Source organism: Juglans microcarpa x Juglans regia, chromosome 3D (genome assembly GCF_004785595.1).
Source record: "Juglans microcarpa x Juglans regia isolate MS1-56 chromosome 3D, Jm3101_v1.0, whole genome shotgun sequence".
In the NCBI taxonomy this organism is placed as follows: domain Eukaryota; kingdom Viridiplantae; phylum Streptophyta; class Magnoliopsida; order Fagales; family Juglandaceae; genus Juglans; species Juglans microcarpa x Juglans regia.
Window position 1 is genome coordinate 35,775,371 of NC_054598.1, and position 288,358 is coordinate 36,063,728.

At 34.8% G+C, this 288,358-nt stretch overlaps 19 protein-coding genes, 1 long non-coding RNA gene and 3 pseudogenes across 43 annotated transcripts; 11 read left to right on the forward strand and 12 right to left on the reverse strand.

Annotated features, from left to right (window-relative positions):
- Positions 1–11,301: 11,301 nt before the first annotated feature.
- On the reverse strand, positions 11,302–13,448 carry LOC121254720 (rust resistance kinase Lr10-like). Its single transcript, XM_041154864.1, has 2 exons — positions 13,262–13,448; positions 11,302–12,563 (listed from the first exon to the last, which is right to left on the reverse strand). The coding sequence occupies exon 2, from the start codon at positions 12,471–12,473 to the stop codon at positions 11,445–11,447; it is 1,029 nt and encodes a 342-aa protein (XP_041010798.1). The 5' UTR covers positions 12,474–12,563; positions 13,262–13,448; the 3' UTR covers positions 11,302–11,444.
- Positions 13,449–13,929: 481 nt separating this feature from the next.
- On the reverse strand, positions 13,930–14,917 carry LOC121254724. The gene is made up of 2 exons (XM_041154867.1): positions 14,904–14,917; positions 13,930–14,821 (listed from the first exon to the last, which is right to left on the reverse strand). Exon 2 carries the CDS (start codon positions 14,807–14,809, stop codon positions 13,973–13,975), a length of 837 nt encoding a protein of 278 aa, XP_041010801.1. The 5' UTR covers positions 14,810–14,821; positions 14,904–14,917; the 3' UTR covers positions 13,930–13,972.
- Positions 14,918–23,457: 8,540 nt separating this feature from the next.
- LOC121254718 (2,3-bisphosphoglycerate-dependent phosphoglycerate mutase 1-like) lies at positions 23,458–27,983 on the forward strand. 2 transcript variants are annotated; one of them, XM_041154862.1, is made up of 9 exons: positions 23,458–23,793; positions 24,625–24,896; positions 25,196–25,419; positions 25,758–25,876; positions 25,967–26,123; positions 26,241–26,342; positions 26,438–26,557; positions 27,546–27,606; positions 27,682–27,983. In XM_041154862.1, the coding sequence occupies exons 2-8, from the start codon at positions 24,626–24,628 to the stop codon at positions 27,588–27,590; spliced, it is 1,038 nt and encodes a 345-aa protein (XP_041010796.1). In that variant the 5' UTR covers positions 23,458–23,793; position 24,625; the 3' UTR covers positions 27,591–27,606; positions 27,682–27,983. The 2 variants fall into 2 exon arrangements, with proteins under 2 accessions (XP_041010796.1, XP_041010797.1); XM_041154863.1 differs by having other exon boundaries at positions 23,789–23,913.
- Positions 27,984–28,255: 272 nt separating this feature from the next.
- LOC121254722 lies at positions 28,256–33,688 on the reverse strand (annotated as a pseudogene).
- Positions 33,689–39,641: 5,953 nt separating this feature from the next.
- On the forward strand, positions 39,642–44,514 carry LOC121254727 (metallophosphoesterase 1-like). 3 transcript variants are annotated; one of them, XM_041154871.1, is made up of 5 exons: positions 39,642–40,037; positions 40,117–40,709; positions 41,884–41,970; positions 44,045–44,102; positions 44,191–44,428. In XM_041154871.1, exons 1-5 carry the CDS (start codon positions 39,786–39,788, stop codon positions 44,206–44,208), a joined length of 1,008 nt encoding a protein of 335 aa, XP_041010805.1. In that variant the 5' UTR covers positions 39,642–39,785; the 3' UTR covers positions 44,209–44,428. The 3 variants fall into 3 exon arrangements, with proteins under 3 accessions (XP_041010805.1, XP_041010804.1, XP_041010803.1); XM_041154870.1 differs by lacking the exon at positions 44,045–44,102 and having other exon boundaries at positions 40,132–40,709; positions 44,141–44,514; XM_041154869.1 differs by lacking the exon at positions 44,045–44,102 and having other exon boundaries at positions 39,643–40,037; positions 44,141–44,514.
- A 1,862-nt stretch (positions 44,515–46,376) lies between these two features.
- LOC121254728 (probable beta-D-xylosidase 7) lies at positions 46,377–52,116 on the reverse strand. Its single transcript, XM_041154872.1, is given in 8 exon segments — positions 46,377–46,856; positions 46,859–47,125; positions 47,243–47,524; positions 47,527–48,006; positions 50,105–50,202; positions 50,303–50,472; positions 51,271–51,570; positions 51,685–52,116. Coding segments are annotated over 8 exon segments (2,292 nt in total). The 5' UTR covers positions 52,078–52,116; the 3' UTR covers positions 46,377–46,554.
- Positions 52,117–64,967: 12,851 nt separating this feature from the next.
- On the forward strand, positions 64,968–71,690 carry LOC121256560 (uncharacterized WD repeat-containing protein C2A9.03-like). Of its 3 annotated transcripts, XM_041157400.1 has the most exons (10): positions 64,968–65,301; positions 65,751–65,913; positions 66,037–66,204; positions 67,033–67,119; positions 70,050–70,184; positions 70,268–70,378; positions 70,479–70,570; positions 70,648–70,753; positions 70,842–70,928; positions 71,018–71,690. In XM_041157400.1, the coding sequence occupies exons 2-10, from the start codon at positions 65,755–65,757 to the stop codon at positions 71,429–71,431; spliced, it is 1,359 nt and encodes a 452-aa protein (XP_041013334.1). In that variant the 5' UTR covers positions 64,968–65,301; positions 65,751–65,754; the 3' UTR covers positions 71,432–71,690. The 3 variants fall into 3 exon arrangements, with proteins under 3 accessions (XP_041013334.1, XP_041013335.1, XP_041013336.1); XM_041157402.1 differs by lacking the exons at positions 64,968–65,301; positions 65,751–65,913 and adding an exon at positions 68,860–68,915 and having other exon boundaries at positions 66,151–66,204; XM_041157401.1 differs by lacking the exons at positions 64,968–65,301; positions 65,751–65,913 and having other exon boundaries at positions 66,141–66,204; positions 67,033–68,915.
- Positions 71,691–79,096: 7,406 nt separating this feature from the next.
- On the forward strand, positions 79,097–81,162 carry LOC121254811 (ethylene-responsive transcription factor RAP2-13-like). The gene has a single exon (XM_041154976.1). It carries the CDS (start codon positions 79,691–79,693, stop codon positions 80,783–80,785), a length of 1,095 nt encoding a protein of 364 aa, XP_041010910.1. The 5' UTR covers positions 79,097–79,690; the 3' UTR covers positions 80,786–81,162.
- Positions 81,163–92,598: 11,436 nt separating this feature from the next.
- Positions 92,599–118,023, reverse strand: LOC121254958 (late embryogenesis abundant protein At5g17165-like). 2 transcript variants are annotated; one of them, XM_041155207.1, is made up of 3 exons: positions 118,011–118,023; positions 96,409–96,599; positions 92,599–93,133 (listed from the first exon to the last, which is right to left on the reverse strand). In XM_041155207.1, exons 2-3 carry the CDS (start codon positions 96,522–96,524, stop codon positions 92,857–92,859), a joined length of 393 nt encoding a protein of 130 aa, XP_041011141.1. In that variant the 5' UTR covers positions 96,525–96,599; positions 118,011–118,023; the 3' UTR covers positions 92,599–92,856. The 2 variants fall into 2 exon arrangements, with proteins under 2 accessions (XP_041011141.1, XP_041011140.1); XM_041155206.1 differs by lacking the exon at positions 118,011–118,023 and having other exon boundaries at positions 96,409–96,692.
- On the forward strand, positions 99,746–124,282 carry LOC121254957. Of its 2 annotated transcripts, none has more exons than XM_041155205.1 (4): positions 99,746–99,763; positions 118,050–118,154; positions 122,569–122,771; positions 123,698–124,282. In XM_041155205.1, exons 2-4 carry the CDS (start codon positions 118,059–118,061, stop codon positions 124,038–124,040), a joined length of 642 nt encoding a protein of 213 aa, XP_041011139.1. In that variant the 5' UTR covers positions 99,746–99,763; positions 118,050–118,058; the 3' UTR covers positions 124,041–124,282. The 2 variants fall into 2 exon arrangements, with proteins under 2 accessions (XP_041011139.1, XP_041011138.1); XM_041155204.1 differs by lacking the exon at positions 99,746–99,763 and adding an exon at positions 117,879–118,017.
- Positions 113,466–115,895, forward strand: LOC121254956 (B3 domain-containing transcription factor VRN1-like). Its single transcript, XM_041155203.1, has 3 exons — positions 113,466–113,796; positions 114,344–114,886; positions 115,407–115,895. Exons 1-3 carry the CDS (start codon positions 113,650–113,652, stop codon positions 115,659–115,661), a joined length of 945 nt encoding a protein of 314 aa, XP_041011137.1. The 5' UTR covers positions 113,466–113,649; the 3' UTR covers positions 115,662–115,895.
- A 2,101-nt stretch (positions 124,283–126,383) lies between the features above and the next one.
- LOC121256151 lies at positions 126,384–128,739 on the forward strand. Its single transcript, XM_041156816.1, has 3 exons — positions 126,384–126,766; positions 127,379–127,584; positions 128,237–128,739. The coding sequence occupies exons 1-3, from the start codon at positions 126,659–126,661 to the stop codon at positions 128,562–128,564; spliced, it is 642 nt and encodes a 213-aa protein (XP_041012750.1). The 5' UTR covers positions 126,384–126,658; the 3' UTR covers positions 128,565–128,739.
- A 4,193-nt stretch (positions 128,740–132,932) lies between these two features.
- LOC121255272 (probable polygalacturonase At3g15720) lies at positions 132,933–134,272 on the forward strand. Its single transcript, XM_041155548.1, has 5 exons — positions 132,933–133,149; positions 133,321–133,402; positions 133,518–133,626; positions 133,763–133,879; positions 134,045–134,272. The coding sequence occupies exons 1-5, from the start codon at positions 132,933–132,935 to the stop codon at positions 134,270–134,272; spliced, it is 753 nt and encodes a 250-aa protein (XP_041011482.1).
- A 295-nt stretch (positions 134,273–134,567) lies between these two features.
- Positions 134,568–137,515, reverse strand: LOC121256321 (cell division cycle 20.2, cofactor of APC complex-like). The gene is made up of 5 exons (XM_041157083.1): positions 137,144–137,515; positions 136,421–136,693; positions 135,724–135,993; positions 135,048–135,629; positions 134,568–134,944 (listed from the first exon to the last, which is right to left on the reverse strand). Exons 1-5 carry the CDS (start codon positions 137,240–137,242, stop codon positions 134,804–134,806), a joined length of 1,365 nt encoding a protein of 454 aa, XP_041013017.1. The 5' UTR covers positions 137,243–137,515; the 3' UTR covers positions 134,568–134,803.
- A 3,768-nt stretch (positions 137,516–141,283) lies between these two features.
- On the reverse strand, positions 141,284–152,441 carry LOC121256245 (gluconokinase). Of its 6 annotated transcripts, none has more exons than XM_041156956.1 (7): positions 152,428–152,441; positions 143,774–143,931; positions 142,949–143,019; positions 142,664–142,797; positions 142,447–142,489; positions 141,931–142,010; positions 141,284–141,840 (listed from the first exon to the last, which is right to left on the reverse strand). In XM_041156956.1, the coding sequence occupies exons 4-7, from the start codon at positions 142,680–142,682 to the stop codon at positions 141,437–141,439; spliced, it is 546 nt and encodes a 181-aa protein (XP_041012890.1). In that variant the 5' UTR covers positions 142,683–142,797; positions 142,949–143,019; positions 143,774–143,931; positions 152,428–152,441; the 3' UTR covers positions 141,284–141,436. The 6 variants fall into 6 exon arrangements, with proteins under 6 accessions (XP_041012890.1, XP_041012891.1, XP_041012892.1 ...); XM_041156957.1 differs by having other exon boundaries at positions 142,949–143,102; XM_041156958.1 differs by lacking the exon at positions 142,664–142,797.
- On the forward strand, positions 146,248–159,453 carry LOC121256244 (altered inheritance rate of mitochondria protein 25). Of its 5 annotated transcripts, none has more exons than XM_041156955.1 (13): positions 146,248–146,484; positions 147,791–147,914; positions 148,011–148,631; positions 150,215–150,301; positions 153,846–153,887; positions 154,016–154,060; positions 155,235–155,300; positions 155,410–155,466; positions 155,571–155,632; positions 157,332–157,452; positions 158,240–158,317; positions 158,401–158,507; positions 158,942–159,453. In XM_041156955.1, exons 3-13 carry the CDS (start codon positions 148,035–148,037, stop codon positions 158,970–158,972), a joined length of 1,293 nt encoding a protein of 430 aa, XP_041012889.1. In that variant the 5' UTR covers positions 146,248–146,484; positions 147,791–147,914; positions 148,011–148,034; the 3' UTR covers positions 158,973–159,453. The 5 variants fall into 5 exon arrangements, with proteins under 5 accessions (XP_041012889.1, XP_041012886.1, XP_041012888.1 ...); XM_041156952.1 differs by having other exon boundaries at positions 148,014–148,631; XM_041156954.1 differs by having other exon boundaries at positions 147,846–147,914.
- Positions 159,454–160,110: 657 nt separating this feature from the next.
- LOC121256246 lies at positions 160,111–164,804 on the reverse strand. Its single transcript, XM_041156963.1, has 4 exons — positions 164,381–164,804; positions 162,675–163,273; positions 162,210–162,506; positions 160,111–161,987 (listed from the first exon to the last, which is right to left on the reverse strand). The coding sequence occupies exons 1-4, from the start codon at positions 164,560–164,562 to the stop codon at positions 160,669–160,671; spliced, it is 2,397 nt and encodes a 798-aa protein (XP_041012897.1). The 5' UTR covers positions 164,563–164,804; the 3' UTR covers positions 160,111–160,668.
- Positions 164,805–173,163: 8,359 nt separating this feature from the next.
- On the forward strand, positions 173,164–177,257 carry LOC121256275. Its single transcript, XM_041157013.1, has 5 exons — positions 173,164–173,469; positions 174,488–175,115; positions 175,357–175,692; positions 175,823–176,817; positions 176,941–177,257. The coding sequence occupies exons 1-5, from the start codon at positions 173,356–173,358 to the stop codon at positions 177,043–177,045; spliced, it is 2,178 nt and encodes a 725-aa protein (XP_041012947.1). The 5' UTR covers positions 173,164–173,355; the 3' UTR covers positions 177,046–177,257.
- A 1,569-nt stretch (positions 177,258–178,826) lies between these two features.
- On the reverse strand, positions 178,827–193,423 carry LOC121254968 (protein TOPLESS-RELATED PROTEIN 2-like). Of its 6 annotated transcripts, XM_041155225.1 has the most exons (27): positions 193,098–193,422; positions 192,709–192,779; positions 192,422–192,566; positions 191,895–192,074; positions 191,665–191,778; positions 191,428–191,586; positions 190,754–190,931; positions 190,352–190,478; positions 190,160–190,266; positions 189,886–190,024; positions 189,704–189,813; positions 189,353–189,422; positions 189,185–189,258; positions 189,013–189,108; positions 188,844–188,939; positions 188,521–188,648; positions 187,890–188,124; positions 187,639–187,806; positions 185,802–185,909; positions 185,481–185,627; positions 182,844–182,954; positions 182,582–182,764; positions 182,310–182,438; positions 181,809–181,904; positions 180,762–180,947; positions 179,375–179,553; positions 178,827–179,223 (listed from the first exon to the last, which is right to left on the reverse strand). In XM_041155225.1, the coding sequence occupies exons 3-27, from the start codon at positions 192,499–192,501 to the stop codon at positions 179,010–179,012; spliced, it is 3,414 nt and encodes a 1,137-aa protein (XP_041011159.1). In that variant the 5' UTR covers positions 192,502–192,566; positions 192,709–192,779; positions 193,098–193,422; the 3' UTR covers positions 178,827–179,009. The 6 variants fall into 6 exon arrangements, with proteins under 6 accessions (XP_041011159.1, XP_041011157.1, XP_041011156.1 ...); XM_041155223.1 differs by having other exon boundaries at positions 192,422–192,779; XM_041155222.1 differs by having other exon boundaries at positions 192,422–193,007.
- A 25,045-nt stretch (positions 193,424–218,468) lies between these two features.
- Positions 218,469–223,291, forward strand: LOC121256382 (serine/threonine-protein phosphatase 4 regulatory subunit 2-like). 3 transcript variants are annotated; one of them, XM_041157162.1, is made up of 8 exons: positions 218,469–218,531; positions 218,621–219,151; positions 219,818–219,910; positions 221,636–221,684; positions 221,798–221,894; positions 222,243–222,295; positions 222,598–222,660; positions 222,813–223,291. In XM_041157162.1, the coding sequence occupies exons 2-8, from the start codon at positions 219,015–219,017 to the stop codon at positions 223,086–223,088; spliced, it is 768 nt and encodes a 255-aa protein (XP_041013096.1). In that variant the 5' UTR covers positions 218,469–218,531; positions 218,621–219,014; the 3' UTR covers positions 223,089–223,291. The 3 variants fall into 3 exon arrangements, with proteins under 3 accessions (XP_041013096.1, XP_041013097.1, XP_041013095.1); XM_041157163.1 differs by having other exon boundaries at positions 218,525–218,947; positions 219,035–219,151; positions 222,243–222,323; positions 222,813–223,027; XM_041157161.1 differs by lacking the exon at positions 218,469–218,531 and having other exon boundaries at positions 218,535–218,947; positions 219,035–219,151.
- Positions 223,292–239,038: 15,747 nt separating this feature from the next.
- Positions 239,039–242,577, reverse strand: LOC121255273 (annotated as a pseudogene).
- Positions 242,578–263,541: 20,964 nt separating this feature from the next.
- On the reverse strand, positions 263,542–265,072 carry LOC121256627. The gene is made up of 2 exons (XR_005939036.1): positions 264,919–265,072; positions 263,542–263,790 (listed from the first exon to the last, which is right to left on the reverse strand). It is a non-coding gene; the product is annotated as an uncharacterized LOC121256627 (long non-coding RNA).
- Positions 265,073–270,475: 5,403 nt separating this feature from the next.
- On the reverse strand, positions 270,476–275,499 carry LOC121255274 (annotated as a pseudogene).
- Between the last annotated feature and the right edge of the window lie 12,859 nt (positions 275,500–288,358).

A 288,358-nucleotide genomic window follows, 5' to 3' on the forward strand; every position in this document is an offset into this window, starting at 1 on the left:
ATTTAAAAACCGTCATCAAGCGATCTTCTCGAATTGGGTGGGAGTCAATTTTTTGGCTCTAATCACCCTCTTTTTTTTTTTTTTTTACTTTTGTGTTGTAATATGTGTTGGTTTTAGGAAGACTGTAGGGGACTTCCACCCCACCGAACTTGTGTCTTATATCCGTTAGTTTATCAATAAATGCTTACTTGCCGAGAAAAAAATAATAATAATAATACTTACATTTTCTCAGCAGCCCAAAGAATAAAATGCCAATTTTGTGAACAGATCTTAATTGATATTAAAGATGATAATATCCCACAACTTCATTTCTGCAACTGCATTTTCCGGCAACCAAATAGAGCACAACCTCAAATACCAAGACTCGTTTACCTTAAATGATTATTTAGTCGGTTTATTTACTTGCTGATTAAGTCCATTATTGTAATTGGTTGTAGTCCTTAGTCTTAGTGAGAGATTTTTTTTTTTTAGTTGTATTTAATTAAGTTCCACAATGATTAATGGAATATTCACTTGGAAATCCAACCATTTGATCTTGCATTGGAGGTTGCCCCCTCGAAGTGACCTTCCTTTACATGATTAGAATTACTTCACCTACAGTTTGGCACCTAACATCTTTTGTGCGGAAGAAGAAATTGATGGATTATATGCTTGGTCCCCTCGAAAAGAAAGCGTTTATATATGCCTAAACGTTGTCTTGGATCTGATGTATGGTTTTGAAAGAGGTCCTGTTAGCCAGTGCAAGGAAACTATAAAATAGAGTTCTCAAACGGTGAGGGAAAGACTGTGAATGGAAAAGGGGCATGAAGGCATCGCTTCGAAATGTTTTATCCACAAATAAATATTACAAAAGTAAGCTCACAAATTGATGTGGTTTAATGTAGTACGTTACATTATAAAACTATTTTTATTGTAAAGTAAATTTAACATATTATATGAAGTCATATCAATTTATGCATTTACTTTTATAAAATCTCTTTATGGTTGCAGCACTTCTCTTCATATGGTAGAAATGCACAAGATGAACGTGTTCGAAACTTGGGCATCTAATTTGAAACTTAAATAACTCTTAAACATATTTTAAAATTAGAAGAAATGAACTAGCAAAAAGGCACCACGTCTCACTTCGTTTGGTGGAGATTTAACGCATAATCGAAAAATATGGACTGAAAGCCAAGTTGGACATTCTAAACACGCTTTTTATATAATAAATAGATCATTCTAATAATATATTTATATTATAACGATAATTTAATTATTAATTTAATATTTTACTCATGTTGATACTATGATATATATATATATATATTACTTAATTTTTATGTTTATCAAATTTCATATTGTAGTATAATTTATACTGTGATTTGTAACTTATACAATAGTACAATATTACAATTTACAATCATCTTGACCACCCACTCAATTTTCCTCATAAATATCACAATCTTATGATAGTGTTTGGCAGAGATAGCAATTCATGTCGTATCATTTGGATTCGTATCGGGTTATTCAGGTTCATATCATCACTGCTACATATAGCAATTTTTACATAAAATTCTGCTGCAAATAATTTTTGGCGTCCGAGCACTTTCGCCACTAGATGGTCGATAGTAATCCGTCTCAAAAAGTTTTTAATAGTGACACAAAAAAGTGTCGCAAAAACCATATTGGAACAATTAGTGAAGACCCCAGGCTTGCTTGATAATGTCCTTATAATCTTCCTTTCTAGTCCAATTGGCCTCATATCGGAAAACTTTCCTTTTAGGAATGAAGTCTCTTTCATGATTGTGATAGGAGATAAACAAAAGGCAATCATTAGATTTTTGGACTGGGAGTACATGTATGTATGTTAGAGCATAGAGCAGATGCCAAGCACAATGCCCCAACACTCTATCCAATCTCTCTTTAGGGAACTCCCTACATTCCCTATTGTCACACCATGTAAACTTTGAACCCTTGAATCACAAGTCACTTAATTCACAGTCGTCTAGTGTTTCTCTAAATAATTCCATTTATTTGTATAACATAGTTGCAACTCCTGACTTCTTTTCTTGAGAAATAATTTCATTGACGTCCCCCGTGCAAATCCAAGGTAATTGATTGCTAGGTTTAAGTAATATCAACAATTGCCAATTGTTCACCCTTTTTGCTACTATAGGATTCCCACAGAAACCAGTCAACATCCATTTTTTATCCACAACCGAATTTTTTATAGTCAAACAGATGTGACGAGAGAATGAATAGAGCTCAGCATGTATTTCCTATTTCCACATTATTACAACAATGCCTCCACTTCTACCAATACTATCAACCACAAAACTATTTCCAACCCCAATTTATTATGAATAGCTTCAACTCTTTCTCTTTTACACTTGGTTTCAACAAGAAAATCCATACATGGGATCTTTTTTCCCACCAAAAGGTGAAGGTCACGAACTGTCTGAGAGTTACCAAGCCCTCGACCATTCCAACATAATAAATTCATAATGGTTGTCAAGGCTGATAGGAAACCTCTGCCAATTCAATTTGCTAGTTAACACCAACAAAGGTTTGTTGTTTAGTTCTTTAGCTACCAATATGTGCTCTTCCTCATCAACTATACTTCTCTTCTTCCTAGGGCAATTCGAATCTAGGATCATTGGAGATTCCATTTTGCCATAGGTCTCCTTCATTTGTCTTCCTCTAGCTCTCCTCTTCCAATTACCTAATGTTTTTATTTCCCATAATAATGGCCTTATGAATTGGGGATGGTGTAGAAAAACATACATGACTATTGTTGTGCATGGAGTCAATCGAGTGTCCTTCCCTAATAGAAATGATAGTTTTTGAGGAAATTTTTTCATTGTCTCCCATAAAATCTATGATTGGAGAATCTTTCTTTTTTTAATTAGTTTCCAATTGTGACAGGTCAACATTCCTTTGACTTCCCCCATTTAAATTATTTCTGAAAACATCATCTAACAACTAATCACTTCCAAATTTTATGGGATCCTGAGTAACTGAATCTGTGATTTCATCTTCATATAACTCCTTTACTTTTTTGTCATTACCAAGAAGCACTTCACCGGAGCTGCCTTGTCGGAATTCGCCAGTGATATCCTTTGGCCGTACTTCTTCCATTTTCCTTTGGTTTCCAATTTGATTGGACTGGTTGCTTGCCCTTAGCCAAATGTCATACTGATTCTAAACACCGTCATCTATTTTCCTTCCAGTTCCCTGATTTGAGCATCTTCTATTTGTATGTTTGATTATGCCACATTGGAAACAAAAATTGGGCTGCCTCTCATAATTTGAAAGAGATCCAAAACCCTTTATCACCAATGTTTAAAAACCGACCTCTTGCCAAATGTTTTGTGATGTTTTCCAAAATCTTAACTCTTAGGCTGCATTTGGATGTTAGACTGAGTTGAGTAGAGATGATAAAATATTGTTAGAATATTATTTTTTAATATTATTATTATTTTGAAATTTGAAAAAGTTGAATTATTTATTATATTTGTATTGAAATTTTAAAAAAAAAATTGTAATAATGAGTTGAGATGGGTTGAAGATGTTGGCCTAATTCTTCTAGAGACATTTCCTGTTTTAAATGTTTCAAATTCTTTTATAGTTTTTCCATGATTGATAAAGTTTATCAATAATGGAGGAAACCGATATGGATTCATCCATTTTTATCTCATGTTGAGAGAATTGATTAAGAATATGCATAATCTCATTGAATTGTTTAACAACAGGCCTAGAATCTACCATGTTAAAATTGAAAATTTTTATAGCCAGAAATTTCTTACTTGTAGCATCTTCTAAAAGATACTTAGTCTCAAGTGCGTCCCATAGACATTGCATTGCAAATATGTCCCTGCAGATGTAGTCGTCTTGTTCCAATTTGATACTTGCCCAACTTTGAGCAATTGTCTCGTCTTCATTTGCAGACGGCCTAGGAATGGTTAGAACATACACCACTTTGATACTAACCAAGAGGATGTGCATTTTCTTTTGCCAGCATCAAAATTTGACTCCATCAAAGCGTTCGAGTTTTACAAAATCTGAAGCAAACTCTCTCAAACTATGCGCCATTAATAACCGAATATTATCTTAAGATTGTTGGTGCAAAAGGGGCTGCAAAACAAAATTAGTGAGAGAAAAGATTGCTTCAAGGCGCATTACAATGTCGCTTTCCATAAGACAATATTCGGCCCTATCAATAACAGTATGCAAACAGGTTACACGCGAGTTTATCTCCAAGATATAATGAAGCTCAGAACAACTATGTTTTTCTAATTGCATTATGCACACACGAAATTAGGCCCGAATACTCTCAGATTATACTATTCAACCAAGAGATTAGTAATCTATTTTCTGCAGAATAAATAGATCCTAATGATAAGTTTTAAATAAATGAAAAGCTTTTGGGAGAGAAAGAATTTTGAAATTGCCTTCTTTCCTTCTGTCATTCTATGTTTAAATTCGTAGGCCAATGGGTTTATTTATAGAGGGTCAAAGGATGTGAATGAAAAGTTGTAACTTTTTATTTTTCTATAATATGATATGAACAGGTATATTTATTCTACTTGTTACAAAGTGACAATTGTTTGACCTAGTCCAACGCGGTCACGTTGCTTCCCTCCATCTGGCTTGCCCAAGTTCGACTACCAACCAGTGTTTTTTGCATTTTATTTGCAAGCAACTTTGTGCCAAGCGCCTCGGGCCTCACTATTAAGGTCTCGGTCTTGTCCCTAACACTAAGGATCACAAGCTTGCCTTGGTGAGGATGATGATCGAATAACCTTGCCAATTTGTTTGGCCTTTAACAATGGAATATTGTTTGAGTGATGAAATAGTGGAGATGATGATGAGTTCGGGTGTTTTAAGGAATGAATAAGGGTGTTTGATGCTAAGTGGAATGGCTTGAAGGTAGCCCTTGATGTTGGGGACACTTGGATGATAATTAGGGTTGGTATGGTGAAATATAGCTAGAGTTTTGTGTGGTGGCTAAGGATGATTTCGAGATTGGGAATAGATGGACTAGGGTTTGAGTCTTGGATGAGATGCTAGGGTTTGGAAAGTGTTTGAATGAGTCTAGGGTTGCTCCTTGACTTTAGGGATTAGGAGATGGAAGATAGAATTTGAATATGGCAATATAGGATTGGGATCTTTGGTTGACTTGATTGACTGTAGTGAATGAGAGATTTGAGGGATTGGATATGGTAGATGAGATGGAGTTTGAATGAGTTAAGGGTTAATTCTTAACTTTAGGGGTTGGCTAGGATAAGATAGGGAAGATAGGATTTTGATTTGAATATGGTAAGAGGATGGAGTTTTTGGTTGACTAAATCTATGGAAGGAGTTAAGAGATTTAAGGAATTGGATGAGTGATTGGAGAGATTGAGTAATTCTAGGGAAGTTCTTAGAATTAAGGGATGTGATTGGAATGAGTCAACTTTCCTTGAAGTAAGGAAATTACCAAAGAGGTCTCTTAATGGACGGTTAGGGTTTGTGTGAGTGGGGGTAATGTGTAAGTCGGCTAAGGCTTAGTTGGATGAAGATTTTGTGGTAGCCGAATATGAAAGTGGAGTATATGGACTAGGGTTTTATGGAAGAGGGCGGCTAGGTAATTTATGGAAAGTGGACTATGGCAAACACAATAATGGGCGAGACTTAGTGTTTGGGTGGATCAAATGAGGCAATATGGATGAATACGTATAAACATTCAAGAACACAATGATGAACAACTTCGCTACCAAGTCAAGAATGCACAAAGATGAATAGACTCAACAAAAGAATATCAAGACTCTTTTTGGTTTATATGAATATTTAGATATGCAAGAAAGTGTAGATAAACAAGATGGAAAATAAGAACAATGAAGATAATGGATGAACAAGATAACACTTCAACTACTGATTCACAGATTGCACAATAGTTGAAATAAATCTCATAGATTGATAAACTTGAAAATAACAAAGATAACACAACTTGGATTCACGAATTGCGCCAAGTTGCAAGAACAAGATAAATTGAATCACACATATTCACAAATTGCAAAATGATGATTCCTTACTAGGGATTCACTAATTGCACCCAAGTAGCCCAAGTGTCTAGTACCAAAAGGGTGATCTCAAGAACAAGTATACCCACTTAGAGAATTTTTCAAAGGCTTAAAAGATGTAAACTAAATGCCTAAGGTCCTATTTATAGAGCTTACAAAGTAGAAACCCTAATTGGTCCCTTGAAAAATAAAATAAATAAATAAAAATAAGTGATAGTAGCGTGGGACCCATGGGGGTCCACGACATTGGTCCTTGATGGCCTAAGCTGGCCCACGGCATGGCCATGGGCATGGCTAGCGTGTGGCTGGCATGGCATGGCCCAGGAAGGGCCTGGGTGCTAGCCTACGCACGCTGGGCATGCGCGTGCGGTTCTGTGCGCTGCTATTGCTGCGCACTGCTGGCATGCCCTGTGTGGGCTTGCGCGCGTTGGGCACCTCGCATGCAAGGCTGTCTGTTAGACCCCCACGTCAAATTGCCTCTAGAGATGCCACACATGCCCTAGTCATGGTGGGGACAAGTACCTTGGCTAGCCCATAAGCATGCCTTGGCTCGTGGGGTGACATGCACGGGGCCCCCACCATGCATGCATGCCTTCGCCTACGCGTTAGCACACATGGGGCGCCTAGCATGTAGGCTAGCGAGGCTAGTGAGAGTGTGCCCACTCGCGCAGCCATGCGCAGAAACGCGTACACCCATGCGCGCAGGCATGCACCGTACGCTCATGCGCGCAACATTGGACCGCCAACGCATGCGCGCGGCATTGGAAGCAGCAGCATGCTGCTCACGCTTGGGAGTCTCAGTGCGCAGGCCCATGCACAGCTTGATGGGCCGCGTGGCCCTTGCGCGCGCCCATGTGCCGCAAGGCCATGCGCGGCACTTCCAGCCCACCCAGTGTGTGTGCGCGCACACATGTCCAGCCCTGCAGCACACCAGCGAGGTTAGTGGCATGCCTCACGGCATGCCATCCAGCACACGGCTCTAGCCCGTGCCTTGCAGAGCAGGTCAATGGCATGCCCACCAGGTATGCCATCTAGCGCATGGCTCCAGCCCATGCCCTACAGCCTCAGCACCTAGGCCACCAGCTTGGGCCATGCCGTGCACCACCATGGCTCACCATCAGCAAGCCATGCCGCACCACCTAACCAAGGACCAGCCTAAAGACCACCATGCACCAACTTAGCCCACCATGGGCCATGCATGCCACGGCTAGCCTTGGTCCATGACCACAATCATGTTATTTATTTTATTTATTTTATTTTATTTATTTATTTATTTTCAAGGAACCTATTGGGGGTTTCCAATTTATATTGCTTATAAATAGGACATCTTTCATTTGATTTAGAATGTTTTGGCAAATTCCTAGAAGGAAGACTTTTGTTTGAGAGATCACAAACCGGTGCCATTGCACTTAGGCTTTTTGGGTGAAATTTGTGAATCCCAAAGAAAGAATCACACTTTGCAATTCTTTGAATAAGTTTGATTCATTCATCTTGTTATTTGCAACTTAGTGCAATTCGTGAATTCAAGTTGAGTTTATCAATATATGAGATTTATTCAATTCTTGTGCAATTCGTGAATCAAGTATTGGATTATTATTGTTTGTGCTTTTGTTCATTTAAGTTCATAAGTATTTACTTTAGTTCTTGAGTGTTCTTCATTGTTCTTTAGGGTTCTTCATATTTTTGCTCTTCCAAATCCATAAACCCTAGAAGTCGACCAACACTTGTGTTAGTCAACTTTTCATAACTCATTTGCATCATCTTTTGCCCTAGCCAAAACACTCTTCCCACTTGAATTCAAATTCAAATTTTGGCAACACTTGCCTTATTTGGATTTGACCTAGCCGTCCATCACACTTGCCAAATTAGTGTTCCTACATTTTAGGAACCCTAATTGAACACCTTATTCCATATAGCCGGCCATATCCATTTCCCATTTACTTCCAAGATTTTAGGAAACTTTCCTAAAATCTCTCACTAGCCATACTCGACCAACCCTAGCCGCCCCACTCCAAAACACTAAACCTAAACCCTAGCCTTCCATCACTCACCTTCCAAACCCTAAATCCTATCATCCAAGTGGCGCCAACCCTAGCCCACTCTAGTGTCGTGCGCCCTTCCTCCATTGTACCTCATACAATTCTTTGACCTTTTCCCCCATTTCATACACTCATCTTAGCCTAAACGCCTAATCTCACCATACCCAAGTGGTCACCTTGACCACCATTGCTCAAGAACCAAGCAAGAGAGGAACAAGGTTTCGGTCATCACAAGACTACCATTGGCGTGGAGAACATAGTGTTTAGGGACTTGACCAAGGTCCCTAACACTGTCACTAGTCTCACCCAGCGCTGTCAAGGGCATGTCATGGCAGGTCAGTGGCAGTGTCAAGGCATGTGCTACGGGGCTGTCAAGGCATGTCAACGATAGTGTCAAGTGGCTGTCATGGCATGTCAGCGGCAGTGTCAAGGGGCTGTCAAGGCTAAACCATGGCACAGTCAAGTGGGCAACTGTGACTCATGTTCTAATTGACCCGTGTCAGTCTTGCAATCTTCCTAGGGCATGCACAAGACCCTAGGGAAGTCCTCCAAGGATAGGCTTGACCCCAATAGTGGCCCGCTCTTGGTTACCCATGCATGCCTAGGACCATGTCCTAGGGTGATTTTTTATTGGGTCTTAACACTCGAGCTGGCACACTGCTGGGCCGCACGCCCAAATGCATGGGCGACTATGTTCTGGTCTATTTTCCACAATAAACCTTAAAAAGATTCCTTTATTGTGTTTCGAACCTCTACCCACTTCATCAATTCAAGTGTTCTATACCACCAAGCAAAATATCTAATTTGACGTGTAATGCAAATTCAAAACATTATAACCATAAGCAATAGCTTATAAATTGCTTATAAACTTTCTATAATTTCTCTTTTTTTAAAATAATTCATAACTTTTAAAAATAAATTTCAACATATTATTAATAATAAATAATATATATTATGTTAAAAATATTTCCAATAGTCTAGTCATCACCATGATATATCTCAAGGCAAAAAGTTTGAGGGGGTAGGAGAAGTAATCATGATGACCAGACTCACAGTTGAGAGAAAGAGAGAGAGAGAGAGGATTTTGATATAAGCTAGGCCGGTCACAGACTCACAGTTGCAAACGAAATTATTATAACGTAAATATAGGGGCGGGTAAATCACAAATTTGAGGAATGCTACGTCTACAAACAAGTTTTACAAAAACTATTTTGCACTTTGATATGACACCGACATTTACTAGTGTTTTGTCATCATTTGATGCAAAATTCAAAGACAGGAGAACGTATATTTTAGTGTGGGGAGGTTTGGACTTTCGATAGGAAATTAAAATGAAAATTAAAATATTATTTTTTAATATTATTTTATTTTAAAATTTTAAATAATTAAATTATTTATTATATTTTACTGCGATAACATACATTGCCGTTTCAAAACCTCTTTTGCGGTGAAAATGATCTTCCCAAACCTCTTTCAAAACCTCTCTTGTACGTTGGTCTTGGTCAACAATAACCCCGCATATTGTTGGCCCACAATTAATCGTAATAGGTGTTTGCCCTGTTAGCAACCTATCACAGCTCAGCACTACCAACAATTGTGAGAGTCAATGGAAAAATAAGGATACACGAGATTCTTGAAAAAAAAAAAAAGATAAAGACTCTCACAATCTAGCCTCAATTACTGGCGAGAAGTTCAGAGATCTTGGCTTGATCTGAACTTCTCTCCACTAATTGAGGCTAGATTGTGAGAGTCTTCACCCTTTTTTCTCCAAGAATTTTGTGTATCCTTATTTCTCCATTGACTCTCACAATTATTGGTAGTGCCGAGCTGTGATAGGTTGCTAATATGCCCACCACATTTAATCACCTCAAGGGTAATTCCCTGCTTTCATTGTTAGTTGTAGGGCAGTGCAAAAATCAAATAGGATTTCTTATGTTAAATTCAATCGGAATCGGAGTCGAGGTAGAGTTTTTTGCTGACCGATTCCGCCACCAACTTTTAAATCCTTAATTATATGTTGTAAAATATATATATTAACTCTATACAATTATTTTATATGGAGAGCATATATGTGTGTGTATATATATATATATAGCATATTCTTATACAAAAGTCTATAAATTATGTTGGATATTATACTAGTAGAAGTGTTAATAATTATATATTTATAGTATCACACATGTATGTATACATTGACCACTAAATACTAGTTAGTATATATGTACTAATACATATCTAGGGGTCGTAACTATTATCGTTTGTGATTGATTTATATGTACTAAATACTAGTTAGTATATGTACTAATTGTGATTGATTTGCTTATGTTCGTTTTATTTTGTCTAGTCATCGTTTTCACAACACTACCCAGTAAATTAAGGCAAACACCCCTTCCCTGTCCCCCACTCCCATGAGAAGGTATCAACCCTCCCTCACCCATCTCCTAGTTAGATTCATTTGCTGCCACTGTATATGTAGGCGGCTGGGCTAAAAGATTATCTTGAGATTAGAGAAATCAAACCATAAGAAATGGGTCATAATTGATAAACCAAAAGTTATAACGAGACAATATACAAATCAAAAATCACAAAATTAAGATAGGAACAGAACTCGACATTGAAAATGAGAAAAAATAAAAAAGCTCACACCACCCAGCTCCATGGCATGACATAAACACGGCAAAGTAACACATACAAGAGTATGATCATGTGTTGGTTAGCTATATCATCAACAAAATTATAAGTACTGTGAGTTTTTCTTTTCTTTTCAGAAACTCATAATCTCTCTCCTACCTATCATTTTCTCTCGATGGTATAAAATTACTTGCCAATTTGTGCTCTTTCACATGAATTTTGAACATCTAAGATGATCACTAGATAGGCAGTGTATATATGTTACTACGTAGAGCACTTCCAAAGGCCACGTTTTGGGAGCTAGCTGTATCAAAAAGAACTAGTCCTTGTTTATGTTTTTCAATCTTTTAATTTTAATTAAAAGCTATAAGTTTGAGATATTTTTTAATTTAAGACTTAATCATAAGTTACCGGTATATCGACATTCTATCTATTGAAGCTTTTAAAAAATGGTTTCTTGATTGGTTAATTAATTGAGGCTTTCAAGAGCTAAAAACTGTTCCAATCCAATATTATACCAAAGTTAAAAAAAAAAAAACAAAAAGACAAAAAGGTTTCATGCAAGTACTGAAGAATAGCATCATAAGTTCACAAAATGAAAGTTAAATATTTACTGGTTAAGTGTGCGAAATATCATAACAGGTTATATATGAATATGAAATATCTTTTATACAACCAAACATGAGAAGATAGTAGTCCCTATCAAACTTGGGTGCTAGCTTTTCCTTTACTAAGTACATTCACCTGATTGCGTTGACGTCCAAGTTTGGCTTGAATTGTTTTCACAATCTTTTGTCACTCTCTCTGGCGATGATAGGGGAGGCTTCGGAGGGATTTGTAAGTGTTCAACTTCTCCTTCAAGCATTTCTATAACTTTGTTCATTGAAGGACGGTTACTAGGGTTTGTCTGTATACACCACAAAGCAACAATGATCATCTTCATGGTCATTTCCTTTTCTTCTTCTGTGGCATATCCTATTTCAATGTCTTTTTCATTGTTGAATTGATCATACACCCAGGTTGGAAAGTAAATCTGGCTTGAATGTTCTGCAAAAGCATTCAAGTTCTTTCTTTTGCCCACCATTTCCATCAGGAGCATTCCAAAACTATAAACATCTGCCTTGTATGAAATACTTCCAATGTTTTTGTAGAACAACTCAGGAGCCATATATCCCAATGTCCCTCTTGCAGCGGTCAAAGAAATAGTATTGTTTTCTATTGGGTACAATTTTGCTAAGCCAAAGTCAGAAACCTTAGGGATAAAATTCTCGTCAAGAAGGATGTTGTGAGGTTTGATGTCGAAATGCAGAATTTGCATGTCACATCCTCGATGTAAATATTCAATTCCACGAGCCACCCCTAGAGCAATATTATATGTTTTCTCACAGCTTAGGAGGATACTTCCTTCCGAGGAAAAAATGTATTTGTTTAGAGACCCATGTGGCATGAACTCGTATACAAGAGCACGCTTTGATCCATGAAAGCAAAAGCCAATTAGTTGAACTACATTAACATGATGAATCCTTCCAATGGTTGCCACTTCATTGGTAAATTCTTGTCCGTTTGCTTTCGACTTGCCTAACATTTTTACAACTACATGACGTCCGCTTCGAAGAGTTCCTTTAAATACTGTTCCATAGCCTCCTTCACCCAATTTTTCCTTAAAATTTTTTGTCATCTTCTTAATTTCCGAGAAAGAGTACCTTATTGTCATAAGGTTATTGTGGTTTTGAAGAAATTCTTCAATGGCATCATACATTGACAAATGCCTCCTTCGCCATTTATATATCAAAAACGCAACAACAAATGGAGTGCCTAATACAGTTGCTGCCCCATGCCATGGTACTATATGAAAGAAAACACCAAAGTACAATATATTATGAGAAAAAAAAAACTATAAGATCATCAAAACACTTTTATTGTTAATTTCCTTAAGTATCGTCACCGTTTTGTTTTGGTTGAAATATAGTTACAATTCACAACTAGTTAATTACTGCCTTGCAATATCCTACACAAATTAATATGTTCATATATTTTATCTGCGGGTACGTTTTAAACTATTTTCCTAGCTTCTTTTGTAGCTTACGGAATTATTTATATATGATCTGTTAAAAAAATTAAAGAAGATGAAAAGAATTCTTTTGTAGGTCGACAATGCAACTTGAGGAATTACTTGAGAAGCTGTTGAGAAAAAAGATTAATATCAATTACTTAATTTAACTAGCGAGAATGTGATATTATAAGCAATCTGAAATGGGAATATATAAAGGAAGATTTTTATTCAAGAGGTGGAAATGCTACTAAATTCTTCAGAAATTAATTTGAGACTTGCCATTTAATTATAATTTTCTTCATTGTTTCTGAGATCTATCAAAAACGATCAATATATAATAGGACCTAACGGTCCTAGCTAACCCAATAATGCCAAGCTAGCACAAGGTTATACCCTGGCGGCCAGCTTGTATTATCACAAATTAATTAAGCTTAACACATGCAATCCAATTCCATCTATATATCCTCCATTTTCTGGTATAGAAAGCATACCCATAGCCTGAAGTAATTCTATGGTAGTCATGTAGAATCCTGGTTTGACAAAAAAGAAAAGAAAATATAAATCACATTAACGACTGGAAACTTCAATTGAAAATCAGGTCATGAATATTACATTAATATTAATAATTAATGCTAAACAACCATAAATTAATATATATATATTAATTAGAAGTTTTATCTTAAAAGTACTAATTAATCAGAATCGGCGAAAGTACGTCTGGTCAATATTTGTGAGAGTAAAAAAAAATAAAAGAAATCAGTAGAAAAAAATAAAAGAAATCATTAGCTTAACACATGCAATCCAATTCCATCTATTTTATCCATCTATATATCCTCCATTTTCTGATATAGAAAGCATACCCATAGCCAGAAGGAATTATATGGTACTGGAGAATCCTGGTTAATTTGACAAAAAAGAAAAGAAAATATAAATCACATTAGCGACTGGAAACTTCAATTGAAAATCAGGTCATGAATATTACATTAATATTAATAATTAATGCTAAACTACCATAAATTAATATATATATATATATATTAATTAGAAGTTTTGTCTTAAAAGTACTATTTAATCAGAATCGGCGAAAATACATGTCTGGTCAATATTTGTGAGAGTCAAAAAAATTGAAGAAATCAGAAAATAAAGAAATATGCATGCAAAATTAGCAAAGTAATGACGATATATATCAACGTGTAATTAAAGATCTAACTAGAAATTGAATATTGGATAAGTAATTGCTCACGAGTGTCGTAAGAAGTGAAGGGCCATCGAAGCTCAAAACCAGATAAGAAGACATTGCGGAGGTCTGCACAGGAAATATTAATGTTGTCTGCAGCATTTGGTCCTGGCCATGATGTCAGAAACATTCGCTCAATTTTGCAGGAATCCTCCACATCCCCCGCTTCCGTTGTGCCAACTTTGACATATATATAGCTTTTGGAATATTGAGATATTGATAAACTAGAGGAGTTTGAAGAAGACGCAGATCCATTATTATTAGAGCATGTTGAAGAAGACGTTTCCAAATACAAATAGGAAGTAGAACTACTCTTGACTGGCTTTTCACAGTTCACAATAGCCACGCCCTTTGTAGTAGTAGTACCATACCATGATTTATAGTACATAGCCCGGCCTTGCAGCCAACTCAAATTGCTATAGTTTATAATAAAACGAGGGATGAAGGAGTAATTATCCTCCTGAATGCCCGAGTCTACCAGTCGGATCGTTCGCTTATCGTAATTGATTTGCTGCACGTAGTATTTTCCACCAAGATCAGAGTAGAACAGCAATGTATGGTTGTTCTCGCATGAGAGCTCATAAGTTTTGGCTCTGCAATTTGTGGCTTCGCCTTTTAGTCGAAATGGAAATCTTATGCTGTGGTTGGCGCAGGATGAAGAAGGAACGGAAGAAAGATTAATACAGTAGAAGTCTAAAGCACAAAAAGTTTGAGGAAGTAGGAGTAGGAGTAGAGCGGCAATCCTGATGACCATGACTCCAGAAGGGAAGGTCGACGTTTTTCCTCTTGCGGCCATTAACACCATTGAGAGAGAGAGAGAGAGAGAGAGAGAGAGAGGGAATATTTTGGGATAAGCTAGGCCGTGTGTTTTCCACACACAGGATTTTGGGATAAGAGGGGATTTTGGGATAAGCTAGGCTGAGTGTTTTCCACAGTTGCAAACGAAATTAATATAACGTAGATATAGGGGCCAGTAAATCACAAATTTGAGGAATGCTACGTCTACAAAGATAGGCCACTTGGCCCCATGAGCAGGATGAGTCTTGTAGAAATTTTTATGGCAAATCGTTGGTCCTGGTCAACAACAATCACTCATATTGTTGGCCATAATTAATCGTAATCGCAATCCCTCATATTCCTTGAGGGTTTCTGCTTTCATTGTTAGTTGAAGGGCGGTGCGTGCAAAAATCAAATAGGATTTCTTATGTTAAATTCGATTGGAGTCGGAATCAGAGTCGGGTGGAGTTTTTTTTTTTTTTTAGCGATTCTCCCATCAACTCTGACATCATTAATCATATGTTGAAAAATATATATTAACTCTATACAATTATTTTATATGGTAAGCATATATGTATGTATATATATACGGTGGTGGAGTAACATGCAACGCACATTTGCCTAGGAAAAAATAAACTAATGATATATATATCAATCATACATATCAAAATAAAGTAATATACACATCAATCATAATAATATACATGTTAAAATAAAATAAGTTACCCATATATCTCTACTGTACATCAAAAATAAAGTAATATATGCATCAACTATAGTATTATACATCTTAAAAAAGTTTGAATCTTCAGTTCAGCGTCAAGGAAAGAGGCATAGCAAGATTGGATCTCATTTTTCTTGCGGCCATTAAAAAGGGGACAAAAGCCATCAAAACTTCAAACAGAAAATTCCCCAATAAATTTAGAGACAGGCAGCAGATGCTAACCCAAATAGGTACTTATTATGGAACTACATCGCCGGCCATGGCAAACAGCTTACAAAATTGCCCTCCACACAATTAAAGAACGTACATTCTCTTTTAGACTGTGTTTAGATATTGAGTTGAGCTCAGCTGAACTTAATTTTTTATGAATAGTAGTGAGTTGAGTAGTGAATGAAGTTATGTGAGACTCATCTAAATTGAGTTTAAAGTGTGTTTGAATGTTAAGATGAATTTAATAATGTTTATGAAAAATTAGAAAAAGTTGTGAGTCTCGTATAAAGATGTGTTACGTTGAAAAAGATTGTAGGTCCCATGTGTAAGAAGTTTTGTGTTGAGATGAGTTTAATAATTTAAGAGTTGGGTGTTTGGATGTTAAAGTCAGTTTAAAATTAGACTGAGCTCAACTAAGTCTTGCAACCAAACGCAGAGTTTTGCTATTGGGTATCTGTCCATTTCATTTGCATCTTCTAGTACTAGCAAACATTTTCTGAAAAGACTCATGGCATGCATTTGCTTCGTCTTGAGTTTGGAAGAACTATCATCTGTTATTATAACTCTGCATTCCACAAAGTATATATATTCTCACTTTCTCCACACCGCTGGTGAACCTCCTTGATCCTCTCAACAGACTTGCAAATTCCACTGCAGCTCCAATCAAATGAAGTAACACATGTTGCCTGCCTGAGCCTTCCACTCGCAATATCTGTGGTGATAATTAGCAACAAGATACTTTTTTAAGTTAAACATTCTGCAAGAAATGTTTCTTCCATATTGTACAACATGATGCACACACAATTGAATGCACTTAAATGAAATTTAGCATCCACAAAGCAAATTGAGACAATTTCTCTTACCAAAAAGAAAATATAAGTATATACTGCTTGGTATAGGTTTACTGTGCCTCTAAGTGTACCCAAAAGAAAATCAACTTGAACTCAACCGTAAGGAATATAGCTCCTTCAAAAACAATTACCTTTGGTTCTTAGTATTGCAAAAATTTATAGAATAGATATAATTCCTAAATTCCAAGAACCACATGACAACATATATTCACATGTTCACTTCCCCGGCAATAATAAGCATTCATTTTTTTTTTTTTTTTCGTTTTGACTGGAGAGCAGGCTATATAAATTCACCTTCAACCTTACTAAACGATTCTCTATCTCGTCAAAATAAACATGTATCATTAAAAATAAAAGTTAATCAAAGCAATAATTCAACAACAATAAAATGAAGAAAAACGTGATTTGTCATAAAATATTATTTCCTTTTTTGTTTGCTCTGCTTTAGGCTATCTTTGTTTAGGTAGCTTAAAGACTCTTCTCTTTAGCAAGACCAACAGTCTTACTTAATGAGGGTAGCTTGGCGGTTAACCTATAAAAGCATGGGAAATTAGATTTCTAGTTGAATTCTTTCAACGGTTTTTATTTACGGTCTTTTCCCCCTTCTTTTCTAAGGACACCTAATCCATAAACTTTACATAGACTCTTTCGTTTCAAAATTATCATACATTTTTTAGAAAAGTAAAGCACGACCATTAGACATTTAAACCTTGCCATGGAATCCAAACGGTTCTACTATTCATAGCACAAAAACATTTCCAATGGATTTTGTGATAAATGAATTATTAGTTGACGTGATGTTTTTCTTTTTTTCCTTTTTATATCCAACCATGATGCTTTTGATGCTACACTATTTATGACATGCATAATGCAAGGCCCGTGAGGTTAAAAATGGTGGCCTACTTGTAAGAAAATAAATTCACACACCTCCACTCTCCTCATTACAAAGAGATTTCTTGTATTAGTTAATACATAGAAAGCATGAATCACTTTCGGATGATACCTATTGGCAAAGTTTTCGACCAAAATAACCCATTAATACAAATAGTCCAATGGCAATAAGCAATTTACTAAAGCCTTGGATAATCAAAAGGAAGAGCTGCTAGTTTTCAGAAAGTATAAATTCACCCTAGTTACTATGAATATCCTATTTGTGAAGTCCATATGTATACAGATATCTTCGAATTCTTAATAAAATAAATAGTAGGCAGCATAATGCAAGCGTGGTGAAGAGCTGGGTGACTCGGCGTGGTGCAAAGTTTGTTGACTGCAACATCAGTTGCAAAGAGGGAGAGAGGGCTCGGGTTGGGCTACGGCACAAAGGAGAAAGGAGGGAGAAGAGAGGAAAAAAAAAGAAAAAAAAAAAAAAAAAAAAAAAAAACTTAGGGTTTTAACCCTCCATAGCAAAAACAAAAAATGGAAGGAAAAAAAAAAAAAAACCAGAAGAGTGAAGAGGCATAGACAAATACAAAGAGAAGATCAAATCTTGGATATCTACCGCTGCATGCAAAGCAAAAAAGAAAAAAAAAATCCATCTATGTTGTTAAGAAATCTGGAGACCAAAAACCCATCTAAAATCCTCAAACCAGGTGCAACGGCATGAAAAAAAATCAACGACGCAGAAAACAAACTTGAAGAAGGAAGACGATGTAGACAGAGAGAAGACCCAACGAAGAGAGAGACAAAGAGAAGAAGAAGAGAGAAAATGTTACTTTCAGAGAGAAGAAGAAACAAAAAATGAGAGGGAATTAAGAGAAAAACAGGAAAGTAAAAAGACTGTGAGAACAAAAAAAAAAAAAAGGTAAAGCTGCCGAGCGTTACCTTTTTCAGAGAGAGAGGGCATTGCATAACATCTTCATCTATATTTTTGGGTTGATTGTGGTGGTCTTGAAGACTTGGGAGGTCAACTCCTACTCCACCGAGCATTGGCAATGGCTGTTGTGATTTTGTAATGATTTACGGTGAGGTTGTGCTTAGGTTGCTGTGAGGAAGATAATTGATTTCACGTGGGGTTCTGGCCGCAAGAATGATGTGGTTTTGGTGAAGAGGAAATTGTGGAAAACAAATAACAAAACTGTAATAGGACCGAACACTGAGGGACATAAGTGGAAGAAAGAAATGTCAAACAAAGACACTGTTCATTCATGTTCATCTGCCTATAGTGACTTTTAAGATATAAGGGCTATATAGCATATCCTTATACAAAAGTTTATAAATTATGTTCATTAATACTATACTAGTAGAAGTATTGTTAATAATTATGTTACAATATATTTGTAGTATCAAACAAGAGGTGCCGACACTCTCTCTCTCAAACTCTCTCAAAAATCCTCTAAATCGCTGGAGGAGGAAGGAGGAGGAGAGGAGAGGAAGCCTCCTTCTCATTTCTCCTTCTCCATCTCCTTCCCTTCTTTCTCCATCCATCCTCCTCTTCTCCAAAAAATGGCCCAAATCACACCATTGCGTCCAAAATCGATTTCGTCAGAGAAGAAACCACCGCAAATAACGGATTTTGTTGCGTCGCCTAAACATCGTCGTAATAAGCACAAACCCCGCCTTAAAAAAAAATTGGCAGTCAAAAGTTAAGCTGCATCTCCATTTTTGCCACAAAAGTACATCTATAGCGTCATTATATTGGTCGCCATAAGAAAATGGACTTCACATGCTTTTTGCGTCTAATGCATACAATGTGGGAAAAAATTCAGCTGCAAAAACTATGTTATATTGTAGTGCATGAAGGAGCCATCTCTAATTCTCTAACCTGACTCGAATAACAAAACAAGTCATTTGAGTACAAGTTAGCTGAGTTTGTGTCTGTAGCTGAATTTCTGAAACCGGACCGGACCGAACCGGTTGGGGGAAAAAATATAAAAATTAATATTTGATATATAAGTTTTTATATATAATATATAATTATATATGAAATTTTTATATATAATTATATATTATATATGAAATAATTTCATATTATAAATTATAAATTATAACATAAAATGTTAATTTTAAATATGAATATTTGTAATTTGTTTGATCATATGTTATTAATATAATTATATATAAGATAATGTTATTATAATTTATAAAATAAAAGTTTAATCTTGAAGATGAAAATTTAATTGATCATATACTTTAAACATAAAATATATATATTAAATTATATTATATTATATAGCTATACTACTATATAAGTTTATGACTAATACTAATATATAACTATACTAATAGTATAATATTAATACTATTATATAGTCTAATATATTATATAGCTATACTAATATATAAGTTTATAACTAATACTAATTTTTTTTACTAAAACAGATTTTTTTACTAAAACAGATTTTTTTAGTAGTGCAGATTTTGTAATAGGAATAGATTTTTTGAAGCAGTTTTTTTTATTAACAGATTTTTATTTTTAATGATAAACTTACATTTTAAAAAACCGGAAAACGGGACCGGATCGAAAACCGGTAAAACTGAAGATACCGGTTTAGGAGGGTAATCGGTGCGTAATCGGTTTTGAGAAATACAAACAGGTACATACTGGTTCGGTCTTAAATTTTGTCAAAAATCGGACCGGATCGGACCGGTTACACCCCTATGTGTCGGTTAATCTACTTTTTTGAGTCAGTCCTCATGCTCTTATATACATTCTCCAACTTTAAGTTGTTACAATATATGGAAATAAATATCTTAATTCTACATTAGCACTTATTAATTAATAAATAATTGAAGGGAAATAATTAATTCATAAAGAGATTTACTAAAAACTACCTCACAAAGCGATGTGGTACTTTAAATTATAAAGTTTTATTTATTATAAAGTAAATTTGATGTACCACGTTATGCCACATCATTTTATGAGGTATTTTTTTTAATCTCTATAGATATACTAGTTCTCATAATTGAAATTGACAACAAAACATAAATTTTTATTTGAAACTCTATCTCGTCAAATTGTTTTATATATTTTTTCTTTGATTTATGAAATAGGACCATGCATATTTTATCATTTCCCATGTGAGAAATGAGAAATGGCCTTTTGTTGTTTATCTTTTTCTCTGAGTTGAGTACTGATTGTTTCACCTTATTAAATATGAGAAGTTAAGAAAGAAATTAAAAAATCTAACCCGATTAATGGCGTGTTATATTCAGGTTGACCCAAATTGACTCGAACTCTGCACAATCTTTAAATTAGAAGATTCTCTTGCCTTGATCACTTTTTTTATGGGCCTTTTCTGGGCTTGGGCTTTGTAGAAAATATGCCCAACACTAATTAGGAAAAAGAAAGTATTTTATTAGAGGAATTAATTACTAGCACCAACAGACCACTTGCAAGCATTTCAAAAGTTTGAATATGCGAAACCACATGAACTGCCTTTCATTTTATGTCCTTTCAAAAAATGATTAACAAGTATTCTTGTACAAACTATTCATATATGACGAGGGATTTTATAAAAATAAATTTATAGATTAATATGACTTGATGTGCTACATTATATTATAAATTTCTCTTTACAACTGTAGCAATATATATATATATATTATATTCGGCCTACATTGGCTTGTTTAATCTTTAATTTGTTAACCTAAGGTGCGTGTGTAAATCGGATTCAGTCACATTCAAAAGTCTCTTTATGGGTTGGATGCCTCTTGTCATGGTCGTGTGTGTTGCTTATTCGTTCCATAGTAAATCTAATGTTCATGGACTCAATCCATAAATGAAGATGCTGATGAAGCAGTAGTAGGCTTTATGGATTGCTGTCAACAATCTTAAGCCCATCTTAGTCAGCCTGGGCCTGACTCGCTGGAGCTTTTGCTGCCTACTCGTAAACTGAATGGAAATATCCATTCCTTTTTGTAAACTACTGTTATGACCAAGGTCATTTGATAAAATATTAAAGTAAAATACTCTAGTCACAAAAAAATTATATAAAAATAATCTCATAAAATAATGTGATTTGATGTTGTTCGTCTCGTCAAATTATAAAATTATTTTTATTATAAAGTAGACCTAACAGATCAAATAAAATTATGTCAGTTTATAAAATTAAATGAACAATACGATAGTGTGGAGTGTATTTATTTTTTTTCATTTTTTCAAGGAAGTTTTCGTTCTGGGGTACAAATAAACTCCGATAATTGAGCTATCTCACACCGTAGAAAATAAAAGTTATACCCAATTTAAGAAAAAATGATTCATGAAATGTTTTAGAAATGTCAAGAGGAGAAGGAAAGAACAATCTGAGAGCATATTCCTGAAGAAACCAGCACAATGAAATGACCTTTCGGAGGTCATAAGGCAAGGGAGAGTTAGGTGGGGGAGCCGTTTGCATATTGGTCTTCGAAGAATTTCTACTTCATGACATGAGCACGTTTTATATCAAACCCTCCATAAACCAACAAGAAAGGATGCTGTCTGCTGACTCAGTTAGGTGGCGTTCTTTGCAGACTTTGAAGGGTCGCTTTGTTTGGTTTGTTCAGAAATTGGGAGAATGCTGGTCTTTATTTTTTTAAAGAATTTTATATGAGTTAGTTATTATTCACTCTCGCACTTCGCACTTATAACTTTTTCATAAGATATGAAGTATTTTTTTATATAATATATAATTATTTTTTATAGAATATAGAATGCTGAATAGTAACTGATGAGAAAAAAAATTCTTTTTTAAAATTGGCGAAAAGCTTAGAAAAATAGCATTTTTCATACAAACAAAATAGAATGCATGCAGAGGACTTACATACTCTAAAACTATACCTAATTAGCATTACTCCAGTATAAAACTTACTATTAAAAATATAACATATTTTTTTAACATTTGAAGTGTATTGCTCTTTTCCTAGCATCATTTTGTCGCCAAGGTAACTTCAGATTTGCCAAAGTCGTCGTCTTTGATATTTTGACATATTGGCATTAAGAAAATAGTTTTTAATTAAATTGAGGTTAAAATCACAATCAGTCAATCGTTACGCACCATTCATCTTTCTACTAAATTAAATATTATTAAATTTTTAACCATCCCTCCATTTTTAATCCTCAAGACCCAACCCTTTTTACATCAAGAAAAGTTAACCAGGATCCCGGATAATTCGGGTCGGGTAATTCGGAATTCCCGGGCCGGGTTGGGTTAGCGGCTTAAATGTACACCCCTCTGGATCCTCTCGGCCAATTACAAGAACTGAATGCGGTTGTTTTAAGAGTAATATATCAATATGTCTATATATTATTAGAGCCAAAATCAACAGACTGGATCCATATTTTTTTAAGAATTATTATATCATCTGAAAATGCGATGTCAAAAAATGAGGCAACGATAATGATGGTAATAAGAGCAAGGAAAATGATATTATGCTATCTAAGTTTGCCCTCTTAGTTTTATTTTAATTTTTTTTTATTTAATAGTTAAGAAAGTGATTATTATTATATTAATATTTTTTTATTTTTAAAAAATATTTAAAAGAAAAGGCAAAAAAATATATATAATTTTCACTAAGAACACACCAAATAGATAAAGTTGAGTGGCATAATAGCACTACCCAACTGTTTTACAATTAGGTTACAACTCTACGTGAAATAGAGTGTAGTTTTGTAATATTAAAATTTATTTTTAATATAATGACATGATTTTATTGATTATTAGAAAAAAAAATTATAAAAGAGTTGTAAATATACCATTATTTTAAAATTAATATTATGAGGCAAGTAAAGTTCTTTATCACTTTTTTTTTTTTTTACTATAAGTTCTTTATCACTTAGAAAGAAAACAGATGATGATAGATAATAACAGTAACATATTTAAAATAAATAAATAACAAAACAGATAATTACTGTAACACATTTAAAAAAAAAAATAACAAAACAAAAGAGAGGAGAAGAGAACTATCGTATATTACAAAGAATAAACTCTCCAACTCCGCCCCCCAAAAATTGTCTGTTTCAACAAAAGTGCAAACTGCGGGAGGGAAAAGGCTACTTGTCGTCGTACTGTTCCTCCTATAAACCGCATCTGAAAGACAACAAAGATCTAAATTTCTCCATTATATATACGTATTGGTGTTGTGTATTGCTAAGAATAACTATCTTTCGGTCTCAATATTTTCGTTGAAAAGGACGTGTAGCTTTGTTCTGGTCGTCTTCTCCGCCAGAGTTTCTCGTAATAAACTCTTGCCCACCACCTTATTTGCACTTTTCTCTTCCTCGGTTTCTTCGCTTGCTCCTATATAACCCAGGTCATACTCGCGTACCCGTTTTATTAATCATCAAGGTGTTTTATTTTCTATATTTTATTTGTTGCTTCTTGGCATTTTGGTTTCTGGGTCGTTGTGTTGTTTCTTCAATATTTGCGGAGGGTACGTTCTTTGTGTTTGTGATTCTTATGATGTGATTTTATATGGCAGATTTTCGTGTTTGATGCTTGGTCTGGTTTAATTTAGGATTTCTTAGGAATCCATAAGGGTATATTGCTGATTCAAGCTTGAGAGCGTTGGGTTGCTCGTTCTCATCCTTGCTTTGTTGGTGTGTAGAGTTTTTTTTTTTTTTTTTTTTTTAATAATCGGTAATTCGTTCTGATTGGTGTCATGGATATAAGGCTTTTATTTTCTGATAAATTTGTTAGTCGTACCTGTCAAAAATAAATAAATTTGTTAGTCATATCTGGTTTTCTGTTGTTTTTTTTTTTTTTGGGATTAAGAACCTGAATAGTTGAAACATGCTTCCTGAGCTTGTTATCTCGCATTTGTAAGTTTAACTTTGGGGCGCTCTATCAAATCCTTGTACAGTGATGATTTAGTATGCATAAGATCATTGTACAGTGATGATTTAGATATGATCAAGATTTGGTTATTTTCTCTTCTTTTTTAATATGGGAATATATGCACCATATTCTTTTGTTCCATGAGCAAAAAAAGAGAATTTATATTTGATGTCATTCCTTTTATAGTTTGTTGGTCGAGATGAAGTATGTGCTGCCAACTTTATGCTTTGTTATGTTCCAAAATGGAAGGAACCCATATGTGGAATTGGCATCCATACATAGTTAATTGGTATATTTTGATTTTCAGAATGGCTGCCTCAGTGTTTCACCAGGCCATTGGGACTCTTCAGTCTCATGGACATTTTAACAATTCCGGTCTTCATCATGAGCAAGGGGACAATTATATGAGATTGATTTCTAAGGGTTTCAAGGTTGAAATTGGCCTGTCAAAAAGAGGATGCTATCGCTCTGTCCAGAGGAAGATTGGTGTTGTTCAAGCCTCAACATCTCAAACTTCAGTGTTTGAACCAGTTCTGTCCCCTGCAAAAAGCAACGCCAGTAGCTCTCAGAAAAAATCAAGTAAGCCTGTTATATTGAATCTGGCTTTGATACACAATCAGGAAGAGTAATCAAGGATTAACGATGGTTCTCTTGACTAAGTCAGTATCGTCTTAAATAGCCTTAGTCCCCTTGGGTTTAATTAAAAAGATTTTTTTTCTTTTTTATAAGTAATTACCGGAATACTTTCTGCAAGTATTTTTCCAGTTTTGAATTTATAACAAAGTTGGTCCTTTTAATTAAATCTGTTCTCCTGATTCGGAGCCAGATATTGTCCCTTTTATTGAATTTTCTGACTTCTCTTCTGGTTTTTCATGCAGATGAAGCTGCTTTGATTCTGATTCGGCATGGTGAGTCATTATGGAATGAGAAGAATTTGTTCACGGGTTGTGTGGATGTGCCACTAACTAAGAAGGGTGTGGAAGAGGCAATTGAAGCTGGCAAGAGAATCAGCAACATACCTGTCGACATGATCTATACTTCTGCACTGATTCGTGCACAGATGACTGCCATGCTTGCAATGACCCAGCACCGTCGTCGTAAGGTGATTCTGGAAAATATCTTTTAGGTGTTCAAACTTCAAATACAACAAGATTTGACACTTATGAATGAAATTTGGTACCTGATGCCGACATAGAGTTGAATTGGACTTTCATCACTGGTCATCAGCCAGTAAATTTTAGGATGAGTGAATTTTGAATCTGCTTCTATAACACACCAGCCCCCCTTCTCTCTCGTCCTCCTCCAGGGGACAAAATAGTGTTCCTTGCATTTGGTCCAGGTTTTAATTTCCCAGGGAAATGTTTTCGTTTTGATGCCATAGAATCGTTGTGTCTTGTCTCTTTTTATACATCATCCTATTAACCATCAGCCCGTCTGTAGGTGCCCATCATTATTCATAATGAGAGTGAACAGGCAAGGGCTTGGAGTCAAGTTTTCAGTGAAGAAACTAAAAAGCAATCCATTCCTGTCCTTGCAGCATGGCAGTTGAATGAAAGAATGTAATTATTCTCCTCTGCTTTAATGATTGTTTCTCTTGCATCTCATTTCCTCTAGACTTTTCTTCAATTATAAATTGTTCCTTCTTTCAGGTATGGGGAACTACAGGGTCTCAATAAGCAGGAAACAGCTGATAGATATGGGAAAGAACAAGTTCACGAGTGGCGTCGGAGTTACGATATTCCTCCTCCTAATGGCGAGAGTTTGGAGATGTGTGCTCAAAGAGCTGTTGCTTATTTCAAAGATCAAGTATGCATGACTAAGTTTTCCTCTTATCTGTTTCTGTTCAATATAATGCTCTGCATCCAAAATCAATCCAATAAGAGCTGTAGGTTCATGTAATCACATTCCATTCTTGTGCTGCAGATTGAACCCCAGCTTCTATCTGGAAAGAATGTAATGATTGCTGCTCATGGGAATTCATTGAGGTCCATCATTATGTATCTTGACAAATTAACTTCCCAAGAGGTAATATACATTTATACAATTGGGGATTTCCGGTTTTAAACTCGTTGTAAAACAAAGATCATGCTCTTCCTTTTTTCTTCTTTCTTTCCCGACAGGTTATCAGTTTAGAACTATCTACTGGAATACCCATGCTTTACATTTTCAAAGAGGGAAAATTCATAAGGAGGGGAAGTCCCGTAGCACCTACTGAGGCAGGAGTTTATGCATACACTAGGGTATGCAACTTCTTCCTGTCTTTATTCATTTATCTGTTATGCACCAAAACATTTGTATTTTATATGTTGCTTGAGGATTTGGGTAAATGGTACCATTCTGATTATAAAGTAATTGACCTAAAACAAGAAAGAAAGAATCCACTTTGAAGGCCACTATGGTTCGTTTGGTTGTTGAGAAGAAAGGGGGAAAAGATGGGCCTTAGTTTGGGACTTTTTTCTGGCAAAGATTCTAAGAAGCTATAGAATGTTCCTTGAAGAATCATACCTTTGTTGCAGAAATGGGCCTGCTGTTACTCTGATGTAAAAGTCCTTTGGCTTCCCTGTCAATGGGAAAATCTTTTTATACTGAAAAATATGTGAACTGTAAGTAGTGATGATGAGTCTGATTGAAATTTAGCAATAGATGTGCTTCTTTGGGTACATGCTGAATTTTTTTTTTTTTCTTAAAATCAAATCTCACTTATTCAAGAAAATTTAAGCAAGCATGAGAGAAAAATGCTTACATACTATATACTCGCACTATGTTTTCCCTCCCCACTTAAGAAACAAAACAGAAGAAAGGAAGAATAATTTCTCCTTTGATGAAATAAACCTATTGTTAGAAGAAGCTCTGGTATAACACCCATGTAAGATCCTCTGGAAAGTTTGTGATTAGTGCCACTTAAGTCCAGAAAATGATTTGCTGGAATTAAAACTGCTTGTTAAATGAAATAACCGACTGAAACATGCGTCTTTAAGTAAAACTAAATGAGACTTTATCAGTTTCAGAGATAATGAATGACCTCTATGCGATGATAGCCTTTGAGAGAGTGCACTTTGCCACTGACATGACCTTTGAGGTTACATATCACATCCCTCCTAAAGATTAAAAAATAATAATGGAACCATCTAAATTACTTCATCTTTTTCTTGGTCTCTTTAATTAAATTTTCTAGAATTAGCTTGAGTAAATTCCTAACACTTATTTTGCACTTGAATTTTATTGCAGAGGTTAGCTCTATACAGGCAGAAGTTAGATGATATGTTGCATTAATATCTTCAATGGATAGGTAAGCCCAATTACTGGTTTTTTCAGTCCTCTGTCTCCTTCAATATGTTCACGTTTTTCTTAATGGCTTTTTCAGGTGCTTAACTGTTGATGTCATGAATAGAGAGTACGAGGAAAAAACTGATTTAGTACTGATTCGCAAGAGCTAGCTAGTTGCATGAAGTATGTAACTGTACAGTTTGCGATCAGTGGATCAGAAAGCTGTCTACTACTAATGTAGTCTTTGCATGTGTGATCAAGTTTCATACTTATATTTTGGAAGTAGATATGTGGAAGACATACAGACGTCTGCATTTGTATTTATTTGTGTTTTTTCCTTGAAACCAAAGTTTTAGTTGGGATTGGAAGAACTGGAATAAGAATATTTCTTTGGCACCACGGGCCTTTATTTCTTCTTCCTTGCAGTGTTTTTTATATGCTAGATCTTGGGTTTCTTTGCATTGGTTCATTGAGGATGAGGAAGAGGAAAGAAACTTATTCCACCTCGCCTCTACTGTCTCCACTGTTTCCCAATGCTTCTATCGTAGTGTAGATTTTTCCGTTCTTTTTTGGGACATGATACCACTTGCTCCTATATTTTTCACATATCATGCCTTATCAAAACCAATGTCTAGGAAGAGCAATGGTAAAGAATTTCATACGACATGCAATAAATAAGCAATATTGCCAAATGGTCTTGTATTCTGTTGGTAGTTTTACTCCTCCCTTTCAAGGAAGTGGCCTGAGGTTTGATTAAATTAAAGACAAAAGACAGGAGAGAATGCTAGAAGAAGACAATGTCGCATGTGATGCTGTTTTGAACTTAATTAAGCTTTACACTGCAGGGAAAAATCATCCAGGGAATCTAGACACCAATAACGACAGAAACTCCTACAATTCAAGTTTCTAATCAAAATGCCAAATGGTCAGCAAGGGACATTTGGTAGGGTTGAGTGTCCTTAACTCAAATCAGGTGGTGTTCCACCTTTGTTGTTTCTCCATTCTATCATACATCTCAGGTAACATTTTTGCTACCATCAGTCTCCGGCATAGTCTGACCTGGGAATTGAATTTCCGATTCCAACCCTTGAGAAGGGGAACCGTCTGTTTTCTCTACATCGGAAGCATCAGAATCTGAGCCCGTATTGATTGAATCCAAAGGAGCACTTGTCAGAGCTGGTTGTGTGGCTGCCGAGGGGAATTTCCTCTTGTCCAAAAAGAGGCCATCCTCTTATCATCCTCTCGCATTCTTTCTGCATATCTATTTATATTAAACCCCGTGTCATCATTTCCTCCAAATGCAGACTCAAGCTGATCCATATCAAATAACTCCTCCATTATCTTCTTGGAGTTGAGGTCGTCAGAGTAAACAAACTTGACTTTCTTGTAAGTTTTGGGCTCTAGAAAGGGCTTCACCACCTGCATTAATACATTCTTTCAACATCAAAAGCCAACTAAAACACAGAACTATGTGTGAACCTACTAGCAACCAACAAAAGAAAAATTGATAAGCAACAACCAACAATAGGATGACAGATCAATAATTTACTAAATTGGAAATTAGCAACAAAGAATCATCAACAAAAAGAATACACAAGAATATCACCACACGTATACCATAAAGAATGGCTCGAAAAACTTAGGCGGGTTGTATAATATTGCCACACCAAGGCGTTCAGGATAATGGTCTTGTAAAACATGGGCAGTTTCCCGTGTCAACTTCACTGAAATATTTGACAAATTGAAACCTTCGAAATCAATTAGCCAAACCATCTGTTCCTGGTCTGGTGGCAGATTTAAAATGGCATTCTCCATGCAATAGACCAAATACTTGATTTGTCCTTTTGTTGACTTTGAGTTCTGCAATCAAAATAAGCATGAAAAACATCATCAAGGAAACATAAGGCAAAGTACTTTTCTTCCACTACTTGAACCTCCAGGTAATTATATATCTGCTTTTAATCCGTACATACCAATTATTGATTAGAGGATTTAGCTTGTATGAACTGTTATTGGTTCGATACCAACAGAAGCACACAGGGTTCTCAACTCATAAAATATTTTTACAAGAAAAGATTCATGTTCTCACAATTAAAACTATGGTTTACAGCGTACATATAATTTAAAAAAAGGCATTGATGTTTTTATTATTATTTTGTGAATTTAATTGATTTGTTTAACGATAAAAAAAAAAAAAAAAAAGTTATTATTTTGTGAAACACATCTACCAAGAACAAAAGTTCTACAATGTTCTTCAATTATCAAGTAATAACCAGAACATTAAAGCACAGAATTCAGAAGGCATTGTCAGATGAAACCTGGCGACTAGGTCTCATGACAAGAACTGTTCTCCCATGCTTGTCAATTGAAGTTGATCTGTAGATTTTCCCTGTCTCTGCTTCATGAGCAACCTCCTCCTAAATCACAAACAAAAACAATAACCTTTAGCAACATGAGTTCTCAAGATGTTATATCATGAAGCTGGAAAGATATAACCCAAGCCCACCCAAGGCTGAAAGGGTTTGAGTGATCTGCTCATTGACCATCGAATTAGTTTTACATAAAGTTTGACTATAGCATCATTAGATTAATTCATTCCAGATTGTTTATCAGCTTAAAACTTTTTTACATTGTGACAGTTGGATTTGGAGCCTTGGGTAGCATTCCGAACAGGTATGGGTCGATTGAACCTGTTCAACCAGCATTGAAACACCTGGCCTTTGGTTGATAACTTTAAACCTGGCCCATGGAGTAGTGCAACGCGACATAATAAATAAAATAACTCCTGAAGGAAGAGAGAGGCGCGGGTAGGGGGCAACAGAAAGATGTACCAGTATGACAAGATCATCAGGCCTTTGAATCGCTACCCATAGCCTAATTTCATAAACTTTTCAATAAAAAGGATATTCCAAGGAGACAAAAAAAAGTGGAGTCCAGCACATTTTCCATCCACGGATTCTAACTTAAAAATTTCAGAGGAACAGAATGGAGATTAATGGAAGGGTACCCAGCGTATCTCTTCTGGTTTGTATTCCAATCTCCATTTTAAGGAATCTTTCAGCATTTTCCTTGCTTTCTTGACATTCCAGTTACGTGCCAGTAGATATCTTGAGATGGATGCATCAGAACAATAAACGGACAACTTATCTGGCACTGGCCCTATTAACCTCCTCAACTCGTTTATCTGCAAATATGAAAGAGTATCAAGGCTTAAGAAGAGTTTCTTGCCACAATAACAGTACCATTTTCATGAACCCGACTAAAGAACCATGGCAGATACCTTAGCCTGCTGCTCATCTGATGTCAGAAGATTCTCTAAGCCATTTGAAGGAGACTTGTTTAACCCCACACTCATATTTTCAAAGAAGACACCTGCAGGTCAGTAGTGGGAACTTAAGAATTTTAGTGTCATTACCTACTCTCTCCGGTTGGTTAGTGACCAAAATGAAAAGTGCAAGGATGAGTAACAAAAAGCAGACTCTGTGTCCCATGTTACAGCAAAATAAATGAGAAAGCATTTAAGAAAGTTAAGTTTCTTTCTTTTCCAACCAGCCAGAAAAGGGCAACCTTCAGATCAAACAAATATCAAATATTATCAAATAATCAGAAAATTGATCCACACTAAAGCTATGTTTGATTGGTAAGGGGAAAAAAAAAAAAAAACAAAAAAAACAAAATTTGAGGTCATTATAAAACAATATAATGACCTCGTGCTAAGTAATAACCTCTTATTAATTGAATGAAACAAAAGTAAAGAACATTTTTTCACAAGAAATCTTGAGCATAACCATCCCAACAGGAACTCCTTGTTTGTGATAAAACTTAGTACCCAGCTCGAGTTTTCAAGGGGAATGAAACAACTGAGCCTGGTACTAAGAGAGAGGGAACACAAATGGGAAAAGCATGATTTTGGGAATATCTTCCAAATCCACAGCTATCCTTATTTATTGGAAAAAATAAAAGTACAAATACTTTAGCTCCGACTAGCTTTACAGAAATTTTGAGAACGTGGATAATTATACTAGACCCCTCCAAGCAAAATCAGAATTCCTGCATGATCGAAACTAGGCGACATGCAACAGGATCAAATATATCGGCCTGCACTTGGTGATATTAGCAACTGAGACTTTACCATTGACAGGATCCAACTACATTTAAATTACTTTGTTGATTCTCTCATAATGCTTCTCTAGATCCCACATATACAGGATTACAACCGTGTTCTTTTGGTGGGTCAAATAGAAACACCATTAAGGTTGATTGCAACTTCCCTCCAATCATATCAATTTCATAGCAACTTGCACTTAGGTACAGTACATCACAGAAGTCCAGAAATGCCAAGTATACGATGTGTAATTAGATAGCCTCAAAAAACATTGTAGCACAATTTACCATCCCCCTCCCCCTCCAATCCTCTGTAAACATTGATTTAGCACCATTTTGATAGACATCATAAAACCATCTCTATATTTTGTCACACTTGGGGGATGTTTAGCAAACAAAACTCCCTATTAAGTCAGAGGGAATTTTGACGGTCAAATATGAATAATGATAGGGTTACTACCCTACTACTACCCATCTACTACTCATTTTGTATTTGATTTTTTTTTTAGTTTTTTATTTTACTTAATGATTAAGGAAGTGAGTATTAATAAAGTTATGTAATTTTTTAATTTTTTCTTAGTGATTAAAGATATTAAAAAAATACTTATAAGATAATGATAAAAAAATAATAATAATAATAAATAAAAACTTGAAATATACTTGGATAGTAGATGAGTAGTAATAGAGTAGTAAGCCTATCACCACCCGTCAAATATATCTAAGCCGTTGGTGGTGGCCAGGGTAGCCACACTCTCCATAATTAAAAAACTAAATTAAATTAAATTATTTATTACACCCTCCATAAAAACTTCTCTAAAACATTTGTATATCCTCACATATTCTAAATAGGTCCCACCACTTTATAAAACTCCTCTCAAAAATTTTTCTCAACTATAGCAAATGAATAATTCTTTTCATCAGTCACTATTCACTACCCCACACCCTAAGAAGAAGGAAAAAAAAAAATAAACTGTCAAGTGTGAGGGTGAATAGTGGCTGATGTATAGCAAAACCATTTTTATTATTCTTAATTTTATATCCAGCAAAATTATGCGGTCCTTCCTGTACATTGTCAGTCTAACACTAAATACGGTTGATTTAATCTCTCAGGGGTGGTCAGTGAAGAAAAAACATTTACAATCTGACATTAGATCTTTGAATGTGAAACCCACGCTCCCATTTGTAAAATATGCGTTTGTGGCAAACCGGCAAACCTCGAAGGCTTAAGTTAGAACATTGTACATGAGTTGTTTGATCCATCCAAAAATTTAAGGCTTGTATGTTTTTAATCCAATATAAACAGCTGGATGGCGAAGAGCTCATATAAGCTGGAAGCTTTTACATTAGCAATTTGAAATATCTGAAAGCTACATGTAATGTGACATAAGCCGCCCACTTGTCAAAAAAAAATGTGACATAAGACGCCCACGTTTTGAATTTAATTCAAATAACCCACAACGGCATGAGCAAATCTCAGACCTAAATAACTCCCAACAACCATCAAAATCAATTTCTCCGGTTTCTAATTGAGACCAAAACAAAATAAAACAAAGGTATCCATTTTACCAACACATCATTCCCCCAACTTAGCAAACTATGAACCTTAAGAAACAGTTTTTTTAATGCTTTTGAATGCAAATAAAAACAACCCACTTAAAAAATGGGCATAGGGGATTCATGGCGCACGATATCAAGATCCAAAAAGCGAATGCTAAAGTAAGCATCTAACCTGAGAAATTCAAGGATATGAGCCAGAAAGCCGCACAGAAAGGCAAGTCTTTCGGAGCTCCTCAGCAAGCAGGCAGAAACCAGGTCAACCGAGAAAAGGGTGTCCTTAAGGAGTTGAAGGTAGCAGATGGGTCGAGACTATTTAGGAAGAATATACTTCGGATCCACTCATTGGAGATGACAGAGAGATGAAGCCGGAGTCTGTCTCTGAGTCTGAGGTAGTTAATTACCCATGCGATTGCCTTTGGATTCAAAAACATGTTTAACATATGAACAATTTTATTTTTTTAATCCTATTATTTCTTTTAATATTTCGTAGATCTTAAAAGACTAGACCGAGGGTATTTAATGCTAAAAGTCAGATTTGTCCGCTTGAAAATTGAAATTTGTTTGTTTCAATCAAACAGTCCGCCTTTTTTTAATTTTAATTTTGTTTATTTATTATTAAGGTTAGTATTGATTTCCGACGTGTTGGAAACCATATGAATTATCATAAAGTTTTCAACCAAAAGTGAGAAAAGAAAATATATTAAAATATCACCAACACTAATTCCTAAAGGCCCTTAAATTTTAACATAATATCATTCCTGCCTATGATACAAGATCAATGTTGGAGATTAATTCAAGAAAAATAAGGGAAATAAACAAAGATTTAAAAAATAAAAAATAAAAGGATTGTTTATCAATTTTATTTTTATTAAGTATAGCATAGTAAACAAAAGCATGCACCTAGCTTTTCACTGTTTATATAGGCCTTTTTATGGTCCAGCCACCCCTCTAGAGTACACCTAAACAATCAAAACCAACACATTTTTTTGGTAGGAAATACATCCACATGGCCACATTTTAACCTACCCTAAACCACTAAACTATTGGAATTTTTCTGTACATTAATGACCCGACTGTGTCCTCAACACCGCACATGTGGAGAGGCCGCCTAAATTATCATAAGAATAAAGAGATTATTATTATTATTTTAGAAATGATAGTTGCAGTTATGAGTATATTATGAGTATACAAGTGTTGCATAGTCATTTTAAGAAAAATGAATAACGGAATACACAAGAAAAAAAAAATAATTTTGTAATAGTAGATTACACTATTTTTCAAAACGATTGCAGGATAATGACGCACTACACGACTTTATGTAGCATTACTCTTATTATTTATTCATAAAAATCTCTTACAACAATCCCACATAATTCATACCATAACTTTTTGTTAAAATCACTTGTAAGGAGAGCAATTCTCTCTTAGGGTGCGTTTGGTTACTAAACTCACCTCAACTCATCTCAACTCATAATTACAACTTTTTCAAATCTCAACACAAAATATAATAAACAATTCAACTTTTTCAAATTTTAAAATAATAATAATATTAAAAAATAATATTTTAATAATATTTTATCATCACAACTCAACTCAACTCAACTCACTTCAACATCCAAACACACCCTAAAGGTCTTAAATTGAAAATAGAGGGAAAGAGGGGAATCGGTCGGGGAGGGGGGAGAAGGAAGAGAAAAAAGAAACCTTACCAAACGGTGCTGTTTCGGCTTCTCAATTGTTGGGCTATTCGTGGGCCTGGGCCTGGGGCATGGATGCTACATTTAAACTTTTATTCATTGGTTGGAGTCCAAGATTAAAGAGCTTTATAACACACCCACTCATGTGAATGGATAAAAAAGATGAGAGTAAATAGATGGGCTCGGATCTTTGCGCGATTTCATTTGAGCCACCTTTGACGGGTTTTGAATTTAGACAGATCGTAATATTAATTGAATGGTAATTGCAAGATTATTTGAAGAGTAATTTTAGATAGTCACACAGTATGCAAGTCTTTTGAGTATTTTTGAAAAACAGTTAAAATCTAACTTGAAAAAATGAGTACTTCCATATGAGTTTTAGGTATGCCATATTTTTATTTTTTCAAATAAGGCGTGTTTTATTTTATTTTTTTAAATGATTGTGAGAGGTTTATATGTTCAAACTGTAATAATATATTTGTTTACAATGAAATTAGAAATTAAAGATTGTTGGACTAATTCCAAGTTATAAATAATATATGAGAATCTTTAAAAAAATTTAATAGATACCAAAATGTTTTAATGCTTTAGAGTTTTAAAACCAGCAAATGAAATGGCTTGGATTTTCATGGGAGATTTCAACAAAATTTTGCATCAAAGTGAGAAGTGTGGGGCAGCTATGAGACCATACAGCCAAATGGAAGACTGAAATATTAGCAACTCAAAGCTCAGATCATAGACCTATTGTTATCATGATGGCTTCTAGTATGCAGTATGCAGGAGAAGGAGAAAGATCATTTAGATATGAAACTAATTGGGCTCAAAGAGAGGAGTGTCATCTGCTAGTTGAGAAAGTTTGGAATAAGCCTATGTTTGCAGTTGATAAATTAAAGATGACAACAAAAGGTCTACTAAGATGCAAAGCAAGATTGAAGGCATGGTGTAAAGAGAGTTTTGGTAATTCTAAAAGGCTTATAAACTCTAAACTCAACTAGATATCAAAATTCCATAAGTCTAATACAGGTGATCTGGAGAGCAGTATAAGAGTTTTACAAAAGGAGGTTGATCTAGTACTTGAATAGGACGACCTTAAATGGAAATAGAGGATAAAGCAAAGGTGGTTAAAGGAAGGTGATAAAAATATAAAGTTTTCCATCAATGTGCGAACCAAAGAAGAAAAACTAATGCTGCCATACACAAAATAACAGATGAAAGAGAAAATGTGGCAATAACTCCCAAGGCTGTTAGTGCAAGGTTTCAAAAACATTTCCAATAACTCTTTTCCACATCTCAACCATAAGGGGCATTGAAGGCTGCTTGAGTTTCTTGAATGTTAGAGTGACTGCTGATATGAACAACAACCTTATCAAGAAGTTCCCTACTAAGGAACTTGAGGAGGCAATTTTTCAGCTGCACTAACTAAGCTCCCCAAGACCACATGGTTTTCCACCTACCTTCTATCAGAACCACTGGAGCTCAATTGGTAAAAATGTTAGTAATGTTGTTTTGTATGTGCTTTACTCAAATGGTCTGGTAACTAAGATAAATGAAACTCATATTGCTTTGATCCTCAAGATAAAATCTCCCTCCAAAGCATCTAATTTCATACTATAAGCCTATGTAATGTCCTTTATAAGATAATTTCAAAACTCTTGCTAGTAGTCTGAAAAAAAATTCTTCCAGAGATTATCTCCCCTACTCAATCTGCTTTAGCGATTGACAGATTAATACTTGACAATATTGTTGTAGCTTTTGAAGCTATGCATACTATGAATAGCAAACTATCAAGAAAATTTGGACATGTGGCCTTGAAACTCAATATGAGTAAGGCATATGATCGAATAGAGTAGGAATTTCTCAGAGTATTTACAAGGAAGTTGGGTTTTGCTTAAAGATGGGTTAATCTAGTAATGAAATGCATTGATTCTGTAACATATTCTATTCTAATTAATGGGATTCCTCAACAAGTGTTCAAGCCATCAAGTGGAATTAGGCAAGGTGACCATTTATCACCTTACCTATTCATCTTATGTGTTGAAGCTTTGAGTTCTATGTTGAACCATGCTGAAATGCCAGGGTTTATCATAGGTGTTCCAATTGTTCGAGGCAAGCTACACATCAATCACCTCTTATTTGCAGATGACAACTTACTTTTTTGTAGAGCTAATTCTTTAGAATGAAGCATATTGATTCATATGCTAAGCATGTATGAAAAGGCATCTGGTCAAAGGTTGAATAAGGAGAAGGCTTCCATTCAGTTCAGTAGAAACACCTCGAGAGAAGCACAAGATATTATTATGAGCATTGTAGGAGTCAAACCTACTTTGTCTAATGAGAAGTATCTTGGATTTCCAACACTTGTTGGAAGGTCTCGATCCAAATCGTTCTAAAGTATTCTAGACAAAGTAAGGCATAAGATCAGTAGCAATAAAGTGAAGACCCTCCCTCAGGCAGACAAAGAAATTATCCTTAAGTCAGTGGTGAAAGCTCTACCTACATATAGCATGGAAGTCTTTAAACTCTCTTGCAGCCTCTTCAAAAATATTAATAGAGTTATGCAAAATTATTGGTGGGGACAATAGGAACAAGAGAGGAAAATTCATTGGATTTCCTGGAACACAATGGAAAATGCCAAATTAGCTAGAGGGATGGGATTTAGAGACTTGGAAAGCTTCAATTTGGTCATGCTAGCTAAGCAAGGCTAGCGATTGATTTAGTACACTTAGTCATTAGCATCTCAAGTGTTAAAGCTGAAATATTTTCCAAATGTTAACTTTTTCCAAGCTAAAATTGGCAGCATACCCTCTTTTATTTGGAGAAGTATCATTATAGCAGGATCGTTACTGGATAAAGGTACAATCTGGAAAATAGAAAATGGCAAAGAGGTTCACATCTAGAAAGACAAGTGGATTCCAAAATCATCTTCATTTAGAATCCATAGTGCAGTTAAGGTGTTGGATGGAAATGCTAAAGTGCAAGAACAAATTGATCCTAATACAAAGCAATGGAGAACATCTCTTATTGAAAGAATTTTCTTGAGGGAGGAAGCTGACATCATAAAAAAAAAATTACCTATAAGATGTAGCAATAGTCCTGATAAGTTGATTTGGAATGGATATGCAAATAGTCAATCCACAGTAAGGAATTCTTATCATTTTTATAAAGATTTGCAAAAACAGTCAAAGGGTCAGACCTCAAACAGAATTAGCAGTAGGCAAGTTTGGTAAGACATGTGGAAGCTTCATATATCCCAACAGATAAAATAATCTTATGTAGAGTTTGTTGAAAAGGTCTTCCCATTAACTTGAACCTGTTTAAAACGAAGGTAGTGGATAGTTCAAACTATCCTATTTGTCTAGAGGGGGAGGAATTAGTAGTTCATGCTTTGTGGATTTGTCCTGCAGCACAAGATATCTGGGGCCAATGTTCCAAAAAAATCCAAAAATTTCTCTCTCCAAAAAGACTTTTATGGATTTGATACAAGATATGTGAACTATTTTTGAAAAATAAGTTACGGAGGAAATAGCTATGGTTTTCAGAAAAGTGTGGCAGAGAAGAAATGCCTTTGATTTTCAAGCAGAATTCAAACATCCTAATGTAGTAGTAAAACAGTCACAAGAGGTTTTGCAGGAAATGAAGGCCTTAAGGCCTTACATACAAATAAAGCAAGCTAGCCAGACACCTCTAGTTCTATAGAACAAAGATAGGACCCTTCTCCCATGAACTCTTTTAAGATAAACTAGGATGCTGCAGTTGGCAAGACTCATTGCAAAATTGGTATTGGAATCAGAGTTCGAGATTGGAATGGAAAAGTAATAGCCACAATGAGGATGAATCGACCCCTATTTCCTGACCCTCTGCTTGCTAAAGCAATTGGTGCACTTGAAGCTACCATCTTTGGTCTAGAACTGAGCATTAGCCAAATCATTCTAGAGGGTGATTCTCAACAAATAGTTCCAAATATAACAAAGGAAGAGGAATCATGGTCTATTGCAGGAATGATTGTTTGTGACATCAAGAAGAAGCTTCAACATTATGGAGCGTAGTCTATCCATCATGTAAGAAGAACCACTAATAATGTAGCACATGTTTTAGCACAAAATGTTTTTACTTGTTTTGACGTAATTGTAGACACGGAGGATTATCCCTCATGTATGCAATGACTACGGTCTTTGATTTAGGAGATACTTGAAAACATATGTCATCTCATCCCATCTCATTTATCTTATTTCATTCACTTCTTAAATATCATTCAAGTTCAAATACTTTCAAACTAATCATTATAATTTTTATAAATTTTTAAATAAAAAATAATTAAATTTTTTCAAATCTAAAAATAAAAATTATATTCTAACAATATTTTAACTTTATAATATTTTTTATTTAATTTTTTTCCTTTTTTTTGTCCAAAACTCAATAATTACTTCACTCAAATTATCTTATTAATATTTATAAAATTGTTCCATTTCCTTCTCCAAATATCCTTTAAAAGCCCGTAAAATAAAACATGTTTACTTTAAAGAAATAATTTTGAGAGAAGGTACTGTTTGGGAACAGCTACTTTGCATACTCTACGTGGCATCATTCGAATCATCTATCTAGAAAAAAAAAGTTAATAAATTATACTGTGTACATTGTATATACTATTATAGTGAATGTTATATAGCACTTCTCTACTTTAAAATAAAAAATGTTTTAATGCGAAGGTACCTGTCGGCTTTGGGCCTCGGGGACCTGGGGTATAACCAAGTAACTGTACAAACTCTATCACAAATGGCGCATCCAATTCCCAATCCCCGAAACCCAAACCCACGCCCTTGCCGCTCGTTCCAGCACCACAATAATGGCGGTCGCGTGGAGGCCAGCGTTGCCTCTGATCACGATCTTGGCTCTGATCGTTTACGAAGAGCGGGTCTCGATTCCTTCCTGTAAAATCGTGCTGGGCGCCGCTGATCTCAGTCAACCAGCCACTGAATTTGTAGCGGACCCGGAAGACTTGAAGGTGATGGTGGTCGCCAATTTGCTCTTGTTGGGTTCCGAAGCTGGCTTTGTCGAGTTATATTTCAGAGACTATTACATGTCCAAATTCTTTCAGGTAATTTTTCAAGTTTTTATTCTTCTTTTCTTCTTGGAAATTGAGTTTTCGATTGAGACACTGCAAATATCTTTCCCAGAAATCTTTCGAAATTTTGAATCCTGATATGCTGCTAGTCTTGGGAGATGTTTCTGCGAAAGGTTCAGAGTTGACGAGGGCTAAATGGGTATCTGTGCTTCATCAGTTTCACGGACTGTTGGGCCCATTTATTGGACTTCCTTATCATGTTATTCTCGGCGACAGGGACGTTGGACAATGCAGCAGTTTGAATGTGAAATCAGTCCATTGGGTTGCTAGCAACTTCCCAGGATTGGACTCGGCCGGTTGTGGTGCCTTTGAAATCAGTAACATAAGCTTCGTCTCGCTTAATTCTGTGTCTTTACTTTGTGGCATTAATAATCTACGGTTTGGAGTTGAGAAAGTAGTAGAGAGAGAAAGTGTGGAATTACAAATGGAAGCTGAAGACGCTACTGAACCAATGAATGAGTATAGTGAAATCAGAGAGATAAACCATAACTTCGGCTGGAAAGCAAATACTGTTTCATCTGGATCTGGTCCTGTTCTTCTACTTCACTTTCCTTTGCACAAGACAGCAGATAGCAGCTGCAGTGCGGACTCTTTTAGGAAAAGTCTGAAACTTTCACGAGAGAGTTCGAATGCGCCGGATGGCAGGTGGGTAAATTGTTTCACTCCACTCACTTTCATTCTTGGCGGGAATAATATATATTTTTTATGCCTTAAGCATGCTTTTGCGAAGAATCTCTTCGGAAATTTCCCTTTCAGTTTGGTAGCAAGCTTAAAGCATGGCGTTGAACGAACTCTCATATGGTTGGGTAACAAACAGTAACCACTAACTGTAGTCCATTACTATATTTGGTTGATCATTATCGCCGCTTAAAAATTCTAGCTTGCTGTGTAAAGTATGGGTGGGAAATGTTTTTACTCTAATGAGATTAAACACTTCCGTACTTATATTAGGTGATTTGTATCAAGTTCATATTATTGTTCGTCTTGACAAATAGTCGTATTTTTTTTTATAAATTAAGAAGTAATTTTATTAAAAATAAATGTATAGGCTTAGTCCGATACACAGAAAATATACTAAAGAAAACGCCTAAATGCATTCTAAGAAACAGAAAGCGACAACAGAAAATCATGAACAAAGTTTAGTTAATCACTAAAGCAGAAACCCAAAGCAATAAAGAGTGCACAACAAAGTTCTGGAGTTGCTCCAAAGTACTCTCCTTTTCATTAAAACACTGTTCATTCCTTTCCATCCAAATGCACCACATAAGTGATAAGACACAAAGGATCCATCTTCCAAGCCGCGTCCACTTGAGAACAACCATGAAGCATGTTCCAACACGCAAGAAGAACAACCACTCTCAAAGGCATCACCCAATCCAAGCCGATTCTACAAAAAATGCCATCCCACAAAGCCCTTGACACCTCACAATGCAAAAGTAATGATTCACAGTTTCCCCATGCTTCTTACACACGAAACACCAATCCATAACTATAATACCCTGCTTCCTTAAATTGTCCAACATCAGAATTTTTCCAAGAGAGGCAGTCCATATGAAAAAAGCAACTTTGGAAGGTACTTGAGACCTCCAAATACACTTCCAAGGAAAAGGAGGACTATTCTAAAAAGTCAACAGCTTATAATACGATAGAACAGTGAACTTTTTGCTCCCCATGCGCTTGCCATACAAATTTGCCATGCTATTTCTGTAAAGGCTGAAATAGTGATCTTACGTTAGCCATTCATTTATTGCTTCTTTCAATTGCTTTCAAGCTCCATATTGGTACTTCTCTTAATTATATGTCAAATTCTTTTCCTCAGGGGACTTGTTGGGATCGGGCCATACAAGTTATCGCACACTCTCCCACCAAATGTTACCGAATACATTTTTCAGGCCCTTAAACCAAGGTAACTCCATGTTTTTATTTCAGGTTTTATGTGCTCGTCTTCATAAGACGTGAACTTGTCCACTACCATTCTTTCTTATATATTCGTGTTGCATCCTTTTGTCAATCTCCTATAATTTAATTTACATAGGGTTCTTGCTTTACAGTCTTTTTGTAGTGATAATCTTTAGGTTTCTAGCTTCAATATGTTGGAACATTTTGTCACACTGTCCATGAGATGTGTAGATTTTGTCTTATAGTTTATACGTGACGCGAATTCTTGTTACTGCCAAAATTTCCTATCTTTGTCCATAATATTTTTTAACCTTTTGGGAATGTGGTGATGGAAAGAGGTATTCAATTGATTGTTTTTTTTTTTTTTTTTATCGGTAAGGTATTCAATGGATTATAATTTCACATTCTTTCGCCATTCCTTAAGCACCTTATTAGTCATGCAAACTGTGGTTAGTGATAAAGGATGATTATAATACATCCATTTAATAATGTGATCCAAGATTTTTTTGAACAGCCATGAAATCAAAAAGAGTTCTAATGTGAGGTCACAAAGCGTGAGAGTTTGAATGTAAGAGCTCAAAGCGTGCATCTATGCAAATATTGAACTTCTTCTGGAAATAGTTTTAAGCAAGTTCCCATTCAGTTCTATATCATTGAATTCCTCTCCCTCCAGATTGTCCACATAATGCTTAGAGGAACACCACCTGAACCTCACCTTTTGCATGATGATGAAGCCTCCCTCTCCAACTTGCGAACTCCTCTAACAGTCCAAGGCATCTTCAGAGCAATCCAAACATTGAGGCTTATAAGTGCAATATGAAAGGAGATGACATGGGGTCAGGCATACTAGGTGTGTGTGTGTGTGTGGGGAGGGGGGAGAGAGAGAGAGAGAGAGAGAGAGAGAGTAAATGTTTTTGATAGATTTAACTAGAAAACTACAAAATTAAAGTTTTGACAATTTTTTAGGTGCGTGGCAAACGGCATGTGGACTAAATTTACATATACTATTTGCTTAAAGGGATGTCTTGGTAAATCTATCATTTGAGAGTACATTGCAACAATTCTTTTGAGAGAGTGCCAATAGCCAAGTCAGAGTATAGAGGGAAATTGTATCAAGGTTGACAGTTATGGGTGCTAAAGCCTAATTTGCCATTAAATAGTAGGTAGATCTCATTTGATTGTGAGGATGTTTATGTCAATGTTGCTGTTTCATTACATATATGAATTTTTTGGGGAAATTTCTTGTTTTCCTTTGAGTTTGGTCTAATTTCCCCTGAATGTTAACACGCTTAGCCTAATGTCATTTGGATGCCTTTTGAAATTTCTACTGGATTTGTAGCTGTTTTTTTTTTATCTTTCTTTCCTTTTGTTGGGAAGAAGGGGAGTGGGGGGAATGGATGATTTGTTAAGTCATTTGGTTACAAAGCTCATTGGTTTGATCTGCAATTTTTGTTTCCGTCTACGGCTATCATGCCATGCTTCTCCTGTGCATAAACATACCTGTACAGTATTCTTTCTTGTAATTGCCAAAGAGTGACTAAAAGTTTCTCACTGATTTGCAATTTTTTCATTTTCTGTTGTGCTTGGAATCTTTTGCTAAGTTACTCAGTTGCACTTGTATTTACAACTCCCTTTTGACATTTCATCAACTATGGAAACACTATTCCATTTACGAGTTTCTTCTTCTTCTTTTGGGATAAGTAGTGATCTAAAAATTTCTCAACTACTAAGGAACTTCTTTTCTTTTGGATAACATGTCAAGAGAATTCTTGTTGTTGATCCCACAATCAATATAAAAATCATTGTTGGTGGTATTCTGATTTGAGTTGCTGTTTACTTGTGACATTATTCCTGGTCATCTTACACTTCCTTATCTGTATCTAACATCTAAATATGCAAAGTTAGTGGCTTCATGCAAGTTCTATTCTCAATAGTGCTAGTACTAGGTATAATAGCTGACTGAAGGCAATTCTCATACTTAAAAGTTTAGTTAGGGTTTGTGTAAGTTGATACAGGTTTTCAATGAGTTGGCACAATACTTTATTTTCAAAGATTATATCACCTTCTATTTTTGTTGATAGGTTACTGTATTCCTCCTTATTACAACGCTCAAAAACTAAGTTGTCCTCATTTGCACCAGTAAGCTAATCAATCGTTCCTCTCTCCTCTCTTTATAGGATTGTTTTCAGTGCACACACCCATGGATTTTGTCATCATCTTCACCCAGACGGAACCCACGAGGTGACTGTTCCGGCCATGACATGGAATTCAGGGGATGACCCTGGATTTGTTGTTGCTACTTTCCACAGGAATAGAAGGGCAGTGAGTGTGAGCTATTGCTCTCTTGCTAGAGAATCTCATGTCATTGTAGCTTATATATCTTTCACAGTTGTGTTTGTATTAACAATGCTCATTGCTAAACCGCCCCTTTTGAGATGTTTAAGAAGATGATGATTTAATACTGTGTTCAGTGTTGTACATTATTGTCGTTATAAATTTATTGTAATTGTATTCTTTATTTTTAAATCAAATATTTTTTTCATTTGTTAAAGATCCTAGAAAGAAAGAATCTTACTGTTCCGTGTTTTACTGGAAAACAAATTCCTAGGTTTTTAGTGGAATCTCAAATCGGTGTGTTCCGGACTATTCTGTTGGCACTTGTTGCACTCATTTTTATAATAGATAAATTAATTGATTAAGCATAATGACGTGTTATGTAATTTACCATTTGCATTCCCCCAAAAATGGAAAATAATGCTAGCATGTGGGGGCAGGTATCTATTTTATGAAGTGATGCCAGTACACGGAAGTGCAGCCTAGGGCTGTACAGAAATCAACGGGATCGACTGTTGCCGATGCAGACCGGCCGTCAGAGTTCGAAACTGGCTGAAACCGGCAGGGAACAAGTCAGTCGACGGTATAAAATTAAGGAAATAGATGCCGACCAGTTCAGTTTCTGTCTAAACTAAACACAAACCATCGAACTAGCCAATTATATATATATATATATATATATTTATATTATACGTATATAAAATGACATTGTTTCATTTAAGTAAGTAAAACGACATTGTTTTAGTTATGAGTTTTATAAAAGAAATTAGGTGAAATGATGGCGCCGTTTCGACTTGAGATTAATAAACCTCCCTTCTTCTTCTTCTCTATGGTTCTTTCCTCTACAAGTGTATTTCTTCCCACTGACAATACAGTCCGCCGCTCCCCTTCTCCTTCATAAAGACATGAACGAAAAATGGATGAACTGCACTGAATCATGCCGAGAGTGAGGCCGCTGGTTTTCTTCCCCCTAATTGGCCGATTCAGTCAGTTCTGAGCCTCTCCAAAAGTTGTCGGTGCGGCGTCAATTTTCAGTCCTAGTGCAGCCATCCCCAGAACATTGTGTTTTATTTAAAAGCTTCACTTATCTCAAGAGCATCTTTTGAAGGCAATGGCTTTGGGGTGGGGCTGGAATATCCCCTTGATGCTTTTGGCAGAAGGCCATATTGCTACTAGATCAGACCTTCAGGTTTCTTAGGCATAATAGGGCAATAGAATTCTTCCTCTGATTCAAGAAGGCTCAAGTCTGTGAGTTCAGTTCAGTCAGCCGAGAAGAAGACCCAGAAGGAATGTCAGGGAATGAACTTCTTCGCAAAAAAAAAAATTTGCTCAATAACATGCACAACTCAGAGATGGCATGCAATTTAAAGAGTATATGGAATTTATTCATAGCTCTGCTAACTTTCGTTTGAAATCAAAGTTTTGAATTCCATACCATATCGGCCGATACGGTCGAAGTATACCATTTCTATGGCGTAGCTAGTACAAAGAAGGGCCAAGTTTTGTACCGGCCAGAGTTTCGACATATACCGGTCGATATTTCGGATTTCGGCCTCTATTTCTTTTCTTTTTTTCATTTATTTCTATTTTTAGACTCCTAATTCAGACCAAACTATTTATAATTTATATATATATTTTTATATATAATTTATTCATATATAGACTATTTTGTAACAGTACCAATACCAAAATATCTCATTTTAATGTCTTGACCGAAACAGTTACAGGTATGATATTCAAAATATTGCTTGAAAGACTTCTTTTAAACAAAGCCAGCCAGGGGAACTTCCTAATTAACTTGTTTTTTGAGATTCAATTCCAACCCGCGGCATGATTTCCATTTACGGCACCCACAGAATTCCTGAGGTTACTCTTTAAGTATTGACCTGGAATGCAAGACTGGCCTTCTATTTCTAGCTGCCAAATTTGAGAAGGGGATGCCGAATGGAAACCGTTGCCTATTTGCTCTATGTCCAGGGATTCTCGTGTATTAAAAGCTTTTTACAATAAAATAGTTTTACAATTTAGCCTATTATGTCGAGTTACATCAGTTTACAAGATAGCTTTTTGTATTTCTTTTTATCAATCAAGTTTTCCAACCATATATTACCCGTCTGTTTTTTGTTTCCTTTATTTCAATATATAATGCTAACCGAATACTCTGTCATCTACAACCAGTGACAGCATATAAATGGCCAAGACATCAACTGGGTTCATAAACCATATATTGACCGTCTCTGGACTTGAATCTCCGGTTTCAGACAGCAACGGTAACCGGGTACTCTTCATCACCTACAACCAAGACATGTAATCCTGGCTCCATCACCATCATGCCAACTTCATTGGCTCTGCTAAGATGTTCGCAAGGGCTCAACACAAATTCAACTTCAGCTCTTTCCCCTGCATTCAGATTTACACGCCGGAAACCAACTAGCTGTTTGACTGGACTCCCTTGGCTAGTTCTTTCCTTTCTCACAAACAGTAATACCGGATGCTTCCCTGCCATCTCCCCTTTATTTTTTACTCCAACAGTGACTGAGATCTTCTTCCTTTTACACAGTTTCTCCCCAGCTCTGAAACTAACTTGTATTCCACCGTCGGTATGGCTGATGATTGATTCAACTGGACCATGCTTTGTGTTACAGATGAGAACTCGTAAGCATAGGTTGAGTAGCTGAGGCCATAACCAAACTCAAACACCTTTTCACCGTTGTAAAAACGGTAGGTGCGCCCCGGATAACCTGATGACGGATCTGACCTCATCCTCATGTCTGTCATTGGTACTTTGACGAAATCTCGTGGATACCATGTCACTGGCAACCTTCCTCCTGCATGTCAAAATGAATTACACTATTAAACCTGCACTTCAAAGAAATGAACTTGATTCTCTTTAATGAACTCGCTTCTAGCTGAATTTCTCTTCAAGCTATGTACATAAAGTTCACCTGGGTTGTGGTCACCAAAGATAATCTCTGCAAGTGCAGTTCCTCCAGCTTCTCCTGGATAACCACCCCACAAGATGCTTCCGATGTTTACGTCATGCTTGGCCCAAGATATATCAACTGGACCTCCAGAAAGAAGAACCAGAACAACTGTTTTCTTAGCTGCTCTAGCAACACTGGTGATGAGTTCCTGCTGCTTTCCGGGAAGCTCTAAGTGCTCACGATCGTGGCCCTCACTCTCTTCAGTTTGGTCCAGTCCCATAACCAACACCACATAATCCACCCCTTGGCTATTTTGACAGCTTTGTCAATTGCAGCTGTAGAACAGTCCACTACATTGCAACCCGGGTGGTAGATTATGTTTTTGACATAGCTCTGCAATCCTTGCAGTGGAGTAACAGACTTGCATGGAGGGCCTGCATAGTTTCCCAGAAGTGTTTGGGGAGAATGGGCATTGGGGCCTATTACAGCAAGGGACAAGGTTCTTTTTTTAGGAAGTGGGAGCAATCTGGCAGAGTTCTTCAACAGGACAATGCCATTTCGAGCGGCTTCAAGAGCTAGAGCCTGGTGCTTTTTGGAACACACATGATCTGGACCAATTTTTCCAAAAGGCTGTTCAACTGGATTGCCATTGAACAATCCTAGCCTCATTCTGACAGAGAAAAGGTTGTGAAGCGCTCTGTCTATTTCGGACTCAGGTAGTTTTTTCTCCTCTACAGCTTTCTCAGTGTGTTCCTGCAAGTAGAATCCACAATTGACATCCATGCCTGTAAATAACGTTCAAAGTACACATAAGCAAAGCCAGAAACAAAGATTCTCAATCAAGAAATCAACTGTGCGTATATATGGGCGGGGCAATAATACACATACAATTCACTTATAACTCTTTTACAATCAGTTGAATATAGAGTTGTAAGTTAATTGGAAGACAGTTGTAAGTTAATCATTTTTCATGCGTATTTCAAAATGCTCGTGATTATACATATACATATATATATACATGGTAAATACTCTAGCTATAAAAAGATTACACAAAAACAATCTGACAATTGTTGTGGCTTGATGTGATTCGTCAGATTATAAAATTATTTTTATTGTAAAGTAAATATAAAGGATCACATGAAATCACGTCAGTTTGTGGAATTGCTTTTATATAATTTTTTTGTCGATGTAGCAATACTCTATATATATATATATATATATATATATATATATATATAAGTGATCAATCTTTTTTTCTATCATTAATATATACGTGATCAATCTTTCCAAATTCTACTGTTTCATTAACAAAAATTGTTGACCTGTATCAGTGATTTGCCATGTCATGACCAAGAACAATAAAAAAATAAAATAAAAACAAGGGCCACTCAATAGCCTTTTTAATAAAACATTTATCAGTTCTTAATTTTAAGTTTATTTAATCTAATCTTATTACGCTTTTTAGGTGTATCTATTTAACTTCAACTTTATTGTGTTGTTAGTTTTTTCTTTTAGAAATATTTTATTTTTGACATTTAATTTTTATTTTTAATATTATCAGTTCGCGAAAACTTGACAAAAGCAGAAAACTTCTCTCCCAAACCCAGACCGCAACTTCTCTCTAAATCCAGCTCTTTCAGATCGGCTAGAGGGGGTGGGAGCTTCGGCTCCTTCCCCTTCACTCTTTCCCTCTACTTCTCTGTTTTCCTTTGTATTTTATTTTTTTCTTTTTTCGTTTTTTCAGGCCAAATAAAGGGAGAATTGCCGTTCGTGGTCTTCGGAGTCCTTATAGCCAACACGCGCCCCACCAGGAGGTTGCCCAGCCGCCGATCTACACGTCCACCGAACACGGCCCCAACCGGAGTGGAGCGTAGCCTGCACGCGCGGGACGAAAATTCCGAAGCTCGTCGGCGCGTGGCCCTCACGCGCCCCCAAGGAGCTCTATGCCGTTGCAACGCGCGGCAGCTCCCGAACCGGCGATTCTGGATCTCCCAAGACCGACCGTCGGTTTTCCCTTCCGAGGCAGTTTTTGTGCACTGTTTTTTCCTTTTTACAGTGTTTTCTCTATGTAATTTATTTATGCATTGTCTTTATTTTCAAGAAAACAAAAAAACCCAAAAACATTTGTCCCTTCGGACTTAGGTCCAAAGGGTGTTGTCCCCCCTCCGCTTAGTCGGTGATGTTGGGGTTTGGTTTCTCCATACTCAACCTAGTTGGGTATGGAGTTTTATGTTTGGTTACTATGAACTCTGTTGGGAACAGAGTTGTGCTATCTCTTAGACTTCGGTTTTTAGAGATAAGCCGTCTGGACTAGACCATGTCAGTCACAATAGTGTACTGAGATTCTATTAACGTTTGTAATTGACTTGTTGTTTGAAGTCAAAGTTGTATGTCCTCTTCAATGAATGGAATGAGATCCTTTTTATCAAAAAAAAAAAATATTATCAGTTCGCGTGGCATGCTTTTTTTTTCCACACGTGTCTACATATAATTGGTGATAATGTGATTAGTATGGACTACAGACTAAAATCTAGTCCCATAATTTTCCATAAAAATTAAAATCCTTCTAGAATGCTACTAAGATGGACTACAGACTGAGGGTCCACTTGTTGATAATTACTGACATTCATATTAAGGCAATTGGGCCCAGATAAGTATTAATAGGTCATTCTATAAGTAAAGGTATTTTATACAATACGTTAAATTTATTTTATAATTTAACGTATCACATTAAGTTATATTAATTTATATATTTATTTTTATAAAATTTTTTTGTGATTGTAATATTTCTTATAAAATAATTTTATTGCAAATTTTTTGTTACTTTTGTAAAAATCTTATAATTTAGAAAAAAAAAAAAAAAACTCTTTAAAATTTACGCACCAGCTTTGAGGACATCCACAACTGCATCTTCGGGTGATTTGGCATATCCTTGATCGTCATGGATGATGGAGACCGCATCGCAATCTGAGGTGATGTAGCTGATCATTTTCAAGAGCAAAAAGTAGAGAGATTTTAGTCCCAAAGTATGTTCTTAAGATGTAATGATTTATGCATATTAAAATAAATATATTGTTTTACCCATGGAAACCCCATTGTCCTCTAGCAGTTTTGGATAAAAGATTATAATCTGCACAGCTTGGGATCCCATTCACACGGTTGTAAGCACACATTATCCCACTGGCTCGCCCATGCTCTATGCAGCTCTGAAATGGAGGTTGATATGTGTCTGCCAGATCTTGCAATGTGACCTGAAACTCAGTTCACAAGAAAGGAAAAGGTTAGTAGAGCAGTCTTTAGTTGCTTGAAAAGTACAGAAGATTTTGTTGTTTTGGATACCAAATTCATTTCAACTTCTCACATCTCATCTAAACATTACAATTTTCTCAAATTTCCAAACAAAATACAATAAACAATTTAACTTTTTTAAATCACAAAATAAAAATAATATTTTAGTCAACTTTTAACTTTAATCTCAAAAAATGAAAGGAATGAAGTTTTAACTTTTAATCTCAACTTTTAATTTTAACTTTTAACTCTATCTTATCTGGACTCGACTCACTAATCCAAACATCACTAAAGTTACTTGAACTAGAAATGAAAGGAAAAAAGAAAAGTGAGTATTATATTTCTTTCTACAGGAGAGTAACATCCGAAGTTGTTTTCCATCCAAGCAGAGGTAAAACAAAGTCCAAAGAGTAATCCTAGCAAGTTTTTTGCTCCGGTTTTCTTTGAGATCAGAAGTTTCTTTAAACTTCTCCATAATTCAAGGCAAAAAAACCATTATTGTTTCCTTTAACTGAAGATTAAAGACCCATTACCCAAAAAAAAAAGTGACATGAATACAGAACACCAGAATCCAATAAAAAGCTGCCTAGTCTAGTCCACCAATCAGTTTTCCAGTTTTGCATGTAGTATCAATAGTAACAAGGGCACTTGAAACAAGGAGGAAGGAATCTTTGAACAATGTCCCAAAAGGCAGAGAACACAGTAAGGAAAGAACCAAAAAAGCAACAAAAACAGGCGTGTAATGTAAGTTGGAAACTCACACGAGCATCAAAAACGAACCGGTTGACACCCCTCCAAAAGTCCAGATCATAGGCAGTAAAATGCTTGCAGCAAGCAGAAGCCTGAAGATGACCCTTGAGCTTCCCACCCTCAAAGGAGTCCCCTTGAACCCCCCTCACATATGCCATTGCATACTTCCCTGTAAGCAATGGATCCTCTCCTGGTGTCTCTTGCCCTCTCCCCCATCTTGGGTCCCTGAATATATTTATGTTTGGAGCCCAAAACGTCAGCCCAATCGCTTGTCCAGCATTGTACACCGCTCTAGCTTCTGTTCCGATCACCTTTAAATTCCAAATATCCACAAATATATAGATAATCAACAGGTAAATATGCAAAACCTTGATTCAAAAGGTCACATGAACTCGGATTACTATACAGTAACAGTGACTAATCACCTGGCCGATGCGATACCAGAGATGGGCATCGAAGGAAGCGGCAGTGAGAATGACTTGAGGGAAGCTTGTGGCGGCCCGAATAGTCCCATTGAAGTAGACGCCGCGTCCAACACTGGCGACGCCGTGTAAAGCCTCCGACCACCACTCATAGCCAGGAATACAGAGACGAGGGATCGGAGGAGCTGAGTTAACGAGCTGAGAGATTTTCTCGTCCAATGTGAGGCGGGAAACAAGGTCTCTGACTCGTTTTGCGATGGGTAGTGAGGTTTTGCAGAAAGTGAACGACTTTGTTGATGGGTTGGATGCGTCACAGGCAAATGGAGGCCATGTTGACTCGGTGCCATGGAGAAGGAAGAGAAGGATTACGAGAGAAATGCTTTGAAGTAACCCCATTCCGTGTTGGGTTCTTTGGGATGAAGAAATGAATGCAGAACAGGGACTGAAAGTTATAGTACGAAGGTCGGTGAAAGGACTGTGACTGTGAGGTTGATCATTGAGGTTCGGGTCATATGACCTAGTTGTCCTTGTACGTCGCATTATACAGATAGTTTGGGCTAGGGTAAATCTGTCTTTGTACTTTGACAATTGGAACTTTAATGAAAATGAAAACCTGCTCTAAAATATCTCATATCATATGTCCAAAAAAAAAAAAAAAAATCTCATAATCATGATTATCATCAACTTAAATAAAATAATTGAATTTTGTATACTGTTATTTGAAAAATGCACTGTAAAACATAGAGTATGGTTGTTTGGTGTGTGTCAAAAATATTTTTAATATGCAAGCTGGATTAATAAGAGGAAAATGAGATTTTTAATTGTACATATTTTTTTGTAATCATTGCAGAATGATAAATTCAAAGGATAAATACCTTGCCAGAGGAAGAGGATTTTTGGGATTGCGTAGTTGTCTTGATTCGGTGGAGAAGAATCGAAAGGCAAGTGCCCCTAATCCTCTCAATTCCCATTTATCTATGGTTACTTTTGTCAATAATATAATTAAAATCATTTACTAATTTAAACTTTTTAATATAAGTGATAATTTCACATTACATTAAAATATAATAAGAAGTTCGACTCTTGACTATACATTTTATCTTATTTAATTAAATAATAAAATAAATGTTAAATATATATGTAAATAATAATATTATATTTTTTTATTAACTTCAACTTTTAGACAGTTGATTATTTAAAATGATACCAAAATAGAGATTTAAATTCACCACATTATCCTATTTAGTTAAAAAATAATTATTCTTATCAGTCACTATCTATCTCACACTCTACTCTCTAGTGAAAAAAAAACTTTTAAATATAAAATGTGAGAATGAATAGTAATTGATGTATAGCAAAACTCGTACTTAAATAACACTTCAACAAACAAAGTGGAAAAGCATAGAAGAGGAATTAATTTGTCAAAAAACCACCTTAATAAAGAGGGTGGAATGGTAGTTGCGTACGTTACGACAGAGCAATTAAACCCATAAAAACGTAGTTAAGACTTTGGCCTATTGATAATTTATGGGTTTTTTTTTCCTTCTCTTCGCATTAGTATCATGCTGACAAGTCAAGAGGCCATCCTTTTGGAACATAATACAAATAGTGACATGAAACAATATCAGATGATGCAAAGTAATCAGGATTCAGACAAGACAATGCAGTTTCCCTACCAACTCTTGGAGCCAGTACACACGCAGGCTTCATGGAAATGCATGAATGACAACACCTGTTCTACTGGGCTGCTTTTGTATGCTAAGTTGCGATTGGATGTTAAATTGAGTTGAGTTAAGTTAATAAAATATTATTAGAATATTATTTTTTAATATTATTATTATTTTAAGATTTGAAAAAGTTGAATTGTTTATTATATTTTATGTTAAAATTTAAAAAAAATTGTAATGATTAGTTAAGATGAGTTGAGTTTGGTTTGGTTTGGTTTCCAAACGTACCTATTTGAGTTTATTTGCGAATAATAGTATCTTATAGGTCTCAATGTGTTTAAATATAAATATGTTAAAATATATGTTTAAATATATAAAGTAATTTGAGATGAGTTTAACTTTTTATAAAAAATTAAAAAAGTAGTAAGTTTTATCAATAATTAATTTGAGATAGGTTGAGGCTCTATTGGAATATTAAAAGTATCTCAAATTATATATGAATATTAATTAAATAGTTTGTAAATAGAAATAAAATAATTTGAGAATATCTGATAACATTTAGTTTTCCCAAATACAGCCTTAGGCCCTTAAGCCCAAAAGAGAAGTTGCATTTCTACCTCTGTGTCCAAGTTTGGATATATTTCGGAAAACAAACCGAAATGGCAAACACCAGACATATCTGGAGCTCAACCAGGTTGTCTTCGCTGTCTCGGGACTAATAAGGAAGAAATTCCTCCTTAATATGCTTGTTGAGGTAGTTTTTGCTGAATGCAATTTCACTCGAAACAAGAACATACACGCAATCTTCTTTTGTATGTATCTCAAGAAAAGGACACTAATTAAATTGGGTCTAGTTCCAAGATCCAATCGATGTGAGACATGTGCCCTCCACATGTATTCATTCAACTGGGACATATATCCAACATCCAAGGAGTCCAATTTTAATAGAAACTGGACCTAAGCCCAGTACCTAAATAAATTGATCTAATAGTGAAATCCTACCACTTATCTGGACCGGGTTAATTACTCCTAATGGGCCTCCATGGGCTCCTCGAGGAATCCAACCTATATGGTTATTCACGAATAATGCTTCTTCTTTTTTAGGTATAAAGTTTCAACTACTTTCTTCAAGAATTTTCATTCGGGAATATTATTATTATTATTATTATTATTATTTATTTATTTATTTATTATTTTGACTGAGGGAAGCCTATAAAAAGTGACCTTATGTTGGGAGTTGTGGATACAATGTTCAGTTTTTAGATGCAACGGTCAGCAATTTTCAATATTATCTTCCTAATAAATATATATATATATATATATATTATCACCAGAAGCTACCTATAAATTAAATTATCCGAAAAATAATATTGCCATCCCTTTCCTTGCATGATGTGAACAATTATTTCAAATATTCTGCTTGGAATCTGGTGGTTTTGGACTTGTGAATAAATGAGAGGATTAATGGGTAAATTAAGGTGACACGCATTCAGATTGGTAGGCAGAGTTTTGGCAAGTTTAATTTGCTTAATTGCCAGTGCAATTTCAAAGTTGTTGCCTGTTGGGACCCCCACCATTACCCATATTTTTAATAATGATGTTGGTGATTTTGATGGCCTCTTCTGCGCATATTAATGTCCTATATATTAATCGAGAGATGGAATTTCAAAGAGTTTTTGTTTTCTGGAAAGTGGTTTGATCAATTGGATAACCTTTTTTTATATTCAAAACTACACTACGTCGAAAATGATTGATCGATTGGGTTTTCTTATAAACCTAAAGTCATCTCAAGACATATGTAAACGATCATTAATGTAGTTTTATCGCAAAGCATTTTCAACTGTTGTGTCCTCCAACCGCCTTTACTACCATTCCTCACCGTACTTATCGAGAGTAAAGTCTCGTTTATAAGATAGTAAAAATATCTCATCTCATTTTATTTCATCTTATTATTACAATAATAATATTAAAAAATAATATTTTATTTAATTTTTATCTCATCTCAACTCATTACCCAAACAATATCTAAATGATATTCTTTCATTCTAGATCATACTTTTACTATTTTTTTTCTAAATAAAGCTGTAAGCAAGTTAAATGTATGTATTTACCTTTTGGTCCCAACAAAAAGGACGATGCATCGTGAAAGAAAAAGAAGCAAAAGCAACGGGCACTCACTCCAATTGATGCAGGTGAATTGAGCCAATAAGATTTCGATAAGGTTGGCTGTGACCTAAAAGCTGCAATCCATGCGAGCCATCCAAGCACATTTTTGTTTTGTCATGAATCATGATCACGTCGGTGCTGGTGGATATCAAGGCCTAACTCTTCCTACCATTATTTCTTGTTCACTTTTAAAATAGACCAATTAAATACATTTCAAAATTCATTTATTCAAGCATTCGATACCTTAATGATATGAAAATATCATACATCATGATCTATCATATTATCTAGGATTAAAAAAAAAAAAAGTAACGATATTTATGTTCTTTTTTCATAACTGTAATGAATCCTACGGCAAGTAATGCATTCACACGTTAGTTTGTAAGTAACAGATCATCATCTCCTACTACGTACAAAGTCAATCATCGAGCTTGAAATTTATGTCCAATTCAATTTTTACTTATCATATTATCAAAACAGGTTAAGTGTTTGTTTTTTTTTTTTTTTTTTGAAGTTCTAAAATTTCTCTTCTCGTACTGATTTGAACTGAAAAAATAGTACTGCACCAATAATTTACTGTCAATTTATAAATCTCTTGGAGATATAATAAATAAAGAGTTTTATTATGTATAAGCAAGTTTGTGTATTAATCTGCGTATTAATATTATTATATTCATATTTTAATTTTAAATTATTATTGTTTTCAATAAAATCTACTTTCTCACCAATCATATTGAATGAGTGCACGTATTAGTGCGTGAAATCGCTTACAATTAAATTTTTTCATAAATTAAGTTTATGTACTTCCATTTTAAATAAGTTAAGATAGTTTTAAATGAAAGTTGAATAAAATATTATTAAAATATTATTTTTTAATATTATTATTATTATTATATTTAAAAAAGTTAAATTATTTATTATATTTTATATAAAATTTAATAAAATTATAATAATTAGATAAGCTCAAATCTTTTATAAGTCCAAACGGGCCTAAGGCCTGATTTATATTCGTAACTTATCTCACTACTATTTATTACTATTTATTAATTTTAACTCACAAATTTTATTACTATTCGCAATCTATTTTATTACTATTTATAATCTATCTCAACTCATCTTCAAATCTAAACGATACCTAAATTTTTCTCTTTCCGTACTTAGGGTGGTGGGTTTTATATGGGTGGGTAATAATTCATGATATTCAGGTGAATGACCATCTCATCTTTTCCAAGCAACTAATAATAACTCACTCTTCATGAGTTGTATCCTGTCGGAATGTTTGAAAATAATTATTCTCATATCTTATTTTATCTTATTTTTTCATAAATATCACTCAAATATAAATATTTTTAAATTAATTATTATAATTTTTTCAAACTAACTATTATAACTTTCTCAAACTTTAAAAAAAAATCAACTTTTTCAAATTCAAAAATAAAAATAATATTATAAAAATATTTTATTTTTATTATATTTTTTATTCAACTTTTCTCTCTCTTTTCATCAAACTCAAAAAATTCTTAACTCAATATCTCACTATTATTCACAAACTATCTTATTATTATAGATAAAATTCTCATCTTATCTCATTCCCCAAATATCACCTTAAGAAAATGGAAAAAGATGATATTACCTTCCTAATCAAATCTATATAATTTTAATACAGTTTTAAGTTTTAAGATGTGTTAGTCATTCATACTTTTTTCTGAAAATATTTAATTAATGATTGATAGTTCATGTGAAGTACTAGCTAATGATTAACTCACATATTAATTGTTACATATTTAAATGCCAATATTTTTGCCTTTTCAAAAAGTTAAAACCATTAAAGGGTTTTTTATTCATTTGCTTTTTTGTGTTTTTGGAATTTTTCAAATAGTATTGAAGGTTAAGGAATTCATATGATGATCAATGTATATAAAAAAATGATGTGGGGGCCTTAATTAAATTTTAATTGTTGTATATACAAATGCCAATAATATTTTCTGCTTTTTCAAAAGAGTTAAGGTCTCGTTTATTTTTATAATTCATCTCATCTAATCTAATCATTATAATTTTTCAAATTTTCACGTAAAATAAAATAAATAATTTAATTTTTTCAAATCTTAAAATAAAAATAATATTAAAATATATTTTAATAATATTTTATTCAACTTTCAACTTTAATATCAATTCATCTAATCTCATATATAAAAACAAACGAGTCATTAAACCCGTTCAAGGTTTTTATTTATTTATTTTTTCTGAAATTTAGATTTTTTCAAGTCATGGTCAAAGGTAAGGAATTCATACGATAATCAATGAAATATATAAAATGCACGAATATTCAAAACGGTATCATTTTCCTCGAAACTTAATTTCCAGGTTAAACAATACAAAAGATCTGTTAAGGAATCCGAGATACTAAGACCCCAATGGGAATGCAGCAGATTAATGGATCATTATATATTAATATTCTTTGATCTTTGGAAAACCCTAGAAGAGGCCGCCAGCCTCTTGATTATCTTATATGCGCTACCAATCTATGATTTCATTGGCTGGCCTGGTCATGGGTGGCTACCTTGATTAAGATTTTTATTTTTATTTTTTTACTTTTTTGCCCTTTCCCCCCTGACTATCCTTATCTGCTTCCAAACTCCACTGATCATGATCATGATCATCATCTCATCAAAGAATTCCTTGTGCAGAGTTATTGATTAATATCGATCCAGTGGTCATGCATGGCTCGTACCATTTTTTTAGTGGGGCTCTCTGATCTTTCGGCATGGTTGTAAAAGACAACCTGATCTTCTTGGACCCTCTTCTTCATGCAGGGACATCACATGATGCATGTCTCCCTTATTCAAAACAAACTTTAATATACCAGTGGCCGTCCATTGGATCAAAGTCGAGACAGAAGCTGGTCCCACAATAACGTTGCTATACTTCTTCCTATCTTTATTTACTACTGTTTCAATTGTTTTCTGTGAAACTTATCCCGATTGGAATGAAATGACTTTAATTATGAGATCATCGCTGCCTGCAACACTGACATGCAGTTTCTGTAAAATAAAGAAGTCAAGACTCAAAACCCAAAAAGAAACAAAAACAGATGAGATGAGCTAGCGATGCTCCGAGCAATAAAAGAGACAAATTAATGGAATGACGTGATGGAAGGTGCCAGTTTTGTATCTTTGCATGGGAATTCATCCAGTGGGCAGCCATTACCAGGTAGCTTAGGAACTGGGGATCAGATCATGGCGGTGATCGGTTTGGAGGGTGACGGATGTATTATGTATTGGTGCCACTGCCAACTGTCCATTATTACTCTACTTCGCCATTTACGTACGTACTGCTTTTGGTGGCTTTGTGCATGCGGTCCATATCTCCCTGCGTGGCAACTGGTGTACCTTCCCGGCCAAGCTGTCCAAACTTCCATGGTACGTTTGTATTTAATATGAAATGGAACGAGATCAAGGCATCTCTATCCGATCTAAGCTTTTATATATAATATATTTATATATATATATATATATATATATATATTCTCAGGCTTAAATGCATGCTTTCATAAAAACATTTTATAAAAAATAAATTTATAAATTAATACAATTTAATATGATATATTAAATATTTTTTTATTATAATATAAATCTAATATTACACGAAATAATTAAATGATATTAATAAAATAATTAATTATGGTTAAAGAAACAATTAATTAATGTTAACGAAACAATTAATCAAGAGAAGCTATTATTAAGAAATTTTTGATTTTCTTTTTAATGTTAACTTAATATGGCATGTGTCTCCTTATATATTTCGCGTACATCATATTAATTAAGAGTTTGAAATCTTGTACGATATTATTCTTTTGGAGGCTAAAAAAAACATCTCTGTGATTGAAAAATATATATATTTAGATCTTCAAATTATGAGAGATTTTACAGTTATATCTTAAAATCTAATTTTGCTTATTAATTATCAAAACTTGATATTTTACATTATTTTTTAAATCTAATCATTAAAATGCATGACATGATAAATTATTATGGGTTGAATTTTAAGAAAAGAAATATTTCAAATCTTAATAAAGCTTAAAACCATTTCAAATAATATAATTATTCATTTCTATTTTCTGTGCGAAAAGGTTGTTTATTTCCTTTCCTTTCCATATTTGCTTAATAAAATGACAAATTAATACAAAAGACAAATGAGGTAATAGGACCCACCACCCATCGGATCACTTTGCATCCAAACGCAGCCCATTGGAAACTGTGCTACGATGTCGTTTTCAGAAAGCGCTCACTTCAGAAATGAACCCTCTCGTTTATTCAAGAAAAATGCTATTCTTACCGCTAATTCCGTCGTCTTGACGGGGTTACTGCTATTTTTTAATAATATTATTATTTTTTTATAAAAATATTAAAATATATATATAAATTAAATATTTCTATTAATTAACAAGAATTCCAACGCGAGCTCTCAGCTATGGCAGTAAAGTCACCCTTAAATTAAAAGCGGGCTCGGTGGGGCCCGGACGACCGAGCCCAACAAGATCAAGATAATGGCGGTGGGTGCACCCTAACCCTTAACCAACCCCAACCACTAACCTCAACTAAACCATGGTTAAATCTAACTCCACTTCGTACACTAACTAACGCTGTTTAGCCGGAACATGTGGAAGACGTCGGCAACTGTTAGCCACGTGGTGGATCGGGAGATCGCCAAGCTTCTGGAAGTCGAGCTGTGAACCAACCACGTGGATTAACCATATCGCAGCTTGCTCTATACTTCGTCCTCGGAAGCACAACCCCGGGGGCGGGGGTGAGAGCGAGGCGGGACCCACCTACATTTTTTTTAAATTCCGTTTATTATAACTCTTTAAAATAATGATAAGTTATTAAAATAAAAATAATATTAAAAATTATATTATAATAATATTTTAGTTAATTTTCAATAAAATAATTCATTTCATTTTAAATTAACTATATGTTTAAACAGATAATATAAATAAAATAAAATGAGATATTTTGTTAAAAAATAAATAAAATATTATTAAAACATAATTTTTTAATATAATTTTTATTTTTAAATTTAAAAAAAATTAAATTATTTATTATATTTTATTTAAAAATTTAAAAAAATTATAATGATAAAATCAAATAAAATGAAATAAATGTTTTGTGTGCCCAACACATTCTAAGCATACGTTTGAAATTTAAATACATCTTAATTTATTATTATAATTTTTTTAAATTTTAACATAAAATATAATAAATAATTTAATTTTTTAAAATTTTAAAATTTTTTAATAATAATATTAATATTAAAAAATAATATTTTAATAATGCATTATTATCTCGATCCAATTCATTTCAAAATACAAACGTAAGTCGTCGCATTAGGACAGATGAGTAGAACTATTTTAAAAAACAAAATAAATAAATAAATAAATGAAAAACTGACAGCTGGCGAGTCTTTGGACTATTTGGATTAGGCAAACTGTACCACTGACAAAAATCAATGCAGGAAGGCTGGCACGTACGTACCCCGAAAAAATCCTGCTACAGCTACAGACAAAAGCCACCGATGGACCGATGGTGGCCGCCGAAGAGGCTATTCGTCTTTTCCTTTTTTTTTGTTTTCTTTTTTTCTATATATATTTTTAAATTTTAAATTCACAACATTATTTAAAAAAAAAAATGTTACTTTACTTTTTCAATTTGTCCTATATCTCATATATTTCAATTTTTTTAATTTTTTTCTTTATTTAATAATTAAGAAAATAATTATTAGTAAATTGATTTTTTTATATTTTTAAAAATGTTTAAAAATATAAAAAAATATGAATAAAATAATTTTAAAAAATAAATAGATCAATTTAACCTAACATACAAATAAAACGGTACTACTTAAAGGATAGAATGATACCACTCTATTTAAAAATATTTTTGTAATCATTAAAATAAAATAAAGATGGGTAGTGACAGTCACCAATACTTTGTACGTGGGATAAGGTATTATCAAATAAAAAAAAGTCCTACACTTTTCTTCGTATAGCTATCAAAACTTCAGAATATGAGAATTTAATTTAAAAAAATTCTACTCACCATTCACACATCATATATAATTTTTTTTCTCTTATTAAATATATAATATATAAATGATGAGTAAAAAAAAACAATTTGTTTATGAACAATAAAACCAAAAATAAATAAAAAATAATTTATAAAGATAAAAATAAATTATGATATATGTGAATGATGAATAGTAAAACTCTTTAATTTATTATATAAATTATGAAAGTTGATGTTTCTATTATAGTTTTGACAAATCTGACTTATAATATGTTTTTTAATATTATGTTTTTATAGTTTACACTCTCTCAAGCTACTATCATTATTCTAATCCTGATTTTTATTTTTAAATAAGTAATAATTTGTATAAGGTCTAAATAGAGTTGAGCATATGACTCAGTGAGAGTCAGAGTATCTCCTAAATTCAACTAGGACTTCAATTTTATCAAAATTTGAATTCAAACTCCGACTTATATAGATTTTGATTCGACTCTGATTCTGATTTATCGAAATGAAATCGTACATATACATACATTTTAGACACTCATATATTTCGGCATAAAACCAATCATATTTTGTCACAATAAAAAACTCGGAATCCAATTTCATCGCCTAAAACCAACAAATAAAATTCCAATTAAACAAGACTTGATAGAGAGATAGAGAGAGACACAAGATCAGATTAGGGGCGCGTTTTGGGCGGCTAACTGTGCGGTTTTGGTTTTTTTTTTTTTTTTTTTTTTCCTAATTCCTTTTTTTTTCCTAAACCCTAAATCTAATTTTTGTTTAAACCCAAATTTTTATTATTTAAAAAACACATTTTTTTAGTTCTTTTAAACACTATTTTTTTTTTCGCTGAATCATTAAAATTTAAAAATTATTAATTTACTAGTATTAAGTTATGTGTAGTTTACAAATTATAACTACTAACAATTGTTCTATATTGTCAAAAACATGTGGTCTGATTGATATAATCTCCAACTTTCAAAATAGAGGTCTGGAGTTCGAAACCCCCCACTAAAAAAATAATAATAATAATTGTACTATATCTACAATAACACACCATCATTTTTCTAGTTACATACTACTGTATTACAATCTAGATATTAGATTAATAGTCTTATAATATATACATTATACATGATACATGATTCACTATTAATTAGTCAAGTTTCATCTACCTTAACATATGTAATATGTATGGCAGTAATACTCTGATGTGATGTGTTGTGTGTTTATATAATTGATTATTAATCTATTAATATTATTATTTAATAGTTATCACATTCATTATTAGTCTATTCTTATTCTTAAATTTAATTATATACATTCTATACTAGTATCTAACTTATTTTTATACTAGACTTATACCATAGTATCTAATTACATGTTATTATACTTCAACAAATTAATATTATATGTTTTTAACTTACAAAAATGCTGCTCGTACACGGGAGGGGCACCCCCCGTGTACCCGGGAGTCCACGTGGGATTATTAAAACGGTGCGGTTTCGTTTTAATAATCGCTCATGTTCGTTTAAATGGGCAAGACACTCGAAACGATGAAGCCGTTTCAAACCCGAAGACGACCTCCCCTTAGTTTCAGTTCAGCCACGAAGACCATGGAATCCCGCACGGAACATGGGAACCTTCCCAAGCAAGCAACGAAGAGGACAATTCATGGAGGGTGATCATCGATTCATCTTCTTCAGCTCAGTTGAGCGACGTCCCCACCGACGTGCAGGAAGACGATACACAAAGGGAGGTACTCTCTTTGTCATCTTGATTGTATCTATCGATTCGCATGACCACAACCGAATCTCCCATTGAGTTTCTTTATTGAATAGATGATTTCGATTTTTCCAAAATCACCAAATCGGCAGATTACACAGACTAGCATTTCTTGAGACAGAGCAAGCCCATATCCACTGTGCATCATTGGGTCTCGTTTCTTCAGACACCCAAGAGGAATACCAGTACCAGTATACGGTGATGGAGCCGATGATGCCAAAGATGAAGAAAAAAAAAATAAACCATAAACCAGAGACACCTTCATGACGAAGAAGACGAACCTGCTTTTCTTTTTCTCAGAGCCCAAAATGGTTTCTGGGTCCGACGACACTCACTTGAACGCGATGAAGATCGACGAACGGATTTTTCCTTTCAGCGCAAAATGGTTTCGGAACAATCTGGAGAACGATGAACCCACAACATTTGGCTCAGCAAAAATGGTTTCTGAAATCAAAATGGCGCTCTTAAACGAGGCCTTTCCACCCTTTTCTTTTTTTTTTTTAATATAATAATCGCTGACGTGGCATTAGCCACATCAGCGATTCCGCTACGGGTACCCGAAGACGGGTACCTGTAGCAGAACTGTTTAACGTATTATACTACACTTATTTCTATAATATGTGTCTAATTACATATTATTATACATTATTATTACATATTTTTATATTATATTGTCTAATTACATATTATACTAATGTCTAATTTATTTCTAACTTAATTTTACACTAGTCTTATTTCTAATATCTAATTACATGTTATTATATTATGCATGATAGTAATACTATAATGTTTAGATATACTTAACTATTATTAGTCTATTTATATTATAGTATAAGTATATTATTTTATAATAATTAGTTCATACTAGTATATTATTGACTTTAACTATATAAATTTTAGTTATATAATTATACTATTATATATGATCAATATATTAATAAATACATACTTGTTGAAGTCAGAACAGAGTCGATTCGTAGTCAGATTTTTAGATTTTCACTTAGTCCTAACTCTCAAAGAGAAAATATATTTACAACTGTAAATTGCGTAATTGTTGCGTAATTCATTTGAAAAAAAAAATAAAACATGAAATCTATATGAAAAAATTAATTTTTTAATAATAGACTTTATTTTTTTAAAAAAAAAATTACGTAATATTTACGTATTTTATAATTATACGTAAAATTACTCAAAAGGTAACTATGTAGCCATCGCTCCAAGCTCTATTGGGAGCTGCCATTAGTTACAGTAGAGCTTTTTTTTTCTTTTTTTTTTCTATGTATTTTTTTAACAACTTTTAAATATTTTTTAAAATAATAAAAAAATATTATTATTATTAAAAAATATTTTTTTAATCACTAAAAAGAAAAAAACACAGCGAAGCCACCAGCGGAAGAGTTTTTCCATCTATTAATGATATATCACGGTGAATGGAAAACGGCCGAGCCGGTCAAACGCTCGGCTGAGTGGCACCCACCGATTATATTGTTATTAATAATAAAATATTAAAATAGAACAAATTTGTGGGGTCTGCCGACGGTCCCACAAAGCACTTCACTATGCACCCTCTCTAGTCTCTGGTCTATAAGTAGCGGAACATGCCTTTCTTTCCTACGCTCTGTTTGCCAAAACACTTCTCTCTCTCGCCTCTTCTTCTTTCTTCTTTTGTCCGTTTCCGTTCGCTTTCTTGTTTTCCTAATTTTCTGTATCGCAATCTCCGTAATTACCTTTTTAGATTCTAAACCCCTTACTTACTTACGTTTTCTCGTTTGTTTCTCGGGAAAAATCTTTTTCTGGACCTCTGTCTTTCTTTTGCCGCTTCTCTTTCCGGTTGTGCTGTCGCATTCTGTTTTGGTCCTTCGATTCGGAGGTCTCTGTTCCAAGACCGATCTACCATTCCTCCAGCTCCTGTTGCTAGATTTTTCCAAATTTAAGAGGTAATTTCTCATACGACCCACGGAGTTAATTATGAATGAAGGATCGGATGCTTTTCGTTTTCTTTTGGTTTGGTGTTTCATTTTAATCGTTTATATCACTGGCATAATGCTGAAGTTGTTCGACGACTCGATATTTCATCGCTTCGTTGTTAATACTCTTGTGCATGCTCGTATATAATTCACAATTTAGGTGTTATATATTCGGCACTAAGGAAGTTTATACTTGACAACTTACCGCAGGCCATTTATTCCATTTATGTCCACGTAAAGTCCATCTTTTTTTAAGATTTCAAGAAGCTCCATTTTTTTATTTCTTTTTGTCGTAAATCTCTAGGTTGAGTGGGAATTTTTGTTATTTGTTTCAAAAATTTTCGAGAAACTCTGAAAGCTCTAAGACTTTGGAACCTGGAAACGTTCTTTTGAGTGATCGAACTTAGTTCTTATTGTAGGTTAATGGAGCACTTCCAAAACGACGACCTTGAATATGTCGTGGACGACTACTACTACGACATGGCCGGTTTTGACGACGAAGATTTCTTCACTCACATCGAACCTCAGAGGAACAACGACGTCGATTCTCCGGACTCTGACTTTGAGGACGACTTCGAAACGGTAATTTCTTTTTCTTTTTACCTGTTGGGGACTTGCTAGTGGCTACGTATGCAAGTTCTAGTTTATTGAAGAGCGGGAATGACGATAATGGAGGTTACGCTTGATTTGGTTTTGGATCTACAGAGCAAGCCAAAGACCGATACTTCTGCTTTGGAGGCTAGAAATGGGAAGGACATACAGGGAATACCATGGGAGAGGCTTAATTTTACAAGAGATAAGTACCGCGAGACGCGATTGAAGCAATACAAAAACTACGAGAACCTCTCTCTCTCTCGGGAAGAGCTCGACAAGGTAGTTTTAAGGGCATGGGTGAGACGGGAATTATGTGTTTTGTCCGAGAGTTCAAAATATCGTGATTTAATATTATTATTATTTTGAGTTTTGAAAAAAGTGAATTGAGATTTAAAAAAGTTGAATTGCTTATTATATTTTGTATGAAGATTTGAAAAATGTGTAATGATGAGATGAGATAAGATGAAATGAGAATTTTGTCTCTTCCCACCCCCAAACGTATAGGCGTTCTGTGGATATGTGGTGTTGAATCTGTTGATGCCTTTGTTTGCCTGGATTCGGTGCATACGGGTATCAGTAATGAACTTTAATAATTTGTCCCAAAAAAAAAAAAAACAGTAATGAACTTTAATAAATAATAATAATAATAATAATAGTGATAATAATGAACTTTATGTTAGATAGGTCTTCACTAATCCCAAGTACGTGCTGTTTTGAAGGCACGATTTCATAAAATCTGATGATGGTATGGGTCGGTTGAGACTTCCCTTTTATGTACTAGTTTTTAAAAGTTTGTGAATGCCTTGAAATTTTTTTTGTCCCCCGTAATTCCAAGTATGGATGGGATGCTTATATTGATTTTAGGTAAACAAGGGGTTTTAAATTGATGAAAATTTTTTCATAAATAGATTTCTATTTTCGTGTCCTCACCTTTTAATTTTAGTGAACGGTAGATGTATTACCTGCTTACTGATTCTTTCTCATACCGCTTGCGTTTATCATTCTTAGAATTATGCGCTATATCTATACATTCCTTGTTCTATACTTTAGGAGTTAAAAAGTTGCGTCTCCCTTAGGGTTCTCCTTCTAAACATATCATGTTGACAGGAATGCTTGCAAGTAGAGAAGGCAAAGACTTTTTATGATTTCCAGTTCAACACGAGGCTTGTCAAATCAACAATTGTGCATTTTCAGGTAGATACTCGTGTTCATGGGTCTCTTTTTTCTTCGAATTGATTTTGTCCGTTCGTAAAAATTTGTTTTTAGCTATTTTTGGAGTCCTAGGCTGCTGATTGTTTTGATTTCTTTTTATTTTTCCTTTCCTCTCCATTGCATTTTGATTTGTCTTTTACCCAAAACACTTATAGTGAAGCCAACAAACTAGCCATCCTCTATGGTTTATTGTTCCATATTTCTAAAAATGAATCGGATTTCATATTTGTGTTGCATATGCATATGCATTTTTCATTTGTCTTAATTTTTCACTTTTCTGTTCCTATTTTTTCGGCAAAATCAGCACTTATTAGATGCTTACTTGTACTTCATTATTTTATTGACAAAGGGTTCTATTTTATTGCTCATCATTGATATGCTTGCTAGTATTGTCTTAGATACCAAAAATTAAGTACATTGATAATATAAATTTCAGTTCAGCAGAATTTGTGTCCTGGTGTTAAATATATCCTTCATTTTCAGCTGCGTTGGACTTCTCTTATATACACATTAGTCTAGTAGTTCTGCAGGTTCGTGAAAATTTATGACCCTTCATGTGTATCATTTACACGTGATTATAGCTCCGTGACTCGACCATGCATTAGAAGGTATGGAGTTTACAGTTGTTTTCTTATTATAGGGTTGTTGGTATCAGTTGAGATATGCTTGAAGTTAGCTTACTGACAATTATAAAAAAGTCTCAGCAGTTCTCCAAATTTGTCTATGGTCAAGTGATGACATTGTAACGGTCTCTCTTCAGGCCTATAGTAATAATATTTATACTTGAAGGAAAAATAGAGCTTTTAATTGATCTTATAAAGAGATTTTGTTGAAATTTAATTTAATACTCTCTGAGAATGTTCACGACCGCCATAACAAATTGTATTTAGACGAGGTCAGTTTACAATATCTCTAACTAGTTTCAAGATATACATGAGCAATGCATACTCTATCCATACTTTAACTGTTAACCATATTAATCAAATTAAACGACACTATTTTTGAAGGTACAATCTTGAATGTGTGCTGGATATGACTACATACAGGTGATTTGATGCCAAGTAATGGATATTGATTCATAGTCATTAGTTACTACGGTATGACTTGGCATTCCAAGAATGCCGATGAATACCTTTGAACTTTTTGAAACGCTAGGTTTACAAAGATATCTCACAAAAGTAAAGCTCACAAATTGATGTGACTAGATGTGATACATTAAATTTACTTTATAGTAAAAAAGGCTTCTACAATTTGAAATACTAGAATAAGCTATATCAATTTGTGAACTTTATGTTTCTGAGATCTTTTTGTGAACCAAGCATTTATCTAAATTTTTTATCCAACAAACCCTTCTTACATAACACAGACAACATTCAATGATTGAAGCCTTATAAACCTCATTTGTGACTGCTCTTCAATGCTCAACACTTTTGTAGGTATTTTTTTAGTTTTGTCCTCCTTAATTAGGTGAATGGGCTTATATTTCTAACACTTTTTAGTTGCACTAAGTTTGAATCTGTAATACTGCATTGGAAAATGATAATTATTACTGATTCTCATTCTCATGTAGAACTTAGTCTCTGTTGCATATGGTTCGGGTCATTAATCTTTGCATGTGATATCCTTTTGTAAATATATTGTTTCTGTTGACTATCAAATATAAATATGTTGCTTTAACCCCCTCTGTGCATTTAGGACAAGCTATTTCTCTCTTTATTTCAGCCTTTAAAGCAGGGTGGAAGTTTTATCTGAGCAGCTGGCGCGGCATTATTTATATGGTATGATAGGAAAATATTTGAGCACTTAAGAGGCCTCTCTAGCAATACGTGTTATTAAATAGCATCAGTGTTCCTGGTGATGAGGGGCCTTAGTTGTATTATCATTGCACCTCCTCATACTGACCTTTAGAATATGAGATGCATTGCATGCCTTGACAATTGCTGGGAAATATCTAATTTATATTTCTAATCTTTACATAATTCTGAGCTCATGTTCTGATCTATTATCTGATATGATCTTTTCTTGTAGGCACTTTGATGTGGATCGGTTTTATTAATTTGCAATCATTTTATTTTGACCGTTGATAATGCGATGGGTGTTGATTCTCTACTGTTTCTGTTCATGCATATTGTTTGTCCATTCTTGTCTAGTGAGGAGGAAAGAAGAACTATGTTTGGGTTGTTCTGTCTAGCTTGGAGTCGAACTGTCATACATGATGGCATTTCATATTTCTCATTTTTGCGTTCTTTAAATTTGTCTGGTGAGGATGATGAATTTGTGTCCAAATGTTTGCATGGAGATAAACAGGCCAGTGGGACCGTGTTTACATATTACATTCTCTTTTTCTTTCCTTTACATTTCTTTTCTTATATTTTTCATTCTATTTGAAGCTGCCAGAGAAGGGATTAACTGTGTACTGACCACAGTTAATCCCTTTTTTGTTTAGCCATTTTGTTCTCTTTTTTGTTTTCCAACCAAAGGCTGCATTTCTAAGCTCCAGTGTCATTATCTTAAGTTTATCACAATGTTCAACTCTGATATACCTGCAGTCCAGAGAGTCAATGACACCATATCACTTGTGTTCAATTAGTTTGTTAGGAGTTCCTAACCTTTATACGATATGGAAATTTCTGTAGCAGATATAAAGGTGATTTTATATCCTGGAATGGAAATATATATCATATTCATCTGATACAAATTATGTAGTCAAAAGAAAGAAAGGAGAACCCCTACTCTTAAGGACCGATACAGCTTTAGCTGTTTAATTAACTCAATTAAATACATTAAAGAATTGGGGAAATTGTGCCCTTATGCGTGTATGTGGTATTTATTTGTGTTGATTTAATCTACTTTCTTGAAGTGCTGGATGTCATTGTTGATGTACCCGTCAATTGTGTGGTTCTCTTGCACAGTTGAGGAATTTGTTAGGGGCGACATCAAAGCATGATGTATACCTGATGCAGAACTATTCAGTTGTGCATTGGTCCTCATTGCTGAGGAGGGGCAAAGAAGTGCTCAATGTTGCTAAACCGATTGTTCCCACCCTGGTAATTAGCCACTTTTTGACAAGGATGGAGCTTTATTTTTGCAGCATTCCACTTGTTATAGGTCTGAATATTTGCTATTGCAGAAACGCCCTGGATTGTTGTCTCAGTCACTCTCAAGAGTTCAGATAAGCACAATGGCTGTTAAAGAGAATTTACTGGTGGCTGGCGGGTTTCAGGGGGAGCTAGTTTGCAAGGTATGCCATTAACTTAAATGAGTTCACACTTTTATCAACATTGAACCCATTGCTGCAGTTGATTTCCCATTGTCTGACTTTCTCTTTACATGCGAGCCAGTACTTGAATCAACCTGGAGTTGCATTCTGCACAAAAGTGACAACAGATGAGAATGCTATAACCAATGCAGTGGATGTTTTCCAAAACCCCAAGTAAGTTATTCTCCTACTTGAAAATTTCAAGATCCGTCATCTCCATTCAGGCATTCAACTGAAACTTCCATCTATAGTGGCTTGATGAGGGTTATGACTGCAAATAACGATGCTCGAGTGAGGGTCTACGACGCAGAGAATTTTGCTTTACTAAATCTCTTCTCCTACGATTGGTCTGTAAATGTGAGTGTCATCTGCCAGACACAATACTCGAGAGCTGTAGTCAATTTCTGACCATATTTCTCACAGTTTTGCTTTCCACTCTATCTAGAACACCTCCGTTAGTCCGGATGGAAAGTTGCTTGCAGTTCTTGGTGACAGTGCGGAATGTTTAGTCGCTGATGCTGAGTCTGGAAAAGTAAGTCGCCCTTTTCGGTTGCAACTTGCCCAGTCTGTTTGATTATATGTAAGAAACATGTTCGGTTCTCATATATGGAGTTGAAGCAGGTCATTGGGAGCCTCAAAGGGCACCTGGACTATTCTTTTACATCTGCTTGGCACCCGGACGGACGAATTTTGGCTACTGGGAACCAAGACACTACCTGCAGGCTGTGGGACATAAGGAATCTGTCCAAATCCCTGGCTGTAATAAAGGGAAGGATGGGGGCAATAAGAGCCGTAAAGTTCAGCTCAGATGGGCGGTTTATGGCTATGGCTGAGCCAGCAGACTTTGTGCATATCCTAGACACGGAGTCTGGATATGTTCAGGGTCAGGAGATTGATCTATTTGGGGAGATTGCCGGAATATCATTTAGCCCCGACAGTGAAGCACTTTTTGTCGGGGTTTCGGATCGCACGTATGGCAGCTTGTTAGAGTTCAACAGGAGGCATAATAACCAATATCTAGACTCCATCTTCTAGTTTTTTTGTCGGGCCCCTGAAGCTATAAGTGCATTCGGGATTTCCCCTTGGCATATTGGGATTTCTAATGTTATAGACCACCTCTATTTGGGGTAGACGTAGCTTGTAGAAATGTTGCTTTGGGGATGTTTTATTTTTGGGAGTGTGTGAAGGTGGTGGTTGTCTTTTTGGCTCGTAGCAAATGTAAGGTAAATTGTCATTGTAAAGCCTTTTTTTGAGGTTGCTGTGAATAGTGAAAATTGTAATGCGTAGTTGAAAATCTCTCTCTCTCTCTCTCTCTTTCTGACCATTAAAAATCGTTTACTTGTACAGCCCTTTAACCAACCAAAGCCCCATTAGACAATTTCCACCTTTAAGATGCATGTATAAGGAAAGGGGAAAACAATGGAAGTTAATATTATACAATGCCGTGCTAAAGTTGAGCTGATCTTAAGATCTTTGACCAATTTGCATTTAGTATATAGAACTGAATGCTTTGTCTGCTCTTAACGTGCCACCTATTCTTAAATCGGCGGCTTAAAATAATAACATCCAAAGTTGCTTTCAAGTTTCAACCCCTCTGAAAAATTGAGAAAAAAGCCCAAAGATGTACCCGTGAGTCATTTAATTCATTTAGGCGTGAAGTTTGCAAGGTGGTTGGAAGTTGTTATCATATTTATAGCTTTGGAAGATGTCGGCAAGAGGGTGGGGGGGAATATCCGAACAAGGAAGGAAACGGCGTTGTAGTCAGTGTCGGCGTAGCATTGTAACTGGGAGTTAAGAAGCATATATATATATATAAATTATAGTCTGTCGACAGAGTTTGTGTGACCTATTCCTATCTATCTTCTTCAATATTGCTCAACCATAAGGGTCATAAATACTCTGATTCATGACCTTTCAAGGAGGCGCTTTGTGATTGGTCCAAGTCATTTATACATTTTCCATTTTGACTGTTGACTCAAAATAAGCACACTTTTATGGAACACCCCAACCAAATTGACGACTTGTATGGCATTTGACAGCGCTTCTTTTTCAAACCTTCTCGCTAATGTTAAATTATAAAATATAAAAAATAAAAAATTGCAAGTTGTGTCGGCAGTTTAATTCCAAAAATATAAAAATTATGCGATATATATATATATATATATTTGTTATTTCTTTTTATTGATAAGGCTACGAGTAAAGTTACTCTCACTGGGAGCTCCCGTTGCATTTTTTTTTTTTTAACTTTGTAATTAAATAAGTGTTTTTTAATAATGTTATGATTTTTTATTTTTTTAAAAAATATTTAAGTGTTAACAAAATACATATATTAAAAACAAAAAAAAACACACACACATACACAACAATTACACTAACAGTATCTCCCAGCTAGGAGCGGTGGCTACAGAACCACCCTAAGGCTATGTGGTGGACCATTAATCCATTGACATATGGTTTCTAATTACACAAGCACTAGACCGTTAACAAACGGTCCATCTGGGTATAGAAATGAAACATCTCATCTCATTTTAACTAATAATTTTATTATTATTCACAAATCATCTCAATTCATTTCATAACTTGACTTACATGCTAGATGAGCTCCACCCTTGAAATTAATGGAATATGAATATTTCTTAGTATTATGGCTGTTGTTACTGATTGGCTGAATAAAAATTGTCATTGGAAAGGTAGTAAAAGAAAAAGAAAAAAGAAAAGATCCAGAGCCTGCGCAAGAACGGCAAAAAGAAGCAAGCTCCAAGAGATCATGACTATCTATGATTCAGGCGCAATGTCGTGAGAAACTTAAACTTGGTATGAAAGTCTCTAGGAAGAACCAAAAAATATTGCTTTGCTTGAAGAAGTAGTAGTAGTAGTCAGTCTCAAATATTTATATTTTCAACATTTGATCTTGACTACAAAAATCGTGAAACAAGAAAGAAAGCATAACGCCAGATTTGAGCATGAAAGTCTTGATAAAAATATTTTGATGATCACTTCGACCAAATCTTGATAAAAAAAAGTCTTGGTTGCTGACAATTAGTCATGTTGTTGTCTCGTACGTTTTTTTTTTTTGGTCTGCTTGTGGCTGATCAGGTGGCCAATTTGCAACCTCAATTCTATCAGCATGTTTTTTTTTTTATTTTCTTTTATCCTTGGTCATGAGAGTCATGCCAGATACAAGCTTTTGTTACCAAGCATCAAAACAATCCATCAAAAATGTTAGGTAGGGAGCATCGGCATAGCCAAATGTTAAATACAAACCAAGATTTAACTAATAATCCTACTAAATTATTTATATTATCTACGTATTTGGAGGGTTACTATTTCTCGTATTTCATTTTATTGTTTAAATTAATCTATTATTTTTTATAATTCAAATTTTCAGTTTTCTTTTGTTTCAACCAAAATATTTGAATTTAATTAATGATCAATATATTCATGTTTATAAACTACCACAAAGCTGTGATTAAAAAGGTGCAAGTATATATATATATATATATATATATATATATGCATTTATCAGAAACAGATGATCCTAATCTTGTTAAACCACAGTGATCAAAGAAACTAATTGGATGATGGGGTCTTCAACTTTTTTTTTTTTTTTTTTTATCTTACTTTATATGATGCTTTTTATTTACTTATAATTTTTTCTTATCAGTGGACCTAATGAGCTTGACCAGTACCTTAATTACTTTTCCAAACACCTTTTGCCCTTTTTTTTTCTAAAAGTGAACCATTTCCCTATCCTTGTTTTTCACTCAATGGTGAAAGTATATATACCACTTTTCAATATAATATATATATATATGGATGTTAGTAGATATTATGAGCCTCTCATTTTCTTTAATTCTATGTTGATTTTGATCACCACTAAAGTATGCATGTTATTCACATGAATCAGCAAGACAAATTGCACAAGATTCCATTGTCAAGTTTTTCTTGATGGTCGTCTCAATCTATATTAAAAACATACCTATAAAAAAAGGCCATTTTACCTAATTATATCATGTTCTCTTATTGATTAATTAGCTAGCAAGTATTGTTAATAAGGATGGATAGGGTGGAGTTTCATCAACCTATTTGTCTTTTAATTAATGCAATGCTCAAAATGTGGATAATTACTATAAAGTTGATTTTCACAATTGCCTTCCTTCTTAAGTTAATGTTGCTTTTCTTGAAAATTATTTCTCCCTTTGATCCGAAATAGTATTTTTTATTTATTTATTTTTAATGTGATTGTCTCTAAAGTTCTATTGTCATTTTTCTTACTTCACACGATACTTTTATGTGTTTTTTATTTTTATTTTTTAAAAAATCTTTATATTTTTGTAGAAAATACTTGTTTTTGTTTTTATTTAGAAATAAATTATGAGGCTATATATATTATTCATGTCGTTTTCCTCAAAATTGGGCATTTAGCTTTTTATTCAGAGGATGATTTTTCCAATATACTTATGCTAATTAGTGTCCATAAAAGAAAAGATGTGCTACTTAGAAAAAAAAAAAAAAAAAAAAAAAAAAAACCTTATGCTAATTTTTGTGTCCATAAAATGACAGAAAACATGCGTTAGCTTTGCATATTATCACTCAAACACAAAATACTTTCAATTTCAAATTTTTAACTTTTTTCATATAATTATTATCTAATTATTACAACTTTCACAAACTCTAAAAAAATATCCAAAAAATAGTACTATTTTTTCAACTTTTTTAAAAAAATTAATATTTAAACAATTTTTTAACTTTATAATATTTTTATTCAACTTTTTCTTTATTCTTTTTTAATACTCAATAAAATATCTTAAATCAAATTATTTTACTATCATTCACAAATAGTCATCATTGTTTTTTGTAGATCTTTTTAGGCGGTCTTAATTTTCAAAACTTGAAAATTGATATTATGTATATGTTTCTATTCAAAACTATATTATCTGAATTTTTTAAAAATATCTTAGAAAATAGAAAAAAAATAGAGATATTAAGAATAGGTCAATAGATCCAGAGGCTTCTTAGAGCATTGGTATTAGTTTCATCAAAATTATTTTTAAAATTTGATGAAAAGTACATGTTTTCTATAAATTCAAAACCTTTCAAGCTATGATCCCACATTGAATTAGTCATTGAATTCATCAAAATAATAATATAATATTATTTTTTTAAAAATAATTTTTTTTTATATTTTACAATTACACTAATAATGTGTTAATTAATAATTTAATTTGATTCTTAAATTACTATTACAAGACGGTTGAAAATTAAACGTGAATAAAAAAAACTGTTAGAGATTAAAAGTGAATAAAAAATAAATTTAATGGGTGGACAGTAGCCCTTCAAATTTAAAGAAACACATTCATTTACTGTAGTTCAAAGCTTCCTACTTATCTCTTTGGCTAATCCAATACAACTCTATTTTAATAAGGAAAATACTTTAGTCACAAAGTGATTACACAAAAATAAATTCACAAATTGATATAACTTGATGTTGTACGTCAGATTGTAAAGTTATATTTATTATAAAATAAATTTAACAGATTCTATAAAATTATATTAATTTATGATTTTATTTTATATAATTTTTTTATATCTATAGTAGTTCTCTTTTAATAAAATTTATCATATTTTATATTTGACTAATCTTCTAACGAAGTTAATGCTAATGCTATTAAAGTTGCACCGTAGCGAGTCCACAACGGCAGAGGACGATGAGCATTTGCCCCCGTATCGTATGCGTCACTATAGACATGTGGCAACATACTAGCGTTTGCCGGTTGGAAAGAAAACGGCCGCGTGAAATAAGAGATACCGAGACAGTGACTGAAACCGCGTGAAAGAAAGAAAGCCCACAAAATAAATGTTGGGTCCCATAAAACCTTTCCCAACACACTTTGCTTCTTCTTCACGCGTCTTCTTTACTCTTCTTTACTTCAAAAGTTGTATAAATAAATAATTTTTTTAAAAAAAAGAATATTAATATTAAATATGTGAAATGCTAATTATAAAAATTTGAAATAAATAGTATTATAAATATCATTAACCATTTTAAATTCTAAATAATATATGGATTTAGTAAGTGCTAATGCAACATTAATGTTCATATGGGATTTTATAGAGTTAAGATTGTTTTATATATTTCCAAATTATAAAAATGTTTCGATAAGAAAAATTATGAAATATTAATCCCATCGATTAATATGTTTTTCGATTGTTTCATCAAATGAAATGATTTGGTATATAGAGATAAATATTACAATAACATTAAATCGGGACATATGTGGATTTCACATAATTCAGAATAGATTTTAAAACAACAACACTATAGTCCATGGAAAAATGAATTTTTCGAAAAACTCAAATAGGTATAAATAATTGAAATAATAATTTCTCATTATTCAATAGCTTATACATGAAATAATATTCCCACCGAACTATTTATTTGCTGAAATTACTGACAAGTCGTCGAATATTTTATGATTAAATCATGAAGAAATTATGAGGCGTCTGTAATCTATGATTCTATAAGATCCGCCCGACAAGCTCCTAGTTTCCTTCCACGCTCTCTATACCCTTTTGGTCAACTAACTTAACCACCACCTCCAGTTATTTGCTCACTCCTGATTTTCCAAGGTATGCCCATCATCATACATAATACGTGCACCTTCGGGAAATCCCGCTATTTTACTCTACACTGGAGAGCGTGGATATTACCGCCTGTATCATGAAGGACACGTGCCAAATACAAATACTGCATGACGATAAACACAACTATGCGCGTGGGTCAATTAATGGAGACAGTGCTTGCCGTAGAATCTAAGGTGAGAGATCTGGAGCATCAGGCGCCGCAATCGTAGAGCTACTCAGTCCTCCTTGCACGTGATAATCACGTGTCCACTGCACTCCACTCCACTCCGTAAACCCCACCTTAACCTGACTAGAGTCAACTGATTTCAACCATGGTTAAACCTATTTCAGACTTACGGATGACTGCCTTTGCCTACTCAAAAAGTAATACGCTAAATTATAATAGTATGATTTTTAAATATATTTAATTTTTATATTTTTGTATATTTTTAATAGTTAAAAAAATGTGATTATTAGTAGATTTATTTTATATTTATATTTTTTAATGGTTAAAAATGTATATAAAATACTTTAAAAGACCAAAAAAAAAAAAAAAAAACTCATTTATACCCATGTACATATTTAGGGTGCACCTTAACAATATCTATCATATTATATTATTTCACGACACTTTGTACAATTATATTTTAAAATTAATATATTTTCATAAAAGAATAATATTTTTTAAAATTATTTTATAAAAATGATCATATATTTAAAGAATTATAATCATTTTATTTTATTTTTTTTGTCTTGTTTGGTCCATGGCTCATGCCACTATGATCCTATCTACTAATAACCCTTTTTTGGCTGCCTGATTAAGATGGTAATAGAGTATTAGCCAATAAGTTTAAAGTATACGATTTGCTTAAACAACAAATACGACAAAAATCAATTATTAATCAATAAATTGTGGCGTTGATTGAGTTTAGTCTTTAGATCGTGGAGGGATATGATATGATTTAAATATTTAGATGACAAATACTATTCTACTCTATCTATATTTTATAATCTTAACTCATAAAAGGTTGATTTAGTAATTTTAAATGGGTTTTTTTAATTAAAATAATTTACATAAATTACTATGTACTTTATTTTAAAAATCTTCCTTTCCTATAAGTTTGTCTCATATGATCTATTATATGTCACACTAATGCTAAAAACAATCAATCTAAAACAAATTATTATGCAATAAAAATGTTGAAAAATTTGCATTAGATGGCATGTATATTAACTTCTTCCCCAATGGAGGAGAGGCTTCTAGTTGTGGGGCTGTCTTTCGTCATCCCAACTTGTTCATACCCTTCAAAACTCTTATTTCTAAATCTCAACCTCTTTCCATACAGTCTGTTTAGATTTAGAAATAGTTTCATTTTATATTATTTTATTTTATCATTATAATTTTATTAAATTTTTTTATATAAAATATAATAAATAATTTAATTTTTTCAAATATCAAAACAATAATAATATTATAAAATAATTTTCTATTAATATTTTATTAAACTCATCTAAAATTATTTTATCTCATTTTATTTCATTTCACTATCTAAACTAGTCTTAAAATTGAGATTTTTTTGCATATATATATTTTTTAATTTTTTAAAAAATAACACAACATGCAGATCCTATTATATTAAATATTAGAATTTAAAATGCAAATAGTTAATATTTAATACCAGCTGAATATATCCCTGAAGTTATAAAAATCTTTAGATAAAAAAATTGGTAAAAAAATCCTATACAAATATAAACAGTGCATTAAAATCCAAAGTAGAAACAACCGGATCGGTGGCGGCAGATGGGTGTGAACACTCGTAAATATAGTCAAAAAGCTCTGGACAAATTTGAAACCATGAAAGTTCAATATTTTGGAAAAGTGTAGCTGTACGTGTAAGACATTTATTGGTTGTGAGATGTTGATTGAAAGATGCTAACGTCATAATTACAACCTGGATGCACGATAGGACTGACGTTACAATTTAAAAATGTAAGTGTTGTTAGACTGAGATAATTAAGGTAATATTCGTGGTTAAGCGACATAATCAAGGCCCGGAGCTCTTATATAATGGGAAGCCAGCTCCGGGGGGTAAAACAGAGTGAGGTTCTAGGTGAGATATTCCCTGCAAAAAGAGAGAGAAAATCCATAAAGGAAAAGTTTGTGAGCATTTGTTACTGTGATTGTTCATCATCTTCTTGATCCCTTTCCCCCCCTCTGTAACGCCCCGCTTCTCTGAATCCCTTTCTGTTAATCATCTGTCTTTCAAGTTCTGATTTTTGGGTTTGTTTTAAATTGTGTCAAAAGAAGCAAACTTAGAAGGATTTTTCGAAAGCCAGGTGTTTTCAGAATCGAGATCCAGGTTTTTCTTTTAAATTTTCTGGTAAATTTCGTTGGTTTTTTTTTTTTTGAACTTTTGTCTGATTTTCATATCGGCTTTAAGGGTTGTTTTTTATCCCTCGAAAGTTGGTTTTTTTAGGCTCTGGGAGTGGAAGAGGTTGTCTATTTTAAACCTCTTCGATCTTTCTCTGTAGAAAAATTTCTCATTTAATTTTTCTGTTCTTCTTTGGAGTCAAAATCTGTTCTTTAGTTTTGGTAAGAAACAGGTATTTTTCTTAGATCTTCTTCGTATTAATTTAAGATTTGATAACTATTACTCGAGGCTTGAATTTATGTTCAGTGTTGAAGGCATGGCAGCTACCGCAGATCTCTACAGTAGCGGATATCTTCAGTCAGCCTCGTATGGAGGAGAGCTAATGGAAGCACTGGAACCATTTATGAAAAGTGCTTCCTCATCAACAATCCCCAGCTCTTCCTCTGCAACCCAGTATCCTTCCTCTCCTTCTTCATCACCTTATGTTCCTTCTACTCCGACCTCTTCCCCTTCTGATTACGACTTCAAGTTCTTATTCTCTCACTCCGTCACAACCCAGCCCGGTTTCTACCCCGATGGTTGCTCCACCTCGACGACCCCTATGTTTTCCGACGGGATCTCGACCCAAAACCTTGTAGGTTTTGAGCAACCGGCACCACTTGGGCTGAACCAGCTAACACCAACTCAGATCCTCCAGATCCAAGCTCAGATCCATCTCCAAAATCAGAACTCTTACCCTCAACACCATTCGTTGCCTCAGCAAGATGGTAGAGGTACCCTTGGCCTTCTGGGTCTTAAACCGATTGCAATGAAGCATGTGGGTTCTCCTCCAAAACCCACCAAGCTCTACAGAGGGGTCAGGCAGCGACATTGGGGAAAGTGGGTCGCCGAGATTCGTCTCCCGAAGAACCGTACCCGGCTTTGGCTCGGCACCTTCGACACCGCCGAAGAAGCCGCCTTGGCCTACGACCGAGCTGCTTATAAGCTCCGCGGAGACTTCGCCAGGCTCAATTTCCCCAATCTCCGGCACCAAGTTGACTACCAGCCTCTTCATTCCTCGGTGGACGCGAAGCTCGAAGCCATTTGTGAAAGCTTGGCCAGCTCGCAGAAACAGGGCAAGGGAGAGAAGCGAGTCCGTTCGAGCAGGAAATCGAGGCAAGCCGAAGCCGAGTCTGTTGGCGAGGCGGAGTCCAAGAGTTCGGAGAACTGTCGTAAGGTGGAGACATCCTCGTCGCCGGTAATGACCGAGAGCGACGGGTCCGCAGGGTCTTCACCTTTGTCAGATCTTACGTTCCCGGACTCCGATGAGCCGCAGTGGGATGTAGCTTCGGAGAATTTCTTATTGCAAAAGTACCCTTCGTACGAGATTGATTGGGCATCTATTTTAGCTTAATTTCCATTTCCATGTTGATATTCCTGCTTCCAATTGTAAGCTTTTGTATTTTTTGTTTTTGTCTGGGTTAGTCCTTTTTGTCCATGGTAGTGTGGATTAGATAGTGGTTTTCTCAGGTGGCTGCTGCAATGGAGTTTTTGGCAGTTGCAGGGCTACTCTTTAGGACTTGTAATGTTAGGTCTTCTGAATAATTCAATTTGTAAGTCTCTCCACCATGGTCGGCTGGTTTTTTTTCTTGCTAAAAGATCAGGGGGGGAATGCTAGTCTGTTGATTATGAGTCTTTCCCGTTGGTACTGTCACTAAATCTAGTCCTGTAATTGAATTATATTTCATCATTATATATGAAGAATTAAGAAACATATTAGATCTTGCTTTATATCTTCTTTTTGTTCCAAGGATAAACCTTTATTATCACTGAAACGAATCTTGAATGATATAAAGCAAAAAAGTTGAATGATATGTCTGTGGTTATGAATTCTGATCATTGAAGCTTTGGACATGGCAGAAAAGTTGAGGGTTTTGTTATTTGTGGAGGAGTCGATGATGAATCCCGAGTTACGTAATATAATCGGATCTGTTTATGTGGTGGATCAAAGCTGCAGCCTAGTTTCTTGATGAGTAGGGAGAAAAATGGGAGAGGCAGCTCTGCTTTTTCCTGTTTTTCATGAATCCAAAAGTCATGATTCATGAACTCCTATCACTTTAATCATAACTCATCATTAACCTATTATCTCCATTAACAACTGTTTCTCGATTCTCCTTTTTCGAAGTCACCGGAATTTGTTGAAGGTCGAATTAGATTATTTTTCTTGGCTTTTAAAAATATATTTAGGATTTTTTAAAAATTTTGTTTTTTCGTTTTTAAGAAGTATTCGATTACTTCACAAGGCAAACGTGATTCACTCTTGTTGTTTTTGGTAACTTGTCAGAGGCGAATATCACATCAAGAAAATTGAAAGATGCATATGGTGTGATTGGGAATCATGGCTTTTTCCTCAAAAAGTTAAATTATAGATCGATTCAATGAATGCAAAAAAAATAATATTCACGAGAAATATCTTTCCATAGTTGGCATCCTAAATTCTAATATACAAAACCAACCATAGCGGATGAGATTTTCCTTTTTGTTTTTTTGGTTTTTGAATTTTAACTTTAAATGAAAAGACAAACTCATAATATTTACCTTCATCCATCTTATTTATATGCTTAATATGTTTCATCGTATCATTTTTCTAGATAGTTTCATAGTCTGCAGATGTAATATTCATATTCTGCAACAAAGACTGTACACTAAGAAATAACGTAAAATAGCGGGATATTATTATTTTTTTTTCTTGATAAAAAATACTGGGATATTGTTGGTAAGGATGTCACCGTTGCTCTGTTGGAAGCTCTAAACAGTGGTAAGTTATCTAAAGATCTCAATCATATCTTCATTACTTTGATTCCTAAGAAGAAAAAACACTAAGGTGGTGGCTGACTACAAACCTATTAACTTATGTAATGTGTTTTATAAGCTGCTGTCTAAGGTTCTTGCAAACAGACTCAAATGATTCTACCCAATGTTATTTCTTCTTCACAAAGTGCTTTTGTCCCGAGAATAATTATAAGTGATAATATTCCTATTGCATATGAGTTGATACATTTTCTTAGACAAGAGATATGGAAAAACTGGTTGCATGTCTCTTAAGTTTGACATGAGCAGGATATACAATAGAGTGGAGTGGAGTTTTTTGGAAAAGGTAATAACAAAGCTGGATTTTGATGAAAGGTGAGTGCAATTGATTGTATGTGGTGTATGAGATCTGTCTCTTTCTCTATCCTTGTTAATGGTGAACCAAAAGTCTCAATCTTTCGGTCTAAAGGCTTAAGACAAAGAGATCCCCTACCCCCTTATGTTTTTTTACTATGTACTGAGAGTGTGATGTCTCTTTTACAAAGGCCTGCTACTAATAATTCAGTGGAAGGGATAAGAATCTGTAAAGGGGATCCAAAAATAAATCATCTTTTATTTGCTAATTACAATGTTTTGTCTTACAAGGCAAGTAAGGAGGAATCAGAGGATTCAACAACTGCTGGATACTTGATAAAAAGTATTTGGTCAAAAGGTAAATAGGGAGAAAATTGCAATGGTGTTCAGTAGAAATGTTGATATAAGGCGGCAAGAGGAATTAATGAGGTTTTGGGGTGTGCAAACTCTTCAACAATATGACAAATACTTGGGATTGCCTCTAGTGGTTAGCAAGGCCAAAAATGTAATTTTTTCTGATCTGAAGCATAAAGTTTGGAGGAAAGTGTAAAGTTGGAAGGAAAAGTTACTATCCCAAGGGGAATAGAAGTTCTTGTCAAAGTAGTGGCTATGTCTATTCCTACTTATACTACAAGTTGTTTTAAGTTACCCGTATATTTTTGCTCAGATTTGGAAAATATGATGGTTAAGTTTTGGTGGGGTCAAAGAAAAAATGAGAATAAAGTTCGTTGGGTTAGTTGAAGTAAGATGTGTGAACCAAAAGGAGCAGGAGGTATGAGATTCAAAGATTTAAGAACTTTCAATATGACTATGCTAGCTAAGCAGGGGTAGAGTTATGAATGATGAGTCTAGTTTGCTGTATTAGGTTTTTAAAGTTAAATATTTTCCCACTACAAATTTCAGGAATGCTCAACCCATCTTATACTTGGCATGAAATATGGGAGGCAAATAAGTTATTATTGCAAGGTTGTCGGTGGAGAGTTGGCAATGGTAGATCTATTAATGTATTGATAGACAAGTGGATACCAGATTATAGTTTCCAGCAAAGAGATCAACTTATAGTGGTGAAAGTAGCAAGCCTGATTGATCAAACTACCCAAGGATGGGATGTGGAGAAAGTTGGTAGCATGTTACCCCCAAGAGCAGCAGTTGCAGTATTGAAAATTGTGCTGGTACAGGAGTTAGAAAAGATAGACTGGTATGGGATCATGAGATAAATGGTCAATATAGTGTGAAGAGTGGTTATCAATTGTTCCATTTACTTGGTAAGTCCCCACATGAAGGTGAGAGCTCAAATGTTACAGACAAAAGATCTTTTTGGAAGAAACTTTGGCACCTTGAACTACCAAATAGGGTGAAGGTTTTTGCTTAAAGAGCTTGCAAGGATGAACTGCCAACTTTAAAAAATTTGAGTAAGAAAAAGATAATTTTGGAGACTGAATGCAAGTTTTGTGGTGAGGATGTAGAAGATGTGGACCATGCCCTTTACTACTACTCTTCAATAAGGGTAGAGGTATGTAGAGCAAATTTCGTGTGAGGTAGTCAGGAAAGTTATGAGAAATGGAAGTAAAGAAGACTTGGAAAAATTCTTTCTAATTGCACGGGGACTACGGTATAGAAGAAATCAGAGAGTTTATGAAGAGAAAGTATTATCTCCTGAGCAAGTAGTGGAACATGCTTTATCTCTGCACAAAGGGTACAATGAGGCTTGAGGGAAACCAGTGAAGCAGATTGAGAAACAGTGCAGGTGGTCTCCCCTAGCTGCAGGCAGTGTGAGATTGAATGTAGATGGGACAGTGTTTATGGATCAGCAGAAGACGTGTGGGAATCATTCTTAGAGATTCACAAGGTAAGGTCCTAATGGCTGCTAGTAAAAAGGAATTTGAAGTGAAGGATCCAACTGAGATTGAACTTTTGGCAATTTTGAGAGGTTTACAGTTATGTGTGCCTCTGGGATTGCAGGAGATGGTTATTGAGAGTGATTCTCTACTCATGGTTACTGAACTGAAACAGGAACAAGTGTCTTTTACTTTTTTGGGCAATATAATAGTAGAGATCAAAGAATTGATGAAGAAATTCCACAGCTGCGATGTGCAGCATGTTGGAAGACTGGGCAATTAAGCTGCCCATCAGCCAGCTAGACAAACTTGGCATGTTGAAGACCTTTTGGTTTGGTGGAACTCTTATCTAGATTGTATTTCACAGATCATTTGGCCTGAAAAACTTTTGTAATGTTGATTTCGTGCTTAATGAAAGATGTATTTCTAAAAAAAAAAAATAGCGTAAAATCAATAATTATATAAATAATTTTAATAACATGATATGTTATGATGTAGCGTGATATTTAACAATTTTTCGTATTTTCTATGTTACGTAGAAAACAATCTAAATCCATATTTTAACGTATGCACGCAGTTTTATATCTAAAAACTCGTTTATTTTCATTGTGATTTTATATGATCTTAAAGAAAGTATAATTACTAGGTAAGTTTAAAAATTAAGTAAATTAAAAAAAAACAATAAATATAGTTTAAATGGTAGTGTCAATAATTCATATCGATAAATGGTTTGAAACAATCTTAAATTTTCAAGATAAAGCATGATTGAGATTATAATTATTCATGTAAAAAACTTATTGGTTTCTAGTTCAATTGAAATTATCATTCCTTTGGAGTAACAAAGACGGGGATGAGGTCAAGATAAAAAATAAAAAATAAAAAACACGTGTAAAATATAGTCTTTTAATAATAAAAAAAAGAAGTGGATTCTATTAATATTAGGTACAAGTCTTAAATAAATACGTTTTAGTACAAACTTTTTATAAAAAAAATGTGTTCCACTAATAAAAATAAATTTTTTCAGTATAATTTTTTAAAATAATGTATTTTTTTTTTTAAAAAATATACGAAATATATCTATTTAAAATTTATATAAATAATATTTCATAGATATAATCGAGTACGCGCGGTGGAAAGATAAAAAAGCAAAAATTAATGTACAAAAAGGTGAAAAGTGAAAAGAAATCTTAGACGATTTTGTTAAGGCATTGGATTCGGATCAGTGGAATAAAAAAGAGGAAAATTAAAATAAAGGTCATTTCGTCAAACAAGTCCCATAGAATCCTAATTACTTTGATCTCTGTAACTTTATTCCTATTCTTCATTCCCATAATGCAAAAGACAATATGTTCACACGGCCACCACATTCATCAGAAACAAACAGACCCAAGAGATTCGTATCTTGGAAAAGTTTCGGCGACTTTTTTTATATTTATAAATAAATAAAAAATTATTTAAAATGTCACACATCAATTGATAGGATTGAAGAAGATAAAATGCGTGATAAAGGACAATGTTTTTCGAGTTTTAAATTCTAAACGGCAACGTTGAAGAAACCCCGACGGCTTTTGAATGAACAAGAAATCTCGGAACCATATCCATGGTTACAACAAAGAAGCAAACTAGCAAGTAAACAACATATCCAGTCAAAGCAAGCAATCTATCCAAGTTAATACCAGATAACATATTCAACAAGTTATACCAAACTTTACTTTTTCTATTTTACATATTAATTTTTACAATATATCATATATCAACTTAGAATTAATCTATATATAATCTCTAAATAGAAATTACTAATACAAGTTCATACAGTTATGTTTAAAAAAAAATTTAAAAATATAATAATATTATTTATAAAATGATGTTATTTTTCCTTTTATCCTCATTCGTCAATGGGTCCCCACTCAGGATTGCAAATAAAATTTCTCATCAGGTTATTTATTTATTTTTCATATCATTAAAATAATATTTTTTTATTCTTTTTAAACATTTCCTTTCTACCAATAAATTTGTAATATCCATATATATATTTTTTATATTTTCAATATATTATTATATACAATGTACTATAATTCAGTCCTCTACACACAAAATAAAAATATATAAGTCAAATATAAATTAAAAATAAAATCAAAATATGAAAAAATTGAATAAATAATATTAAGATATTTTTTTAGAAAAAAAATAAAATAGAGGTGTTTTAAATGATGAACAATAAAAAGACTTAATATTGAAATGTAAAAATAAAAGTAAATGAAGTATAAATAATAAAAAACTTGTTTGAATGATAAATAGTGCTCGGTACATATAGCGGGTTACAATAATAATTTATATTTTAAATGTTCTTTTATATAATCGAATGGAGCTCATTTTATTTTTTAAATAATTTATATTTTTTATATTATATATAATCCATTGAGAATGCATTTACAAGATAGTATAAATTTTGAATGTTTATTCTAAGAGATTGGGAATGGTGTCATTGGGTGGCCTAAAAATGAAAACGAGAACAATGATGTGAGTTGAACAAACCGTGGGCCAAAGCCCATAGTAAAAAGAATTATTTCTATCATAAATCGGCCCAAGAGATTGGAAACGCCCCGACACCTACGAAACAACAGATGACAGAAACGAGAGAAGAATTTGAGTCCCACATCGTCACGATCTTCGCCCACAATTCAAGAGCCATCACTCTATAAAAGGGTCAGCTAGATATCCTGAAACAGACGAATTTGATTTCCTTCCTTCTTTGGTCTTTCCTTGGTTGTTTTCTCCCATTGAAGGGTTATGGAGAAAAGAGAGAGACCCATAGAGTCTACCTGGTCCAACCCTCCTTGTTCTCAACGAAGGAAGCAGCTTGATGTAGAAGATGACGACGAAGAAATACCATATATCCCCGAAGATATAATCTTTGATATTCTCCTTCGATGTCCTCCAGACTTCTTGTACGATAGTGCGCGGTTTGTTTGCAAAACATGGTATAATCTGATACGAAACCCTAGATTCACCAGAGACCATTTACTCCGCCATGTTCATACCACTGACCATACCGTCGGTTTATTATTCGTTAAGAACGCACGTACTAAAATTTCCCGGTTCCTCGAGATTTCCGAGGGGAATATCAAGTTGACAGATTTCAGACATCAATTTCCTGCTCGAATCTTGGCTACTTCGTACGGTGTTGCATTATACTACAGGATAGAAAAAATTGCAGAATCTCTGTACGTCGTAAATCCAGTTACAAAACAAGTAGTGGAACTTCCTCGACCGGATTTTAAACGGCTCAGATTTCATTTCTGTTGGAGTTGCATTTCATATCTTCCAGGTAGTGGGAAAATTAAGGTGGTAACCCGCGTGAAAGACATGGGAGAGCAGTATCGTTGGTACATACTGACGGTGGGAAGAAAGATGTCCTGGAGGAAAGTCGTCAGCACCATTAATCCTGAAGGCATAACTGTTCGAGGGTTTGTGGGTGACGGAATGCCAACTTGTGTTGGTGGGGTTGTTTATTGGAAATTCGGGGATAAAATAGTTGCCGTTGATCTCTGTGATGAAATCATTCATTACTTCTATCTTCCAATGACATTGAAGTCTCAGGGTTCTCGGCTTCTTGTAATGGGGAATCGTTTGTGTATGATTGAGATGACACGTCCATCAATCTTGAGACCTGAAAATGTATGGATAATGAAGGATTTGAAGCAGAAGGAGTGGGCTATAATTTATAAATTAGACGTGAACTTTGAGCTGAAAAATGTAGGGATTCTTTTCTCGAGACCTATTGGTTGGTTGGAGAATGAGCGGATGTTGCTTTTCGAGGAGTATATCCGAGGGTCTCCATCTTCCGATCAGGTCGTGCCAGTGATTGTGGCGTACGATGTGAGGACAGGAAAACGAACATCATACAGATCAAGATCATTGTGCCTCTCTCTTGACGATATTGTGCTTTTGCACTCCAGCAGCCTCATTTCATGGTGAAGTTCTTCGATCGTGTGAGTCCTGGACTTGCAAAGTAATTGTGTTTTTATGATGGGTTGAATTGAATTGAGTTGAGATGAAAGTTAAAAATTAAATAAAATATTATTTTTTAATATTAATATTATTATTTTAAGATTTGAAAAAGTTAAATTGTTTATTATATTTTTTGTGTTAAAATTTAGAAAAGTTGTAATGATTAGATAAGATAAATTGAGATGGGTTTAGAATCCAAATATATGGGGTTTAGGAGAGGTTTGTATTTGTAATCTATCTCAACTCATTTCAACTCATCTCATCTCACTACTATTCATTATTATTCATCAACTTTAACTCATAAATATCACTACTATTCACAATCAATCTCGCTACTATTCACAACCCATTTCAACTCATCTTCAAATCCAAACGATACCTTAACCATTTACAAATCTTTTTTTACCCTGTTATGAATATTGGTGCCTTTAATTAATTAGTTAAAGGCTCGGAATTCATTAATTAATGTAATTATTATCTAGTAATTAATTAAAGTTATGTACAGTATATTAATGTTTGTAAGGAATAAATTTATAATCCATTTAATAAACTAATTAAGAAAGTGTTATTTTGTTTAATTATTTTCACATTTTTTTGGAGTGAGATATAGAGATTTATGGAAGTGAGTTTTCTGTATTATTAATAATTAAAGATTTATTTGTATGTACTAAAAATTGAATGCATTAATTAGTGGGCTGAATAAGAATGCTAGTTTAGGATTTATTAATGGTTTCTGATCAAAGGTCTTAATTAATTCGTCTTGTATTATAATGATTTGTCTACAAATTAAAGGAGGAGGGGCAGAGGCAGAGGGGAAACTGAAGACTCATGGATCGGCCCGAATTCATAAGGTAGTACTGATCACCTCAACTAGTTATATATAACTAAGTCGTACGTACGTACCCAGTAGTTACCAATTATAAGCTAGACAGTGTTACCCATAAATTCCTTTTTTTTTTTTTTTTGGAAAAAAAGGTAATTAATTTTCTTCCATATTATACGAGGTTTGCATGCATCTCGTTACAGATCAAAATATATTGTAAATTAATTAATTGGACGATGAAGTTAATTATGTACACATTTTGAACTGCATATATATGGATGTGTTGAGACATGATGATGATAATCAGCTCCCCATATATATATAGTAATTTCAATCTCAACACTTTCTTCTTCTGTTCTTAACCGTGCGACCACATTGGCCTTTGTTTTTTTCCTGGACTGAGGATTGTCAGAAACTTAATTTGTGAAGAATGATAAGCTAGCTATCTAGCACGCTAAAAATATCTGTATATACTGAGCATTAGTATTGGATTATGTAAATGCAAAGCATGTAAAATTTATATAATATGATATAATTTATTTGACTATTTTCACATTGAATTATCTATTTATTAGTAAAAATAATAATAAAATATTATAAATTTAATAATATTTTTTTCATTTTTTTTTAAATTAAGAGCTAGATAGAAATATTAATGTTATATAATATGAGATCACTTGGAGTATACAACCATTCATGATACAAACATTAATTAGAAAATTAATGTAACAATTAATGCTCTTAATGCTACAGGGAAAAAATTGAGTTTAACAATTACTGCTATTAATGCAAGGAAAAAAAAAAAAGGACAAGAAACAAAAGTGCTGCTGGAGAGACACGTGGGAAGAAATGAAAAAAAAAAAAAAAGAAACAAAGAGAGAATTCAGTAGAAGCCAAAACCAAAGGAAGAGAGAGAGCTTGCAAGGAAGAAAATATTTTTTATTCCCTTTGATCATATTACAATGACTATCAAATATGACTCAAAGAATTAATTTACAGTAACTAAAAGTCATTTATTTTTCTATTTGCATAATCCAATGCAACACATTTTGAGATTCTATTAGCCAAATCCTCCATTAGATTTGCATTTGCATAATCTAATGAGAGTGCTCTACTGTTAGGAGATAAAATTCCCTGGCCCAAAGGGCCACCATCAAGAAGCAAGATGAAAAAGACAAAAATAGAACAAGAAAAAGTGTCAGAAGAAAAGAAGGAAGTGACGGAAAAGAGAGAAAAATGAGAAGGGGGAAGCAAGTCAAACATGCAAGGAGGAGTGGGATAAAATTGACTTCCTCACCTCCTACTAATAGGAATCAGAATAAAAAATTTTTCATCCAGACAGCTAAAGGGGGAGGGATGAGAGCGTAGAGGTCACCTCAACCTCACGATGAGATATCTAGAAAATAGGTTTCCGACTTCCATTGTACAAAGAAAAATGAGAGATCATGGAAGACTGTAAAATAATCATCTTATAGTGGATTTTTCCTCTAAACTACTTATGGACATAGGCCCTATGTTGAACAACGTAAATTTGTATATCTTCATCTCTATTTATATTTCTTGTATTTATTTTCTATTCATTATTATGAATTTACGTACGGGCATCGTACCACTGCTCTGGACCGTCCACAAGTCTTCAGTAGGTCAGAAATGTCTCTTTCTCTCATTTCGATTGTTGTGCAATTTTTTGGCATTAACATATATTTATTATTTTAAGCTCCCGTATCATGGGCTTAATCAGACCGATCTTTGTTGTCATTACTGTGATTGATAACGGAGTTTTATGTTCATCACAAAAAGACATAGTTCAGTACATCTTGCTAAGCATAATTATAATGTAATACAAAAGGATAAAATGATTAATTGGTGATAAGAGGTTTACTCCCTAGTGTACGTAGTTTGGTGGATGAAACTGTTATGGGTTTGAGTTTCCCTAAGTCCGATCCTAATTAATTAAGGACATCATGAGACTCATGCACGTTGTGATGATTCAATTTATACTCTTTGTTGGTTGAATGATTGTGTTGCATTTCTTTGGAGTTTGTTAACGAAAAATAATCTGGTCTCATTGTAAACCTCTAATACTAGAAAATTACAATGGGAAGAAGCCCTATTTACAATTAGAATTAATATAAATAAAAATTTCAAAATTAATATTTTAATAGAATAGTGATAGATTTGAAAATTTTTTTTTATTTAGGTCTCATTTGGATGTTGAGCTGAGTTGTGTTCTTTATGAATAGTAGTGAGTTGAGATAGTGGAATGAGTTTTGTAAGGCCAACCTAAGATGAGTTTAGATGTCAAGATGAGTTTATATGTATTTATGGAAAGTTGAAAAAGGTTGTGGGTCCTACGTATAAGTGTTGAGTTGAAAAAGATTATGGATCTCACGTATAAAAAAATTTTGAGTTGATATGAGTTTAGTGATTTGAGAGTTGATTGTTTGGATGTTAGACTCAGCTTAAAATTGGACTAAACTGAACTCAGTTTAGTCCAACTTTTAAACGGGGTCATAGGGTTGTTGAAAAATGGTTAGTTAAATTTATAAAAGTGAATTTTCTATCTAAATTTTGGCCAAGCTTTAACTAAGTCACTACTAATGCTCTAATAGGGATAAAATTAATATTATTATGATTGCGTCTAAATAGAAGATATGAACTCTTAGATCTCTCATTCCATGTTCTTTTTATTCACCGAATCACCGTAATTAAAAGGACAGTGTACGTGGGGTTGCTTTGGATTATGGATCATGGTGCAAATACATGGGCTGATCATTCATCATTATGCAGATTCCCTAACCATATAGGACGGTTTATTATGGTAATTAACTTAAGGTTCATCTGAATCACATCATTCCTAATTTATTCAAGCAAAAGGTTGTGTGTGTGTTCTGCGAACGTACAATGAGATTAAAATAATCAAGGAACGTTTAATAGTGAAGGAGAGTTACAAGTGAAGGGTATTGATTCTTTTCGATCGTCCTGCATCGTTTCCTTCAAGTTTTGGGACTACTTTTTCTTGATCACGTGAAGAGGTGACGGACACTTCTGAAGATCATAAAGATCAGATTCATCGTGGGGAGGTGACTTGCCAAAATTCAAGACCAATTAATACGAGCTAGAGGTATATTTGACCATTATTGTTACTTTGGGTTATATTAATTGTTTAGGAACTCCACTAAGATCATTTCAATGACTTGATTCCGGGATGCTGTCCTGTCTTTGTGATGTCCTATCAGTCAAGTAAAATCCCATTGTTCAATGGCTTTAGCTAGGATCCCTTTTTGTTTTGGGTCATTTTTACTCTTTGAGTTTTGCTATTGCTACACGATTTGTTCTCTACTCATGAGGGGGAAAGTCATAGCGAAGATCACACAAGCTAGCAGTTATCATAACCAAGCCTTTTATAGCAAATAACTTGTGCGCAAACACAAAGCACAACCACACAGACATATCAACAGGATATGCGAGTTCCATAATGAAATACATTTTCAGCTATACCATGAACATAAAAGCCAGTGTCATTTGTCTCACCAAAATACTACTACATAAGCCAGCCGCATACATGCGCCACGCCTATATACTTATTTTAGTTACTTATATATTGCGGTTCCAGCTTGACCTTATTGTGTTTGTTGTGGGTGGTGGTCAGAGGGTATGAGGCTTCTCCGAGTCCTCAACGTTGGTATGGCGAAACCAGGCCTTCTGTTCAAGCACAGACCCCTCACCACCATCCACGGTCGAAGAGGGGAGGCCACTCTCACTGGCTGCAGCTGAGTTTTGCTCTGCTGGGGGACCAAATACCCCGGTTTGAGGGTGTGGAGCCCAGTAGGTTTCAGACTGGGGCGGAATTACATGGTCCGGGACAATGCTCGGAGTGTGGTCCTCCTCGTTCTTGTCATAAACCGAGGCGTGTGCAGCCCTCCTGAAGTCATTACTTTAGTAATTACACACTAACTAATGATGTTTTAGTTTTGAATATGCAAATGAAACCAATTATTTGTAACAAAGAATCCAAGATTGAACAATGCAGCATGTTTGGCACATCGTACAGAATGACATAAATTATTGGATTACAAAGATAAGCTGAGAGGAGAGAAGATGTCAGGCATGAGAAGATACAACGGACATAAATACATATGGTAACTTCGGATTTCCTACGTCTTAAGTATGCTTAGCATTTAACAAAATATATTACATCCAATGATATAATGTGTTTTTAAGTAATTTTATATATCAATTAATTAATGAGAAGTCACTTTAAAATACATTGTATTAGTCGTTGTGATTTGTTTGACAAATCTAAGAAAAAAGAACATTATTTTTTAAGTTTTAAAATAATAAAACTCTTTTACTTGAAAGGGCAAAAAAGGTAAAAATCAAATTTATAATACCCATGTCCTTGTCATGCTATGGTGAAAGAGAGAGACGTGTCCCACCATGTGTTGAAACTTGAAACCTAAAACTCCATGACGGTCCCATTCCCACAAAATATCAAAGCTTTATCTTTAAAAATGCAAAAAGATTATCCATCCAACTCTAAACCAACCAGGCCAAGGGTAAAAGGGCAGAGGCACGTATCTATGTATGTATGGACATGCATTTGATGGTGTTAGGTGTCACAGGACTATCTTTTCTATTTTAAAGAAAAAAAATGATAAATTCAGATCACTTTTTATAATATTTATATAATTATATTTAAAATAATGATATTTTTATAAAATAACTTATAAAAATAACATCATTTTATAAAAATACTCTTAATTTAAAACACGTATTATAAAATATATTATAAAGTGTATTATGTATGGATCTTTTACTCTTTCAAGAAGTCAAGATTATCATTCAAACGCCCCCGTCAAAAAATTAAGCTATCAAATTTGCTAGTCACGTGACACACTGACAAGCCAAGAAGATAACGATAAGGCAACCCAACCGACCCCAACAACATTTTTGGACATTAAAATATCTGGTCTACTACATGATTTCCTAGGCTTTTGCACCATAAAACGACAAAAGGCAGGAGGCGACGCCCAAGCACGTACAAAGGACCGTTCGCGTTGTTCAATTACAAACAAACTGCAGTGTCGCAAGAACCAAGTACCATTATACAGAATTAAATATTTCATATAATCAAGTAAAATTAAAACTTTTTTGAAATACTCATCCATAAATAGAGAGGCGGCTTCAGCCCCCAAAACTTTTTTGTGATTAAATAAATTAAACAAAATGAGAGTGCAAGAGATAATTGCTGACTACATAAGTCGATTGATATTAATCTTCTCTAATGGGATAATCCAAGTTACTAGCAATATTAAAATTAAGATGCAAGACGAGCCCAAGATCTAAGGGGACAGGCATTGAACAGACAAATAATATTTTTTGCCACACTTGGGTGGAGGCTGAGTCACGACTCACACCACCCAAATCTTTAAAATATATTATTTTTAGAATAATAATATTTTTTTCTGAGCACATGAATACCCAAAACTTAAATAAATTCTAAGGAAACTATTGACTTCAACTCAACTGTTTTAACCTTAGGATCACATGCGTGAGTTAAAATATAGGAATGAATATGTCTTATGCCAACAAAAGAAAAGAAAAAGGAATAAAATAAAACAAAAGGAAAAAAGAGCTGATGTCAATTCTTGCACGACATGATCACAATCAAAATTCGGAGTAACAATATATAAAGAGTATACGAAGTTTACCAACCAAAAAAAAAAAAAAGAGGAGGAAATGGTCAAGACGTGAGTATGTGATTGTGTAAACAGAAAATAATTCAAAATTTTTGACTGGAAAATCAGGCCAAGAAGGATAGAAAATAAAAGGGAAGGAAAAATCCTTGTACCAATTAGATAGTTGATGGCTCTAGACTTTAGATTAGGGCCGTTTTGATACAATCATACAGAAACGGTTTCATCTCATCTCATTTCATTATTACAATTTTTTAAAATTTACACATAACATATAATAAATAATTTAACTTTTTTAAATTTTAAAATAATAATAATATTATAATAATATTTTATTCAACTTTTAATTTTCATTTAAAATCATCTAATCTCATCTCACTATTCAAAGATGGCCTAAAAGATACAAAACTTCAATCAAACCCTAAAAAGCATTTTTTTAAAATGATAAAAAAATAAAAAAAATCTTCTTAGCTTTGCCTCCACATGAGAATAGGTTGGGTTGTGACATGTGGGACCAAACTCTACACAATCAATTTGGAAGACAAAATTGCCATGTATGGCGATTTATAGACAAGATGATCGTATAACCATATGACAATTTAGCCAAAAGCATTGGCTAATAATAGATCATGTCACTATCATCTAGTCATCATCGTGATCGAAATTGGATCCAAATCCACCGGCAGTCCAAATTAAATTTTAACCCGAGGTGGCGGCAATTTAGGTAACATAGTAATTTATTCAACAAAATATGTTATATAGAATTAAATAAGTTGAAAATCAAGGTCTCCGAAAGATGCATAATTAACAAAGAAAATGAAAGGTCAGATTCCGTGAACTCTCTTTTTTTTTTCCCTAAATTTAGAAATAAATAAATATACTCAATGAAATAAAAATACCGAGAAGATGGCAGAGAAGGAAGAAGATGTATGAAACAGAGTATATAACGAAACAGATGAATAAATTGAATTGAACAGAAGGCGTAAGCGGAATTGATTTTCCAAGGGAAACAAAAAGTTAAAAAGGAAAAAGTGCCAAGACGCCTAAAAGTTATCCTCCACCAACCATCAGGAACAGGAATTCCAGATGTTTACAGAGATTCTAACAGTTTCCTATATTCTCATTAATTATAAAATACGGAAAAGTACAAAACAACAAGGCCTCCCTGTTTTATGATCTAATGGTTAAAGATAATCGTGAAGAACAGAGTATCAAAATAATTTCCAGAGACTGTTTTATATGCCCGCCTGATCAGCGTCTCAGATCACAATCACACACGCAACAAATTAACAAACTAATTAACTTCTATATATATATATATATATATGAACTTTCTGATAATCTTAGGAGCCACTGTGTCGGGAAATTTTCCCGGGAAAGTCAAAGCAAACCCCAGCTAAGAAATTTTCACAGAAACTATGAAGAAAAATCAAAGGAAGCGTACCCCATAATATTTTCATATAAACAAACGAAGGAAGGGAAGAATGAAAGAGCGTGGAACCTGAGAGTGAGAGCAGAAGGCAGGGAGGGATCACGGGAGTTGGAGGTCCAGATCTGGTTGACGACACGCTTGCCCAAGTTCAGAGCAACCCCTCGGCTTTTGGAATTGGCGGCCATACAATGAATGCACCTAACGAGGGAAAATACAGTAGAGAGAGCGAGAGAGTGTGTTAAGTGAGAGAGAGAGAGAGATGGGTTTGCTTTTATCTGTTAGGAAATGGCAAGGGGCATCCACCTTCCGGTGTATTTATAAAGGAAAAGGAAAGAGAGGAATGCGTTTTGGTGGGTGAGTATTGTGTTGTTAACGGTCACAACATCCTCGTTTCCTTAGTCCGCACCTAACCCGTACGTTTTTACCTTGTACCAAACGGTACCGCCCCAACACCTTTCGTCGTTTCTTTCTTTTTAGGTTCCCGTTTTATCATTTTTGTTGATAAATGATATTTGTAATTAATCATCAACGTATTTTTTTAAAAAAAATAAAAATAAGTAAATATAGAATTTATATAAAATAATTAGTTTTTTAAAAATGATTTTTTTTTTTCCAAAAAAAAAAAAAGGTGTGTAAGGTTTGAGATAGCATTACTTTTTATCTTCACAGAATATGCTCTATCTTTTATTCTTAGATTCCGTCTGTCACCTAAGCATCCCCGTTAACTTGCAACAATTTCCAGTTTTACTTTTCTTTTATTATTTTTCATTTTTAATGTGGCATGCATTAATCTCATTGACATTAAATAAATAAATTTGTGAAAAGATTTTGCAGAATATGTTTCACAAGCTTGACAAGAAAGAAATGGTGGAGTTCTCATTGACCCTTTGGAATTTATGGTGTAGTGAACTGGTCTTTAAAAACATATTAGTTCAACCAAAGCAATTGATAAACATAGTTAATCAAATGAAGACTGATTTAGCTATTGCAAACTCCAGATACCCTCTAATAGCAGAAGCAATGACTGCTCTTAAAGCAGTCATTTTTTGCCTTAAACTGAGTATGTCGAATGTTGTAATGAAAGATGACACGCAGTTGGTAGTCAAGACAATTCAACAGAAGCATCAACAGAATAACTACTTTAGAATGATTATCTTAGACATTAAAATGTTAATGTCTCAGTTCAATTCATGTTACTTTAGGCATGTACACAGAGAGGTCAATTTAGTTGCTCATAAGTTAGGAAAAAATGTTTTATTAGTAACTGAATGTGTAGTTGAATTGGAGGAGTCTTCAAACTGTATTTAGTATTTACCCTGTGCTTTAGCACGATTTATTAATGAACTAGTGAAGTTTCAAAAAAAAAAAATCAATAAATGGGTTTGTAAGAACTGAAAATTCCCAATTCTCAATTTTCATTAAGCAATATTCTTATCAAGTTTAGGCATCTCATTTGAAAGCTACGATATTGGATTTTTACCATTTCAATTATTTTATTTCTATATTGTTAGAGCAGAAAAATGATTTTTATTAGTACTTTTTGAAAATGATCTCTTCATTGTTTCGTTAGATAATCGAAAAATAAATATAAAATAATAATTGATTTTGTTAAACATTTGATACATGCAAAGAGATTGGGATTAAAGAATTTATTAAAATATTTTAATAAATGTGCAAAAAATAATTGATCTATAAAAGAACTTATAAACTATTATTATATGAACTGACGTTGTTAACGTTATGTTTAGCACGCTTTTGGGCCAAGTTCCGATAACTCAGATTTTAAAAAACGAGTTATGCGCAAGGTAGAAAAGAGTATGACTTTGAGAGGGCGGCATCAGAATCAGATAAGCTGTGATATCAAAATTAGTAAATATTCTTGGAATGTAATAAATAAGTAAGAAAGTCTAGGAATCAGAGAGATATTCTCGTATCTGAGATTTACTATTTATACTACAGGTATGAGAAGCAGATAGTGCATGCTACCATGACGTCCATGTTCCCCATATTGTTCCTTGTGTCAAAGTTTTTAAGTATGTCATGGCTCTGTGACGGCGTTGTTAATGTAGCGTATTTATGTCTTCTATGTTAGTAGATCAACGGTTTCTCGTGTATCACGCCTGTTCTATGTTACAGGGCAGGGGCACCCCTCCCCCGCATGGGCGGGGGCGGGGTACCCTGTCCGTTCAACGGGGGGCGGGGTGGCACCCCAATCCGTCCGCCCCCCTAATGGGCCTTCGGCCCAGTACATTTTTCTGGACCCTTTTTGGGCCCATAATTTAACTAAAAAAATTAAATATATGTAAAAATTGAAAAAATATATAGTATATACATATATATATATATAGATAGAACTATATACTAAATTTCAACTATTAACTACTAAGTTATTACAAATTACAATTTACAATTATACAAATTAAGACTCTAAGAGAACTAATAAACTTAAGCTATTACAAACTCCTCTAAAAATATTAAATATTACAAATTGTAGCAACATTACACTTAATTGAAAATTAACAATTATAACTCATAACTTGAAAATTTGATCAATTTGGGATGGCGGTGTAGCGCTGTGTAGGGGTGAATTCACTGAGTGGTGAGTTGTGTCGACTGTTATAAGATTGAAAATCAAGATCATAAAACGTTAATTAGTTATAAAACCTTAAAAACTGAAATATTAATAAGTTTAAAATAAAACAAATTAGAATTATAAAGTTATAAAATGAAACAAAAATTAAAAAAATTAAAATATTAAATATTAAAAGTACATTTTGAGATGAGATTGGGATTGGGCATTGGCAATTGGAATTTGAGATGAAGTCATGAAAATGAGGCAGATGAGCATAGATCGGTTATTAGGATTGGGCATATGTATAATTGTATATTGAAAATATGAAAGCTAAAATTAAAACAAGCAAAATAATTAGATACTAAAATATGATATAAAATTATAAATAAAAAAAACAAATAAAGGACAATTTGTGCAAACCATGGCAATGGTAGGTCCAATACAAAGTTATACTGTATCGGAGGTAACCGTAGCCAATCCGAAACCCTAAATTAGGGTATTTACAAAAAATTGAAAAAAAAAAACAATCACAGATTCACAAGTCCATGACAAATTCACACAAGAACCACATGCACAATCAAGTCTCCACAGCACACAATTCACAAAATTCCATTCTCCATCTCCGATTACACTCCATCATTCCCCCAATCTCCATTTCATAAAATAAATTACAAAATAAATTGTAAGAGATGTCAAGATGGGTTTCTTATGGACTTACCTTCGGGCCTTGGCGACGGAGATGAACTGTGACTGACAGAAGGCAGCGGCGACGGCAAGCAATGGACCACAAAGAGTGCGGTGAGTGAGCGACGGTCACGGAGCTGCGAGACGGAGAGAGAGAGAGAGAGAGAGAGAGAGAGAGAGAGAGAGAGAGATCGCAGGTTGAGGGGGGGATTCTAAATAAAAAGGAAATGACGTCGTTTCACTATCCTGGGTTATTTTTATATATATATATATATATATATATATATATATATAAGGAAACGGGACGGGGCTGGGGTTGCCCCTATCTCGTTCCTGTCCCTGCCCCCGCCATGGGGGTCAGATGCCGGCGAGGCCACCCTCCCCCCCCATTTGACGGACAGGAGGTTCCACCCCGTTGATCGGGGGCCGAGCGGTAGCGAGGCGGGGCGGGGCAGCGAGGCCGGGGCCCCGCTGCCTACCCCTAGTGTCAGGTACAAAAGAGCCTTCTGATGAGCTCGGTAAATGGCTTTCAGTTCTGGGCCATGCTTAATTGGGCTTCTTGGGCCATGAAGGGAAAATCCCCTTACATATGTAATTTAATATAATAATTAAGGGTGTAACAAAAAACTGGTGAATTGGTAAACCGAATTGGACTGGACCGAACTGGTGGGTTTGGTCCAGTACCTAGTTTACTGGTGGGTTTGATTCGGTACCTAGTTTGGTTAGGTCCGGTACCAGTTTTATTTTTTTTAAAACCAGTCAAAATGGGTCCGGCTCTAATTTTTCTTTTTCTATTTCTAAGACCGGACTGGTTCATATAGATTATAATTTTTTTTATTGTATATAATTTTATATATAATATATAATTTATATATAAAATAATTTTGTAAAACCGGTGCATATCAATTCGGTCCCAACTTTTATTCAAAACCGAACCGATTACACCCATAATAATAATTCAATTTATAAGCAGATAGATTTAATATTCATGTTAAATGTTGTCAATATCGCATAAATGGTATTAAGAGTAGAAACACATTAAAAAAAAAAAAGAGTAGAAACACACGAAAATTTTGTATGCACAAATACACTCGTAATAGTAAAATATTGTTCATGAATAATTTACTGTTCATAAATTTATTTGTGGATACAAAATGTAGTGATTTTATTGAGGACTTGTTTGGAAATACAAATAATGTAATCTTTTATCAAAATTTCTCAAAATTTCATTTTCGAATAATAAATATCACTTAAATAGAGTCCCTTTTCAATTTCAAATTTTGAATTTTTTTATCTAATTATTACATCTTTTTTAAACTTTCAAACAAAACATAAAAATTAAAACTTTTTAAATTCTAAAGCAAAAATAATATAAAAAATCGGATTATAATAATATTTTAATTTTATAATATTTTTATCAAATTTTTTATCTCTTATTTTTTAAAATCCAATAAAACATCTTAAAAAACTATTTCAATACTATTTATAAAATTTTTTCATAACCTCTTATTGCCCAAACAATCCTAAATGATAAGTATGATATAAGTTTATCTATTTTTAAATAATTGTATAAAATTTCACATGAATATTCTAAATTGGACGTTGCTACGTCCACCGATCCTTTCTGTCGAGACTTTTTTACCGACAGTGCGTTTTGTACTTTTTTTTTAAAATTATTTTTAAAATTTCTTTAAATGTTCTTTTTAAAAAAATTAAAAATATGTTAAAAAATAATTCCCTAATCGTTAAATTAAAAAAATATATATAAGTAGATAGAAAATCTCGGTACAGTGACGTTATCATTTTCGTTCTAAATTAGTAGGAACAGTTTGCCGGTGGAAAGTCAATAACGGCGTTACCTTTTGTTCACGCGTTAGATACACCATACACGTAACGAATATATCCTGCGACTCTCCTTCGAAAGGACCTCAGCGGTTCAATCAACAAACAAAAATCATAAAAACAAAATTAAAATAATCTTTGAAAGGACTGATGAGCTAATAACCATTATATGTCCTTTCACGTCTGATTTCTGGCCATCGTCGTTTCTATAAAATAATTTTAAAAAACCTTATTAATTAGGTAAGAGTAATCCCAACGATATAAGTTATAAATAGATAAATTTTATATAAATTTTTTATAAAATAATAGATTCTACTTGTAAATAATAGTTTTTTTTATATTTTTTTAAAGTGGAGTTTACTTTTTTATAAAAACTTATATCGAACTTGTCTATTTAAAATTTATACAAATCATTCCTCATTAGGTAAAAGAAATAATCAGAAATGAATGAATTCTAAGAGCTTTCATAATCAGAAATGGATGAATTTTAAAAGCTAAAGCTCGTTATAAACTATTTTTAAAAAAGAAAATTCTATACACTATACTAATATTTTATTTTCATTTTATTAAGTATGATGTGATATATTTATTATTATTAAATGATCATTTATTACATACTTCTTTATCATTTAATGGTGACGAATGTGCCACATATCACTAAGTATGATCAAAATAGAATGAGAGTGTGGTATATAACATTACTCTTTAAAAAATTCTTCTAATCATCTTTATATCATATTATTTTAATTTTTTTTTCAAGTAAATTTGTGACGTAGAGATGATGAATAAAATAATTCTTTTAATTTAATATGAATAAAAAAATTTAAAAAATTAAGTCTAATATACGATATAGACAACTGTATAGAAGGACTTCATTTGAATTCGAATATGAGTTGAGATGGATTGTGAATAGTAGTGTGATGAGTTGTGAATAGTAGTGAGATTTGTGAGTTAAAAGTTGATGAATAGTAATGAATAGTAATGAGATGAGTTGAGATGAATTGAGATGTGTTGCGAATACAAATTTCTCTAATTAAATAGAACTGTTCCCTATGTTTAGAAGCTTAACTTTAAAACATATTTCTATCGATTTAAAAACTATTTTAAGAAAAAATGATCATTTTTATAAATTTATAAAAAAAAGTAATTTTATAAAATAATCCTGGTCAGTTCTTACATTGATCAGGATCTATATCATTCTTGGTTTGTTTTATCATTATTGTTATCAATAATAACAATAATTCATATATTCAATGCATTAATTCAAAACTGCGGCAAAATTCTATCTGCATACCAACTATTACCAAGAGATCGAAAAGGATGCAACACCTCGTTGACAACAAAAACTGGACACAAAGATAAAGTCTCTTTTTTTTTTTTTTTTTTTTTTTTTTTTTAAGCAAAGATAAAGTCTGTTTGGTAGCAAAAAAAATAATTTTATAAAAACAAATTTATAAATTTAAATAATTTTATATAATGCATTAAATTTATTTTATAATATAAATAATTTTATTATCTAATATATAACATTAAGTTATATTAATTTATAAATATATTTTCATAAAATCTGAATAAAATATTTTTCACATGACAATCAGATTTTTTTCTTTGTACCTCAGAAGATCACTCAGTAAGGTAGACAATACTTTTATAAAAAGCAAAAAACAATTTTTTTGCTAAGTTTGACTAAAAATAAATATGGAAAAGGAAAACTATAATTTGTTTATAAAATTAAACATAATTCCAATATAAAAACTTATCGGGTGGCTTAATTATTGAGTGCTCGCATCACATGATCGGACCTCTCCATATACAGAACGGCTAAGTTGGTGTAAAAAATAAGTAGAAAGCTACGCTTTCTCGTCCAGGTCTTTCTCAATTGTCACCTTGAAATGTATCGATCGCAGTAGTGCATGCATAGTCTGTCATGTCAAACGTACGTAGATTTGTCATTTGAAGCTGTAGAATATGAGTAATGATATACTCATAATATTTTTTATAATGTAATATATAATAATATGTTAAATAATAAATATTTTTATAAAAATAACATAACTTTATAAAAATACTTTTCATTGTTATATAATATATTATATAAAATATTATGGATAAATCATTTTTCGTAAAATATTTCCATCTGCTCGAGCGAGCTCGGTATGCTCCGGGTCGGATTTAAAAAGTTTTATCAACTTCTTCCATCTTATTTTATTTAATTATTATATATATTTTTTTTAAAAAAAATAGACACATGGAATTAATAGAATAATTAAGGTTCATTCGGGCAAAAAGGCGAAGCAGATCCACGGTCGAGCTAGCTAGGGATCAGTGTGTGGGCAACTGGTTCCAACTGAATCATCATCGTATAATCTTTTTATCTTTACTTCTCTTCCGTTCATTCTTTCCTCCGTCGGACTGATCTATCTCTTTTAGGCAAATAAAAATAAAAATAAAAATAAATAAATTTTGAATTTTTTATCATATTTTGGAGGACTATTATTTTTTATTTTTTTGAAAACCTCATTCATACATAACTTGCACTGTTACATAGACATTAACAGAGATGAGCATTTGAAAATAGCTTTCATTCTTTTTCTTCTGTTGTACTGTATTAATCACTATCTTGGAATTTCCTTCTAAGAGCATTGGTAATGGCATCTAAAATTTGGCTAGAATCTTACATTTTGGCTATAATATTAATTTTTGACTATTTGAGTCCACATTAGACTAGCCATCTTAAAATTAAAATAATAATATTATATTATATATTTTAATAATATTTAATAAATTTCTTTTTTAATATTTTGCAAATACACTTTATATATTTTAATAATATTTGATAAAAAAAATTATATAACAATTCTTAAAACCAACAAACTAATTTTTACCAACCCTTCTTCTTTTGCCAACAAGTAGTCATTAACTTTAATTTGTAGTACGACAAGTCACTCGAATGCACATTAACTTTACGCACCCATATTGCTACATACATTCATAGCATTGTGAGATTCACAAACCAACTACTCCGTATTAACCAAAAAAATAAAAAATAAAAAACTAAAAAAAACTATGATAGAAAATAAGTATATTTTGCTATTTATATTTTTATATTGTGTATTAAGCTGATAATGATTGAAAATAAATATACCCTCAGTTGGAAACCTCATCATAAAAGAAAAGTAATTTGGCAAGAAAAATTACCAGAAAGGGCGAGAAAGGGAGGGAAATTGAGGAAAGAGCTCAAAACTAAAAAGTATGGCTATAGCTAGTTCAATGTAGAAATTTTGTGACCAAAAAAGGTAAAATTTGCACTTGGCGTTGGCAATGCTCTAATATTGCCTTTTTCATTCTCAATTCAAGGCCAAAATTAATTGCATTAACCTCTGATGGGCCAATTAAGAATAATACTAACCAATCTGGTCCTAAAAACTTAATGGGGCTTTTTAAAGATTGTTGGATTGAAACGAGGAGCCTCGGTCTCATATCATATTCAAACACCCGACCGAGGGAGCAACTCCAACGGGCCGCTACTCGGATATTACAACATAAAATAATATTTTAAGATTAAACTTGTATTTAAGTTTTTTTTAGTACGAATGCCTTAAAATAATAAATTTACCGTCAACATCGATTGTACGGTGTATGGATTCCGCACGATACAGAATCGTACTGAACCAGCCATTCTGTCAGGCCTCTAAAATTCACGCGGAGAGCGTGGTATCCGAGACTAAAGTAAGATCACCGACGCCGGTCAAATTCTACTGCGGCAGGTACGAGACTGGCACACTTCTTCGAGATAATACTCCCCTCTACCATGGCCGAAAAGAAACTGGTAATCCACCAATCTTATTATTATTATTATTTTTATTTGATTTTTTTTTTTTATTTTTTAATTGTAGTTAATTAAAATAATGAATATTAATAAAATTATATATTTTTTTAACCTCTCGAAAGAGGGGTTGATGACAGCTGTTACATCTTTAGAAGGAGATGATAGTCTGCAGATGAGTTTGGACCGAGATAGATTACAACCTGGTTTTATTAATGAAGTGGAATTTCCGAAGGAGGGGTTGATGACAGTTGGTGCAACGTGTGACAATCTAGATGATGCTGTGAATTTTGATGAGGCCAACGGTGCTAATCTAAAACACTGTAGAATTGTTGCTCTCCTTGTCCAGAAAGGTTGTAATCAGATTTTCAAAGGGGTAGAAGGCATGAAAGATTATCTTGAAGGCCAAGTCTATTCGGACTCTCAGTCGGAAGAGGTCTTGGAGCATATTGCTAAAGAAAATCCAATTGTTTCAGATTCGGATATTCTCTCGGCAAAGAAGTGGAATGGGAAATGAATTAAAATAAGAGGATCTTCCAGGATTGTAAGCAAGCCCTCCCGTCTTAATCTATGAAGACATCTTATATTTTTTAGAATGCTCGGGGTGTTGGAACTTCAAGGAAGTGTCTTAAGAAATTGGTTTCCAAGTTTCATCCTAAACTTCTTGTTATTGCGAAGCCAATGGTAAGTAACTCTCATTTAGATATGTGGCGTGATAGATTGTGTTTTGATTGTTGTTATTCTACTGTTGATGGCGGAGGCAAGATATGGATGTTTTGGTCTTAGGAATTAGATCTTGTTGTTGATTGTATGGGGGATCAATTTTTGACAGCTTGGATTAAAGATTAGTTAAAAGTGTTCATTTTTTCTTTTGTCTATGCCAAATGTTCCTACTTGGAACATAAAAGGCTTTGGGATTATTTGAGGGATGCTAATATTCACAATTTGCCTTGGATGGTAATAGGTAATTTCAATATTATTAGGAATGAGTCGGAGTGTAGAGGGGGTAGGCTGAGATTGGCCTTGGCTATGGAAGAATTTAATGAGTGGGTGGGTTATTGAGGTTTGCTTGACATGCCTTTTAGTGGGAATTATCTGTCTTGGTGTAATGGTCATTCTGGTAGATCGCGTCACTAGGCGCGCCTTGACTGTTGCTTTTTCAATACGGCGGCCCTGGATGTCTTTCCTGAAGCCCATGTGGAGTACTTGGCACGTACTTCTTTTGATCATGCACTGATGAAGGTTTCACTAGAGACTTAATTTGTTCCCTATGGCTTTCCTTCTTTTAAATTTCAACAGATGTGGGTCTCTCATCCTCTATTTTTTTATTGTGTTTCGGGCTATTGAAATGGTGAAGATGTTGGTGGTTCACGATTGTATAGGCTTGTGACTAAACTTAAAAGATTAAAGATTGTGCTAAGATCTTGGAATAAGCACATTTTTGGTAGGATGAATACACACAGTGCCGTTCTTGAGGACCGTATTAAGGGCTTGGAGACCAATTTGCAATCTTTTTTTTTTTCTCAGAAGACGTTGAGGATGATTTAATTGCCTCCCAGATGGAGCTCTCTGTTTGGTTGGATAGGGAAGAAAAACGCTTATCTCAACAAGCTAAACTAGGCTGGATTCAGTAGGGTGAAGCTAACTCAGTGTTCTTACGGGCTGTCAGTCGTCGTAAGCATAAAGAGGTGAAAGAGATGAAGTTTGAGGATGGCACTATTCTATCCTCTCCTGAGCAGATACATGATGGGGCTATATCTTATTTTTCTCAGTTCTTGGAGGCTGGCAATCGTCATGATGAGCCGTTGTTGGAGGATTTGGTCCAACCGGTTATTTCGCTGGCTGATAATAATTCCATATCCCGTGTTCCTTTAGCTCAAGAAGTATATGATGCACTATGTTCTATTCTGGAAAATAGCAGCCCGGGTCCTGATGGATTTGGATCGAGTTTCTATCGTTCTTGTTGGCATATAGTGGGTATTGATGTTGTTAAGGCTGTGGCGGAGTTTTTTCAAGGTATGGCTCTTCCTCAGTTTTTTTAATGCTATTTTTTTTTTATTTTAATTCCAAAGGTGGACAATCCAACGAGCTTTGATAAGTTTAAGCCGATTAATCCTTGCATAGTGTTCTATAAGATTTGCTCCAAAATTATGGTTAACCGTCTCTCCCCTTTACTTGCTAAAATTATTTCTCCGGAACAAGGGATCTTTCTTTCGGGTCGCAGCATCTTTGAAAATATTAATGTCACTCAAGAGATGATTCACTCTATCAATAAACCATCGCATGGTGGTAATGTCGCTCTAAAGATTGATATGGCAAAAGCTTATGATAGTGTGGATTGGTCCTTTCTGGTACATGTTCTGATTAGACATTGCATTTCTAATCCTTGGTTCTCTGTGGTTATGAATGGTGTTCCCCAAAGAATTCTTTAAAAGGGGTCGAGGGTTGCGGCAAAGTGATCCTATTTCCCTTTATTTGTTTATTTTAGTTGAGGAAATTTTTTCGAGATTGATAAAAAAACAGGTTGATATGGGCAAGATCATTCCATTTTATCATCCTAGGGGTTCCCTTATTATTTCTCACCTGCTCTACGCTGATGATATAGTACTTTTTTGCAATGGGGGAAAGGCTTCATTGAGAGCTATTCTTGAGGTGTTGAAGACTTATAAACGATGGTCGGGGCAAGTTGTCAGCCAAAGGAAATCCAATATATTTTTTTCTTCGCATATTTCTCTGTCTAGACGCCGGGATCTCCTTCGTCTCACTGGTTTTATGGAAGGATGTTTTCTTTTCAAATATTTGGGTGTTTCTATTATTTTCGGTAGACAGAAGATTGTTCACGTTGATGACTTGATTGCTAAAGTCCAGGCTAAGTTAGAGGATTGGCAAGCTAGATTGTTATCTAGTGGGGCGTGGTTGATTCTTATCAAACATGTGCTCCAAAGTATTCCTGTTCATAGTCTTTCCATCTTAAGGATGCCTAAAGTTGCTCTTGAGAAACTTCAAAGAATCATCAGTACTTATTTCTAGGGCATCAAAGATGGCAAAACTAAGAAAAAATGGCATTCTTGGGAGGATATTTGTAAGCCGGTCTCAGAAGGTGGTATGGGTATTTGTAATCTGAAAGAAGTGCAGTCATCTCTTCACATGAAGTTAGCCTAAAATTTATTGAAAGGTAATTCTCTTTGGTCTAATTTCTTTCATGCCAAATACGTTGGTGATAGACATATTTCTATAGTGGATACAAAGAAAGGGTCCCTTTTTTGGAAGATGATTTTGCAAAGTATTCCTCTTGTGCAAGCTCATTCTAAATGAAAAGTATGGGAGGGAAACCTTTATTTTTGGCGTGATAATTGGTACGATCCTGCTCCTTTATGTGAGAGTACTCAGATTTCTGATTTGCCGAATCTTTAATTGGAAAATTGTAAAACTGAATCGGGTTGGAATTTGGAGTTATTTACTCGGTTGATTGGCCACCAAAAAGTTGAAGAGATTATCTTGCAGCTTGGTAGGACTAAGGTCTCGTTTGTTTTCAGAAAACATCTCATCTCATCTCATCTCATCATTACAACTTTCTCAACTTCCAATACAAAATAAAATAAACAATTCAACTTTTTCAAATCCTAAAACAAAAATAATATTAAAAAATATATTCTAATAATATTTTATTCAACTTTTTAATTTTAATCTTAACTCATCTCATCTGCAAAAACAAACAAACCCTAAAGATGGGCAAGATGTGATGATTTGGCTCCCGCATGCAGATGGGAAATTCTCTACTAAAAGTGCGTGGAATTGTATTCGTTCGAGGGGTCCAGAATTTTCTTAGGCTAAATGGGTCTGGAATCCTGCTCTTCCCAAAAAAATTCCGATTACAATGTGGAAGACCATTCATGATTGTCTTCAAGTGGATGACCGTATCCGCAAAATTGGTATTCCTATAGTTTCCCGTTGTGACTGTTGTTCGATTTATGGTGATGAAGACCTTAATCATGTTCTAGTGAAAGGGGATTTTGTCGAAAAAATTTGGAGAATTTGCTCGGTTGTTCTTGGAGTTCCTTTGATGGAAGGTAGTTCATGGAGACAGAGGGTGGATTGTTGTCATATGCGGGCGAGAAATTCTAACCGTACTGGTCAATTACTTCGTTTTCTCCCGGCTATCATTTCTTGGCGGCTATGGGGCGTCGCTGTAAGGCTAGGATGGAAGGCCTGATGGAATCGGTTCAACAGGTTTGGTGTTCCATAAAATATTGGGTGTTTTGGATTGCTTTAAAACTGAAGGAAGTCAGTGTGCTCACTTGGCGTGATGAAGGTATTTTACACTGTTTCAATCTGCCTTTAAATGCCTTGAGGAAGGAGATTGCCCTTCCGGTGATGTGGAAACATCCTAAGCCAGGTTGAGTTAAGATGAATGTGGATGGTTGCTCTCTTGGTAATCCCGATCCTTCGAGTGCGGGTGGTATTATTAGGGGACTTGGTTTGTGGGTTTTCCATTGCAACTGGTCATAATTTGAACAACTCTGCCGAATTGATGGGTTTACTTCATGGCCTTTGGCACATTGATCAGATGGGTCTTCTATTTGTGGAGATTGAATTGGATTCCATGTTAGTGATTAACTGGTTGAGATCTTAAAGATGTGGCCTGTGGTATATGGAAGATTATTGGGAAGAAATACAAAGTCGACTAGCTGGTCTCCATGTTTCTTTTGTTCACTGCTATCGAGAAAGTAATTCGGTTACTGATGGATTTGCTAAAATGGGTGCTAAAGGTTTAACTGGTTCTTGGACTTCGTTATCTGAGTTGCCTACTCCTATTAAAGGCAACATTAGGCTTGACAGAGGGGGCTTGCCCTATATTCGGAAAGTTCGTAGAGTTTGCTAGGGGACTTCTCTCCAGGTATGTCTTTCTTGCCTTGGTTTAAGTTCTTATTGACTTTATGTTTTGTGCAGGTTTGTTTCTTGCAGGTCATTCTCTGTGTTCGGTCTTGTTTCTTTTGGTTTTAGTCTTGTTGTCGAGTTTCTTTGGTTTTTTTGAGGTCTGGTTTTGGTTTTATTTTTATATTTATAATCCCAGGCCTTCGGTTGTAACCACGGTTTTCCTCCGCCACAAGTGAAGGCTTATTAATAAAATTGAGACAGGGTTACAATTGGACATATGACCTGCGGCTCTTTAAAAAGAATAATGGTAAAGAAATATTTAAAAGAAAATGATAAAAAAAAAATTGAAATACACTTGGGTAGGAGATCTGTAGGACTAAAAATCTGGCCTGTTTTCTATCAAGTCTTTAACTGGTCGCTACAGAGGATACTTGAAAAGTTTACAAGGAAATTTGGGGATGAACTGTCAACCGAGATTCAGTTTCCATCTAGTAGCAAGAACAACAAATTAAAAGATCCTGTGGACAAAATGAAGTGTGCAAATCAAGGAAAGACAAGTTGGAAGAAAATAAAGTATGCAAATCATATAGACAAATGTTTGATAGTGGAATGTTTTCTAGTGCATCCTCAAAAGGAAAACTCGGGAGATCTGGAGCAAGAGACAAAGTGATCAAAGCTGCCAGATGTGCTGTGAAAATAGACCAAAAGGAGGGGAGATGGAACGAGTTTTCTAGGGACAACAATTTGAAAAAGTTTTGGTACACATTAGTCATTGTATTAGCCTACATTCAACACTTGTTTTTTTTAGTTTTATGTTAAACCCATCGCCAGTACCTTCAACCTCTCTCTCTACTCAATCTCTCTCTCTGACTTCTCTTTCATTTCTTAAGCTCTCATCCTCTCTCTCTCTCTTCTCAAACTCTCTCTCCTCGACCTTTCTCTCTCCTAAAAAAGAATAGTAATCACGTAAGGTGTGGAATGATGAATAATAACTGATAAGAAGACTTATTCATTTGAAAGAAGGAGATGTCTGCATATTTGAGCTCATCAAGATGAGGAGGCTAAGGCCTTGTTTGGATACACAAAACTATCTTATCTCATCTCATCTCATTTCATCTTATTATTACAACTTTTTCAAAGTCTCACACAAAATATAATAAATAATTCAACTTTTTCAAATTATAAAATAAAAATAATATTAACAAATTATATTATAATAATATTTTATTTAACTTTTAACAAAACATTTCATCACATCTCATCTCGACTACCTAACCAAATGAGGCCTTTTGAAGTTATGTTCGACGCGGATGACTATCATGCTTGATCTAGCATTCATACCAGGATAACTAGTCCTTTTTCTTCTTGAAGACTGCTAATTTCAAAGTTCCTAATATTAAGATTACCATTTTGTAGACTGGACTAAAAGTGTTTATATCACCTTTTACCCATAGTTACAAATTTGCGTCTTTAAATTCAGTATTCACTTCCTCGAAACTCAGAAGCAGACTCTTACCATATTATATATACTAACTGGTTTATAACCAAGTTTTTGGGATATGTAAGTGTTGATTTCTCGTCATATCAAAACAATATATATAATGAAATCTGTTTAATTTTTAAAACAAGTCATGGTTTCACTTTGGCTCTAATGCAAAATTAACGAAATTAGACACGTGGTGGTCCGCAGGTACTTTTACCTCCTTACTCTCTGTTTGGATTGTGAGAAATTTAAGAAATAAAACCACTCCCTCTAGGACATATTTCCATCAGCGGGCAAGTTCATGCTACCGTAGCAACGTCCAAATCTTCTATTTTCGTTATAAGAGACTCATCCTTTTAATATGTCAAATGAAGATTCAAATATCTGATTTTATACTCATATATTACAAGAGACTCATCTTTTTAATACGCCAAATGATGATTCAAATATCTGATCTATGAGCATGAGTATTTATTTACTTACTGATAATTAGCTTTATTGACCGGCACACGAATTTTATAAGAATTAATTACGAAAAACTATTCTCCAAATTTTTTTTATTCCTTGGACTTTTGCCTGTATTTTTTTTTCTCAAAAATTTTACCAACCAATCAAAAGTTTAAAATTGAGATAAAAGCAAGCTGCTTGTTAACATTGTGTTTTGTTCAAGATAAGGTTCTGGCAACTCTGGTCAAGATCTTTCACCCTACAAAAATAAAAAAAAGGGTGGCTTGGGGATGGTCCAGGAAACTTCTGATGCCAAAGTCAATATAACATCTTAGGAAATTGTGGAAGAATAGTCAAGTTCAGAGAGAGTTCTTTGTACTTGGGGCACAATTTTTATACAAGGTTTCTAGGGAACATTCTATACCCCATGTAAGGGGGATTGACGTCACCCCTCATAGTAGCCCTAGAGCGTTTAATGCGGCGTGAGGTCTGAGGCAGTGCTATTAATACGGCGTGCCTTCTCGAGTGACGCCTTGACCGTGGATGATCGGTGTTGCCACTTTTCATGCCCATCATCAGAAAATGGAGGGCTGTTCATGCTTCTCGTTCACTTCCAGTGTGAGTTCTTTAATTCTAGGTGTCGTAGGGGATGTTAGGGTCGGCATGTCTTGTCTGTCCCCCTCAATTCGATTTCCCGTGCAATGCACTTTTCTTTAGCTGGCATAATTCGTGGGCTGAGCTCCTTTGGCAATTCTAGAGCCACAGGGGATGAAGTCTGGACCAGAACAAACCTTAATGTCTTGCACAGGCCCAACCCACGGGCCTAGGGGAAATTCCCTTTCCACTGCCAGGAGAACAAAAATAGAATGAAGAATCTTTTTTTATTTTTTTGGACAAAGAAAGGAAGAAACATTGAGCGAATACTGTTTGGATGCAAGAAGTGTTTCATTTCATCTCATCTTATCATTATAACTTTATCAAATTTTTACACAAAACATAATAAATAATTCAATTTTTTTAAATTTTAAAACAATAATAATATTAAAAAATAATATTTTATTCAACTTTTATCTCAACTTATCTTATCTTAACTCATTATTCAAACCACACCTAATTTCATTGCAGTGTATTTTTTTTTTTTTTTTTAATGGGCAATTGTATAATTGTATTGCAGTGTATCTTCTGCATCACATAGCTGGCCTTTGCTCACGCAAGAGTCAGTTTTATTAACTCTTTTTTTTCATAATTATGTTTTTAATAAAGTATTTTCATTTTAAAATAAATTGTAAAAAAATTCTGAGTTTGATTATGACTCTTAACAAACAGCAGAATCACGAGACGAAACCAGGAGTATGTCTGGTCGTATGAACCAGACTCTTGTTAAAAATGGAAACATTTTGGCTTTATGTCTGGTCGTAGTACGGTCTCCCATTATCCTTTTCCATGAAAAAGAATGAGAACGAGACAGACAAGACTCTGATTGGTGAAGCTGAAGATGGAGTACATTGTACAAATTCAGGGTCTTCCTAAACATTCAGGCATCCAAAACCTAGCACAAACATCCAACATCTTCTTCCCATGTCAGCTAAATCAAAGACCCGCCGGACTGGAGTTGTGTCGGCCAACGGCAACAGGGATCACCGGCCATCAAATTCTCAGCTGAGTTGTAGACCATCCCACTTTTTCAAGATAATACTCCCCTCCTCCATGCATGACATGAAACTGGTAAACATCACTTGTACCTCCACTTCTTTTTCTAACTATCAAGTTCTTAATCTTCTGTTTTGTCTTCAAGAAACCGAAGGAAAATAAAATGAGGCCGGATTCCTTCAATACTGTGCTAAAATTAGTTTCTTGTCTTCTTTTTGTTATTTAGTTTCTAAAAATTTGAACCCTGATCCCGATGCTTCCCCTAATTTACATGTTATGGCAATTTCACTGCATCATTGTTTCACAGCAGAAAACAATGCTAAAATTATCTGTTTCTCTCATTTTACTTGATTGGGTTGGCGATTGATACGTCGCGATAGTTTTGAGTACTTAGATTTGAAAAAAGTGAAAAGCAGGCCCTCTGACAAACTTAAACATGGGGTGAACTCACAAGCCTAATTTAAAATGTTTAAGTTATTAGATTGTGTTGCATTGCTCCAAATCTCATGAATGTTGCAATTTGATGATTAGAAACCATTGATATATACCTTGAAAGCACAGTTTTCCTAGATTTTCATTTTACACTGGCCAAAGAAAATGTAACTAAAATTGATCCCTGCAGAGTCTCCCCGAGAAGTTTGTAAGGCAATTTGGGTATGAACTGTCCACTGTTGCTGTACTCACTGTTCCCAATGGTTGCGTTTGGCGAGTGGGATTGGAGAGAGCTGACAAGAAGATTTGGTTTCGTGAAGGTTGGCAGGATTTTGTAGAATATCTTTCTATACAGCAAGGGTACTTTTTGTTCTTCAAATACATAGGGAATTCCAGTTTCCATGTTCTAATATTTGATATGACTGCTACGGAGATTCATTATCCATCTAATGGCAAAGATTTTAAATTGAAAGATCTGGTTGACATAACCGAATGTGATGGAGTAAAAGACTCAAGGCAAGGTGGTAATGCGATAGAAAATGAAACGCCTACAGCAGATGAATTGTCCGCAAAACAAGGGGAAGATGTAGAAATGAATGCTGTGCTCCCAAGAGGAGGAAATGCGATGTTCAGAGAAAGAGAAAGGGAAATTGAAGCAGCCACAATGTTCAAGACTAGAAATCCTTATTTCTTTCGTATCTTTCGGCCATATAATTTAAACAACTCATTTCTGGTGAGCCTTTATTATTATTATTTGGATAACAAAGACTTGTTCATTAAAATTAGAGCATTACAAACATTGTTTCTCAAACCAAATAACTAGTGAAATTACATCCGGGAAGGACTCCCCCCAAACACGGTTGGTTTGGATAGTGAGATGAGAATTTTTAATTTTAGATGAAAGTTTAAAATACTATTTTTTAATATTATTATTGTTTTTGAATTTGAAAAAGTTGGATTATTTATTATATTTTATGTGAGAATTTGATAAAGTTGTAATGATGAGATAATATGAGATGAAATGAGAATTTTGAGTCTCATGACTCTCATCCCACTTTCCAAGCCAGAATTCACATGCCAAGCATATTTGGCCAGTCTGTGTCCTCCTTCATTTCCCATGCGTCCAATGTGCTGTATCTCGCAGTGCCTGAAACTCTTCAATTCTTTAGTCTCTTTATTATTTTTTTATGTGCTGATGAAATGTTCAAATCACCTAGAAATATGCTTTGTTCTGATTCTTCTTTCCTTTGCAGTTATTGCCTACGGAATTTGCCAAGAAGTATGTCAAAGGGTTAAAAATTGTGAAACTTCAAGCATCTGATGGAAGACAGTGGCATTGCCTAGTCCGTGGCGTCAAGGGTGCAACATTGCCTTTAAGAATCAGCAAAGGATGGAAGACATTTTGCAAGGACAATCAATTAAATGAAGGGGATATCTGTGCCTTTGAGCTGGTCAGGAGGAAGCTGGATGCAGTGTTAAAAGTCTCGAAAATTATGCAGGACAATTGAACTAACCTTCAAACTATGCCAATTTGTCTAAGCTTAGTTGATGTTTGACATGCAGAAACTTAACAAGGTACTTTTTCCTTTGATTTTGTTTTACTGCTATGGCTTGTTGTGATGGACTTTTATGCAAAAACCTTTTGGTGAAGCTTGTCCATACTGCCTACTGGATCTTGTTGAAGAAGTGTGGCAGTACAAACTTCAGCTATTATTGCTAAAGCCCTTTTGTTATTACCTCCACTTACAGCTGCTTCATTTCGTGCCTGAAACTAGGGAATTTATCAAATTAAGCTGCAAAAAAAGTTGGGAATCTGCTCATATAATCATAGAGTTAATCGGGCCCATCATGAGAAGGCAATTGGTATATCTATTCAATCAAAATGGAATCAACTTTAAAAAGGTGCAATGGACTCATAACTCTGTGTTTGAAAATGGAGTCCCAACACTTTGCGCTAAGGGTAACTGTACTAGAAAAGCATGCAAGAACTGTTGGGTTGGCGACCAGGAACATGCATCTATGATCTATATCTTAGGTTCTTTTTGCCAGGTTAGCGATTAGCATTTGAATATCTCTTCATAAGGAGTGAAAGGGGATCATATTCATACCCTTTTTTGAGAATAACATCATCTATAATTGATTAAATAAGCAATATGGTAGACATAAGTAGGTGATTCTATCCCTTTGTTAGGAATTAGAATGCTGCATCTTCTATTTTTGAGTCTCAAATTATATCACGTAAACATTTTATTAAATATGTTATCCATACTGGCTTATAAATAGAATTTTTTTATTATAAATATCTGCTAAAAAATTATTATTATTATTATTTTTGGCTTATAATCAATATATCACAGGACACTCGTTATTGTAATACATAAAAGTCAAAATAAAATTTAAAATAATATTATTTTATTATATACAAATTGTTATTTATTGGTAACATTATCATTTCTCCTCCCATTTTGCCTGCATCAAGTTTCCTCTTTTTTTTTTTTTTTTTTTTTTTTTTTTTTTTTTTTTTTTTTTTTTTTAACTCAACTTATGGTCACAGTCTCGTAGCATCCTCGTTGGATTATGTAAATACAAATTCAATAAGAAGTTTTGCTAATAAACTTTAAAAACAGTCTGGATTATACAACTTTAAAAGAATATGAATTTTAGCTACAATAATTTGTTATCAGGGAATTTGTTTATGGTATTCCTTCGTTATAAGTGAAGGCTTTTTAATAAAAATTGAGAAGTGGTCACTCTTGTACATGTGATTTCGGCTCTTTTTATTTATTTTTTATTTTTTAAAAAAAGCTACAATAATTTGGGATTGGTGGTTATATTTGGTAGTCAATGTAGCTAGACCAAATTGATTAAAAAATATTTTCAGGTACTTACTATTTCCTTAGCTTTTCTTCTACACCATTTCTTATTTGTTCCTTTGCTTTTTTTCTGCACTATTTATTTTATTTCAAAGTTTTTTTTTTTTTTTTTTTGCTTGTTATTGTTGAGTTCAAGGCTCGTTTGTTTTCAGAGATGAGATGAGATGAGTTTAAATTAAAGTTAAAAAGTTAAATAAAATATTATTAAAATATATTTTATGGTTATTATTTTTATTTTGAGATTTAAAAAAGTTGAATTGTTTATTTTATTTTATATAGGGATTTAAAAAAGTTATAATGATGAGATGAGATGTTTTCTGAAAATAAACAAGGCCCAATCTTTCAGATTTAGGATTTTTTTTTTTTGGGTGGGGGGATTTGTGCTTTGTTTTGGTGCTCCCAGGGCTAGGATTTGAGCCGGAAACAAAAATAAAATTAATGAGTGTTTTTTTAGGTAAAAATGTAATAGACAGATGTATTTTTTTTAATAATGTTGTATTAAATATTTAGAATGCATTTGTTGCACTCTAGAAATATTGTTGTGTACTTGTATTAATGTATTTTCATATAGCTCTTAATTTAAAAAAAAATTAATAGAAAAAAATAAAAAATATATATTATTAAATTTATAATATTTTATTATTATTTTAACTAATAGATAAATAATTCAATATAAAAATAAGTTTTGGGTGAAATAATTAAATATAAAATTATATCATATTATGTAAATTTTACATTTATATTTACAGCCATGATTGGGGAAAAAAATAAAATAAAGCCTTTCCTTTGCCGTGTAATAAAAAACGTTTCTTTTACAACGGTATTTATAACACCCTCGCTATTTCAGTCGCCGTCCTTTCAAATATTTCTCGTGTTTTATTTGGACATCATAATTCCAGAACAGAACTTCAACAACTTGACGCCTACTCTATAACAAACAAAGAGGAAAAATTACTATTAAGAATTTGCGGAGAGGGAGAGAGAGAGAGAGAGAGAGAGATAGAGAGTTCTAGGGAGGGAAAAAAGGAGCTGATGGAGAGAAAGGTTGTGGTGATATCCTGTGTAGTGGGATTATTGGGGCTGTTATCAGCTGCTACTGGTTTTGCTGCAGAGGCTACAAGGATTAAGGTAAACGAAAGTACCATTTATGCATATGGGTTTTGCTTATATTTCTTAGCGCTCTCATTCTTTAATGGGTTCATTCAAGATTGTCGTTTTGTTGCTTTCTCTTTGTCATCTTGCTTTTATGTGATACCCTAGCTCTCTGATTGGTTGCTAATAAACCTAAGGAAATGTGAAAAGGCGAAAAAGAAAAAGCAATCTTCTTTGCTGTTTCGTTTTCTAGTAATTGAGGGGGAACTTTGATGGTGGATAACCTGCGATTCACACCCTTTTCTTTTGACGAACGAGAAGTTTCATTTCACCAACTGGAAAAAATACTCGTAAACCTACTCCAGCAGTACGAAAACAAACAGCTTAATATTGAACATAAATGAAACTTGTGCTTATTTGAGTATAGTCATGAATTTTCTTGCTATTAGAAGATCTATGTCTCACATTCATTCTAACCGGATGTGGTCGATGGTTGCTGCCTAAGCTAGCTTGCACCCTAGTCGTAAAGCCCTTGCCGGTTAGCTTCTTAACTTCTCAATAAGGTCATCATCCTCGAGTCCCAGCTTCCAACATGTTTTTGGATAAGTAATCTCCTTAACATCTCTTTCCAAAATTTCTTGATGAAAGAGCATCCATATTCTAGTTTTACTTGTTTATGCAAGAAATTGCGTAATTTGTCTCCATGCTACCCCCACTTGCTAACCTATCCCTTGTTGCAAGCCCATTTTTTACAGTTAAGTCCATTGTTAGAATTTAGAACCCATTTTACTATGTTAAACCACCATGTATCCCAAAGCTTAAGTTGATGGAAAGGGGTAAATTTAATTATTTAAATTATGTCTTAGTACTCTTTCTCTCACATGTGGGCCAGACTCTTCCTTAATAGTTGAGTCTAAAACGTGAAATATTTTAATTAAATGGGTGATGTGTTTCAAACTCAGAACCCCCACTCTGATGCTATGTTAAATTACCATTTGTCTCAAAGTTTTTTTTTTTTTTTTTTATCAGTAAATAAGAATTTTATTGAAAATAGGTGAAGCCAAGTACACATTTGTACCAAAAGTTTAAGCTGATGGGAAGAGAGAGGTAAATTTAATTACTTCAATTATATCTTAATAGTTACTACCAATTGATGATGGGCAATTCAGCTCAAACAACCCCCAAGTTGTGGTGCAAATATACCCCAGTAATCGAAGGAATGGAATACCCGCATCATCTTGTCTGGTCTGCACTTCATGGAGCTCGCTTTAAATCAACACCAGATCTTCAGATCTTGCAGAGACCGGAAACAATTGGCATTCTGTTTAACACTAGAAAGCTTCAAAAACATAAAGCTAGCAAATTAATACAAATCTTTTTACCCAATCATCAGACCAAGTAAGATCCTGCCCTAAGAGCTTTTAGTTTAAGTTTCTCAAGTCTCTAACCTAAGAGCTCTCTCTTGGAGCTGAAACCATCTAAAAAATCCTGCCCCTAACTAAATAAGTCCGGTGTCCATGCAGCCCAAATGGATCCCTCGTGTAGAAGAGTTCCATTTATGATTCAATACAGCAGCTTTTTTGAAATCTATAGCTTTGATTAAACCTAAACCGCCCTCCTTTTGGGGTGGAAGAAGTGATTCCATGTTAGTTTAGCTCTGGAAGCTCTAACATCAGTATCGCCATACAAAGATGCATTAAATTTATGTTTCAATTACTTATAAAAAAAAAAAAAAATTATGTTCCAATTAATTTTTTGACCTGTAAGAATGAAGTGGCTTGTCCTATATATTTGAATCAGCTACAATCTTCCTTTAAAGAATAGTTGTTTCATTGAAGAGTTTACTTGAGCAGTATTGTAACCCAAAGAAGTGTATCTTGCATGTCATGGATCCCTGAAAGTAAAGAAAAACCTAAGTACCTTTGTAATAGCTTGTTCTCTTTAAAATTCATAAGAGACAACCTAGGCTTTGTTATTCCTCACACCAACAAAGGAAGTTTCACTCTGCTGGAATTGGCTGATAAACCTTGGAGTTGTTGAAACTTTTCAAACGCCTGCCGTATAGTTGCAGTAAAAGAAAATTGAGCAGCAGCAAAGACTATTAAATTGTCAGATATGAAAGCTGAATCCTTTCATTCTTTGGATGGAAATCAAAGTTTCTGACCACAGCTTGTGGCGCGAATCTGTAAAAATTCCCCTTGCCATGAGAAACAAATAAGGAGAAAGAATATTAAATTGTCTCAACCCCTTCTTTCCTTCAAATAACCAACCAAGCCACCATTCAAAGCAATCAAATAATTTGCTGTGATAATGCAGGCCCAGATCCAATAAATAAAGTTAGCTAGAATGCCAATAGCTACTAATATACAAAGATTAAAATCCCACTCCACAGTATCATAAGCACGGATTTGAGCATTTGGATAGATTTCCATATTTCTCTTTATTGACCATTCAGAGCATGAATTTGAGCATTTTGACTTTGTTTTTGCACTTTGAAGATGTGGCCCCATTATTTCAATTTCCATACACTTAGAACCTGTGGCAAGAATACCAGCCTATCAATAATTTTTTTTTTTTGATAGGTCTCTATTAAGAAGTTACAAGTACATATAAGGTTTTGGCCCTGGCTAGTACTAGAAAATGAAGATATTTTTTTATAAGTGAATGATATGACATCCTTGGAAGTTGAAATTCCACTGTAGCTTGAGAATATTAGTCAAGACTCAAGACTCAACCATCACTCATTAATCTGGACTGCATCTAGCTTTCTAGCTACAAAGTCAAACTCTTCTCTCTAAGTTGTCTATGTATACAAAGCCCCTAGATAAGGATGATCAAAGATATCCCGCATTATAAAGACAATTGCAGAATTCAGTTTCAAACCCGCTATTACCTTACCCACCGTATTTTTCACAAGCTGTTTTAACAATGTTAAAATCCCTTGCTAAGTGCCAAGGCCTGCCTAAATTTGGGAGCCGTGCGGAATGATCTCTTTCCAGAGATGTCTTCTAGATGCACCACTATTAGAATCATTAATGAAAAAAATGTGCAACATGAAATTGCCATCAGTGTTGGAAACATCAGAATGATAGGAAAACTTTAGCAAAGAAACATCTGGCACACCATTCTACAATATCCATATCCTGTCTATTTCATGACAATTGTAATTATAAACTCCAAGGAACAGGGTTCCTTAATTCTTAAAGCATTCTTGCCTTTTCAACTCTACTCCAAACCAGGCACAGCAAATTTTATTTATTTATTGATAAGTAGGCACAGCAAAAAAATATAAGACTTGAAAGCCATGACCTTCTTGTCTGTTTGCTTAAACGGGTAATTAACACATCTTAAAATCTAAATGAGACAATTCACATATGGAGCAGGTGTAGGCTCACTTTCATAATCAGAATTAAGTGAATTCGAGCTGCCATTTTCACCTCTAGCCTTCACAATTCTTCTATTTATTTAACTTCAGCCCATCTGCTAGAGTAGCATCAATCAGCTGTTCGATAATGATATTAACATCACGAGTCCTCTTCTACTGCATTTGAACTCTCATCCATCTCTTTCTCTGTTTCTTTTTTACATGAAATACCAGCATTTGTTTGTACCTTAGTTGCACTCAAGGAGACCTCAGACCTCAACTTGACTTGCGACATTCTTTGTGGCTTCCTTTCTGGATAAAATAGAGAATTTTCGCCATTCAGAAGTTCTTATCATCATAATTAGCTATTTCACAAGCTTTGATGTCCAACTCATCAATAGCCACCGCCTCACCACAATTGGAAGAGTTCCTCTAAGTTCGAGTGACGAGTGTGTGAACTCTTGTATCTTCCTCTGTAGAGTACCTCCTTGAACAGAAGCCCTAACCTGAGCTCTTGATCTAGTGTTATCCTCAGCCATGGCAACTTTAGAGAATTGAAGATAGGATTAGATCTCCTAGTTTTTCAATCTTAAATGTGTTACACTTTGTTACTTAATAGCAATAATGTAACGCCCCAATAGAAGGCCCAAACCACATGGCCTATACTTCAAAAAGACTAGTCAATGATACAATTGGAGTCCCATTTGAACCTTATAAAGAGCAAGAACTTCTCATTCCCAAACAACGTGGGATCCCATACACCACCTACCCTTATTCTTATCATATGGGGTGTCACAAACAATTACCAGATCTCTGAGATTTTACACCAGTCATCAAATCATCCACTCCATAAATGCTGCTCCTCTGATTTGTGGACCAATTGAAGTTCATCCACAATTGGGGGGAAGTGCTTCTTTAGAAGCCCTACATCTATGCAATTGGGATGGTACTGCCTCCTATTTTGTGTCCAGTTTTTTTTCTTCATAATAATTATTATTCTTTGCCTACAGTTGTCTTTTCCCCCTATGAGCTACCAACGGTGGTTTTGAGTTTTATGATAATGTCATATTACTTTTATATCCACAGGGTTCTCAAGTTCAGTTCCCTTCAACTTCTCAATGTGTATACCCTAGAAGTCCAGCTATGGCTCTTGGTTTAACTGCAGCACTGGCTCTTATGATAGCTCAAATAATTTTAAATGTCTCAACTGGGTGTATTTGTTGCCGAAGAAGTCCTAATCCTTCTGGCTCTAATTGGAGAGTAGCACTGGTCTGCTTTGTTTTTTCCTGGTAAGTTTCATGTAGTAATTGCTGATTATAGTCATAAGACACTTGTTCCTGTTTGATTGTTCTCATTTTATCATATGAGAAATTATCATTGATGCGGACTTGTATCAGAATCTTAAAGCATTTTTCAATAGAGACCTTGGCTTTAAAGAGGTCGAAATATAGAGACCGGTTTGGTGTAGTGCTGTTTCATGAAATAGTTTCATAGTATTGAGTGTTCCTGTTATATGCTACTACTAAAAATTTATATCTGAATTAGTTTTTTTTTTTCTCTGGCTGGATCACTTGTGTGGTTATGCCGTAGGTCTTCCTTGAAAGATGTACCACCTTGTTTTTTTACAAGTAACTGATTATATTAATAATAATAGGCATAGCCCAAGTACAAAGGAGGGTATACAAGAGTTTACACCTAGTCAGGAGGAGGAAAAAGAATCACGAAAACCATGAAGATGTAGGCCATTGAAATCATACCATCATCTGTAATTCTTTTCTTCCTCAAGCAAGTTTTAGTGCCCCTGCATCCTTTCATGACCAAACCTATTAAGATGATATACAATGAAATGACTTACTAATTTTGTTTTCCAGCTCCCAAAACTTCTAGAATTTGAGAAGAGCACACTGGAGAAGATTGACTCCTCGACTCTAATCTACCACATTTTTCTGAAGTGAATTAAGGATACACCTACAATTATCTAACTCTTTTACAACATTGAGATCAATAATGTTAAATTGCAACGTTCAAATCAAGAAAACTTTAGCATTATTGATGAGGTGGCACTATCACATTGGTTAGTTGTGTATCATTACTTCTCTGAAAATCTTGTAGTTCTAATTAGAGGATTCCCTAAACTCAGTTGAATACCTTCTAGAATTACTTGTGATTTTTTTCCTTGCCTTAAGTTGAGATTGTCTATTTCACAATTGAGCAGGTTCACGTTTGTCATTGCGTTTCTTTTGTTGCTGACGGGTGCTGCACTCAATGATCAACATGGTGAAGAAAGTATGTACTTCGGCAACTACTATTGCTATGTTGTGAAACCTGGAGTCTTTGTTGGAGGTGCCTTTTTGTCCCTTGCAAGTGTGATTCTTGGTATTCTCTATTATCTCACCTTAACTTTGGCAAAGAACGGTAACAACCCATGGGGAAATTCTGCTGTTCCTAACCAAGGAGGGATAGCTATGGGACAACCTCAGTTCCCACCCCAGACTCAGAGTACTCACGAACCTGTTTTTGTACATGAAGACACTTATATCAGACGACAATTTACGTGATTGGCAATTTGTTGTTCATACAGATTTGATGATATGTGGTCCTCTCAGCAGATTACAATATGCTCCTATCAGTCTTGAAAGGATGATTGTGTTGGCTCACCAGGGAAATGTGGGTTTCTTCATTCACATATTCTGCTCTTGGCTGGCATCGGCAGGATCTTTTTAATGTGTTTTTCAGTAACTGGGATATCTTGTGTTCATATAAACGCATTTAAAGGTAAGAAATACGTCTTTTTGGTCCATGGTTTGATAATTTTCCAAATATGGCATGCTGCTCGAATGAATTGGACTAATTTACACACACTATTGAAGATGCAGAATCTTGAATGGAAAAATGATATACGGTGCAACCATTTTCACAACTCTTTATACAATCTGTTTTAGATGAGGAGCATTTTTTGCAACAACTTACTTATAAAGTGACATTGCTTTTTAGAAATACCCCATAATTTGAAATGATCGTTTGAGACTCGGAGATTTTTTCTATTCATAACCCATAATTTAAAATACTTGTAATTAAGGTCTCGTTTGTTTTCACAATTATTTTTATATCATGTAATCATTTTAATTTTTTTAAATTTTTGTACAAAATAAAATAAATAATTCAACTTTTCAAATTTCAAAATAAAAATAATATTAAAAAAATATTTTAATAATATTTTATTCAACTTTTAACTTTTATCTCAATTCATTTAATCTTATCTGTAAAAACAAACGAACCATAAGTCTCTTCCCCCGACCTCTTTCTCTTGGAACTTATTGAAATGGCTAATGGATAATTGTTACGGTCAATATCTTAAGCCTTTAACCTCTTTCTATATGCCATAACATGCCTCATAGATAATAAGGCTTTGAAATGAGTGATCATGATTCAACAAAACATTCACCAAATTTGAATTAACCCATAACAAATTCTTAAAAAAAAATATGCGAAGAAAAAGCCATGAAAAGGGACCACAGGCCAATAATTGCATACAAATAATGGCACCAGATAGTACTATTCTCGTATAAAGACAAGGAGATTAATCAAACATACACGTTTAAACTTATGACCATTCAACAAACAATATGCTTATCAACAAAAGTCAACACAAAGAAGGTGTCTACAATGTACTATATTGGAAAATATATTCTGAAATGTTTTGTAAATTAGAGAATATGTAAAATAACAAGAATAAATTAGAAAGAGAGAATCTGATGTTGAGACACTTATGATAGACGCTTTCCTTAGAGTAGATTCTACCGCCTCCAATATTAAACATGCATTAGGCTTCTTGACAGTCTATTTCCAAGATATAACAACGTTGGTTCCCGTTAGTCTCCTCGTCGGTGCACACAAAAAGAGATCATCGAACCTGATATAAAATAGCCAAAGCCTAAAGAAAGAAAGATAAAAGAAGGAGGGAGTGTTTCTCTAATTTTGTAAATAATTTTGAGTTTTTAATGAATTTGTGGGTGGGGTTCCCTACTTATAGAGAATGAAAGGGTACATATGAAATGTCACATCACATCAATGAAATGATATTTGTAAAAAGTCACAACTTAAATGAATGAGCACTTTTGAGAAATCATAACTTCTCAAATATTAGAGAATACATTGAAAATGTTTCTAACTCACCAAAGGACACAACCCTTTGTTTGGTTGGGAAGCGGTTAAGGCTCATATCCCCAAGAGACATACATTGGTTCAAGTACCAAGACACATTTTCATTTAAATCTAGACAACCGAACCGACACATTGAACAAAGGTAATGGTTCACATTATTTTTACTTTACATCAAATATTTTAATCATTTCTAAGTTAAAAAACTAACATACTATACTATAATGTACGAGAACGGCCAACAACAATATCGTGATTTATTAACATTAATTAGACGTACCCCATATTATTTACAATGACTATATAGTCACGAACTAGTAAATGACTTATATTTTGCATCCCAATTCAATTATGGTTATCGAAATTAATAGAATTACATAAATGATGTGACACAAATATTAATTCGTTGGAATAAATACAAGTCTCTTTTTCTTGGAAGGTCCGTCGGCATGGATATTCTAGCCGAGGTAGAAGTCTCTTATTCACTAAAAACAAGTAGTTTTGAGACAAGTGATAAAACCTTAAAATAAATGCATGTGACGCGTTTTCTTTCTCTATTTCTCGTCAATTGCAGTGGTTTGTTGAAGATTATGACTTGCTTCCAAAAGAGTTGAAGGAAATTTTGAGGGCTATGCATTAGCTCTTATTGTTTATTTAGTCCTCTTATGTTTGGTTTATTTTTTATATTGGCGTTTTGGCTTGGAGTATTGGTTATTATGATTGTTTCCACGATATTCTCTTTTTTAAAAAATAAAAAATAAACGCGGTTTGAAGAAAATGTTCTCAAGAATTTCAGTGATAAGGAAACAGCATTAAAATATGGCAAGTTCTAATTGTTCCTGATCCTTTGCGCTCGATCATCGTGTTATATCATCATTCAGCCCCCATGCATGGTTTTGGACATCATAATTCCACAACTCAGCTCAACGACAGTAGTTGACCGACTTTACGCGGATCTTCTCTTCAAAGAAAGCCGCAAAAATATTTAGAATCTGCACTCTGCAGGATATCAGAAATGACGGAGACAAAGTTTGCGGTGATATGCTGTGTCATCACCGTGGTGGGATTCTTGGGGCTCGTATCAGCTGCTACTGGTTTTGCTGCAGAAGCTACAAGAATTAAGGTACCCAAAAATACCAAACATATATACACACTCAACAGTAGTCTTAAGGGCCTTGCTTTTTTACTTGTTTAACTACCCAATTAAGCTCATGAGTTCTATGACTCTGTTTTTAGCATTGAAACAGCTAATAAATGCATGCTTAATTAGGGATATGTCTCAATATATATATACAGTGAGCCTAGTTTCAATCTACATCAAACATGTGTAAGTAATTAAACTAATAATATTTTCTGGTACATCAATCTTTGGGATGCATCGATGTTTTCTGAAAGAAAAAAAAAAAAAAAAATTGTAGATATGGCGTGCGAGAAAGCAGATTGATAATGGAAGTAGAAAAGGGATAGAGAAAGAAATAAAAGGGATGGCATTTTATTACCAGTACCAAAAGCTTGAATTTAAGCTGTACCAATTAGAAAAACATGAGATTTACTTATGTTTTAAGTGATTAAACTGACAAATATTGCGTAAGTTGTCTTTCTTAGATCCACACTGGTCTCCATTTGAAGGAAAAAATGTCCCAATTTAAATGCATGCATGATGTACACTATATATATATATATATATATATATATATATATATAATTGGATCTTAATTTTTATTTATTCCTACAGCCTTCTCAGGTTCAGATTAATGATCGTCTTTATCAATGTGCATATCCTCGGAGTCCAGCTACGGCTCTTGGATCAACTGCAGCGCTGGCTCTTATAATAGCTAAAATAATTATATATGTTTCAACTGGGTGTACCTGTTGCAAAAGAAGTAGTATTCCTTCTAACTCTTCCTCCACAGCACTACTGATTTTCTCTGTTATTTCCTGGTAAGTTTCACACACTAATTGATTCTAAAATTCTTATTCCAGTTTGGTAGTTTCAATCTTATTATATATGTGCCCCTTTCATAACTGATCTCTCAAGATAGAAGATAAAGAAATTGTTTTGTAATCCTTTTAGGCTGCAAGCACTCTTCTGAGGTTATTATTTCTGATACTAATCACTGTAATCAAGCACTCCATACGTACAACTCTCTATAATTGCTTGTGACATCTCTTTTCCTCTGTGATTGAAAATGTCTTCAAGAATACTCTTATTAGGGTGATTGTAGTCATGTTGGTAATATAGCACCTAGGATGAGCATTTCAACCCCTTCTATTTATATATGGCACAAATAATTATTTTCACCCAGCAGTCCCTCCTCCTCTGTATAGTATATGAGTGGGCTAGGTGATTTTTATTAACACTATTGCAGAGAAGTGCATGCATGCATTGTTGTATCTTTCTGTAATCAGCATCTCCATTTCCCCCCTGCACTGATCATTTGCTTTGCTTTGTTTTGTTTTTTTACCCATTTTTCTAGCTTGAGAGGTTGTATCAACTACCAATACCTTTCAGTAGAGTTTTGAGGTTGCAAGTTTCTTATCCTTTTGCGTATTATAAGTTTTCAACTGATTGGTCAGTTTCACACTCGAGCAGGATCACATTTGTCGTGGCAATTATTCTGTTGGTGGCTGCTGTTGCACTTAATTATAAAAATGGTGCAGAAAGCATACATAGCGAATACGCTTGCTATGTTGTGAAACCTGGAGTCTTCGCTGGAGGTGCACTTTTGTCCCTTGCAAGTGTGGTTCTTGGCATTGCCTATTACCTAACCTTAATTTCGGTAAAAAAGAGCAGCAGAAATAACCCATCCGGAAGTCTTTCTGGTATTAATGATCAAGGAGGGCCAGCTGCTTGGATAGCAACGGGACAACCTCAGTTCCCATCAAACAAGGATACTCGAGATCAACCTCTTGGCGCATGAAGAAACTTGGTCGATTTATATATATATATATATATATATTCAAACACCGGTTGGTGAAAATCATGTGTTCCAACCATATAATAAGGATACTGATCTTCTTGACTCGCTGGGAAAAAAGGGGTTTCTTCCATGACTTTCTCTTGTTTGCTGGCAATGGCAAGATCTCACTGGCAATCGACACTGAATTCCAAATATAATTCTCTTTATAAGCCTATTAAACCCCGATTTCGATAATTTCTCAAATATGGCATGCTACATGAATGAATTGGAGTCACATAATGTCGTAACATGCCATTCTACTTACAAATTGATGTGGAGGACGCTCATTATACCAATTCTTCGTACCACTGATACGATAAAAACGAATTTGTCAAAAAAATTTAAAGAATGAATTTTAAGTTTTTTAGATATATATAACATGATGTTAGCAGTAGCAGTGATCTGGAGAAACAAGTACACCAGCTTGGAAATAGATAAATTTTGCCAAACAGAGACACAGCTATTAGGCAGCTCTAAGATATTAATGGTGAAAATACATTTATATATAGAAATAATTTCCTTTTTCTTTAGGACCTTGAGACCTTAATTAGTAGGTAGCCTTTATTGCCAGTACTCTCTTTGAGCCGATCCTTAGTCTTTGTTTTCATTGGTTGGCTGTTGTGATTTAAGACCCTGCTTGCAGATGGCTTTTTCAAAGGTCTAGCCTCTTTAATTCTCGTAAACCAGTCATAATTCATTCATGCATTCTGCAGGCAAAATTATTAATTACTAATTATTAATTATGCTTTTAATTTTATTTATAAAATGAATGTGAAAGTGGAGTTATTTGAATATAAAAAACATATAAATGAAAAAATATTATAAACAAAAGAAATATATGTTCGACCTTGTAATATTATTAAAAGGCCAGGATTAATGATTGCACATAGAAAATGCAAAATTTATATTATGCCTTGAATTTAGTGATTGGTATTTTTTCATTTTATTAATTAAAGAATAATGTTACTCATCATTTTAATTTTTATCACCATTCTCTCGTCATTCCATAACGTGACATTAGATTATTGAAGATTATTTATTATATTTCACTTGTAAACCTATTATCTAATGTCATATTATAAGATGATGAGATTATGATAATAAAAAAATAGATGATGAATAGATTTTTTTTCTTAATTAAATTGCATGCTAAAAAGCCATTGACGATCGTAACGGTTCTCAGCTTTAATTTATAAAATGGCAAAGTAGAAGCTATTGGGAATTAATATAAAGGCTTTGACTTCAGATTCCATGAAACGTATAATAAATATTGCTTAACGACACAATTCGGGTGGGGTAGGGTTAAGGCCAACCCTAGGTAGTATCAATGAATGCATGAAAATTATGAAATTAAGTACTCATCTTAGCCTGTGATCTATTAGCTAGCTATGATTACTACAAGAAAATAAGTTTTTTCTAGCGATTTTATGAATGTTGCAAAAAAAATTGCTGCAATTGATCCCTATTTGCGGCGATTTTTGTCTCACCGTTGACATCCAACCCAATGTATTCGAAATGTTGAGTTTGAAATTATTGTTTACTTATTTGCAGCAACTTTTTGAGCTTTTGTGGCGAGTTATTGTCTGATTTCTTATAGTCGATCTGCCTTCAATCTTGGAAAAAAGATTCATATCGATCCATCCAATGCATGCATGGATTCCTCATTAATATTCCATCATGTTTATATATATATATATAAACTTGATGTTCTTCTTCCTTTCAAGACCATAATTTTTAATTGCAAAAATTATACTTTTGCATTTTAAATTACCATCAATTTGGTAATTAATATATATGCAACATGCATGCATGCACTAAGATTTGATTATCAAGAATAATATTGTACCATATATATCTTATTTAATCAATCTTCACAATCTAGTCTTAAATCATGATGAGCATCCAACTAATTAACTAGTTTTTATAGTTTAAAATCAAATTTGAAAAAACCATGATAAATTCAGTGGCATAAAATATGTAGAATATTGACTACACATAATAAATGTATTATATATTAGAGTTAAATCACCAGTAAATGCCTCTCTCTCTCTCTCTCTCTCTCTCTCTAGCTAGCCTGCTTGAAGTTTATGGTGTAAAGGTAGAACGTTGATCTGAAGAACGAACCAGAAGTATTTGTCATGAACCAACAAAAGAAAATCAGTGAAATTGATGATCTTTGCAATGCCATTACACTTTCAAAGGATACCTCGAACCTGTGAGCTTTTGTTCTGGCAGTCTTGTCGACAGAAAAAGGCATGCAGGTCTAAATCGATCGAGCATGCCTAACAAAGACTCATAGGAGTAATTGAAAAATCTGAATACTAGATGCTTTCTACCCAAAACAAAACAAAATTCCAATTCGTGATGCAAACTTTCAGTTTTTGGCCACTGCTTATTACTTTCTTCCCATTGCTGGTAATTCTACCACACTATTTATACTTTTCTTCCCTTCCCTTCCATTACTGAGAGTCTAAGACCACCTCTCTCTCTCTCTCTCTCTCTCTCTCTCTCTACTGTATCAACTATCAACCCTTGAGTAGTAGTAGTTCGTACAGTAGTACTAATCCTAAAGATGCAGGGTATAGTACTCACCATCCTTCTTATGATCTTTATGCTGATTGCTTCACCTTGTTCATGTGCAAGAACACAAGTTTTCGATGTCGTTCGTTATGGAGCTTTTGGCAATGGAAAAACTGATGATAGCCAAGTATGAGTTTTTGTTTCAATAAAATGCACTAGTTTTTTTATACATATAATTCCCAGCTCGTGGTGGCATTATTGATGATATATATAGATACTGTTCTCCTTTTCTCTTCTTCGATCTCTTTTCTTAAAACCAGCCTCTAATTAGCAGTACACGTCCATATATGAATGCTGGATGCATGCTCCATGACGTATGTTTGATCTACACTTTTTTTATATAGAGATTGACATATTACAAATTAAAGTTAATTTTGGACGACTGATCGATCATATATAGGCTTTTCTAAGAGCTTGGAGCGATATGTGTAAAGCAAGTGGAGCTCGAGGTATCCCAACGCTCGTAATACCGAGGGGAAAGGTGTTCCAGTTGAAACCTGTGGCTTTCCTTGGCCCTTGCAACTCTAACATTGTTCTTTTACTGGTAGGTAGTACTTGGCCAAAACTCTCTCTCATTTGAATTGTCCACAAAAGAGGCTTTTCTTTCTGAGTTAGTCTAAATGCAGCTCATGTAAGTTCGTATAAATTATGTTTAAAAGGATTTTAAAATTACAATAATATTATTTTTAAAATAATTTTTTTTTTTTTTACCATCATTCATCAATGTAACTATATACACTGTTCTTTACAAAGGACTGAAAATACAATACCTCTTTCTTTAATAAGTATCCCATTTGATTTTTATTGAAAATGAACTCAATTTAAATAAAAGAGGAAAAACCAATATATATATATATAATATATAGTGAAGCAATCAATTGGAATATTAAAGGAAAAGAAAAACTCAGAAATAAATATATGGCTATTTATTTTATCAATATCCATTTAAGAATAAGACCAAAGAATACCGGCCACTTGTTTTACCAACTCTTACCCCTCGATCTGCCACTTATATATTTCTCTCTCTCTCTCTATATATATATATAATTATTATTTTGTATACTATATATTCGTTAATATATATATATATATATATATATATAAAAGAACAGAAGCAGCAACTGTTAGTACTATTTTCAGGTTGAAGGGACTATTATTGCACCAGAAAATACTCAGGAATGGAAGGACAGATCTATGTGGATTCAATTCTCAAACGTAAATGGCCTTTTCATCACTGGGGATGGAAATATTGATGGCCAGGGTTCTGTTTGGTGGAAATCTTGCTTTCCCAACAAGGTCCGAAAAACATGTCATCTCATGATCTGTTTGTTTGTTTGTTTCTTCTTTCTTTTCTCTTTCCGTCCAGTTCTCCATTAGTCCTATGGGATGCTCTCTAACATTGGAACCAAACACTCATGTTTTCTTCAGGAAAGTTGGGACTGCAAAAATCGACCCACTGTAAGATCACTCTTTATATTTATATATACATATCAAGATTAAAACTGGAATAATATTATTTCATGATCGCATGAAATCATCAGCAAGAAATAGCTAGGGAACTCCAAAGTTTAGTTATAACTAAGAGGAAATCTTTAGCTCGAATGAGATTTTAACAGCAAAGTTGTAATCTTGCATTATAATAATTAGAAGACGTACAATTATCTTCTTTTGATTGTTTTTCTGGAAAAACAAGTCTGCGGACCCTAGGCCAAGCAGAAACTCGATCGACATTGATGATGATGATGAATGATGATGCAGGCTCTTCATTTTAATAATTGCAATGGTCTCCAACTAACTAAATTAAGGCATCTCAACAGTCCAAGAAATCACATAAGCATAAGTAGCTGCGATGGCGTCCACATTTCTCATCTTAATATTTTTGCACCTGAGGAAAGTCCAAACACCGATGGTATTGACATCTCTACTTCGCGCAATATCGAAATCAATAATTCCGTGATTCAAACAGGTAAACATCAAGCTTTTGTTCATGTTTATTTCATCTAAGTTGATCATGACGGTTCTATAACGTTGGGTTGGGCCTCCATAAAATTCAACGATGACATTTATTCATCTTAAGATTAGCCAATCTCTGCAAAGTTTATAAGTTGATATGCATTTTCTTTTGTTTCATGATCAGGTGATGATTGCATTGCTATCAATGAAGGCTCGTCGTATATTAACATATCTAGTGTTGCATGTGGACCGGGCCATGGAATAAGGTTTGCAGGACTCCCATTTTTCTTTCATGCCATAAAGAAAACCAGTTTCCAGTTATCAAAAACCAGTTTCTCTCAGTTAATTTCTATGTATATATATCTTATTCATGTTTTGTAGCATTGGAAGCCTTGGACAAAATGGAAAATACGAGACAGTAGAAGAAGTGCACGTCCGAGATTGCAATTTCACGGGAACACAAAATGGAGCAAGAATCAAGACATGGAAGGTAACAAGAGAAATCTTGAAAAGAATAATTAATACGTCGCATGCATGCATGCATCATCATGCATTCATATAATTTGACTAATATGATCATGAATTAATGAAGATTTTCTGTTTTTCCTTTTCTGATACTTTCCTAGGGTGGAAGTGGGTATGCTAGGAAGATCACTTTTGAAAATATCAGAGTCCGAAATTCCCAAAATCCCATTATTATTGACCAGAACTACGACCCTTTTGGCACGAATTCCGGTAGCCAGGTAACTTATCCTATTCTATATATGTTTAGATAGAAGAAAATCTTTTTCAAGTTCTTGTCCAAATTTGAGAATCGGAAAAAGATCACACGAAGTAGGTCTAACAGCATTTACTGAATATTGTAACTGTTGGACTCTGGTTACGATATTGAATGATGATGCATGCAGAAAGCAGTGAAGGTGAGCGACGTGACATTCAAAGATGTGCGAGGAACAGCTGCTAAAGAGTTAGCAATTGATCTGATTTGCAGCCCCATGGGATGCACCAACATTATATTGGATGAAATTGACATACAGTCATCCATTCCTGGAAAGAGGACTTATTCCCGCTGCGACAATGTCCATGGAACAGCCAGAGCCTGCAATCCTGTTGTTCCATGCGTAACTAGTTCATGAATTTTTGTGTAGTGGCCACCCCATGCATTGCGATATGCACCACGCATTCCTTGTCAGGGCAGTAGTGGTCCAGATTCTTTGAGAATTGAAATGGCATTACATTTTTCTTTTTTTTGAACTCCAGTCCGGTACATGAAATAGCAAGATGACACATGCATTTCAGCTTCCTATTGTGCATCAGATTATATCCCCAAATATTATTCCTATTGTGCATCAGAGATCATATATATATATATCTTAACATTTTGGATGTCCCACGTGAAGGCGTTGTCAGGAAAATAAGAGAAAAAAGGAATAAAGAAAGCCTCTTCAAATCTGAATTGATCAAATCTGCAATCTTACTTTACAGGGAGAATATAGGGTAACCAACTTACGCCTAGTACAACAAGTTATAGTACCAAGTGAAATCTGAAATGATGTGATTTACATTTTCCTATTGATTTTGAGATGAGTGGAGTGATCGCACAACAAACCGTTGTATTCACACTATATTTGGCACAGACCATTTGAAATCTTCAGCTTTTATCCTCATCAACGGATACGATTCACGTGAGCAAAGGGCTCAGGGTTTGATTTGGGAGCAGGTTTAGCCACTTCCGGGACCCCAAAGACGTTCCAGAATCTGAGTGTTTCATCAGCTGCCGCCGATGCCACAGTGCAACCATCTGGGCTCTGGAAAAAGTTCGGGATGATCAATGTTTGGTTATGAACAAGGAACATGGTCAGGAAAATCATCAACTAGATGGAAAGTATTTTAAGTAAATGTGATATATACCTGAGCCATGAAAAGAACTCTAGAAGTATGACCATTTAGCTCTGCCATCTTCACCATTGATGGATATTTCCAAAGTGTGAGCTGATTCTGAGTAAACCCATGAGAGCTAAGCAACTCTCTTTCGTTCTTGTTCCATAACAGAGCACAAACCTGCGAGCCAGTGTCCACCGAGTTCAAGCACGCACCCGTATGGGTATTCCAGAACTTTATGCATCTATCGCCTCCACCTCCACCAGAGGCAAGCAAATTGCTCTGGAAAGGACACCAAGCGAGGGCTTTCACGGCAGATATATGGTCCTCGAGCCTGTGAAGCCACTGTGTTGCTGAATTTGAGGATGCCATTGATCTGTCCCAGATGTGGAGGAGATTATCGTTACCTCCACTCGCCAATTGCTGACCTGAGGACGACCATTTTAGCCCACAAACCTCTTGTTCATGCCCTCTGTAGGTTTCAACAATGTGTTCTCTGATTCTTACATCGTTGTTGATGATCATGCCGTCCATTCCTCCAGTTGTAAGGATATGATTGTTCCATGCCAACGACCCCACTCGTGATCTGTGACCACCTCGCAATGTTCTTAGCTGCAAAAGCAAACATAACATAGCCACTGGCATTAGACAAATTATCATCAGAAAATAACGAATATGAAAGAAGAATGAAAAAAACCAAGAAAACCTGTCGATTTGCTGTTGAATCCCACAGCTGTACTTCAGAATTGTTCAAACCAATGGCAATGTGCCGGCCATCAGGAGCCCAGTTAACACTGGTAATGGGGCCATCTTCCTCATCAATACTGACAAGTTCAGAAGTAGAACCGTTCGAAGCATCCCAGAGATAAACCGTATTCCCAAGAGCAATTGCGAGAACGTTGCAGCTTCCCCAGTCCAGTAAATTTAGGTAGTAATCATCAACCAGGTGAGGAGCATCTAATGTTCTCTCAGAAGTCTGCGTAAACAAACCGAATGAATTAGAATTTAACATCACAATTACTGCAAGAACAAATCGACAAAACAATAAGATCATTCAAAAAAGTTAATTTCCTTCCTCAAAATGAAATTCAGATGGGGGGGCATATTATCTCAAAGCCAAAAATGTGCCATCTTTACAATGAAATTGTCCGCTCTTACTGCAAAATCTGTACAATCTATCCTACTTAGCGATGCTGGCACTGACTTTAGACCACAATGTGAATATCGCATGAGCATACAAGAGGTTTATATATAGGATGAAATTGGGATAGCTTAGTTTTTTAGGCTCACTCATATAATTCAAATACACCCCATAAGCTGCCCAACTTTGATTCTAAATTTAATCAAGTCCCATGATCTGTAAGCAGCAACTTATCCATGAAAGACTAAAATGATATACCCACCTGAGGAATGTTTCGCCGGGACTTCGTAGGCTTATCATGGTTGAGAGAAGAGGAGAATTCACGCGGGAAGGACTCCACCGGGACAGGCGGCTTGTTTTTGAAGGCGAGGATTCGGGTCCGGTTCATGTTGAAGGTCTCAGCCAGCCGCTTCCTGTAGGCCTCTCTTGATGGTGAGTTTGAAGTTGGGTTCTCCTTACCTTTCCTCCCTTCTGTCAGCATGTAATGTGCGTAATCGAAGTCCATTGCTGATCTGTTCGGTATGAATCTATCCAACTACGCATAAGGAAGAAGATTTCATCAGATCGAAAATGAAGAAACCAGAGGTGCGTTTCAGGTTTCAAGTGCAAAAAAACCGAGTTTTAAATGTCATGCAAGGAAATAAGTGTGACATTTGGCAGTCAAAATCAACAGATAAAGCACCTGTTCCAGATATAAATTTTTGAAAAAAGAAGTCTCCTTATATAAACAGGATAGTTGAAATTTGTGAAAGAAAAAGGAAACCCCATATCGGAAATCAAAGTTGAAGATGAACCCAATTCAGAGTTCAGTATATCAGACCAAAAAATCCCCTACATCTCAGCAATTAAATTGCACCAAAACCCTTTGTCAGAAAATAAGTAAAAGAATACTCGAAGTATTAAGAGCTAAGAAAAATTGAAAGAACTAAGAAGCAATAACAGAGCTAATTATTACAAAAAAAGGAAAAAAAAAAAAAAAGAGTACATTTTCTCGAGCGTTCTTTCTCTGCATAAACTGTTCTTGAAGTGGGCACCGAGATTGGTCCTTCAAGTTCACAGAAGAATTCCAAGATCCTGCATCCATAACTCTAAAACAAACACAATATATATATATATATACACACACACACACAAACAGAGCAATAGATAGAGAGAAAGATAGCAAAACCCTGCAAAATCAGATAAATAAACACAAACGAAGAAACAAGAAAGCCCGAAAAAAGATTTAGACTAAAGAAACAAAATATAGTTTTGAAAGAAATGTATGTCGTCGTTGATCTTTGAGCGCTTCACAGAGAGAGAGAGAGAGAGAGAGAGAGAGAGAGGTTGGGATTGAGAGGAATGAGACGCACAAGAGGGTTTATATAACTATCATAATGATCTTCGGGCATGCTGTCGTTCTTTTTTATTAGGTAATACACTGAAGTTTAAAAATTGTAACGGCTATTTTCTGAGAGGGCCAATGTCCTTTTTCATAATTTGGATTTGGAGCCGTTGAAATTTTGTGCGGACGAAAATGACCCTTTCTCAAGTCCGAGCACCGACACACTCCGACTCCCCTCCTATTCGCATACATTCCGATTCGCATTGCACCGATCAGGGCCGGCTCAAGGCCATTTATGCCATTGCCTAGGCACCCACTAGGCCTCCAAAAATAAAAATGAGATAAATAAAAATAAAAACTATTTTATTAAATAAAAATTTAAATAATTTTTATATTTTTTAATGTGTAAGGCCTCGTAATACTAAATCTAATATTTAATATAATGAATTATTTATATTTTAAATAATTTTTTAAGACCTTACTAAATTGAGATATAAAATTTACATTAAGGCCTCATTTTACGTTGTTATATTAAATATAAATTCAAAAAAAAATTTATTTAAAGATTTTATTTTATTAAAAATTTTGAGAATTATTCCATATAATAATTTATATTTTTACGAATGGATTACTTAACTTTTGCCTTAAGCCTAAATTTGTATTGAGCTGCTCCTACCGAGCAGATTTCGATTTTGATTCCAATTTCGATTAGTCTAACTAGAGTTGGATTTTGATTTTTTTATTAAGTTTTTTCTCTAGTTCATTTAAAATTTTAATTTAACAATTTTAGACTCTCACTAATTAGATTGGGCTTCTAAATTTCAATTTTTTTTAAATTTTTTTTTATAAAAATATAACCAAATTTGAAAAAATAAATGATTATACAAATTAAAGTTATTATACATTAATATTATATGTTATTATATATTAATGTTTATACATTAGTATCACATGTTATTATACATTAGTGTTTATACATTAGTTGTTATTATACATTAGTATTACATGATAGTAATAGTTAATAGTATGGAGTTTATATATGCTAAATTATTATTAGTCAATTTAGTCTACTTATATTATAGTATAAACATATTATTTTATAATAATTTACTGATACTAGTATATTATTAAATTTAATTGTCTATATAAGTTATAGTTATATAATATATATATGATTAATATATAAAAAATATATATATTTTTGTAAAATATGTATAATATTAAAATTAAAGTCAGAGTCGAAACGAAATCAGAATCGGCATATCGCTACCTTCGACTATATTAGACTATTATATGTTACTCACTAATCACTATTAGCTAGTAGCCTAGTATGAGCAAATTATGGAACTTCCACCCCGTGTTATTAAATTGGCTGTACAAAAGATTAGATAAATCGGAGTTGTAGTTTATTAACTTTATTTACTTATTTTTATTTTCAGTAGGAGAGTTGGATTTGTTGTCCGACGGATTCCGTTTCGACTCCGCATTCGCCTCTAACTCCGATATTAGTATATATAAATTATAAAATATATATTATTTATATATTAATTATATATGTTCATATATTTTTAAAAAAATATATATTCGTATAAAAAATGTAGAACTTATATAATTAAATTCAATATTATACTACATGTTAATTTTTATAGAATAATATATTTATACTATAATATAAATAAATTAATAGTCTAATATATATAAACATCATAATATTACTATCATACATAGTCAAGTATATAACTAATATACTTGACTAGCTAATAGTGACTCAGTGAGTAATAGGTAATAGTCTAGTATAATAACATGTAATTAGAAAAATGAGATGAAAGTTAAAAAAAAAAAAAGGGATAATTGTATACGATAATAACATATAATAATTAATAAGTTAAATACATGTAAAATTTTTTTAAAGGAAATTGTCATCATTCATTCATTAGAAAATACTACTCTCGTAGCTCCTTTCTACCCCTGTGATTTTTTATTTTATTTTATTTACTTAATGATTAAGTAAATATTTTTTAATAATATTGTAATTTTTTATTTTTTTAAAAAATATTTAAAAGTGTTAAAAATACATGTATGAAAAAGCAAAAAAAAAAAAAAAAAGTTTTATAACTAACGGTAGCTTCTAGCGGTAGCTGGGAGCGGTGGTTGTAGTGCCACTCTTCATTTATTAGATAAACTTACATCCATGACCGGATACATGCAGAGATATCCTCATATCAACTATTACCTCATAAATTAAGTAGTGTATTTAGAACTCTACCAGTATACTATTTGCTTTTATGACTGGTCTAATCTTCACTACTGTTGATAGTCTTTATAAACAAACGTCTAAGAGACAACACTCTGCCTAAACAGAGACTCAATCTCATCCTTTATGGAAAGAGAGAGCTCAATCTCTACAGACAAACGTCCAAGAGACGAACTTATTTTTTTTTACTAAACAATAAGCAAAGTAATAAAATAGGTGTAAAAAAGAACGGATTACAGTTTAGACCAAATCATATAGATTTTGAAATCTATGATGGCACGTAAAGACAACACGTTTGTCTCTTTTCAACAACAAAAGTTAGATTTGAGAGATTTAATGATGGTGATTCCAGTGATTCGACGCGTGTGATGAGAAAAGCTGCCAGAATAGGTGGCACGTGAGGACCACTCACAGTTGTGAGTGGCGTGTGAGGACCACACACGATAATTTTCGTAAACCGCCATTACACTCTGAACAATTTGCGTCTTGGGAGTCTTCTTGTGCTGCATGTGTCTCTTGAGAGTTGCCAGAAAAACTATAGATCTGTCTTTTTCGACTTTGAAGAAAACAAAATAAACTAAAAAAATAAAACTACCTTGATAGACAAAGTGGGTAGATAGAGAAATGAGGAAAGGAGGAGCCGGTGAAAATCAGATCTAGACATTGAATTAATAATTGTTAATAATAATTATTAACAATTATATTTAGTGTTTAAAAAAATTATAAAATCTATGAATAAATAAAAACTTGTGGTTAAAACAAATATTAAAATTTAATTTAATGTTTAGAGGGAAAAAAAAAAAAAAAAAAAGCCCAAAACGGGATTTAAGTTTTAGAGGAAAAATGAAGCCCAAAATTATAGCAGACCAGCGGAAGCCCAACCCAACCCAAATTTAGACTTTAAACGGCATCGTTTTGACCATATAAATTGCCCAACTCAGTTCAAGAAAAACGGCGTCATTTTGCTAAAACACCGCGTGCTCCAATTCGTTTCGCCTAAAACGGATGCCGTTTAGAGTTTTATGCTCGTAAGTCGTAATCCTAACTCTACGTGCTGTTTGAGAACACAATTATTTTCATTATTATTAATAAACAGTTTACTATTATTAACAAACTATTCACTACTTTACAAGTAATCTAAGATATTTTTAGCATACTAAAGTAGCCTAACTTCTAACCCCTTGAGAAACCTGAAGACCCCCCTCTCTTCTGCTTCAGCTCGGTGGTCATTATTTTAATAAACTTTGTCAAAAAAGTTAATTCTAATCGACAAGTTCCCTTCTTTTTATGTCATTACCAATATCTTTTAGGGTCCGTTTGGATAAATAATTTCATCTCATTTCAACTCATCTCATCATATAACTTTATCAAATTTTCATATAAAAATAATAATAAACAAGTTAAAATTTTCAAATTTTCAAATCTTAAAATAATAATATTAAAATATAACAAAGATTGCCCTGCCCTGCCCTGCCCTGCATAACTTTCTCATCAATCAAACACAGATCACGTTCCATAATCTGAAAGAAATTCCAAACATCATAAAATCTCCTGTCATGCACCAAATGCACGACTTTAATCATCTTGTTCCCCAAATATATGGTGACAGTTTAAAAAAATCATTCCTGGGAATACTTTCGGATCAGATGCTGAACAAAGCCAAGACCCCATGGATTGTGGGAGAGACTCTTTACAGATTCTTACAATATCCAGGTGTATATGATATTTACAATAGTCTGTGGACTGAGAGTGGCATCTACCTTTAATATTCCTTCGGATTCATCTATCTGAAGCAAGTCTAACTGAGATTGCAAAAGCTCAGCTGGCATGAAATGCTTGCCTTCTGCAGCTCTTCTCTCTAAACGAGCAGCGAGCACCTCACTCCCAGCATCCAGCAAAACAAACTTTACCACACCGGTAAGGCTTCCCGCCACATAATTTGGGTCCGCAGATCTGAGAATGTCTCTGTATCGCCTCTGAAGAGCAGAACACGCGAGAATCACACTTTTTTCACTGACTAACCTCTCACGTAAGGTATTCCCTAATGTTTCAAGCCAAGGAATCCTGTCTTCATCTGAAAGAGGGATTCCTTTCTGCATCTTTTCTGTTAAGTTGAAAAGATGAACATATTGAAGTAAAAAAAAATAAAAAATTTATAGTCATTATCCACAGAAAACAAAGATTATGCAAGTACCTTTATTTGATAGTGGATGATAATCATCAGCATCATGAAAACTGCAATTCATAGCTTTTGCCAGCAACTCACCTATAGTGCTGTTGAACAAATATTCAATAATGAATACAATAGAATCTTAGGATACTTTGTTAAGAAGTTTAAGAAAAAACTGGAAAGAGAGGCTAGATCATGTTTGGTAACAGATTCAAGGAATATAAAAATATATATAATCACTATTCATCAACAAGCATCATGTAGATTAATGAACTCGCAAATTCCAATGATTTGAAATCTGGATAGCACTTTGAGCTGAACAGCACAAATTGGACAATATCTTTAAGTCATTACTTAACCTAAATACATGAGATGAAGATGCTTTAACAGGGTCATATAGAGTCTTGAAAGCTTTGATGATTTACAATATCTGGGAACAGCAGATCTAGTCTTTAATTAAAATGAAAGCTGTGATGGCATACAACAGATTTTATTGCGAAATCGAGTTACAGATGTTCAGAGATGATAGTTAAGACTTACGATTTCCCAGCACCACTGACACCCATAATCACAACAACTATTCCTGTTAAAATATATAGAAAATAAAAGAGAGAATCAATAAATACATCCAGAACTAACATGTCAAAGTAAGAAAGACAAAGGTTACCCAGAAAAAAGGGGGAGATTGATTCAGTTAGAAAAATCTCTTTGAGCATCAGCCAATTATGGAAAAATAAGCAACAGTGAGTAAGACTACCTTTGAGATCAGAAGCCATATTTAGATCCCAAATCAGGTTATGTATGAACCTTAGCTTATAAACAATTATACACCTCCAAAACTGAGAAGTGTGGTAGTTCTTCCTCTAAGTATAAACATGCGAATGCCCGCACCTGTAACGCATTGCATTTCGCCGACAGCAATTAAATAGGTGAATATCATGTACTCTATTTCAAATAAGAAAAAAGTAGTCTTTTTCAGGAAAACAAAAAACAAAATCAAGCAATTAGTTTTGTATGCATTCAAAACCAACCAGACTCTTACCTAGAAAAATTGCTGCAGCTGTTTAATGAATCACCATGGTTTAGAAAACAGACTGTACGTTGCTTGCAATTCTGCCAGCACAGAATCAACAGAATCTGTATGTAAGCTTAAGCCAAGAATGGATTTCTCTGAACGCAGGCAATAGCTGCAAGTACTGAATTTACTATTCTCCCCCATTTCCAACCACCGAATCGAGAGGATGATAAATTAGTGAAATACAATCGAGAAATACCACATAAATTATAAACAACATCATGCCAACCGCTATAAATTTGATGCAATAACTAATTTATAACCAATCTTAATGATGTTCCCATTGTCATGAAGACAATAACAGTTATCAAGTCCAGGGAAATAAAAGAGGCTGACATGTTGTAAAACTGTTCCCAACTGCCATTCAGCAGAAGCAGGATTTGTCTGAATTTCGAAAGCTAAAACTTAAAATTTAAAATATCATTTTCTAAAACTACTGCAGATGGTCAGGTGGCAATCAAGATCCAGATCTGATTAAGATCACATATAAGAAGATCCAACTCTCAAACGAAGACATCGGATTCTAATCCCAGTTTGAATCTGGTTGTGTATTTATAAATAATACCTGTGAATCCGTACTTAGGGATTAAGTTTAAGAAATCCTTACATAAAAAAGGATTTGACTTTAAGAGATAATTATACGATCGAACTCAAAATCACCCAGTTACCAATTAGACATGAAGAAACAGAAAAGAAAAAAACTTGATGCAGAAAACAAAGACAAAACCTTGAATACCCGAACTTCAAACAAAACAAATCCCATTTTTCCTACAACATTCTTATATGCCATACCGGATACTATAACACGAAGATTTATCGTCAATTATACTTTCCCAGCACCGCTGTAACATAAAGAGCAAATAATCTTAGTCCAGAACGAATTCCCAAGAATTCGGTCTGGCCTTCTGTTATCTTTTATGGAGGCAAAAGGAGAAGGATAAGCGAGTAGGCTACGTTCTGCTCAACCAAATGGGAAGGATAGTTTGAAACGGCTTCTACTACAGTTTTAAGAGCCATACCGCACGCCATTTTTTATTTTTATTCGAAATCTTTTATTCATCATCCATGCAAGTTACATCCACATTCACATTGTTGCTTAGAGGCCACCATAACAATGCCAAACCCTACCAAATAGTGAAAGAAAGAAAGTTAAAAGCGTTATTCTAGTTATAAATATTTTATTAACTAGAATTTAGGTTCCCCTTAAATCAACGAAATTGTCTTTATAAATACCTTGCGCTTAATTGTAAAATGAAATGAGATGGTACGTGAATAGTAATAAAATAATTTATAAATAATAGTAAAATTATTTGAATTAAAATGTTTTATGAAATTTTAAAAAATGAGAGAAAAAAATTGAATTAAAATATTATAAAATTAAAATATTATTATAATATAATTTTTATTTTAAAATTTTAAAATGTTGAATTATTTTTTGAATAGTGCTAGAGCCACCGCTTTTTGGGAGCTACCACTGGCCTTAGCATATGTTTTCTTTAGTTCTTTTTTTTATATAGATTTTTTTAACAATTTTAAATATTTAAAAAAAATAAAAATTCACAATATCATTAAAAAAAATTTTCTTAATCACAAAGTAAAATTTTTTATTTTACGTCGTGATTAAGAAAGTTTTTTTTAATGATATTTTTTTACTTCATGATTAAAGAAATGTTTTTTGATAATGTTATAAATTTATTTATTTATTTTAAATATTTAAAAAATTTCTATAAAAAATAACTGAAAAAAACACATGAAAAAGTACATGTTAGAGCCAGCAGTCGCTGGAGCTACCGGCATTGGCTCTAGCAGTACTCTTGTTTTTTATATTTTGTTTAAATGTTTGAAAAAATTATAATGATTATATAAAAAGTTAAAAATTTAAAATTGAAATATTTATGATGTTTAGATATTGAGACGAGATGCGATAAGATGAGAGACTTTTACTATCAAAACCTGACCTTATTCATATACAATTATGTAATAAATAATTTTGTTATCTTGTCATTTTCACTTATGATCTGATGTGTTTAAATTCTTTTAAAAATATTATTTTATCTTAAAGTTGTTTATTGAATTGTCAACGACCTGTTATTTGTTACATATGATATTACAGTAAAAAATATAACTTATACTTTTAGAAATTATAAATTATAACTTAAATAATGAATTTTATTATTAAAAAATTATTTCTTATTTAATAATTATATGTACTTTTTGATTTATTTAAAATTAGAAATTATTTTAATATGTAACACCTAAATTGATAAAAAAAAAATATGTAATACTTAAACAACCTAATTATTTTTTATTAATAACTTTTAAAATTATTTAAATACTTTTTAAGACTCCTAATGTAATCCAAACAGAGCCCTGCTATTTTTATTCCTACTATTTTACAAGGTTAAAAATAGACTCACCAAGAAAAATCATAAAAAAACAAGTTTATAGTTTATTCTGGTGGAGCCCACTTTTATATAAAACAAATCTTGCACGATATTTATACACTTAATACTTATATCTAGCACTACTAAAAAGGGAAGAAAGAAGGAGATTAGATAGTTGAAAATGGACAAAGACTTGTCACTTTTCTTATTTCTCATTAGCTAATGATATTTTTATACTTTATTTACTATCTTTTTAACGTCCAGCTATTTTTTTTTTTTTACTCTTTGAATTAAAAATATCATAATATGACCTTATTACATAATTTAAAAGAAAATAAATTTAATCAACTAACGTATCATGTATTTAATTAAAAATAAATTTAATTTTATAAAAATTGATTTTCTTTTACTTTTTGAGTCATTTTTTTATATAATTAAATTTATTTTTAATTAAATTACATAATTGTGTTAATTGATTAAATTTATTTTCCTATAGATTATGTAAGAATGTATTGTTTTAAAATTTGTAATCTAAATTCAAATAACAAAAAATAATAATAATAAAATAATAGTAAAGAAAGTGTAAGGATATCAATATTTTTTCCTTTTAGCTAATGATAGCTTACAACTATTTTACTACCTCTTTACTAGTCTTGGTATATTTGTTTTTTTTTCTTTTAAGTATTTTTTTAATATATTTAATTATTAAAAAAATTTTAAAAATATATAATTTTATTAATAGTCATTTTTTTAATTATTAAATTAAAAAATTAAAAAATTAAAAAATTAAAAATAAAAAAATAAAAAAGAATAGTAGAAAAGAAGAGTTACTCTACGTAGAAATACCCACGGAAGAAATCCCACGCATTGAGGTGTCAGTGTACGTCAGTTTTTTTTCTTTTATTCCCCAGTCGCCCCCCAATCTCCCATCCCCTGCTTCATTTTCTTTCATTCCCCGTCGCCGCCAGTTTATGGTGGAGTTGCAGGGATTGAAGGTCGTTGAGGGCGAGGATCCACCCAGAGTTTTGCATTTCAATCCGAGGTTGGCCCATGATTAAGCTCAATACTTGCTATAGGATGCAGTGGGGCTCGGCGTTAAGGTGCGAAGAGAAGAAACCGGTGAGTGATTAATAACCATTTTTTGTTGTTGTTTCTACGAAGTATTTGAAATGGAACTTTCTTTAGTTTTCCGTTGCTGCATCTATTTGAGTGATGCCGTCAATAAAAGGAGGCCCTTTTTGACACAATGGGCTGGAATTCTCGGTTTGGGAAAGGGAGGGGGTGGGGGTGGAGGGGGACTGGAGTTCTCCTTTTAACTTCAACCGACGAAAATGCTTTTCCGTCAACAAATCCATATTGAGTCCACTCCCGTTGCAATATATAAGACGGTAGTATGTTTCCGATGCTAAATGCTTAATTCCTTCGGTACGCGAAAATATATGATATCTGTTCTTGCTTTTTTTTCTCTAAATAATGTTTGGTTGCCGAGAAAAAACAAAAAGAGAAAAAATTTATAAAGTTTTTGAAACTTTCGAAGTCTCGTGCCGTGCTTGGCTGCTGTTCAAATGGAGGAAAAGGCAATGATTTTGCGATTCCGAGTTGTGTATTAGGTGAGAATGAAAATGATCATTTTATTCACCGGTTTGCAAATACACGAAGACCCAGACACGGACACCAACATAGACTAACCTGGAGAGCGAGCGAGGGGGTGGGGGGGGGGGGGGGGGGGGGGGGGGGGGGGGGGGGGGGGGGGGGGGGGGGGGGGAGTCTGAGAGAAGTTACTACTCGCTCTCTTCCTTCCAAATTTTGCGTTTCTATCTGGTTCGATGAAACGTGTTTGGCTCTCTTTATTTCTTTTGTTCTGGGGATTTTTATTTGTCTTTTATTGTTCATTCTTGTTGATGAAATTGGGCGTTTTTTCGCACTGTGAATGTGCTCGATCTTAATTCAATACAAGGGCAAGTATGATATAGCTACAATACTTTTTTTTATAGGTGATATAGCTACATCCACATACTTATAAAAAAAGTATGATATAGCTACAATTTAGATTGTGAAACATGGAAGTGATTATCTGAGAATGTGTAGACTGTGTAGTTGTATACATATATGTGGGGATTTGGTCATGCCAATGTCATGTGGTTTAGCCGTTTCTGCGTTGCACATTTATGTACTGTGAATTTTGGCTGTTAGGAGATGTCGCTCCTTGGAAATTTCTATTCTATTTCTTTACCTCGTTTATAGTCCCGCTTAGAAGTTTGTGTAGTTCATTCTCTTCTCTATGGCTTTGTTGTGTTATAGATATCGTTTCTTTTCTTTATATCTCTTTGTCTCTCTCTAGTTTATCTTGCTATAACGGTTTTGGTTCTCATAACTATAATCCTTCTCATGGAACATCTTTATTGTGATGCTGCTTTTCACTTAGGTCCCTTCATTTTTATGGACCAATTAACACGAGGAAACTAAGAAATATATGGCAGGATTCTCCGAGTAATTAAAACCAGGTTTTCTAAAGCGGCAATCTTCATCAGTGTTTTTTTTTTGGCGAGGTATATATCTTGCTAATATAATCCTTTGTTGTGATTCTACTTTTCATTATTTCCTTGAAAGACTTGGAGTTCTATTGTTGGCAAATTCAATTTCTGCAGGCACTGTGACAGTTCTTTGAGATGAATTGGACAAAGGCTTGGTGTTACCTTGGCAGAACTCAGAAAATTATTGAAAGGATTTCACCATCATATCACACTATAAATGGTGCTTTTGCCTCTGAGAAAATTATAGCTCTTCATTGCTTGCAATCTCAAAGTGGATGTCTACCAGCAAGATATTTGTTGAAAGATGATTTGTGTGGTGGGCCAATAGGCTTCCGAGATAGGCTGATCTCCGCACGCAATATTGTTTCGAGATATAAGCTACCTGGTTGTTTAGAAGGAAATTCCCCTTGGTCAAAACAGAGCACAATAACTTTATCTCGCAAATTTGGACACAAGGTTGACAGTGATACTCACTTGACAAGGGATTTTCTTGTACAGCTTTGGGTTGCTGATAGGAAAATGAAAAATTATAGGGGAAAGGGAAGACGAAAAATTGCTACACATGGAAGTGCTGGTGGAAAAGCATATGATAGCCAGCATCAGTATGGAAGATGGTATTCAGGTGCATCTCTTACAGAACAAAATTTCATGGATCAGGATAAACCAGTTTTGACTCAACCACCTCTCAGCCAATCTGTCTCAGGTCTTCTGAAGCCACAATCTCCAGAGGAGGTGAGTTTGGGTGTTAGTCCTGCTGCTAAAGTGTTATTTACATTTACAAGAACTTATCTTAGATTTAATATGATAATTGGTGTGACTATTAGTTGCATCTATCATTATCTTTAGTGAATGCATTGGCTTTATCACTGTGCTTTTCTGCGATTTTGTTATCACTATTTTACCAAAAATCTATTTGAAGTAGTGGTGGAAGTTAGAGAAAGCCCGGTAAAAGCAAAAGTAAAAAAAAAAAAAACACAAGGGAGTGGTGGAGGTTGCCACTTGGAGATCATCTTTTACCTGTTATTTGTAGCTGAAGTTTAACATTCAAAAAGAGTGCATACTATAGCCATGAAAAATTAAAAGTACAGCTTTTTTATTTCTACTTTTTAAGATTTTTTTAGAGCTATATCATTTTGCTCATTAAGTGACTATCTTGTATACTTTCTATGTTCTAACACCCTTTTTCATCTCAATATAATTTATATTACTTTAAAAAAAGGCAACTTGATTATCTTTTTTTTTTTTTTTTTGGATAAACAAAATTTTATTGATCATGAAATAGACAAAAGCCCAAGTATACAAGACATATACAAGAGCGTCGCCTACGCGTGCTAGTTTAGTGATACAAGGAAGTAATGAAAAGACGTGCCATTAAAATCAATTACAATCGACAAATGAAGTAAAGTAGTGAAAAGTAAACTTCTAAGCTCATCCATTGACCGCTCTCGATCTTCAAAGCTTCTTGCATGCCTCTCCTTCCAAATAAACCATCATAGACATATTGGGACCATCTTCCACACTGTTGCAATCTGAAGATTGCCCCATTATCTTTATTTTATAAAGATTACATAGCTTGCACCACCAAAACCCATGCCTATCATCCATTTTTTTTTATAAGTACCATGCCTATCATCCATATGGTTCAGTCCATTGATTTTGTATGTCTTGGAAGGTAGAGTAAATGATTGGTGGCAATTTATACTTAAGATGGGATCACATAATATATTTTGTCGGCCCCTTGCTGTACCTTCACATTTTTGGATGCAGATATTGCCATTGTTCTGGTCAGCTTGTTTTTCCCCTATAGATTCTCCCTCCAATTGCTCAAGAATGTCCAACCTGGTCTGGTAGTTTTTATAACAGCTTCCAAAAGAAATGTTTTATAGTTATCACTGAAATCCCTCTAGCATTTATGTAGCATGCATCACAAAGTCCTGGAATTATCTCCACCAGTGGCATTATAATCAGTCTTTCCTTAGATTGAGAGAGTATAAGAAGGCTTTCTTTTTATAAGAATCATCCTTTCAGATAGATTTTTCCTCTCTTGACAACACATAGCATATGACCTTGGCTATTCTAAAAGCGTGTTATTTTTTTCCAGTTTCTGTCCTTTGGTATATGATGGGTCCTTTGGTATATGATGGGTAAGGCATTGATGATATTGTAGCCACTTTGTCATATCAAGAGCAAATGCCATGCGACATTTCCTTTATTTTGTACCCTTTCTTTTCAAGATTATCCTGTTCAAAGTTTATCCTTTCCACCCTTTCACAAATTGGAAAATGTCTTACTTTGTATTTGCTCAATTTTGCTAGGCCCAGGTCACCCCACTTCTTGCTAGATCCAATTTGCTGATTACTAGGAATATAGAGTGGGCGAATCTTGTGCTTGGTTTTGAGCAGGTAATTAACTTCCCTTATTTTTGTTTACTTCGTACTCATCTTGATGCTGATTTGAGAGCACATGGGGTTATCCATATCCTTTAATATTTTTATGATGCCAAAGTTTTACCTTATTTTCTTCCTTTTTTAGAAGATAGTAGATTGAAGTGTTTCTCTCCTTACACATGTAGGGTGAAATATTCTGGTGATTTGCTTTGGAATTAATATCCTGGTAGCCATTTTTTGAGTTCTCAGTGGTTACTTGATAAGTATGGGATATTGAAAACACTTAATTAATAGAAACAAAGGAGTTCGTATTATCGTTGGAGGGGGGAAGTTACTTTCATATCACCGAGAGAAGTAGGAAGGCGATCAAGGAGATGGTTTCCAGCCATACCAGTGCTCGTTGGTTAGCAAACACAGTGGAAGAGTGCTCATTATTGGAGGGAAGGAAAGATTTTTTCAAGACGTATTGCATTGGGACCATGGCATTGGTTGCTCATTGGCGATCTAATGCTTTTGGACGTTACTTGGAAATCATTGATTATGGTCATAGAGGACGTCGAGGCCTAATAGTGATCTTGGAAGGGATGGAAGGTAGGGGTTGGAAAAGCACGTCTAAGGAGATGAGAAGGCAGACTAGCATGCTTTGTCCATGTTACTGGCAAATAAGGTTCCTGTGGTGGCTCAGGAAGATGAGAAGGCAGACTAGGACGTATGCAGAGGTTGCGATGGGCGGTGGTGAAGGAAGAAGGGCAGTAGTAAATGGTGGTACGAGTCAATGCTTGGCGTTAGAGTAAGGAGAAAAGGACAAAAGGAAATGGGTAGTAGGGGAGGGTACAACTACAGAGAGGTATTGTCGTTGTGCTATACTTGAAAGAGGTGGTGGAGGCTTGTTCGATGTCTGCATGGTGGAAAGTGAGGAGCAGAGGGTACTGTTTGGACTGAAGGAGGAAATCGTTGGTGTGAAAGGGGAAATTCGTTTGCTGAAGAAGGCTGTAGAAGATTTTATAAGTAAAGTAAACAGGGGCTTGAACTCTAATCTGGGCTTGGGCCTGGGCCAAGGTTTTGCTAAAAACAAAGATGGGCCTGGGTCAAGGCCGAATCCCCCTAGGGTTGATAAAGGTAAAGCCAAACTTGCTTGGGCTTGGGCCGGATAGGCCCATCTCGCTCACCCAAAATGGGATGATGCCTGAAACGGACGGGGCTTACACCCATTCAGGCCCAAAGGAATTCACAGTTTGAAGTGGGATCTTCATCCACTTCTGGGCCCGTGATGACATCGGCACAGCGGCGAAGGTGTCTTCGACTCCTTTGCCGGCAAGGTCTGGGGTAGTTCCCTGCGACACCTGTGTTGGAAACCTAGCATCGGGACTAACCGAGAAAGAAAGACAAACGGCATGGCACGACGAACTACTTGGAGGGCCAATGCTTTGTGGGATTTCACAGATCAATGCGCCGGTGAATTCTGGGTTGCTGCCGTCACCATGGCTTCGAGGTTGGCGTATTTAACACATGGTTAAATGTAGCATTTAAACTATTCTCAAATTTTCCAAAACTGTGCAATAAAGCCTTAATGCTACATTTATTGCACTTATTCCTTAAGGTGGGGGCTATGGAGATGAGGGATTTTCGGCCTATTTGCTTGGTCAATGGGGTGTATAAGATCATCGTGTTAGCAAATCGAATGAGTGTGGCGATGGAAAATATTGTCTTGAATTTCATAATGCATTTGTGAGGGGAAGACAAATTCTTGATTCGGTTTTAATAGCTAATGAATGCTTGGAGAGCAGAATTAGATTGAGTGAGGATGGTATTCTAGTTAAATTGGATATGAAAAAAGCATATGATCATGTCAACTAGGAGTTTCTCTTATACTTACTTGGGAGATATGGTTTTAGGGAGAAGTGGTGTTTGTGGATCAAGCATTGTATTTCGACGATTAGATTCTCTATTTTGTTGAATGGCACCTTGGCTGGTTTTTTTTAATAGTTCTTGTGGCTTGAGACAAGGGGATCCTTTGTCTCCTTTTCTTTTTGTTCTTGTTATGGATGCTTTAAGTAGAATGATTGAAGCTGCGGTGGATGGTAGATTCTTATCGGAATTTTCGGTGGGAGATGAGACTCGGGTCAGTATAAAAATATCACGCATTCTTTTTGCAGACGACACTTTAATTTTCAGGAAACCAATCAAGATCATCTTTGGTCTTGGAGAGCCCTTTTGCTTTGTTTTCAAGCTGTTTCTGGTCTGAAATTGTTCTAGTGGGCTCTGTTCTAAATATTTTGGATTTGGCTAACATCTTGGGGTGTAAGTTATCTTCTTTACCTTTGAGATATCTAGGTCTTCCATTGTGTGCTCCTCACAAATCTTTAATGATTTAGGATGATGTGATTGAGAAAATTGAGAGGAAGTTAGCTGGTTGGAAAAAGCTATACTTATCTAAAGGGGGGAGAATTACTTTGATAAGGAGTACATTGTCTAATCTTCTTACATATTTCCTCTCGCTTTTTCCTATGCCAGCAGGAGTGGCAAATAGAATTGAGATGATATTTCAAAATTTTCTGTGGGGAAGTAATGGGGAGGAAAGAAAGTTTCACTTGGTTAGTTGGAAGAAGGTTTGTTCACCGGTTTCTTGTGGAGGATTGGGGGCGTGAAATTTGAGGCTCTTTAACAAAGCTTTTCTTGGAAAATGGCTTTGGAGGTATCATCTTGAGAGGGATGCACTATGGAAAAATATTGTTGATGTTAAATATGGTAGGATGCGGGGGAGTTGATGTTTTAACGAAGTTAGAGGAGTGTATGAGGTGGGGTTGTGGAAGTCTATCCGGATGGGTTGGAGGGAATTTGTTAATCATGTTAAATATAAGGTGGGAGATGGGACAAGGATTAATTTTTGGCATGATATATGGTGTTGGGATTCAGCTCTTAAGAATGTTTTTTTTTTTATAAGTAGCTCTTAAGAATGTTTATCCCTTTAACCCCAAGGGGTTGGGCCAAGTGGTGAAGGCCTTGGCCTTGGGGTATCACTCCCTTCAAGTTCCAAGGTTCAAGACGCTGCAGTGGCTGATTCCTTTATGTTTTCAAATAATAATATTCAGTGGAATGTCAATTTTATTAGAGCTGTGCATGATTGGGAAGTGAAATGTATTCTCTGATGTTTTCGGAAGATTATATGATATGAAGATTGTTCAGGGAAGAGAGGATAGTCTGCGGTGGATTCGTGCTGGAAATTCCAGATTTTCAGTTAGCTCCTTTTATAAGGCGTTAACCTGTCATTGTGTCAATAAATACCCCTGGAAATGAATTTGGAGATCTAAGGAAACAAAATTTGACACCACGGTTGGAGGGACACATGACCTTTATTGTCTTTATGGATATCTGCTTTGCTTTTTGATATATTCTATCTAGGCATGTCACTTAGTTTAGTTTACTGGGGCTTTGCACTATGGTAACCTATTTATTCTGGCTCTTTCGAAGATTTCTCTTTTTCAATTGCTTTTTCCTTCATCTATTTCCTCTCCCTAGTTGTTTCTTTGTGATTACTTTCTGTTTGGTGGAACTGTAGGAAAACCGGTATGCAATAGTAGATGTGTGCTACCCCCAGTCTGTGAGTAATCATTCTAATTTCTTTTCTTCTCCTGGAGTTTTTTCCACAGAGAGCTAATTTTGAAACAAATGTCTCATTAATATAAGTTTTGAACTATTTCTGAAATTCTACTACTTGATGTTTTGCAGCCTGTTGGCTTTATTCGTGAGCAGAGTAATATGCTTACCAGACAGGTATTTAGTTTAATGCTCTAGTTTCCGTTCCTATTTTGTTGTCACATGGTAAAACGTATCTAATACATTTTCATCAGCTTGTTATTGACAGAATAAGTTATATGTGTTCACATTCTAATTTTCCCCCGTTAAATCAACTTGCAAGAGGATAGAGTATGAAATGTATACCATATTGAATTTGCAAGAGGACAGTTTGCATGTTTTATTGAAAATGCTTTTATTTTATTTTTTCATATTGTCTTCATCATGTGGCCACGAGTGTCAGTTATTTATGATTCTTTTGAGGCTTTTTTTTTAGGTAAATACACATCTCACAAACCTGTAGTACGATGCTGAAGGTGGCATTTAGCATCTGCAAAACATTCATTCTCTGGTACCTGAGGCAAAAAAAATGCCTTTTGCCATATTCCTAAGATGTTGGTATCTCTATTTTGTCATAAACATGAAAATTGAGTCCCCTTAACCTCTACAATAAAGTAATAATGAAATTTCTTAAACCCTTCACTCTCAACTCCCGCTTTTACTTCCCACTTCTCAGAATTGAAAAAAGCCTGACATAAAAAATCAAAGCTTTTATAAGATTTTTATTTTATGCTGGTGTAGATAAATGCGATCAGCATTATTCTTAACTAACATTGTATGCCAAACAAGATTTAACTGACTAAGAAGGCATGAAAACTCATATTTGCACCTGATTCTGGGACAATTGGTGGCCAAATCATGAGGTACTTTTTAGGTCAATATCATCTCCATTTACATGCTGGCACCATTGACAATCCTTTGACCGTACTGTAATTGATCTGGGAATTATCCTTTGCTTAAATATGAATGCAAGAGTACATTTATGGTCTTATTTAAAGCTATGTTGTTTTGGGGTTTTGGAATGCGGGTTTGATTTGCATGCCTGCTGAAATCTGACTGCTGGTTTAAAGGCATATTCAACACCCTCTATGCTTGGATGGCTGCTCCCCTTGGTTTCCAATTCTCTAGTTTTCTTGACTTAATTTTTTTTTTCTCTCTTCTTCTTCTTTCTAGTTGGGTGTTTCTTTTTGCATACTTCCTGTACACTTGGGTTGCACCCCTCTGTGCTCTTTAATAAATTTGTATTACTTATTCAAAAAATATTTATAATTTAGAAACTCTCCCCGCCGATGCTTGTTCTGCTTTCTCGCAGTTTCTTCGACTAAGACGCCCTTTTGTCGCTTATATAACCGATGGCATGGGTAATGAGCTCTTCAGGGTGAGCTTAAAGAGATATTGTTATCCTTTTGAAATTATGCTAGGCTTTTGATTATCATGGTCTGGGTGTGTTGCTGTTTTGGCTTGAAGCTGTATATTACCGTGTTCAGGTTCGCAGGCCTTTTTGGTGGATAACCAGCTCAATTTATGCAGAGATTAATGGTAAGGTATGCCAATTAGACATTTATGTTGTTTTAGTGCAACTCCATTAAGTGAGCATGTTAAGCAGCAATCTGACTGTTGGTAATATGCAAAATTTGTTCCTATCTAGGATGTTGGTGTAGTTCACAGACGATGGCATCTCTGGAAGAGAGTGTATGACTTGTACCTGGGGTAATGCTATTTTTTTGTGCTATTTTACAAAGTACGTTATTTGACAAGTTTAGTGCCTTTATTATATTCAGTTGCAGTTGAATTTTGTATCCCAGTGGTTTTATTTTGGGTGTTGCCGTTCATTGTAAAAAGTTACTTAAATTTGAGATATAAGATAGATGGTTGTGGAGTGGTAGATCTGTGCCAGGAAGGGTCTCTTAGTGAGTTAGCTTCTCAGTAAATTAGCTTTTCAAGTATCTGCTTTCTGTCCATCGGTGAGAGAAAGTGGTACTTCTAAATACTGTGGGAAGATAAATTAGCAGTGTAAATCTTCTAATAACTACAATGGCACGCTATTTTTTCTAGGTCCTGAAGGGCCACTTACTGACAATTAGAATTTAATATCTTTAGAAACCCTAGGAGTTGGCGAATGGTAAGGAAGGGCCTTGGTCTTGAGGGTATGCTTCCCTCAAAGTCTAAGGTTCGAAGCCTTGGGTGCAAACAGTTTTCTGGGGCCATGCTCATCCGTGAAAAGCTGATTGTATATGTGATTCGTGTGATGTGGGCGCTTTACATGGTTCTAGGGTTTAACTGGGTAAAAGACATGTTGTGTTTGCACACTCTCAGGGATTCCTCGTCATCAAAAAGATTTTAATATGTTTAGATATCCAAAAATATATCTTTGCAGTATACCAGCTTATGTACCAAGGGAACATGTTAAAATGCCATTATGAAAAAACAATGTGGGATTCGTGGATACACCCAGTTAGTGTTTCAACAGAGAAACAGGTTTTGATATATAAAGAAACAAAAAGAAGAGGAAACACGTGGTAAATAATTGTTTTATACAACAAAACGTCAGGATAAAAAATAGTACTTGTTAATGACTAGTATAAGCTACTTTGTCTTGCTCCCATAAAAAGTATTGGCAGTATAGTATATACCTGTCTACTTGTCATATGATTATGCCGAACTAATTTAAACATAAAGTCCGAGAAATTTTCCTGGCAGGACCTCCACCGTCTAGTTTTACAAGTCATTAGGCATTCTATAGCTGCCTTGCCTGGGGGAGAGCTGCGTCTTTCAAAATCTTGATTACTTTGTACTCTCCAAGTAGGCAGTTACTTGAATGGGAACATGAAAGATTAGGAGGATTTCAACCTCCTCTTGTATTACTAATAGGAACCTCCAAGGAGTTTGGCCTTGCTGCTGAGTGCTCTGATATTTTATTGTATTTATTTATTTATGTTTAAAAAGGGGGAGAGAAGGGGGTTGATAAATGTTTGCCCATGCCTTACACACTGTATGTGCAGGTCCTAGTCATGATTGCCACTTGTTTGATTAGTTTTTAGTTAAAAGATGTTAATGGATGTGCACCATCATGCTTCTCCTGGGTGGTGATAAACATGTCACTTGTACTTTCTCTATTTGCTGATATATTACCATCACAACCCAGGATCACTTATTTCCTTTGTTTTGTACATTTTTTCCATTTTCTTTTTCCTGTCTTTCACTTCTGTTGTTGGACAATATTTTGCTTGTTTGTTGATAAGTAAGACAATAAATGAGACAGGAAGGCATAAACGAAGTATACAAGGGGTGTATATCAGATAAACCTAGTAGAGAGAGGAGAGCAAAAAACTCCTGGAAACTAAAGCTTAAAGACGCATAGTTTTGCTTCTATCTAACATCTCCAAGCCTATAATCATTTAATTTGCAGGAACACGCAGTTTGCAGTGGTTGAAAATCCTGGCTTCTGGAATTGGACATTCACTTTGAAAGACATAGATGGGAAAGTGCTTGCTCAGATAGATCGTGACTGGAGGGGGTTTGGATTTGAGGTTCTTTCCCCTGCTTTACAAAAATATGATGTCAACAGCTGCAGTTGATTTTCATGCACTGTTTGTTCTCTCCTTTTATGGTGGTTGTGCTTAGGAACTGTTATAGTATAGTATGATTGGAGTGTTATGGTATAGTATTATTCAGTTTTAGGAGCCAAAGTTTTGGGGTTTTACTTAATCCTCTATTGGGGATAATGGTTACATTTTGTTCTCTTTCACAAGCCAAGGTTGCGGATTTCAAAGTTTTACTCTATACCTCTCCCGATTCACAACAGAACTTGTTGACTGGGAACTTTTGACATATGTAGAGTCCATGTAGAAGTTGGCATTTCTATTGGTTGTTCAGATTATAGATATGTATGAAAAATTATCCAATTTGTAAATGTGACCGGATTGTGGCATGTAATTTGTCATGGATTTCATTATATATCAAGCCAAATCAGTCTCAAATGACTTAACATTCATATGTTGATCTAAACATATTGCCAAGTACATTCGTATGTTGCCATATAGAATGTTATCTCAAATGATTGATAAAGAGTTATGGTTTGGATCACCAAGGAAGAAACTTAATCTATCTGAATCATGTTTGGTCGTTTGCAGAGCTGGCTAAAACCATGCTGTGTTCCATCATGAGAGACCTCTATTTAACCTTTTGGGCTCCGTATATCTTTGCTAAGCATCATTTGCATTTGTATTTTTTAATTTAAGATATTTAGTTTGGTTGCCAATGGAACTATACCTGATATGGCAATTTAATTTTAAAATATAAATTAATTGATTGCAGATCTTTACTGATGCTGGTCAATACGTGATCCAATTTGGGAGTTCTGATCCCAGCTCCAAGACTGGCCCTGCTAGAGGGGTAAGGTAGCACCTTGGAAAAGATACTTGTCATTTAGTTTATTTCTATTATTAACTTATCTTATTTGTGCTATCCTGGAGCAGATACAAGAGTTAGAAGTTGCCCGTCCACTGACACTGTTGGAGAGAGCTGTGACTCTGGCTCTTGCTATATCACTGGACAATGACTATTTCTCGAGACATGGTGGCTGGTAAGCTCGTTTGTAGTGCTAGTATTTTCCCAACTACAATGGAATTTACTGTAGAACTGCTGGATTTAGTCCATATTGGTCACCTCAACCTCCTTTCATTCAATAATGTTTGTAAAATTGTGGTGTTCATTTCCTTAAACTGCTATATAGTTTATCCTATATCTTCACCTTCCGGAGTGTTGGCAGTGTCCTCATGCTATTACTGTTGGGTCACGTGATACTTACACTCCCTCCAAGTATAGGATGGTGGAGGACATCATGGGATCAAACCACATTAGCAGCACAAGTTAATTACCAAGCCAAATAGAAAGCCCGGAATTTTTTTCAGTACCAGAAATGTTAATTTCTGGACCCTGGTTGCTCATCAACTTTCATGGTAAGAGAGTGAGTTGAAATGAGTACTAACTTTGCTCTTGCTTTTCTTTTGTCCTCAGGGGGCTACCATTTGTTGCAGTTGGTGAGTAGGTTCGTTTTGCGGAATGGTCCTCAACCCTGGTGGTTCTCTCTCTTTCTGTGTCGCATCTAGCAGTAAACCAAGGAACTTTAGAGCTCCTGGAAGGTGTTCTACTGATATGCGTTCTTGTTTCCTCTTACTTCACCTCACATTCTCAACTCAAAAGACTACCAAATAACTTGCTTTCTTAGCTGCATTCTGAAGCGGTTCTTGGCATCTGTTACTGGCCATGACTAATAAAGAGAATTTGAAGCTTCATTATTTCTCATCGAGAGAATGTATTTAATTCAAGACCTGCTTCTACTTTTCGAAAGTAAAATGGGTATCCCGCACGCAAGAAACTCGTGTTTTGTACTGTCGCATGACGAGAAATAAAAGGGAAGTAAGTGTTTGCTAAAGTTGTATGTAGTTGGGGAAGGTATTTACCCTCTTGGGTGAGGATGTGACTATTTATTTTGAATTTATACTTGACTATACATGCCATTTTATGCATCGTTGGGTTAGCTCAATAATTAGGCAAAAGAAAACTCTATATATGATTTTTGTTTATTTAATTTTTTTATTACAAGTTTTGTCTCTCTTTTTTATGCCATGTATACGAGGCTTGGCGTTTTAGTAACTGCGGACAAAAGAATCGAGTCTGCCTGCATCCCAATTTCTGTTTGTCTAATAAGCATTTGGGTCTGACAGGTTGAGTGTGAGAAGCAGAGGGAAGGAATGAAGTTCCTAATAAGCCACAAGAAAGCAAATCACTGATCTCCATGACACACAGATTATAAGAGTTTTGCCATCCTGCTAAACCATTATATAACATGCTATTTTGACACCAAGGAGAAATCATTTCATTTGCCAGGGCCTCAATGTCGGCATCAGATAGCTATTAGGATCTCAGAAACCACAGGCCGGGTGTCATATCTGTTCACATTCATTCAATAACCAGAGTACTTCCTACCTGACTATATTGATGACATCTTTTTTTGTTTTTGAGTCATATTGATGACATCTTTGAAGAAGCCCTTCCACAACTTGGGTATAAAGAATCTAAGGACCTAGCTGGTCGAGCATGTCAATCAACTATAGTAAAGAATCACGTGCAAAATAATACATATAGCTGCCATATTGCAACTTCACATCAAGTACATGTTCAGGTGCAGTATATCCTCATTATATGCATTGCTAAGAGTTCAAAATATCCATCTTACACGAGTAAAAAATCCAAACAGCGGACCATATCTCTCACTGCAATAAAAATTACTCCACAGAACTACAGATTTGGTAAATGTGTCTAAACTGATCCCAACTATTTCAGGTTTCCTATATTTTTTAAATTATTAAAAAAATTGTAGATACATAAGCTTGTACAGGGATAAAATATACATGCATCAACATAGATAAGTACCTACTTCTATCCATATAAAGTTCATTGCCTTGTTTCTGGCCACCATAAGCTCTCTCTCTCCCCCAGTCCTCGAAAACCCATTAACAACAAATGTGCAGTTAATGCCCCTTATATTAACAATCTAAGGTTTCTTCCTCTATTACCTGCTTTATCTCATTATTCAAAAAGGCAGCAGAATCTTCACCTTCAAAATGCCGAGGTTTGGAATTGCTTTCCTTGGAAAGAAGAAATTAGGAATAACTGTTGCGCTAGCAGTATGATATTTATTGTTTCCCTTCTGAAAATGTACATGTAACCTATGACTGATTTCACCCCAAATCACTATTCAACAAATTCACATTACTAGCTGCTTTTGATGGCGGCCTGTTGATCTTCTCAAGTAACCTACTGAAAGCTAATTTAACGGGTATGCAAGCTACTGTAGTGGGCCCAATTGATTCTGGCTTTATCGGTCCATCCATTTGACCACTATTGCCAACTTGTATTGGCTTGATACTAACGTTTTGCTCAGTAGCTATTGAAGAGAGGGTTCTAGTTTTCTGACTAGATGATAAGCTTACTTTCTTTGGTGGCTTTTTCAAAAACTTTCTGTCAGTTGGAGGCCGAGGAATGTGAGGGAGGTTGCTCCTCTCCAGGCTTGGCTTATAACTGAAACTCCCTGCATTTAATTTCTTGGATGGCAGTTTCCCTTCTTGATATAAGAGGGGAAGATCATTGGTGGCTTCATCACCATCCAGTGCCGATGATAAATGAGGACGTGGGACCCGCCGAAAATTTGCCGTTCTCCTTGCAGTTCTCCAAGCTGGCTGAAGTGTAGTATTTTCATTGTTAAACACTTCATTACCAAAATCAACAGTGGAGAGAAGAGTTTCAGCTGAACCGTCTTCTAGGGCTTCAATCTGAATTGGGTGCCCTATAATAGCCTTCCCATTTAACTTGCTCATAAGAGAAACAATAGGGACAGGCTCTTTTTGGTAGCTTGCTTGTACCTTCAAATCCACATTGACCAGCATGGATCTCGGCTTCCCACCAAAATGATAATGGGCATCAAAATACGGATCAAATTGCTCTCCTTTGACACCCCAGTATCCTCTCAAAGCAGGCGGATCCTCCCATCTCAAGTCTTCCCAGCCAACCATTTTACGACCAACAACACTACTTCGACCCCTGGATGCAGCTCTTGATGTCAGGGAATATTTACTGACCAATCTTACTTTCTGATTGCCAAAATCCCTTTCATCTGCATCATTATCGCCATCATCATCCTCATCTTCCTCTTCCCCTTCCCCTTCCTCATCATCATCAACACTATAATCGAAATCATCATTTCTGTGGAAACTCAAATTCTGCCTCAATGTTCTATGCCTTAAACCACTTCCCCTTTCTTCAGGATATGTTCCATGAATGGAACCTTTTCCATTACTTGCATCCACAGACCTTTTTGTAACATTGCGAGTATTCCTCTTACCTTTCAATCGCCATTTGGACACTGCATCATTAGCAGAAACATGGTCATGAAGATAAAGGTGAGACATGTCACCCGAAAATGCTGACTCATCATGCTCTTCAGTGCTAATAATTCCATGTTCTTGTGCTTCAGATCTTCCAAGAGTATTCCATTCTGCTACTGTAGATACATCCAAACAGCAGTAGATTAAAGGATGATGAGAAAAAAAATTTTAAATAACCAATCCAATGCAAGCACTCGATACAAGGCAGTTCTAAAAAATAGGGCAATAAGAAAGTATGAGTTGAGCTCCAACACCAACTTCTCAAGAAGATTATTAAGAAATTAAGCTTATTAATAATAGTAATAAGATACATAATTAATAATAGGCAGACTTGAAACCTGATAGCAAAGTTGTGTCTTCATCCATTTCTGGTTCCGTCTCAGAAAAGTCGGACTCAGACTCAGAAGAACCAGTTTCAGAAGAATCGGTTTCGACATCTTCCGTAAAACCAGAAGAGTTCTCTTCAATGAAAGAACCAGAATAAGGATGACCATTACCCGCTCCAAATTGGGAAGTTGACATCTCAATCCGACTTCGAGAAGTCTCACCATAATCCAAAGAATCACTATGCTCCGCTGTCAAGTAGACACCTCTTCTCCTCTTTGCTCGGGAAGCAAGTCCTGTCTGCTCCACGCCTGAAATAGAAGTAGAAACTTTGTCAGGTAGCAAGGAATGAGGGACTCCTAATTTTGCACTACTCTGAAAAACTTGAATGAGAGGACGATGCTTATCACGTCTCTTCACCAAAAGTTTCCCGATAAACCCCCCATGTGATCTGTTCCTTTCGAATAAGGAATTTTTACCGTTTGCATGACTTGCATTTCGCATGCTAAGAACACCACCACTGGGAAGAGCATCAGCATGGTGATCAGCTGTAGGTTTCCAAAAACCATTTGAACCAACAGAAGGCGAAGGCATTTGTTTGGCAGGGGTAATCTTGAGACCAAAGTCCTGCAAGCCTCTCATACGAGGCATGATTTCAGAATGATCATCATCCCCACTTAGTTGATTTCCATCCATGGTTTTCTGTGAAGAGAGAAGACTGCCTATAGACTTGTCCTTATGATATTTTTCAAGTCTGCTAGGAAATTGATGTGGAATGGAATTTCCAAGTTTTCCATTATCATCTCCAAAATTTTCTGAACAACTAACCAATCTCTTTTTCATACCAGCAGATGATTTACTGCTTGTCCGATCAGAATCTATACCCAACTTTCCTTGTTTGCCCAAAATTTGCTTCTCAAGTTCAAGAGCATGCAGAATAGCATCTTCTCGACGTGCATATTTCTCTCTTTTCTTTATAGGCATCCCCTGGGAGGATTCAGCTTTTTCAATACAATCATCAAACTCCCCACATCTAAATGCCTTCACACGCTTGGATTTTTCTAAATTGTACCAGTCCCTGAGAAGAAATACAAGAAAAGAGTCTTATAAATATCAAGTACGCACAATAAAACAGCCATGAATACAGAATAAGATTTTATTACAACATTTTCGTTATTAAATATCAAATAAATATATAAATCAAAGAAGAAGGAAACCATGTATATAGCAACACAGGCAATGAACATTATATTTCAAGGAATTTCTCAAAGAAACTAGCCTGACATTATATTTTACTTTGAAGTGCTCTGACAAGCAGTTTTATACTGATCAGCATACCAAAGCATAATCCAGTTGCTACATGAGAAATCAGAACAAAATTATCTTTTGAGACTGATTGCATAACCCATGGAAACATGTAACTTAACAGAGATTTTGCAAGATTACCACAGCAGAAAATTTTAAAAGATTAAAGAAACGAAGAAAGAAACAAAGGCAAAAAAGTACAGGCACTGAGGTCACTAATGGTGCAGAAGAAGGGAGAGGGAACCATGGAAAACTGAATAGGCCTTTTAATGTAAAGATTTTTAGGTCCTTCATTTGGAGTAGAAAGCACGATGATGGCTACCTTCACAATTTAAATAATTCTGCCTAATGTAGTCATCAGCGGTGTATTTGAGCTTGCTACACCATGCGATGCTTGTTCTGAGAGTCCCAGGAAGAACACTAAAGGCGTTTATGCATGGACTCTTTTTTTTTTTATTTGTAAAAACGAAAAATGACCAACACCTTCAAAATCTCAGTTTATGAGTTCTACGGACATGTATACATATATATTTGATGCAGATATAAAAAATAGCACAAAAATCATTTCTCAGAAAAAAAAATTAGCGAGGTCATGAAAATTAAATTTATAAAGTTTCCTACCAACCCAAAAGAGCATGTTCACTCAGCTAATATCATATGAAATGCACAATATACTATTATTTCAAATATACTCGTAAGCCCATGGACTCATTTATGATTTGAACAAAAAAAGAAGAAGTCCTCCATAATCGACCCCACAGTAATTGCAGGGAGCTTACCGACAGCATCAAAATATAGCATTTTTATTGAGAAGATTAAGAAAAAATCCCAGATATAATTTTGAATAGATAAAAATTAGAGACAAGGGAGAGAGACTCACACGCTAGCGTCTTCCCTTCCGAGAAGCTTGACGGGAGTACCGGACCGCGGAGACGTGAGATGCGAAGACGCGAGCTCTTCGGGCCCCAGTATCTTCCCGGGCCACCACGAACCGTTCCTCCTCCTCACCCACACAATCGATCCCGGGATGCAGCCTGACGGACCGGATCCCTCACTCTCCATAACTCCCTCCCTCTCTCTCTCTCTCTCTCTCTCTCTCTGAATCTGTTGGGCTCAGCCACCGGCGAAGAAGAAACGGAAGGTCCGAGAAGGGGCGTATCCGATATGGGGAATTTGGGTTAGGGTTAGGGATTCCATGCAATTCAGAATTGGGGATTTTTCTTGGTTTCCATTTCTAGGGTTTTCACAGTTTTCAATTTGTTAGAATTCCTTTATCGATAATTCAACGGCCGGTCGTGTTAGTTTTGGTTTGGTTGCAATTAATTTTTTGTGTACTTTGCACTGAGTACGCAATACTACGGGCTTCTGCTTCGGGGCCCAACTGACATGCCTTTAATAGTTCAGATGTTTAAAACCGGGTTGGTCTCGTCTAGCCTGGGCTGGGCTTTAAAGTACTAACCATGTTTATTTGAAGAGTAGTATTATTACATGTATGTACAATTTTATGCATAATATTACATAGAAAATAACTTATAACCTGTGTCTCCTATAAATATTATATATCGGTGAGCAATGTCATCTTGTCACGTAAAAAGATCATGAGTGAAATTGAGACCGCGTAAATAGAGAATAAGCTCTCTCACTCTCTATTTCTTGAAGTCTCTCGATCTGAAGCTCTCTTACTCTCTCTGTCTCTCGAGGGTCCCTCTATCTCTGCTCTCTCACTCTCTCTATCTCCTGAGCCTCCTGAGAAAACCCAAATCCAAATCCTCACTCTGCCTTTCTCTGTCTCTTGATCCGAAAGATGGAAAACCTAAACCCTTCCTCACACTACCTCGCTCCTTCACTCCATCTCCGACTCTCTCCTTCCCTCTCGTGACCGAATCCTAACATGACATCCAAGACTTGCAAAGAAGACGTCGAGGTAATCATCTTTTGGATTTCGTTGTTCATATTTCTCTTTACAGTAGATTAGGATTGTATTTTTGAGAAATCCCTAATTTTATTTTTGAGAAATCTCTAATTTTTGGTTGTTTAATTTTGTAGGATTTTTTCATTGCTACTTGATTTCCCACAAAACCCTAACCCAGGAATTTGACTCCACCGAAGAATGAAGGTACTTAGTTTGATAGAAATCTGAGTTCGGATCTTAGTAGGGTGAAATGTGGAATCAGGTTGATAACTGTTCTTATGCTTGCTGTTCTATTCATTTCATTTGTGATAATAACTTCAGTCGTTAGACCTCAATGCACTACAATTAAATCCTTTGATTCTTGGATTAATGTTGCTGTTGTTGAGCTTGCATTTCATTTATGATAATAACTATTATTGAGCTTGTTGTTCTATTCATTTTATTTGTGATAATAACTTCATTCGTTAGACCTCAATGCACTACAATTAAATCCTTGGATACTTAGATTAATGCTGCTGTTGTTGAGCTTGCGTTGTTGAACTTGCATTTCATTTGTGATAATAACTGTTCTTCAGCTTGCTGTTGTTGCCTTCAAATTTTCAACTATCTTCTTGCTATTGTTGTTACATCGTATAACTGACGTGTAAAATGCAGTTTAACAGTGGTGCTATTCAAAAACAAAAAATGAAGCTTGGTTGGAGAGGCCACTTTGCTACTGTGGGATTTCATTAAAGCTAAGGATTACTGTGAAAGATACTAGTTTTGACAGATGTTTTTCAATTGTCCAAACTATAAGATGGACAAACAATGCGGATTTTTTCAATGAATTGATTTTAAAATGGAACAAAATAGTTGTTGCAAAATGACATTAGAGTTAGCTCAAAGAAGGAACAAAATGATCAATCAAGAACGTAAGTTGGCTGAAGAAGCAAAATTCAAAGCTATGGAAAAGAAATATAAGGAAACATTAAACCTTCTATTCTTGTCATGGTTTTGTATTGTTTTGTTTTGTACTATAATTACTTTGACTTTTGAACGATAATCATGTACTTTGACAATGCTAAGATGACCCTTTATTAATTTGCCTAGTCGATAAAATTGGTTAACGTTAATAATATTAATTACCACTGTTAAATGATGATTGCTATAATTTCTCTCTTTTCTTGTGGCTTGATAACTACTCTCTCTCTCTCTATATATATCTCTTTCTCTCTTCTTGTGGTTTACTTCTATTCTTCGGATGCTTGTTAAAGGATGCTTGCTATAATTTCTTTCTTTTCTTATAAATTGTGACATTTGAAATAATTGTCGAGTTGCCAACATACAATGTATATTTGACCCAAACAGATGAAAATGAGCAGACATTATAATTAAGCATTTTATTAGGACAGAACGTGTTATATATGATCCAAAACCAAGAAGACAAGTTCGTGACATAAACTCTAAGCTCTTAACAAGTATATATCAGCAATAAGTTCTTTTTTCTTTCTTTCTCTTACTCTTATTATTATTATTATTATTCTTCTTCTTCTTCCTTTTTTTTTCTTTTTTTTTTTCCAGTAAATAGCAATAAGCTAGTTAATATTTGGGTTTAGTTAGCTATATTATTATTATTATTATTATTATTATTATTATTATTATTATTATTATTATTTTGCTCTTTTCTATCTTTCTCTGTGGATATAAACAAGTAGCTGGCGTATTAAGAATAAGGAATTACAACACAAATGATTTATTAGCCACAAGGATTTATTACATATAATTGAATATTACTTGAAAACTTTGAAACTTTGAATCACAATAAAAGAAACATATTAATTACATGATAGTAAATCACAAGGAAATTAACAGCACTGCAACATGCCACATTGACTCATATTCACAAATAATGAACATAAAAAGTTTGAACTTAATTAATTTGCATGAAACGTTGGACGAACATTCTATAACTAGGTACATGATCTTCAAACAATAGCTCCAGAAATGTTTCATTGGTGGTCACAAGGTAAAATTCCAGTGAACATATCACATTACATTTATGAACACTTTCGTCAACATGGAAAAGTTAACAAAAGTAACACATTTTGAGCCGTGAAGAGCAATATTCAACATAGTAAATGTGAATGACACATAAAAATAACAGCAATCCAACAGCTCCAGAAATAATAGATTCCATGGATGTCAGATTCCATAGATGTCATTTGCTTTTATCTCCATAGGTTGTAACATTTAAAAAAATTAAATAAGTTTTGGAAAGTATCATCACATTCCATACAAAGAAGTTGCATACTCAAACTTAAAGCCCAATCTCATATTTATTGTTCAAGATCCACCCTTTGTGATATGTTGTCATTTGTATTTCCAATATCCTTACATGAAAGACAAAAAAAGCATAAAAATGAGGTTATTAAATTAAAAAACAAACAAAAGTTGGATCTTTGTACTATACCCCAATGAATGACAGTTGTTCTTGATATGACCATCAATCTAACAAATGCTACAACGCATTTTCTTTATTAATTGAGTCTCTCTCAGGTTCTTTGCTCTAAAAAATGTTGGTCTTCCTTTCGTTGGCACCTGTTGAGGATCTTGTAAAGTTTGTGAGAAATTTGATACTACTTGTGATCTTAACACAGGGGAATCATTACATGACATGTCTCTGCCTTCTAAATTTTGTGTTTCAATAGTATCCATCAAAAGCAACTCGTTGTGTACCTTGTCCAACGCAAGAGAAATGTGGTCCATTTTAAACCTTGATTACGAGCCAAGTTCTACAATATCGTAAAACCTCATCATCAAATGATTTTTTCGCATTATCATATCTTCTTGTATCGAAACATGGCCCTTGAAATTTGGTATTTCACATATAGCTAGACTCTTACCATTGATGGTCCATCGCTCTAGAACATGGTGATGTGGCAAACAATCTAAGTTTGATTTCTTCATGAAAACACATAGGATATGCCTACAAAGAAAGCCCAGTAACTCAAACATATGACATGTACATATTGCCTTTGCTTCTCTACAATCCAAAGTCACATAATAAATACGTCTGTCCTTGTCCTTAGGTGCCACCTCATACATCTTACATTCACCCTCTTTCTGAACTTTTGTTGCTTTGTACCGTTGGCAATTGAATAGTTCATCTTGAAAGATACTGAAAGACTTCCTTGTATACACTTTGGCCGCCTCTTCTTCAAATTTTTAACATGTTTTCAAAATTGGCCTAATTGATTTCGTTCTCACATCCTTCTCTTTCTCCTTAAAATAGAGTGCATATAAGGTTTTCTCGTACTAATGCACAAAGTCACTCAACATCAAGATTGATCGCACATAATTCTTGAAAAATTTATTCATGCCCTTGGTCCTTTGTGTGGTTGACATACTGGCACAAAATGTAGTTCTCATGTAAGCCGGAACCCACTTCTCTCATCGGTTGTAAAGATTTTATAGCTAATTATTACCTACTAGACCATACTTCACTAGTATTGAAACTAATTCCTCCTTGAACTCATTAGATGTTATTGTATCATGGATACAATGATGAAGCGTTTTTTAAAAGTTTGGAAACTTGTGAAAGACATATGCCAAATGTTCTGAAATTTTTTGTAAAATATGCCACAAACACAACCGGTGAGTTGTATTTGGGAGTACCTCTGCAATGGCCTTGGCCATAGCTTTGTCATCATCATTAATAATACTTGAATGGGTATGGCTAAGCATTTCTTCCTGCCATGTTCTTAGTAACCATATATAGGATTCAGCTGTCTCATTGACTAACAACGCGCAACCAAACATTATAGTTTGATGATGATGATTAACTCATGAGACTGCACAAATGACATCTTATAAACATTTATGAGATACGTCGCATCAAACGTGACAACATCTTCAAAATATTGATATACAGACCTTGATCTTACATCTGCCCAAAAATAACTTCTCATACACACATTCTCATCGACCTGGATAGAGTACGCCGACCTGGATAGAGTACGCAAACCCAGATTCTTTACACTGTTGTTCAAGAAAGTATGCATACAACCTGTGTGCATCTCCCTCTTCAAACAATTTTCTTCTTTTATTTCTCAAATAATTTTCGATGTCCTTTCCAATATAACCAATGTTAAAATCACCACGTGCTTCTTTGCTTAACACCGACATTATCTTTCTTGTTAGTACACCAAACTCATTCAAAGAGAGAATGAGATTTTTTTGCACGCGTGTTACTCCTTTATGTCCACGAAGCATACTGGTACTTCTTGGTATGAATAGCTCATGACTGTGTTCTGACTTGAACTTACATACTTTCCACCATGCACCATCATTTTTTTATACAAATGGTAGTTTTACACCCAGTTTTGGTTTCAGCGGGTTCAGGAATTTGTCTTTCTTTTTGTTTAAGATTTTCACGCCTAAATCCCTCCTTTGTACAAACATAGTATATTCCAATTAATTTTTTTCCCCATCTCCATAATTGCATATGGTTGGTCCTCACTGTAAAACATTTTCGTCTTGCATACGCCTTGTAAAATACTTGGGCGTCCTTAACTTCATCAAATTTCTTCCCAATGAACGGTTCAAAAAGTCCACTACTAGAAGCAGAAATGAAATTGACTCCATTTCCATCTCCATCTTCCACATTCACTCTATTATCATCAAAGTCTCCCAAATTCACGCCATCTCCCATAACCAATCCATCTCCCATCATATCACATTGATCTTCCACGGCTTCATCCTCAATAGTTTTATTTACAACTTGTGGACAGTTTCTAGTTGTTAGTATCTCAACATCATCATTATCCGAACTTCATCCACAATCCTTCATCCGAACATAAAACAATGTAATCAATAAAAGTTCAATCCCTAAAAAGATTCCAATATTATCAAATTACTATTCAAACTATTATGCAAATTCACACCATTGCCTTAGGAAAAAAGTTTAGAGGTTGAACCAAAACAAACATTACACAGCATATACCCCAAGCATGTCAGAGGAAATTAACAGAAACAAAACAACAAAGATCACTTTCATTTCAAAAGAACTGAAACCAATACACTAACTCTGCACAAACCCATCACTATATCAGATTACCTCAAGTTCTCTACTATTAGTACTCATATTCAGAATCTTACAAAGAGAATAACAAATATAACAATGAAACCAAAAAAAAAAAAAAAAAGAGTAAAAATAGATTTTGAATATAATAGGAAAATAGTAAGAATTAATTGAACATTAGAGAAAATTCCAAAGAAAAAAATTGCAAAGACAGAAAAAATAAACATTAGCTCACATATGCACAGAATAAAGGAACTAACCGAGTTATCTCACATATGCTCTTGATAAATCTAAAGATAAATAAATCCTCTTTTAACAACAAGGTAACAAACTAATCAAATCATGGATTTTAATTTATTGTAACAATTGGAAACTAGAGAATAAGAAAACACATACCATGTGAAATGCTTGGTTCATCCTTGTGCGGACAGTGGGAAATCAAAACAAAAAATTCTACAACAAGACACAGACTATTAGAAATTAGGGATTATAATGTGAACTATCCAGGTACCTGAGGCCCTTGAGAGTTGCAGGTCTTGATTTTGGGAGGGTTTTCGTGAAGAAGATCGAAGGAGAGACAGAGAAAGAGTACGGATTTCAATTTAGCGATTTCGGGGGAGAGAGAGAGAGAGAGAGAGAGAGAGAGAGTCGAGTGATTTCAGGAGGGATTTCTAGATCGAAGGAGACAGAGCGAGCTTCGAGTGAAATGAGGATTTCGGGAGACCGCGCTTCAAGCGAAATGAGAGATTTCATGAGAGAGAGCTTTGAGCCGGAAGGAGAAGAATCCATGCATATAATCCCATGCTATGCATCCCCAAAGTAAGAATTGAGGAAGGCTTACGTGGCAGCTTCCTATTGGCCTCCGATAAGACCACTATATAAGAGACACCAGCCAAAAGTGTTTCTATATTATATGTATTGTGTATCCATCTTATTTTATTGATTTTTTAATTCAAATTTTGAATTTTAAAATCTTTTATATTTCAATGATTGGCACGTTAGCACGCATAGTTATGTAAGTAAATTGTAAGTATATATAATATTTTTCTTATTTAAACCATGCAAAGTAGTACCTTAACAACATTTTCTACCCTCAAATGAGGAAAACCCAACCATTAGACGTTACTTTATTTTCTAGCTTCTCAATTGTTTTTAGAATTCTTTTACTCATCATCCTTACATTACACACTTGTAAAGAAAACAAAATAAAAAAGATAAAAAAAAAAAAAAAAAAAAACAACTCTACTCATCACACACCACACTTAATTTTTTTATTTTTATTTTTTTCTCTTATTAAATGTGTGGTGTATGGATGATGAGTAGAAGAAACCAATTAGTTTAGGAAGAATAAAATTAAAAAAATTTAAAATAAATAAAAATAAATGTGGTGTGTGGTGTGTAGTGTGTGAGGATGATGAGTAATAAAGTTCAAAAAATATAAGGAGATGTATGGTGTACACTTTTGGCCGAAAAATGTTTTCGACAGACTTTTTTTTTTTTTGTGAAAACCACGTATTTTTTCATTGTAAGATCTAAAAAATATTTTGTAGAAGTTTGGCTATCTATAAATTTGGACTATAAAAAAAGTAACACTTTGGATCCCTTATTAAGATTCGATGGTCAAGATTGAGTTATATCACTTTTTTTCATATGGTTAAATTGGAATAAACTATATTGTGTAAATCTTTTGTAGTTGGAGGGCAACGTTTATAGTTTATAATTCAAAGTGTAAAAGCTTTTTATTTTAAAGGTGTAAAGTAACCCTTTTTACAAAATTACATTTTTTTATTTTTTTCTATGCAAAATTGCCTAAGATTTTCTTCGGTTGATAATGTTTCCATTTTAAGCTAAAAATATTACTTTTGCCACTTAATGGAGTACGTCATTTTCTGTCTAGAGACTTCATTTTGCATTCATCAATATTTTCACCCCTACCAAACACCACTCAAATGTTTAAGGAAAAGAAGAATACAATTTCCATCTAAACAAACACATCATATGTTTAACTTCAATTATAAAGACAAACGCAATTACTTACTAACATCATTGGTTCCACATTAGTAAAGACGAATTCACAATTCTATGACTGAATTATAAAGATAATATTCGAGTAGCCTTCATGGGAGAGAGAAAGAATGGAGTCCACTCTGTCTCGAACATCCCTATAATATGAGACTCACCTATCCGCCCTACTCTTTGTGAGAGCTCCTCGAATTGTTTATAATTATATTCACAAATCTTCAATAATCTTTTTAAAAATAATATTGTATACAAGTTTAGAGCGTGCAAAATCAGCACATATCTTTTGAAAAAAACAAGAAGTTAAACACACTATTAAAAAGTAAGTTTTTTCATATAAATCTCACTTTTTTAAAAAAGAAATTACATACAATTTGCCCACCCTAAACTTTGACAAATCAAAATTTTTTTTTTTTCTTTTTCATAAAAGATGGAAGTGAGGGTTTTTTTTTTATTCTTTCTTTTGGTTTGGGCTCAACCTGACAGGCTGAGTACCAAAGCCCTAACTGGGCTGACCCGGCCCAATAATCATTTTCTTCTACAATGACACGTCCGAGGCACAAAATAGATCAAGATTCATTAGCCGGCACACCCTAATCCAATTCAAAATTCGAATTTCAAATTCCACGCTCCAACGGTCATATTCCCTAGGGTTTCTCCAGTGTCTATCTATTACATATACTCCTCCGACAATACCCACCCTTCGTCCCTCTCAATCAATCGCCTGTCTCCACTCGCTCTGTCATTTGCATCGAAAATCTTCCTCAATCCAAAACGTCTTGTTTTGAACGTTTTCGAGCCTCGCCAGCGGCTTCTCAAACTCTTTTTCTATCATCCTGTATTGTTCTTGTTTTTTTTTGTAGCAATGGATTTCCACAGCCTTGCAAGGAAGGAACTCCAGGCTCTTTGCAAGAAGAACAAGATCCCGGCTAACATTACAAACGTCGCCATGGCTGATGCTCTCCAAGCTCTTCAGAATGTAAACTTTTTCCTCAACTTCTCGCATTGTTCTTCTTCGCTGTTTGTTTGCTGGGAAATTATACGATAGTAAAAGGAAAACTGGCATTTCCATTCCTTTAGCTTCATTAGGTTCCGTTTGTTTGCCAATAAATCATAGAAAGTTAAATAAAAATTCCGGATTTCTTTTCTTGGTTTACGATACTCCATTTCATATTCCTATTTCTACTCTCCTTTTCTTGAGTTTGAGGTACCGACTGGGGTATCATCATGTTCAGATTTAGATAATTGTTTGAGACGTATTTTAAATCTAATTCTTTCAAGACATAATACGTCTTTCTCTATTCTTTGTTTGGCTCCGTAGAAATTATTGAAAAGTTTCTCACTTTAACCATCGAGTTCTAGTGGTTAATCGATCTTGGGTTTGGGGTGTAGACAAAACCATAGCGTCGATAGGAGTAGCAATGTAAGGCTCTTTCATATATCCTTTCGTTCCTCCCAACCAAACAGGCCGTAAATTACAAGCGTTTTCTCGAACGGGTGGAAGCCCCTACGGACTCTCGTTCCAAATCTTGACCAACTTCGATGTCTTTGAAACAATGTCTCAGATTAAATGTTCTCGTTGCGACCCAATCCATGTCGATTCATGGGTTTGTGCTACGCGTGGAAGAGCTCGATTCCTTGATTCTAGTCCCGTAGCCTTAAAAGTTGTCTATCTTGATCATCGGATGAATCTTGTTACTGCAAACAACTTCGATATGCTAATAGGTGTGACTTTCCCAAATCTTTTATATGCCCGTACGTGATTTCCACTGGGATCTCTAGCTTTCGAGTGGCATATCTTTTTTGCTTTGTTTTTATAGTGAGTTTTTTCTTTTCAGCTATTGAACTTGTGTTTGAAAGTGTCTTCCATTGTTACTGATCTAGACCTAAAAATGGATTGCTTTGTGAAGTTTGGAATCTTTGAAATTGTGCACAATGCGATCCACTAGGCTTCTCGTAAGACTGGTCTTACAATTTAGTCCAAATTGGTGTGTCAGGTCGAAGGGCTAGAAGAGATCTTGAATCCATCCAATTCCGTCCTCTCCAAATCTACGGGGGAAACTGTGATCGGACTGCCAGACATTCCTCGCACCGCTTGCAGAACCTCAACTCGCAGAAAACCCATCAAAGAAGAATCTGAAATTTCACAGACCTTGACCCGAAGTCGTCGCGGCACAAATGGAAGAATAACCAAAGACATCGATCAAGAAAACAATGACGCGAATGCGCCTATAACCCCTGCAGGGCCGAACAGCCGTAGAAGAGCACCAGCGGCTTCGGCTTGCAGAAACATTGAGAAGCAGTTGAGGGAAGATGACGAAAATGAGAAGATTGAGGCTCAAGGAAGGAATGATGTGCCCAAGACTCCAGCAATTACAAGCAGCCGGAGAAGAGCCCCAACCGCTCCTGGTCACACGAATTTGGAGACTCAAAATGGGGATACTTCGGTGCAGCGAGTGTATAGTACACGGCGGTCGGTGAGATTGTTGGAGCAGAATATGGAAAAGTTAAGCATAATGGAGAATGGAAAGGAAGAACCTGCAAAGGTTGATGATTTATTTGAAGAGCCGGGTAATACTTCGGAGAGACCAGAATTTTCTGTCGAACTTGAAAAGAATATTTCTGGTATGCGTTTGCTTAATATTCCAAGAGCAATTTCATATTTTACCCCATTTACTTTGACTATCATATATGATATTTTCTCGGCATAGGTACTTGTGTCGGGTAAATGCAGGCTTTTCTGAGTAAAAAAAAAAAAAAAAACTAGGAGTGAAATTTTGCTTTCTTTCTCCAAACTTGTCCAAATTATAAAAATCGTATGAAGATAATGTGATGCTCTCTGACATTGTTTACATTTTGATCCTAGGAGTTAATAAGCAGACAAGGTCAGAAGTGGATTCAAAGAAAAATGATGACTCTGAAGCTTCTTCGGATCCAAAATCAATTGGGTCACCAGAGACTCGGAGGGAATTGGAAGTCGATGTTAAAGATAAGGACAAGAGTGATGATGAGTATGAAGTAGATGTTTTAAAGTCAAAACAGGAACTGGGTACTGGGATATCTGATCTGGGCGTTGTTGAAGCTTCCAACGCAATAGATGAAGCTCTTAATGAAGGGTCTGATGAGTCTGAGTCGTATGATATTTCAAGTGAGAAGTTGGAGGCTGTAATAGACGTAAATGTTGAAGCCGTCAATGAGAAGGGTAAGTTCTATTCTGTTAATAATTTTTGTTGTCATCAAAATCTCGTTCATTGTATTTCATAGGGTGGTTATTGTCGTTAACTCTTCTGTGATGCTGTTTTTCTATGATTTTGATGGTGATCCCCGTGCAGGACCTGCTGATGTTCCAAATACTGAGCAAGGTAGAGGATCTATAGGTTCTGTGGCCGTTGAAGTACCCATGGATGTTTCTACAGAGGCTTTGAACCATGTGATTGCTTCTAAATCTTTGCAACCAGAACACTATATTGATCCCAATTTAGTTCAAGATGAGAACACACAGGATGAATGTCAGAACCTGACTTGTAAGGACTCTATCATGAACGTGGCAGAGGTTGATGACATTGGCAGTAGTGATTCGGAATACACTACTGAAGGGAATTTTGATGGGGACATTGCCTCGGATGAAAATTCAACCGATTGCGAAGATAACATCAGTGACGATGATGCAACACCAGTAGAAAAGGATCCAGAGGCTTCAGTTCTTCCTGAAGGTTTTAGAAAGTTGGAGGCCAAAACAGAATTTCTTGTAGACGTCAAAAAGTCCAAGGAAGAATCAGATCAACTTGCTACTGAGTATAATTCTGCAGATGGATTAGACTGGGGTGGTGATATAACTATTGACAATGATTCACCTTCTGAAAGCTTTGTTGCTCAACAATTGGAAATGCAGGTTTCTATTGAATTTGCTGAAAAGGTAAGCCTGAATGGCGAGTACATTAAGGCTCCCTGCCCCCCTGTTCAGAGTCCAGTATCCAAGATGGAAGTGTATGATTCGGAAGCATTGGTTGATATTCACAAGGACAGCTCCCTGCTCTGTTCGGCAATGAAGTCATCCAAGGAAGGGACCCCTTTCCATACATTTCAAGCGGACCAGCTCTCGGGCCAGTTTCCTCATCCAACTCAGAAGATATTCAATGTTTCAGATGATGATGAGGAAGGCATTGACAATGGTAGTGAGAAAGAGGAGCTAAATAAGGATAAGGCAAGGCAAGATGAGAACACAGTTAATAAGGATGTCATGCTTGAAACAATGAGTTTAAGGAAGCTGAGGCAAATGCTAATTCAACAGAGTAGAGGCAATAATAAGGGTAAAAGTGTGACTAAGGTGAGGTCTACTCTCTCTCTCTCTCTCTCTCTCACACACACACACACACACATTGCTCTCTAGTATTTGAGAGTTTATCGTTGTGTTATACTTTACCCACTGTTATTGTTTATTGATGTGCAGGAACAATCAGGGAAGAAAAGAATTGCCTTGCAGACATTGCAAGAAAACTGTTTGGCTGTGGAAGAGTCTGACAAGGGAGAATACGAAGTACCCTTGGGTCAATGATGGGAGGAGGTTTAAACCTTGGTTTGCCCTCTTGCTTGTTCCTTTTCTTAGTCAAAAAAAATATCAGAATTTTGATGGATTTGCTTTCGTCGTTGCAGTCCATTTATTCAAGTTTGTAATAATGATGACTCAACCCAATGTTTTGTTGATGGTGTGGGTTATGAAAGTGTTCTAAGTTGCTTATACTACTACTACCTATCACATTTTTGTCACCGTGGTGCATCTTTTTAATTAGAGTGGGGCTACCATGCCGTACAGTGGTTTTGTTTTTTTTTTTTTCACCTTTTTTTAATACATTTAAATATTTTTTTAAAAAAAATATATCAATACATTTAAAATCACTTCCTTAACCACTAAGTAAAAAATCAAAAAATAAAAATTGACCAACCGTCAAATTGAGCAGTCATAGTGGGACGGTATAGTAGACTTTCTCTTTTAATTATTACAGATTTCTGTCTGTTTGTGTACTAAGTTCTATAGACCAAGGCAATCCAAGTATGTAACTTTATTCTACCAGACCAACTTTGGGAAGAAAGGTTGAGAAACAGATAATTAGTAAGAGCAATATTTATTATTCAAACCAAGTCTTGTCATCCCTAGTAGACATATCAACTTTGTGTGGTGTGTGGTGGGGATGAATAGAATTTTTCAAAATAACATTTCTCATGTAGTTGTTGCACCCCCGGAAGGAAAAATCATTTGTTCAGCTAAAAGAGTGGGTGAGCAGAAGCCGTTAACAACTTACAGAGATATGTGTTTAGTCTCTGCAGGAAGGATATGCTTTCTTCCTATCTGGACCGGTTGTAGGAGAAACATGAATATTGTTGTTCTGAATCAATGTTAAAAAAAAAGTTGAGCTTTTGCTTGCCTAATTCCACTTTTGATCAGAAGAGCTGTCCGTCCCTTCACCTCGACACTTGAAGATGACATTTTTCTCAGTTATTTCAATGACACCGAGTTCTATACCCAAGTCCAGGATAACCAAATGCAAGTTTAAAGAACGTATCAACTATCAACCACCTTTCTTTACTCACAAATGCAAGGCCTTTACCTTCATCTCCATCTAAGGCTTATCTAATGCCGTATTCTCACAAACACAACCTAAAGTTTTCTTTATCCCTAAACTCCTAAATATTTTGATTTCCTTAAAATTAATCTTCCCATCAGCCACTATTTACTACCACACCTAACATCCTATGAAAAAAGAAAGAAAAAGCTATCAGGTGTGAGATGTGAGGATGAATAATAGTTAATGTATTATAACAAAGCCGGGGCAATACCTACCAAATTTTTTTTAAAAAAGAAAACTCCAAATTTAAGAAAAAATTGAAGGAGATGGTGAGTGAATTTCCACGTTGCTTAGAAGGAAGAATTTCTTACCTTTTAATGATTTCAAAATTACAACGGTAACTCTAACTAATCCTTTTCGAAAACATGAATTCAAAACATCCTGGTACATGTCGACATGGCCTTTGTAAATGTCCTACTTTACACACCGTGTGTTGTTCTCTTCGATTTATTAATATCAACTTTGTTAGATAGTAGTTGTAAATAGACAGACATTAATGTTGATTGGACACTGTTAATTGCGGTTGATGCCATAAAGTTTCTAGGGAGTGCGGGCTATTAAGTAAAGCTGAAATCTTCTGAATGGTTTATGAAGACCTCAGAATTTTTGAGATTTTTATGGGGGCATGAAATCCGTAATTGAAGTGTTGTGCAAAGGCAAATGGTCTTTCTGGGTGGTCTCCCGTTCAGCTAACCAACAGCAAGATAAAATCTTCCAAGAAATTTTCTATTAGTTAAAATGGCTAAAAACAATAAGAATTTACAACAAATAACATATATGAAAGCCACAATCTAAAGTAATGGCTCAGGCAAAATATTCGAGTGGTAATACTTGAAATGTAAGAGCACTGTCTAAACTTCCTTTTGGTTGCACACACACGTCTAAAAAGCCCCCGTTACCTAGGAGGAAGCTCTGATGCTTGACCACTCGGGGAAGGATTTGATGAATTAGAAGGTATTGACCCATTATCTTGACAAGATTGAGCACCCCACTTGTGCTCTACATCTAATGGCTCAGCTACATATACTGTGCCATCGCTCATGCCGAGTGCAATCTGGTTAGGCTCGGATGGATGAGCAGCTATAACCAAAGGGTAGACCGGGCTGGTGCTGCAGAAGATTTTTGTCAATAAATAGTGCAGTGTAACCCTTTAAGCTTCAGCACATCACACAAATTATGCAGGTCACAAAGCAAAATGGGAACTGATTTCTACTCAAATCACAAATTGGCAAGCTTCCCATAATAGTACCATTTACTCACCTAACAGCAGAGGATGGTAGGTACGCAGCAGGTGATATCCGACATCTGATCCTTAAGCTATCCCCGTCAAAAACTCCAACAGAACCGTCATAGAAAGAAGCATAAATGAGTAAACCATCACATGAATATATTGCACTCGAGATTGGAGCTGTAGGTGTGTCTTTTGCAGACCAAGACCACTGCAAAAACATGAATTAGCACAACAGCACTAAAAAATGTGTAACTTTACAGCCGATTTTTACTGTGATAACCTCGTGTAAATGTTAACGAAATAAATCAGTTTATCCATGGCCCTACAATTTCTGCTCTTTTTTTCTTAATGAACTGTGGAGACAGTGCAAAACTTTTACCCAGTTAAACCCTGGACCTATATAAATGCGTCTACATCACACGGATCAAGTAAATCATCAGCTTTTCACAGGTCAGGAAATTAATGTAAAAATTAATCCTGAAGGACGCGTCAGCTGGGATTCAAACCAGTGCAAACTGGTTGGTGAAAGCGCACACAACTGTTGGACCAGGTCCAACCTTTGTGTTGTTGGCAGTAGGTATAATATATATACCTGTTGGGAACCGATTTCAGCAAAATGAAAAGTAGTAACTTTTCGTTCGTATCATTTGACTATATATAAATAGACCCATTAACCTACCAATTGTAGAATCTCATAAGCCAATTTCGAAATTCTTTCTCCCAAAAGTTTTCATTTCTTCAAAACTTGTTATTAGGATTTGTTTGTTCTTGAGAAAACAGATTTCTAATTTCTTGGTTGAATAGCAAAATATGAGGTTATTCGGGATCTAATTTCGTGTGTTCATAATGCATTTAGACAAACTTGTTCTGGACTTCATTGTATCTTGGAGGCAAATTCACTTGTAACCCGTGTACATACTGTTACTGGTGGGGGCGTATAAGAAAAGCGATATTGTAACATACTTGAAGCAAACTCTTTTCTCTCACTATTTTATTGTTTTGCAGCCCCTTTGAACCAACAAGGACTTGACTGATATTGCAACACAATATCAGCTTAATAACACCCTAGTGTGTATGCAAGAAAAGAAAAAATAGAGTTCCCGCCCCTCGCGCGCGCCGGGGGGGGGGGGGGGGGGGGGGTTGTTGCCTAGTTCCACCAAATCCATATTTATTACTGCTTAAGCACTCCTTTTAAAATTTTATTTGACTTTCTGTTTCTAGGTTAAGGGTATGCTGCCAAACAATAAGAGGTTATTCAGCTATGAAGGTGTAAATACTGGGGAGGCTCTATTCACCCCATTTTTCTCCATTTGAACCTGACTTGGTTAACTGGTAATTAGGTTAGCTTACCAAACAATAAGAGGCAAGTAGTAAAGAAGTCAATATGAGTCAAGGACAGCAACATGAAAAACTTACTGAGCGCAAACATTCGAGCTTGCTGTCATAGATAGCAATTTGACTTTCATGTACAACCAATAGATTTGCTTGATCATTATGGAACTGAACTTTAGTTTCTCCAACCAGTGGGGATTGGCGACCAGCTGGTGCTTGAATAAACCTTGATTTCTTCTTCTCCCACCCATCAATGCTCCAGACACATAACTGCAACTCAATGGATCAAAGTAAGATGCTGATTATCATGTAATTATAATGCGAAAGAGAGTAATAACATCTTATCCTGATTACTTGAATCCAAAAGCATTCAGTCATGATAAGAAATGTTTTATTTTGATCGGCAGCAAAGCTCCACTCATGATTTTCCAGGCCTTCAGAACTCAATTCTCCCATTACATACATCGAATGCAAATTTTATAGGGTACTTAGTGTTTTCTCTATTGTACTTATTTCTTTCTTTTCCCCTAAAACAATCACCAGCTAAAAGCCTTCAATAGAATAAAGAAGTTCTTCGTTTGTTTGCAGCTGGATTTGAAGAGGATCAGTTACTAAGCTAATGGTCTATTGTCCAAAACCAAATGCTAAGTTTGGTCCGCATATATGTTTTTTTTTTTATAATTAATAAGAGAAATTTTATTCCAAGTAAATAGGCATAGCCCAAGTACGCAGGATGTATACAAATGAGAACACCTACTTACAAGCTAAAACAGAATACAACTAAAGCAAAACATTAAAAACATTCCCATTCCTTACAAGATTCTTCACCCAAAAGCTTAAAGTACTAAGGAAAAACTCCCTTACAAACATTCCCATTCCGCATATATGTTTAGTTTGAGGAAGGCCATTACCCAATGCAAGTCCCACCAAAGTAGGGTCCTGAAGCTAAGAGCCTAAGATCTGGATAAGGTCCTACCTTCTTCTTTTTTATCAGTAAGGTCCTAACTTCTAATTACAAAACTAATTATAAAAAAAAACCTTCTGATTACAAAACTAAAATTTAGATTTCATCATTTAAGAGTTCAATGCACAGAATATGTTACCATACTATAAATACAATCAGCTGCCAACCTGTGTATCAGCTCCTGAAGAAACGAGAACATTTAAAGTTTGGGAAAATGCAAGCCCTGTAATCCGATTCTGGTGACCTTTGAGTTTGGTTTTGACCTGCAAAAACCATATTCAAGCTTGAAATGTATTTCCATCACCAAATGTCATACAAGAAGGCTTAAGGTAATCAGAGGTGGATGCTTATATGACTATGACAGTTCTGATGGGATGCATTAAAACCTTGATTTAATGATAATAGCAGCATAATATTTTCCTTATAAAGAATGTTTCCCAATTACAAATTCTAAGTCAAACATGAATGGAAACATTAAAAATCTCGATGTCAAACATGAACTTAGAACATGCAAAGGTGATCTGATAATCTCAATGATAAACACTTCCAAAACTCAAAAGTAATAATACCATGACTCCCTAAATGAAACCATATAATTGTATGTAATTGCATTATTGAAGAAAAAAAGAGCTTACAGAAAGAATGAATAAAAACATGAGATGCCTCACCTCATCAACCCTGACATTATATATTTGAATAGAAGAATCCTCCATGCCAATGGCAATTATATTATTATCTTGGGGGTGGAATGCCAAGAAAGTGGCTGCAGGAGGTGGGGACATAAATGTTGTCATGACCTGTACAGCAGTTACCAGGTTAATGCAGTCAACATGGACTTTATTATAAAAACTTGAGCCAGCTGAACTTAAATATTGGAGAAGAACAAAAAAGACCTTCAAATTTCCCAATCAGGAAACAAGTAGCAGCAGCATTTACAAACCTTAAATGTCATCATGTTGAACAAAGAGACCTTCCCACCAGATGCAGACATGACATAAGAATCATTTTTTGATAAAGCAATACATGCAGCACACTCTTCAGCTGATTTACCGTCATTTACATCATTACTCATAAGAGTTCCATTGGGAGGCTGCCACAACTGTGGCACTACATATGCAGTGGCCTGAATATTTTTAAGGTGAAGAGCCATCAGAAACACCACAAACATATCCAGAACAATTTTGCAAAGCTAGAAAGCTAACCTTTCCCGGTGGATTCCTTTCACTCCGTTGCCATTTCCAAAGTTTGTGAACAGCATTGGAAACAAGGGCCAGTAGAGCTAGGCCACTGTTAGTGTAGATCAGTCGCACAACCTAACATTTGAAACACGTCTTCTTAATTCTGATAATATAAGAACTAAAAATAGATCAAGTATATTTTTTCCACAAGTAAAAATAGCTTGAGTATGTTCCTTTTTTACAACTAATATATTTGTGTATTGTAAGAACTATAAATATTATAAACCGAGTGAATAAAAGATTCTGAAATCTTAGTACCTCTCTAGCATTGCTGTCATCAATAATGATTAAGGTTACTATTTTTCAACACAAACAGCATCTCTTAACATGGAATAAGTTTACATTTGTTATGCATAGAAAGTACACAATTTTCAGGAAGTGCAGCGTTGGCAGAAACGCAATCACCTGGGACATGCCCACTTTTTCCCCCTTTCGAGAATAATGATTTTCCTAAATAGGTTTGTCACCTAATCTCTCCTTTAATATCCATATTAATGATAAGATTTATGAAACTTGCAAAACAAATCAAGTCTGATCACATGTAAAAAATCATAGTTGTCATGAAAGTGCTCTAAAGTTGTTACTTGAAGCATTAAAGCAGTTTGTTACATGTCAAGAATTTATTGGAACTGAAGGAAATAAACATTACATAAGTGGTAACTGGTAACCCCAGTTGCTTGAGCTCAATTTATTTCTCTACATGGAAAGATTAGATTGTATATTGTAGTCGTGAATTCAAAATAAGTAAAATACTTGGCCATGAGAAATGAACGAGAACTTAAAATGCACAAGGTTGTGTCATTTGCGTCATCAAAGCTACTTAGTCTTTTCAAAAAATGGCAGAACTTCTAGTTGGGTTGGATGCTCTAAGGAAAGAGAACTAAATCTAAAATTACCGGACGCATGGCAAACATGGATACATTTTCTTTGGTAGATTCCAAACTATGTGTAGGTATTATATTTCATCACAGTACCAGTTTTATTGAAAAATACATTATGACTATATTGCATGTCAAGTTCATAAACAAAAATACCTAAATTACTTCTATCCAACAATAACTAAATCCCATCCAGACTTCATATGGGAAGGTTAAATAGAATGATAATGGGAGTTTAGACATAATTGGTAAGATTTTCTTAAGACCTATTTCTTATCTCTCAATCAGTTGAATGAATAATTGAAATAAAATACGAAACAAATGAAAATAAAAATGTGTAGTTTTCTTAAGTAGATACATATCTTTAACACAGAATCTAATGTTTGGTATTTATGCAGTAATATATCCAAGCAAACCAGAAGCAGATGCAACAAACTTTTCTGTATCAAACGTCTTCATCTTTGTAATAATCTTAATTTGGTTAATTTCTTTATTTTAATGCCTGTTTTAGAATGTTTTCAGCACTTCCTTCAGATCCCGTACACCATTTTGAATATCACTCCTACAGCCAGTACAAGGCTGTATATTTGATAATATTCATGCATAAAAGTTTCATCAGTTTTTGTTTTTAGCATGATAAATCCATGTATGGGACACATGGCAGTCTAGTTCTGAAATCTTAATATGCACTGGACAAGTTAAACTAGGTAACTTCCTTCAAATATTTACCTCTTTCTAACATGAACATGTGAAATCTGAGAGGAAGGACAACTCTATAAAGTAGAAGAATGAACTTCCTCAGTATTTAAAGATGTTTCAGTGCCAACTTCAATGTCAAAAGTTCGCTTTAACAAAGACTAAGATTCTCCTACATTCATTTAAGTTCCCTAGTAACTTATTTGCATGCTTCCTCTCATTAAAATATTTTTCACTCCGAGAAAAGAACGCCTTTTGAAGGCATTAGTTGCTTTCCCATACATTTACCATATATTTTCTTCCCATTTGCACTTATTTTGAAAGTGAAATTGCGTTTCTGTGACACACAGAGCATGGAAATGAAAAATGTCATTTTAGGAAAAAGCTTACATTTGACTTTTGAGATGGACAAAATGAAATTAAAGAGCATTACTTGAATGCTACTGCAGGTACATGCAAAGAACTGATCATATCAAGATTCAAACATCAAGGTCATCTGATCCTATGCGATTACCTGCATTCCCCCTCCTTGTTGTCAATTGTATGTCTCCATTAGTCTTTCATAAGTAGTCAGTGCATTTTACCAATGATGCTTTCGGTAGCCCCACATTTGTTAACATGGGTTCAAGAGTGGTGGGAGAAGATTGACAGTTCTTTGGGCTCTATGTAGTTTGATAGATTTCAAACCGTCAATCCAACAAGCATCTATTAGGACCAGAGTAATGTGTGCATACACAACACTTTCAACAAAAATCTTCAGCAATTGACAAGCATCAAAATTCTAGTGTTTCTTTCCATGACATCTCCAATGTACTAATGAAGTGTGTTAACAATCATAGGATAAAAAGCTCTACAGTAAATGTATTTACCATGCCAGTCTGCCAGATACCACAAAGTGATGACCGATAAAATAACAATAATTATAATATCACTCACAAAAACTTTCCATACAAGCACTAGCTTTCCTTCCCATTATGAAATGAGTTGCACCAAGTAACTTTTGATCAGTCATGCTCAAACCACCTACCTTGCCTGCTGTTATGGAGTCGGGCAGTCGTAGAACCTTGAGTTGAGTTGTGTCCACAACATCAGACGTTTTCCAGCTCGAAATTTTGTCTACATCATCTAATATCCGCGGTTTGACATCAAGAAGCCTGCTATTGTCCATGGTACCCTGTAGTGAAGTCCTATGAAAACTTCGAAACTAGGTAGCACAAACAATTCTATGCAACCAGAAAAACTTAAATTACTAGACTACTGTCCATTGCACCCTGGAAGTACAGTCCTATGAAAACTTCAAAACTAGGTAGCACAAACAATTCTATGCAAGCAGAAAACATAAACTTACTAGACTGCTGACAGATACAGAAGGAGGGGTTCTATCAGGACGTTCCTGTGCGGGAGCAGCAACAGGAGAAACATTTGCAAATGGGCCTAAAGACGTACCAAGCAGAGGCTGCAATAAATAACATATATATGCTGAAGAGACAAGTTTAAGAAACATCTGTAGCAAAATAAGAGTAACTTTATAATTAGGTTAGCGCAGATGTCTATTGAAAAACCAGCTATGTATTACTTAAATCAATTGGCCCTAAAGGCACAAAAATACGAAGTAACAAACAAACCACCTTCAGTACAGAACTATTACTCTTCAAATATGACACCGGTATAGGATTCCCCAACATATTGTCAACTAAAAATTCTTAGGCAAGGTTATTATTTATAAACATCAAATATCCAACAGATTGCCATAACATGTGCTTTGAGTGAAAGCCACAAGAACTCATCTGATATAGTGACACCCATTGTCAAAATTATTGTTTTTTAGTAAGTAAAATAAAATTTTATTGAAACAAGTATACATGCATCGCCCAAGTACACAGGGAGTATACAAACGAGAACACCTATTACAATAAGCCCACAAAAAACAGCAGTAAAACATAGTATTTTATGAATAGGCATCCCCACACAAGAGAATAGAGTGAAATTATAACTGAAAAGAAAGTTCCAAGAATAAAGTCTAGCTCTAAAAAACCGAATGTGATTAACTATCCAAAAGTAATATCTACTATGGGAACCTCACAATCTCAAAAGCCAAACATAACGTTGAGTTCACATCATATCTAAAAGGATTCCACAGCTCCAGGGTAAGAACTATCAGGGACAATCTGAGGTCCTCACTTTAATTCTCAAAGTACTATTTCCACGGGAAAAAGAGATTCTTTAAGCTGCTGTTCTTTGGTTGACGTTGATCAAGTCTCATCCATGGATACAAATTTCCAGGATATAATTTTTTCTTGAGAAATGGTACTTAAAGAATTAAATTGAGTTTCTCTGGTGATTGGTGGTGGAAACTGGAAGGTGCTCTAATGCGGTCAATGGGTCCTTTGGCAGTAGGGGTGCGAAAAAACATGCATTGAGGCCCACAACGTCGAAGATAGTGAGAGAACACAGCCAGGGTTAAAAAGTTTGCATGCTTAAAACTTTGCATGGGTGGACAACATCCACAACAATACTGGATTTGCATTTTGTGCAGATTTTACTAATTCTTGTTACCCTACTCTTCCTTGAACTACACATCCCCCTTTTTAGGCCCCCGTGTACTTGGGTTATATCCATACTGCTTTCTAATAAAATGTGGTATCTTTAGTTATAAAAAAATAATACCTCCTAAAATTATCATATGCTACTTCAACAGCTAGGATTGAGATTGGTTTTTATACTGGAATACAAAATGCAAATGACATTGAAGGTTGATGGTACTAAATTACAAAGCAAGTGGCAGTAATCAACATTAATTATACCCTGTGGTCCACTACTGACTTTTCACCAAATCAAAATCAACACAAGTTGGGAAATAATTATGAGACTTCTGTAAGAGGTTGAGATACCCCCCATCTGTATTAGCTATTATCAAAGAAGTTTGAAATCTATCAGGGTTCAGATACAAGACAACCAAAGTGGTATTTGTTCCACCCATAAGTCCATAACCTAAGCTCATGTAAAATACAGAACTATATTTTGTGTTTGTGCAGGCTTCTCGTTTTAGACTTGCATCTTTAAGTAGGTCTGATTAACACAAAGGTCAAAGGTTTTCTTGATATCATTACTCTGTACTGGGGTACATGGAATTGTTTAAAGATACTATATAGATGAGTAAAAAAAAAATCAAAGCACTGGACTACCTTGGAGTTAATGGCTTCAGAAGGACCTCGATTCTTATCAATGGCCCTGCTTTCCAACATTCTTATCAAGCGCACACCATCGTTATTGGCTAAAATCTTGATACCATTGTCACTAGTTGTGACTGCCAACAGTGACCCCTCCTTGTTGAATCTCAGTCTAGAACTAGCCTGCCAGAGAAGAAAAGAATGAACCACGCTTAATCCTTCAACATGATAACAGTAATTAAATGGGAAGGCAGCAGTCTACTAACAGGCAATCCACCATCTGCATCAACAGCTATCAACATATTGGTATTGTCCATATCCCAGAACTTGATTTGAAAGTCATCACCTGCAGCTAAGAATCGGTTCCTAGTTGTGTCAAACTGGACAACACCTAAGGAGCGCTTCCTGAAACCAGAATATGTCCGTTTTATTGCTCCTTCACTCTCATTCCACTCAACTAGATGTGATTCACCTTCTTTACTTGTTCCACATGAGAAGAGCCTGCAAGACAAATAGAAGTGTGGTTAAAAGCATGACAAAATCTATTTGCAAACCTGTTTTCTGACACACCCAACACACACTGAAGTGGGTCCCACAATAATGAAAAAATATTAGTGTTTTAACTTTTTGTATAACTATAATGGGCCCCACCCAAGTGATGCGTTGATATACCAGGCTTGCAAGTAGCACAACTCAAATCTAAATATTATCTCTCCAATGCCACTAATATGCATTCTAACATGCATCTTATGCAGGGAATGAGCTGAAGTGTTTTACAGTACAGTTTATACATTCAGACATTCCAACCTGTGAATATAGAGAATCGAATTACACAACTAATGCAGAAAAATAAACACATGAAATCATTTCATAATCTTTCTAACAGACATGCTTTACCTGGTTCCATCTGCACTATATGCCATCATGGTGCACCACAGTCCAGGAGCGTCGTAATCCACTCTGGATCTCAAGCAATCATACAGCCAAGCTTTGATTTTCCCATCAATGGCAGTAGAGAAAATAAACTGCACATAAAAACAAAATGAGTTGGAAAATAAACTGTGCTGAAGATAAAGGTAGTCGGAAAATATAAGTTAATTACTGAAGCTATCAGATCTTTACAAGCGGCCCACGTTTTACACAAAGATATTGCACTGTCAGCACAGGTCAAACATGTTTCGCAAGTAGAAAGCAAATAATTAACTTCTTAATAAAATTACTTGGATATTTTCTTTGTAATGGGGGCAGACTGAATAAACAGGAGCTTCATGGCCTTCAAAAATGTATTGTCTACGTCCAGTTCCAGCATCCCATACCTGTCATATGACATGCTACAATGAGGAAGCTCAACTTTCCTATTTATAAAAGCCTCAAGATCTTAATTGATACCTTAATCATCTTATCATCACCACACGTGACAATACACAATTGCTTATTGGGATGGGCAAACGCAATGTCATTAACACCACCAACATGAGCATCAATCTAAAAGACAAGATTATCAATTATCAGCACCTTGCCATTATCAGGGGAAACATAATATATAGGGCAGAGGACTCACCTCCAAATGTTGTCTCAGTTCTCCAGTTGGATTGTATGTATATATTTGAACAATATGTTTGGAAAATGCAACACCTAAACCATTCAGAACATAAAACTTAAGCCTAAAAAATGTGATATAAAAAATAAGGAAATAAACTAGTCAAGAGAAACAAAGTTGTGTTTGTACCAAGCATAAGTCCATCTGGCCCCCAAACACATCTATTCACTGATATCGCAGCATCATTGAGCAATGTTGTCTGGTAGCATGTACAAAATTAATTAGAAAGGAAAATCACATGAAACTTCTAACACATAATACTTATGATATTGCTAGTAGATACGGTGTGCTAACTTGTGCAGTTGTAAAATCACTTAACTATTGCCCCAGAGGTATTGAGATTAAATCCCAGCCGCTTAGTATTAGGGAGTTTAAGGGTGTAGGATAAGGCTATCCTTCATTGTCAACTTTACCCAAAGGAATCATAAAGTGCAATTCAAAACCTAAGTAGACCTCCAACAAAATCGTAACAAACAATACCTGCAATGGCTTAGAAGCAGCCGAGATATCCCAAACCTTGAACGGCTTGTGTGCCAACCTTTCCCGAGACCCAACTTCCCAAAGGCTAATGTCACCAACATTTGTCCCAACTACAAACAATAATTGAAAACTCTGACAAATGTACACAACAATATTTGGCAAAGAAAAAATATAGTATGAACCTAAAAGAATTGTTTGCTGCTGTGGATGAAAGTCCATGCTCATGACATTAGATCCTTGATTGAGCGTCCGCACAACAACTTTGTGAAGGTCATCTTGTGAACAGACATTAGGAGAATGCATTACACCAGAAAAGGACACCTATAAAGACCATATGTAAGCAAATAGCAAAACAGAATGGCACATCATGTCCCAAGGAGAAGGCCAAGCAGTTATTGATAGAGCTTAACATCATGAAAATTGAGCTTGAAAAGAAACTGTCTTATTTAACCACACCTCGTCAGACTGGCCAATACGAATGCGCTTCAAGTGCTCAGAATCAGCAGACTGATAATCCATGCCTGTTACACCAGTGGGGGTCCTTGGGTGTTTCAAGAATGCAGCTGTTTACAACAGAAAAATAGTCACTACAACCAAATACTACAAGTAATTATGCTAGTGGAAATCTGAAAGCGGTTGGATCCTCACCTGCACTAGAAGGCTGCACAAGACCAGGTGAGCCTGCTGCCATGGCAGCATGAGGTAAAGAAGGATTGGTGCTTGACATCCACCCAGCAATAGCACCAGGAGTTGGGGAAACAACAGGCTGAAATGGCTGCACATAAAGAGGCATTACAAGAATTATGCTAGGACATTATGCTAGAACATCATCTTTTTTCCCTCTTCTTTCAGCAAGTAAATAGATGGGAAACACTAGATTTGAATCCCCTATGGTTCTTGCACGAACTCTAGGTAATAGGCAGATAGATAGAAACATAAATCGAGTCTCATAGCATTTATTGCTATCCATTTGAGGTCCAATTTATGACCTATCTCTCTCTCTCACTTTATACCCAAAAATTTATAGGATCTTAGTCCAAAAATACTTACACCATGGGCACCAATTGGGGGAAACGCCCCAGCCTTAGGAATTGGCCCCATCAGGGGGCTGTTTGTGGGAGGTGCACGAGCTCCATTACTTGTTGGAGAGCAAGAATGATCCATGAATAGTGTTTTAATATCAGGGTTTGGACGAGGATTCTTGCAAAGTTGATGCTGCCAGTTTAGACTGAAATTTTCAACAAGGGAAATGAGTCTGAGAAACAACTATCATCAGGGAAAGTCAAGACACAAGTCTTCAGTTAAATTAATTTTTTAAAATTAACAAGCAGGAACAATAGAAAAGTGCTTATATAGATACACGCACACACACATTGTATAAGAGGAACCCTTATACAGAGATAGCCAAGCTACTCCTGAAACAAACCCCAGTCAGTCAGTAACCCAAATTTTAAAATGAGTCCATGACCACATATTTTCAATTTTTTTTTTTTTTATTACAAGGAATCCAAAAGACCATACAAATGTAACATGTCTTTAACCCAATTAAACATCAGACCTGTGGCCCCTAGAAATTGTTTGCACCCAAGGATTCAGGCTCCTCTTTTTTTTTTTTTTTTCTTTTTTGGAGTATACCAACAAGATCAAGGCCACTATCACTTGAGCCACCCCTAGGAGTTTTATATTTGCATGTTATATCTATTTGGAGAAAATATAGGAATAACCTCTGGTTAATTAAAGTCCTTAGTCGTGAACTTTTGAAGGATGGAAACACAAGCTTATCACGAAACAGAGGGTTTGCTTCAATCAGCTTTTTGAGTTCTATAAGCATGATGTTTCTAGCTGATTTTGTGTCTCCATACTTGGAAAGCTGCTCATTTTGCCTGATGATGCAAAAGGAAATAGATTAGGACAGATCATAAGGCAGTACATTCACATAACAGAGACGACAGGGTAGATACCTAAAGTTTTCAAGAGTAAGCAACTGAGTAATCTCCTTGAAAAGTTCCTCATTAAAGGATGCAAAAACCTTAAGGTCTTTCACAAGAATCTCGACAGCCTTTGCTCGATCCTGCCTGAGCAAAAAAGATATTAAACTGAGCTATGCTTTGCAGACGACAACCAGCAATGATTTCAAGGAGCTCTTTTAAATTCAAGTGGTTTGTTGAAAGAAATTATGTTGAATACTCACCTATCCAGAGCTTCCAAGTACTTCTGCTTCCTAATTTCAAAGAAAATCTTCATTGAATATCGGTTATCCTCTACCTTAGTGAAGCCACATAAATAGCGCTCAACTTCATCCCATTCACCTGCCTGGACCTGATCCTCGAAATGCTTCATATTGAAGAAAAAGCCAGACTCTTGCTCTAACCTAAAAGTTCAGAAACCCGTCACACATATACATGAAAAGACAGTATTGTGCATCCGTTCAAACCAAATTTCAGCAGCAGCGTGTTTCCAAGTGTCGCTAGCGGCTTTGCCCTATTCACTATGGGAGCAAAATTGTATCTTACTGTACATATTACATAAATTCGGCTTATTTGAGAAGATATTAGGCTCATTTTTCTTATCTTTTCTTTTTTTTTCTAAGAATAAACAGAGGCTTATTATTAAACTATGATTGAAAATTTTGTATTATTTTGTTTTCCGAAGTTTTCGTGGTAACCAACTAGATGATTGAGACTATGACTAAATTTACATAATGAATATAGGACTTACTTATGAACTGTTTCCTTGAATTTCTCCTCATCCAAGAACTGCAAAATCAAAAACACCAACTCCCTACTTAAGGAAGACATAGTGCCCGGTAATCCTAAACGCTCCAGCGCAAAGATCAAATATCAAACCAAAGCGTCTATATTCACTGCGATCAATACAGGCCGCCTCAAAATCCTCTTTCAACCGTTAAAGGTCGATAATTTGATGAACAGGAAAACACCCAGAAACTATTTCCTCTTCAACTTTCTTTTGGTACCAAATTTTGCTTCAAATCATTCATCAATTACCTTGCTCAGAGTCCCAACTTACACAAACACTCCTCCAATCACTTCATCTTCGAATCAGTACAAAGTAATGCCTTCATCCAAACAATACAAAACCCAAATATTAAAATAATACAATAAACTACAAATACCCAGTAGAGACGACAACACCGAGAAAAAAGCTCTTTTTTCCACCAAATCCCACGTCAATGAACCCAAAATAAACTCCTGATCTTCAGCTCCTAGAACAGAGATCCAACACTGTAAAGGCTTTATTTAAATGCAGGTACATGTGAGACCAAAACAAGTTCTACAGCATGATCCTGTATCAGTAGATGGAATATTCTTCGTTCATCTCCGCATCAAGAAAAAGAAGAAAACACATAGCCTTACTGGTCTTCAGAGGGACGAACCTTTTCTAGGATTTTAGGGTTTTCCGACCACTCTCCTCCCCTTCTTTTGCTTCTCTCTCTCAATGTGCTTTGCAGCTAACACTGCGCGCAACAACCCTCACTTTCTGTCTAAAATGTTCTACTTTAGTTTCTCCTCTCTCTATATATATCTTTATGACTTTTTTCTCTCCGGGACAAGGACAATGGCTCTGCTGTTTGCGCTCTCTCTCTCTCTCTCTATATATATATAACCTGTCTCTCTCTCTCTCTCTCTCTCTCTCTCTCGAACTTCGAGCTCTCACTTTCGCTCTCTCTGCAATTACTGTACTACTCTCTCTCTCTGATTTCGCTTTCTCTACTGGCGAGTCTACACTACAGTCTGCACCACTTGATGCTGTTCCGAACAAAAAAAACAATTAAAAAACAAAACCAAACAAAACAAAACAAAACCTAGGAGTAAGGAAAATCTAGGCTGTAATAAGCCCGGGCCATGTCTAGGATTGCACGCCTCTTTTTGTCATCGATTAACAATGCGGTAAATTTGTAAAAAATAAAGAAAAATCAAAAATAGAAACCTACGTTACATATAGGGTTTTTTTTTTTTTTTTAATAAAAACGTATTTCAGGATATGAACTTCTAACTATATGTCTTCGAAGGGAAAAGTATATTATTAAAATATAAAATTTTTATAAATTTATTTATCTTTTTTAAAAAAGACTTCGCTTAAATATTTTATGACTATAAATATTATTTTTTATTATAAAAAACAGCTTACTTTATTCAAGAAAAATAAAAAAGCAATTCTTTTTGACAATCAGTCCAAAACAATAAAATGCATAACTGCCCAATTAGCTATGACTTTGGTCTCATTTAGATCCGAAAATAATTTTATCTCATTTTATTTCGTCTTATTATTATAATTTTTTAAATTTTTATATAAAATATAATAAATAATTTAAATTTTTTAAATTTTAAAATAATAATAACATTTTATTCAACTTTTAACTTTTATCTAAAATTATTTTATCTCATTTCATTATTTAAACAGGACTTTATAATCTTGAATTTATAAATATGCGGCATGGTTTTAGTGCGGGAAAAAATGTCATATTTTCCTTTTTTCTATCATTTTTCATCGTTTACCTGATTCTGTGCAATCCTCTACTCTAAGGTCTTGGTTGTTTTTAAAATTTATTTTAACTAATTTTATTTAATTATTATAATTTTTTTAAATTTTTATACAAAATACAATAAATAATTTAATTTTTTAAATTATAAAATAAAAATAATATTAAAAAATATATTTTAATAATATTTTTTTTAATTTTTTAATTTTAATTTTAATTTATTTCATCTTATATCTGAAAAACAAACGAGACCGCGTAATAAAGTTACTGATCCCCACGTGGTAATTAAAAAAAAAAAATGGTGTAAAATAGAGAAGCTAATCCCTTTTTTTTGTAGTCTTTTATAGCAGGAAGTATGTGTATCCTAACCTGCCTGTTGGTACGGTATAAAGGGTGGGGACAGAGGTCGGTACCTCTATCAACCCTATTTGTTAGAAAAAGGAATTGGCATCTTATATTATGTACATGAATTTTATGGTCAAAATAAATGAAAAAGGCAACTGCACATGATGTTGATCGTTAGTAAGTGTGACAGTGTACAAATCTCCTGTCGTTTTATAGCCATTTGAACAATACAGTGCTTCACATAGTTAAATGACCCTTTTCTCATCGTGGAATCCAATGAATTAATATTGTCACGACTCACGGAAAACAAATGTTTTAGTTATAAAGTGATATTTGGTATTATAAAAATAAATTTATAAATTAATGTGATTTAATATAATATTTTAAATTTTAAATATATTTTTATTATAAAATAAATTTAACATATAAAATTATGTTAATTTATTAATTTATTTTTATGAGATATATTTATGATTGTAGCATTTCTTATATTAAAATAGTTTCTTGTTGTTGGAAAATAAATTTTTCAGCAAATAAATAAATACATCATTTTTTATTACTATAAAAAAAATTAAAGCTTTTTAATTTATGTTAAATAATGTGATAGAGCTTTATTTAAAGAATTGATGATCCACCAAATATTTTCTCTATACCTTCCCTCTCTAACTACAACCTTAATGAGGTGCACGTAGCTTTGCAATTACCCACTTACCAAGCTAAGAGCTTTTCATACAAATAGCTTGGTCCATGATTAATTTAAGCAATACAAAAAAACAACATTAATAAAATGAAGAAACGATATTTACAGTTTTAGGCTATGCAAGTGTACAAAAATTACACACTCAAATTGTATTTAGTATCTACATCGACTATTCATTTATTAGTTAATAAAAGTGGTTTTTGGCCTAAATTAAACTGATCTTGGTATCTATAAATTGAGGTTTGATACTCAAATTCTATTCTAAATAATAATAATAATAATAATAAGGAAGAGAATACTACTAACTAGAAAGGGTAGATAAGACTTAAAAAGAGGTGAGATAGATGAATCAGTTGCGTGACTAGGCCATGCAAACTTGGGAAACATGTTGATCCAAAAAGAGGGTGACAAGGAGATCAAACTAGTGCAAGGGCGCATGTTTATTGGATACTAATGAAATAGTCTAGATAGGCCGGTTCAAAGATATCGAAATAGAGGTTTAATGCATTAGAGCATTAGCCATTGCCAAGTCTACGGTCAAATTTTACCTTTTTTTTGAGTTGAAACTCTTATATTGGACTTGTGAAAAGAATATTTGTGAAACTTTGAGTTATAATAATTTAAGATCCCTAGTCATATTTGAAGAGTCACTGTAAAATGATCAAATCAATATTTTATAATTTTTCCATCTGATAGACTTTTGAAATAAATGTATTTCTGAATTTTCATTGATAATCAAATAGATGAATACAAGGTGATATATATATAGAGATACAAAAGGAATCTTTTCCTAGACATTTTTACAAACAGAAATCGTGCACTGCCAAATGCATTACATTACAATAAAGTTTGTTTAATTCCTCTATCAACAACGTTACAGTAGTGTTCAGAGGACACGCACCAACCTAACTATGTGATTCCTGAAGATTCTGGTGATGTGTTGGAGCCTTGTGATGTGGAGTAATATTTTGAATACCGTACATGACGTCGTACCGATCAAAACACTGGAACGAAATATTTCGATACCGGTACCATTTCGGGATAGTCGATATATAAATAAATTATATTCCAAAATAATAGTCTATATATAAATAAATTATATATAATACATATATATATATAAATTATAAATAATCTAGTCTGAATTGGAGGTTAAAAAATAAGCTTGTAGTTTAAAAAAATGAAAAAAAAAAAAAACACAGGCCGAAATATCGGCCGGTACTGGCCGGTACGGCCAATATTTTGGCCGGTATGGAACAGGTATAGTACCTGTACCGGCCGAACGGCCGAAACGAAAAATTTCGACCGTACCGACCGGTACGGTACGAAATTTAAAACACTGATGTGGAGGCCAATGTGGATGGCTCAATACATCCCCCTCGAGCCTAACGGGGTATCAACAACAGTGAGACTCGTTCTTAGAAGATGAAACCATGATGATACAAGGGGCTTTGTAAGGATATCAACCAGTTGGTCTTTTAAGGGAAGAAAGACAACTTGGAGAGTTTTGACAGCAACTCGATCACGAACAAAATGGAAATCAATTTCCATATGTTTTGTGCAGGAGTGAAGAATTAGGTTAACGGACAGGTAGGTTGCACCGAGATTATCACACCATAGAAAATGTGTTTTAGGAATAAAAATGTTCAGTTTTTTTAAAAGATTTTGAATCCAAAGTAACTTCGTAGTTGTATTTGCAAGAGCCTTATATTCGGCCTGTGTGCTTGAGCAAGCAACAGTGAGTTGCTTGCGAGAACACCAAGAAATTAGATTTTTACCTAGAAAAATACAGAAACCACTCGTAGAGCTGCGATCATCCAGGCAGCCAGCCCAGTCCGCATCTGAAAAATGTTGAAGTTGAAGGGAGTAAGACTTATGAATGAAAAGGCCAAAGTTTAGTGTTTGTTTGAGGTATCTTAGAAGACGCTTAACAGCCTACTAATGCGAGTGTTTCGGATTATGCATAAACTGACAAATTCTGTTAACGGTGAAAGCAATGTCTGGCCTAATGAGAGATAGGTATTGAAGACTCCCAACAATACTGCGATAGAGTGTAGGGTTCGAAAAAGTGGGAGTATCTGAAACTGAGAGACAACTAAAGGCAGCCATTGGAGAAGTAACTTCATTGGCAGAAACCATATTGTCTCGAGAAAGCATGTCACAAATATATTTTATTTGAGACAGTAAAATTCCAGCATCTAGTTTGCAAATTTTAATTCCAAGGAAATATGATAAATGTTCTAAATCTTTAATGGGAAAAGCAAATGTTAGAAATGAAATAAGGTGATCAATTTGAGATGGATGAGAGCTTGTCAGAACTATTTCATCAACATAGACTAATACATAGATAAGTATCGACTGACAAGAGTAAATGAATAAGGATAGGTTAGCTTTGAAAGGAAGAAAACCATACTCACAGAGGCGAGAGCTGAGCTATGCGAACCAAGCATGAGGTGCTTGTTTAAGGCCATAAATGGCCTTGTGCAAGCGGCATACGTACTTAGGGTGTTCAAGATGAACAAAACCAATTGGCTGGGACATGTAAACCATTTCGGTAAGGTCACATGGAGAAACGTGTTTTAGATATCAAGTTGCCGGATGGGCCATCCATGAGACACCTTGAGAGAGAGAACTAAGCGGATCATGGTTGGTTTGACAACCGGGCTAAAGGTCTCGAAGTAGTAGATGCCTTCTTGTTGGTGGAAACCCTTGACGACGAGTCTCGCCTCGCGCCGTTAAATTGAGCCGTTAGCATGATGCTTTGTGCGGAACACCCACATGCAACTAACAATGTTAGAAGAAGGGGGAGGGGGAACAAGTGACCAAGTTTTGCTCTGAATGAGAGCTTGAAATTCTCTGCTCATGGTGTCACACCATTCAGAAAAACGGGATGCAGTAGTGTAAGATGATGGTTCTTCAGGAACATCAACAGTGAGAGTGAGGCAGTGACGAGAAAACAGGTAAGGTATTTGACCGTGGGTGAAACTTTTGGGACGTGAATTGTTGGTTTTGGATTGCGTAATGATCGGTGATCGTGGAGGAGGAGGGGGTGAGATAAAAGGAATTTCAGAGTTAGGGTTATTTTAATTTTGGTGTGCGGCAAGGGAAATGGAATAATTGGTTTGAGAGGATGAAGGTAACGATGGGCCGAGGTAGTTGGGCTGGAAATGAGAGTTGGTGGATTGATGTAGTGCGATAGCATAGGGCCCAAAACAAGAGGCAATAAAATTGGCAGGGCTGTGTGTGTTGGTTGAGAGGAATTGAGGCCTGAATCAGAATGAGAGGGATAGGGAAAAGAGTTTTCATTAAAAAGAACATCATGAGATATATATAATCGATTGGAGGGAATATGTAAACATTTATAGCCTTTATGTATAGGAATATATCCGAGAAAGAGACAAGAGAGAACGAAAATGAATTTTGTGGTTGTTGTAGGGCTAAAGATTGGGCCAACATTCGGATCCAAAAACTTTGAGAAATGAGTAATCTGGATCTTTGTTAAAGAGAAGAAAATGTGGTGATTTGTTGTGAAGAAATGGTGAGGGGGAGAAAATTTATTAGATAAGCTGCAGTGTGAAACGCATAAGACCAAAATTTATATGGGAGAGATGCCGTTGCTAGAAGAGTAAGGCCAATCTCAACGATATGGCGATGATTTCTCTCCACGACACCATTTTCTTTGTGGGTGTGAGGACAAGAGAGTTGATGTGTGATGTCTAGAGATTTAAGAACATTAGTTAGGGGTCGAAATTCACCGCCCCAATCGCTTTGAACAATTTTTATTTTGGCATTGAATGGTCTTTCAACATTTTTCTAAAAAAGTACAAAAGTAGATGTTGCATCACCCTTATAGGCAAGTGAGTAGAACCAAGTATATTAGCTATAGTCATCAACAAATAAAATGTAGTATCGAAAACTATCATGTGAAATATAAGGGATGCACTCCAAACATCTACAAAGATTAAGTGTAAAGGTCCTAAGGATTGATTAACAGTAAGATCAAAGGATAATTGCCTACATTTGGCAAGTGGACAGATTGAACAAAAAAAAGAAGGTTGAGTGGGGATAAATGGCAAACACTTGGTGCGCAAGATGTGAGACACAAGCCGAAATGATGGGCGGCTGAGTCTATGATGCCACCGAGCAATGGTAGTTCTTTCCAGTGTTTTTGATACCGTACTGTACCGTACCGGCCACTTGGCCGATACAGTTTATATCTGCGTTCCGTATTGCCCAAAATACCTGGTGTACCGGCCGGTATTTGATTTTTTTGCTGAAACATATTTCAGCCTGTACAAAAATCTGCAGCCAATTTGCCGTTTGGTTTGAATTTTGGATGGCAGTTTCGTAATTTGATTAAGCACTTAGGGGCTATTTCGAAATTTAGACTTTCACATAACTTAGGGTTTTGACAAAACTCTTTTGACTTTTCTTCTTTGCCCAAATTGATTTCAGCCGTAACTCTCTCAATTCTCAAGCTCTCCTCTGAGTCCTCTCTTCTATCAAGCCCTGCGATAGTGCGATTTCCAAATTCCAATTCAAGTAGCTTGTCTAAAACTATATCGCACAAAGGTAAGCTCTTTTTCGGTTTTTCCTCCATAATTATTATATTTTAACTGGTTTTAATTTCTCTAAAAATCGATTTGATTAGGCTTTCATTTCTTATTCAAGTTTGTTCTTGACACCTTATAGGATCTGTAATTTGTGAGACTTTGGAACTTGATAATTTTTTCCCTCAACTCTGGAGCTTGATAAAGTTTATTATTTTCTTAAAAATATTTAGTAAAATAAATATTTTTTTATCTTTTATTTTCTTTGACGGAATTAGAAATTTAGACCCTTTTAGTTTCTAGTTTTAATATGTTCCATCATGAGATGTATGTTGAATTAAAAATATTTGGGTGCAAGTTGGTTGATGCACCTGTTTGACAGAAACCGTGTGCATGTTGGGCAATCTAGAATTTCATGTAAATATGTATATATGTTCATATATATAAATATAATATATATATATATATATATATGCCAAATGATTATATAGTGCCGTATGACATGAATTATAAGCATACGTTTTTGAAATAATTATTTTGAGAGAATAAGTCCGTAGTTGGAGACACTCCCATCAATGAATGTGTATTGATTTTTTTTTTTTTTAATATTGAAAGCCACTCATGTTTGCATATGAAAATTGAGAAAGTTAATTATTCTAGTTAAATTTACGGGTTTTGATCAAGTTTTCATAGACCCAATATCTTTATTTCAAGTTTGGTGTATGGAAGAACGCTTTGGTTAGTATGCTTTCTTGTACTCCTAATTTTCTACTGAAACAATCTTATTTGGTGGATTCGTTCTGATTCTGATTCTAAGTTTCTTATTTCTTTTAACTTTTTTTAATTTTGCTTACTTATAAGTGTTAATTTTTATACTTTAATAGTTAAAAATGTCTAGTTGTCAATCAACCGGTAGTATGACTTCAACTCCAATACTTGCTCCTATAAGATCAAAAGATCCAGTATGGGCCCATGCACGTGCAGTGCTAGGGGCAAGAAATAATACTGAATGTTTATATTGTAATAAAGTAATTAGAGGTGGCGGGATCACTCGGTTGAAACATCATCTAGCTGGGATTCCAAGCGATGTAGAAGCATGTAAAAAGGTCTCTGAAGATATAAAAAATGGCAAATGAATGAGTTACTTGATGAAATGAAAAAAAAAACAAAGAAAAGAAAAGAAAAATAAAGTCAGAGATTAGAGGCGATATAGATTTAACATCTGATGATATTGATGATAGTAATAGTATGGAGGGACAATCTCAACTTTCAAAAGGTAAGGGGAAGTCGAAAGAATCTGGAACTGGAAAGTCAGTAGGGGGATTGAGTAGATTTTTTGCTCCAAGAACAACTCCTGGGGCCCAACCTTCAATTAAGAGTTTTATGTGTTCAAATGAGATGATTATAAAAACAAAGATGTCTGTAGTATGCTGGTGGTATGATACTAATTTGCCTTTCAATGCGGCTCAATTCAAGTTTTATCAACCAGCTATCGATGTCATGACTGCCATCGGGCTAGGATTTAAGGGCCCTTCTTTATATAAGTTGAGAGGAAATTTATTAAAGATGGTTGTGGATGTGGTTCAAAATTATTTGCAACAAATTAAGCAGATTTAGAATGAGACCGGTTGTTCACTAATGGCAGATGGTTGGACAAACTAGAAGCAACAATCATTAATCAACTTTCTAGTTTATTGTTCGAAAGGTACAATGTTCTTGAAGTCTGTTGATATATCTGGCCTTAGAAAAGATGCTGAAACATTGTTTAATATCTTTGATGAGGTTGTTCAAGAAATTGGAGTTGAGAATCTTGTACAGTTCATAACAGACAATAATGCAAGTTATAAAGCTGCAGGAAAAAAGTTACAACAGAAGTATGACTCTTTCTACTGGTCCCCATGTGTAGTAGCTCATTGCATAGACTTAATGTTGGAGAATTTTTCTGATCCAAGATATTTTCCCTTATTGATAATACTATAAAAAAGGCAAAAAAGATAACAAATTTCATCTATAACCATGGTTGAGTTTTGGTATTGATGAGAAAAGACTTTACCAAAGGTCATGATTTGTGTCGTCCTACAATTACAAGATTTGCGACAAATTTTTTAAGTATCCAATGTTTGCTCTTGTTTAAGAAAGAACTCTGACAAATGTTTACTTGTGATAAATGGATTACATCAAGTCATTCTAAGAGCAACATAGGGAAGGAGATAGTTAGGATCGTTTTAAAAGATAAAAAGTTTTGGGCTCAATGTCAATTTCTTGTCAAAGTTAGTGAGCTTTTGGTTCGTGTTCTACGACTTGTTGACGGGGATGAGAAGCCTGCAATGCGATACTTGTATGATGCAATGGAAAGAGCCAAAGAGAACATAAAAGCAAGATGCAATAACAAAGTTAGTTTATTCAGTTTATTCACCAGGACCATTAATTCTAGATAGGATAGGCAGCTTCACAATCCATTACATGCGACGGGTTGTTTTCTTAACCTTGGAATTTACTATAGCCCCAATTTTAAAAATAAAAATAATGTTGTAAGATGCTTCAACAGTTGTGTTATGAAGATGGAACTTGATCCCGATAATCAAGACAAAATCATTGCAGAACTTGACTTGTATAAAAATGCAGTAGGTGAGTTTGGACATTCTTTAGCAATCCGCCAGCGTGATAAGATTAATCCAGGTATTATCATTTATCAATATCATTTGTTAAATAATGTGATTTTGTACTTTAAATTTTATCTTATTTTATTTTTACTTGTATTTAATTAATAATTTATAATTGCATTATTGTTATAGTTGCATGGTGAACCCAATTTGGTTGCGAGGTTCCAACGCTTCAAAAGTTTGCTGTTCGAGTACTAAGTCAATGTTGTAGTACAACTGGATGTGAGAGAAACTGGAGCACATTTGATTTTATTCATTCGAAGAAGAGAAATAGATTAGTGCATAAAGGTTTGAATGACTTAGTATTTGTTCATTATAACTTGAAGCTGAGAGAGGTAAATTTGTTTAATTCTAATGTTTTCACTGTTGAAAAATATATAACATTTTCACTTATTTTTTATTTTATTTTGACAGGAGCATAAAAAGGGGAAGAGATGTTTTAGATCCAATCAATCTTGAAAACATTGATTTGATGGAAGAATGGGTGGGTGAAGAATTTGAGCTTCTTGATGGAGAAGATTTGGATTGGGCAAGTATTGAGGAGCCATTAGCCTCACTAAATGAGGAAGACAATGATAATGTTGGTGTTGATATTAATGACGGTGATGACATTGATGAAAATATTTTTATTAACATGTCGAATCCTGATCCTTATTGTCTTTTTTATGAGGATTAGTATTTTTGATGACGTAGTGACGTTAATGATTTTATCATGATAATGTTGGTATTTATAATTTTATGTTAGTTGTAACTTAAAACTTAAGACTTGTATTAAGAAGTATTGAGTTTATGACTTATTTTGTTGTTATTTTGGAATACAGTTAATACTTGTATATATATAATTTATCCAGGTATAAATTATTCTGAAACGGTATACAAAACGGTACCGGTACCGAAATTGTATCGTGACCGAAATATTATTCCGAAACGGTATACGAAACGGTACCGATATCGAAATATTTTGTTCAGTGCCTTGACCAGTACGGCTTCCGGTATGGTATTCAAAATATTGGTTCTTTTGCCAACAAAGGCAGCATGAGACAATTTGGAGATGACTGGAGAAGGAAATAGATAAAGCCCATTATGCGTAGGTCCTTGGATTAGGAGAGTCTCAGTTTGCTTATCCTTCACAGAAAAATGGGAATCATGAAACTAAAAAAAAATACAATTATCTCAGCAAAATTGATGGACAGAGACTAAGTTTTTGGTAATTTGAGGCACATGCAATAAATTGTGAAGAACAAATTTAAAAGATGAGGAAGATATTTGAGAATTACCAATATGAGTGATGGGGAGATTAGTGCCATTGCCAACAGTGATCTGCTCGGGGCCATGATATGGTTCAGAAGAGATGTTTAAGTTGTGAATATCAGAAGTTATGTGGTTTGTTGCCGCTAAGTCAAGGTGCCATTGTTGATTGGTGAGGGACTGATAAGTGGTGTAGTGAGCTAAAAAAAGATCGAGGAGGATCATACTAGTAGGCTTGGTCAAATCTATGATAACATTGTAGAGCAACATGGTCGACTTTATTGCAAACTTGACAGGTGGGTTTGTTGGAAGGTTGGGAAGATGAAGGAAAATGGAAGGTGTTCAATTACCACGGTTTAAAGAACCACGTCCTCCATTTCAACCACCACGAAAGCCACTTCATCCACCACTAGAGAAAGAAGGAACGACGATGTTAGTAGATGGAGTTGGTAGAAGACTTTACTGGATTGAGTTGAGGGAAATGAGGGAAATGTGACTTACAAAGGTTAAGAGGAGATTGAGCAGTTTAGCTGAACTTATTGGAGTGGCTCATTTGGTGGTTGAGATAACAAAAAACTCAAACTTAGAGTTGAGGCCATTTAGGAGATAAGAAACGACTTCAGGATCGCTAGGAGGTTCTCTTGTAGCTGCCATTGTATCGAAGAGGAGACGAACTTTTTGGTAATAGTCGGTCACAAAGAGGAAGCCTTTTTTTAGGTTAGTGAGTTGATGACAAATTTGGAATATTTTGACTTGAGATTGAGAAGTAAACATAATTTCAAGTGTGATCCAGAGTTCACGGGAGGTGTGGGAGGAGATTACTTGGGCAAGTATTGGTTTGGTAAGAGAGGAAAGAATTGCATTGAGGAGAAGTTGATCTGTTCGACGCTATTGAAGATATGCAGGACTGGTTTGAGGGATGGAAGAAATAGACAGGGAAGATGAAACAGATAAAAGAATGGGAGAAAGAGGAGGGGAGGGACCATCAATAAAGTGGAAAAGCTTTTGACCATGGAGGTATGGAATAATCTGAGCACGCCAAATGAGGTAGTTGTCGGAGCTGAGTTTGACGAAGACAATATGAGAGAGATTATTGGGAAGTTGGAAGTTGTTTGGGAGAGAAGCATCTTTTCTAGAAGAAGAACCATCACTGGCCATGGTGAAAAAAAGAAGGAAGGAAGACGTTAGTCACTTGCTGACTCTCGATACCATGATAGACTTTTGAAGGAAACGTATTTCTCAATTCTCATTGATAATCAAATGGATAAATACAAAGTGATATATATAGAGATACAAAAGGAATCTTTTCCTAGATATTTTTACAAACAGAAATCATGCACTACCAAATACATTGCATTAGAAAGAGTTGTTGAATTCCTCTGTCAAGATCGTTACAACATTGTCCAATGGACATGCACCAACCTAGCTACGTGATTCCTGAAGATTCTAGAGTTGTGGCTGATGTGTTGGAAGCCTTGTGATATGGAGGCCAACGTGGATGGCTCAATACCATCCAACTACGTACATCTCTCTTTTAATATTAAATTTTAATATTAATACAAAATATTAAATATTAAATACAAATGTATTTACAAAATATTAATTTTTTTAAATATTATTAAAATATATAATATTATATTACTATTTTGACTTTAAGATGACTAGTCCAATCTGAATTAACCTCTACAAAAATCTTGGCTATAACTAAAATCTCAAATTCTAGTAAAAATTTGGACTTGGCAATGGTTAGGTCATTGTCAATGCTCTTAGGGCACTGGCATTAGACTAGCCAAACGTAAATCAAGTTCAAATTTTGACTAAATTTTTTCAAAATCAACTGTGTTAGACTAGCCAAATCATTTCAAGTCAAGTTATGAGCTACATTTGTAAAATCAAAATCAAAGCCATATTTAGTATGTTACTGTTCACTAACAAAAATAATATTTTATTAAAAAAGTATTCTCACATTTCTCATTCACTCATTGTCTCCTCTCTTACTTCCTTCACTTTCTCTTTCTTTTTCCTTTCTTTCTTCTTCATGTTAAATAATTTATTTGGATAGTAAAAATTAAATTATTAATTAATATATGGACTGCATTTGTAAAATATAAAAAAATTAAAAAAATTATTAAAATATATAATATTATATTATTATTTTGACTTTGGAATTGCTAGTCCAATGTGGATTAACCTCTTCAAAGATTTTGGTTAAAGTCAAAACCTCAAGTTTTAGTCAAAATTTGGACTTGGCAATAGCTAGGCCACTTAGAATAAAAAAAAGTCTAAACACAGGCACAAGTCGTGAAGGCGTTGCGCACGACTTACTCTATGTTTAATAAAATGATTCATTTGGTGTTAAGCTGAAATGATGCACGTAGGAAAGAAACAAATTTCCCAAGTTCAGTTTTGCCTCCATTCCCTCCTTCGACGCCAACCTAAGCCCCATTCTCATATGATATCGTTCTTGGGTTTGGACAAAATCCTCATTTTAGGCTTTTCTTGGCGTCCAAGGAGGAAGAAGAAGAGAAAGTCGTATATTTGTACATAATTTTTTTCCCTTTTTAATAGTTTTTGGGTTAGATGTTTTTGAGCTCTAAATGTCCTTTACTGGAGAGGGGTTCTTAACATCGTTGTTGCTTTTGCCATGTTATCCGTCTAAAAATAGAGATTGAAATAGAAAGAGAATGATGCAAAGCTTCAGCATCCCAATATCATTTACCCTACTCTACCTTTAAATTCTTCGTTCTTTTAAATTTATTTGTTTTAGTGCTGATTATAATTTAGTTTTTGACTTTTATTTAGGTTCACTTTCCTTAAGGATTGAAGTTAGGGCTGAAAACCAACTACGTCGGTTCGATTTTGTGAAAAAATAAAAACCGACTGATCAACAGAATTTGGGGTTGAAAACCGATCGAAACCGACCGGTGTCAAGGGGTGAAATCGGCTGGAATCGGTTCGGCCGGTTACCGGTCGGCTTGATCGATTTGGGTTTTTTTCTTGGGCCCTTTTTTGGGCATTTGTTCTTGCCCAATTGGACCAATTCAACATCTATTTTAGGCCCCTTTTTTTTCTCAATTCATTATACAAGTTCTTTTTTAGCTTTTTTTGAGTTGATTTCACTTTAATAGTAATGTCATTTATAATTTTCTACTGTTACTAAGTAACTAACTATATTAATTATTACTTACTACTTACTACTTATTACATAATTAAAAAAATAAAAATAACTTCACTAGATGTTTAGTATTACATAATACATATTACAAAAAACAAAAAACAAAAAAACAAATTGTTTAAGCTTAGCAAAATGCAACTAAAAAATATAACAAAATTAAATGACAACAAATTGGGAAATTGGAAATGATCTTCATATTTGCTACTGCTACTTTAACTTCAACCCTTTAACCTTCAATCTTCAATAGTTTTTACGTTTGATTATGTGCCCAACTCTATATACAAATATTAAAAAAATATTGATAATAAGAATAAAACATCAAATGTTCGTGAGTTTGGATTATAAAAAATAGTAAAATTAAATTACAATGAAAACAAAAAAAAAAAATATTACCTAATTCTACTATGAAACTCTCCACATTATCCATAGCCTCCCGGATATCAATGGTTATTGCCGGATGCCTTAACCAATTTTGAGTACAAATAAGTATCTCAATGGTTTTCGGAGCCAATGAATTCCAAAAAGGATCAAGCACACAACCTCCCGTACTAAATGCTGACTCGGATGCAACCGTGGAAACAAGCATTACCAATAAGTCTTGTGCAATCCTCGCGAGTATAGGATAGTTAGCCTCATTAATTTTCCACCTAGTCAATAAGTTAAACAATGTAGAGAGTACCTCACAACCATCTGATAAATATCGATCTACTTCTGTTTTGGTAATATTAAATCCCATGACGAAAGATGCTTTATACCATTTGTAGAACCATTTGGTCTCATGCTTGCCATCACAATCGTTCATGGTTTTAGATGTCAGAGGAGGTTCATGTTCTTGGGTACTCGTGGTGGAGCCGAATTCCGCATACAAATCTCTCAATACATTTTTCACACTAGACACCAACTCCTCAGCACGAAACTCATCATGAACTTTCCTCAAGTGGAAAGTAAGAAGTTCTAACTTACTTCGTGGATCAAACACAACTGCAATTAACATGAATAAGTTCAGCCTGTCTAATGACCCCTAATACTTATCATATTTTGTTCTCATATTTATGGTCATACTCCTCAAGCGACTATTAGGACTTTCGCTCAACTCCATCAACTCATTTTGGAGATCACAAATCTTCAGACAACTGGTGTTGGTTGTCACATATAAAGATTCAGAAAATTTATTAGTGGCATTATAAAACATTCCCAAAAACTTAACAAAAATCTGCATTGTCTCCCACTCCCTGGCTTTAGGAGGCTCCCTATGCCTAGACCAGGGTCATCATCAAAGTAAGAGAGGTAATTATAATCTTCACTCTCCATCTACCTGAAAGCCTTCTCAAACTTCTTAGCCACCTCCAACATCATATAAGTTGAGTTTCATCGTGTCTGTACATCAAGACACAACATTTTCTTACAATCAATTTTTTCTTTTTCTACACATCTCTTAAACTTGTCTAATCTTAAGGGAGATGAATGCACATATCTAATTGCATTTCTAACCATTGTGATAGCGTCATTACACTCATTCAAACCCTCATTCACAATAAGATTCAATATATGAGCACAACATCTCATGTGCATATACTTACCCACTAACAAATTCCCACTAAAAAACTGTTTCAAATATGAAATTGTAGTATCATTTGAACTTGCATTATCAATAATCACATTAAATATTCTATCAATGCCCCAATCAAACAAGCATGTCTCAACATATCTCTCAATAGTTTCCCCTCAATGATTAGGGATTAAATAAAAGTTAATGATTTTTTTCTGCAATTTCCAATCTGTATCAATAAAGAGTGTAGTTAGACACATATAATTCATATTTTGTACTAATGTCCATGTATCGGTCGTCAACGAAATTCTGATGCCACCTTTTTTTAACACTTTTTTTTAAGTTTTCCCTTTTCACATTTATACAATTTCATACAATCTCTTGCAACTGTGACATGACATGACACTTTAAACTGAGGTTCAAGACACCAACATACTTTCCTAAATCCTTGTCCTTCAACAATTCTAAAGGGCAACTCATCGATAATTATCATATCTGCAATTGCCAACCTCACAATCTCTTCACTATATTTGTGGGTTACAAAACTCCTTAATATATCACCACTCTCTCCAACCTTCTCCTCAGGTGTTGCCTCACCTGTTAATTTTTTTTTTGTACCTATCCAAAGGCCAACGTTTATGAAAATTTTTAGGATATGAAGGTAAATGGTTTTGCATTGTTAAAGTCTCATTCATCTTTGAATGGCAAGCGTACGTCTTGTAACAATAATTACATTTAGCCTTCGGATCATCTATAGGACAACCCTCCACCTTCATAAAATGGTCCCAAATAATCGATGGATCATTCCCTTTTAGTTTCTTAGGTAATGGACAAGTAGTACCAGTAGGGGCACTAGGGGGTTTTGATGACTGGATCTCCCTCAAATCATCTCTCAAGTTAATGGTTAGATTTGATGCATCAACATCAATCGGAGACGACGAAGAATCCATCTAATTTATAAAACAAAACATAAATGTTACACGTTGTCATGTACATTATAAAACAAAATAGTGATTAGTATTACACAACAACTAGTTTGCAACATGGCAAATATCACAAGTCTAAGACTCTAAGCTAATTTTAGTTCACTCATATTTCCTAAATGTGATATTTTTGCATAAATTTCCAGTCACAGCCTACAACTTCAAAGATTGCTAAGAAAATATGAAAATAAATTCAAAAACAAACCTGAATATTTATGCAAAACCTCAAGTCTATCACACACAAATTAATGGACAAGTAGTACTAGTAGGGGCACTAGGGGGTTTTGATGACTGGATCTCCCTCAAATCATCTCTCAAGTTAATGGTTAGATTTGATGCATCAACATTAATCGGAGACGACGAAGAATCCATCTAATTTATAAAACAAAACATAAATGTTACACGTTGTCACGTACATTATAAAACAAAATAGTGATTAGTATTACACAACAACTAGTTTGCAACATGGCAAATATCACAAGTCTAAGACTCTAAGCTAATTTTAGTTTACTCATATTTCCTAAATGTGGTATTTTTGCATAAATTTCCAGTCACAGCCTACAACTTCAAAGATTGCTAAGAAAATATGAAAATAAATTCAAAAACAAACCTGAATATTTATGCAAAACCTCAAGTCTATCACACACAAATTATCACACCCGACACAATATCACAAACCACAAAATTTAGGATAGTAAGCATTGTTCATTTCGGCATAAACCAATAAACCACAATATTTTTACTGTAACCATTGCTCATCACACACAACACAAACCAGTAAGCACAATATTTGTACTAAGCAAAGCAAAAACAAAGATCTGAGATACACTGTAAAAAATTCGACATTTCGGCATTTCCACTTCCTCCCAAAAAATTTCTCCGATAAATTAGCAACTAACAAAGAAATGGAACCCAACAAAGATGAAATACAAAGGAAAACTTACAGTGAGAATGTCGGTCGTTTGGTTCGTCGGCAACGAGAGAGGAGAGAGGGTGGTGGGGTGTGTGGGTTGTCGACGACGATAGAGGAGAGTTTGAGAGTGAGTCTGTGAGAGCCAAGGGTCGTAGGGTTAAGAACAAAACGACGCCGTTTCATGGGAAATGACATCGTTTTGTATAAGAAATATATTAAAAAAATATACTTATATACATCGATCGGTTCTTCGATTTAGACCAATCCTGAACTGACCGACGTCGATTTTGTTAATTTGCTACTGCCGACCGATCGGGTATACATAAATCGACGGTTAGTCTACGGTGGCAGCGATCGGTCCGGCCGTTTTATGTACACCCCTAATTGAAGTATTGATGGGTGTCTTTGACTTTAAGATCTCAAATCTCTCTCTCTGGTCAGATGGAGATTCCATTCAACCAATGTAGCTTGAATTCTGTGTGCAAAATAGATCATGGACGTTAAAAATTAATAACAAAAAGGTGATAATCTCGGTAGAAGATGGATCAACGTGGGAGAAAGACTATTTGGATGCAGAAATGGGCAACCATGATAGATGCCCCCCATAACTCCACTGTATTTTGTACAAATGAGTTTTTCAGCCATTAAGACTGCAAAAACCAACTTTTCTACATAGTATATTTGAGAGGGATTCGACTTTCAAGCATTTTTTGAGAGATCTCTACTCTCAAGGCTTGGAAACCACTATTCCAACAAAAAAACTTCTATGAAAAATGAAAAGTCTGGAGTTTTCCCTTTTTTCTTCCTTCGTCCGTCCATCTCTCTCTATATATAATAAAATAAATATTGACACGTAAGTGGAGTGCACATACAGGTACAATTTTATGCCTGAATGTAGCAAAACCCTTAAAATAATGGGATCACTCCTCCCACGCATAGGCATACTAGTGGCCTCGATCTAGAACATACCAATTTAAAAAATAAGAAGTTATTGATTCAAAAATGAGTCACACATGATAGCAAAAAAGTCACGCATCGATAATTTTTAATAGATAAGAACTGCCAAAGATGTCCTAGATCTATGTTTCAAAGACTTGAGGAACAAAAATTTAAAAAAAAAAAAAAAAAAGAAGAAGAAAACAATGGGATAGGAAAAAACTAGAGAGGATAGATACTACAAGGGGTACTACTTTGGAGGAAGAGAGAGGGAATGATTTTTTAGAGTACTCGCATTGGACTAGCCAAATGCCAGTTAAGTCTAAATTTTGACTAAATTTTTTTAAAATCAATTGCATTGGACTAGCCAAATCACTCCAAGTCAAATTATGAGTTACAGTAAATAGAAAACCAAAACCATGTTTGGTGAGTTACTGTTCATCAACCAAAAAATATTTTATTAAAAAGTATTCTCAATTTTCTCACTCACTCATGTGTCTCCTCTCTCCCTACCTTCATTTTCTCTTTATTTCTTCTTCCTTTCTTTTGGCATAATGGCAGCATGAAAACTATTTGGAAAGAGTAAGAAAAAATCCAATTCTTCCATGGCCCCTCACCAACAGAATAGAAGAAAAAAAATTTCATCACTGAAAGAAAGAAAACAGGACGTGAGAGAGTGAGGTAGTTATCGTGTTAAATAATTTGTTTAGACAGTAAAAATTAAATTATTAATTAATATATAGAGTGTATTTGTAAAGTATAAATAAATTAACAAATTATTAAAATAAATTTTAATCAAAATTTAGACTTGAAAATAAGCTAGCCATTGCCAATGCTCAAGAGGGGGGACAGCTTATGAAGGGATGTGGTGGTGGGGAAGGGTACATGTATGTAAAATTCAAAACAAAATTTCATTATTATTTTGATAAAATTTAATACAAATTAGAAATTACTTCTTCAATATGTTTACCCAAACAAATTTTAAATTTATCTCAATCACAAAGCTGAATATGTAAACAGATTGTCGAAACTCTTTTAAAAAGATTCTTAGAAATTAGGCCAATTTTCTTAAATCTGACACTAAGGGTGCGTTTGGTTACCAAAATCACCTCAACTCATCTCAACTCATCATTACAACTTTTTCAAATCCCAACACAAAATATAATAAATAATTCAACTTTTTCAAATTTCAAAATAATAATAATATTAAAAAATAATATTCTAACAATATTTTATCATCACAACTCAATTCAACTCAACTCACTTCAACATCTAAACACGCCCTTATAATTACTTCTCTTCCATGTATGAAATATATGAAAAATGTTACTCCACCAAATGGTAGTTCTCAGTGGAGGCTTATTATTATTATTATTATTTATTTAATAATTAAAAAAATATTAAAAAATATTAAAAAAATACATACACTTGCAGAGTCCCATGTGTGGCTGTAGAGCCGATATATAAATATATATATATATGAGTTTACTATTTATCATTTTATATATACTACATGAAAAAATCTTATTACAAGCAAGTTTGTGTACCAATATTGATATGTAATACATATGTTTAACGAAACGATATGAATTAAAGATAAAAATAATTTTTATGATATAGGAAATTTTTTTTTTCTCTTAAAATTTTTTTTTTTTATTTTTTTTTAAATAAAAAAATCATTGGTACGCGATATGGTGCACGAACTCGCTTGTATCTAGCAAAGCCCATATTACATACCACATTTTTTTTAAAAATTTTTAAAATTCTTTTATTTATTATCTACATATTTGATAAAGAAAAAAAATAAAACAATGTAGTGTGGCGTAGGAAAGAATCAAGATGAAGAATAGAATTTATATATAAGTTGTACACAGAAGTATCACACCTTATTTAAAAAATACGTGATATTATTATTTTATTCTCATATATAAATATAAAATATAAAGATAAAAGAATAAATTTATATATTTTTAATTAATGTACGGAAATTAAAATTGTAAAAAGTAAAGAAAGTGACAGGACATTCTGAGATTGACAGATTAGGCAGGCGGGGCCAATGTAGCCAGCCATACGTAAGTTTGAAACTCTGTGGTCTGTGAAATCTGTGGTCCATCACCATGTGATGTGGCTTAGTGGTGTCATTGTCACATAGGTTCACAGTAGGCAAAAACCCATTAAACAAACAAATTATCTCTTCCCCGTTCGGCACGTAACCCTACCTCGTACACTATTTATTTATTTTTGCTTTTTTAAAGTTTAAATGTTTCTTTTTTACATTAAAAATTATCTAAAATAAAAAAAAAGCTGTCATTGTCTGCTGATAAGTACGATTTCTTATTGGCTTCTTGAATTGTGTTACCACTTTTAATAATGTCATTTTTTATAAAAATTAGGTCATTTTAAATTCTTTAAATAGATAGAGATGTTTTATTAAAATTAAATAAAATATTATTATTATATAATTTTTATTTTATAATTTAAAAAAATTAAAATTTTTATTATATTTGTATGACAGTTTAAAAAAATTATAATAATTATATAAAATGAGATAATCTAATTTTATGTAATCAAATTAATCCTCAAAAATTCAATTTTTTTTTTATTTAAAATGTATTAAAATTAAAATTAAGTAAGATACTATAGGAGAGGGGGATTGCCAAAAACCACTTGTTTTTATCTAATAAGTGGATCAAATAGTCGTGGCTTAAAGCTACAATAGGTAAAAAAGCATTGCCATCGTTTGTGTTGGTACATTTTCTAGGAAAACCATCATTTTTATTGGATGTACATTTTCATTCGAGAAAAATAAGAATATAATTGAATAGCTATAATGAAAAACCCTAACATGTGGAGGCACCCGATCTACGACTGTGGCTTGTGTGCCGTAAAAAATGAGGTGTGGATGGGATGCATTTTAAAGCTATAGAGCCAAGGAATAGGTTAATGTTGCACGCATGATTCTTAAAATTGTAAAATCGCGGTTGAATGTGGAGCTCATGCATGGCGTGGACGGAACATAAGGCTCACGTGTTGATCACATGACGATTGTTTTTTACTTATTCTGTAGATCAATATTGAGGAAATGATGTGTGACACGTGTATTTACTTGGAAGCAAGAAAACGATAGATTAAATAATTTCCAACTTAATAGAGAAAAAAAAGGAGAAAATGTGAGGGGTAAAAACATGTATAAACAATGGCTTAGAAAATGAGGGGAAACATTCCCTCTTGATAAAAAAATAAAAATTAAAAAAAAAAGGATCGATGACTCTTGATTTTCTAAAGAGAAATTGAGAAAAGGGTTCTTAATCCTAGGCATGTATGCAACAATATGCTGGTATTTAATTTACTCGTGGCATCAACATGATTTATTCTTGTTAATAAAAAATGCATTTCCCATTTGGCAATTTTCTAAAATTTAATAAATTGGATGACAAACTAGAGAGATAAGTCTCATGCTTAGACTTGGGCTATGTTTGGGAAGTGAGATGAGTTGAAACCATCACATCTTGGGCCCGGTTTAGATATAAGAAGTATTTCATCTCATCATTGTTTTATTATAACTTTATCAAATTTTCACATAAAATGTAATAAACAATTCAAAATATTTAAATCTCAAAACAATAACAATATTAAAAAAATAATATTCTAACAATATTTTATTTAACTTTCAACTATCATCTCATCTCAACTCATTATCCAAACGGCATCACCTTCTCGTAAATTCGTTCTCAAACATCATTAAAATACAAAACATTTTTCAATATCAAATATTCAACTTTTTCATCTAATTATTACAATTTTTCTACACTTCTCAACAAAATACAAAACATAATACAACTTTTTTCAAAAATAAAAATAAAAATTATATTAAGAAATTGAGTTCTCCTGCATGCAATCCTCTAAACACAGTCCCCACGCACTCCTGTACGGATCGTCCGTCTCAGTTCCAGTCAATGGCCAGAAAGCCTTGGCTCTCAGTTTTACTAAAAACCCCATTGCCACCAAATTCAATTTGTGCCTGGTTAGCCTGCACTCCTCTTTGCCATTCGAGTTTCCTGTGCATTTCCGTCCACCAGCGTCGACCTGCTCAACTCTTCCACCACCGTCGACCTGCAGAGCTCCTCCACTACCGTCGGCTAGAATGATAATAAGATCCTCTTCCTAGTGTGAGAACATTCATCTCTTTAAATGAGGTCTCAAGTAGTTTATCCATCCCAATCTGCAACTCTTTCCACACTTATGCAATCTTGAAAGAATCAGAACATTTAGATTTTGTGAAAACACCAAGCTGCCTGATAGTTAGGTACCATTGAACAAGAAAAAAACACAAACGCTGATGGAGAATTGTATATATATAAATATATATACCAGCTAGTTTAGGAACTGAAGTCCAACAGCTAACACCAAACCTTGTTATATAATTGAACAGTTTCTCATATTCTTCAAGAGACCACAAACCTTTCCTTAATTTATGTTTTAAGCCGCACAAATGACGTCCCATTCTTCAGAGGGCTATGACACAGACAACATTGTTAGTTTCTGCAGTTGCTGCTGCTAGCTTAATCACTCGGACATGGGATGTTTAAGTAACTCTCGCACCGCTCAAGTTAGGGCTCCTCTACGCATCGTTTCACTCCGAGCAAACAAAAAAGCCCATTCCTTTCAATGAAACGCTTGGTTTCATCACCCTAATAGACAAATAATCCCAAACAAGTTCCGTCCGTTCCTTTTAATGAAAAGCTTCGTTTCATCACCCCTTTTCATAGCAAAATTTGTCCTCCTTCCCGTCAGGTAGCGTGCGGGGCTGCCTGACAAGGGACAACTTCTATAACATTTCTAAAAGGTTATATTCAAACAATTTTTTTATTTTATAATATTTTTATTTAACTATTTTTCTCTTATTTCTTAAAACCTAATAAAACATCTCAACTCAAACTATTTTATTAATATTTACAAATAATTTTACTACTATTCACAGAATTTTCGTACCATCTCGTTACCTAAGCATGCTCTTAGACTTGAGAGACCAAATTATAGTATGAACAAACCAAATGTGTTGAAGTATGTGGGAACACGTCTTGTTCACTACAAATGAATAATATTCGTTTATAACAAATATCTAGGGCTGCCAACTGTTGTAGGAAGGTCGAAGTATAACTCTTTTAGAGGTTTGAAAGAGAAGATTTGGAAAATGATCAACAATTGGAAGACTGAGTTTCTATCCAGTGCTTGGAAAGAAATTCTTATTAAGAGTGTACTGTAGGCTATAACTGCATACACTATGAGTGTCTTTAAACTACCGGAGATCTTAATTAAAGAGATTGAAGCAATACTATCTCAATTTTGATGGAGTCATAAGAGATTTGATAGAGGAATTCATTGGAGAAGTTGGGAGAAACTAGGAGTGGTCAAAGGCAAATGAGGCTTGGGCTTTAAAGATTTCAACAGTTTTAATAGAGTCTTGCTTGCAAAGCAAGAATGGAGACTTATTAAGGAACTTTCCTTTTTGGTTGCTTGTATTTTTAAGGATAAGTACGTTTAGAATTGTGGGCTGTTGGAGGCTAAATTGGGGTCTTTTCCTTTTATTTGGAGGAGCTTTTGGTCAAGCTTGGATCTGGTGAAGGGTGGTCTTGTGTGGAGGGTTGAGAATGGGAAAAATATAAGAATTTGGAAGGATAAGTGGTTACCTAGGCCAACTACATATTAGGTATAGACACCAGTCAATGCCTTAGAGCCTGAAGCAAGAGTTGTTGTTCTGATTGATGAAAAGAGGTGCTGGAAATGTGAGGTGGTAGAAATTGTTTTCACTAAGGAAGAAGAAGCAAAATTAATCTATGCTATTCCAATAAACATCAGGGGATCCAGTGATAGATTAATTTAGATGGGACCAACTAGGGGCCTATTTACAGTTAAGAGTGCCTATTGTGAGGATTCTATGTAGAACAGTGGAAAAAGTTTTGGCAGATGGGGGTTCCAGGGAAGATAAAACAATTGATATGGAAAGCTCTAAACAAAATTTTACCCACTAAAGATAACCTGTTCAAGAAGCAAGTCATTGATAATAATCTATGTCCAATTTGTGAAAGGGAGGAAGAGTCTGTGGTGCACGTTTTGTGGACTTGTTCTACAATAGCAGATGTGTGGGGTGAAGAAGCAAGTCCTATAAAGAAATGGCAAAAAAATTATGTTGATTTTCAATTGCTTTGGTATGATTTATACTCGAGGTTAGATAAGGAAAATTTGGAGTTTATCTCAGTTATCTTTCATCAAATTTGGTCTAGAAGGAATACTGTTGTTTTTGAGAACAAGTTCAAGAGTCCTATAATCATCTTAGACTTGGCTATGGTTGAGTTGAGTGCTTTTAAGCAGGTGCACAAAAAGGCTCATTGCATAACAGTGAGAGATCAGATAAGGGTTGGAGGACAAAAGTGGGCACCATCAACTTGGCCTTATTTAAAGTTAATTTTGATGCTGCCTATGATAAGGAGAAGGAAATGATGGGTCTGGGAATTGTTATTAGAGTCTGTGAAGGGGATTTGCAAGCTGTTCTGATTGGTCCAAGGGAATGTGTTAACTAGTGTTTCTAGCAGAAAGCAATGTCCTTCTAAGAGCTATGGAACTTTGCAAGACTTGGGTTTCAATCTGGATGAATTTGAAGGTGATGCTAAGGCAGTTATTGATCCTGTTAAGTCTAATTTAGATGATAATTCATGGTTGGGGCAAGTAACAGATGATATTTAGCAAATGATGGGAAGATACCCTTCGTGGCGACTTTCTTTTATTCCTAGACCTGACAACAAGGCTGCTCATGTGGTTGCTAAGTTAGCTATGAGGATAGATTGTGAGAGGGTATGGCTAGAGGAGGGGCTTTCTGAGTTTTTTTCTGTTGTTTTGGAAGACAAATTATGTATTGGTTAATACTTACGAAATGAAGTTTCTTTTAAAAAAAATAAATAAATACTATTCGTTTATTAGAATTGAGTAAATATTCAGTATGATATATTTTAGTAATTTATCTTTAATATTGAGACTGATAAGAAAAATGAATAAATAAATATTATTAGTTTTAGATGAAATTAAAAATGCTATTTTGTTTTCAGATTTTGCCAATTAGGATTATATCTAATTTTGTTTGAGCCCAAACTCGGCTTTTGGACTACTTTGTTTTTAATTAGATCCATCTCAATTGATTTCACGTCTAAAGTCCTAAAGCCTGCGGTATGGAGTAGGTTTCTTTTCAGTTAGTTATCAGCCCAGTTCCAGTAAAATCCTAGCATGTATTTTCTTCAAATCTTTTGTACAACTAGCCCTGTCATGCTCTAAGTTTCTGGTGTTTGATATATTTTCTCAGCAACCAAACACGGGTACGGGCAAGGAGGAAGAAGGAAAAAAAGGAAATATCAATACGTCGCAAAATACGGAGTAATAAACGAATGGCCCGATCAAAGGAATTGCACGCTCTGCAGTACTCTAGCTATTGCAGAGGATGTTGTTCTATTAATGTCAAACCACGTGGCAAAATGTTAGTGGCAGATGACCCAAGTAAACCTTAGCCCATCCCCATTCGATCTGCCGCTCTCTCTCTCAATCCCATCTAGCCCTCACTCGACTCGCATCGACACCACTTCGTCGCCGTCTCCACCGCTGTCCCTTGTCTTGCATAGGAAACTCTTTCTGGGTCGGTTTAAATTTTACAACTTTATAATGGTTTGTTGAAAACTTGCACTGATTTTTCTTCAACTTCAATGTTTATCATGTCGAGCAGGTGGTGGATGGTCTTGATGGAGACGCCAGCAGATGAAAATTCTCAGAACTTAACAACTGCTGCCAATGAAGCTGTTCATGAACAGGATAATACGGTACCTGCTGCTATAAATCATGGGTATATACCACTTCCCTCACATTTGGTTGATTAACAGTTCATTTATCCTCTTGTGTTTTATTATTGCTTTTCAAAATCTTGGGGTTTCAATATTTTCGAGCTGAGAGTGGAGTGATTCATTCATTAACTTGATATAACTATTTGACTTCACTTAGTGTCACCACCTTCCTAGTGAGACAGCCGCTAAATCAGAATGAAGTTTTGTATAGCAATTGATCCAGACTGTTTCTCATAGAAATCTCTCTTCAAATTGTGTACGTTACCGTGTTTAATAGTGCTGAACAAGCAACTAAGTTTGGCATAAAAAAAATCGTAGAAGTAGGAAGCTCTCAGTGACTTCGAGGGCTTCAAGAAAACTATGGTTGAAATGAACGAGGACGATACTTCAAGTGAAGTATCTGTGACCTCAATAAAGACTGCTGTAGACGTTTTTCTGACTGAGGTCCCGACAAAAAAATGATGGGATACAAAACAGTACTGCAAGTTCTTTTTTTCTTAATATGCTTTTATGCGACAGAAGGTTCCATGACCGGCTCTTTCTTTTTTTTTTTTTTTTTTTGGGGGGGGGGGGGGGGGGGGGGGGGGTTGGGGCAATGGACTTTTGATGTTTTCTCTGTTCTATGATTTTCATTCTATTAAAGCGTCATATTGCACTTGAGATTGTAGAGGCACGGAACTGGAACCAGAAGCGGAACCTGAGATTGCTGAAGAAGAAGTGAAAGGCATACTTGAAGTTATTGCATCCACCGGGAAATTCTGGTATGCTTTCATATAAGATTTTCCTTCTTTAGGTCTTGTATGGAGCTATTGTGCTTACATTATCGTATTATGTGCCATGGTTGGAGTATTTTTCATTATACTACCAGATTAGCTGCTAATTATAACTCTTAAAGCTTGTTTTCTGAAGTTTGTGATTATAAAAATAAAATGAGTAATATCTACTGTAAGAAAGTTATTCTTCCCGATCAAACTAACGGAGGAAAGAAGAGCATTGTTTAACAAATAATATTTGTGGTCATTGTTTTTAACAACTTATGATTTCTTAGAATGGTTTGCAGAATACTTATAAAAAAAAAAAAGAATGGCTGCAGAAATTCACCTTTTACTGATTACAAAAAAGAAAAGAAAAGAAATTCACCTTTCAAAAGACTTGATAGAATTGGTGTTTTTATTTCTCTTTTTGATATAAATCTCTTGCAAGCACTTGCGATAGCATGAAGTAATCTTTCGACCTGGTGCATGAAAATTCTTTTGCTTTGATGACAGTGTGACTTGTCGACATGGTTATGATATCTTAGTTCCTTGTAGCTAAAGGAGAAATAAACCATGTAGTTTGTGAAGTATGAATATGACTTGCTTACACACTTGTAAATAACTACTTATATGGCCACCATAGCAATCCCACCATTCTGGTAATTTTGCAATTTTCGTTGTGTGAATCATCATTGGTCCCTTCATTTCCTCTGCCACTGCCACAACCAAATTTATGGCCCCTGTATCTGACATTGCAAGTCTGTGATCAGTGCAAATGCTATGATTGGTGCCCATTGTTGCTTCTGTTACCCCTAGTGCTGGCAACCAGCACTTTTTCCACCTCTTTCAATATAGTGATTTAGGCACTGATACTTGGTGGGCGTGATAACCATTTATTTTTTCCACTACCAAGACTCCTAACGCTCCAAAGACTCGTATATCACCATCATTTTTTGCCATCACCCAGTCCTCCCAGGCCACCATTACAATTACCGCCCCCACTGCCAGCATGCACCACTAGTGCACTACAGCTGCTGCTATGCCATTGCCACCATTGGAACACCAACTGTATTGAAGTAACCACCAATGCCACTACAATCACACCAACAGTGGCACCGCTACTTTGTGTGCTATTCTTCTACAAAAAACTGTTTCTGCAATCATTGGCATTGCTGCGCTGTTAGCAGTTTGCTAACTGCTGTCATTATCGGCATTGTATTCTGCTCTTCCAATGCTCTCCGGTGGGCCCATTGTTGCTGTTGTTGCCATTGTGGGCACTTTTTTTATTCTCTAGTTCTTTATGCACTATTTTATTTTATTTTTATTTTTATCCTTAGGAGTTTTTCCATTTGACTGGTGCACCACTTGACTATCACTTTGTTGACAAATGCTACTAGTCTACATATGGTCTCTTTTTGGCTTCTTTTGTTGTTATGACAACGGATTCTTTAAGAGTAGGTGCTGAAATGACCAAAATTAATTTAACCACCTCTTTTTTTCTCTCTAACAATGAAGTACGATAACCTATAGTGCATAGCAGATTCATTCCTGTTCATGTTATTATATAGCTATTTAATTGTTTAGGCTATTGCAGTTAACAATGGCAATCAAGCCCCTTTTTTCTCTCATCTTGCATGTTACAAGTGTAGGTGAAAGTGAATGTGGTTATGGTGCTTGATATTACTGCTTGTTTCCTCTTGATAATTTTTTCATGTTTATTTGGTACCTCAGGCATGCTTGGTACAAATTGAAGAGCATGCTATCCTTTCAGCTGAAGCAGGTATGGGGAGGTATACATGCATATGTGCCTCTAGTTATTTTCATCATTGCATCTTTATCTTTGCTTCCATAAACGACCTTTACCTTTTTCTCTGTCTGTGATTTATAATGAAGGTCTTGTTGGAGTATCCTGAGTCGAAAATGACAAGTGAGCAGCAAAATGCTTCTTTAGGAGAAACCTACCCCGAGCTTGTCAAAAGGTTGGATGAAGGTATCTTCCTAATCATTTTTGGTTTTCAAGTATATCGCTTTGTTAGGAAGCTAATCAGGCCTCTTATTCTGCCGGCCCAATGAATCATTTGATATTGCTCACCTTTCAGTGCTTGCTATACCGAACATGAGACGTCCACGACTGGTGCTGTAGTTTTTATTTTTAGGTTTAGTGAATAATGGCTTCTGTTCCAAAAAAAGTTCTTAGTTCCATTCCAAATCCTCAGGTTTTGTTTAGTTTGTTCATGAAATTATTTAAGTGCGTGAATTTGATTGTTGAGCCCCCCCATGCTAAACAAAAAAAAGAGTTTAATGACCTTTTATTTATTTACCTTTTTCTATGATGCAGCTCTTGTTAGCTTTGTTGAAGGTCCACCGTTTACCCTGCAGAGGCTCTGTGAGGTGGTTTACTTCATTCCATTAGTACATAGTACGCTACTATGCTGTTCTAGTCGTATGGCTTATATAATAGCATTCATTTGTTTGTTGACTCTTCATGTATCCTCATTTCTAGTATAGTTGGTGATGCTTTCTTAGTTGTTTTGGAACTGTCATCCTATGCCATTAAAAAAAAAAAAAAAAAAAAAAAAAGAAAAGAAGAGAAAAGAAAAAAGAACTGTCATTAATTCTGTCTCATTGCTGTTACGTATTTAATTTTCTTTCAAAATATATTAGTTATCGTCTTATTTATTTGTATTGGACAGATCCTGTTGGAAGCTCGAAGTGTTTATCCAAATATCTCAAAGCTTGCTTTAGCACTAGAAAAGGTATGCTGGTCAATACTCTCCCCAATATCGTGTTTTTTCTGTTTTCCTTTTTGTTATGTCATTTATGTTGTCTTGCCCCATGCGCAGCATACCTTTTCTTGTCTGTTTTTAGTGCTTATTGTTACAACCGGTTTTATCTTGTCTGTTTGTAGAATTTATTGGTGACAACTATGTTGACCATCTCTACCGATCCGTATCCACAAGCAACGATGCAAAAGACAGATGAACCAGAGAAGGCAAGGGAAGAACCCGAGGCTCAACCCAATTCAGCACAAAATGGGGTTGAACCTGTGGCAGGAGATAGGGATGAAGTAATGACAGATGTAGAAGAGGCTGATATAGATGATGAAATGACCATCGACATGGAAGCCTTTGAAGAAATAGTTGGATCTGCAGAAACGAAAGCCGAACCTACTGCTAATTCTTAGTATTTAGGGATTAGTTTTCTGTTAATTGAATGGCTCAGTTCTTACTGATGATCTGTTCATGGCTCCACATATACATGTTTTCTCATTGTCAGTTGCACCTGAGGTCCGGAATTCCAGATGAATGATGTGACTGGCACAGTGTATTCTGGTTCTGGGTTTACAAAACCATCAAGTTAGCGTTATAGAAAGAGTATACCTTTCCCAGAGTTCCTTGATTTATTTATTTGTTCATATATTATTATTATTATTATTATTATTATGATCATCATAATGTATGAGAAATGATTTGTACAGAGTCTGTAAGTCTCGCGTATTCTTTTTAAAAAAAATACGTAAATCTAAGACTGTTTAGTTAGTGGAGTGTTATTTATTATTTTATTATTACTTTTTACTATTTTTTACTATTATTTAATATTTTATCATTATTTTTTCACTATTATTTACGGAATTTATGCTTTCAAAGTCTATCTTCAAAAGTTTATTTTTCTGTTTAAAATATATAAATTGTATTAATAAGAAAATGTAAATGAAGCTCAGTCACAAAACAAATCTTTAGCCCTGTAAGGTTTATTTTTACTCAAATTTTTTCAAAAGTTTGTTAAACTTCAATCCAAACATCTTTTGAATCTTTAAAAATTTCAATTTTTGAAATTTTGTTTTTAGTTATTTGTCTATGTTTTCATAAAAAAACAGCTTCACAAAATGAAAAAAAAAGAAAAAGGCTAAAACTAAAAAGAATGACAACGATTATGAGAACCGAAATCAACCTTGTTTCTATGGCATTTTTACTTTTTATTTTCTTTTTCCAAATGTTATTTATAAAACATTTCTCATAAATTATGCCTTACCCAATTTTTGGTTTACGCATATGTGACGGTTAGTTCTTAACCGAATGAGAAATAATATTTGTAGTTGTGGGTGTGTAAATGTCGCATGATTTTTTTGAAAAAGTGAGTAAATACGAGATCCAAATGAAAAAATGTTAATTTTTTAAGAGAAATATATTTTCAACCGTGAATTATGCAACTGCCGCGTAATCATTTTGAAAAAAATGAATAAAACATGAGACTCACTTGAAAAAAATTAATTTCTTAATAGTGGACCCCACTCTTTTTCAAAACTATTACGCAGCGGTTGCACAATTCAAGTGCAATATATTTTCACTTTTTTAATAGTGGATTTCACTCTTTTTCAAAACGATTGCACGATACTTGTACATTTTGCGACTGTATGTAACATTACTCGTTTATAAATGGACAAAAGTAACCTTATTGAACTTTTGTAATAAAATAAATTATTTTATTTATATCATAATTCTACGTTTCACCCTTATATCTCACTTTTATTATAATGCTTGTATACGCATCATTTATTTTCGTAAGGAGCTAGATATTATTAGTGATGTACAGCTGAACTGCTAACCTTTGATGCGCATCTAGTCTCCAAATTTTTTTTCAAAAAAAAAGGAAATTATAAAGACTTTCATGTGATTTATAATGACTAAATAATTGTGAACTTGAAGCTTCAATCACGTATTTGTATTTATCAATAATCGTCCATCAATATTTTTAGGCAGGGGAATGGGATGAAAGCAATGCTAACACGCGATCCTTAGTTTCACATCCTGCACTACCATGGCCATCTCCATGTTTGGTACATGCATTGGGACATCCTTGCAAGGTTCATTGCGATCTCAACTTACGTTTTTGAGAAGGGTGAAGTAACAACGCATTTTTTTTTTAAACTTCTTCTAAGTTGTTCTAACAACGCATCTTGATCTTCACTAACATCGATATCATTCATGTAACATTGGATTGATTTAGGAACATCACCTCTTTCTAGCTCTTCTTGATCAGATAAAAAATATAAACATGTACACTCTCACACACATACACACAAACATATAGATTGAGGTTAATCTATATATGTTTATAATGTCAAGTGGTAAAAAAATTCACGATGAAATTCTTAAGATAGTATATATGGTTTGTATACCGGAGATGTTCTAGATCATTTGCAAGTTGTAGAATCATTGATTAACAACGAATTATATTCGAATACTCTTCTAACTTCTAAGCAATCACATGATTCCTTTGTTATTGGATTTGTGACAGCAAAATAAGCATGCCTCACTAGTACAATTGGTGCTGATATGGGATATGGAAACCCATGCATTTTCAATGTATTCTTGAAAGCTTGGTGTATATTCATCGTAATGCCACTTTGCCTCCAAAAAATAAGATTTACATAAATCTATGTAAAGAAATATTCATAGTAGAGCAATGAACTAGAGGAAGCATATGTAATACTTAGAAAAAAAGGTTGGAGAAGAAATGATTATGAATTTAGAAATCAAGATCTTACCGCTTTTTTAAGGTATGGAACGTTATTGAATCCTTTCTACTTGAGAGCGTCAAAAGTCATTTCAATGACAATGTTACCCACATTACTAACTCAAGAGGGGGGTTAAATTAGGTTGGTCTAAATTATAAATCAAATACATAATATAAAATGTGAATAAAATACTAAGCAGTAGTAAATAAAAAGAATAAGGGTAAGAGAAATGTAAACTCAGTATTTTAATGAGGTTCAGCCCTATTGCCTATGTCCTAACCTCGACCCTACCTCTTGATGATTCTCAAATTCACTATTTAACCACCTTCAAGTGGAGCTAAAAACCTATTACACTTTTGAACAATACTGCTTCAAAGAATTTGTGTAGAACACATTCTACACTTACAATCATCTTACGAGTAATGATTCAACTATTTCCCGTGTAGAACTCTTATTACACTCATAAGGGTTACACCCGCCCTTTTACTGTTTATACAAGAGCTGATAGTGGGTAGGTTATCAGAGTACACTTCTCAATGAGTGAAATGAAAATAGTACAGCGCAAACTATATCTCTATCAAAATAAACAAATGTTAAGACTCAATGATTAGAAAAAAGAGATTGAAAGCTTTTGATGAATGAATGTAGTAAAGCTTGTAGTTGATGTGTGTTTTTGAAGATATCAAATGAGCTATTTATAGACATATGAGACTTCAATTTCAAATTTAAAAAGATTCAGATGTCAAAAGGAGCACCACTCATTTTTCAAAGATTTCAACTAAAAGATTTTCCTTGTTGCAATTGTTAAAGATCATATCATTCACTTTTCAAATTTCTCAAACAAAAGCTTTTACTTTCCACATATGTCAAAAAGAGCATCATTTACTTATTAAAATTTTCAAACAAAAACATATTCCTTTTGCATATGTAAAAAAGAACATTGATTACTTTTCAAAAATTTCAAACAAAAGTTTCTACTTTTTACATGTCAAAAAGAGTATAAATCAATTGTCAAAATTTTCAAACAAAAACAATCTACCTTTTGCACATGTAAAAAAGAGTATAAATCACTTTTCAAATTTTCTAACATATCATACACGTGAAAGATTACAATAAATCATCTTTCAAAAATTCAAAATTCAAACTTTCAATTCTCAAATATATCATGCACATGTAAAAAATGCAACTTGATACTTTGTGATAAAAGATTCTTTTTGAGCCTTAAACCCTTTTTGAATTTTAAAAAAGATATATAAAATTACTCTAAGAGCATTATTTGTAAGTTTGCTCCCTTTTTTGTTATATTTGATTCGTTGATGTGCTTGGCTCCATTATATGGAAAACTTGAGCTTGAGACTCCTTTATGTTGAACTTGTTTGTTATCATCAAAATCCATATATAGATATATAATTATATGATGCTTGAAACTTTGGGTTCAACAATCTTCTCATTTTTTATGACAACAAACACTTCGTAAAACTTTGATATCCGTAGTAACGCTTAAGCTCCCATTGAGAATGTGTGTTACTTTTTCAAGTAATAGATAAACATAATTCCAAGCATATATATATATATATATATATATATATATATATATATAACTTAACCATTCAAGGGACATTAAATCAAATAAAACATTGGAAAAAACATGTTAATGTTCTATTCTAAACTTCTCTCCCTTTTTGAATCATTAAAATGGACAGCAGTAACCAGTGCATAGATGAAACTGTGCATTAATAGAAATTGTGGAGAGGTGAATAATTGGAGCTGCTTAGGCCAGACAAGTGCTGCATTGCTATAAGGCTAGCCCTGGCGAGTTAGTGTAGAAAGAACTTCAAATTCGCGTGATATTTTTGACAAATGAGATTGTGTAAAGATTTGAAATCTCTAAGTTTTTGCGTAAAGGATCATCCTTACCCATCAGAATCTCACGAGAAGAACTTCTCAAATCATTCCTTAACCTGGTTTCTATTTATCCAAGACAATTTTTATGACCAAGCAGTTTTCTTTCACTAATGTTCCAAATTTGAATCATGAACCATTCACGTCTCAACTGTATGTTTTATCTATTGAGGCTATTAATGCCATGATAGGAACATAAATGCATTTGACTTGCAGGACTGATTTTGAGGTCATTGCAGAATCAAGGACTCTTAGTGTGCAATATGTTGTCTCTGTTACAACCATGTCTTGGATATTACGAGCAAGAGTGAGTGTGATTAATCAACTTAACAATCAAATTGCGTCAAAAGCTTACAAATAAAGACATAAAGAATAAGAGATTAAAATAGGAAAACAAGGAGTCAAAAAAGTTGACGAATTGGTATGCTCGTGACCCTCAACCATGAGTATAGGAGCCGGAAAGAGAGAGTTCAAATTCAAGACCAACAATAGGTGATAACGGCAAGGGTTCAACTAACTTTTGAGAATATCGAAAAAGCTTGGAGGACAAGCTGTATTTAATCCAACTACCTTCGTAAAAGTTTGATGAAATTAGTCCAGCTTATCTTGTAATGTAAACCAAGTAAGATATGAATAAATATGATGTTTATCTCTATAGAGGTAGTCTTCAGCTTATCCAATTCTAATTTTATCTTCTTTGCATATCTATAATCAATCTGCATTCTTACTCTGCAAATTTTATCTGTTAGCAATGGCTCAACAATCTTATTTCAACAATCATTTTGATCAATATATGGGGTATTCTACACCTTAGTCACCAATTTTCTCAGCATCTACTATAGGTTACATGGTGCAACATGAAAGAGATTTGGATAATAGCCATTTATGAACTAGTGAGTCTTGGCACTCAGTACTTATCCTCCATTATCGCATTTTTTTGGGATTGCAATCTTGAGCACGTGAGGTTGAAAAGCATATTCCTGTACTCTGACGGCTTGTTCATGAGTCTAACATAAAGATATGAGCCTTAAAACAACATAATAAGGATTTGAAGTCCTTGCTAGGCTCTTCATTTTGATTGCTTAATCCTTTAGATAAGGACAGCATGATGATATATATAAAGAGCAAGAGCGCTTAAAAAATGAGGTTAAGAGCTTCAAGTTTTTGCAAGTAATTTGAAATAAAATAAAAATATTTAACAGATATCCATAGCATGCATCATTCCTATTTCTCTTCTAATTATGCATAATCTATCTTCTGGCAAAGGTTTTGTAAAAATATCTGTTAACGGGTCGTGTGTACTTGTGAAATCTAGTACAATGTCACCCTTTTGGACATGATTTCATAGAAAATGATATCTAATCTCAATATGTTTAGTCCTAAAATGTTGTATCGGGTTCTTTGAAAGATTTATAACATTGGCAACATTACATTTGATTGGAATGTGATTATACATAAGTTTAAAATCCTCAAGTTGTTAATTCATGTACAGAACTTAAGCACAATAACTATCCACGACAACATATTATGCCTCAGCAGTAGATAATGCAATATAATTTTGCTTTTTACTAAACCATGAAATAAATGGCTGGCCTAAGAAATGGCATGTTCCACTAATATTTTTTCAATCAATTTTGTAACGAGCATAATTTGCATCTAAGTAGTTGATTAGATCGAAAGAAGTGTGCTTAGGATACCATAATCCTAAATCAATTGCACCAACAGTTTATCAAAGAATACACTTAATTGCAGTCAAATGAGATTCTTTTAGAGATGATTGAAAACGTGCACATAAGCATACACTGAACATAATATCCAGTCTACTGGTTGTCAAATATAATATACTACTAATCATACCTTGATATACCTTTGAGTCGACTGACCTCCTGCTTTCATCTTCGTCAAGTTTGGTAGATGGGCTCATTAGTGTTCTAATGTACTTTGCACATTCCATTCCAAACCTTTTGAATAATTCCTTTATATACTTTGACTGATTAATGAATGTTCTGCTTTTTACTTGCTTGATTTGCAATCCTAGAAAGAAGCTAAGGTCTCCTATCATGCTCATCTCAAATTCTTCCTGCATACTCTTAGTAAAAATTTGACACATCTTTCCATTAGTAGCACAAAATATTATATCATCTACATAAATTTTAATAAAAAAAATATCTTCTTTTTCACATTTAATGAAAAGAGTTGTGTCGATCTTTCCTCATGAAAAATCTTTTTCAACCAAGAAACTACTGAGTCACTCATACCAAGCTCAAGGAGCTTGTTTGAGCCTATATAGTGCTTTTGTGAGTTTAGAAACATGATTTGAAAAAATATGATTTTCAAAACTTGGAGGTTGCTCAACATATACCTCCTCATTTATAAGTCCATTTAAGAAAGTACTTTTAACATCCATTTGAAAAAGTTTGAAATTTTTATAAGAAACATATGCAAGTAGCATTTGAATAAATTCTAATCTTGCAACTAGTGCATATATCTCATCATAATCGATTCATTCTTCTTAATCAAAACCTTGGGCTACTAGTTAAGCCTTGTTTCTAGCTATTGATGACTCTAGACTCATATTTCTTGTCTTTAAAAACCCATTTTGTTCCAATAATAGTATGATTTTTGGGACTAGGAACAAGTATCCAACCATTATTAAATTGATTTAGCTCTTCATGCATAACTAGAATTTAAAATTCATCAAGAAGTGCTTCATTTATTTTTGGGTTCAATTTGAGTAAAAAGCGATGTGATTACAAGTATTTCTAAGAGATGATCGAGTACTTACACTTCGTGATGGTTCTCATTGAATTCATTCCGCTAGATGATATTTCACAACTTTTCACTGTTTGGTTGCATATTACATTAAGTTTTGATTATCTTTCCTTATGTCTTCATGTTAGACTTCCTCTCGTGTTCTCTTTATTGAGTTTGAGGCTCTCCATGTTATTTATAAGTTCTGTTTCTTCATCAACAGATTTCTTCTAAAGTAGAGAGCTATTTTCATCTAATACTACATGCATAAATTCTTGTACAATCTGAGTCTTTTTATTAAAGACTCTATAAGCTTTACTATTACTAGAATCCTAAGCAATATACCTTCATCAGATTTTGTATCAAACTTGCCTAAATTATCTTTGTCATTCAAAATGAAATATTTGCATCTAAATACATGAAAGTAACCAATGTCGGGCTTTTTCCCATCCCAAATCTCAAAAGAGATTTTATCTAACTTAGATCTTAACATAACTCTATTTATAACATAACATGAAGTACTTACTGCTTCAGCCTAAAAATAACTGGGCAAGTTGTTCTCATTGAGCATTGTTCTTGACATCTTTTGAAGGGATCTATTCTTCCTCTCTATTACCCCATTTTGTTGAGTAGTTCGAGGAGTAGAGAAATTATGTACAAAACCATTTTTATCACAAAAAATTTCCATATCTTTATTAACAAACTCTTTTCCCTTACCACTTCAGATACTTGAAATAGTATAGCCATTTTCATCTTGAATTCTCTTGCATAATTTGGTAAAGACATTATGTGCCTCATCTTTATGAGTAAGAAAGATAATCTAAGTATATTTAGAGAAATTATTAACCATAACAAATGCATAATATTTTCCTCCTAAACTTGCAACTCTGTTTAGTCCAAAAAGATTCATGGCTATTAGTTGCAGTAGTCTAGTAGTAGAAATATTGTTTTTATTATTGGATCTAAGGTCGTTGATCTTGGTGACTTTGGCAAATGATCCTTAGATGATTAAAGTCCTAGAATGGTATACTTGAAGGACAAATTTTTAATGAGATTTGAGTTTTTAGTTCCACAGACTTGGTATTGCTAGCTTTATATATTTTGGTGTTAAATTGTCTGTAACCCTTTAAAATTTGGTTGATCAGAGTTAAATTATTGATATTGAGATTTACAAGAAGCGTTTTTCTCTATGAGGTTTGAAGGTATCGATTTAACACGGAGAATGGTTATTACTAGCATGAGGTTATAGGGTTGGCAGGTTTTAAGAATCTATTCTTATCAAATTTAAGGATAATAGATGGTGCAAATTTAGGAAATGATTCTTGTCAATTTTGAGGATATAGGTCCTAGGATGGATATTGTAGTTGTGTGATGGTTTAGAATGTGATCAAGTTAGTTTGAGAATAGGATTGGGTGTACTAGCTATATTGGAGGCAAGCTTCAATTATTTTTGGGTGGACTTAAGTGGCGAATGATACTGAGCTTGGTACTACTATTATAGATACTAGTTAGAATTGGGGTGTTGAGTTGTTAAGTAATTGTTGTCAGGATAGATATATAGGCGCATTTATATTTTCGGATGAGAATGTATTGGGCTCTAAAGCTCAATGCCTACTTTAGGCAGGATGTGTGGACTTTCGACTAATTGAATCTCTTGGATCAAGTTTTGTTTAGGTTCACCTCCAAGATTAAGTTGTTCGTTAGAATATATACTGACACGTGTAGGAGTCAATGAAGTAACCTAAATCTCCTTTCACGCAAATACTTTAAGTTTAGCGACCCTTGGAATTCGTTCTCAATGTGTTATCGGCTTGGCTCTTCCCAATTGCTTAGGACTCTTTGCACTCACACTTAGTACTTCCTCGGAAAGATCATTCCATGAGTTCCTTGCAAGATGGTTCTGACTTCGTTTATTTTTAAATTATGGCCTTTTCTTTTAAATGTTTCTAAATCCTTGAAATTATTTGGGGGAAAAGATATGATGGAAAACTACTACTTTTGTAAACCTTTTTAGAGTGGGACTTACTATATTTTATTTTTGTCTTTCCACTTTCTTACTCATCTTATTAATTCAACCTCCATGTCCAACTTAAAGAAAACTTTTGGTGACTTGATCTTTGACAAGTGTTGTGGATCTGATTTGGAGAATTGTTGGAATTTTTCTTTCCTTTGTGTTTTTATATAATGTTTATGTACTTTGCTTTTAGTGTAAGGACCAATCTTGTACCCAACTACCTTATTGCAGCTTCCTCAATTCCAATGCAAATCAGATTCCTTCCTTAGTCACTTGGCAGAACAAATCTTTTGTGGCAAATTGTGACATCATTCTTTGAATCGATTTTCCTTCACCGTTTGGAAACCTTAGAGTAAATCCCGACCTTCACCTCCTTATGTTTGACTTCTCATCGCCTTATCTTGACTGCTAAACTTAATTCGTAGCATGGGCTTGACTTAGTGTATGGGATGCTAAGTTTTTGGATCACTTTAAGGAATTGTTGGAATGAATCTCTAGGTAGACTCTTGTAAGCATTGAGTTCTTACCCTTTGGTATGTTGTTATTGTTTTTGCCATTTGGAATGCTTATGGTAGTAGTTGATCACTTGTACATTTGGTGGAGTATTGGTTTTGACTAAGGATGCATTAGATTGACGCTTAATAGTTTTGAGTGTATATGAATTTCAGAGAGTGCATGTCCTTGTTTCATTTTGGCTTGGAAGAAGTTGTTTGGGTAGGTGTTGAAGTGGATTTGATACGATAGTATTAAATTCAAGAGATCTTAGCCTTAGGTTTTCTTTTGGTGAGTTGATTAGAGTGTACAGTCAAAGTGTGATACTTAGTGAAGTGATGGTTGGTAATTGTTGTGATTATCTTCAGGAATTAGTTGTGAATTGAAGTCACATAGGAATTTAAATTTTGAGGCTATACTTTCCTTTGGAGATTGAACGTCCAATTGGGAGAATTATGGATGTTGTCAATTTTTTTTTTCTTGAAGAGAGTTGTTAGATCGCCAATCTGGGTGTGCAATAAGGGCTTGGAAGTTGTAGCTTTGACATAAACGGTGGATAACATAACTAGATTTATGAGGTAATAAAGCATTAGGACCTAGAAGTGTTGTGCAATAGTTTTGGTGGGTTGGAGATTCGAGCTGCATGATCTACCTTGAGGTTTTAAATGGGATGTGCTACTAAAAGAACTAGTCGTGCTAATACTGTAACTTACGGAAGTGGAGGCTAAGATTATTAGCTTGATGAGCCCTTTAGTAGTAGTTGTAGTTAGCTCGTCAATTTCGAGAACGGAATTTGTTTTTTTTTGGGGGGGGGGGGGGAGGATGTGAAATCCGCAATTAATGCGTTTTTAATTAGTTATTTACCAATTATTATTGGCTCTTTTAATTTAATTTAATTTTTATTATTCTTGGCATGTTAGTATTATTGATGGTTGTCTTTATTTTATTTTAAGTTATTATGTTCTATTTTATTTTATTTACCTATTGTTATTGGCTCTTTTATTTTAATTTAATTTTTATTATTCTTGGCATGCTAGTATTATTGATGGTTGTCTTTATTTTATTTTAAGTTATTATGTTCTATTTTATTTCATTTCAATTCTTTTCCTTTTGAGTTTGGGCTTTTTGTAGTAGTTTTTGTAAGTGTTTTATTTCTGATGGGTCGTGTGTGTGTGTGTGAGTTAGGGCCCAGCCTGTGTGCCAAAGGGGAGCCCAACCCCTTAGGCCTTAAACGACACCGTTTTGGCGCTGCTGGAGAGAAACCCTAAGGGTTTCATCTCTTTCTCTTCCCCTCTCTGATGTGCTGCATGAGACCTCTTCTCCATTTCTCTTTTTCTTTTTCTTCTTCATTCTCTCACGCCGTGGCCTCTTCTATGCAGCTGTTGCCGTTGCCTACCCAACCTCGCCACGCGTGCTTTGGCCAGTGCCCTTTCCCTCTTCAACTGCCACCACCTCTTTCTCCCCACTCTGAGCCTCCATGTCTGTTCCCCGTGTCTCTCGGCATTTTATCTTCTTTGTGTGTTGTCTCCTAGCCGCTGCGCCAAGCGTCCAATGCTGCGACACCTCTCCACTTTGGCCTGCATCACTGTCTCTTTCCCCTGCCCGTGAGCCACTCATTTGTTGCCTCCTACATTCTCATCTGTAACCGAGCCTCACCACTCTCAAGGCACTCCACAATCGACCCTCTTTCCTCTCAGTAGCTCAAATTTGTGTTCTCATCCCTTTTGGTTGTGTTCTCGAGTACTTTAGAATGGTTTTATTGTACGCCGCTGTGTTTAGCTACACCTAGCTAAACCCCATTCTCCACCCATTTGCACTTGATTCGAAGTCCCCTTCGCAAAAACCTACCTTTGGCCTCTGTTCTGCCCTCGTACAACTACTGTTCACCACTGTGCCGCCACTTTTGGTGACACCTCGCGACACACTCCCTTGACGTAATGCAGGACCTGTTGACCTACGCACGCGCGATCTTCTTGAACTTGCCCGACTGTGTTGTAAGTAATCTTCCAATGCGACCACTTTGAGATTAGAATAATGTTTTTACAATAATGCTTTTCTGCAGTCTGGTTGGTTGAGCTGGGCCTTGGGCCCAGTGGAGCATTGGGAAATTAAACTGTAGTTGAGGTTGGTTTGGGCCTTGGGCCAGAAATGGAGGATGGGAAAATGTGGGTAGCTGTGATTGTGAATTGTGAAACTGGATGATTGAGATTGCTGTGGTTTTATGTGTGTCTGTTGAATGATCTGCCATGTCATCCAATTACTGCTGATCATGCATCTGTGCATTTTATGTTATTGCTATCCGAACTGTTTATATAACTGTGCTGTGTTATGCCATGTTGTATGAACTAGATTGTGGGTCTGTATGTGCTGGCTATAAAATGTGGGTGCGTGCGTATCACAACCCCAAGCCGAGATGAGACATTATCTCGGTGGAGCTTCTCTGATCACTCGGAAGCATAATAAACTGATGTGATGTCTCCTGGGTTGTCGGTGAAGTCACATGCATGGACGTTACCCATGGTGTAACAAAGAGAGCTAGGTTGTGCGGATGGTCCATAGAGGAGACCATTGCGCATGCATAATAAAACAAATGGTTAAATTTGGGCCAATGAAGTTTTTGGCATGAGTGGCTAAATGTGTCTTTTTTGGTAAAAGGGGTGGATTTGTTCCTCTATGTTTTACTGTATGGATTAAGATGTGTTGGTTATATTAATATATTTTAATCTCTTGGATGTTGTTTGGTTGCTTACTTGCTGAGATTTCATAATCTTATTTTGACGTTTCCACCTATAGTTCCGGAACCGTAGGTTTTGATGCAGAGAATGAGTATAAGGCTGAGGGACCGGCTCCGCTGGAGGCATGACTTGTTTATGTTTTGGTTGCTTTGGCGATATGTGATTTGTTTCCCTTCATGTTATGTTTTCTTCTTTTATTATTTTATTACCTATCACATGACGGTATAATCCTCTTAGAGGATATTATTTTTGGGTTGTAAGGTTTAAAATTTTCTAGTACTTAGTATGAATGCCTCTTTCATTTTTCGCTGCGATAATTATATTTGCACACTTATTTCATGTTGCACACATTCCGAGCACTTGTCGTTAGGGTGCGTGATCCGTGTTGTCATCATCCCGGTGTCAATACTTCCACCAAACCACACGTATTTTGTTGTATAGAATATGTTAGAACGTTATTTAAAACAAGCAAAATTTTGTTTGAACTTTAATCACAATATATTCGAATGTATTTTTCAATTTTCATATGACAAAACAAACACGTGAGAATCTCTTGTGGCGGAAAAAAGCATCATTTGAACGAATTTTAAAACATTCAAACGTCAGAGAAAATTTTCCAATATTCTTTGATTACAAACCATAACATAAAAACTAACTCTGATATGGTGCTGCCGCTTCTCCCATGGCCAACCTCAAGCTAGCGGCTCCCCAAAGTTATGGTACCTACATTGTAGGTAAATTAATTAGTGTGCAATATTACAAGAATTGCTAGGCCAGCCTTCTTATTCAAAAAGTACTTCAAAAAAAAAAAAATGCTTATTTTGAATATGATTTTTTGTAGTTAAAATGTCATTTTGAGTGATGCATTTTTGTCACGCGCATGTACTTTTTGCTAGGAACTAGGCGTTACTAGCTTAGAGAGAGAGATCGAGAGAAAAAAGAGTATGACGTAAATTCTAATTAAAATTGTGATACTCCATATTTTTAGTATATTTTTATTGAAGGATTATTTTATTAATTCAAAAATTTATTCTCTTGTTTTAAAATTATCGGATTTTTAGTGGGTTTATTTTTATGATTTTTAATTTGTGAAAAATTAAATTTGATATATCTCCTTAATATTTATTATTGTTATGCATTGAAATTGTTCTTTATTTTAAATTAATTTATTGTGGGATTTAATTATTTTATTTGACTTGCTGTTTGTAAATTATTTTCGTTGGATCATTTTTGTGACCCAAGATATGAGGATTGAACCTCATTTCTTTCCTTCTCTTTTTCTTTTTCTTTCCTTCTTTTTTTCTTTTTCCCTCCATTTTCTTTTTCTCCCTTCTCTCTCCCCGTGCGACCTGCCCTCCCTTTCTCCCCTGCGTCCGCGTCGTTCTCCACCCAGCCCGCCGCCGTGCGCCACCGTCCGGCGACACTGCCCGTCCCACCTCCTTCCCCACCCTCCGATGACCTCCCCCACCCCGGATTCCCTTCCCCACGTTCTCTCTTTGTCTCTCTCCGTTGGCCGTGTGAAACCCATTCGGGTTGTAAATTTTTTGCACCGCCGTGCACCTCACTACCCAGCCCTTCAGCTCCCCCTCCCTCCAGCGACCACCCCCCTCCAGTTTTAGCCTCCCTCGCGCCGCCGTTAGCCACCACGATCTCCTCAAAGCCGCGGCACCCTTTGAGTTCCAGTGCCACCGTCGCGCCACCTTCGGCTACCATCTTTTCACAACTTCATTCTCGACCTCCTAGCAACCTAACCCACCCATCCCCAGCTCCGATCCGTCACCGGTGAAGCACATCCATCAACATTTCTATTTTGGGTATTTTGGCCTTAAACCACCCCCTACGCCGCCGTCCACGGCAAACCACCTCCACCACTAGCTTCACCGACATCCCTAAGCCTTACCTTATCAATTTCGGGTCTTGGTTTGTCCCCATTCAAAAATGGGTATTTGAGACTCACGGCCACAGTGCATTTTGCACTATTTCGTTGCTGTGCCCCCACTGCTAGCACCTCCGTGATCTTTCAAAAATTATATTATAACATTGTAAGTATTTTTCCAAATAACTTTCGTGGTTTAAATGTATTTTTGCACTAACTCATTTTATCTATGAACTAGTTAGTTATGCCGGACTGAGTCCGAGGAGTAAGGGGGTCGGATGGATTTGATAATGGAGTTGTTTGTGTGATTGGATTGTGTTGACATTTGTTGGTTGTTGGATATTAGTGATTTTAGGAAGTGATGATATATTTTGGGATTATGAGGGTTTTAAGTTTTGAGGAATTAAAATAGATTATTTTAGAAGCTTAGGTTTAAATATCAAAATTCATGATTGATTGAAAACTTATGGAAATTACGTGATTATTTTATAGGTGACGATTTATAGTTGACTCGACATTTTTGAGAAAAATTCTGAAAAGCTAAAAAGTCCAGGTAAGCGGGGTTCCTATGCTAGATTTGCATAAAAATAAAATGGACTGAGGTTGATTTTTGAAAATATGCATGTTTTGTTATGAAAATATATTTGAACTACCTCAGTTATTTATTCTGCATTACTCATGAGATTCTGTTTAAGAATAAAGTATTTTCTGGCATGACTGGTGTAGACATGAGCTATTTTGTATTTTGCTTCTGAACTGTGTAAAAAAGAGCGAATATGAAAGTTTGTGCATAAAATTATGTTTTGTGATCTGATTCTATTCTGTTCTGAAGATGTTCTGTACTCTGATGTGATGTGATTTATGAAAACTTTGTTCTGTTCTGAAGATGTTTAGTACTCTGATATGATGTGATTTCTGAAAACTTTTGGCATGACATTCTGAATCGGGATGTGGTTTGTGGATGGTGACCTATTTGACCTACCACGGGTGCTAATAGTGGCTTCTGTTTGGGTTGGTACCAACTGTTCTGTTTCTGGTGCACACACTTTGGAAACAAAGTGATTTTCTGGTGGTCTTTCCTGTGTGCACACTCGGGGCTCTGAGAATAAATAAGGGGAAGATTCACATTCTGTTTCTACTCGGTTAGCTATCGGGGTTTGCACAACCCTACCACGGAGGTTAAACATGGCCTCTGATGCTTTGTGATATTCTGGTATGATGGTGGTCAGTTATGCTATGCCAAAAGACTTTGAATAAGAATATTTTTTTTGGAAACTTTGCTCTGATATTTTGATAGCATGTTATGACTCTGCATTCTGAAAAGAAAATAAAAAGTGTTTTGTTCTGCATTCTGAAATCTGTAAATGCTCATGTTTGCATACTAGTATATGTTCTCTGCTTACTGAGTTGTTGATAACTCACCCCCTCTTATTTATAATATTTTCAGATGATTTTTTTGGATATTTCAAATGAGGATCAGGACCATGAAGAATTGGGTGAGATGACTTAAGAATAGTGGATTAAGAATATAAAGTTTTCGATGAGTATTAGTGATTTTTGATAATTATATTGTTGAAATGTGAGTTTATGTGACATGTAGAGAAGTTGATAATTTTTGGGATTATTGTATTGAGGATTTTATATACGAGTATGTGTGGTTAATTAAATTTGAAGTGTTTACGTTCGATTTGGAGCTTTTGGAAGAGTATTAACAAAGTTGGAGTTGAGTATCAGGTAATATGAGTTAACTCTCCGCACCCTCGGGGACGGGGCGTTACAAAAATGGCTCCCCATGCTCGAACTGTCGTACTTACCATATGTTCTAGCTTATTAAAAGTATGGGAGGTGTAAGTACTGCTGCCATTAATTGATACAAACCTCTTACAGAATCAAAATGACTGCAATGCGTGTATGATGTAGCAACCTCAATAAAGAAGTGTAGCACGCATTAATCATGTATAAAAGCGTTTTTATTTTTCAGACAAACTAAGCAAGCAAATTAATTAGGTTTGGCTTGTACATAATGTATTTTCGTGAGGAGCTAAACAATATTGCACAACAAACATAAACTTTGGCACACATAGGGAGGAAATTGACAAAAGGAAAAAAAAAAACGCTTTTATGCAATGTAGTAAAACTAACAATTCTAATCAAGTGGAAACTTCCATCATGTATCCATATGTATATGTCAATTGCTCATCATGCATACTGATCTTTGGGCAGGGTAATGGGATGAACAAGCAATGCTAACACTTGGTCCAGAGTTTCAAGGTCTTCCGTGCCATGCCCATCTCCATATTGGTAAATGCATTGCGCCATCCTTGAAAGGTTCATTGTGATTTCGGTAAATATTGGAGAGAAGGGAGAAGTTGTAGAGAGACGTTCTTCATTGATCTTCTTCCAAATTGTACTAATCAAGGAACTAATGAATTCACGAGCATCTTTTTCACTAGCACCAGCATCATTCATGTAACATTGTATTGATTTCGGAACATCACCTCTCTCTAACTCATCCTGATCAGTCTCAAAACATATATATACACAGAAATATAAAAGGCTATTATCATATGTTCGTGTGTAGTGCAAAAAACTTGATGATATTCATAATTGGTTGATAGTGCACGTGGTTTTGCTTACCACATATGTTCCAAGATCACCTGCAAGTCGTACAATCGTTGATGACCAACGGATCATATTGGGATACTCTTCAAGGCAATCCAATGCCTCCTTTGTTAAAGGATTTGTGATGAAAACATAAGCATGCACTAGTATAACTGGCCCTGATATTGAAATCCATGCATTTTCAATGTATTCTTGAAGGCTTGGTGTATATTCGTTGTAGTACCACTTTGCTTCCAAGAAATAAGATCTACATAAATCTGCCCACTGAAACAATGATAGTGGAGTAATACGCTGAGGAAATATAATACATAACATTATCCTTCGGAAAAAAAACGTCAGGTAAGTATAATGAAGAATTTACAAGTCAAAGGTCTTACCACTTTATGAAGTAATCGAATGATGTTGAGTTCTTTTTCCTTGAGAGTGTGAAAAACTATTTCATTAACCAAGTTGTGGAGATTAAGGAAACATATTTGCATATAGTAAGGGAGTTGTTCCATTGCATTGACATCCCATCTGGAATTACAAAAGCTTAGTGCCCTTAAGTTTATACGTCAACGATTAGCGATATATGAAGCATTAGATGTTTATTGCCATTAATACAAACCTCTCAACGACATTTGTGAAGAGCTCAAGTTCATCCAAAGTGCCATGTATGTCATACATATCATCTATTGTGGTTATCATCGAATTGACTTTTGTTAACATTTTCCTATTATATCCAAACTCAGGCTGGAATGATACTCCCACTGTCCATAGGAAATTGGCCATCAACCTATCCCTTGCAAAGCTCATCTTTTCTACAATACAAGTGCTCCTCCACCAGCTTTATATAAACCAACAAAAGAATATATTAGTCTAGAGTAGGTGAAATGACCCTTTTTTTTATTTATATAAAACTGGCTGAACCAACCGATTGAGGGGAGAAAATCAATCGTATCGGTTTTGGCAGGTTTTGGTCATTTCAGTGATTTTTTGGTTGGTTTTGGGACTTTAGGGCTTTTTCTTGTTGGAGGGAGAGAGATGGTGTCGAGGCGACTGAGCGAATGATCTGAGTCTCATCGAGAGGGAGAACTGAGAGATGAGAGAGAGATGTGAGGGAGAGGGAGAACTGAGAGATGAAATATGTTTGACTGTCTGAGAGATGAGAGAGTTTGAGAGAGAAACTGCACTGGATAAATGGAGGGGGAGGGGGGCTCAGGAGTTTGGGCAACCTTAACCCAAAACGATGGCATTAGAAGTATTAAACTAAACGACCTCGTTTAAATTATTATTATTTTGTAAAAAAGCTCTTATAAAACGATGCCATTTAACATACTTAAGTTAAACCGCATTGTTTTATATAGGAATAAAATAATATATATTTAATCTGTTAGTTCATCGATTTGAACCGTGTTAAAATCAGAACCAAATCGATTGAAATCAGTTTCTATATATTTGGACCACTGGCCAACCAATTCTCAACCGATTTTGGAACCTGAAGGCCGGTGCCAATCGGTGACGAGCAGTTCCAATGGTTCCTATTCAGTCCTAGTTTAGAATTATAGCAATGCATTTTACTGCCTTTCGAATTGTATACCAAGTAAAGCTCCTTGTAGTTAACCTTGTTGAGATTAAAAACTAAAAAAAAAGGATAGAAAGTGATTTTACCTTGACACTTCTTTTAGTTCTTCTTGGTGGACTGCTTGTACCACGTTGAAATCCAATGATGCAAGCTCAAGAAAAATAGGGTTCGCATCTTTCTTGCTCCTATATGCATCAATGAACCAATTCGTTTCCAACCTTAGCATCCTCCAATGCAATGGAAGCTCTAGGGCATGGTTTACCATCACACAAAGATTTTGATCTTTGCTTTGCTTCACGTAGTCTTTGAGATGTTTGGCTGCAAAATCCCTTGCTTCTTCCAAGATGTTTTCACCTTCTAGCAAAAGGAATGAGGCTTCATACAAAGCCAACATTCCCTCAGTATCATTGCAAAGGCATTCCTTGAAACGCTCCTTTTCATTAGTGAAACTATTGAAAATCTCTGCAATTAATAAACCATGCTAATAGTTAGCTTTAAAGAGGGGTTACTAGTGTTCAAAACTTATTGAAAAAATAAAAATAAAACTCTAATATTTGTTACCTTGGGGAACATTATATCTGTTTTGTCTTAGCAATCTAAATTCAAGAGCCGTGGCATATAGACTCTTCTTCTTACACATATCAGGATCATCACGATTCGTATTGTATATACTACTCAGTATCCTCCTTATATCATCCTCAAAGTGGTAAGATAACCCAAGTCTTTGCAAGATATCAATCAACTCAAGTTGCTTTAAAGGCTCCAATGCTTTGTGTAACATCGTTGTCACTTCTCCCTTCAAGTTAGCAATTCTTATGTTGAATGAGTCTCCCTGAGAATCCAATTTTCTCATAAGCCAAGTACCAATAATCCAAAAATAGATGCAAAAAATACTAAGATAAAAAATAAATAATATTAATAGCAAAATGTATGATGTACCACATATTCGCTTGTCAGTGATCGGATACAATCATAATGACAATGGTAGGTTTGTAATTTGCGGATCTTCGAACAACAATGGAGTCACTTGAGTTTTCTCTAGAGACCATGCTTTGGGGAGGACAAGAAACAATGCTTGTTCTTGCTGTTACTAGTGAGATGCGGTTTGTTGATGGGAGTCGAATGGTGGGATTGTAGTTTTGGATCGAATCAAGAATGTAAGGATATATACTTGAGAAGCTCTTCAGAAAAGCTTGTGTTTTTTAGGTGGGTGGGAATGAATGGGTTGCTGTGAAACATATATATATATATATATATATATATTTGTGTCTGTGTGTGTCCGTGCGTGCGCGCACGTGCACATATATCTATTTAATTAATGCCAACAAAGCGAATATTTAGGAGAAACTTGGTGTATGAGAGGCGTCATATATATGAAGTTGTGTAGTCACCGAGAGAGAGAGAGAGAGAGAGAGAGAGAGAGAGAGAGAGAGAGAGAGAGAGAGAGAGAGAGAGAGAGAGAGAGATTGTTAAACAGTGATGGGTGTATGAGACTCGTGAAAAAAAAGCTCGTCCGTGAAAGTAGATACCTGCTTGATTAGTAAAAGACACATGCCCGGCAAGACTTGGCTCGACTTGGCTAAGACTCGTTAAGGCCCACTCGTTTATACAAGAGTCAACTCAATAGCTCGACTCGATTAATTAAAACTCATTCATATATTGATAAATATATATACACACTTATGTATATATACATGTACATATATATATATATATAAGTATTAGCTAATAATATGAGCATAACTCTTTTATAATTAAATATATATTTATATATAATATGTAACCTAATTACTTATATATCTATATATTGAATATACTTCATAGCTATTTTATAATTTGTATAATAATTAGTTGATAAGTTTTAATAATTTCATATACTAGATAATTTCTATGAAATAGATATATGCTATCATATTATGTGTTTGTATTAGTAATTTCTGTAGGTATATAATATATTGTTATTAAGGATAAATATCAACTAGTTAGATATTAATTATTTATAAAATTTTAAAATCTTTATAATTGATTAATAGAGGTTCTACTTGTTAGTTGTACAAATTCAATATTAGATTTTTTATTTATCCAATTTATTAATTATTAAGTCTTATTTGAAAAATAAAAAAAAAAACAATTCGAGCCGAGCTAGCTTGAGCTCGTTTTTGGGACGAGCTCGAGTTAGAGTTCAAAATTTAGTTTGCCGAGTTGAGCTCGAAAAAAGAATAAATAAAAATCTCGAGCCGAAATATTTTGAGTCGAGCGGAGCTCGACAACCAAAGACTGGCTCAGTTTAGCTCGATTGCAGCCCTAGCTGCCCCACACAAGCACACGTAACCATCACAAATACCAGCAACACCACCAACATCCGGAAACAAGTAGAAAATGACAATATAAGTTGTAGTTGTGGAAACTTATTAGAAAATGACAACAGATTTGAACAAAATATCTAATTTCATTTGTAGAAATAGAGTTTTCAATAAACATAGTAATTTCCTCCAATATATATTCGGCCACGAGCTAGTATGTATTTACACACACCTATATGTATTTAATTAACACTTTGAATTTGTGCGCTATAATCTGATCTATATAACTTCATATATATAGGAGTACCAGTCTAGGGTTTAGGGTTAGAGAGTAGTACCCTAAACAACTTGCCCTACCAAACATGTACACCAGCCATGCATGCACACTATTGGCGCCATGCATATCGGGATAGCCGGCGGACTTTAATCATGTAATATTTAGTACCTAATTCTTAAAATTTTCATCAATATCATTAACGTCTAAATTAACTAAACCTAAAGATAAAGCTCTAAAATTCTTTGATCATGATCATTATAAAGATATAAACACTAGGTAAATCTCTTGAAAAGTGATAATGACAGTCTTCTTTGGATTTCAGTTAAATATAACTAGATGTTTTTGCTTGTGCCTCCATTTTTAGAGATATACGTCCATTGGATTCCAAAAACTACATCTTTTCCATACGGATTCAACGTCTTGCTTTATAGAATATGCTATTAATAAAAAGAGTGTAACGAGAATCCAGATCCCCTATAATTCTTATGTGGACTTTAAAGTCCTAAAATGAATAAGAGATCATAAATTACGTACATGTGTGTTGGGAATGATTTAAGGACATGACCACTATAAGGTAGGAATAATAGAACAAACAAGATAAAATAACAAGCAGCATATATAATTGGTGTTTTATTTGGACGTCAATGATTCTGTTATGGGTTCCCTTACGTAATGAAACAAAAACAAAATGAAAAGAAAATGAGAAGAACTGAATCTTTATTAACACAAGAATGGGCCACCAACAAGTTTTAAATTCTGATGATCCTTTCCGTTTTCCCTTCCTGCCTTATACACTCAACTATTACACATGTTTACCCATACAAAAGTATTAAACGCCCTGTTTGATTACTTCTACGCACTGTTTCAGCCTTTCCTTCCTTATTTACCGCCCACTGTTTCATCTTCATCATGTCACACTGCAATATTCCTCCACACTTCAAAGATCGTTATCCACAAAGCTATTAACAATCCCTCCCACCTTAAAGAACCTTGCTCACAAGGTACTGTGGATAAAGGTTTGCGTAATTTCCAGTACATACTCCCAAGAACTGGCTTTACGAGGGGCACCATTCCATTTATTGAGAACTTTAGTCATGGCATGGTTTCAATTCACTTCATACGTGTAAGGTAGGTGTGAGACCCAAAAATTAGGGTATTTTAATTTATTCATTAGTATTATTATTGTTTATTTTATTTTTCAGGATTAACCTCCACCGTTAGATTCATCTAAGGACCCTTAGATGGATGGTTGGGATTAAATTCCCAAGAGAAACCCTAATTCTCCCCATTTCCCACTTTCCCTCTCTTTCCTCCCTCTCCCTTTAGCTTAGCTGACGGCCCCCTCTTCGTTACCGATTCTCCTTTTCTCTTCAGCCCAGTGGCGCCTTCATAGTCCAGCCACCGCCACTGCACCAACAGCCTTTCCTCTCACTGGTGACCACCTCCTCATCGAACCCACCCACGACGCAGCTCCCTCCCTTCCCCTTTCCTTCTCCTTTCCTTCTCCTTCTCACATGGGTTCCCTACTTCGGCACAAGCAGCATCGTCGTTGCAGCCATCGGAGTCACCGCACTTAGCCCCTCACGCCAGCGACCCTCCCTTCTACCGAACCCAACCACTTGTCTCCCCGATCTGCCCCTCACATAGCCCACTCTCTCACACGGTTTCCGCACATTGCGGCCCAGATCCGCAGCCTATAGCTGCGCTTCGCCACCCTCATGCACGTTGGACCTCCACCCCTTGGGCATACCTTCCTTCTTAAGCCACACTGATCTCTCCTTCCCTCTCACGCTCTCTCTCCCTCTTGGGTCTCCATTGTGCACTGCCAGATTTGCCGCCTTGCGCCACCCTCTAGCCACCGAGCTGCCACCCACACTGTAACTCTGCACCCTATCGGTAAGCATCTACCATTTTTCCTCTCGCTCGAATCCCCCTTCTCATAGCCTTAGGAATGTCTTTCAACCCAGTGTGGCCGTGTGCCTCAGCTATCAGCGACGTTTCAGTGGTTGCACAACCACCCCTGGCCTTCCCCTTCCCACTCCCGTAAACTTTTTCCTTCGAAACTGCCCTGCCATGCTCGCATAGGCGATTCCATTATGCTCGCATTAGTCTCCCAATGACACATCACGTCTAATACTCCTAGGGCGGCCATGTAATCCAAAATCTCCATTTCCACAAAAACATTAATACAACACTCAGCAAAATCCAATGATTATTATTTTCGTAACACGAACTGCTCTAACCTCAATCGACTCTTATGTTAAAACTCACAAACCTTCATTGTATTCTAGAAGTTGGTAACCTATTAGCCACTTCCAAAGTTAACCATCAATAAACATTTCCATCATCCAGACCTATTCTTTCAAAATCAACAAGAATTATATCTTAAATCCGCACCACCAAAAGTTTAATCTCTAATTACAAGTATCATCTCAAATTTTCAAATCACCAATAATCCCTTAAGATCAACACATGGTTTGAATCCTTAATTATATCACAACATAACACCATTGAGTACGAGATAGCTCAACCTCAACACCTACTAACCAGAAAACTCTCACCACATTTGGTAGAAAATTCTTGATCTCCCAAAACTATGAACTATTACACACTTTCCTCAAACTCACCAAGAATTCATTCCTGAATCTGCACTAACTATTATCCTTAAATATGTTATGGATCAAATCCCAAAACCTGCCACTAAAACCTCGAACTAATAACAATTATTTTCCCCAATTCAAACCAAATCTTCAATTCTCATAGAAATACACGAACTAAATCAATACCTTCAATCCCCGAAGAAATATTCTCCTTGAAAATTCCTATATCAATAACTCAACTCTGATCAACCCTATTTAATGGTCACAGATTAACCAATCTCCAAAATAAATCAAGCTAGCACACCAAGCCTGCAGAATTAAAAACTCAAATCTTATTACAAATTAGTCCTTCAAATATGCAATTCTAAAACTTTAAAACCTTAAATTATATAAGAATCACCTTCTGAAATCTGTAAAATTGACAAACTTATATCCAATAATAAAACAATCAACTCCAGAAGCTTTCAAAATCTAAAACATTAAATGATAACAAATCATTTCCTAAAGTATGCAAAACCTTAAACCTTTGGTGAAATTCTCGTAAATCTATCCTTAAAGTTTGTTGAACTTACAACCTCCTATTCTAAAGCCTCGTGTCAAATCTCAACGAAATCTAAAACCTCAATTACCCTACTCCCCAAAGAGATCACCCAAACCAAACCGTTCCCTTCATGCCTCAAGATTACAAAAGCAAACTAAGTCGATAAAAGTTCAAACCTACTACACTAAGGTTGTGTTTGGATGTTGAAGTGAGTTGAGTTGAGATGATAAAATATTGTTAGAATATTATTTTTTAATATTATTATTATTTTGAGATTTGAGAAAGTTGAATTGTTTATTATATTTTGTATTGGGATTTGAAAAAGTTGTAATGATGAATTGAGATAAGCTGAGATGACTTATAGTTCCAAACGAAGCCTAAATATTTATACCTAACAATTACATTCTTGATCGTATCATCTTCTTACCATAACGTAACCCTTAACCCCACTTTCAACTCAAAACAAATTAAAATACAACTATAGCAAAATAAATTGAAATACAACAATATAACATAAAATAAAATAGAATAAAACCAGCAAAATAAAATATCATAAGATAAAATGAATAAAACAAATGAAGTAGTACACAATAAAATAATTAAAACAAATAAAATAGCCTACCATAAAATAAAATAACTAAATAAAATAAAATAACATAAAATAAAATAAATAAACAAACAAAGTAACGTACAATAAAATAAATAAAACAATTAAAATAACATACTTCCAACAAAATAATTTCAAATCACAACTTTAAAATTTCCTGGTACTGCACCTACGAGACATGTGGTTTTACTTAGAGTCTAACTGCTCTGATACCCCCTGTGATGGCCCGACTCCCACATACAGAAACGTGAGAATCATGACGTCGGGATGATGATAACATGGGTCACACATCCCAACGATAGTGCCAAGTGTGTGTACATGCAACAATGTACAATAAACAACACAATGAATAATTTAAGTAAGTCAACTAAGTACCAGAATTTTTAAGACAAATTTACATAAGTAAAACATTTAAAAAGAGTTACACAGTTATCCCAAGATAAAATATAATACAAAGCCAAATACAGATACGAGTGATCCCAAATCACTCATCGGGCGGAGCCGAATCCTCAGGCTCACCCTCAGCTTCATCTGCATCGAAATCTGTGTTACCATAAAACGGTACCGCAGGTAAGTATAATCCAAACAACTCTCGAGAATAAAAATGCATTAATGCAACCAACATACATGCATATGATGAAATATGCATTATTCTCAAAACATCATTTTTTTCGAAAATGAATATTTCCCAACGCTTGCCAGAATCCCATTTGGCCCAAAACATATCCATAAACACATTTCCCGTCATTTTCCCAGAAAATGACTCAAATCAATAATCCATCATTTTCCCAGAAAGTGTGCTCGTAACCATTAAAGCATAAATCGACAACAAAATCATTTATCAGATACTGTAGGTGGGAATCACAGGCGAGACTCTACCACCATCCCTACCGCATGCACTGTAGGTGGGACTATACCACAATCCCTGTTTACCACCATCCTTATAGTTCATTTTCATACAAGAGGTATTATCAGAGCACTGTAGGCGGGAATCACAGGCGGGACTCTACCACCATCCTTGTTTACCATCATCCCTACCGCGTGCACCGTAGGGGGAATCACAGGCAGGACTACACCACCATCCCTTCTTACCACCATCACTACTGCGTGCACAGTAGACTGGAATCGCAGGCGGGACTATACTACCATCCCTGCTTACCACCATCCTTACAGTCTCTTTTCCTTTTTCTCAAACCAGTCAATCCAATCATTTCAAACATACTCAAAATCATTTCTCACATGAAAACCCAGTTTTCAAATAAACACATGAACATGTATGCAATCATGCGAAAACCCAGTTTTCATTTACAAACATGAACATGCGTGCAATGCAATGTATATGAAATGACGCATTATCCAACAACTAACAATTGCCAACACAATCCAATCACACAAACAACTCCATTCTCCAATCCATCCGATCCCCTACTCCTCGGACTCAGTTAGGCATAACCAACCAGATCACAATAAAATGAGGTAGTGCAAAAATACATTTAAATCACGAAATTTCTTTGAGAAAATACTTACATTGCTTTATTATAATTTTTGAAGGATCACGGAGCTGCAGGAAGTGGCAACACAGCAACAGAACAATGCAAAATGCACTGTGGCCGTGGGTGGAGAGGGGCGGTGTTGGTCACGGCGACGCGCGGCGGCGGGCTGGGTGGAGGAGAAAAACGCACGGGAGAGAGGGGAGGGGTGCTGCGCGCGCGGAAGAGAATAGCGAGAGAGGAGAAAAGAAATGGGGGGAAAAAGAAAAGAGAAAGAAAAGAAAAAGAGGAAAAGAAAAAAGTGAGGGAAAGAAATGAGGTCCAATCCTCACATCTTGGGTCACAAAAATGATCAAACGAAAAAGATTTCAAAACAGCAAGTTAAATAAAATAATTTAAACGTAGTGATTAAATGAAAATAAAATAATTAAATCCAATAATAAACTAATTTAAAATAAAGAGCAATTTAAATAATGAACAATAATTAATAACAAGAAAAACACATTGACTTAACAATTAAAAATCTTAAAATAATATAACGTAAATCATCTAACATTTAAAACAAGAAAGCTCATAATCTACAATAATTTTCTTAGTCAAAATACACGTAAATATGGGGTATCACAGAAGGGCTTTGGGTCCGATGAAATGTTGGGCTTGATATCGCAGTAGTGGTTGGAAATTGGGCCGTGGGCCTGATGGAGGATGGGATTACCCATGTAGTTGGGTTTGTGAAACTGTGAAATATTGTGACTGTTGTGAAGTTGTATATTGTCTGATGTGTGTTATGCCATGTGGGGGCAGGGTACCCCGTTCGTTCGCTGGGGTGCGGGGGTGGACCCCAATCCGTCCACCCCCCTTATTAGGCCTGTGGCTCAGCTCATTTTTCTGGGCCCTAAATGACACAGAATCTATTTTTGGGCCGTTTTGGGCCCAGAATCCATTTTTGGACCACTTTGGGTCCATAATTTAACTAAAAATATATATATATATATATATATTTAAAAATTGAAAAAATATATACATATATATAGATAGAACTATTAACTATATACTAAATTTTAACTATTAAATAATTAAGTAATAATCATCACTAAGACACTAAGCTATTACAAATTACAATTTACAATTATACAAGCTATTACAAATTACAAGCCATTACAAATTACAAATTTAGCAACTTAAACTATTACAATATTACAAACTCTTCTAAAAATATTAAATATTACAAATTGTACGATTAACTATTGTAGCAACATTACACTTAATTGTAAATTAATAATTATAACTCATAACTTTTCAATTTGATCAATTTGGGATGGCGTTGTGGCAGTGAGTTCACTGAGTGATGAGTTGTGTCGACTGCTGTGAGACTGAAAATCAAGATCATAAACATTAATAAGTTATAAAACCTGAAATATTAATAAGTTAAAAATAAAACAAATTAGAATTATAAAGTTATAAAATGAAACAAAAATTTTAAAAATTAAAATACAAAATATTAAAAGTACTAACCAAGATGAGATTGGGATTGGGCAATTGGAATTTGAGACGAAAATGAGGCAGATGAGCATAAATCGGTCATTAGGATTCAACATATGTATATTGAGAATATAAAAGCTAAAAAATATACAAGCAAAATAATTAGTTACTAAAATATGATATAAAATTATAAATGCAAAAAATTAAATAAAGGACAAATTGTGCAAACCATGGCAATGGTGCGTCCAATACAAAGTCGTACTGCATCGAAGGTAGCCGTAGACGCCGTCTCATGTATCACTATAACAATAAAATTTGAAATGAAATTAATTAATACCAATTAAATGAAAATAAATAAATTAATAAGAAATTAGAAAATGAAATTAAAATAAATACTAGATCAGGCTGGTCACCCTGCTCTTCCCGTGCGCGAAGGCTTTCTCTCCCTCTCTCCCTGTGCGTTTCTTCTCCTCCACCCAGCCACTGCCGCGCGCTGCCGTGTGCCTCACCGGCCTTCTCCTTCCCTTCCCCACCAGCCGAAGACCACCACCCTCTAATCTCAGCCTCTCTAGCGCCGCCGTTTGTCCCCACGCACGACGTAAAGCCGTGACACCTCTTGTGTTCGCTCGCCGCCGTACCGCCACCTCCGGCCATCATTTCTTCACCACTTCATCCTCGACCTCCTAGCAACCTAATGCACCCATCCTCAGCCCCGATCTACCACCGGTGAAGCACATTCATCAACATTTTCGTTTTGGGCTTTTTGGACTTCAACCGCCCTCTACGCCACCACATACGGCCAACCACCATCACTATTAGCTTCACCGACATCCCTAAGCCCTACCCTATCAATCTCGGGTCTTGGTTTAACCCTGTTCAAAAGTGGGTTTTTGAGACACAGGGCCACAGTGCATTTTGCATTGTTACGTTACTAAGTCACCACTTCTTGCATCTTTGTGATCCTTTGGAAATTATTATATAGCGCTGTAAGTATTTTTCTAAAGAACTTTCGTGATTTCAATGTATTTTTGCACTAACTCATTTTACTGTGAACTGGTTGGTTATGCCGGACTGAGTTCAAGGAGTACGGGAGTCGGATGGATTGGAGGATGGAGTTGTTTGTGTGTTTTATTTGTGTTGGGAGTTGTTGGTTGTTGGATAATATGTCGTTTCATGTACATGGCATATTTGCATGCATGATCATGTTTGTAAATGAAATTGATTTTTGTGTAATTGTATTAATGTTCATGTGTTTATTGAAAACTGGATTTTCATGTGTTAAAGGATTTTTGGGTGGTGCGTATCACGACCCCAAGCCGAGATGGGACATTATCTCGGTGGAGCTTCTCTGGTTACTCGGGAACAGAATATACTGAGTGACGTCCCCTGGGTTGTCGCTGGGTGACAACGGGATCGGACAGGATGGTAACACTCTCGTGCCGACTCCGTAGCCCCTCTGCTGGCGGGGGTTAGAGGATGCTTGGCCACGTACACGCTGGGCGCGGAACTAGGCATCGCTTGTTACAAAGTCACATGCACGGTCGTTACCCATGGTGTGACGAAGGGAGCTAGGGTGTGCGGATGGTCCTTATGGGAGATAATGGTGCATACGGTAAAATTGTTTAATGGGCAGGCTATTTTATGGGAAAATAGCGTGTGATGGAAAAAATGGTTTTGTGTGGGTCATTTTCTAAGAAAATGATGCATTATTATTTTTGGGCCAAAATGAGATTTTGGCGTGTGTTGGAAAATATTCATTTTTTGGGAAAATGATATTTTGGGTCTGATGCATATTTCATTATATGCATGCATGTTGGTTGCATTAATATATTTTTATCTCGTGGTTGTTTCGTTTATACTTACCTGCGGTACCGTTTTATGGTAACACAGATTTTGATGCAGAGGAAGATGATGGTGAGCCTAAGGATACGGCTCTGCCCGAGGAGTGATTGAGATCACTCATTTTTATATTTGGACTTGTATCATACTTTTATCTTGGGATAACTGCATAATTCTTTTTAATCATTTTACGTATGTTAATTTGTATTAAAAATTCTAGTACTTAGTTGACTTATTAAAATTATCCGCTGCATTGTTTATTGTACACTGTTGCATGTACACACACTTAGCACTATCGTTGAGATGCGTGATCGTGTTGTCACCATCTTGGCGTCTCGATTCCCGTGTTTCCGTACATGGGGGTCAGGGGCGCCACAACCACCCTCCTCCTCGACGTCGGCCCCCTCATACTCAACCAAATCATGCTATAACTACGCTTTTGAAACTAAAACAAATTAGATCGATATTTAAAAACATTTAATCATCTCAAATATTAATAGATCATACAAAGATGTTTTTGGGGAATTAAGCTACAATTTCTGCTGGCACTAGAATAAGATCTTATTCCACATTAATGTAAATTCTCAAAATTTAATTAATAGCTTAAAGTGTAAATTGATAATTTTGGTAAAAAACTAAGAAAATATTGATAGTAATTGGAACGTATAATATATATATTTTTTAACCTAAGATCAGTTTATTATTATCAGCTCAATAGCTCAAAATTTAGTATTGATAGTAATTAGAACCCTAATCCGAAACCCTAAAATAATTTAGGGTATTTTGAAAAAAATGAAAAAAGCAAACCAATCATGGAGAGATTCACACACGAACACACTGTACACATTGTTCATCAACCATTCAAACCAGTGAAGCACATGCACAATCAAGTCTCCACAGCATACAATACACAAAATCATATCCTCCATCTCTGATTAAACTCCATCCTTCCTCCAATCTCCATTTCATAAAATAAATATCACAAAACATTGTAGTAGATTTATGGTTTTTAACCTTCGGCGACGGAGATGAAGATGGAGTCATAGAAGACTGTGGCGATGGTTATGGTGACGGCGAGTGATGGAGTGAGACACAGAAAGCGCGATGACTGGAGAGAGAGAGAGAGAGAGAGAGAGAGAGAGAGAGAGAGAGATTCTGGGTGAGTGGGAGGGTGGTCTAGCGGGGCACCCGCGCGCGGGGGGGGGGGGGGTTGGGGAGGGGAGATTCTAAACAAAAAATGAAACGACGCCGTTTTGCCATTGACAATGTTAAACTTTTGTAATTAAATAAATTATTTTATTTATATCATAATTCTACATTTCACCCTTATATCGCACTTTTATTATAATGCTTGTATACGCATCATTTATTTCGGGGAGGAGCTAGATATTATTAGTGATGTACAGCTGAACTGCTAACCTTTGATGCGCATCTAGTCTCCAAATTTAAAAAGGAAAAGGAAATTATAAAGACTTTCATGTGATTTATAATGACTAAATAATTGTGAACTTTTAATCACGTATTTGTATTTATCAATAATCGTCCATCAATATTTTTAGGCTGGGAAATGGGATGAAAGCAATGCTAACACGCGATCCTTGGTTTCACATTCCGCACTGCCATGGCCATCTCCTTATTTGGTACATGCATTGGGCCATCTTTGCAAGGTTCATTGTGATCTCAATTTACATTTTTGAGAAGGGTGAAGTAACAATGCGTTCTGTTTTTTAAACTTCTTCCAAGTTGTTCAAATCAAAGACCTATGTACGTACTCCTGAGCATCTTGATCTTCACTAACAGTGATATCATTCATGTAACATTGGATTGATTTAGGAACATCACCTCTTTCTAGCTCATCCTGATGAGATAAGAAACACAAACATGTACACTCACATATACATACACACACACATATAGATTGAGGTTAATCTATATATGTTTATAATGTCAAGTGGTAAAAAAATTCATGATGAAATTCTTAAGATAGTATATATGGTTTGTACACCGGAGATGTTCTAGAGAATTTGCAAGTTGTAGAATCATTGATGAACAACGAATTATATTCGAATACTCTTCTAACTTCTAAGCAATCACATGATTCCTTTGTTATTGGATTTGTGACAGCAAAATAAGCATGCCCCACTAGTATAATTGGTGCTGATATGGAAACCCATGCATTTTCAATGTATTATTGAAAGCTTGGTGTATATTCATTGTAATGCCACTTTGCCTCCAAAAAATAAGATTTTCATAAATCTATGTAAAGAAATATTCATAGTAGAGCAATGAACTAGAGGAAGTATATGTAATACTTAGAAATCAAGATCTTACCACTTTTTTAAGGTATCGAGCGTTATTGAATCCTTTCTACTTGAGAGCGTCAAAAGCCATTTCGTTGACAATGTTGCCCAGATGACTAACTCGGGAGGGGGGTGAATTAGGTTGGTCTAAATTATAAATCAAAGACACAATATAAAATGTGAATAAAATACTGAGCAATAGTAAATAAAAAGAATAAGGGTAAGAGAAATGCAAACTCAATATTTTAACGAGGTTTAGCCCCATTGCCTATGTCCTTGCCTTGACCTACCCCTTGATGATTCCCAAATTCACTATTTAACCACATTCAAGTGTAGCTAAAAACCAATTACACTTTTGAACAATATCGCTTCAAAGAATTTGCATAGAACACATTCTACACTTACAATCACCTTACGAGTGATGATTCAACTATTTCTCGTGTAGAACACTTATTACACTCACAAGGGTTACAAACACCCCTTTACTATTTATACAAGAGCTGATAGTGGGTATGTTATTAGAGTACACTTCTCAATGAGTGAAATGAAAACAGTACAACGCAAACTATATCTCTATCAGAATGAACAAATGTTAAGGCTCAATGATTGGAAAAGAGAGATTGAAAACTTTTGAAGAATGAATGTAGTAAATCTTGTAGTTGATGTGTGTTTTTGAAGATATCAAATGAGCTATTTATAGATATATGAGACTTCAATTTCAAATTTAAAAAGATTCAAATGTCAAAAGGAGCACCACTCATTTTTCAAAGATTTCAAATAAAAGATTTTCCTTTTTGCAATTGTTAAAGACAATATCATTCACTTTTCAAATTTCTCAAACAAAAGCTTCTACTTTCCACACATGTAAAAAAGAGTATCATTATTTTTCAAACAAAAACATATTCCTTTTGCATATGTAAAAAAGAACATCAATCACTTTTCAAAAATTTCAAACAAAAGTTTCTACTTTTTACATATGTCAAAAAGAGTATCAATCACGTTTCAAAATTTTCAAACAAAAACAATCTACCTTTTGCACATGTAAAATGAGTATCAATCACTTTTCAAATTTTGAATCATATCATACACGTGAAAGATTACAATCAACCATCTTTCAAAAATTCAAAATTCAAACTTTCAATTGTCAAATATATCATGCACATGTGAAAAATGTAACTTGATGCTTTATGAGAAAAGATTCTTTTTGAGCCTTAAACCCTTTTTGAATTTTAAAAAAGATATATAAAATTACTCTAACAACATTATTTGTAAGTTTGTTCCCTTTTTTGTTATACTTGATTCGTTGATGTGCTTGACTTCATTATGTGGACAACTTGAGCTTATGACTCATTTATGTTGAAGTTGTTTGTTATCATCAAAATCCATATATAGATATATAATTATATGATGCTTGAAACTTTAGGTTCAACAATCTTCTCATTTTTTATGATAACAAACACTTAGTAAAACTTTGATATCTGTAGTAACGCTTAAGCTCCCATTGAGAATGTGCGTTAGTTTTTCAAGTAATAGATAAACATAATTCCAAGCATATATATATATATATATATATATATAAAACTTAACCATTCAAGGGACATTAAATCAAATAAAGCATTGGAAAATACATGTTAATGTTCTATTCTAAACTTCTCTCCCTTTTTGAATCATTAAAATGGACAACAGTAACCAATGCATAAATGAGACGGTTTGTTAATAGAAATTGTGGAGAGTTGAATAATTGGAGCTGCTTAGGCCAGACAAGTGCTGCATTGCTATAAGGCTAGCCCTATCGAGTTAGTGTAGAAAGAACTTCAAATCCGCGTGATATTTTTGACAAATGAGATTGTGTAAGGATTTGAAACCTTTAAGTTTCTGTGTAAAGGATCATCCTTACCCATCAGAATCTCAAGAGAAAAACTTCTCAAATCATTCCTTGACCTAGTTTCTATTTATCCATGATAGTTTTTATGGCCAAGCAGTTTTCTTTCACTAATGTTCCAAATTTGAATTATGAACCATTCACGTCTCAACCGTATGTTTTATCTATTGAGGCTATTAACGCCGTGATAGGAGCATAAATTCGTTTGACTTGAAGGACTGATTTTGAGGTCATCGCAAAATCAAGGACTCTTAGTGTGCAATATGTGTCTCTGTTACAACTATGTCTCGGATATTACGAGTGAGAGTGAGTGTGATTGAGCAACTTAACAATCAAATTTCTGAATTGCGTCAAAAGCTTACAAATAAAGACATAATGAATAAGAGATTAAAATAGGAAAACGAGGAGTCGAAAAAGTTGAAGAACTGGTATGCTCATGACCCTCAACCACGAGTACATGAGCTAGAAAGAGAGAGTTCAAATTCAAGACTAGCAGTAGCTGATAATGGCAAGGGTTCAACGTTTACGAGAAAGTAACTTTTGAGAACATCGAAAAAGCTTGGGGGACAAGCTGTATTTAATCCAACTGCCTTAGTAAAAGTTTGATGAAATTAGTCCAGCTTATCTTGTAATGTTAACCAAGTAAGATATGAATAAATATGATGTTTTGTCTTGTGTTCATGTTTATCTCTATAAAGGCAGTCTTTAGCTTATTCAATTCGCATTTTATCTTCTTCGCATATCTGTAATCAATCTGCATTCTTACTCTGCAAATTTTATCTGTTAGCAAAGGCTCAATAATCTTATTCCATCAATCATTTTGATCAATATATGAGGTATTCTACACCTTAGTCACCAGTTTTCTCAGCATCTACTATAGGTTACATGGTGCAACATGAAAGAGATTTGGTTAATAGCCATTTATGAACTAGTGAGTCTTGGCACTTGGTACTTATCCTCCATTATTTCATTTTTTTGGGATTGTAGTCTCGAGCACGTGAGGTTGAAAAGCTTAACGAGAAGATTCCTGTACTCTGACGACTTGTTCATGAGTCTAACATAAAGATAAGTGCCTTAAAACAGCAGAATAAGGATTTGAAGTCCTTGTTTGGCTCTTCATTTCGATTGCTTAATCCTTTGGATAAGGACAACATGATGATATATATAAAAAGCAAGAGTGCTGAAGAAATGAGGTTAAGAGCCTCAAGTTTTTGCAAGTCATTTGAAATAAAATAAAAATATTTAACAAATATCCATAGCATGCATCATTCCTATTTCTCTTCTAATCATGCATAATCTATCTTCTGGCAGAGGTTTTGTAAAAATATCTATTAACGGGTCGTGTGTACTTGTGAAATCTAGTACAATGTCACCCTTTTGCACATGATTTCATAGAAAATGATATCTAATCTCAATATGTTTAGTCCTAGAATGTTGTATCGGGTTCTTTGAAAGATTTATAACATTGGCATCATTACATTTGATTGGAATGTGATTATACATAAGTTTAAAATCCTCAAGTTGCTGATTCATGTACAGAACTTAAGCACAATAACTACCCATGACAACATATTATGCCTCAGCAGTAGATAGTGCAACATAATTTTGCTTTTTACTAAACCATGAAATAAATGCATGGCCTAAGAAATGGCATGTTCCACTAATATTTTTTCAATCAACTTTGTAACGAGCATAATCTACATCTAAGTAGTTGATTAGATCGAAAGAATTGTGCTTAGGATACCATAATCCTAAATTAATTGCACCAACAGTTTATCAAAGAATACGCTTAATTGCAGTCAAATGAGATTCTTTTGGAGATGATTGAAAGCGTGCACATAAGCATACATTGAACATAATATCTGGTCTACTGGTTGTCAAATATAATATATTACTAATCATACATTGATATACCTTTGAGTAGATTGACCTCCTGCTTTCATCTTCGTCAAGTTTGGTGGATGGGCTCATTGGTGTTCTAATTTCCTTTGCACATTCCATTCCAAACCTTTTGAATAATTCTGTTATATACTTTGACTGATTAATGAATGTTCTACTTTTTGCTTACTTAATTTGCAATCTTAAAAAGAAGCTAAGGTCTCCTATCATGCTCATCTCAAATTCTTCCTTCATACTCTTAGTAAAAATTTGACATATGTAACACCGGGGCCGAGCAGGAAAATTCGCGTCCGAATTTTTTTTTTATGGATGAAAAGCTCACTTGGATTTTAACGAGTAGTTTTGAGAATAGGTTTCGGTTCCCAAATATTTATTTCGGCGATTTATGAGTTTTATTGAGATTGTTAATTAGGTTAATTTCAGCTAATATTTTATGGACCGAGCATGTTTTATTTTATTTTGTTTTTGGCCCGACAAGTTATGTAAATTTTTTTTAGGATGAGTCGAGATCCAAAACTTGGAGAAAAAGCCTATGCTTTAATCCCATACAAGATCCGGGCCAAATTACTTTAGGTTAAAGAGCCCAAGCTCATGGAAACAATATTCCTAGACTCCACGTTCTTCACGGTTTCACGTCTATTTTATGCCCATGCATGCACGTACGACTCTGTTTTTCATCCGCACGCACGTCTCCACCCCATGCACATGCACATTTGTTCTGCCCTCATCTCTAGGTTTTTTTTTCTTATCACCTATAAATACACATATCTCTACTATATTTCAGAAACCGCCCCCTGCCCAACCTCTTCCCTCCGTAGCCCACTTCTCCTCCACATCGTGAGCCCTCCCCTGTAGCGCAACCGTGCAGCACCTGAACCACTGTCACAAATGAGCCAAGATCACCCACTGTCACCTGAACCACTATCTCGTGGCGCTGCTGCACATATCACCCACTGTACGTAGTGCAACGAGAAGATAGCCACGCTGCAGTAGAAACCGCCCAACAAACCACCACCACCAGACCTTTTCGACTCACCAACAGCCTCTAGTCCTCGCCTAGAAAATGTCCAGCAACATCAATGAATTGCAGTGCCGCTACACCATCCAGAACTCAAGTCGCCGCCCCATGCAGAATCGACGCAGCCCGTGCATGCACTGCATCTCCACGGATCGCAGCTCCGCCTCGCCATGCGCCACCTCCACTTGACCATCACTGGAGCTCCAGCTCTTCCACCGTACACCACTGCACCATCACCATATTGTCGAGGACAACATCCTACATAGTGAAATGAAAACTCCCGTGTTTTAGCCCCCGAAAACATAGCAACGCACAGCCTGTGCCCTTGTCGTTCAAAGCCACCACACACGGTGCCATCGGCTCCACGTCGTTACCACCAGCACAGAGAACTCTGACGGTAACTCCATGCCACTCCTTTCCGCCGCGTCCCTCTTGGTCAGCCACCGACAGCACCTCCGTGTCACTCTCTCTCGGCTTACTCTATCTCTTTCATTTTTTTTCCTCATTCGTTGGTCTCTCTCTCTCTCTCTCTCTCTCTCTCTCTCTCTCTCTCTCGTCCAGTGCATAGCCGCCGAGTTCACCACCTCCCATCGCACCCTGCGCCGTCGCACGTTACCTTCTCGGTGAGTCCCTGCCGCCGCTGCACTTCTATCATGCATATGTTGTTATTTATGTCATCTCTAGTTTTTTTTTTTTTTAATTATCATAAGGTGTCTTTATATATATATATATATGTATAGACATATATATATGTAAAGTTTTAACCTATTTTGGGTACTTACCAGTTTTAACCTAATATATATATATATATATATATATATTAGGTTAAATGGGTTTTTTTTGGGTGAGAGTTTTTTTTTTTTTGGGTTTATGTTTAAATGGGTTTTGTTTTAAGTCTCATTAAATATTATATTTATATTCTCATAATATTGTTAATTAAGAAAACCTATTTTTCTTAAGAGATGAGTTTTTCATAACTTATTTTATGGAAATTTTAGTAGCCAATGTATTCTATTTATTCATAAAATGTTGTTGGTATTTTAGATATTTTAAATATTAATTTTTATTGAGTTATGTAATTATCTTAATACTTGCTCGATTAAATTCTTATTCAGTACGAATTCGATTAAGTGGATATTGATGGTTTTGGGAAATGATGGTATTTTGGGAATTATGAGAATTTTAGGTTTTGAGGAATAAATAAAATAGGCCATTTTAGCATCTTAGGCTTGAATATCGAAATATGTGATTAATTGAAAATTTACTAGAATTACGTGATTATTTTATAGGTGACGATTAATTATTATTCGACATTTTTGAGGAAAATTTCACTAAAAAGTCTAGGTATGCTAGATTTTACATAAAATAAAATAAGCTGAGGTTGACTTTTTGGAAAATATACATATTTGGTTATGAAAAGAAATTTGAACTACCTCAGTTATTTGTTCTGCATTACTCATGAGATTCTGTTTAAGAAGAAAGTATTTTCTATCATGACTGGTGTAGATATGAGCTTATTTTTGACATTATATTTCTGATCTATGCAAAAAGAGCAAATATGAAAATTTGTGCATAATTATGTAAATATGCTTTGGATTTGCTTTGATTACGAAGATGATATGATTTTGTTCAGAACTCTGTTTGGATAAGATGTGATTTCTGAAAACCTTTGGTATGACTCTTTGATTCTGAATTTGATTCTGTTTCCGCTTTGTTCAGTTACGGCCCTGCCACGGGTTATAATAGTGGATACGGCCCAACCACGGGTTACAATAGTAGATACGACCCAACCAGATACGGCCCAACCATGGGTAATAATAATGGAGAGTTTTGAGAGTCTTAGTTAATAATTTGGTTATTTTCAGTTATTTTGATTTGATGAGTTAAAAATATTTTCGAGTCTTTTGGAGAGTTTCAATTTATTTTTATGAAGAATTTATGTATTGTACTTATGAAGGAACATAGATATTTGGTTTGAGTAAATGGATTAACATTTTATGAAGTTTTTTGGATCTTATAGTTGTGTTATTGAAGTTGATATTAGTATTAAGAGCTAACTCTCAGGACTTCCGGGAATGGGGCGTTACAACAACATCTTTCCATTAGTAGGATTAAATATTATATCATCTACATAAATTTTAATAAAAAGAATATCTTCTTTTTCACGTTAATGAAAAGATCAGTTGTGTCGATCTTTCCTCATGAAAAACCTTTTGCAATCAAGAAGAGTCTCTCATGCCAAGCTTAAGGAGCTTCTTTGAGCCTATATAGTGCTTTTGTGAGTTTAGAAACATGATTTGAAAAAATATGATTTTCAAAACTTAAAGGTTGCTCAACATATACCTCCTCATTTATAAGTCCATTTAAGAAAGTACTTTTAATATCCATTTGAAAAAGTTTGAAATTTTTATAAGAAACATATGCAAGTAGCATTCGAATAGTTTCTATTCTTGCAACCGGTGCATATATCTCATCATAATCGATTCATTCTTCTTAATCGAAACCTTGGGCTAGTTGTTAAGCCTTGTTTCTAGCTAATGATGACTCTAGACTCATTTTTCTTGTCTTTAAAAACCCATTTTGCTCCAATAATAGTATGATTATTGGGACTAGGAATAAGTGTCCAACCATTATTTCTTTCAAATTGATTTAGCTCTTCATGCATAGCTAGAATTTAAAATTCATCAAGAAGTGCTTCATTTATTTTTGGGTTCAATTTGAGTAAAAAGGGTGTGATTACAAGTATTTCTAAGTGATGATTGAGTACTTACACTTCGTGATGGTTCTCCTAGAATTTGTTCTACTAGATGATATTTCACAAATTTTCACTGTGTGGTTGCATCTTGCATTAAGTTTTCTTTATCTTTCCTGACGTCTTCATGTTGGACTTCCTCTCTTGTGTTCTCTATATTGAGTTTGAGGTTCTCCATGTTATTTATAAGTTCTGTTTCTTCATCAACAGATTTCTTCAAAAGTAAAGGGCTATTTTCATCAAATACTACATGCATAAATTCTTGTACAATTTGAGTCTTTTTATTAAAGACTCTATAAGCTTTATTATTAGTAGAATCCCGAGCAATATAGCTTCATCAGATTTTGCATCAAACTTGCCTAAATTATCTCTGTCATTCGAAATGGAACATTTGCATCTAAATACATGAAAATAACCAATGTTGCATCTAAATACATTTGCATCTTCTTTTTCACGTTTAATAAAAAGAATATCTAACTTAAATCTTAACATAACTCTATTTATAACATAACATGAAGTACTTACTACTTCAGCCTAAAAATAACTAGGCAAGTTGTTCTCATTGAGCATTGTTCTTGACATCTTTTGAAGGGATCTATTCTTCCTCTCTATTATCCCATTTTGTTGAGTAGTTCGAAGAGTAGAGAAATTATGTACAAAACCATTTTTATCACAAAAAGTTTCAATATATTTATTAACAAACTCTTTCTCCTTATCACTTCAGATACTTGAAATAGTATAGCCATTTTTATCTTGAATTCTCTTGCATAATTTGGTAAAGACATTATGTGCCTCATCTTTATGAGTAAGAAAGATGATCTAAGTATATTTAGAGAAATTATTAACTATAAAAAATGCATAATATTTTCTTCCTAAACTTGCAACTCTGTTCGGTCCAAACAGATTCATGGCTATTAGTTGTAGTAGTCTAGTAGTTCAAATATTGTTTTTATTATTGGATCTAAGGTCGTCGATCTTGGTGACTTCGGAGAATGATCCTTAGATGATTAAAGTCCTAGAATGGTACACATGAATGACTGATTTTTAATGAGATTTAAGCTGAGAGAGGACTTCAGCTCCTAAAGTCTACAGGACCTTATAACCTTTTGCTTTGATACCAAGATTTGTCACTATCCTTGACTTTTCATTTTCTATTTCTTTTTCTTTTTCCAGTAATATGCGATTGGCATGGACATGACACGCGTGTACTCTAAATTTCTAATATAATAAAGGAAACACCTGATAGACATTCTATTCGAACATTCATCCATAAGAGACTCTCAGAGTTCGTCCCAACTTAAAATGTTTATACATAAACATAACCCATCATCCATAAACATAACTGTTCTAGTTAGGAAAGATCCTAAGCATCTGCCTGTCCCTCTGCAGTAGTGCCTTGCTCCCTAGCCTTTTCGTCATTACCTGAATGTTTAAAACATTTAAAACAAAAGTGATTCGAATATTCAGTAAGTAGTACACCATGCAGTGAACATACTAGGCATCTATTCTTTTTCTTTTGAAAACATGCGTATATAAATATTTACTAATCGTGAGAATGCTTTCATGCATAACAGTTTAAAGAATAAGCCATACTTTCATACATAAACATTTAAGAAATAAGCAATAACTATGCTTTCATGCATAAATATTTTAAGAAATAACTACACTTTCATGTTTCACTTTCTTTGGCCGGTACACACTATTACGCCCCGTGTGTTAGGGTTAGCGATCTTCCTTTGGACCTGGATTCTGCCCATGGCCACAGGTTGGGAATCCATTTTAGTCATGGGCAGCACTGGGTTCACTACCAGTACTACTTACCCGGCATTACAATCTGCCCATTCCTTTAGTACCATTTTCATTCATATGGCCGTTACGTATTTTCATACAATAAAACGTTCATTCATTCTGTCTTTTCTTTCTTTCTTTGATGTCAGTCATTTCTTTTTAGTCCTTTTTATTTAACAGTTCATTCGTGGAAGAACACCATTTAAAAGCATGAGTTTAAACATCATCTTTCAAGGCATCCATAAAACATTAGTTCATAGGGACATTTTAAAATACTTTCTTCACGTCATTTAAAGCATGAGTTCATAGGGACATTTTAAAATACTTTTTTCGCCTCATTTAAAGCATCGGTTCATAGGGACATTTTAAAACTCATTTATAGCATCACTTGAAGCATAAGACATGAGACATTCATTTCCTTTCCTTTACAATCAAAATATTTTCATCATCTTTCTTACTCCGATGCACATCATTTTTATGAACAAGATACATTTTCATACTATAATACATATAGGAATAATCAATAAGTTTATTGAGAGAGCATGTATAGAAATCTCATGATTTAGAACCTACGTTCATGCATTACCTTATACACATACATACAATTATAATTGATATGGTGCTTAACAAGGGCTGTCAAGAAAGGGCTTGTACATACTATATATGTTTACTCTTTCTTTAGAAAAACATTTGAAAAGAGAGAGAGAGAGACATTCTTTCATAAGAGAGCTTTGTGTAAGGAGCATGGTTATAGCTACTTACCTCTATGTTCCTCGATACTTCCAACGCCAATATAGGTCCTATTCCAATAAATAGCATAAGCGTGTTAATATTCATACAATATTCTTTAGCCCTCCATTTAAAAGAGAAAGCCACAATACTACAATATAACGTCTCTTCTATGCTTAGCATTAATCCAAATAATTATTCCTCACTCCGATTTATAAGAGAAATAACTTAAATTTTAAGAAATTCTAGCTGTCCATGGAAGGCTATTTTAAAAGCTTACATGAAAAGTAGTTAAGAATTCATAGGCTTCAAGTAAGGTCTCTTTAGTTCAAGCTCACCTTGAGTTGTGGGCATTAGGAGATAAAAATCTAGAAATTCTCAACAAAGGCTTTAAAATAGATTTAGGCATCTCAAGTAGGCTAAACAAGCTTAGGAAACATGCCATTTAAATCAATTTGTGGTCTCTCATTATAAAAAGGTTAGGTTATCAAAATTTTAGACTCTTGGGTTAAGTAGAATTTAACCAAATGAGGGAACACAATTGGGCTATTTTTACATCAAGACATGGCATGACATGGACTTAGGAAATACTTGGACAACTGTACATATCCTAATACATCATGCACAATTAATCTCTTATATCTAAGCTAACTAAGCTATAACCTATTCACATAAGAAATATTTTCTAGTTTAACTAGCATATCCCATTAAAAATTAAACATAGCATAAAATATAACAAAGTTACCCATTAAGCAACTTTAAAACCTTTAAACACTCAAACTTATGTTTTACCCTCTTAATACATTTAAAAAGCAAGATATAAAATTATAGAACCAAGCAAAACCATTGAACCAAACCTCTAGCATCCTAAAAATAGATTACCAACCAAACCTCAACACAAGGCACATGATACCAATATATATAATTTAAAATCAATATAATCATCACCTATGATTAAACCAAGTTTAATAACAGCATAGTATTTTCGAAATATAGAAAAGTACATAGCAAAAAAACTATAATACCATTCGGTTTGGGCCAAAAATAGGGCATACATATTTATTTGCAATATAGGAATTTAACTACACCAAAACACAAGTTAAAACAACTTAATTGGCCTCCAAAATCACATTAAAATCATATGAGTCAAATTAAAATTTTTACCTTAGGTTCTTAGCTCTTTTAAAGAAGCAAGATAGATGACCAAATAGTGGTATAGCCGTGTGGATGAAGAGCCAAAATGATCGAACTATTTTAACCCAAAAACTGAAACATTATGGGTAAGAAAATGGTGAAACTTGAAACCCCACATGTAAATCATACTAGGGAATAAATTAAAAATTTATTGCCTTCAATATTTCACCATTTGGAAGATAAAACAAGTTTTAGTTCCAAGGTTTGAGTCAAAATCGAATTTGAGTATGGAGGGAGTTCTCACACGGCTTGATGAGGATGAAGAAAAATATATATATATTTTTTCTTTTTCCCTTGCCATGGAGTCACAAGCTTGAAGGAGATGAGGGGAACTTGCTTTCTTGAAAATGAAAAGGAAAGAGGAAGGAAAGGGATGAAGGTGGCGTTGGCTTTAGCTTGCTTGGAAAGGAAGTGAAATCTTTTCCTTGGATGAGGGTCGACGGGTAGGAGTAGATATACCTTAGGATTAGTTTTTGTTTTTTCTTCTCTCTTTTGTTGCCTCAGCCGATGGGTGTAAGGAAAATAAAAGAATTTTGTGGCTTGCTTAGGAAGCCTACGGGCTCAAGTCTAGGGAAAGAAAAAAAAAAGATTTTGTTGCTTATCTTGGAAACCTACGGGTTCAAAGGGTGGGATGAACTTTTTACTTTAGTCAAAGTTTATCCCATAAGCTAGGGAGATGGATGGTAGAGATCTATCCACATCAAGGATACTTTTCACGTACCAATCCAATAGTAGAGAATAATTGAGGTATTTCTTAAATGAATAAAATTAAAGGACTTAAGAGAAAATATTTCAAAGTCTAAAAAAAATCATACCCTTGATTTATTTTAATAAATCATATTTTAAAAATAAAGCATACTCATCTTAAAATAAAATAATTAAAAGTAATAAAAATCTTTATCTCAAAATATTTAACTTAAAGAATTAATAAAATGACGTAAGGATCTATGTAGTAGGACTCATGTATTACATATTACTAGCATGAGGTTATAGGGTTGGCAGGTTTTAAGAATCTAGTTTTATCAAATTTAAGGATAATAGATGTTGCAAATTTAAGAAATGATTCTTGTCAATTTTGAGGATATAGGTCCGAGGGTGGATATCGTAGTTGTTTGATGGTTTAGAATGTGATCAAGTTAGTTTGAGAATACGATTGGGTGTACTAGCTATATGGAGGCAAGCTTCAATTATTTTTGGGTGGACTTTAATTGCGAATGATATTGAGCTTGGTACTACTATTATAGATACTAGTTAGAATTGGGGTGTTGAGTAGTTAAGTAATTGTCGTCCGGATAGATATATAGGCGCAATTATATTTTCGGATGAGAATGTATTGGGCTATAAAGCTCAATGCCTACTTTAGGCGGGATGTGTGGACTTTCGACTAATTGAGTGTCTTGGATCAAGAAATGTTTTGGTTTACCTCCAATGTTAAGTTGTTAGCTAGAATATGTACTGACGCGTGTAGGAGTCAACAAAGTAAACCTTGGAATTCGTTCTCAATGTGTTATCGGCTTGGCTCTTCCCAATTGCTTAGGCCTCTTTGCACTCACACTTAGTACCTCCTCGGAAAGATCATTCCATGAGTTCCCTGCAAGATGGTCCTGACTTTGCTTATTTTTAAATTATGGCCTTTTCTTTTAAATGTTTCTAAATCCTTGAAATTATTTTGGGGAAAAGAAAACTACTACTTTTGTAAACCTTTTTAGAGTTGGACTCACTATATTTTATTTTTGTCTTTCCACTTTCTTACTCATCTTATTAATTCAACCTCCTTGTCCAACTTAAAGGAAACTTTTGGTGACTTGATGCTTTGACAAGTGTTATGGATCTGATTTGGTGAATTGTTGGAATTTTTCTTTCCTTTGTGTGTTTATATAATGTTTATGTAGTTTGCTTTTGGCGTAAGGACCAATCTTGTACCCAACTACCTTGTTGCAGCTTTCTCAATTCCAATGCAAATCAGATTCCTTCCTAGTCACTTGGCGAAACAAATCTTTTGTGACAAATTGTGACATCATTCTTTGGATCGATTTTCCTTTGCCGTTTGGAAACCTTGAGTAAATCTCGACCTTCACCTCCTTATGTTTGACTTCTCATCGCCTATCTTGACTGCTCAACCTGATTCGTAGCATGGGCTTGACTTAGTGTATGGGATGCTAAGTTTTTGGATCACTTTAAGGAATTGTTGGAATGATGCTCTAGGTAGACTCTTGTACGCATTGAGTTCTTACCGTTTGGTATGTTGTTATTGTTTCTGTCATTTGGAATGCTTATGGTGGTAGTTGATCACTTGTACATTGGTGGAGTATTGGTTTTGACTAAGGATGCATTAGATTGACGCGTAATAGCTGTGAGTGTATATGAATTTCGGAGAGTACATGTCCTTGTTTCATTTTGGCTTGGAAGAAGTTGTTTTGGTAGGTGTTGAAGTGGATTCGATACGATAGTATTAAATTCAAGAGATCTTAGCCTTAGGTTTTCTTTTGGTGAGTTGATCAGAGTGTACAGTTGAAGTGTGATACTCAGTGAAGTGATGGTTGGCAATAATTGTTGTGATTATCTTCGGGAATCAGTTGTGACTAGAAGTCACATAGGAATTTAAATTTTGAGACTATACTTTCCTTTGGAGATTGAACGTCCAGTTGGAAGAATTATGGACGTCGTTAATTTTTTTTTTCGTGAAGATAGTTGTTAGATCGCCAATTTGGGGTGTGCAATAATGACTTGGAAGTTGTAGCTTAGACAAAAACGGTGGATAGCATAACCAGATTTATGAGGTAATAAAGCATTTGGACCTAGAAGTGTTGTGCAATAGTTTTGGTGGGTTACTGGAGATTCGAGCTGCATGGTCTACCTTGAGGTTTTAAATGTGATGTGCTACTGAAAGAACTAGTCATGCTAATGTGAAGTGAAAGACCTAGAAGTGTTGTGCAATAGTTTTGATGGGTTGTACTTAGTATGAACGCCTCTTTCATTTTTCGTTGCGATAATTATATTTGCACACTTACTGCATGTTACGCACACTTTGAGTACTTGTTGTTAGGGTGCGTGATCTGTGTGGTCATCATTTCAGTATCACGACTTCCACCAAACCACACGTATGTTGTTGTATAGAATACGTTGAAACGTTATTTAAAACAAGCAAAATTTTGTTTAAACTTTAATCACAATATATTCGAATGTATTTTACAATTTTCATATAACGAAAAAAACGTGTGAGAATCACTTGTGGCGGAAAAAAGCATCACAAAAAGTATTGTTTGAACGAATTTTTAAAACGTTCAAAAGTCAAACAAAATTTTCCAATATTCTTTGATAGCTTCTACAAACCGTAACATAAAAACTAGCTCTGACGTGGTGCTGCCACTTCTCCCATGGCCAACCTCAAGCTAGCGGCTCCCTAAAGCTAGGCCAGACTTCTTAATCTGAAAGTACTTCAAAAAAAAAAAAAAATGTCATTTTGATTGATGCATTTTTGTCACAAAAAAATATTTTCATCACAAATATTTAATTCGAAAGAAATACTTTTTGTGTATATATATTTGCCCAAAAAAGAAAAATGAATAAATATCATGACTCTATCTTGCATATCACGCGCGTGTACTTTTTGCAAGGAACTAGGCGTTACTAGCTTAGAGAGAGATCGAGAGAAAAAGAGTACCACGTAAATTCTAATTAAAAGGGCTCCCCATGCTCGAACAGTCGTACTTACCATATATTCTAGCTTAATAAAAGTATATTTGTAATAAATCACATTCCAAATTAAATATTAAACTTTTAATTTGTAGCTATTTAGTAATATTTCCTTAATTAAGTAGGATATATAGCACCGTCTTTTTTGACAAAAAAAGAAAGAAAAGAAAAGAAAAGAAAAACTAACAATTATATATTCCCTTAAAAAGAAAGCAAGCTGAAACATATCTACGTTATATATATACATATGTATATATAATAAGAATTATTCTATTATCAAACCGGTCATGTGTAGAGTGCCATATCATCCATGCAGTACATGATCACTTAAATGCTAAGATTTGATTTGTAAGATTCAAAATTTTAAAACTTATCTTTCAAATCAAATTATGTCACATAAACAGTGTGTGATGTGCGTAGAAGTCTTAAATAGCAGTATTCATATAATAATTGACTTGTTCCAGCATCCATAATGGAATCACAAAGTATATAACACTTAGGTTTACACCAATATTGATAAGCCATATATAAAATATATATGGGAGGTGTAAGTACCGCTGCCATTAATTGACACAAACCTCTTACAGAATCAAAACCACCGCAATGCGTGTATGATGTAGCAACCTCAATAAATTAAGAAGTGGACAAACTAAGCAAGCAAATTAATTAGCTAGGTCTGGCTTGTACATAATGTATTATTGCACAACTAACGTAAACTTTGGCACACATAGGGCGGAAATTGAAAAAAGGAAAAAAAAAAAAAAAGCTTTTATGCAATGTAGTAAAACTAACAATTCTAATTAAGCGGAAACTTCCATCATGTATCCATATGTATATGTCAATTGCTCATCATGCATACTGATCTTTGGGCAGGGTAATGGGATGAACAAGCAATGCTAACACTTGGTCCATAGTTTCACGGTCTTCCGTGCCATGCCCATCTCCATATTGGTAAATACATTGCGCCATCCTTGAAAGGTTCATTGTGATTTTGGTAAATATTTGAGAGAAGGGAGAAGTTGTAGAGAGACGTTCTTCATTGATCTTCTTCCAAATTGTACTAATCAAGGAACTAATGAATTCACGAGCATCTTTTTCACTAACACCATCATCATTCATGTAACATTGTATTGATTTTAGAACATCACCTCTCTCTAACTCATCCTGAGTTTCAAAACATGTATATATATATTGTTGGGTTTTTTACTCATTTGGAGTCCCACATCGGTGGGAGAAAAATAAGGAGGAGGCCCCATGGCCTATAAAAATGAGGTTTAGCCTCTTAGTTAATTACACCAAGTCATAAGCTTAATTAGTAACTTGTGACTCTAAGAAAAGTCATCTATTAGCCTTTTTTTGTTAAAAGGAAAGAGGTGAGAGTTAAAGTTTTACTATTGAGAAAGCTTTGTAGGTGTCATTTGGGGTGAGGAGAAAAATTGTGTGATTGTAATAATTTTTCACATAGTGTATTTTCTTCTCTGGGTCTGGTGGTTTTTCTCATTTTTTGGGAGTTTCCACGTAAATTCTTGTGTTGTTATTATTTCTCTGTTTTTCTTCATATTTCACCAAAAAGTGGATCCTAGGGGTGAATTTGGTAGGTCCAAATTCCTAACAAGTGGTATCAGAGCCACTAGGTTCTTTTTGGTGGGTGGAGCTTTGGTGTGGTAGTGTGGATACGTACAGTCTAAGGAGGTTCTGTCTAGGAGATTGGCATTTAAGTGGTCCAGTGTGACCCTCCAATCTTTCCTGGGAACCTTGAAGTTCTGTCTAGGAAAGAATAATCTTTCCTGGGAACTTACTTAGTGAGTACCATTCATTTCTACGGTAAAATTCATCGAGACAATGTCAGGAAGTAAGGCTTCAAATTCTATCAGATATGAGGTGGAGAAATTTGATGGGAGAATCAATTTTGGCTTGTGGCAAGTTCAAGTCAAGGATGTTTTGATTCAATCAGGATTACATAAGGCGTTGAAGGGCAGACCAATCCCTGAAGTTAGCAGTGATACTAGCGTGACTGATGAAACAAAGAACAGATCTGTAATGAGCGATGGAGATTGGGAGGATCTGGATTTGAGAGTAGCAAGTGCGATACGTCTGTGCTTGGCCAAGAATGTTCTTGCAAATATTCATGGAATATCTACGGCAAAAGAACTCTGGGAAAAGCTCGAAGAGTTGCATCAGACAAAAGGCGTCTCAAATCGGGTGTACCTGAAGGAGCAGTTTCATACACTGCAGATGAGTGAAGGTACGACTATTTCAGATCATTTAAGTGTTCTCAATGGCATTGTCTCTGAGCTAGAATCTATTGGAGTTAAAATTGATGATAAGGATCAAGCCTTGAGGCTCATCTGGTCTCTTCCATCTTCCTATGAGCATATGAAGCCTATTTTGATACATGGGAATGAGAAAATAATTTTTTCAGAGGTTACCAGTAAACTCTTTTCTGAAGAGAAAAGACTAGGTGGTAGAAGAAATGGTTTACCTGGAAACTTAGCATTAGTAGTAGCTGGTAATGGGAAGAGGAAGAACTCCATGAAGATGAAAGTAGTCTGCTGGGGGTGTGGACAATCTGGGCACGTCAAGAAAAATTGTCCAAGAGCAGGAGCAGGTTCTGCAAGTGGCTCCAAGTCAGTAAATGGAGATACTGGTAATGAAACTAATGTTGTGTCTCTCTCCATGGAAGACGATATCTGTTAAAGAGACATGTACATCCTCATGGCATGCCGCTAATTTCCAAAGTTGCCATGATAGAGGATGTGTTAATGTTAGCGGGTCCACAAGTTTGCACACAGGCATTGGTTTGGCATTAATGCAGGGTGTGTAGTGAAAATTTATGTCGATGACTGATGAACTTCTAGGAAAGCCAAACGTGAAAGTTGCACTATAATTTTTTAGCAAGGTTATTTTCGACATGGGCCGAAATTGAAATACTTGGAATTGGTTTATTCTGAGTGGGTATGCTATTATGGTGGAGCATTATAGCAGAAGCTATGAAGATCTTTATTGCGGTAGTGCGTGGCTGTGGGATCAGCCAAAGTCGCAAGGTGGAGATTGTTAGGTTTTTTGCTCATTTGGAGTCCCACATCGGTGGAAGAAAAATAAGGAGGAGGCCCCATGGCCTATAAAAATGAGGTTTAGCCTCTTAGTTAATTACACCAAGTCATAAGCTTAATTAGTAACTTGTGACTCTAAGAAAAGTCCTATATTAGCCTTTTCTTGTTAAAAGGAAAGAGGTGAGAGTTAAAGTTTTACTAGTGGGAAAGCTTTGTAGGTGTCATTTGGGGTGAGGAGAAAAATTGTGTGATTGTAATAATTTTTCACATAGTATATTTTCTTCTCTGGGCCAGGTGGTTTTTCTCCTGTTTTTGAGAGTTTCCACGTAAATTCTTGTGTTGTTATTATTTCTCTGTTTTTCTTCATATTTCACCAAAAAGTGGATCCTATGGGTGAATTTGGTAGGTCCAAATTCCTAACATATATATACACAGAAATAATATATTAGGCTATTATCATATGTTAATGTGTAGTGCAAAAAACTTGATGAAATTCATAACTGGTTGACAGTGCATGTGGTTTTGCTTACCACATATGTTCCGAGATCACCTGCAAGTCGTACAATCGTTGATGACCAACGGATCATATTGGGATACTCTTCAAGGCAATCCAATGCCTCCTTTGTTAATGGATTTGTGATAAAAAAAAAAAAAAGAAAAAAAATAGCATGCACTAGTATAACTGGCCCTGATATTGAAATCCATGCATTTTCAATATATTCTTGAAGGCTTGGTGTATATCCGTTGTAGTGCCACTTTGCTTCCAAGAAATAAGATCTACATAAATCTGCCCACTGAAACAATGATAGTGGAGTAATACACTGAGGAAATATAATACATAACATTATCCTTAGAAAAAAAAAACGTCAGGTAAGTATAATGAAGAATTTACAAGTCAAAGGTCTTGCCACTTTATGAAGGAATCGAATGACGTTGAGTTCTTTTTCCTTGAGAGTGTGAAAAACTATTTCATTAACCAAGTTGTGGAGATTAACGAAACATATTGCATATAATAAAGGAGTTGTTCCATTGCATTGACATCCCATCTGGAACTACAAAAGCTTAGTACCCTTAAGTCTATACGAAAACGATTAGCGATATATCAAGCATTAGATGTTCATTGCCATTAATACAAACCTCTCAACGACATTTGTGAAGAGCTCAAGTTCATCCAAAGTGCCATGTATGTCATACATATAATCTATTGTGGTTATCATCGAATTTTGTTAACATTTTCCTATTATATCCAAACTCAGGCTGAAATGATACTCCCACTGTCCATAGGAAATTGGCCATCAACCTATCCCTTGCAAAGCTCATCTTTTCTACAATACAAGTGCTCCTCCACCAGCTTTATATGAACCAAAAAAGGAATATATTAGTCTAGAATAGGTGAAATGACCGTTTTTTATTTATATAAAACCGGCTGACCCAACTGAATGAGGGGAGAAAATCGGCCAGATCAGTTTTGGCAGGTTTTGGTCATTTCAACGGTTTTTTGGTTGGTTTTGGGCCTTTAGGGCTTTTTCTTGTTGGAGGGAGAGAGATGGTGTCGGGGCGACTTGGCCTACGATCTGAGTCTCACTGAGAGGGAGAACTGAGAGATGAGAGAGAGAATCGAGAGAGATGTGAGAGAGAGGGAGAATTGAGAGATGAAATAGGTTTGACTGTCTGAGAGACGAGAGAGTCTAAGAGAGAAACTGCACTGGATAAATGGAGGGGGAGGGGGGCTCAGGAGTTAGGGCAACCTTAACCCAAAACGATGCCATTAGGTGTATTAAACTAAACAACCTCATTTACATTAATTTTTTTTGGTAAAACGCTCTTATAAAACAATGCTGTTTAACTTACTCAAGTTAAACCGTGTCGTTTTATTTAGGAATAAAATAATATATATTTAATCCGTTGGTTCACCGGTTTGAACCTTGTTCAAATCGGAATCGAATCGATCGGCATCAGTTTCTAGATATTTGGACCACTGGCCAACCGATTCTCCACCGATTTTGGAACCTGAAGGCTGGTGCCAATTGGTGACGAGCAGTTCCAATGTTCCTGTTCAGCCCTAGTTTAGAATTATAGCAATGCATTTTATTGCCTTTCGAATTGTATACCAAGTAAAGCTCCTTGTAGTTAACCTTGTTGAGAATAAAAAGTAAAAAAAAAAAGGATAAAAAATGATTTTACTTTGACACTTCTTTTAGTTCTTCTTGGTGGACTACTTGTGCCACGTTGAAATCCAATGTTGCAAGGTCAAGAAAGATATGGTTCGCATCTTTCTTGCTCCTATATGCATCAATGAACCAATTCACTTCCAACCTTAGCATCCTCCAATGCAGTGGAAGCTCTAGGGCGTGGTTTACCATTGCACAAAGATTTTGATCTTTGCTTTGCTTCACGTAGTCTTTGAGATGTTTGGTTGCAAAATCTCTTGCTTCTTCCAAGATTTTCTCACCTTCTAGCAAAAGGAATGAGGCTTCATACAAAGCCAACATTCCCTCAGTATCATTACAAAGACATTCCTTGAAACTCTCCTTTTCATTCGTGAAACTATTGAAAATCTCTGCAATTAATAAGCCATGCTAATAGTTAGCTTTAAAGAGGGGTTACTAGTGTTCAAAACTAACTGAAAAAATAAAAATAAAACTCTTATATTTGTTACCTTGGGGAACATTTATATCTGTTTTGTCTTAGCAGTCTAAATTCAAGAACTGTGGCATATAGACTCTTCTTCTTACACATCAGGATCAACACGATTAGTATTGCATATACTACTTAGTATCCTCCCTACATCATCCTCAAAGTGGTAAGATAATCCAAGTCTTTGCAAGATATCTATCAACTCAAGTTGCTTTAAAGGCTCCAATGCTTTGTGAAACATCGTTGTCACTTCTCCCTTCAGGTTAGCAATTTTTATGTTGAATGAGTCTCCCTGAGAATCCAATTTTCTCATAAGCCAAGTATCGATAATACAAAAATAGATGCAAAAAATACTAAGATAAAAAATAAATAATATTAATAGTGAAATGTATGCTGTACCACATATTCACTTGTCAGTGACCAGATACAATCATAATGCCAAATGGTAGGTTTGTAATTTGCAGATCTCCGAACAATAATGGAGTCACTTGAGTTTTCTCTAGAGACCATCCTTTTGGGAGTGGAATGCTAGGATTGTAGTTTTGGATCGAATCAAGAATGTAAGGATACATACTTGAGAAGCCTTTTAGAAAAGCTTGTATTTTTTTGGTGGGTGGGAATGAATGGGTTAGAGGTGTCATAGATATCAAGTTGTGTAGAGAGAGAGAGAGAGAGAGAGAGAGAGTGATGGGTGCATGAGACTTGTGAAAAAAAAGCTCATTTGTAAAAGTAGATACCTGTTTGATTAGTAAATAACACATACTCGACAAAACTCGACTCAACTTAGTTAAGACTCATTAAGGCCCGCTCGTTTATGCCTGAGTCGACTCGTTAGCTCGACTCGATTAATTAAAGCTCATTCATATATTGATAAATATATACATATACCTATGTATATATACATATATATAAGATATGTCTTAGCTAATAATATAATTAGCATAGTTCTTTTATAATTACATATATATTTATATATAATATGTAACTTAATTACTTATTTCCATATATTGAATATACTTTATTGCTCTACTGTATAATTTGTACAATAATTAGTAGATAAGATTTAATAATTTTAAATACTAGTATGTGGGAACCATATATGAAATAGATATATGCTATCATATTATGTGTATGTATTAATAATTTCTGTAGATATATAATATATTGTTATTATGGATAAATATCAACTAGTTAAATATTAACTATTTATAAATTTTTAAAATCTTATAATTCAATAGATGTTCTACTTGTTAGTTGTACAAATTCAATATTAGTTTTTATTTTTATTTTTTATTTATCTAATTTATTAATTATTAAATTTTATTCAAAAAATAAAAAAATAAACAATTCGAGTTGAGTTAGCTCGAGCTAGGCTCTAGTCGAGCTCTTTTAGGGACGAGCTTGAGCTCAAGTTCGAGTTAAAAATTTAACTTGCCGAGTTGAGCTCAAAAAATAAATAAAAATATCGAGCTCGGCAAGCTAAAGATCGGCTCAATTCAATTCGATTACAGTCCTAGCTGCCCCACACAAGCACACGTAACCATCACAAATACCATGCCAGCAACACCACCAACAACCGGAAACAAGTAGAAAATGAAAATATAAGTTGTAGTTGTGGAAACTTATGGCATTTATGCACCGTTCATCATGTGAGTCTCGATCTCGACGTATTTAAATAATCAATAAATGCTGTAGGGTTGATACATTCTGTTTTATTTCTCTGCAAATTCAGGTTGGAAATTTCAGACATGAATTGTAGGGATCTAATTATATTCTAGAATTTAACAAAAAGTGAGATAAACAATTAATTCAATCTATATATATAAATATAAGGGAACCTCTTGATAAACTTATTGTCATGCTACAAAAAAAAAAAAAAAAAAATCAATTGAAGAATTTAATCATTGTAATAGAATCAGAAGATTATATTTAAATAGAAATGCGATATCGACAATGACAAGATTCATAACGATACTAAAAATGTGTAAATGATAAATTTTAATGAATGTCACAAGATTAACTAGAAAAATACGAGATAATTAGCAAAGAATGTGCAGATTTGAACAAATTATCCAATTATATTTATAAAAATAGAGTTTTCAATAAACATAGTAATTTCCTCCAATATATCACTATAAGAAATTGAGTCTATTGCGGTGAAATTGGGTTTGCTGTAACTAATATCGCCGCAATAACTAGTTATTAACGGCGATTTCTTGCTCGACGCAGATTACAATCCGTGCGATTTTACTGATTTATTTTGCAGTGATTTTTAATACATTTGCGGCGCTAAATTGGCGCCACAAGTATTACCTCGACTTTTGTAGCGACTTTAATAATAATTAAGACAAATTATACCGCGTTAAAAGGTTAAACCGCCGACGTCCAATTTTGCTGCAATTGTCATTTTAACGTAGACGGCGCCAAAACCACAATTTCGATAGAAGAGCCTCAGATTTCCCCCCAAATCCCGATTTCACCTTCGTCCCCAACTTCTTCTTCTCCATTTCTCTCTAGCTGCACATATTGCAAAACCCACTCAAAATTTTCGCCGTGTCCCTTCCACCGAATGAAACCACTAACATCGGCGCGGCTCCAATCCAGTGATTATAGCGTAAGCAAATTACTCTGCTCCACCCCACCGAAAACCCAGTAATCGGCGTCTTCACTCGCATTTGTCGAGGCCACACCAGTGAAAAGGGTTCCACTTTGAGGACACCCTAAGGCTTCGTTCTTCATCATCGTCGGCCCGAGGCCTAAGTTAGTGGGTTGGAATCGATTGTCCATCCCTTCGTCTCCGGCGCAGCATCGGTTGGAGTCGATTTCCCAAGGTATGAAACTTTGTTTTATGTCTTCATGGTTCTTAATGAAACCCTAGCTTAATGTGAAGTAGAAATAGGGATGTTTTCCTATAATATTGATGCTTAGGTTTTCAGAATCACACATATTGGACAATCCCGTAAGCGAGAGTGTGTTTCATCATGTGTCTGTGAGGAATATTAAACCATTCACATGGCTTTTTCCGATTGAACCACAAACTCCAGAATGCTTGGATGATCCATTAATGTTCTAAAGAGAGAACTAAATTCCCTTTTTGTAATTATTCTTCCTCTAAAAAGACAGGCTCAAAATCAACCAAATATAACTTGGTATTGAGTTACGGGCAGGACAAATTATACCCAATGATTTTGCTTTTATACCTAATACAACAGCATTAGCATCTCATTAATTATATGCAATGGTTTAAAATTATCATTCTAAATGGATGCTGGATGAGGAATTGTTGATCAATTTGCTTGCTTGTATATAGTCTAATTTTCATAAAAGCCAGAGAGAACAAATTAGCAACATTAAACTGTTTCACACGTTTGATTTTAACAGTTCCTGTTTTCGTTGATGGAATGACTTGCTTGTTAGGTTTGGTTGCTGATATATTGGTTTATGCACTCTACTTGTCTTTTAATGTTGCTAGTTTTCTTCAGTTTAGATTCACACCATATCCGAGTCGTGCTTTTCATTTTAGATGCACAATGATCTTACATACCTGTGCTTTGAAAAAATACACCTGATATATCAACTAATCTGAAAATGTTTGTTGTTCATGTATTCTGTTGGCCATATTTCATGTCAATACATTACACTTTTTTCCTTCTAACTTGATCACCCTAATTAAACACTTGATTACAACATGAGCGAGCGAACATTACATTGAACGAACATTATATTTTTTGGTGTTGTGTCTTTTTAAGTTGGAAGCCATTTTTGTAGTTACATTTTTTTTCTTCTAGCCAAGGTTGTACACGGTGACAAAGTTATGATTTATGTTAAGAAGGGGTGTAGGATATATAAAAATTTGTATATAATAAAAATTAAAAAACTACTCAATAGCGTGCATAAGTATATTATAAGAAGTTTTGAGTTTGAATGTAAAATAAAAATAAAAACATTTTATATGTCAATTGAACTCAATATTTTTTTATCAAATATATATCATTAATTATCACATTCTTTCTCAATATAGACTACCAAATATTTTATAAGAAAATCACAATTTATTTTCTTTCAAAACCTTATCTCAACAATATTAAAAGCTGAAACGCTCTTTCAATTTGTTTTTATTTTGAAATCTAATATTTAACATAAATTATGATTTAAAGTTTTTGTTGACGTCCATATTATTCAACTTTGTGTTTAATATAAAATGTAACAAAATAATAATTATTGTTTTGGTATACCAATTATTGGAGCATTATTATACAGCAGTTTGAGTGGCAACCTTACAAATCAATACCTTATTGTTTTCGTATTCCAACTATTGTAGTGTCCCTTCTATCGCAGTTTGAAACTTCAGTGACATAATTATAAACATTGAGCTTTGGTCAAAATGTTTTTTAGCTTAGATGCTAGGTAGTTATATAAGTTGACTCAATTCTAAAAACGGATTTATAGTTAATAGATGGTTTTTTTTTTTTTTACTTAATATATCGGTTTTTCCCCCATATTTCCTTTACCTCCCGGCTCCCACTTCAAGAAGAAAATGCGTGCTTTTATTCTTTGGGTCCCATCCCTAGCTACCTGGTTCTCTGCATATAAGTGCCATTTCCATCTGGATGCATCACTACATTCTCCAGAATTATCACCTGCAAATGCTTGCTACTTCCACCTTCTCTCATGTCGATCCCTAAATCATCTTGTTCTTTAATTCATGGGTTTTCTTTGTATCCCATTATATTTCACAAATTCTAGCAGTGCATATGTGAAATTATGTCCGTGCACCATATCAGTTCCAATATATATATATATATATATTAATAACATGATATTATCATCAGTTTGTCCTATGTGTAACTTGCACTTGATATTAATAAATTTTTTTATTCATGTGCCCACACCTAATTTTGTCGGTAATGGTATTTTTTTGGAGTATAAAATTATAAACAACCAAACAAATTAAACAAAATATTATGTAATGCAGATCAGTTTTCTTTAGGAGGTAGTGGAGAAATGGTGGACAAAGTTAATTAATTTATTGATTTTCATGATCAGTTTGCATGCAGTACCAATATTTTATATATACTAATTATTTAAGCTTCATTTTCCAAGGACTTTCTGCTATTAAATTATTAAATATATATACCTGATCTATTGTTTATAAATAACAATTAATCGATGATGTCTACAGCTTATACGTACGTAATAAGATTTGTCCACTTAGCTGCATCAATCTTATCTACATTGCTTGCCAAAGCATTGTGATGGGTCAGTCCCTAGCTTCTTGTACCATATTATATGATTGTACTGTCTCATGGATTGGTTGCCTGAATTTATATATATATATATATATATAGTTTAATAAGTACTACCTTTGAAGATTTGTTTGCAGAAAACGTAGCTAGCTAGCTTTGTTGACATAAAACTTCACATCCTATATCATCTCTCATTAAACTGCATAACGATCAGAATATAGACTTTACTCTTCTCTCAAGCATCAAATGTAACATAAACTAGGATAAATTCTTTCCATTTTTGCTTAAAAAGTAATGGAAACTTCATTGAAACTATTGGATAGCTAGGGATCGATGATGATGCAGTACTACTTGAGCAAAACAAATAAACTAGGCCAAGTACATGATGCAGCAATTGCAAAAAAAGTACATGCATTATCTGATGCTTGTCGATCCAAGTGTCTGCCACTTGTGCAAATTATATGTGTCATATTACCAAGACAATAGTTGTTAAACATGACCATCTTTAAAAAAAATTCAGATCAGTTTGTGAGGGCTTCGCGTATACCCTACTCATTTCCATTTTTTCAGCTTGTCTTTGTTCCCTTCTTTTGATTCTTCTTTAGTTTTTTTATTCTTCTGTTCCCTGTCTCACTCTACTGATCAGGTGCTGGGAATCAATCAGCTTAGCTATATTTTAAGCTGGACCCTACTCCTCAATGTGTAGAGATAATCACTATAATGTTAATTTTTTTTGTTTTGGTATGGAGTTTCTTTTATTTAAAACATTATAGAAAAATTATATATAATACATATCATGTTCAAATTATCGGCATAATTTTTTAACTTCAAAATATCATGAATGGTAGATAATAACCTTTAATTATAAAAAGAATAATACTAGATACAATTTTAGGGTATACGAGCTTCACACCCTCCCTTTAAAGAAAAGTGAGATATGCCATTAACTTTCTTTCAAGAGAGTTTACGAAACTTGTACACTTTATATCTTGTCCACTTCTCATTGGAGCGATTATTATTATTATTATTATTTTTGTTTAATCTCAAAACATCACACTGTTTTCTAATTTGTGTCTTAGGTGGAAAAGGTTCTTTTAATAACCTTTGATCCAAACCCTATATGTGCCCTATTGACCAAAGAGTTCTTTTAATAATCTTTGATGCAAACCCTCTTGCTCTTTTGTTCCAATATTATTTTTGTAGAAGTGTATTTTTGTTTTTATTGATGATGATGATCATGAATTCAAGTGAAAGAACCAAATCAAAGCTGGGTGATCATGAAAATGTGGGTCAACATAATTACATTTTTTTTTGTGCAAATATTTTGTGGAACAAATATTTAATAAAAGGTTATGTTGTAATTGGGTGTAGTCAAAATGACAAAACAATTGGAATGCCTATAGGCCCGATTGATTTCGATGCATATCTACTAGTTCATGATGGAACTAGTATACAAGATTGTCAAACAAATTGTTTGGTTTGTCAAGTACTACAGATCATACATTTATGGTAATATGTCTTAAGCAAGTCTGAAATCCACCCACCATGATCACTTCCTCGTGCTAAATCCAGCGGCAATTTTTTCGCACTGCATAAATCCCTCTTTACACTTTCTTATCCCATATGTAAGTAGAATATTGTAATAACCTGTCATACACTCGTTTTGCGAGTCGAGTGAAGAATTTGACGGCTCTTCTTTTTATTTAGATGGACAAAAGTTGGATGAATTTGAGTGATAGACTTGTATCACCTGCATATGCTGAAGGGGTTAACAATTTCCTCACAATGGCACGAAACCATTCCATGGGAAGTGATCGCATTCGGTGTCCCTGCCGTATATGTTGTAATAACCTCTACTTGCCTATATTTGAGGTGGAGACTCACTTGTTCATAAAAGGAATCAATCCAAATTACACCCAGTGGATATTTCATGGAGAGGAAGAAACACTCCCCACCATTGACGACGACACCGATCTCGGGGTTGGAGTAGAAGACAAGTACATTGATGACATGGACCTTATGTTAGATGATATACGGGCAGACACAATTGGAGATGCTCCTGAAGACAACACTACATCGCTAGGACATCCATCAATACCATAGCCCTCTCCAAACTCAACTTTTGACCAACTATTAGAGGATGCTCGACATCCTCTTTTCGACGGCTGTACTAAATTCTCAAAGCTGTTATTCGTTGTGAAGTTGTTACACATTAAAACAATCGGTGGGTGGTCAATCAAGTCTTTTGATATGCTCGTAGGCCTTCTGCGGTCTGCCTTTCCTGATGCTAAATTGCCCAGTTCATATGATGAGGCAAGGTCATTGGAGCGAGGTTTGGGTTTCAGGTACTACAAAATTCATGCATGCCCCAACGACTGCATTTTATTTTGGAAGGAATATGCTAATCTTAATGAGTGCCCTATATGTAAGGCTTTGCGTTGGATGTCAAATACACATGGGTCACAAGTGATCCCACAAAAAGTGCTTCGGCATTTTCCTTTGAAGCCAAGATTGTAACGTCTCTTTGTGACAGACAAGATAGCATGTGATATGAGATGGCATAAGGAGCAGTGGGTACTTGATGAGACTAGTATGAGACATCCTGCTGACTCTGAGTCCTGGAAGACATTTGATAAAGCCCATTCACGGTTTGCTAGGGATGCTCGCAATGTTAGGCTTGGTTTGGCAAGCGACGGCTTCAATCCCTTCAATAACCTAGCAAAGCCGTATAGCATTTGGCCAGTTATTCTTGTCCCGTATAACTTGCCGCCGTGGTTATGCATGAAAGACCAATTCTTCATGACATCGCTCATTATCCCTGGCCCAAAATCCCCAGGGAATGACATTGATATCTATTTGCAGTCGTTAATTGATGAGTTGATTAAGCTCTGGGAACATGGGGTACCTACATATGATGCTTCTACTAAGGAAATGTTCACGTTGCTTGCTACCTTATTGTGGACAATTAATGACTTCCCTGCTTATGGAAATCTTTCTGGGTGGTCAACTAAAGGGAAATTGGCATGTCCCTCTTGCAATGCAAGCACAGATTCCATTTGGTTGAAGTATGGTAGAAAACATTGTTATATGGGACATCGTTGTCTCTTACCGGCATGTCACATTTGGCGGATGAGAAAAAGGTTGTTCAATGGTAGAGAAGATCATCGCATGCCACCAAATTGGGTTGAAGGAGCATGTCTCTTAACTCAATTGGATCTTCTTGGAGATGTCCAATTTGGAAAATCTTGTAGGAAGAGAAAACGAACTGCAGAACAGTTAAACTGGACAAAGAAAAGCATCTTCTTCAAGCTACCTTATTGGTCAATGCTACGGCTTCGACATAATCTAGATGTTATGCATATTGAGAAGAACATTTTTGATAACATATTGGGCACTTTAATGGACATTCCTGGCAAAACAAAAGATAATATAAATTTTCGGCGTGACCTGGAGAACTTGGGCTTCAAAAAAGAATTACATCTTAAGCGTGAAGGTGGATGTGTTATAATGCCAAGTGCATTGTACACATTACATGGACATGAAAAGAATAAATTATGTGAGTGGCTCACTGAGGTAAAATTTCCAGATGGGTTTGCCGCCAATGTCACGCACTGTGTATCTGTACGTGATTGCAAAATTTCAGGGCTCACATGACCATCATGTTTTCTTGCAACGACTGCTTCCTATTGCTGTTGGGGGGTTCTTAAGGAGTGATATTGCATTGGCTTTGATTGAACTTAGCAGTTTCTTCAAAGAGTTGTGTGCCCGAACACTTGATGTGAATCGCTTATCGCAATTGAAATTTGATATCATCACCATTCTATGCAAATTGGAGATGATATTCCCTCATTCTTTTTTCGATATTATGGTCCACCTAGCTGTTCATTTACCGGGTGAGGCCATACTCGGAGGTCCAGTTCAATATCGGTGAATGTACCCATTCGAGAGGTATCTCGGTAAATTCAAACGGTATGTTAAGAATAAAACTTGGCTAGAAAGTTCAATAGTGGAAGCCTACATTCACATCGAGTGTTTGACATTTTGCTCGATGTATCTCCAAGATGTTGAGACGAGGTTTAATCAAGGGGACCGCAACACTGATGGTGGAGAAGAGGATACTATAGATGGATTCAAAATTTTCAACCAGAAACTTTGTCCCTTGGGTATAGCTCGAAATGTGCAATTAGAAGATACACTCCATACCTCAGCCATATGGTACGTGCTTAACAACTGTACCGAGATTGGACCCTACCTCGAGTAAGCAATCATGACTTCTTTCGTGATTTTTTGAAACGACCTACTACTATCTTGAAGACTTTAAATAACTAACTAATATTGATTGGACGATTGTGTTCTCCAAATGCAGGGAGCACTACGACAAATATAAGGAGTTAAATCCAAATTCTGTCGATCGCACGCATCAAGCCGAATTTCCAACATGGTTCAAGCAACGTGTAAGTTAGGAATTTGGTGCATTTTATCTACATATAATAAACCCGACCTTGCTTTTGACTATGTGTATGAAAGTTTAAGTTCACAATTTTGCCCGATATTCTTGTAGGTTTAGGACCAGCGTACGGCAAACCCACCACGTGTGTCTGCTGATTTGTATGTGTTAGCTTGTGGTCCTGATCCTTGGTTTGCATCATATGCTCCATGCATTATAAATGGTAAACAGTTTCATACGAAGCAACTTGAATTTCGCCGGTGATCACAAAATTCAGGGGTGTTGGTAACTGGTGACGAAGATACTAATAATGTAGACTTTTATGGTGTTCTTAATAATGTTGTGGAGTTACACTACATGGGAGGTCGTCGAGTGTACTTGTTCAGTTGTGATTGGTTTGATGTTGGTGATAAGAAACGTGGGGTACAAGTAGATGATCATATAACTAGTGTCAACATGGACAGAACTTGGTATAAGAATGAAGCATTTGTGTTGGCATGCCAGGCTTCCCAGTGTTTTTACATTAGAGATATAAGGTCCAAGGGGAACTGGTATATTGTGCAGAAGTATAATAATAGGAATGTGTATGACATTCCACCAGTGCCAAGGGTTCTGGACGATATTGATGGCGATTCAAGTGATGATGATGTCTATCAAGAAAATGAGCCATCATTTGATTATCCACTTTTACATTGTGATGCATGTCCAATATTAATTCCACTTAGTAGGACTGATATAGAACCTATCCACATTGATGCATGAGGTCATATGGTGGTTGGTGGTGAATGTAGTAATTCTACAGACTTTATTGATGATGGAATGGTTCCATTAGGTTCTGAATCTGGTTATGGTGATTGAGAATATTCAGATGAAGAGGACCTATCCACTGATAAAGAATCGGAGTCAGAATAGGCAACCTAACAACCATTGGAAACCAGGTGAACACCACATCAATTGAAAGAGGCAAAATTTTCACGGATTGGGTCGCATGCTGGGTTGCCTATCTTAAGTTTATTATAAATTGGATCTAATATTTTCTTTGATTTATATATGCCAAACTCTGAAGTTTACAAGATTAATGAGGGGTACATGCAATAATATATATAGTTTCACAATATTTATGTTAAATTGGATCTAATATTTTCTTTGATTTATATATGCCAAACCCTGAAGTTTACAAGATTAATGAGGGGTACATACAATAATATATATAGTTTCATAATATTTATGTTAATGCATTATCTTCTTGCATGCTTGCCGTGGTTACATTTCTTGTACATAGCTTCTTGTAATTTCACGTTTGCTATTGTTGAATCTCAGGTGGACGGAAATAGCTGACATTTGGTCAAACTGTTCAAGGCAGAAACATCTCCAATCTCATATCAACCCAAGGAGTTAATGAGGAGCATGCACGGCCCAGGTAGATCACTTCCCAGTGTACGAGGAACCCGTTCGAGGAAATTTGTGCCATACAGATGTAGTGCACGCAGGCCACGTGGTGTCCGCATCAGTGACGCCAGTTCAGATGATTCAACGCAGCCTCCAAGCCAACCATTGGAGCATTATTGTGCGAACCCAAGGGTGGAGACCCAGGCAAACAGAGAACCCTCGCCGAGGGAACAACCGGAGCTTGTTCAAACTAATCAACTCGGTATAGTTGACTTTGATCTTGGGTTATTTTATGAGTTTTATCATAGTTGTGTAAGATTGATTTAAACAAATGAGACCCCTAACGTAATTTTGTTGGTATTATGTCATACAGGTGATGACGACTCGTCTGTGCCTATAGCCAACTAGGCACAGACGAGATGTGGTCGGGGGTCGGCGAAGTGTACTGAATTTGAAAAATTACGTAAGCATGGAAAAGTTTTGTTGAAGATAAATACTGGAGAAATAGCACCATGTTGCGAGAATGCAAACATGTTTACGACACGTTTAAGCTGGATCATTAAACATCATTGCAACATGAGCTACCCGAGATGGACTGATGTACCCCAAGAGCATAAGGATGAATTAGTTGATCGTGTTCGGGTAAGACGACATATGGTACTTTGATGTTGATCTTTAAAACTTTAGACTATATATAATTCACGAGTGTTCACTCTAAATTTTAATGGGCTATGCAAGGTGACTTTGAATTAGATTGGGACTTAGAGAACCATCGCTTGGCTGTGACTAAACAGCTTCGGAAGCGGTTTAATGCCTTCCACCACCAACTGCATATGATATATATGTCATATGCCAGCCATGATGAGACATTGGCGAATGGGACTAGTTTGGTGAGCCCCCTAGTATGGTTTAAACTCTGTGAACGATGGGGTAGCGAGGCCTTCCAGGTATGCATTTTGGGTGTTTAATCCAAACCCAGACAAGTTGGGTAATAACTCCCCTAACTTGCATATTTTATTTATTACTTTGTGTACTAAAGGGCTTAAATTTTTGGTTTTTAACGACATAAAATATCAAGTAAAAATCAGGAGAATAGAAAAATGCTGAAAATTAACCACACGACAGGTCGCAAATCCTTTGTGAGGATGAGCAGAAGGTATAAGGTTTGAAGTAAATTATTCCCCACACAACACATTTCCCATTTGTAAGCTCATATCATGTCAACCACACACTAAATTTATTAAATGTTTCCTTTAGGAGGTAGTATTTTTGGAAGGAAGGAATATGCCAAACTCTTGTTTCTCTCATATATGATCAATAACTATTGTGTACGCATTTGCTTGAAAAATCATTTATTAGATTTATTAGTGATTAAGCTATCAATGCCATATGTAATGTAATTATCTGATTGAATATGTTACATGCACACATACCACACACATGTAGTGTGCTGAAAATGCAAACTTGGTCGACTTCTACAAGGAAACCCATTGGTCCAAGAAGAAAGATAAATTTGTGACACCTGCCACAGAAGAAATTTATGTGAGTATTTTCTACCATAAATCTTATTTGTTAAATGCATATATCTGGTTCTATTTATCAGATACAATCTTAAAAATGGATTATTAGGACATAAAAGTCCATAATCGGTTCATTATGTCCTATTGCAGAAAGATATGGTAGGAAAGCTGGATACTCTAGAACCAGATAAACGAATTGACGAAGCAGCAGCGGGTGTCTTCAGAGACGTACTTGGGCATCGACTGGGTTATGCCCGTGGATTGGGAGAGATGGTGATCCCGGAGTCTTCA

What these genes read in the sequence shown, in the direction of transcription:
- LOC121256244 (XM_041156955.1), top strand. Translation starts at nt 148,035, where the DNA reads ATGAATTGGACAAAGGCTTGGTGTTACCTTGGCAGAACTCAGAAAATT. An exon ending in TGGGTAATGAGCTCTTCAGG is followed by an intron (nt 155,301 to 155,409) that starts GTGAGCTTAAAG and finishes TACCGTGTTCAG; the next exon opens with GTTCGCAGGCCTTTTTGGTG. An exon ending in GTGTATGACTTGTACCTGGG is followed by an intron (nt 155,633 to 157,331) that starts GTAATGCTATTT and finishes TTTAATTTGCAG; the next exon opens with GAACACGCAGTTTGCAGTGG.
- LOC121254811 (XM_041154976.1), top strand. Translation starts at nt 79,691, where the DNA reads ATGTTCAGTGTTGAAGGCATGGCAGCTACCGCAGATCTCTACAGTAGC.
- LOC121256382 (XM_041157162.1), top strand. Translation starts at nt 219,015, where the DNA reads ATGTTTATCATGTCGAGCAGGTGGTGGATGGTCTTGATGGAGACGCCA. An exon ending in GCATCCACCGGGAAATTCTG is followed by an intron (nt 219,911 to 221,635) that starts GTATGCTTTCAT and finishes TTGGTACCTCAG; the next exon opens with GCATGCTTGGTACAAATTGA. An exon ending in TGTCAAAAGGTTGGATGAAG is followed by an intron (nt 221,895 to 222,242) that starts GTATCTTCCTAA and finishes TCTATGATGCAG; the next exon opens with CTCTTGTTAGCTTTGTTGAA.
- LOC121254724 (XM_041154867.1), bottom strand. Translation starts at nt 14,809, where the DNA reads ATGGTGTTAATGGCCGCAAGAGGAAAAACGTCGACCTTCCCTTCTGGA.
- LOC121254956 (XM_041155203.1), top strand. Translation starts at nt 113,650, where the DNA reads ATGTCAGCTAAATCAAAGACCCGCCGGACTGGAGTTGTGTCGGCCAAC. An exon ending in CCATGCATGACATGAAACTG is followed by an intron (nt 113,797 to 114,343) that starts GTAAACATCACT and finishes TGATCCCTGCAG; the next exon opens with AGTCTCCCCGAGAAGTTTGT. An exon ending in ATTTAAACAACTCATTTCTG is followed by an intron (nt 114,887 to 115,406) that starts GTGAGCCTTTAT and finishes TTTCCTTTGCAG; the next exon opens with TTATTGCCTACGGAATTTGC.
- LOC121254720 (XM_041154864.1), bottom strand. Translation starts at nt 12,473, where the DNA reads ATGTATGATGCCATTGAAGAATTTCTTCAAAACCACAATAACCTTATG.
- LOC121256246 (XM_041156963.1), bottom strand. Translation starts at nt 164,562, where the DNA reads ATGGAGAGTGAGGGATCCGGTCCGTCAGGCTGCATCCCGGGATCGATT. An exon ending in GGAAGGGAAGACGCTAGCGT is followed by an intron (nt 163,274 to 164,380) that starts GTGAGTCTCTCT and finishes ATTTCTTCTCAG; the next exon opens with GGACTGGTACAATTTAGAAA. An exon ending in AGACACAACTTTGCTATCAG is followed by an intron (nt 161,988 to 162,209) that starts GTTTCAAGTCTG and finishes ATGTATCTACAG; the next exon opens with TAGCAGAATGGAATACTCTT.
- LOC121256560 (XM_041157400.1), top strand. Translation starts at nt 65,755, where the DNA reads ATGGAGCACTTCCAAAACGACGACCTTGAATATGTCGTGGACGACTAC. An exon ending in GATGTTTTCCAAAACCCCAA is followed by an intron (nt 70,571 to 70,647) that starts GTAAGTTATTCT and finishes TTCCATCTATAG; the next exon opens with TGGCTTGATGAGGGTTATGA. An exon ending in CCTACGATTGGTCTGTAAAT is followed by an intron (nt 70,754 to 70,841) that starts GTGAGTGTCATC and finishes CACTCTATCTAG; the next exon opens with AACACCTCCGTTAGTCCGGA.
- LOC121256245 (XM_041156956.1), bottom strand. An exon ending in GTCAGTGGTGCTGGGAAATC is followed by an intron (nt 142,011 to 142,446) that starts GTAAGTCTTAAC and finishes TTTGTTCAACAG; the next exon opens with CACTATAGGTGAGTTGCTGG. An exon ending in TCATCCACTATCAAATAAAG is followed by an intron (nt 141,841 to 141,930) that starts GTACTTGCATAA and finishes TCAACTTAACAG; the next exon opens with AAAAGATGCAGAAAGGAATC.
- LOC121254957 (XM_041155205.1), top strand. Translation starts at nt 118,059, where the DNA reads ATGGAGAGAAAGGTTGTGGTGATATCCTGTGTAGTGGGATTATTGGGG. An exon ending in CAGAGGCTACAAGGATTAAG is followed by an intron (nt 118,155 to 122,568) that starts GTAAACGAAAGT and finishes TTATATCCACAG; the next exon opens with GGTTCTCAAGTTCAGTTCCC. An exon ending in GTCTGCTTTGTTTTTTCCTG is followed by an intron (nt 122,772 to 123,697) that starts GTAAGTTTCATG and finishes ACAATTGAGCAG; the next exon opens with GTTCACGTTTGTCATTGCGT.
- LOC121254727 (XM_041154869.1), top strand. Translation starts at nt 39,786, where the DNA reads ATGGCGGTCGCGTGGAGGCCAGCGTTGCCTCTGATCACGATCTTGGCT. An exon ending in TCGAATGCGCCGGATGGCAG is followed by an intron (nt 40,710 to 41,883) that starts GTGGGTAAATTG and finishes TCTTTTCCTCAG; the next exon opens with GGGACTTGTTGGGATCGGGC. An exon ending in TTTCAGGCCCTTAAACCAAG is followed by an intron (nt 41,971 to 44,140) that starts GTAACTCCATGT and finishes CTCTCTTTATAG; the next exon opens with GATTGTTTTCAGTGCACACA.
- LOC121256275 (XM_041157013.1), top strand. Translation starts at nt 173,356, where the DNA reads ATGGATTTCCACAGCCTTGCAAGGAAGGAACTCCAGGCTCTTTGCAAG. An exon ending in ACTTGAAAAGAATATTTCTG is followed by an intron (nt 175,116 to 175,356) that starts GTATGCGTTTGC and finishes TTTTGATCCTAG; the next exon opens with GAGTTAATAAGCAGACAAGG. An exon ending in AGGGTAAAAGTGTGACTAAG is followed by an intron (nt 176,818 to 176,940) that starts GTGAGGTCTACT and finishes ATTGATGTGCAG; the next exon opens with GAACAATCAGGGAAGAAAAG.
- LOC121254968 (XM_041155225.1), bottom strand. Translation starts at nt 192,501, where the DNA reads ATGTCTTCCTTAAGTAGGGAGTTGGTGTTTTTGATTTTGCAGTTCTTG. An exon ending in CTGAAGCCATTAACTCCAAG is followed by an intron (nt 185,910 to 187,638) that starts GTAGTCCAGTGC and finishes TATTTATTGCAG; the next exon opens with CCTCTGCTTGGTACGTCTTT. An exon ending in CTGTATCTGTCAGCAGTCTA is followed by an intron (nt 185,628 to 185,801) that starts GTAAGTTTATGT and finishes ACTTCACTACAG; the next exon opens with GGTACCATGGACAATAGCAG.
- LOC121254958 (XM_041155207.1), bottom strand. Translation starts at nt 96,524, where the DNA reads ATGGCCGCCAATTCCAAAAGCCGAGGGGTTGCTCTGAACTTGGGCAAG. An exon ending in CCTTCTGCTCTCACTCTCAG is followed by an intron (nt 93,134 to 96,408) that starts GTTCCACGCTCT and finishes TAATGACTTCAG; the next exon opens with GAGGGCTGCACACGCCTCGG.
- LOC121255272 (XM_041155548.1), top strand. Translation starts at nt 132,933, where the DNA reads ATGATGCAGGCTCTTCATTTTAATAATTGCAATGGTCTCCAACTAACT. An exon ending in CAAGAATCAAGACATGGAAG is followed by an intron (nt 133,627 to 133,762) that starts GTAACAAGAGAA and finishes ATACTTTCCTAG; the next exon opens with GGTGGAAGTGGGTATGCTAG. An exon ending in GCACGAATTCCGGTAGCCAG is followed by an intron (nt 133,880 to 134,044) that starts GTAACTTATCCT and finishes TGATGCATGCAG; the next exon opens with AAAGCAGTGAAGGTGAGCGA.
- LOC121256151 (XM_041156816.1), top strand. Translation starts at nt 126,659, where the DNA reads ATGACGGAGACAAAGTTTGCGGTGATATGCTGTGTCATCACCGTGGTG. An exon ending in CAGAAGCTACAAGAATTAAG is followed by an intron (nt 126,767 to 127,378) that starts GTACCCAAAAAT and finishes TTATTCCTACAG; the next exon opens with CCTTCTCAGGTTCAGATTAA. An exon ending in ATTTTCTCTGTTATTTCCTG is followed by an intron (nt 127,585 to 128,236) that starts GTAAGTTTCACA and finishes ACACTCGAGCAG; the next exon opens with GATCACATTTGTCGTGGCAA.
- LOC121254718 (XM_041154862.1), top strand. Translation starts at nt 24,626, where the DNA reads ATGGCTGCCTCAGTGTTTCACCAGGCCATTGGGACTCTTCAGTCTCAT. An exon ending in TGGCAGTTGAATGAAAGAAT is followed by an intron (nt 25,877 to 25,966) that starts GTAATTATTCTC and finishes TCCTTCTTTCAG; the next exon opens with GTATGGGGAACTACAGGGTC. An exon ending in GAGTTTATGCATACACTAGG is followed by an intron (nt 26,558 to 27,545) that starts GTATGCAACTTC and finishes ATTTTATTGCAG; the next exon opens with AGGTTAGCTCTATACAGGCA.
- LOC121256321 (XM_041157083.1), bottom strand. Translation starts at nt 137,242, where the DNA reads ATGGATGCAGGATCTTGGAATTCTTCTGTGAACTTGAAGGACCAATCT. An exon ending in CCCGGCGAAACATTCCTCAG is followed by an intron (nt 135,994 to 136,420) that starts GTGGGTATATCA and finishes TTGTTTACGCAG; the next exon opens with ACTTCTGAGAGAACATTAGA. An exon ending in GAGTTCTTTTCATGGCTCAG is followed by an intron (nt 134,945 to 135,047) that starts GTATATATCACA and finishes AACTTTTTCCAG; the next exon opens with AGCCCAGATGGTTGCACTGT.